The sequence below is a fragment of the Cryptomeria japonica genome, chromosome 10 (genome assembly GCF_030272615.1).
Source record: "Cryptomeria japonica chromosome 10, Sugi_1.0, whole genome shotgun sequence".
NCBI lineage: Eukaryota > Viridiplantae > Streptophyta > Pinopsida > Cupressales > Cupressaceae > Cryptomeria > Cryptomeria japonica.
In genome coordinates this window covers 4,544,353-4,832,710 of record NC_081414.1, presented here as the reverse complement: position 1 = coordinate 4,832,710, position 288,358 = coordinate 4,544,353, and the positions used below count along the sequence as shown (strand labels likewise).

The 288,358-nt window shown below is 37.4% G+C and overlaps 2 protein-coding genes and 2 pseudogenes across 7 annotated transcripts; 1 reads left to right on the top strand and 3 right to left on the bottom strand.

The window, feature by feature from the left end:
- Positions 1–38,530: 38,530 nt before the first annotated feature.
- On the top strand, positions 38,531–115,604 carry LOC131069403 (protein OPI10 homolog). Its single transcript, XM_058004803.2, has 3 exons — positions 38,531–38,738; positions 38,848–39,070; positions 114,815–115,604. The coding sequence occupies exons 2-3, from the start codon at positions 38,968–38,970 to the stop codon at positions 115,273–115,275; spliced, it is 564 nt and encodes a 187-aa protein (XP_057860786.1). The 5' UTR covers positions 38,531–38,738; positions 38,848–38,967; the 3' UTR covers positions 115,276–115,604.
- Positions 115,605–137,302: 21,698 nt separating this feature from the next.
- LOC131069404 (uridine 5'-monophosphate synthase) lies at positions 137,303–236,031 on the bottom strand. Of its 6 annotated transcripts, none has more exons than XM_058004804.2 (9): positions 235,849–236,022; positions 205,241–206,250; positions 201,397–201,499; positions 201,092–201,210; positions 192,170–192,253; positions 176,599–176,681; positions 176,355–176,442; positions 175,999–176,256; positions 137,303–137,750 (listed from the first exon to the last, which is right to left on the bottom strand). In XM_058004804.2, the coding sequence occupies exons 2-9, from the start codon at positions 206,009–206,011 to the stop codon at positions 137,619–137,621; spliced, it is 1,638 nt and encodes a 545-aa protein (XP_057860787.2). In that variant the 5' UTR covers positions 206,012–206,250; positions 235,849–236,022; the 3' UTR covers positions 137,303–137,618. The 6 variants fall into 6 exon arrangements, with proteins under 6 accessions (XP_057860787.2, XP_057860788.2, XP_057860792.2 ...); XM_058004805.2 differs by having other exon boundaries at positions 201,092–201,171; positions 235,849–236,021; XM_058004806.2 differs by lacking the exon at positions 137,303–137,750 and adding an exon at positions 158,397–158,535 and having other exon boundaries at positions 235,849–236,027.
- A 7,169-nt stretch (positions 236,032–243,200) lies between these two features.
- Positions 243,201–244,045, bottom strand: LOC131069363 (uridine 5'-monophosphate synthase-like; annotated as a pseudogene).
- A 3,838-nt stretch (positions 244,046–247,883) lies between these two features.
- On the bottom strand, positions 247,884–248,685 carry LOC131069364 (uridine 5'-monophosphate synthase-like; annotated as a pseudogene).
- Between the last annotated feature and the right edge of the window lie 39,673 nt (positions 248,686–288,358).

The window sequence follows — 288,358 nt, the reverse complement described above, 5'->3', positions numbered from 1 at the left end:
CTATGTGTTCAATGTACTTATCATCTTTATACATTAGAACGTCATTGTTTAGTGTCCTCATGTCGCTTTCTGTCTGGAAATGATTGGATAGAATATTGTTAACACAAAGTGACAAATATTTGTCCCGATCCAACTTTGCTACTTCTCAATTCTTCTCATCACTGAACTCTTGTTTCCACTGTTCCAACGATACTAACTCACCATTACTGTAAAAAGAGGGCACCCTAGGGGTATTCCCATCATCCAGCCTCTGATGCTCTTTCCTTAATTGATTTTCCAATTCATCATGGGACTTCAAGTGAGCATCGGCTTCAATTTTCTCACCTGGATTCATCAGACTATTGTCATTCATCAAGCCTTCCAACCGAGACCTAAGCCTTTCATGCTCTTTCACAGCTTTGACTGTTTCAGTGTATGTCTTCCAATAGATTTCTGCAACCTGCATCATATTTTTGAATCTATGGTCAACGACCTCAAGAACTAACTTATCCATCTTTTGTTGTTCCTTTTTTAGTTGTCAAGATATCTTTTCGGCCCTGTTCCTCCAATACATAGCATATGTCAAGGCATCCATGGCATCTTTGTCAACACCGTATGTCAACCATGTTTGACTGGTACCTGTATCAATCTGAAGCAATCTTGCTTGCAGCCTCTATTTTTCTTCATCGGTTTTCTCATATAGGCTTTTGTATGTACATTTTTTCAGACCAGAAACTCTATCTAATCTTGGTTCAGTTTAGCGACATCCAAATTTAGTTTGGCAGTTGTTCTAGGGTTAGTCTTTCCAACCTGCTGCACCATCAAATGTCCAAAAGCTTCTTCTGTATCAACCAATATAGGTCTTTTATCTTTGGGATAGATAGCCCACTGTAGAAGAGCCTTCTGATCTGGATCATATCCTAATCCTCTAAAGAGTTTATCAATCTCTTTTGGCATCATTTGCCTACTTGGGTCTTGTTTCTTGAGGAATCCACCAAACAACAAGGCAAAGTTCATGTCCTATCCAAAGTATAATAGCACACCAACTTCCTTAAGCAACTGTCTTCCCTTCTCAGGTGTCATTTCTCTCATCACAAGATCCATGTCCTCTTGTAACTTTTGAAGTTGTTGCTCTTCTTCACTATTTCTCATGTTATTCCTAATTTGAGATCCTTTATGTTGATAGAGGAATGCGGTGAACTCCTTGGAAGCAATGAAGTCGCTATCAGCAATGAAATCCTCATGCTCCAGGAATTTGATGTCACCCACTTCTCGGACATTTAGTTGTCATGTTGCCAAGTCTATCAGTGTATCCTCTACATAACCAGGGGGGTAATCCTTTCGAGGAGTGAATGGAATGATGCCAGATGTGGAAGAAGGAGACATATGAGCCAAAGGCTCTGTATTCCTAATAGTATCAATGTAATCCCTAAAAACATGAGGCGGGACTCCCTCAAGTATTTCCAATTCATGCTCCACAAGTTAGTTGGCCAACTCCAAGGGGTCTTCAATCTTTTGTAGCACTTTCTCATCCATTTTCCTTCTATAAAGATTCCATTTATAAGCCTGCATTGCTTTCTCAAACTTTATTCGCTTCACTCTGGCCTCTTCTCTGCCAATGTTCTTAATGAGGTCATCCAGTAGGTAAGATTTATGCTCTCTAGCCTTCAACTTTTGTGATGACCGGGCTATCCTTATGTATCCTTCAGGATCAAAATTGGGCCTTGGATCCCCCATAGCCATGCCATAATAATCCAATTTTGTCTGCAGCAGGCCATAACTCTTTGAACTTTTCACAATAAAATCTGAAAATACTAACAACCTAGGTACAATTGATTGTTTTCCATGGCTTGTCAGATGTTCTGTACTCACTATTGACAGTTGCCTCACAATTTCCAGACAAGCCACTCTGTTAGGGACTGTAAGTGGTAGTAAGTATGGTCTCCCTTCAAACCTGTATACCCTGACTTGTGTGCAGTCCGAAAAACAATACCAATCTCCCCAATTGTGTTCAATTGAGGGATCTTCAGCGAAATCTTTTGGTCTTAGGAATCTTTGAACCTCTGGTGTAGGGCATGATCGCACGGGCATCCCAACAGTCTATATAATGGCTTGACAAAGAACTCCTCAAAATGCCAAAATTGATTATTCACATACCTTTGGTCCCATGAAGAAACCCATAGTTGCACTAGTTTTCTCATTCCAGCATTGTCATATGTCCTGACACATAACTCTTCTGGCCATAACCCTTCATATTGTCCCACATACAATAGCATATGCATAAGTAAGGATTAATGCTTGAAATGAACATTGATGACATCCCCCTTTAACTTTTCTAACCCATGATTCAAAACCTCAACCAAATAAGCAGAAAAATCAAAGAAGCGGGGGTCCTTAGACTCCAAATCGGCACAAATGACCATGGCTGCAATATCCATCAAAGGAAGGGATTTTATCCCTAGCACTTGGGCAACATAGTAATAGGTATACTTGAAATATGGATGGAAAGAGTTGACATCATAGGGAGCTTTGTCATCCTGACATAGTGGCACTAAGGACCCTGCATTCCTAGGTCTATGTATAGGGAGTCTCCATGTTTTGTAAATGTGCTCTAGGTTAAAATATTCACTTGTTAACTTCTTGAGGTCAATCAATTCTTCAAATCCCCAATCCAACTCGAACACGGTGTCAATAACCTCCTTTGTGATTGCAAGAATTGGCTCACACATGTAGTTATATATGGTCCTGGTTTTAGGGTCATAATTGTTTTCCAATGCCTTCATGAGCTCCACATTCACGAATACATTAGCCACAGCTAACCTTCCTAAGTTCAATTGCCATAAATTGTTGATAGGTTGACAGGCAACTCTTCTGTTGTACCCATATATGAATAACTCATACCCTCTCAACTCTGTCCATATGTCTCCAAGATCCTCAAACTGGTCCTCCGGGCCTTCCTCATCAACTCTAATCTTCTTGGACCTCAAACTGGATGATGGGCACTGGTATCAGGTCCTGGGCCAAAGAACACCCTTCCCTTTTCTATCTTTTAGGTTTTTCTTCTGCAGCGATAGGTTCTTTTCCCTTTCTGGTCTTATTAGTTTTAGATGATGATTCCATTTGAATTTTGTAAAAGAGGTCTGTGTGCAAACAACTTACTTGGAATTACTGAGCTTTATCTGTGAATTTGCCAAATTCCTACTTTCAGTTCATCGCCTATGAATTCCTTAATGTTGTGCCCTTTGATGGTTGATCCACTACTTATGGCATATTTAATCAGTTAGTAATGGTACTTTGGACAACGGTCACTTGGGCACACGTTTGAATTTAATGGCGATGTGACCTTCCCTAGGATTTGTTTATGATTTTCGCAGCAATCAATAATCATTTCGATGAGGATATGTCTTTCGATCATTTGTTTCTTTAGTCCATCAATCTCTTTGTTTCTATCGACAATACTTTTGTTTCGAATATTACTTCGATCAAGTATTTTTTCCCTTCATCAAAATACTGTATTCAGTCAGTATGGTTGTCTCCTCATCGAAACATATCTGATATCCATCGAGTCTTATGTCGAAGAAACCTTGGGCTTCGGTGTCCTCCTTTATTTTTTCATCGAAATACTTCTTTCATCGATATCACTATGCCCCGACAATGAATGAGTCTATTATCTCACAGAAGCTTTTCTTTATTTTCCCTTATCGTTCTTCACCGATAAAGTTACATCGGCAAAACCATGCATATCGAGAACATGCCTTTTAACCTCCTCAAAACCTATATCCTCATCGATATCTTTTATCGATGTAGCTTCCTTTTGTCTGATCGATATTATTCTTTCGATGAAAACGCTCCTTTCGGTGGGTCCTTTTTATGTTGCACCGATAGTATTATTTCCTCGAGAACTTTTCCCATCGATGAAGACCCTCTCTGCTTTCTTCGATATCTTTTGTCGATGAAGTTTAACCTCCTTGAAACCTATATCCTCATCGATATCTTTTATCGATGTAGCTTCTTTTTGTCTGATCGATATTATTCTTTTGATGAAAATGCTCCTTTCGGTGGGTCCTTTTTATGTTGCACCAATAGTATTATTTCCTCGAGAACTTTTCCCGTCGATGAAGACCCTCTCTGCTTTATTTGATATCTTTTGTCGATGAAGTTATTATCTTCGATGAGTCCTTTCGGCGTTTCCTTCCTTCGATGGCTCTTTTATATCGATGATAATTATTTATTTTTTTACAAAAATGATCATCGTCGAAATTACGACGAATACCAAGCTTTCGACCGACGACTTCTTTGACCGTCGACAGAGTCCATTGGATTGCCGAATTTTTGACAGGCATGGCATCGTCGACCAATCCGATGCCGAGTTCTCAACGGTGGATTTTGTTGACACTCCGACGAAAATTCGTCGAAAATCCGACAAACGGTCGTCTGAAATCAGCTCCGAATGTACTAGTGGCATAATGATAAAAATGCAAATCCTCAAGGAAGATTAAATTAGCTAGTGCCAAGTGTCACAATCATAACGAATGAGACAAATTAAGCTATTATAAGCCTAATTATATAAAAGGAAAAATACCTAAGTTTATCTTAAGTGAATAAAGTAATTAAAGTACCTAATCAATTAAATTAATTAGATAATTTCTTAATTACTCCAACACTCCCCTTTAAAATTAACTTAGGGTTAATATAAAAAGCTAATGAAGAATGCAAAATGAAAGTATGAATGGGTCTTGACAACAAGGCCTGATTAGGTATCCATGTACAAAAAAATGAAACTCTCACAAATGGAGAAAAGGAGAAAAACCCTGTGGGAGAAAACTCCTCTCCAAAACAAAGAAAAGAAACAACAAGAAATAATGATGCATGGAGGACTCAATGATACCCCCAAGGAATACATACATCATGTGCATACATTCAAGTATCCCTTCATAGGAAGGAAAGAGATAGAGTACATAGCCCCCTATAATGTATAATGTCTTGCAAAAATAGTGAGTGCTTCAAGACAAATAGTGAAGATGATCCAAGAATGAAAAAAAAAGTTTCTCCCCTTGGGAATAAATAGATTCAATGGCTAAGGTAGAACTAAATCAATGAAACGAGATGTAAGGAATAGTCTCATGATGGGTGTCGTGGAATATTGTTCAACTATCCACATGTTTCAATCATGATGTCCTAGATCAACTGAACAAAATCCAAACAACTATGAAGATACCTAATGAACAACCTCAAAAGACACTAATGAAGATGTGATGATGAGAATGTTGAAGTTGTCATCAAAGGGAAGTGAAGATCCTTAGATATGACCCCATTGTCTACAACGTGTGACTCAAAAAATAACCCTACAATATCTGGTAAGAGGTTCTTAAAGTTTGGATCAGATTTGATATGTGAGTAGTTTTAATTTATTTCTATTACTTGGTTCACAACTAAGCTATATGACTACGAACTCTATGTGTAGGTCGTTGCATATATGAAGAGAACACAACTTGATTCATAAAGTATTTGCAGATTGCAAATGAAGCAGATCGATGTCTTATTGGCTTACACTTTCGATTTTTGTACTTACCTGTTAGAATCGAACTCTATCATAATATATATATCACGGTATAGGCATGCCTCTACGTGCATGGAGACATGTTGATGAATAGGCATGCCTCTGCGTACGTGGAGACATGTCTCTTCATTGAGATGCCTCTTTGCATACTGATTCATATAACCGATTAGCAAGATAGTGATTCTCATAATCGTTTGTTATCTATTAACAATAGTTAATGATTCTCATAATCGTTGGTTATTATTGTTATCAACAGGTAACGATTCACATAATCATTTTGGTATGGAGATCGACCATAGTTGATATAAACAATGATAAATAATATCAAACTATTTAATGTGGATAATCGATTTATATTGATCAATATAATCGATACTTGTGATCATTTAGAATTTGGTGCTCATATTCAATTTGGTATAAACAATGTGATTAATATAAATCAATATTACTTATTGATTTAACATGAATTTAATCTCAATGATTTATCAACAACATGATTGATGATTTAATATTTCAATCATAAATTATATATATATATATTCATATTAATAAATCATTAATCATAACAATGATATAATCACCATTACTTATACACATGATTTCATGAGATTACTCTGACCGAAGCTATAAATCATCAACAATCCCTCTTAGCTAGGGAGGAGGACCACAAGGTACTCATAGAAGAACTACACATAGTGTAGTAGATATCATTATATGATATCATGAGCAATGGTCTACAAATATCAACACTTATGATACACACCAAAAGCTCATCATATCTATTATAGTACGTGCACTAGCATCAACCATATGATGCCTACCATAGGGATATAGAAAATCATGGTATACCCTCAAATATTAAGCACTTAATATCCACCATGACATATCTCAACAATCCAACCTATAGATATCAACCTTATGATATACAGTTGAAATTATTTTAAGAGATATGAACTATTTTGACATGTTAACAGATATCAGCCATATGATATCTATCATGATAGACTGTAGAGTTATTGTAAAGTTGTCACCTTCCAATAACTACTAGAAGTACAAGTGTTTATCATTCAGAAGTTGTCACTTTTTAATGATACACACAGGTGCCCATAAAGTCATGTAATGACAAAAGGAGTTTATATTAAACATCTACAATAATAATATTGAGACTCAAACTCAGAATTTACATTTCAATCATACCAAGCTTACCTTTGAAGTTTTCTACCTTTGTTTTGGTGAGAGGCTTGGTGAGAATGTATGTTGTTTGATCTTTAGTACTAATATACCTCAACTGAATTACCTTTTTCTCCACCATGTCTCTTACATAGTGATAAGGTATTTCAATATGTTTGGATCTGTCATGAAATACTGGATTTACTAAAAGCTTTATACAACTCTGGTTGTCACAGTGGATGATGGTAGGATCTAAGGATTTTCCAAACAATCCTACAAGGAGTTTTCTCAAACATATTTCTTCTAGTGCTCCCATAAATGCCTCAATGTACTCTGCTTCTATGGAGCTCTGAGTGACTGAAGATTGCTTTCTGCTAAACCAGGATATCATAGTTGATCCTAAACTAAAGCAGCACCCTGATGTACTTTTACAATCCACCACACTTCCAGCCCAATCTGAGTGTGTATATCCATATAAGTTTAGATCTACGTCTTTATACTTTAAACCATATCCAATTGTTCCACGAAGATATCTTAAGATGTGTTTTGCTGCAACTGTATGTAACTGCTTCGGTTCACACATGAACTCACTAAGTGCATTCACAGCATAACAAATATCTAGTCTAGTATTGACCAAATACATCAATGATCCAATCATCTGTCGATAAAGGGTGGAATCTGTTGATTCAGAACTTGTAGTTGCCTCTCTTAACTTGTGTAAGTTTGTCTCCATGGGAGTGGACATAGGCTTACAATCCATCATTCCAAACCTTTTTAGAATGTCAATAGTGTATTTCCCTTGATTTAGGATAATCCCATCAGTCTTCTGCCATACTTCTGAATCAAGAAAATAATGTAGAAGCCCTAAGTCCTTCATGTCAAATTCGGATGCAAGGTCTTGTTTACACTTAATGATGAGATTCTCTTCGCCTATGATTAACAAGTCATCAATATAAAGGATAAACATTAACATATCTCCATTTATTACCTTGAAGTAAAGGTTCAGATCTACATCATTCTTTGAGAAGCCAAGTCTTGATAGATAGTGATCTATCCTTTCATACCAAGCCCGAGGAGCCTGTTTGAGCCCATATAAGGCTTTCTTCAATTTGCAAACATGAGAATGTTGTCCATGTACTACAAATCCTTCAGGTTGTTCCAGATAGACTTCCTCCTCTATTACACCATTTAGGAATGCAATTTTTACATCCATTTGATGGACTTTCCATCCCTTTGATGCAACAATAGCAATCACAGCTCTGACAGAAGTGTATCGGGCAACATGAGCAAATGTCTCTTCATAATCAATTCTCTCTTTCTGGAAGAAACCTTTGGTGATAAAAATTTCTTTGTATTTTTCAATACTTTCATCTGCAACATGTTTGATTTTGAAAAGCCACTTAGAAGACACTATTGATTTGTCCTTAGGCCTAGGCACAATGTCCCAGACATCATTCTTGAGAGTGGACTTATACTCTTTTGTCATGGCTTCTTTCTAGGCTTGATGTTGGAAGGCTTCCTCAACATTAGAAGGTTCAGAATTTATGATTTCACTTATTAGTGGAATATAGCCGGAGAATCTATTAGGTCTTTTACTCTCCCTAGTGGAATATAGAAGGTTCAGAATTTATGATCACTCATTAGTGGAATATAGCTGCATAATTTTCAGCCTCCTCAATCATCTTCCTGGCCCATAGTGGTCTTTTCTTCGTCACATTAGTGTCTCTAGGTTCATCCATATGGTCCATATGGTCCATAGGTTCAATGTGATTGTTGCCTTCAATTGAATCGTGAGTCTCACTCTGAATCTCAGAGGAGTGATCTTTTCCACTATATTAAGGGGATTCATCATCTGTTTCATTAACATCTTTAGATCTTTTTAATGCAACATCCTTTTCAAATATTACATCCCTGCTTAGTTCAATTTATTTTTGACCTAGAATATAGACCCTATAGGCTTTAGAAGTTTCACTATACCCAACAAAGATTCTCTTTTTCCCAAAGGGTTCTAATTTAGATCTTTTCTCCTTAGGGATGTGAATGTAAACAGGACAACCAAAAATTCTTAAGTGACCTATGTCGGGTTTGATTCTTGTGAATGCTTCTTCAGGAGTTTTGTTATCAAGAAAGGAATGTGAACATCTGTTTTGGATATACACAACAACACTAGAGGCTTCAGCCCAAATGAGGTATGAAGGTTTTGGTCATGCATCATGGCTTTGGCTGCTTCTACTATAGTTTTTTTTTTTCCTTTCTGCTACCCCATTTTGTTGAGGGTTGTAAGGAACAGTGAACTCCCTCTTAATCCCAACATTATTACAAAAAAAATTAAAGTTTTCAAAGATGTATTCCCCCCCATTATTTGATCTAAGGGTTTTTATACTTTTACTTGATATATTTTCTACAAAATCCTCCAATTCCTTAAACCTTTTAAGGACTTCATCAGACTTTTTACACTTTAGAAAATATATCCATGTCTTCCTAGAATAATCACCTACAAAAATAACATAATACAAATATCCTTCTAAGGAGGGTACTGACATATGTCCACATAAATCAGAATGAACAATTTTTAATACATTTTTGGATTTACTTTCACTATTATGAAATGTGCCCTTGGTATTCTTCCCTAAGGCACACCCTTTGCAGATTCCTTCATGTTCTTGGGTCAGCTTAGGTATCCCTGTCACCATTTTCTCTATAGAGGGTAAAGTACTAAAATGAAGATGCCCTAATCTTCTATGTCATAATTGACAAGTGTTAGAAGATTCATGAATAAGTGTTTGTGAAGGAGAGGTGCAAAGTTTGTACAGACACCCATGTTGAATTCCAATGATGTGTGCCTTCTTGATGTTTGAGTTCTTAGGCCAGGCTAAGACTGTTCCATCCATGAAGGTGATTTTGTATCCTTTGTCTTCAAGAATTGATGTGGAAATCGAGTTGCATTTGGTGCCTGACACAAATAGTACACCTGTTAATTGAAGGATGATGCCTGATTTTAGTTGAATGGTACATGTTCCAATCCCATTCACTAGGTAGTTTGAATCGTCCCTAATTGTGACTTCCTCATCAAACTTTTTTATCATAGTATCTAAGTGCTCTTTGAATCTTGTTATATGTCGAGATGCCCCACTGTCTATTACCCAAGTGTTAAGGCTAGTTGATACTTGACTGGATAGAGCTGAGTAGAATACAAGTCTTTCAGAGTCTGTGTTGGCCTCACTGATTTCGGCAATCGAGTCTTGAGGCTTAGGTCTCTCAGGATACTTTATAACAATGTGACCATATTTATCACATCTAAAGCATTGTACTTTAGATAGGTCCCTCTTCCTTTTGAATGATTGCTTCCTAGTTGAGTCCTTACCTCTCCTCTTCTTGGAGTTATTCCTCTTTCCTCTTTTGTGAGACTGAGAATTTAGGGCTTGCATCTCTTCATTTTGGGAGTTAATTACAGTCCCTCTAGTGACCAATCTAGATTCTTCTTGTATACAATCAGTTTTCAACTAATCAAATTTAGGAAGTTTGGATCGAGTGCTAATTCCTTGAATAAACGATTCCCAAGAAGTAGGAAGTCTGTTGAGTGCCAGCATGATCAACTCCTTGCTATTGAATGTGTGACCAATTGTAGATAGTTGGTTTCTTAGCTTTGTTATCCTTGTGAAATATGAAGTGATAGTTTCACCTTGGTTCATTTTGATGTGGTGGAGTTGTTGTTTTAGAGCAAGAACCCTACTAGTGTTATTTATCTCAAACATGTTCTCTAGTATTTAGAACATTAGATAGGCAATATCTAATTTTGAGATAATAGGAACAACATGATCTTTTACTCCATCCACCAATAGTTTCATAGCTTTATTATTATTTCTTGTCCATAATATTTTTTCATCTTCTTTATTGGGCATGGGTAAGGCCTTTTCCACAAGAGTGTTCAATTCATGTTCCTTTAATGCGAGCACCATTATAAACTTCCATGATACAAAATTTGCAACTCCTTCAAGTTGGTCCTAAGGTCTAACTCCATTCACCATTTTGTCGAATATAGAATTCTAGAACCTTTAATGCAGGTTAGTTGTTTCCCTTTTACAAATCTGATCGGATCGTTTCTTCAAACTAGCTCTGGTACCATGTTAAAGTTTGGATCAGATTTGATATGTGAGTAGTTGTAATTTATTTCTATTACTTGGTTCACAACTAAGCTATATGACTATGATCTCTATGTGTAGGTTGTTGCATATATGAAGAGAAAACAACTTAATTCATAAAGTATTTGCAGGACTGCAAATGAAGGAGATCAATGTCTTATTGGCTTGCACTTTTGATTTCTGTACTTACCTGTTAGAATCGAACTCTGTCATAATATATATATATATATATATATCATGGTATAGGCATGCCAATGAATAGACATGCCTCTACGTATGTGGAGACATGTCGATGAATAATATATGCCTCCACGTAAGTGGAGACATGTCTCTTCATTGAGATGCCTTTTTGCATACCGATTCATATAACCGATTAGCAAGATAGTGATTCTCATAATTGTTTGTTATCTATTAACAATAGTTAACAATTCTCATAATCGTTGGTTATTATTGTTATCACCAGGTAACAATTCACATAATCATTTTGGTATGGAGATCGACCATAGTTGATATAAACAACGATAAATAATATCGAACTATTTAATGTGGACAATCGATTTATATTGATCATTCAATTTGATCAATATAATCGATACTTATGATCATTTAGAATTCGGTGCTCATATTCAATTTGGTATAAACAATGTGATTAATATAAATCGATATTACTTATTGATTTAACATGATTTTAATCTCAATGATTTATCAACAACATGATTGATGATTTAATATTTCAATCATAAATTATGTATATATAAATATTCATATATATGATAATAATAATAAGAACACTTATTATTATTACATATATTAATATGTATATATTCATATTAACAAATCATTAATCATACTGATGATATAATCCACATTACTTATACACATGATTTGATGAGATTACTCCGACCGAAGCTATAAATCATCAACAAAGGTCATCCAAAAAGCTAAAATTAGAAGGGAATTATCAACTTATTGAACTATATCAATGGGGGCCATGCATGAGCCAATACCAAGGTCATCAAAAACAACAGAAGATGTAGATTGAGATGGAGATGATGTCTCGATGTGAGGAGTGGGAATATGAAGACAAGTCTTTGATCCATTAGAACATGCAAGACTTGTGATATACTCAAGCTCCGTTGAAGTATTATCGTCAAAGGGTAAAAATTTTGCATGTGTAAGGTGAAGAAGACAATCTATTACAAGATCCTCTAGAAATGGATAGATATGAGGGTCTCCATGCATCTCCCAAAGTCTAGTCCAAAGTGTGTGAGGATACTCAAGGTCTGATATAGCACACATAACGTCATGACCAACACTAGAACAAATCACTCCTACAACATGCTTTATGATATTACCCCAAGTTTTGCTATCTCATGATGTGGTTGGTTCAGGTATGATTCCATTTACAAATAAGGAAAAATATCTAGCCGTCTAAGATGTGTTAGGATGTAATTTCACCAAGACTCATAATTTCCCTTTGCAAGACTAAACACATTAGGATGAACAAAAAAATCCATTCCAAGTACCAAAACATCTAAGCAATTGACTAAATAGTGAAAACACACAAATCTAAATAAAATTTACCTCAACAAAATTTGAAAAAAAGTGGATAAATATATCTGAAGAGTTCTGAATCACCTTTCCAATGTTGCAAGAATCATGAAAATCAAAGATAGTAGTGAAAAGTTATGAGCTCGAAAGCTAAAACTAAAGATCTGACTTTGACTAAGTGTAGTAGAATCCTGAAGTTGAATCTAATAATAAGACCACCACTGCTAGAAAGTGCTCAAAAATACCCTTCCAATGATATCTTGTTTTTCCAATTTTGACACCATCTACAAAAGTTATGACAAAAAAAAGAATAAGCCAAATATAACCAGTAGACATGATCCTTCTAATTTGATTTTCGCAAAATCTCCTCATTGCATGCAAAGATACTTAAAGGGTTTTTTGAGGCAAATTACAAAACCCAAAGATCTTTTTTCTCAAAAATTGTAGAGAAAAAGTTATGGCCAAATCAAGTGATTTTTTGTCCTTTTTTTTGGATATTTTTAGCTTCTTTTTTTCTTTTTTTCTTTTTTTATAGCAAATTTTGATGAATCTTGGAAAACTAAGAATGACCCAAATAATTTTTTGGAGCAAAGAATACACCCAAAAATATTTTTCTCCAAAATGATTTGATTTTTCTCCTCAAGGTTGGATCTCTCAAAAAATGGACTTGAACTTAGCAAATATAGAGCTCTGATACCACGTTGGAGTTGATCCCTCAACCCCCATAGCTACCAAATATCACTTGCAATCAAACACTTGTCACAAAGCGGAAGAAAATCAAATATCTATGGGGACAAAAGATGAATGATTCAGAAACATGAATCATATTGATTATGTAAAACTATGTTAGCTAATTTGAATAATAAAGCTACAATGAATCCTTATAAAGGAAAACCTTAAAGCTAAATAAAGAATAACCTAAGAAAACCTAGGCGAGGATAAAATAAGATCATGACATGTGTCCTCATCACATGACTCGAGACACCAAAAGTAACATGGCCTAAGTAAGGTTAAGTCCTAAAGTATTGATTACTCTAATAGAAATGAACCAGTTCCAAAAAGGAACTTCTCAACGTACCAATATTTTCAAAATATCAAATAAAATGTACCTTGGAAACAATCTATAAAAATCATATGGATGGTTGAAAAATGCTCCTCAATACCTTTCCAACACCACAAGAATCAAAACCAAATAAACCAACAAAAAGTTAGGAGCTTGAAAGCCAAAATGGATGTCAAACTTCAACTAGCAATAAGATTCATAAGTAACAAATTATAGAAAAAGGCTAATACCACTAGATCATGCTTAGAATGAACTTTTTGACACCTATTCATTTTTAAAATTTTAACATTGTATGACCAAGGTATGCACATTTTTGTTTGTCCTTTAAGCAACAAAAAGAGTTGAAAATATTATTAATGACTCCCCGTGACAAGATAAAGAACCTCATCAATTGTTTGAATCATTATTCACCATAAAAAATCAGTGTTCATGTTAGAAAAATCTTTATTAACATTGAGAAAAAAGCATATTGAAAACATTGTTCATGCTGGGGAAAATCATTACTCACATTGGACACATTATTCATGTTGGAAATATTGTTCACAAAATCATGCAACTTAAAGAATTTACCCCAAAATCTCTTGAGTCCAAATCTAACATACTTTTGTATGGATCCAATGGTTTTGACTTCTAACTGCAACTGTTAGGCCCATTTTTCTTTGGGATGCTTGATTACAACCTCAAGGCTATAACCCTAACTTTTTGAAAACAAACTTACATATCTATAAATTTGAAACCATGTTAGAGATAGTATTTTTTGTAATATTTCTTCTACAAAAGAGAAAATCATGAAAAGAGGATAATGACATAATGAAATACAATTCATAAATTTGATAATTACACTAATAAATACATCGACATAAATTTAAAAAAAAAAAATCTTATCTTAAGTGATAAGACAAATAATCAATTTAAAAAATACTAGATAATGACCCCTAATCAACTTATGGTAATGTGAATATAATTTCACACAAACATAAAATATTCATGACTATAGTTATAAATATCCACTTTATATCAATGTAGAAGTTAAAAAAGAGTTCATTGCTAGTTTTTGAATTTATTGGTTAGATATATACAAATTTAGTTTTAGGTTAATAGCATAGGTTTAATATTAATTTTAGTGTTTACTTTTCTTTTTTGCTAGCATTTGAAAACTCAAAAAATAGAAAAAAATAAAATAAAATTTATAGTTCAAACTCTTATTAGTTTGATTTTAGCTCTTTACATTTAATGTTGGAACAATATATTGCAAAGTTCTTTATTTCATAATCTAGAATAGGCTCGAAACTAATCACAAGACTGAATTTTTTTCACAAAATTCCAAAATATTTAATTGGGGGCAATACAATGGTATTGGAGCAAGTGATCTTGCCAACCTATTTAGCATAGTGTACTTTGATGCAATTCTAAATTAATGCATGTGGATGATACAAAACTATGATACTAACAAAGGAATACAAGAAGGGAGGAAACTATGGGTGACCAAGATAATGGAGAAGAAACCAACCTCCACAATATTGACAACTGGAGTAACTAGGTCTTAATCAAGGAAATGAGAGAATGTTGGAAACAACTTGTGCCTTGATATAAATGAATTAATACTTGAGTGCTTCTAGGCCACACTAGAATGTTGGGGAAGGTAGTAATTTAACAATCACATGGTTTCAATCAAGCCACCCACTTCAAACTTTTGTGATAAGTTCTTACATAGAAAGGATTCTCTATAGGAGGGACAACAATTTCAACCTGACAGAAAAAATGTCATGAGTTAGTGCCATGAAGAGTATAATGCTCTTAGCTAGGAGTTTGTAATCATCCAACCTTTAGCAAAATGCTACCATGCAAGGACAAGGAATGAACTTGGAGGGGTAGGAGATATCATCAAGAGCAACCCCAAAGAGTCATACAACATGGTGCGGGTAAGATCACCTTACCTTCCTTTGGTAATAAATAAATGCTTCTCTAGAGCATGGTTGCAAAAAACTAGATACCTATTTTTGATTAAATCCCATGTATGTGGAGAATGGCATTAAATCCACTACCTTCCACTTGGAAGATGTGGCACATTATTAGCTACATTATGGTTTGATCACTCAAGAACATAGCTCCATAAAAACCCTGGAAGAATTTTAATCAAAGACTAAGTGAGAGCTTTGATAAAACTAATCTTGAGATGCACTTTAGAGAGCTAACACAACTCAATCAAAGTGGGATGATAAACAACTATATTATAGAATTCCAAAAACTTATAGTTATGTTCTTTGAAATTTTAGAAAGGAGGCTTGTAGTTCTCTTTGTAGAAGGCTTAACCGTACCTTTTAAAGGTTTGATCAAAGCTTCTGAACCTTGTTTACTGCAAGAAACAATCAAGGGGTTCTTCAATTTGAATTTGTGAACCTTTAATAATAAATTTGAAACAAAGACACCTCCTTTGGGTCTTAAAAGAAACCCTTTCAAAAGGAAATATCACCTCAATATAATAATTTAATAGGAAATTTCAAAGAAGATACATCTAAGAATGCACTTAGGAGAAAGAAACTATGTGTAATAACCCACTTAACTTAATCCAAAAACTCAACTATTTTTTTTTTTTTTAATATAAAAAATATTGATTTCTTATTCTTACTTATTCTTATTTATTTATTATTCAATCACATACTCAGGTATATCTATCCAAATGAGATAGGCATCCATCCAACCGAGATGGGCGCCTAACCATACGGTTTAGGCATCTATCCATATGGGACTAGGCATCTAACCATACAGGTTAAGCATCTAACCATATGGGTTAGGCATCTGTCCATACGGGATAAGAGGTTTCATCTATCCAATCCGGGATAGGCATCTACCCAAACATGGTAGGCATCTATTCATAAGAATAGGATATGCTCTGGCCAAAGACTTTAGACTCATCGGGACCATCCGGGTCCTGAGCCACTCTCTAAAGACTACACTCCCCTACTAGGAGTGCACCGAGGTCACTTTCCTTAAGAGTATTAAAATAATTATATAAACAAGCTTGAGTTCCACCTCTGAATTCGGCCTAAAGCCTCGGGAAGTCAAGCGAATCCATACGAGATTCCTTTTGAGTATGCATTGAATTAATTTTAACCTTTCAATTAGTATTTGCACCATTTGATTAAAAGACCAAGGAGCTTCAAGAACCAACTACTCACCCATAACCAAATCCTAATCCCCATCCCCGAATGCCTGAGTACAAGGGATAACTTCATCCCTAGACTGCCTACATACCCGTTTCGGCACGAGATCAAGGTGTAAAGTATTTAGTTCTGGTTTCTAACTATGGTTTAATGTAAACTATTTGGTGGGTACGCAACCCTTTCTAGGGTCAATGTCCCAGACAGTTTCTCTACGGTTGCTACCCATGATGGTAGCTCTATAGAAAAAAGGCTCAAGGTGACCTCATGCTTGTGGCCTAAAACAACTAGGTCCTATTTTCTATTAAATACATCACCCTTAATCCATTATCATACTTTGAAAAATCATCAAGATAGATAAATTCCAAATTATCACACACTGTCAAACCCTAATGGGGTTTTCTAAGGTTTAATTGAGCGGATGTAAATTCATTTAAAAATTAAACTTTTTAGATTATGGATCCAAGGGGGATTACCCGCCCCTTTGATTTTAACTTCCAAATGACCCTTATTTCTCCCCGGTGATTTAGAGGGACGATGCCACAGAGGTCGTTATTGCAGCTTTATTAGGCGTTAAGTGTAGTAATTCAACACAACAGTATTACCCGTAAGTGTGACCCAGAGGCACCATAGATACCTGTATATGGTGAAAGTGGATTAACAACAATATTGAAAGACTAAATGAATTCAACCACAAAACCCTAGCTTAACAACAACAAAGATCCACCATAACATATGAAGATTACCTAAGAAAATGCAAATCAAATGAAATCACAAATATTATACCATCACATGTCCAATAGGGTTTGAATCTCCATTCTTCCTATTTCCATTGATCTTGCTTGATATATTTTCTCTTAGATTTTATGTGCACAAGAGCTCAATAAAGAACGGAAATGTGGTTGCAAGTAGGATCGCATATAAAAGTTCAAAAGCGTAGTGTAGTCGAGTAATCATCAGGGGGTTGAATGCATAGTGAGGGTTTGATAATGAAGGAAGTATCTCCTTATATAGAAGACACTATAAGAAATGGAGGGATAAGATTGAGAGGTGTAAAAGAGGTCGGCTATGATTAGAGGGTAGGTAGAGGAAATAAGAAAATAATGAGAGGGTAGGTAGTGTATGAATTAAGAGATGAATGACATGTGTCATGAGTAGAAAAGGCTAATGAATTAATTAAATAAATAAAGATTTATTTAATTAATAGAGGAAGTGGGATCAATTAAATAAATAAAAGTATTTATTTAATTTAGGAAAAGGGGAATTTAAATAAATAAATGTATTTATTTAAATGAGAAATAAGGCCAGAAGAGGATAAATTAATTAATTAAAAAAATAAAGATTTATTTAATTAATAGAAGAATTAAGCTAAAATAATTAAATAAATAAAGATATTTATTTAATTAGACATGACAATTTTAGGTGTCTACAATACTGAACGCCGCTAATTTTTGGTTTCAACTCCTCTTGTTTAGTTATCTAACTAGGAATTTAACTTTGAATTCATGAATCCTAAAAGAAGCAATATACCAATACAATTATGAAAAAGAAACTATTATATACAAGGAATTATCGCTTGAATTTAAAAACTAAACTATGAATTTTACATAATTGAAAGGAACATAAACAAATCGACTACTTGGAATAGTATTTTCTCCAAAGGAAAGTTGTGATAATTAAAAATTCGAAAACTTAAACTAAATACATGAAATTACTAATTGCTTGGAAACCATGATACTTTCAAAGATAACTTATGAAAATGATTTGAATTACTTGCAAGATATAATTGTTTTGGACAAACCATTACACAATAAGTATGAATCCTAGTACTGATTTGCTTGAAAGAAAATTAAATGATTGAATAGCAAGAATTTGGAAATGAATTTTAACACCTACTTGTTTGAAGTGAAAAGTACTTAATAATAATCCCAACTAATTCTTCCATATGAAGTAATATAAATTTCATCTACAAATGATAACACTACTTTAAATGTGAATCCTAATACTTGAAAGGTACTAAATTGCTTGAAATAGAATTTAAATTATCAAATAATTATATTTTGGAAATGAATTTAATACTCACTTGTTGAAAACCTAACAACACTAGCCCTGTAAAGGATAAGGTATGTCATTCTACTGATCCTCCGTCTCATACTTGGGTACCAATTCCTTGCATTGATCTCCTCGGATCTTATGTTGATAAAAAGGCTTATTTCCTTCATTCGAATGTTATTATTGGGGAACTTTGGGGGGATCAAGATCTGTTTGTCCAAACTTTTTGCTAAATAACAGAAACATTGGACATATATTCATTATTTTCAGCTCCTTTCATCAAATTCATTTATTATTGTCTTTGATTCTCATATGATTTGGGATAGGGTTTTAGATTCTCCTCGACACTGGTTTGGGAAGCATTTTCTTTCTGTTATTGCTTGGAAACCTTTCTATGTTCCTGCTTGGTCAAATTGCAATTTTTCTCCCTTTTGGTTTGGCCTTCCTAAGCTTCCCTTTGAATTCATGGATCCCGACATTCTGCAACAAATTGGCAATTCTTTTGGTACTTTTATCACATCCAAATTGGATTTTGTGGAGGGGGGGGGTTCTGCTAAAAATCTATGTTTTACTCATTCCTGAAACTGTTCATCCCCGTACTTGTAATATCAAGTCTCATGATGGGATTTGGCATCAAAATATTGAGAAATTGGAGTCCGAGCTTTTAAAATCTCCCCTTATTATAGATGCTTTGTTATTTATGGATTTTAAGAAGAAGCATCAGGTGATGGATCCAATAGATGTGAATCCTAACATTTCATTACAGTCTCAGCAGATTATTGCTACCGATGGGAAAAACTCGAATAAAGATGATCAGTTGAATTCTATTCAGGTTACTGTTTCTCCTTCCATGAACAAATCATTAAAAATTTCAGAGCCCATCTCTAACTTTATTAGGGAGGATTCTGAGATTATTTTAAATTCTCTGGGTATTGTTGACAATTCAAAAAATAAAATTGTGGCTTCTCCTTTTGACCCAGTAGCCTTAGATACTTCTAAAAGGGGTAATTTTGGAAAGGTTTTTGAAGGAGAGATTTTGTCTAACACAGCCTTAATTGCTCAAATCAAACTTTTAGCCTCTAATACTTCTGATCTCGGTCCACAAACATTAGATAAGGAATCAAATATAGGTTTTAATGAGTTATCTGAATTAGTTGTGCCTGATATAGAGCTAGTACAATAGGTGAATGAGTTGCTGAATAATCATGCCCCCATGGAGGGATGGAGGTGACAAATAGAGTTATTTGCTCTATTGATAGTGATTTAGGACAAATTAAGTCCTCTCTTCCTATTGTTACAAATTCAAATCTTTTTGACATTTTGGATACTAAAGATGTGGGATTGACTGACAAGCTGATTTCCCCACCACATAATGATAAGGACTTGCCAATTGTTCAAACCACTTTGGTTTTGTCCCCTCCTTTTGGTTCTCCAAGAAGAGGTAGGCCTCCTAAAGTTTCTCAAACTAAGTTAGAATTTGTTGCTGGGATTCAGAAGACTCTGTCCCTTTCTCCTGGGTTTGACAAGAGGAAGGTGTCACTCTCCTTAGGTAATTGGAAGAAGGATAAGCTACAGTTGCTTAGTCCTCCTGTGACTAGGTCTGGGGCTGTTAAAAGGAACCTGCAGAAGTGCTTTGGAGACTTTACTAAGTCTCTAGATACTAGGGCTTGAATGCCCCTAACAAGAGACACTTGATTAACTCACAGTTGGATTTAATCAAGTGTGATTTGGTTATACTTTAGGAAACAAAATTGTCTGAAGAATCTGCTAGTGCGCTTTTTACATCTTGGAAAAAATGGAACTTTCTCTCTTGTTCTTCTAATGGTGTTTCTGGGGATTTAGCTTTATTATGGAATGCTTATAATGTAGAGGTACAATTGGTCTCTTCGGCAGTTCATTGGATGTTGTTCTTGGTTACTAGCAAGATCTCTAAGGTTAAAATCTGGTTGTTCAATATTTATGCTCCCTCTGGGATTCAAAGTAAAAAGAAGTTATGGAGGGACTTGAGTAGGGTGGCTTTGTTAAGTTCTTATACTAAGTGTAAAGTATAGATGCCAATAGCTAACAAGATGAGAGGGGGGGGGGGGTGAATCATACAAACTTAATCTTTCATAAAATCAATAGATTCAACCTCGTTAACTTATACTTCAGCAACATAACCAAAAACTGCTAAAAATGCAAACTCATAAACACATAATCATCATAACACATATAACACCAGATTTAACGTGGAAACCAAAATAGGGAAAAACCACTGTGGGATTTCGGACCCACTAAGAAATATACTCTTCTAGAGTATGCTTGGTTAAAAGCAAATCCTGTTAAAGATTACAAACACATTGCTAGATGTGACCCGGTTAAGGGATTTCCCTCAAATCTGTTAGGATCTTCACTTTGTTAGAAGTGACCTTGTCAAAGGATTTCAAACACTCATTTAGAATGTTACCTTGCTAGAGGGTTTACAAATAAGACTATTAAGTCCACTCAGTTAAGAGATTTTCTGTCACTTACAAAATAACAGTAATAAAAATATATTTGCAACTTCACATCTAAAATGCTAAAGCAGATTCTATTTTTCTCAAAACAATCTAGTCATAGGACTTATCTTGTCCCTCTACGGGGCTCCTTACTCTGTTATTCAAACAGGTCTTCAAGCTTCTGTGCTCGGTAATCACTATGTAGCAGCCTCGTGCTTACACTTGCTCGCATGCATTGTTTATCAATAATTCCTTATTTATAAACAATTTGCTAATCGCTTAATCTCCTTGATCACATTTCCCATTATCAATATTAGCCATCAGATCTTCAATCTTGACTAGGTTCAATGTATCCTTCGATCTGAAAACATTTTACCTCGCCTTGGGACTTGCATTCCTTTCTTGGGACTTGCACAAGGTTATTGCGGTTCAATCTGAGTTGTAGATCTTCCTGTCGATCTTCTATTGCTGTAGATCCTTAACAAACTTCATGTGCGACATACTAATCATTTATACATCTCCAACTCATCATTGTCCTTCATTAAATAATGCTTGTATTCATCCAATGCGCTCTGTCATAACTCGGTTGCAACTCGGTAAATACTAAAATTTACTCGGTAGACATTCTGCCTTCATTAACCGATATTGATAACCTTAGGGTTTACCGACTAGGTTCCTTAGGGTTTACCGACTAGGTTCCTTAGAGTTTACCGACTAGGTTCTTTGCTCGGTGACATAGTATAGTATTAACCTTACAATCAACAACATATGTAGGATATCAAAACAATCTAAACATCATGATCTCATCATTTTCTAACTCGGTAATAGTTGCCCATTGAATAACTTATTTCTCCCTTTCTTATCACATTCTTTCTGTGTCACTTACCGACCACTTAATTCTCTTCAAATCAATCTTCTCAAGATATGGCAACATCATACTGAATCAAAAAATCAATTTCTTGAAATCAATGACAAAATAATGTATAAAGATAGTTATCATCCTCTTTCAGTTATATCAATTATCTTCAACAACCTTCTCAATATCCTTAATGAATATCAACAATCTCTCTTTCTACTGAAAATGCCAACAATCTCCCCCTTTGGCATTGATGGCAAAACCAACTTTTAAATGGTAATACGAACAAGATATTCAAATTGATTCAGATTCAGATTACTGTTAGACTTCTCCTATTATCCTCGAGCTGTAGACTTCTGAAGTCTTCTCCCTTTTGTAATCTTCTCCCCCTGTCATTAGTCTTCAGTTATCTTCTTCATTTAGGATTTTACCATTTAGTCTTCTCCCCCTTTGACAACGATGCCAAAAAGTAAAAGAACTAAATCATGATTTCTTCCTCTATGAAGTGATTTGCCTTGCTATGTATCATCTTAGTCTCAACCAGAGCAACTTGTCTCTATTCACTATTTCCTGCACACCTTTAGGCGACCTCCTAAAGTGTAAATCAATATCAATCCACACATGATATTATGTAGATTCATCGAATTGATGCTTTCACCGAACTCTGTCAGTGAGTAGAAGATAGGGGTAGGACCCCTAACTTGCTTCTGAGATACTCAAAAGTGTCCCTTGGCAGTGGCTTTGTGAAGATGTTTGCTAATTGCTCCTTCGAACTGATATATTCCAGCACAACTTTCTTCTCTTGAACTTCTTCTCTGAGATAATGATACTTTATAGAGATATGTTTTGCCTTAGAGTGCATTACCAGATTCTTTGAAATGTTAATGGCACTCATATTATCACAGAATATAGTTACTGGCTCGGTAATTTTTTCATTTATACCTTCCAACAGTTGTTTGATCCATGCTATATTGGTACAATTCGATGCTGTAGCAACATATTCAGCTTCTGCTGTTGACTGTGAGATACATCCTTGTTTCTTATTAAGCCAACTCACTAGTTTTTCTCCTAAAAAGAAAGCTCCACCACTTGTTCTTTTCCTGTCATCTATATTGTCTGCACAATCAGCATCGGTATATACTTTTAAATCAAAATCATTTCTCTTTTCATATACTAAGTCATAATCTTTAGTGCCTCTCAGGTATCTGAAAATTCTCTTGATTGTTGTCATATGGGTTTCCTTGGGATCTGCAAAAAATCTTGCAACAATACCTACTGCATGTGCTATATCCGGTCTACTATGCACAACATATTGCAACTTCCCAATCATAAATCGGTAAAGTGTCTCATCAACAAATGCAGATTCATCATTCTTTGATAGTTTACAATTACTAGTCATAGGAGTACTTACTGGTTTAGAATCCTCCATTCCAAATTTCTTCAAGATTTCCTTTACATACTTGGATTGAGTAATGAAAATCTCATCTTTCATTTGCAGTATTTGTAAACCTATAAAATACTTTATCTCACCAATTAATGACATCTCAAATTCTTTGCTCATTTCATTTCCAAAGTTCTTGCATAAGGAGTCATTACCACAAAAAATAATATCATCAACAAATATGGCTGAGATCAGTATTTCATTGTCCTCGTCACTCTTCATGTACATGTTGTTATTTTCACTTGTCCTTATAAAACCAATTTTGATCAAATAAGAGTGTAGTCTCTCATACCATGCTCTAGGTGCTTGTTTCAGACCATATAAAGCTTTGTTTAGTTTACATAGTTGATCTTTACTCTTGTCTTCAACAAATCCTTCAGGCTATTCAATATAAACTTCTTCTTCTAGTATACCATTCAAAAATGCAGATTTAACATCCATTTGATATACCTTGAAATTTTTGAAAGCAGCATATGCCAACAATGTTCTTACTCCCTCAAGTCTAGCCACAAGTGCAAAGGTCTCACCATAATCTATTCCTTCTTCTTGAGCATAACCTTTGCAAACTAGTTTTGCTTTGTTGCGAATGACCTCACCTTTTTCATTTAGCTTGTTTCTGAAAATCCACTTAGTATCGATTACATTTTTGTCCTTCGGTCTTGGGATCAGTGTCCATGTGTCATTCTTCTTGATTTGATCAATCTCCTCTGTCATAGCATTTACCCAATCTTCACTGTTAAATGCATCTTTTACTATTCTTGGTTCAAATTCAGATATCAGACATGTGTTCTATCTCAGTTTGTTCCTTGTCATTACTGGATCATCCTTATCTCCTATAATTTGACTTGATGCATGATGTCTTCTGACATATTTGGCTAATATAGGCTCGGTAGGTTCTGTATGATCTTCTTCATCACTCGGTAACTAGACATTATCTTCATTTTCTTCAGGAACTTTCTCGGTAGGACTTCTCGGTTGAACATAAACAAATTCTTCATAATCTTATGGTTCTTTGGAATCTCCTTCATCATTTCTTTCTGCAAATTCATCAATTTTCACATTTGCACTTTCCACTATTTTGTTAGATGATTTTATCAAACATTTAAATGCTTTACTTCTAGAAGAATAACCAAGAAATGTTCCTTCTTCACTTTTATGATCAAACTTTCCATTTGTCATCTTTGTGAACATAGCATCTACTTCCAAAGATTTTAAAATAACTTACATTAGGTTTCTTGTCATACCAGATTTCATATGGTGTCTTCATAGTTCCTTTCTTCAGTTGAACTCGGTTCAGGGTGTAAACTGCAGTGTTGATTGCTTCTCTCCAAAATGTTTGAGGTACCCTTTTTTCTATCATCAGGGTTCTGACACAATCCACAATTGATCTGTTTCTTCTCTCGGCTATCCCATTTTGTTGAGGTGTTCTCGGTGCAAATACTTGCCTTTTTATACCATGATCATTGCAGAATAAGTTAAATTCATTAGAAGTGAACTCTCCTCCTCTATCAGATCTAAGACATTTCAGTTGTATTCCTGTTTCATTTTCAACTCTTGCCTTGTACCATTTGAACATTTGAAAAGCTTCTGATTTTTCTTTTAAAAACATAACTGACATCATCCTTGAGTAATCATCCACAAATAATATGAAATATTTATCACCATAATAACTTTGAACTTTCATGGGACCACAAAGATCAGTGTGTACTAGGTCAAAAATTCCTTTAGAAGTGTAGGACTTACTTGTAAAGCTTGATCTTATCATCTTACCCATCTGGCATCCTCGACATATAGCATTCTCAGGTTTTTCTAAGCTCGGTAGACCTCTTACTCGGTGCTTCTTCCTTATTTTGATCAGATTATCAAAATTTACATGAGAAAACCTTTTATGCCATAACCAGGTATCATCTATCTTTGCATAAAGATACTTGTTCCGAGCTGAGTCAAGATGAAATGTATTACCTTTTGTTTGTGTCCCTGTAGCAGCTAACTTTCCATGCTTGTCATGAACTTTGACAATTCCTTTATGAAATTCTATTCGATATCCTGTATTGTTTAGTTGTGCTACACTCAACAAATTGTATTTCAATCCTTCAACCCAATATACATCATCACATTTAGCATTGTCAAGAAGTGTTATAGATCCTTTACCTTTCACCGGACATGGTGAATCATTACCAAATCTTACATAGCCTCCATCATAGTCTTCTAATTTAACAAACTTGTGTTTATCACCTGTCATGTGATGTGAGCATCCACTGTCTATGATCTAATAATCATTATTATTTATGTGAGATATTACGGCTTTTTCTTCATACCTTTCTTCATCAAATCCATCTTTAATAGCCACATAAACAACTTCCTCTGTATCAGTTTCATCAGATTTGTCATCGTTGGATTCCTCATCAGCTACTAGGCATGTCTTTCTATCTCTCCTTCTGAAGTCTCGGTGTCCTCTATATTGGTTGTCTTTCCCCCTGTTGTCTCGGTATTCTCTCTTTTCACTAGATTATTTGTAAGGACAGTTAGAAGCCATATGTCCTATTTTATCACAATTAAAACATTTTAAAGGTAGCTTTCCTTTATACTTACCTTTTCCTCTCGGTAACCTTCTGGCTAATAATGCTTCAAACTCTTCTTGCTTCTTGATTTCCTCATATAGTTTGTGCACTTCTTCCATGTTCTTGTGAAATCTTTTACTTGCTCCACTGTGATTCCCTTAAGAGTACTTACTCATTCTATCATTGTAATCATCAGATTCACCAATATGAAAAGAACTAAATGCATATTCTACTTTATTTACTGAAGACCCATTGTTATCAAAATTACTTAGCTCAAATGCATGTAGCTTACCAATAGTAGCATCCAAAGAAACTGGCATGTTAGGTACAAACCTTAATTCATTGATTGCAAAGACTCGAATGGCATAAGCAGGTAGAAGTGTTCTCAACAACTTACTTGTTACATCCTTTTCTTCAATAGTTCCTCCTGCTCCTTTAATTTGATTGGCAGTCTCCTTTAACCTTGTACTGTACTGGGTTACGTTCTCACCTTCATTCATTCTCATGGATTCAAGTTGTCCTCTTAGACTATCTACTTTTTCTCTTTGAACATGTTCATCACCACCATATACAGATATGAGCTTGGTCCACATTGCTTTTGCATCATTGCAACCTTCTAGGTCATTAAACTCTGAGTCGGTCAATGCTGATGTTATTTCAATCATAGCTTGAATATGTTCTTGCTTTGCCTTTATCTCTTCTAAGGTCATCAGGTTGGTGCTTGGTGGTATGCAATCATTCTCCAAATAATATATTGCATATTCTCCAATTTTGATAAATGCAACTTCATCCTTTTCTGCCATGTGGAGAAACTTGACTTGTTCAACGTTGGTGCATCCCTTTTATACATCTTCGGATATTTTCCTCAAGTACCTTTAAACTTTTTCTTTCAGAGTCCAAAGTTATGATACCAATTGTTAAGTTCTGATACTCAATGTAAAGTACTGATGCCAATAGCTAACAAGATGAGAGGGGGGGGGGTGAATCATACAAACTTAATCTTTCATAAAATCAACAGATTCAACCTCGGTAACTTATACTTCAACAACATAACCAAAAAATGCTAAACATGCTAACTCATAAACACATAATCATCATAACACATATAACACCAGATTTAATGTGGAAACCAAAATAGGGAAAAACCACTGTGGGATTTTGGACCCACTAAGAAATATACTCTTCTAGAGTATGCTCGGTTAAAAACAAATCCTGTTAAAGATTACAAACACATTGCTAGATGTGACCCGGTTAAGGGATTTCCCTCAGATCTGTTAGGATCTTCACTTTGTTAGAAGTGACCTTGTCAAAGGATTTCAAACACTCATTTAAAATGTTACCTTTCTAGAGGGTTTACAAATAAGACTGTTAAGTCCACTTGGTTAAGAGATTTTCCGTCACTTACATAATAATAGTAATAAAAATATATCTGCAACTTCACATCTAAAATGCTAAAGCAGATTCTATTTTGCTCAAAACAATCTAGTCGTAGGACTTATCTTGTCCCTCTGCTGGGCTCCTTACTCTGTTATTCAAACAGGTCTTCAAGCTTTTGTGCTCGGTAATCACTATGTAGCATCCCTGTGCTTACACTTGCCCGCATACATTTTTTATCAACAATTCCTTATTTATAAACAATTTGCTAACTGCTTAATCTCCTTGATCACATTTCCCATGATCAATATTAGCCATCAGATCTTCAATCTTGACCAGGTTCAATGTATCCTTCGATCTGAAAACGTTTTACCTTTCCTTGGGACTTGCATTCCTTTCTTGGAACTTGCACAAGGTTATTGCGGTTCAATCTGAGCTACAGATCTTCCTATCGATCTTCTATTCCCGTAGATCCTTAACAAACTTCATGTGTGACATACTAATCATTTATACATCTCCAGCTCATCATTGTCCTTCATTAAATAATGCTTGTATTTATCCAATGCGCTCTATCATAACTCGGTTGCAACTTGGTAAATACTAAACTTTACTCGGTAGACATTTCACCTTCATTAACCGATATCGATAACCTAAGGGTTTACCGACTAGGTTCCTTAGGGTTTACCGACTAGGTTCTTTCCTCGGTGACATAGTATTAACCTCACAATCAACAACATATGTAGGATATCAAAACAATCTAAACATCATGATCACATCATTGTCTAACTCGGCAATAGTTTCCCATTGAATAACTTATTTCTCCCTTTCTTATCACATTCTTTCTGTGTCACTTACCGACCACTTAATTCTCTTCAAGTCAATCTTCTCAAGATATGGCAACATCATACTAAATCAGAAAATCAATTTCTTGACATCAATGACAAAATAATGTATAAAGATAGTTATCATCCTTTTTCAGTTATATCAATAATCTTCAACAACCTTCTCAATATCCTTAATGAATATCAACAATCTCTCTTTCTACTGAAAATGCCAATAGGCTTCTCCTTTGAGACAGGGGTCCCTTGTTGTTTTTGGAGGGGACTTTAATGCGATTTTGGATCCTAGTGAAAAAAGTGGAGGGATTTTTCCAAACAAAAGAATCATGGAGGATTTTGGGAATTTCATCCTGCATTTGGGTCTTTTTGATTGTAAATCTCAAAATGGGATTTTTACTTGGACAAATATGAGACGAGACTTCTCACAAATAGCAGAAAGATTAGATCGGTTCCTACTATCAGAAAATTGGTTGCAGTCGGACCTTGAATTTTTTTCCTCCATTTTGCCTATGTCAAGATCTGATCATTTTTTGATTCTCTCTGTATTTTGGAAGACAAGGCTCCCTTTCGGTCTCCTTTCAAATTTGAACCTATGTGGTTCAGGGATGCCTCCTTCTTACCTCTCCTAAGAAATTGGTGGGAGTCTGCTCCCTTATGTGCAGGATCTCGCATGTTCCAACTTGTTAATAAGATAAAGTTCTTAAAATTGAACATTAAAGAATGGAATATTTCACATTTTAAAAATATTTTTCATGAAAAAAAGAGAATTCAGGATATGATTGTAACTCTTAATAAGCACGTGCTTGATCATGGTATGGTTCCCTTGGTTTTTGATGAGTTAAAGTCTTTAAGGATAAAACTTGAAGAGATTATGGCTAGAGAAGAGATCTTTTGGAGAAAAGTCTAGAGAGGTATGGTTGTCTGATGGGGATAAAAATACTAAGTTTTTTCACTCTTCTACTAAATTAAAAAGGAGTGGGAACAAGATCTCTTATATAGAGGATTCTTCAGGGAATTTGCTTATAGAGCCTGAGGAGATTGCTGCGGAGGTAGTAAGTTTTTTCAAGACACTGTTATCTTCTGAAGGCGGTAATTTTCAAAATGATTTTATTTCTGATATTCCATCTTTAGTTTTGTCTGAGGATAACAGGATGTTGATGTCTCCTTTTTCCCTTGAAGAAGTTAGATTGGCAGTTTTTGCTATGAGTCCTGATAAGGCTCCGGGCCCAGATGGGTTTACTCCTTTATTTTTTTATAAATGTTGGGATTTTGTGGGTAAAGATCTGCTCCTAGCTCTCAAAGAAAGTAGGAGAAATAAGTCAATTTTGAAGGAACTTAATACCATGATGGTTGCTATTATTCCTAAAAAGGAGATTGTTAAATCTTTTGTTGATTTTCATCCTATTGCTCTATGTAATACTTTATATAAGATTTTCACTAAGGCAATATCCATTCGGCTATCCAAAATCCTTCCTAAACTAATTTCAGTAGAACAAGGTGGTTTTGTACGAAACAGGGAGACGCCGGAGGGAGCTATTGTGGCTCATGAGGTTCTACATTCTATCTCCCTTTAGAGATCCCTGACCATGATCTTAAAGCTTGACATGATAAAGGCTTATGATAGAGTGGAATGGAGGGCTTTAGGTCTTGTTTTGGAAAGATTAGGCTTTTCTAGGGCTTGGATAAAATGGATTATTGCTTGTATCTCTTCTGCAAGGTTCTTGATTAATCAATGGTTCCCCTTGTGGTTTTTTTTCCTCCTCTAGAGGTTTAAGACAGGGAGATCCTCTTTCCCCATTTCTGTTTATACTTCTAGCTAAGTCTTTTAGCCAGGCTATTAAGGCTGCGAAATTGAAAGACCTTTGGTTAGGGGTAAAAATCCCGAGAGTATCAGGATCTATATCACATTGTCTATTTGCAGATGATACCTTGTTATTTGGTCAAGCCTCTATGCAGGAAGCTTTGGTCATAAATGAAGTTATACATAATTATGGCTATTTTTCAGGACAAAAAGTAAATTCCGAGAAGTCAAAAATCTTCTTTCTTCACACCCCGCAATTAATCCAATCTAGATTATTGTCTTTTGGGGGTTTTGAGCCTAACATACTTCCATGTACTTATCTAGGTATTCTTTTCTTTATTAAACAGGATAATTTAAGCTTTTGGGATAAAATCATATCGGCCATCTCAAAGAGAATTCTTTCTTGGAACCATAGGTGGTTGAGTCTAGCCGGGAAAACTGTTCTCATTAAGTCTATGTTGAATGCAGTTCCTATTTATCTTATGTCAGTGTTACGATCTCCAAAGGATGTGTTGGTAAGCTTGCAGGATACTCTAAGGTCTTTTCTCTAGAGTAGCAATAAAGATGGGAGGAAAAAACTTTCTCTGGTGGCATGGGATAAAGTTTGTTTGCCAAAGGACCTAGGGGGTATAGGGATCATAAATCTGGAAAAGCAAAATTTAGCCTTGGGGGCTAAATTGGTTTGAAATTTGTATGAGAAGTCTGATTCTTTATGGGCCCAATTTATGTTTGCTAAATATCTTAATAATGGTCCTAGGGAGTATATTTTTCAGATTTTTAATTTACCTTCAGGATCAGTTATGTGGAACTTCATATGTAAATGCAGATCTGTTATTTTGCCTAATCTCTCTTGGATTGTCCATAAAGGCACAAAGGTTAGATTTTGGGAAGAAAGGTGGAATGGTCATCCTCCATTACGAAGTCTAAGGAATTGGTCCCCCCTGATATCCATTCTTTCTTCCCTTTGGGGAACCTATGTGGCAGATTACTTTGACATAATATATAGTGGAAATGTGAGGTTGGCTAAATGGAAGTCGATTGACTTTTTGGTTATTGATCATGATCTAAAATTGCAGTATACCAAGGTCCTGAGTGAGAGGGTGGTTATTCTCTCTGATGATGAGGACGAACTGGTTTGGACTAAGAATATTTCTGGCAAATATACGGTGAGGGTTGGTTATAATTCCCTTATGAAAAATAATGATCTCCCTTCTTGGCCTTATAAGCTTTTTTGGCACCCGACCTGTTTGCCAAAATCCGGTGCTTTTGCTTGGTTGGCAGTTCAAGATAGGGTTCTCACAGGCATGAGATTGGATAGGATGGGTATCACTATTGCCTTCACATGTGTGTTATGTCAAAAAAACTTGGAATCCTCTTCCCATATTTTTTTACATTGTGACTTTACATATCAATGTTGGCAGTGGTTGTTTGATAAATTGAATTTGGCATTTGTTATGGGAAAAGATCTGATTACCTTCTTTAGTTCTTGGCCACTTTTGTTTACTTCATCCTTTTATGCATGTTTGTGGGTTATTTATCCATCTATTTTAATCTAGAATATTTGGTTAGAGCGTAATAATAGGATCTTTAGAAACACTAGCTCTTCTCTTCCAGAGGTTCTACTGAAGATTGAATCGTCCATTTCTGAGGTTTCTTTGTCTTATATTAGCAGGAACTTGGAGAATCTCACTTCCTTTTCACATTGGGATAGTAGGGTGACTAGAGTTTGGAGCATGTTATCTGCCCTTCCCTCTCATGGATCAATTTTGAAAAAGGGTGATACCTCAAACAAAAGAAAGTTGCCCTATTGGAAACCACCTCCTTTTGGTAAGTTTAAGTTGAACTTTGATGGTGCCTCTCGTGGAAATCCTGGTTTGGCTGGGGTAGGTATGGTGATTTTTGATCATCACACTCATATTATTCATGCTAGGTGTCATGCAATTGGTATTCAGTCTAATAATTTTGCTGAGTTTAAGGCTTTGTCTTTGGGTTTGGAATTGGCTATTTCCCTGGGAATTAAAGACCTCATTATTGAAGGGGACTCATTGGTGATCATTCAAAGTGTGTTAAAAAGGAAATCTCATTGTTGGCAATTGCAATATCTTCTTGATCTTATTCTTCAACAATTGGAATTCTTTGATTCTTTCTTCATTGCTCATTGTTATAGAGAAATTAATAGAGTAGCAGATTTTTTAGCTAATCTTGCTATTGACAGTAATGCTATTCTTCGTGATGTAAGCTCTGTTGAATTTCCTATTTCAGTTTTGGAATTCTTGCATTAACATGAGGTTTTCTTGGTCTCTGACTTTTGAAAAATTGACTCTCTATTGCCAGTCAGGATAGGCATGTTTATTGTTTATGTTCAGCTGGTAATTTGGCTTTGTATGTGGGAATTTGTTATCATATATATAGTTTGGTTGCGAGCTATCATAAGCAATAAGGGTGACTATGTTTATTGGCTTTTAGAGTAACAGTATGGTTTGTTCTTTTTACTTCTAAAAGTTTTTGAGAGTGGCGGCTCGCTTTGCTTATTGTTTTCTCTCAAAACTTTTTTCAAGTTGTCCTCACATGAGGGGTATTGATTTCATGGTTCAATAAATGTGACGTGCCATACCCTTTTATATTATGATTATTGTTGTACTATTTTTCGGCTTCAGTGGTGATATTTTGGTACTTCTCACAAAGGTGATTATGATGTTTAATCATTATTTATTTCTTGGCCTATTGTGGTTCACTCGAGATGTATCTCTTAAAATGATTTTTTGGATAGTTGCTTTTTTCACATGAGCGAATCATTCATTATTATGAAAGGCGGTTAAATTATTATAGGCCTTTTGGCTTAATTTGATTGGACGAGATGCATCACTTGGAATATTTTTTCTTGGCTTTTCACACGGATGGATCATTCATTACTGTGCATGGTGGCAAATTAATTTAGGTTTTACTTGTTTTTTGCTTCGGCTATATATTAATTTTTGGTGCAGTATGTTTTTGTTTATCTGCGTCGATGGTAACTTGAGGAGTATTTCTCTCTGTGGGAAAGTTATAATTTTGATATGGGTACTCTTCCTTATGGGGGCTTCCTTTCTGTTCAAAATCTTCTAGAAGATAGTCACTGTGGAGAATTGCTTTTTGAAATTAGAATGGGTCTGATTTATGACACCATTCATGAAGCACTAAAAGCCGTGGAGAGTTTGCTTGGTTTTATCTCTCCCCAGGTTTTGGCCAGGGCATGGGATGTGTTAATTGACCTTCATGCTCTGATTAATTTCTGTTTTGCTTCATCTGCTACTCCTCTCCTTGCGGTTCCTATACAGTCTTTGGTTCCTTATGATGTTGTACCTACTCCTCCAGAGGAAAGCTTGAGTAATTGGTTTATGACTAAATGATTTCACATTTTTTGCAAGTATCTCTCACTTTTTTGCAAGTTGATTATGGGATGGATTTTTGGGCAGTTCCCATTGACTCAAATTTTTGGAGTTGGATATATTCGGTCTATTTTCAGTTTCGGTCCTCCTTTGGTTCATATTTTTGGTCTCCTTGGTGTCTCGACATGATTCTCCACATTTTGTATCTTGCTGCTGATAATAGCTAATGGGCTCCTAGATCTTCTTGATGAATCTTTTTTGGTGTTCATCTCTTCATTTTGTAACCAACTGAGTATATAATCAGTTGAGGTATATATCCTACGAGATCTCTGTAAATAGGGCAATTATATGGGTATGGGTGAGATTTCGGATCATCGAGATCCAACTATTTTGTATGGATAGTTTAGTTTCTTTTCTTAAGGCGACAATCGAAGGTTTTCTTGCGGGTTCTTTCCTGCCGGTATGCCTTTCGAACCCGTTGTAAAAATTATCTAAAAATTAATAATAAAGTTTAGTGGCTATGCCACTTTTATTAAAAACAAAAAAATACTCACTTGTTGAAGGGAAAAGGAAACAACTATTCAACAATAAGCTTCAAATTAACCACATTATTCTTAGTTACTAATTGTTTGAAAAAGAGATTAGACAAGAGTGTAAACACTTGCTACTTAACCAAGTAAATAATACTAAGTCTCCTAATAAGCAATTATAATCAATAAACTTCTAGTTGTTTTTGAGCTAATACCTTTGCAAGATTATAAAGTGATAACTAATTACTCCTTCCACTTGAAGTAACGTTAACATTATTGCTGGGTACATTCTACAAATAATAACTTTATCAATTTCAAATACTTCGAAGGGAGCTAATGTTTGCTCCTTAAATTACCCTTAATTAGAATTGTTATTTAATTTTCTAAGTGATCACGGAGTAGGTTTCTTGAAACTCATTTGCTAAAACAATTTTGGTTTTGAATAAACTCTCTTTGCATCCTAATTAGTACTATTACCATATGAATATTTAACTATGCAATTTACCTCTAAATTTAATGTTAATTGAATTTATCCTTACTAATTACTTGTTCTATTAAGTGTAACTTTTCCTTTTTACTAGTCTTATGTTTCTTTTAGCTAGAAGGTAAATGATTTTAACTATTAAAAGAAGTGACTATTCGCAATGCCTTATATACTCATATCTTGGAATCTAATAAACAAACAAATCAAATAATCAACCTTTCCATTTGAGACAAACTTTGTCTAACATTAACTCATATTGCTGAAATATCTAAAGGGTTACTATGAATCTAAACACATTTACTTGTTAGATAAATTCCTTTAACATTTGATGCTTGTACTAAGTGAAATATACAAAAGATAGTTTGAAGTCCAAAAATTAAAAATAAATAAATAAAGAACTTAGATATTTGAAATGTATTAAATGCCTTGGGAAAATCTACTTACTACTAGATACAATTTGAGACTAAATAGAGACACTTGAAGAAAAAGAACTAATACTATAGAATAAGTGTATTGTTGGTGAACTATCATCTTTCCCTAAAGGATTAATCACCTCTTAAATTTTTCTTTAATAATCAAACTTTACTATACACTAAAGAATAAATCCCTTCTTATAAGAGTAGATTATAAATTAAATTTCAACTATATTGACATAAATAAATATTAATTACCAGATTCTAATGAATAAATTTAACTAAATAAACCCCTTAGTATATATACATAAAATAAATTTTAATTGTAAATCTTAATTGTATTTTACTTTTAATAAAGCCAAAATTCATTCATTCAACAATTAATAAATTATAATTTAATTCACTCAACTCAAATCAATGCAAATCAATTTAACATTAACAAGATGTTATTTATAATCAATTAGTACCAATTTTAAGACAACATATACCAATATTATTTTATATCCCAAACTTACTATAGTCAACTATATATAATATATCAATTATATTAATAATTTATTAATAACTAAATTAAAAACAAAATTGTAAAAATAACAGAACTTATACCAATTGATATAATATGGTTGCGATGCCATAATAACTTTACATGCTCGAAACTTAATTAGCATTAATTCTTAAAAGATTTATATAAGTATTTATATTATTTTTTTAATGTATTTATCTATATATATTGATTTGATCCGAGTTTATAAAAAATAAAATAAACAGAGATAGACATAGGAATTAAATAATATATTCACTAAAAGATAATTAATTCACAGAGACCAATAAGTGAAAGAAAATAAATAAGTAAATACATAAATTTATCTTTGATGCACTCTGGGATGGGTAATAATTTTTTTATATATTTTTTTAAATTTCTTAGAGAGGTGATATTATTCAGGGAGAAAGAAAAACAAATGTTTTGAGGGAGATTAGAATTTTCTTGAATAAATGATCAAGTATATGTTCACACATGTTCCTAGGGAGATACAATTTTTCTTGAATAGATGAACAAGTACATGTTCACAGAAAAATAATTAGATTAATTCAGAGAGAGAGAGAGTAAAATTTATTAAGGAAAGATTATATTCACAGATGTTTACACAAAGGAACAATTTTATGCTTTATGTTTTATGCTCACAAAAAGAGTAAAACAAGATCTATACACAGATGAATAAATTTATATTCACAGAGAAAATATTTATTCACGAAAAAAATAATAAATAAGAGAAGTAAGATTTATACACAGGTAATCATATGCTCATAGAAATAAGTTTATACACATGAAAGTAAATAAATAAATAAATAAAGATTTATATACAGATGATCAACATATATTCACAGAAAGATAATTTTATTCACATGGAGATAATTACATATGGAAAATAAGATTTTTTTTTTTTTTTACAAAGATCCTTTTTCTAGATTTTAAAATTCAAGAAAGCAAAAGCAAAGATTTGATTTTTCTTTCTTTTTCTCTAAAACGGATTAAATATATAGAAAGAAATATTCATATGCATTTTTTTTGAAAAATAACTTTTATTAGTGTATTACTTTTTATTTTTTATTTTTTATTTATAATAAAAATAGATTTTCTTTTGATTAATCTTTCTAAACAATTAAGATGAGCAAATTTTTTATATATACATGAAGATTCCAAAGAGATAAAATCTATATATAAAAAAAATACAATTTTTTTCACATGTAAATGAGAGATTGCAATAGAGGGGAACCTAGATTGTTGAAGTTTGATGTTGAATCCTCTCCAATCTTCCAACTATCCTTCTTAGATCCCTCCTTGTAACTTCATGAAAAATTCTTCAACCAAACTTAGAAGAAACCTACTATACAAGTGACTACCAAATTCTACTTCTACCAACAAGAACAAAAACTCTAGAAAATTTCTTTTCATCCCCAAACTATGAACTCCTTTTTTGAAAGATTTGCATACATTATATATAAAAGATGCACCAATTCCACTATCAAGATAATTAATTGAAAATGAAGGTTATTTTTCTAAAATTGGTTTCATGCAAAATTGATTGATCACTTGGTGGAGGAGTTACATGCAAGAATATGCAATTTGAATTTTACCTCTAGAAGCTTCTATTTCCTCCTACGACATGTGCTAAATTAACATATTGAGAAAATAAGAAATTTCAAAATTAATTTCATGCAAAATGATTGTTGTCATAGTGGGGGTTACACTTGACCATGCATTTGAAATTCAAATTTGAATTCTCCCCCAAAAATGCATTTTGTAACTCCTTTGTCATAAAAATGTCATGAATAGAGTTATTCTTGTCATAGAATAATTTTGTAACTCCCCTGTCATATATTTGCTAAATATAATATTTATTCTTTAATATTTAAAATTTAAAATTTCTTATCTAGAATCTTCTTATTTCTCCTACACCATGTGCTCAATTAGGATATTGAGAAAATAAGCAATTTTGAAGTAAATCATGACCTCATGTGTGTGTCACCCCTTAAATTCTTTTTTATTTAAAAACTTCAACCTCATTTCAATTTATCTTTTCTTTCTAACATTACTCATAAATTAATATAATAATAATAATAATAATAATAATAATAATAATAATAATAATAATAATAATAATAATAATAATAATAAGTCATATCAAGGTCCAAAAAGAGGGTTATGACAGTATGCTCCTTTTGCAAAGAACCCTAAGAACTCAAAAATCATTGCTTGGGAAGAGGACAAGTACATTAAACATAGAAGTTATGTCTAATTCAAAGAAGATGACAACCTTAAACCTGAGGTTGAGGTAGAAGAAGAGAAATTTAGGGAAGAAACCACCAATTTAGCTACTTTGTCAAGGGTTCCTTAATAATTTTTGATTTCAAAGAACTCTCCATGGACATAAAGATCATTGTATTAATTGATAGTGAAGCTAATCACAACTTAAAATTTTCTCATATCTAATCATGTAGGAACCTTTGTATTTGTTTTCTATAATATGCTATATTATACCATATATAAATCTTTCAATCATATCATAGATAAATTCATGAGGCTCTTACTTGAGAAGTTTTGACTCATAATTTCTTTGCATGGAATCTTGTTATTTTTGTGGTAATATTTGGTCTTATTATTGTTGATTATAATACTGCGAGTTGCTAAGCTCTATCTAGATTTGTGGAGAAAGTCTTTTGGCTCATGATCCTTTTCCTTTTGTCATTTATTTCAGTATTTCTTCTCTCTTTTTTCTCGATAAACTAATTGTTGGCTATTATAGATTGAGAGCCAATCCTTAATCCAAAGATTGACTTGTTAATCTAAAACCTCACACCAACTTATCTTTCTATTGTCAATAATCTTGCATCTAGTTTCTCTATTTATTACAATAAACTAAACACCAAAAAATTATCAATAATTCCTACATATCACTAAAAATTATTGATAAAATCATGAACTTTCACATTCAACCAAAATAGAACCAAACATGTTCGCGAATCAAAGCACCACAAGATAACATCACAACCTAAAAATGACCTCAAATCTCAATAATTAAAGGTTCACTAGTTAGATTTTAACCCTAAGGAAATTCTTTTATCTATTCATTTATATTTTATTAAAGGTTCACTAGGTAATTAAAATTACACAAATAAAATTCATTGCAAACAGGGGTTACTCAGAATCCTGGGTATTTTAAAGCACAAAATATGACACCTATGGTTCTCGCGTCTTCTAGGTCCTTCCAGTTAGTCTGCTGGCCTCATTTCAGTTCAAACACTTGCATTTTTTTTTTTCATCTTTTTGCTGCACCGTACTTATTTCAAGCGTAGGGTTTAAAGAATACGTTAACATGGGCGCTATTTTTATGTAGCTATTGGCGTATAATGACAGGTCTGGGTGTCGATTGTTTTTTTTATAATTCATAAAGAGTGATCTTTTGAATTTTTTTTTTTCAGAATCTTGATATATCTGACTTACTATTGTCACTGGATATCTGTAGATTAAAAGGGAGGGTGTACATCAACGCAGTTTGTTCGCCAGAATGCAAATGCAAGGAGGTTTAATAGACTAAAAATTGGGGTAGGGTTGAATCGATATTAAGTCATCCAATAAGGTAAAGATGTTTGGAGTGCTTTTCCCAAATCGGAGCTTCCCCATGGACATGTCTAGTTTCTCTCAAATAGATACACTCCATTGGGTTCTCGACATGAATTATTTTGTGGGTAAGTTCCACTTTACCATTTAAATTTTAAATTTCAGCATACCCAATTCACAGAGATTACTATGCAAACGCCCTTGAGTTGGTTTCCGAGTCATTGATTTTTTTGCTCAAATTTGTTGCGGTACCAATTATTTGAAAGATTAGAGATCATTGCTTTATACAATTAAATGTAAACACTACTCCAGTTGCCTCTGTACATGGTGATCATATGCTGGAAGTCTCTCTCGGGTTCAAGTTTTAAAGCGAGTATTTGATTACTAGTTCCCTGAGATTACTTTTATCTCGGGAAGATATAGGGTTCCCAAAAGACGTTAGAATTTATAACGTAGTTTGTTTGGCTAAATTGCAGAATAAATGCATCGCATCTTACCATAGAATCTGATAATTGGGGAAAATTCCATGCTATATAGGTCCATCTACACCTTTGCTCCAAGGGGCAAAGATTCTACATCACTTTAAAAACAAGCTGTTTTAGTTTCAATATCTATAGCCAAATAACGCTTTTAAATGTTCAGCTCTCATTGAATGTCCACTGGGAACGTATTATGAAGAATATTGCCTTACTGTGCAGGAGGATAAGAAGAGAGGCCTTTCGTTGTGCTCGTCATGGGATTTATCCTATACTTATGTTTGACGCCACTTGTGGGAACTTAAAAAAGTTATGGATGTACGAATACAATTAGAGAAATTAAAATATTAAAGAGAGGAAAGAGGTTTAGAGCTAAAATATGTTCCTGTACAGAGACATGCAATTCTATGAAGATATATATATATATCACAATATAGAATTCATGCAATTCTATGAAGATATATATATATATCACAATATAGAATTCAATTTTGTTTTTTTAAATTTATAAATGCATCAAATTGTTAAAAACCACAAGGCTAGAGTATTTATAAGGCAGACACAGGCAACCTAAGTAACGATGAAAGTAACATGATTTGCTAGCTGCTAATGTTTATGCCCCAAGCTTATGACATTATAACCTTTTTTTTTCATTTGATTAAGAGACTTTTCATATCCAAGTGGAATTTCTGGATCATGAAATATCCCATTGCATTTTCATATCTTGTATATTTACGACCAAATGTAACGTTTATTTAATCCTGTGATGATGAAAATTTCATTTATGAGACTCGGAAATACCTCTTTTTAAACCTTTCTATGATTTTGTGCCTCTTTTGCCGTTGAATGATTGTGTTCTCTTTGTATGCTCACCTCCTTGTCTGATATTTGCAGCATAGCTTGCAATCGTGCTTAGTGACATTTCTATTTAATGCCTAGTCACAGTTCAGTTTCTATAATTCCTCTTTATTTTCACTTCTGGTGTAAAGACTAATATATTTATATTCTGGTCCAACTTCCATTAGCTTCGTTATATCAACATATCACTGGAATCTTAATCTTGTATTTACATTCTCGCTGGGACTTATTTGTAACTTTCTAGTGATTGTTCACCTTTATATTATATTTTCCAATTTGCTTCCAATGTCTTCACATCATTCTTTCTTTGCTTCTAAACAATTGTCTTTTTGTTCTCATTGGTACATGGTGTGAAATCATGTAATGTCCCCTATTTATCAAATGCTTTAATTAGGGTCTTTTTAGTTCTTAGGTTAAGAGTTTAGGGAAATACCTTAGCCTCTGCTGTTGATAACCTGCAAAAACAAGGTCAGAAAGATACATACAAATTACATAAAGAAATAGCCATGTAAAAACTATATGCAGAAATGACTAAGTAGATCATTAAAGAGACTTATATAACAGAGTCAATGATAATTTATGATTGAGACAACTTCAATACTGTATGCTATCATACAGGGTTGAGAGGGCGTCTTGTTTAATTATTCAAGCACTATCGTGTAGGGAGTCTTGTTTAATCATTCAAGCACGATCGTGTAGGGTGTCTTATACAACAATTCCCCTACTTTTTAAGATCCTGTAGGGTGTCTTATATAACAGTTCCCCTACTCTTTATGATCATGTAGGGTGTCTTATATAACAGTTCCCCCACTCTTTATGATCATGTATGATCATGTAGGGTGTCTTATGTAACAGTTCCCCTACTTGTTATGATCACGTAGGGTGTCTTATGTAACAATTCACCTACTTAATGTGACCATGTAGGGTGTCTCATAACAGTTCCCCTACCTCTCATGGATTAATAATAAATATAGTTATTTAGGTTGTTTATAAAACAAAATCATGTTATGTCTTAGTACTCTGGTTATGTACCAGTCAGTTTGCCAGTATCTAGTTTATGTTAATATCCTATTATTATTACACATCATATTATCGTTCAGTTAATTGCTAATATTTCAGTTTATTGTCTTTTCTTAGCAGTCACAGAGTTTACTGATTACAGTATGGATATCAGTAGGACAATAGCGGATTAATTGTATGTAGTAATGATTTACAGATTTAAACGTTTATCTCAGAAGTTAATACGATTATTGCAGACTGTACATTGGTACAAAAAATCTATATTATCGTACAGAGTGTGCTTAACTTATGAAGACAAAATATATAGACATATATAAAGGATGATATAATAGCTTAACTTATTTTTTGTACATTGGTACAAAAAATCTATATTATTGTACAGAGGGTCACATCTGTTGGGAGGCGTTTGGAGTGGCCGTGACTCCTTGAAAAGTCACCGCCCTCAAGATACTCATGCCAAACAACTATTTTCCCATTTGATTAATTAACAAATAAACACTTCCTTTCGATAAACCAGAAGATGGTAAATGAACTCTTTATAATATTTTTTTTTTGATCGATAAAAGGCCGAAGCCAAAATTTTATTATTTTTTATAAAAAATATTACATCTCCATTCAGTGTGGGCACCGGTAGGAAAGAATGGAGATAAGAAAACCTCCGGTCTAGCCCAGATCCCTTCTGGGATCAGATAATATAAACAACCGTACATTTTTACAAATCCTCATCTGAGGATGTAGGCTGACATAATAAGACATTTTAGATTCTTTCCATACATAATATCTTTCAGCACTTTCCGGATGGATCCATCTTCTCAGATATGGCTAATCCACAAATGCTTCGAGCTTTAACTTTTGTCCTGTTTCCCGGATCTGCAAAACCTTATTGCGACATACTTTGCCAGACTGTTAGAAGCATAGTAAACTTAATAATTTGTATCAACCAGTCAATGAATAATTACATCTTTCAATTAATGTAAGAGGATTATAGCCTGGATATCCCTTAGCTTGAAACCATCCTAACCTTTTGGGTTTCAATTTAAGAGATTATCCAGGCTACAATTCTGCCTACAAATGGAAAGAATCTAATTCTATCAGATTCTTAAATACATTTAACTCTGCAGAAATCAGTTCTCCAGAACATAAATATAAACATAAATATTTTCATATGCATATGTCTGTGTATTTAAATGCCAATATGCAAAATGAGTCTGCCATGATCATGAGAATATACAGATGCACATAGAAAAAAATATGCCTGGGGAAAGGAGTGAAACCACAAAAGAGCAGAGAAACTGACCAGAGATTTATCGTAAATAGAACCAACTAATAATCTGAATCCATGACTAAATCTGGGATTACCTCTACTACCCTCCACAAAACCTCAACAAAAAATCTGCCACCCATTCCTCAATCATTTGAAAGAATCCGAATGAACCCCACACGAAAGATACAGGGAGACACAAAATCAAGTTAAGTCGAATGCAAAGCAATTCTGTAAAACCCTCTACTGTCATGTAAACAACGAGACAAAAGCCAACATTATCTGTCCCAATTTTAAAACAAGGCTTATATCCTAAGTTAGAATTGTTACCAACTCTAACCGATATGTAGAATCTTGAGTACCAAGAATTAAAAAAACCAGTAACCATAGCTCAAGGACACAAAGCCTGGCAGCCCCAAATTACCATTAGAAGAAAAGATTTAATTCGTATTGAAGTCTATACCTTCGCTGCCCAGGACAGTCTTAACACAGATAACATGCATTGGAGGGATAACCTGCAAGTGCCAGAACAGAGAAACCAGTCTATTGCCAATCTCCTCTTAACACGACTGAAACACCCCTGGCACCCACCCACCGAATTGGTAGTCAAGGGATCGGATAGGAGAATGCAAGCATATATGAAGGTTCAGCTAAAGATATATATAAATATATATATATACATATATATATATATTTATATATATACATACTCATATATATATAGATTCTGTATATATATATGTAAATATGCGTGTGTGTGATTGTGAAATTTTCTAATTACACCCACACATACACACACATATACATATATATTTGAGGATATATATATATGTATATATATACGATTGTATATATATACACATATCTATATATATGAATATATATATATGTATATATTTATAAATATATGAATACATCATATAACATGAATCCATCCGATGAGTATGGGATTGTCTATAAATATATATATATATAGATATATATATATATATATATATATATATATGTATATGTATATATATATATGTATATATATATATCTGAATCTTAGTATACCAAAATGCTGAAATAAGGAGACTGTGGCCACCCTTCCTAGAGTTTTATAAATGAGGAACTAGGAGAGGACTAGGAGAGGAGTGATATGAAGGGGTGACACGGACATCACCTAAAATTATCCATGGGGCTATCCTTCCTAAAGACATATGTATTACCATCTGCCCCTAAATTGGCTAACTTGTCTGCAATGGAATTGCCTTCCCTATAAATATGTTTAACCGAAGTTTCCTCAAAGTATTTGATCAAGTCCAGAATACTTTTTAGTTCCGCTTTCAATTTCCAGTTTGACACTTCCCTAGTCCTGACTGCATTTATAGTTAACGACGAATCCCCCTCAATTTCTAGATATTTAATCTTGAGTGATTTAGCTAAAATCAATCCCTCCCGTAACGCTGAAAACTCAGCCTTGTTATTCGAGGCCAAACCAATAGGCTTATTAATGCTAGCTATTAGTACACCGTTATCCTGGTGAATAGCACACCCTATACCTGCTATACCAGGATTTCCACGAGAGGCACCATTGAAATTAAGCTTAGCCCAGCCCTTTCGGGGGGGAGCCCACTTTGTTAGCTTCCTATCTATCTCATCCTGTTTACCTCCACTCCCCATAAACGGGGGAATTATCAAACCCATCCATTTAGATCTAAGAACCTCATCCCATCTGGTTAAATTAATAGACTTTTCCTGTGTATGTCTTAGCCTATTATTGATTTTTTCCACAATTGTTGCCTCGATCTTATTTAGAAGGGATTCTACCCTCAATTTTGATTCTTTAAAGATCCGCCTGTTTCTCTCCTTCCATATTTCCCATATGAGGATTGTCGGTGCTATTTGCCATACTAAGTGATATATATCCTTAGCGAGGGGACGTTGCCAACTAATCAGCCATTCTGAAATGTCCCTCGGTCTCGGAGTCGGCCAACCAAGGCTTGAGCAAAGCCAATCCCAACATCTCTGACTGAAACTACAATTAAGAAGCAGGTGATCCACATTTTCTTCCTCAGATTCGCATAGAGGGCATCTCGATGGTCCCATGAATCCTAATTTTGAAAACCAATCTGATGTAAGAATCCTCTTTTGGGAAGCTGCCCATGAGAAGATACCAGCTTTGGGAAGACCCACGTTATTCCAGCATAGGCTAATCGGAATATTAGGATTGGTTAATAAGTTTATAATATTTGATAAATAATGAGATTTTGCAATAATCTGTACAAATAAAGAGTCAGTGAATATTATTTTCTTTTAAGGGTACATATATACAGATATATACTTTTTGTCAGAAAATTGGGGGAACATGACAAATCATTTGTCAGACCAAGGACCTGTATTTTGTGCAGTAATATGTTTACAAGAACAGGAAATAACTTCTGGTATTGTTGCCATTGTAAAAAAATTGCATCTCTCATCTTACGCAAACCTTGAGACAATATTTCCTATGCTCCCCCAAGTTTAGGGGATGGGGATGGCAAGGGATCACGGAACGTGTTTCCAGTATGGGGTTTCTTTTTGGGCCTTGGCCATTTTTCAGGGGACAGCATGGGACAACAATTAAAAAATAGGGAAGTTTTTCAAAGTATAGAAAAATTTCAAATATTCATATCATAACAGTGATACAGCATTCATCACAGATATTCTAAAAGCTTAATACATGACATTAGACTTGAATTGAGATTTCACATGAGAATTTACAATCAAATCAACAAAATTTAAATTCTTTCAATGTGCATACATATTATGTAAGAATTATAACAAAATGCCCAAGGAGACATCATTAAGGCCTGAAATTTGGGTAAGGCTGCTGCTGAAGGAAAAGATGGTGAGCTGGAATAATTTCCCCAGCAGTTTGAGGATGGTAATGGTTGCTGAAGGATAAGACGGTACTGGTGAGCTGAAATAATTCCCTCTGAAAATTGCTAGTCTACATTGGATTATAATCACTAAAAATGGTTCCTGGTAACTCATGCAGTTTGTAATTGTTTTTAATAAAAATAACTTGATGGCACAACACGTGACCTTACATGGCAGGAAATAAATTAAAGTCTTGATTGATTTTGATTCGGTGGAATGCATCTAGTTAGTCCTATACGACCCTTTTGTTGTTGTCTTTTGCTTGTTAAGTCATTTGCTAGATGGTTGCCCCTTTTTGTCATTGAAAAACCTTGCATTTTGCTTTCAAGTTGCGTGTTTGACCCTTAATGTTTGGTTTGCCCCAATAATTATCATGTATGCCATGGCAAGTAAACAAAGGCCTTGGCAAATGAATTATTGTCAAAGGGAGCAAATGCAAGATCTATTTTGGTGACTGTGAACCTTAGCATGTGCTTAATTCATCACCTTTTATGCCTCTCACAGTCTAGTTCAAGCCAAATTTTGTTGTATTATGTTTAGTCTATCTCACTTAAGCCCCTTCAAATATGCATCTCATGCTATTTATGTATTTAAGCCTTTTCTTGGGTTTTTTTTCTTCTTCTGGGAATTTGGTATGTTTAGCAGATTTGAGCTCATACAAACTCTTGGGAAGAAATATATCATAGCTTCTATGCTTTCTATTGGTTTCATACAGCGGCTTTTGCCACATTTGTGCAAACACATACATCCACTATGCCCTTTAGTACACTTTAATTTGTCAACTTCGATAACTTCAAATAGCTTGAAAGCCTTTTTCTCAACATTGCTAATAGTTGCAACATCCCTTTCATCCTCTTTAGTGTCAAGCTGGTCCTGCTTTTCTTGTCTTTATTTCACTAACAGAGGAGAGTCTGTGGAGAGAAGCGGACAGGCATAATAGTTGGGTCGCTAACGACCAACTTGCCACCTACAATCAATTTTACATCTTGGATTGCTTTTTGTTCTGGGTATGGAATTTCCATTTACGCTTAGTATAAATTAGTTTGTTATCATAGAGCAGATTAATTGTTAGATATGGTGTAGCATATGAGTTTGCTTGTTCTAAATCTAAAATGATTTTTGTTTAGATTTTTGTTAGATAGAAGCAGATCTAAATTATTGTAGGTAGATAAATTTTATCTGTGCAAAATCATTGTTAAAAGCAAATAAGCATATTATCACCCATTTCAAAAACTCTTAGAGCAAGCAAAACCAACCAGCAAACAAAAAACAAAATGAAAACTAGCAAATCAATCAAGTTTACTTTCAAAGTAAGAACAATTCCTATTACAAAGTAATTGGTAAATATTTTCTTGATATTAACAGAGATCAATAGATCTTTTTATACAAGAAGAAAGACGATATTTCCTTACGAAACGATCATGAAGAATAGAAACATTCTATTCTAGCTCACAGCTAAGTAAGTATTTACAGAATATTACAGTAGATAACCATTAACAATAAATAGAAACTATCTATTATCGTAATGCCCTCCCTTAATGGTTAATCTATCCACTACACCAAGCTGTCCTCTGAATTTGACAAACTTATCTGGACCAAGTGGCTTGGTGAAAATGTCCGCAGTCTGATCCGCTGTAGGAACATACTGCAAGTCTATGATCCTGTCTTCAACCAGCTGCCGTATGTAATGACAATGAACATCTACATGCTTGGTTCGTTCATGGAAGACTGGATTCCGTGCTAACTTGAGAACGCCATCGTTATCAACAAACAAGGTGGTCGGTCCTACTAGTGGCATCTGCATATCCCCAAGCATCCGACAAAGCCAGATAGCTTCACAACCTGCCTTAACTGCCCCTTTGTATTCGGCCTTTGTAGAGGAGAGAGAAACAATCTGCTGCTTCTTACTGGTCCATGTGACGGCACCGGATCCCAAACTAAACACATATCCAAAAGTTGACTTTTTATCGTCAACAAAGCCGACCCAATCTGAATTTGTGAATGCACGGAGTCTAGGATTAGAACTCCGAGAGTAGAGAATTCCATAATTAGTAGTGCCCTTCACATAACGAAGCACACGCTTTGCGGCTATCCAATGATGAGCCTTGGGAGCTGTCATAAAGCGTGAAATGTAGCTGACTGCAAAGCTGATATCAGGTCTAGTAGCAGAGAGGTAGATGAGACTACCTACTAGTTGCCTATATGTAGTATCATCAACGGGTGGGGAATCAAACTGGGCCTGATAACTTCAGACCTTTCTCCATAGGTGTAGATGCAGTCTTGCAATCTTGCATACGAAACTTGTCTAACAGAGCCCTAGCATATTTAGACTGAGAAATTAATATACCAGAAGGCTGCTGCCAAACCTCAACACCTAGGCAATAATGCATGAGCCCAAGGTCAGTCATGTCAAAAGACTGGCATAAACTCTGTCTGATTCCCCGAATCAAAGATGCCGAACTGTCGGTGATGATCAAATCATCCACATGAATGACCAGAAGGATGATATCACTGTCAGTAGTTTTGATGTACAAGTTTGAGTCTGAAGAACTCCTCTTGAAGCTTTGATCACTGAGGTACTTATTAATTTTCATGTACCATGCCCTAGGGGCCTGCTTCAAACCATAGAGAGCTTTCACCAGTCTGAGAACCTGCAACCTTGAAACCTGGAGGCTGCGTCATGTAGACCTCTTCTTGTAGGTCACCATTCAGGAAAGCACTCTTGATGTCCATCTGATGGATCTTCCAGCCAAACTATGCTGCCATGGCTAGGACTAATTTGATAGTGCTCATCTTTGCTGGAGGAGCAAAGGTCTTCTCATTATCAATGCCCTGACGTTGAGAAAAGCCCTTTGCAACTAAACGAGCTTTGTACTTATCCAAAGTACCATCAGACTTGTATTTGATTTTGTAGACCCATTTGCAGCCAATGGGTTTCTCCCCTGGTGGAAGATCAAAAAGTTCCCAGGTGTGATTCTTCAACAGGCTTTGGTGTTCAGATTGCATAACCTGTTCCCACTTTGGAATAACTTTGGCCTTGGAGTATGTCTGAGGTTCAAACACATTGTGAATGTTGGCCATGAGAGCAAAATTAACTGTCCCTGCAGGTTTGCTCTTGTTCTGAGCAGTTCTCCCATCGATGAGTTCATCATCCCGAAGATCAGCAAGTGTCTTGGCCCACCATTTAGGCTGGAGAGGAGAAGGACCAACATTAGCATCAGGAGATGCTATATGATCAGGTTCCTTGTCAGAAGAATCCAGATCAAAATCAGGTGAAGCATCTACAAATCTGGGTGATCCTGCAGGAGAAGTTGGAGGTGTATGAACAGGAATCACCAAGATAACTAGAGCTACTGGAGCTGCAGGAGCCCTCCCATCAAGTGGACCTAAGGGAAGTCTAACTCCCAAATCATGAGCCTTCATAGGTTGGTCTGCTGAATCAAAAACATGAGAGACAGGCATGAAGGGTCCTCTCTACTCATCAAAAACTACATCACGACTATACCGGAGACGAGATGTCTCAATGTCGATCAAGCGATAGGCTTTGTGAAGATGACTATATCCAGTAAGCATAAGTTTGTGGCTCTTGGCATCCAACTTGGTGCGTGAAGCATCAGGGATCCAAACATAAGCAAGGGAGCTGAAAACCTTCAGATGACTGATTTTGGGCTTGCGACCTGACCAGGCTTCTTCCAGAGTCTTGCCTTTGACCGCCACAGTGGGTGACCGGTTCAAAAGGTAGACTGCAGTGTTAACTGCTTCGGAACATGTTTGTGGTTGAGCATGGATCTAGCCATCTCATTGATTGTTTTGTTCCGACGTTCAACTACACTGTTCTGTTGGGGTGTGGTTAACTGGTGCTTAATGCCATGAATATCACAAAAGCTAGAGAATTCATTAGAACGAAATTCCCCCCCATTATCTGATCTAAGAGCAATAATAGATTTCCTAGACTCTTTTTCAACTAGAGATTTAAACTTCTGAAATACTGTAAACGCTTCTGATTTCTTTGCAAGAAAATAGACCCACATTTTTCTACTGAAATCATCAACAAACAACAGAAAATACCTGGACCAAAGAACAAAAGGAGTAGCCATAGGGCTGTAGATATTAACATGAACAAGTTGAAGTACTTGAGAAGGCCGCCATGAATTGCCACTTTTGAAGGTTGTGCGATGTTGCTTCCCAGCCTGGCATGCATCACAAACTCCAAGCTGGTGATTCTGAATCTCTGGCAATTCGAGGGCAAGTGCGTCCCGAGTAAGCTGAGCAAGATAGCGCACATTTAAATGCCCATATCGCTGATGCCAAAGTGTACTGAGAGAAGACTGCCGAGCAGCCATATCTAGGTCTTGAGAAACACTAGAATCTGCAAGTCTGAAAAGACCATGATCCTCAAGACCAACGACAACAACTGACTGAGTCTCCCGATCAGTGATGGTGCACTGATGTGAACTGAAGGTGACATCCAACTGTGGAGAGTGTCGCAGCATCTGATTGACTGAGAGTAGATTGAGTTCCATCCTTGGAACATGGAAGACATCGAGGAAAATGAGATTCCTCCCAGCAGACTGAATCTAAATGTTGCCTTTGCTGACAACCATGTATTCTTCCTCGCCACCAAATATAACAGAATCTGAATAAGGCTGGTAGTCAGTGAACCAGTCTCGATGGTGGGTGAAATGACGAGAGGCACCTGAATTAATATTCCAGGCAGACGATTTGACATGATCTGTGGGTCTTTTAGCCATGAAGGTGTAAAAGGCAGATTCTGTCTGCTCAGTGTGCTCTGCACTGTTCGCTTTGGGCTCCGAACTAGATTGCTTAGCTTGGGCAGCTAAGCGCTTCCGACATTCAACCTTCATGTGACCATACTTGTGACAGTAGTTGCATTGAATGTTCTTTTTCTTGGAGCCTTCTGATGCAGGAGCAGAGGGTTTCTGCTGAGAATGAGACTTGCCCTTATCCTTGTGAAAAGATTTAGCAGCAAAGGCTTGTTCTGTGGAGGTGGAGCTAGAACTGCTATCGAACTGTTGTGTCCACTGATTGCTGAAGCATATGTGTGCAGAGATCTGTGAACTTTAGATCAACACCAGTAGAAGTGATGTTGAGAGTTTCGATAAAATGTGCATAGAACTTGGGTAAACTTTAAGAGTGATTACCACAATGTCCTCTTCCTCCATCTTGCATCCAATGGCAAGCAACTGATCATGGATTTCCTGAATCCTATTCAGGTGATCCTGGAGCGATTTCTGCTCATCCATGACAATAGAAAATAGAGTGTTCTTGAGAAAGAAGGCCCTGGTTTTATCAGAAGTCTCATATAGGGTTTTGAGATGCGCCCATATCTCGACAGCTGTTTTGCCAGATGGAATCTGAGGGAGCTGATCATCAACTATGGATAATTTGAGAAGCATCACTGCCTCCCGATTATGCTGGTCATATGCAACCTGATCAGGACCAGCTGTAGTCAGACGCTGATTAGTACCTAGAACCACCGGATCGCTGTCGCGATATTCGAAGATGGTTAGCATCCGCTGCTTCCACGTGCTATAGTTCTGACCATTGAACTTCTGATTTCCCTTGAGTAGAATATTCGTCAGAGATGCCATGGCACAAATTTCTATGAAAAACTGAGAAGGCATGTACTTCGAGGCAAAATGTCGGAGGACCCAGAATGAAGAGGCACCCAGAGGAGAGCTTGAAAAACCTAGAAAGAATATGCTGTTGAAATTTGTATTCGCTGGCTCAAAAATCGAGGCACCTAGAAAAAATGGACGATAGCTCAGTTGAGCTCTCAAAAAACCCACCACGATTCTGTGCTCAAATTTTTTTTTCGACTGAATCTGGAGGGTCAAAATCCTAGCCGAAAGTCAGAAAATGCGTGTTTGACCAAGTTGCAAGTTGCAGAAAAAAATGGCGGATCTGTATTGTGCCCAAAAATGCCAAAAACCCTCTCCAGACAGACGTGCAGGGCTGCCGCGGCAGGTAGAAGACACGCGTGGGCCGAAAAAAAGATACGCGGGCTCGAAAAAGAGACGCACAGATGGTCGTCGCGTGCACACATAGCTCAAAATCGCGAAACAAAAATCTCAATTGTTGCAGTCAAAATCCGCTGAGATAGACCACCAAAACCTTGCAAAAAATCTGACGCAGGTTGAGGAATAAATCCTCAAAAGCAGACCCACGATGCAGGCAGAAAAACACGAAAGCCCTTAGGATAGACTAAAAAATTTCAAAAAAATCCCACTAAATGAATTTTTTTGAATTTTTACCCTATGGCTTTGATACCATATTACGAAGTAATTGGTAAATATTTTCTTGATATTAACAGAGATCAATAGATCTTTATATACAAGAAGAAAGATGATGTTTCCTTCGGAAACGATCGTGAAGAATAGAAACATTCTATTCCAGCTAACAGCTAACTAAGTATTTATAGATTATTATAGTAGATAACCATTAACAATAAATAGAAACTATCTATTATCGTAATAATTCCTTCATTCAAACACTAAAATCAGCGTCAAATAGCGAACAATTTGTTATTTGAAAAGCATTCGTTATTTTGGTTTAAAAACAATAGGAAAAGTTTGTTTATTCAATCATTACTTGGATGTACTTATTTTTCTTCTAGTTTCCATTCATTCACATTTAATTACAAGAACATAGAAAAGAAAGGTTGCCTTTCATCATTTATTTTAGTTGTGTAGTGTGTTGATGTGTGTTTTATGCACATGCGAACATAGAATAAAATACCAAAGTACCTTATCCTCTCTTGAACAAAGTCTCTCAAATGCTACGCTTCATGATCAAATGAGACAACTCCAAGGTTATGAAATGTCAGGTCTTGACTCGTGGATAAGTTCAGTGGTGGACATGAATTGCTGTTTTCACTTGAGGACTTACACAATTGTTCGGATCTATAAATCTTATCATGGATTTGGAATAGGTTATGCCAATAACTTTGGATTTCACAATTGAGCTCTTGTTCTAATCTAACAAAGATTGTTTTTTAAAAAGGACAAAAGGAATAGGGTTTAGAAGTTCTATTCTAACCTAGAATGCAAGAGGCAATGAACAATTCAATGGAATCCTACTAGGCAAGGTTTCACCATCAATGAACAATTCAACACATGCTTGGAGCAATCATCTAAGGTAAATACATATGTTAAAATTATAACCATCAATATCAATACCATCAAGGCAATGCATACCAATGCACGTGTAATAATTGAAGTTAAGTTCAATAAAATTCTAGTTGACCACACAAGGCGATCCTACAATCAGCAAGAAAGCTAGTGGTATGGATTAAATGGATTCCACACAAATGCATTCAATAACTCTTTCATTCAATCAACAATACTTGAAAGAAAACTCTAATCTAACTTGGAGGCAATGAGAACCACAGATGCATACAACACTTAAACAAAATCACCAAACTTCAATTATTGTATTCAAATCTGCAGCATATAGACGACAATTCTCAAAAATCTCTCCCTTACAAATGAGAGGCAATGGGGTTTATATAGAGTCTCAAAAGAAATGAATGGCCAAGATCATGCCAACACAACCCTAAATTTGCCCTAATTAGGGTTTACATATCAAAAGGAATCACCAACTGGTGATCCAATGGAATGACGCCTAGTCATCAAATAGGGAATCTTTTAGAAGATTTCGGCCTGCAACCCTCTCTCTAGCAGCATATTCTAAGAATCTGACAAGGACTGAATCTAGCTCCTCCATGGTAACGTTGGATAAAGCCTCCTACTGTGCATCAATCACATCCAATGCATTCGAACAGTATCAAAAACATTCTCCCAATCTATCACAGGGTTTTGCAAACTGTGGATGTGGATCAACAATGAAACTAAATCATCAATATGATTCTTCTTCAAAGAATCCAACTGGCTGAAGTACATGAACTTCATCTTTTCTCTTAATTCCTCTAAGTGTAGACCATTGGAAGTATTGACATCTACCCCTAACAATTCTTCAATGGATGAAAGAATTTTGGATCGAATCTCATGGATCGATCCTTCCATCTCTGCATGATCTTTCCTGGCATGATCAAAGGTAGACTTCCGCATGGCCAATGAACAATACCATCCCTGAAAATCATAAATATCTCCCTCATACACAACTCCCTTATGGATCAATGTGGGCATTGGGATTCGTTTCAACATTGTGAGGCGGGGAATTGTCTTCTCCTATACTGGCTGGAAATCATCCCAAACTCCCTCCATATATTGCATCCTGAACATGAGCATTGACGATTTGTCAAATGCTTGGACAAATTGAGTTAGGAAATCATCCGCCTGTTTTGTAACATCTTCAATCCATTTAACAAATTCTGTATGTGTATTCCTTGCTGCCTCATGATCAAAGTGAAATCCATGATCAATTGCAATAGGAGAGACAAAAGTGGGATCTTCATGCCTATGGGAACTCATCCCTGCAATATATTCCTTAAGTCTCATATTCTCTTCCTTATACATATTCTTCTTCTCAATCTCCCTATCCAATCGTGCCCTGATTGTCTGAACCGTATCATCAAGTTCCTGGAACTTCTGCTTCTTTGTAGTTTGTCCAAGGGCAATCGAATTGATCTGATAATCCATGGGAGTGGCCACATCTTTGGTCACATCACCCATTGGGATAGCCACTTGTGCAATTCGCACACTTGTTTCATCTTTTGCCACATTGGAAAATATCTTAGCCTTCTTCTGCTCTTTCTCTTTGCTGTCCTTGCTAAGACATCATCAATATTCTCAATAGGCTACGTTCCTATCATTTTGCTCTTCTCCATGCTTTGCAATAACCAACCGGGAATGGTGGGAATACCCATCCCATCATCAAGGCACATCTTTCGATCAAGTCCTCTCAATGTTGAGATGATATCATCTTCCTCCTCATCCTTAGTCAAATCATAAACATTGTTGCCCAAACTGACATTCAAATGGATTGTGGAAGATCCTGGTTGCTCTTCCTCCTCATTTTGTGTCGTTGACTGCGTTGTAGCCTGTAATTCTTGAATATTTTCTGCCAAGATCTTTGTATGGGAACATTCTTTAAACTCTTTGTTCTTCTCTGGCATTCCTATTTCTTTATTGATGAGGAATTGGTGGTGGATAAAGGAGTGCTAGGCTTGTGCTTCTTCTTCTTTGATTCCTGACTAACTGTCTCTTTGCTCTTCATTTTAGATTCTCCAGGCATACCCTTCCTTCTTTTGGGAGCACGACTCTCCTCATCTGCATGTATCCTTATATGAGTAGGTGTTCTTTCATCATCATCGAGGGAAGGCTCCACTTGCCTCATTTTTTCATACGACACCCATTTCTATCAATTTGTTCACATATTTGTCCACCCATTCCTTGGAGAAATCAAAACTTCCTTTCATAAGTTCATTCAAGTCCACCACCTCAGGCTGTTTCCAACTAGGCAATAAGATGGGCTTGCTGACTTCATTTTCATACTGTGGATGAGTATGATCACTATCATCAACTACCTGATCAGGAATGGAAAAGGTTCACATTTCCTTATGAAATCTATTGACATTTGGGACCACATTCTCTTCCTTACTGCGTGCTCATCCGTGAGATTAGCCTAGTAATCCTCAATGACAATCTTATGTATGAACTTTTCTCCTCCGATCTTTACAACATTCATATGCGGATCAAATTGATCCCTGCTCTTATAAGTTCCAATGCGAGAACTCAGGCTTCTCAATGACCGAACCTGCTGCAATTGCAGCGTGGCACACCTCCAAAGCCTTTTCTAATGCAATAGGGAGAGTTATTCCTGTTTTGTGCTTCTCCTTCTGGATGAAATCAAATTCCAGAAGTTGTCTCCCTAAGTATGATCATTCTGTCTGTCGGATACCTAGGAAGTTTGTATGGTTTGGATCTGAATCCCTAAATCCGTGGCTATGTGAAGGTGGGGAACTGAATGTACCACGATCTGTATTGTTTAATAAGCTCTGTTGCTGCCTTAGACAATTGTTTGTGGATCCCGCCCTGCAGTAGCCTTGTGATATACATGGTGAAAGCATCATTCACCCTTCTATAATGTTCAATCTTGTGCATATAAAGTTGCGGATAACATTCGTAAACTCTGTATTGTCCTGGTCCGTTTCCAACTTCACCTTTGCATATCTATCCCTTGTATGTAACAAATCTTGCAAGTAAGTATACAAGGTAGGAAGTCATTCCAAATGACCTGGTTTTCTCCACATTTATCAATTGGAAGTCGAGGTTATCACTTATAATCTTGGCCCAATTGACCACAATTCCTCTTATACAATCCTTGATAAATAGAACATCCATCTCTCGAATAAGGCACCTTGAGGCATCTCCATCACTTGATTGAGCAAAAATATCAGGTCACTATATTCATCTTTGAAGTCCGTACATAAGAGCCTATTGGGAACCTTAGAATAGTGAGGCCTAGGTTCAAATATCCACTCTTTATTCACAATTGTCATGCATGCTTCCGCCTTCTTCAGGAACTTAGCTTCATATTCATCCTTGGTTTTCTCTTGCATATCCGCACTCCTGGGAATTCCAAACACTTCCACGATTGCGTATTCGGCAAGGTATGCAAGCGTAGCCCCTTTAGGTGATCTAATCATTCGGGTCATCAAGTCATAGTGCCTTGCACAGTCCACAATTGCACACTCCACAATTAGCTCATTGCATTGTATGGATGGAGGGAAGCCAGCCACTTGGTATATGCCACTCTTCATGATATTGGCGGATAGTGTGGAAGCAAGTTGATTCTTCGCTCCAAACATCCTTTGCCACATCTGCTCTATGTCCAGGAATTCCATGTTTGCATCCGTAATTCTCTTCCATTGGGATGACAACTATGAATCTGGATATAAACTTTCTTGCACTATCCTCAATTGTTCCTTCCTCGCAACGAACCCGACCTTAGACATGGCACCTGTATGAAACTCGAGTCAATATCATGGAAAAATACTTAAAATAATTTATTTCCAGAATTGTATAAGTTCTGATTTTAATGATTTGACAAATTTAGAGACCTAAAATCAGGGATTCTAACAATATAATCACAAATTCTGAAAATAGAATGAGAATTTGATAAAATAGGGTACAAAAACCCTTAATTTTCAGACTTTATAAGGTCTGATCATGTAAACACAGTCTGAAGACAAGCTTGTATACTCAGAAAAAATATCACAAATGAGGTTTGGAAGTATACCACAAGTCTGATTATACTTGGAAAAAGGTGTGCAAGGTTCTGATTTTCAATTTTCAATGTCTGAATACACCTTCCAAGGTCAACAATTGCCTTCAAAAAGTCTGAAGACAACCTAGAACTAACATGAATCAGCCATCTGGAGTAGACACAGCCATGTGAAATGTTTGCATATGAATCATTTTACCTCTCCAAGGTCAAAAATCGCTAAGTCTAGGCAAGACTATGTGGTTGATAATAATAAATAAGTTTGAAGACACTGCTGGAAGTGATGCTTCAGACTGTAACAGCAATGGTGTTGCCACAAAAAATGCCCTCTAAATACCCCAAATTTGATGCCAAAACAAAATCGCCTAAGTGGAATGATGGCTGGGAGCCTGGGGATGAAAAAATCAAGTCTGGAAATGAAAGTTCCAGCAAACAATAGTGTCAAAATAACCTCCAACTATGGCGTCAAAGTCAGGTCTGAGTGTGGTTGCAGCCCTCTATTACCAATGGCGTCCAACAATATCAACAAAATCACCCCCAAAAAAGTGAAGAGCTCAGCCACATACAAAATTGTGGCTTTCCCAACAATGGTGCCACCCTCCAAAATCGCAGAAAATGTGGCTCAATCAGCCACCAAACTTGCTGAAGCTCTCCTCCAATGGTAGTGCCTAGGTCTGATTGGGCAAAATAACTCCTACAACTCTGCAACTTGACTCACAATAATGGTGTCAAATTGACACTTGGGCAAAAAACGCCCAGTTGGGAACACCAATCAGCCTCCAATAATGTCTTCAATCAGTCACATCGGCAAGATATAATATTATTATATTGCTGGCTGGGCCTCTTTGAACCAGTTTCCACCTTGAAACTTCACAACACAAGCAATGTGGGATAAAAACTTGTCAATTTGCCTTGGGATAATTAACTTGTCATTAAATAATTGTTTCTAGTGCGTTAAATAATTTTCAATAAGGCAATAATAATTAAATTTGGCACACTTTGCATTTAAAATCATTCACATTGATTAAATTCCAGCTAATTGGGGAAAATCGATCCCCATCAGGAAGCATTAAATCACTTGCTAAGCTCCAAAAATCCAATTTGGGGAAAATCGACCCCCATCAGGACACTTAAAATTCATCATTTCATTCACTTTGTCTGGAAAAAATTCACTTTGGGGAAAAACATGGGTCATCTGAATACCCAATTCACACATTCTCATTCATAAATCTCATTTTGGGGAAATTCTATCCCCATTTGGATAATCATTTGCATTCATTTCCTTAATTTCATTCACAAATTGGCTTTTGGGAAAAACTACCCTTATCAGGACAAGGAATTTTGTTTGCATTTTAAGTTCATCATTCATTCTTGGGGAAATTTGACCCTCAATAGGAAAATTTCCAACAATTAGACAATTTTGGGCCTCCCAGTGGAAAAATGTGGTCCATCAAGACAAACATCAGGGTACTTGGGGAAAAACGCCCCTTATCAGGAAAATGAGTGGGGAAAATCATGACCCATCGGGAAAAAGTCCATTTATGCCTTAAAAACTCGGGAAAAGACGTCCTTTCATTGAGAAAACTTATTTTTAGACCTTGATTTCATGTTTTCCATCAGGACTTGGATGATCTTCACACCACTAAGTATCTAGACATGTCAATTTTCATTATTATGCATCAGGACATTCACCATTTTAACTGAATTTGAGCAGGAAAATAGGGATTCCATCTGGGCAAAGTGCAATTTTGACCCGATTATCCTCCTAGGAGTGGAAAAACAACCCCTAAAGGACCACTTGATGCTTAGGCACAAAAATATCACCGACTTAGACACATTTAAACTCATTTACACTCAAAATCCAAACTTAGACAAAATTAGGATCACCTAGACAGCTTAACATTTTATACGCATTTGATCCTATTCAAAACTCAAAACCCTAATAGCACCTTAGACATGATCACCTCAAAACTTGAGACTCGGGCATTGAAAAGCTCAAAACTGTTGCCTGATTGCGAAAACCCTAAACTAAAATGACACAGAAAGCAGGAAAGAGGGGGGTCCCTGTTTGCAATGGGGTGATGTGTGAAAAGGTCACAACATAGTGTAATTAAAAACATTTTCTTTCAACATTCGAACACATTCCAAAAACAAAATGTAAGCAATACTCTAGCTAGCATCATTTGATCTGAAAGTGCTTCAAACATGGCTAATTTCTCAATCTTTTGAACAAAGTAAACATCTTAAACATCCAACTTGCAACCTCAAAGATCAACATAAATCAAGGACAAGCACCTTGCAAACACCCATAAATCATAAATTAGTCGAAATAACAAAAAACTTCACTTTCAATAAAATAGGCATCAAATTGATTTCAAACCATCCCCTATTTATTCCAATCTTGGTAGGCATCTTATGCCATGGGTCTAGGAGGGAGAGGATTGGGTGGAAATCAGTTTGAGAGAGCTAAGGAAGAATTCACCAACTCCTATAATTGCTGGAGTAGCTGAACAAAATGAAGCTCTTGAAACAAAACATAACTGTTGTGACGTTTTCACACATCACCCCATTGCAAATGGGGACCCCCACTTTTTTCTGCTTTTTGGGCTGCTTGTAGAGTCTTTAGCTATTAGCCTTTCACTTGGAAGAGGTGTAGTGTCTCAGGTTGACAAGAGGTGATCGGGTTATTTCTCTCCCTTTGGGTGGAATTGAGTCAGTATGGATTTTCGAGGCTTAGGAAATGAATGATTATATGATGATCATTCCATTTGATTATCATCATTTGCTTGCAAAATCAGAAATGAAGTGCTTAGTTTTGATCTAGGTGAGTTGTTAAAAAGAGAGTGAATGCTCTGAAGAAGGATAGGCTAAGGTCATAATAATCATGAAGAGGCTTAGGGCAAAGTGATTAGTAAGCAAAATTGACATCCTAAGGTCATTTCCTTTGACCCCCCAAAGTTATGATCTAGCTTGGAGACCTCTAATTTTGACTAAGGTGTAGCATTTGATGTTCTTTTGAGTGATTTGGGAAGATGATGAACTTGAGCAAACAAGGTAAGAGCACTTTGAGTCACTTCCTTTGCCTCCTAAAATCAGCGAACAGCATTTGTGTCACTTCCTTTGCCTCCTAAAATCAGTGAACAGCATTTGTGTCACTTCCTTTGCTCCCCTCAAATCCGCGAACCTCTCCTAGACATTTCCTTTGCTCGGTGATGATCACAACCATGCTAGAACGCTTCTAAGAGGCTATCAAAAGTCTGATCCACGACAAGTGAAGGGAGCGAATGCAGTAACAAGTTAATCAACAAGTGATGAATTGCTGCCAATGCTCCTTCAAACATCAACCTTAGCATTTCCTTTGGGGTCCCAAAGGTGCAAACTTCCTTTGACGCTCTAAAGTGCGGCCCTTCACTCAACATTTCCTTTGCCTCCCTCAAAGGACAAACTTTTACCTTGGCACTTCCTTTGCCTTCTCAAATCAGCGAATTTCCTTTGACCCCCCAAATCAGTGAACTTCCTTTGGGGTGTCAAAACTGGGACCTTCCCTTAGTCATTTCCTTTGCCCAGTTAGATTCTTGATCATGCTTGAGCATCCCTAAAAGGCTCTGAAATTCTGATCCAAGGCAGTAGAGGGAGCGAATTGAGTGATAATTCAATCAGCAACTCATCAAGCGGTGTCAATGCTCATTCAATTCCACGATACACCACTTCCTTTGCCCAACCAAGGTATTGACATCACTTCCTTTGCCCTATGAGATCCATGAACTTCCTTTGCCACCTGAAACCTATCAAATCAGACATGAAAACAGTGAAAATCAAACTTTAGAGATGAAAATCAGAGATCAAACAAAGGGAAATCATTTACAAATTTAAAGAATAACTTTGTTCTCTTCTATATCTTGATCAAGGTGTGTTTTCTTTTCGGGTTGTGAGGACAAGGAAGAAAGAACTTCATCACTTGAGGGAGACGAGGATATGCAGGAGATCAGTTCATAATGTTCAAACCCAAAGACGTAAATATCAATAAGACAGCAAGGTGAAGATGGACAGCATTCACACCCCAACATACATAAGGCAAGCTAGAAGGAGAGATTCAAGCTATGAAAACTCAGCAACAAATGATGAGGATCAGCTCCAAGATGAAGGCTCATCAGCTCGCACATCAAAGCAAAGACAAAGAACATCGTAACCTTGCTGGAGGGGGGCCATCATAACCTCATCCCGTGCATATGAAATTATTAACACCCTCAAGAGTGTCGTTTGAATGAAAGGAGGTGTTTCAAGCTCAAGGAAGCACACGATTCAACATGAGAGTGCACGTGCTAAAAAGAGAAAAATTTCACAATCTTGAATTTCCTCTGGAAATCCAATAATTATTGCTAGTAATTATAGATGGAAGCTCTAGGGCGAGGGTGATCAAGTTAGGAAGATGATGCAATTTGGGAGTATCTTCCACCATCATCCCATTCTTCATTGCAGGTGCTTGGATAATGTTGAGTTTCAAGAGATATGCCTCATTCATTTACAACTTCGTGATGAGTTACAATGAGCTAGCTAAGGTGGCACCCAGTCATTACCTATCCAATCACATCATTTCAAGCTAAGGCGTCCATGTTTAATGTACCTGACCCATCCATCAAAGAGGATAACTACCACATGTGGGCACAAAGTTCAATGCACCTACCCTCATCATTCATTGGTTGAAACTCAAAGGAGGACATGTGTCCTATATTCTGTAATTTAATCATTGGTCAAGCATTAAATGCTATGTAATGGGTATAACAAACCCTAATTAGGGTTTTCATCTTTCAATCTTGGCCATCGATTGTGAATCAATTTGAGCCACTCATTGTAATGAGAGCACTATAGAAGGCTCCACTTCTTTATTTGTAAAGGTTAATAGTTTTAGTAGCAGTGAATAGTTCAAGAATAGTTAGATAGCAAGCAGTTAGAGTAGAGTAGGAGGAAAAGGCAAAGATTGCTGCCAAGACTTTGTTGTAAGTAGCATATCAATTTCATTGAAGATGTGGTGAACTTTATGTGTTGATTCAACATTTGCATGGTCTCTACTTCTCATTTAATTTTCATGATGTTTAGATGAATGGAAGAACTTTGTGCATGAGCAATGGTGAAATTTGTACATCCATACTACTAACACCTTGCTGATTGTAAAGTGCCTTGCGTAGTCAACTAGATCCATCTTAGCCAAGCTTAACTTCAATTGCTACTTCTTCATTGATATGCATTGTCTTGATGGTGTCTATGCTAGTGGTAGTGATTTGAAAATTATATGCTTACATTAGGAGATCGCACTAAACTTTGTGAATTTGCTGCTTTGCATGGCAAAGCAAAACTTAGTTGAGTTTCACCAAAGAGTGTCCATTGCTCTTCCATTCCTAGGATTAGAAAAGCTTTCTAAACCCTCATCCTTTTTCCTTATTTTCAATCAAATTAATTTCCACGTTCCAGCGACATTCAAGCATTCTAGATTCAATGTAAGTCCACCTTGTGATTCCAACAATATCACATCAAACAATTGAGTCTATCCAGGAGCATGTCAAGACCTGATATTTGGAACCTTGGAGTCACCTCCCATGGTCACGAAATTTAGCATAAGAGGACATTTTGTTCAAGAGAGGATAGATTAAAGCATGAGTCATAAAACACACATCAACAATGACCTTTTTGTAAGCAATTGAAACAGCTCACTTGAACAAAGCACTCAAATGAGAGACAACCTTTGGATACACCCTTTGAATCTGCCTAACATAATCTTAACGTTCTCTCAGAATAAGTCATTTCATTATATACATCAGTCATACCTTAATCCCTGCTATCCATAGGGCACGTCTTCCTCATGGAGAGGTTAGTCCGTCACATTTCCCACCAATGCACTTACTATTGTGATGTGAGTAATAGTAGTCCCACGACCACCACTTGTCTTATCAAGGTGAGCATTCCATGTGTCTACCTTTTGTGAATCATGCATACAGTGGCGAGTTTTATTTGGAGCCTACAAAGGCAACCATTGAACCAAATAATTAACAAGTGAGCAAATGGAAGCTGAAGTATCACATGTTTTGAAGTTTCATTACAAAGTTGAGGTGTAGAAGTGATCATTCTGTTCTTGCAGTTGTGAGGAAGGTAAAAGCAATTTAGTATTGTCAAAAGAGGCTGATGAAGTTTGTGCTGAAATTAGTGTTTTAGTCAAAAGAAATAGGGGGTTTTCCCCTTAGTCTTGTGCTTTTTATGTGTACTTTGGGAAACTATTAGCTAATTGTTTATTTGACTTGCTTACCTTTTGCATCGCTTGTTCAATATGTTGCACAAGTTGTTTTACCATTCTTGTAGACCAACTTACCATGGATTTATGCATTTCATGTTCTCAAACATCCTTTAGTGTGATATAATATGACTCAGCTCTTCAATGCTTGTTTTCTTGAGCTTGCTCAGAAGGTTGGGTATCACCTTGTTTGTCATCCAATTCTTCATCCACTCAAATATCATATAAATTATTGTAATACCATTTTGGTTTGCTTTTCCTTTTGGTTTTATGTGCAATCACCAAAACACCACATGATCAATATTCGCGGCCCTATGCTTGGTTTTGTGCGGTAATGTTCACACCAAATTTTTTAGTAGCAGTTTATCATACAAGACTTGTAGATTTACCATCACTTAAGAAAAATACATCTTCTCATCTATAACCATGTCTCTTGTGATCACTCTCTTATTCCTAGAGACATAAGGAACTTCTTATGCCTTTGATTGTTCACTATAGCCGACGAATTTATACTTTTTTACTTTTTGCGTCAAATTTATTCCTATATTGTTTAGGAATTAGTGCAAAAGAAACACAACCTAAAATATGCATGGCACTTACCTGTGATCTCCTCCTTGTTCATGCTTCCTTGAGAGTAATATTCTGCAACACTTTATGAGGACCCCATGTCAAGGTGCAAATAATTATATTTGCAGCTTTTTCCTATTACCATGCTGGTACATTCTAGTCGTGCACAATGTGCCTTTATCCCATAACCATTCAATTCCTCTATTCCACAACTCTATATTGTTGTAGAGTGTGCAGAGTAGCATGCTGCCTATTCATTCCATCCATTCTTCTTACATAATGTCTTGACTTGATTGGAGGCAGCCTTACCCCATTATCCGACTTTACTGACTTGATAGGGTTATTTTCTTGTTTTTTAACCAAAGCTTTGAATGCTAAGTAATGAGACATTATGAGAGAAACATTTGTTCTTCTATTTTGAGAAGCAGACACACAACATAAAAAATGCATCAATAATCAACAATAAATACTTGGCTTCAGAGACATTGTCTTCATTGGGCCACATAAATCAGCACAAATCAGACCCACTTCTTTGGCCTTCCATTCTTTATTGGTATCAAACAAGTGTTGCTTTGTTTTCCCGTTTGACATTTTGCATGCGCATCCTGATATTCCTATATAGATGGAAGTCTCCTTACCTTTTTAGACTTTTTAATAAGAGATATTGATAATTCAAGTGCCTATATCTTTCGTGTCAAAGTAAAATGCCATTTTCCACTGCTGCTAGTGCATGAGACTTTATGGCCTTGGGATTAACAGTTTGTACAATCCCTTGTCACTAACACCAATTGCAATCACTGTCTCATTGTAGAGAGTTTTGACCATGCTCTTTGTTCCTTAAAAGTTGATAGAAAGGGCAAGATTGTTAGTTATTTCTTTGATAGAAAGAAGATTCTTGTTCATGTTAGTAACATGTTGAACATACTTGAATGCAGACATCATTGTTCAATGTGACACAAATATCACCACATCCTTTAAACAAATGAGTCCAACCATTGCTTAAAGTGACAGATACACATATTTTTAGTGAAAGAAACACACCAATCTTTGCAGTATTTATAGTGTCTAGATGCACTTGAATCAAAATACCAGGTTGTTGAATCCACGTATTGTTCATGTGATGCAACAAGTGTGAGCCTATCTTTTATCTTAGGCTCCTTTTCAAGCTGCTCAATTTCAGCAATATTTGCATGCTTTGATCTCTTCTAGTTGTTGTGTTTGATGGCACTTTTCCCTAAATGTTCAAGCTCATTAAATATAAGCACTTCCTCTAGATTCTTTAATGCCTCTTAATGAGTCATTAGCTGTGTTTTGGTTGCCTTTGACTATCACCCAAGCATTGGATGCATTTTTTTGTAGACTTTGAAGACGATGCTTCTATTTAATCCCATCTCTTCTCCTTTTGCAAGAGAAGTATGGATAGCTTCGCAAAATCAAGTATTTGTATCTCTGAAATCAAGTGCAAAGATTCAATAAATTAATCATATGGTGATGGCAAGCTAAGTAAAACCAAAGTTGTTGGTGTGAATGAGGTCATGTACTAGTAAAGGCCTCGTACCTAGCTAGATCCTAGTTGGGAACTTATTCACACAACTTAAGTTTACTTCCCTAGGTGTTCTTCTAGAAGTCTTAGTTTTCTAAATAAGAACTTAACATATCTTATCTTCATGACTTTTATTTATTTAGTTATCTTAGTCATTTAATATTTGTTTGAGGTAGTTGTCTCATAACATAGGATTAAGACACATGTCATAATCTTGTCTAATCCTATGCCTTAACTTTGTCTTTATAAGCAAGGCATCTCATTGTATATTTTACATCCAATCAATCAATCTTGCATTGTTGAAGCAAGCTATTCTTGCCATTTTTTCTCGTGGAAGATATTTTGGTCTAATAGCTTGCAGTGTTGAGGAGTCATCATTAACTCCTACATGGTACTAGTTCTCTAGTGTTGCAGATTCCTTCCTAAATCTAAGGGATATTATTAGGCTTGAAGAATTTGTTGGGTGTAAATTGGGATTTCAAGGACCTCATTGTTGAATTCAGGGCATTAAAGAAATTCAGGTTTGCCTTTCGTTTTGTCAAATTTTGTTATGTTTTGTCAGATCTACAAGGATTTTGTAATAACCCACCCTAGATTGATCCAACAAAAATTGAGTATATATATATATTTTTTTTCTTTATTATGTTTTATTCAATTGCATACTCTGGGCATCCATCCAAATAGGATTGGGCATTCATCCATTCGGGATGAGCTCCTAACCATACGGGTTAGGCAATTGTCCACACGGGACGTAAATTTCATCTATCCAATACGGGATAGGCATCTACCCATACGGGGTAGGCATCCATCCAAACGGGATAGGAGATGCTCTGGCCAGAGACTTAGACTCATCGGGACCATTCGGGTCCTGAGCCACTCACTAAGTACTACATTCTTCTAACAAGAATGCACCGAGGTCGCCGTTCTTAGGAGTAATAAGAAAATAATACAAGCTTGAATTCCGCCTCGGAATTTGGCTTAAAGCCTCGGGAAGTCAAGCGAATCCATACGGGATTCCTTCCGAGTATGCATCGAATTAAGTTTGATTATCTTATCTTTCAATTAGGATTCTTACTCAACCAAGCCTAAACCCCACCCACGAACGCCTGAGTACGAGGGACAACTCCGTCCCAAGACTGCCTACATACCCGCTTCGGCACGGGATCAAGGCGTAAAGTATGTAGTTCTGTTTTCTAATCTATGGTTTGATGTAAACTGATTTGTGGGTACGCAACCCTTTCTAGGGTCAGTGTCCCAGACAGTTTCTCTGCGGTTGCTACCCACGAAGGTAGCACTTAAGCGAAGGCTCAAGATGGCCTATTGCTTGTGGCCAAAACAAAATAACTAGAACCTAATACTTATCATGAGCGTCACCCAATTGCAAATCACCAATATCCCTTCGAGGTAAATAAATAAATAAAGTAAATTTCACGAGAGCTTTTAACTTGACCATCCCTAAGAGGGGTTTACTATGGTTTATCTCAATGGATGTGAAATTCATTAAAAGTTATCTTATTAAATTATCGATCCAAGAGGGATTACCCGCCCCTTGGATTTTAACTTCCAAATGTCCCTTATTACTCCCCGACGATTTATAGGGACGATGCCACAGACGTCGTTAATGCAGCTTTATTAGGCGTTAAGTGCAGTAGTTCAACACGACGGCATTACCCGTAAGCGTGACCCAGAGGCACCATATATACCGAACGCTGCTAGTTTTGGTTTTCCAACTTCCTTTATTTAGTTTTCTAACTACGAATAACAAAACGAAAGCGTAATTAATTGAAGTAACTACTTGTAGTATAATTTGCATAACAATGAAACTTGCATAATAGTAATTGCATGAAGATATAATTATTCTATAATTCGCATGCTATGATCCATTAATAAGAGCAATTAATCTATGAGGAATTTGCATGACGTAAGAAGGTTTAACGAGTCCCAAATAATGATTAAGTTTAAGCATTTGTATTAATGTAAGTTAGTCTCTAAGACCAATCAAGTGTCCCAACGATTCTTAATGGGTTGAGTAACTAAATTTTATAGGAAAATAGTCCACAAATTTAAAACTTACTAAGGCAATTTAATTGTGAGCTTGCTACATATTAGCCCAATTTTATTTTATTTTATTTTCTAAATCGTAATACAATATCTTATAGCTAAATTAAATAAATAATAAAAAAAAAGAATTTGTTATTCCTAAATGCCATTTCTATCAAATAAAATAATACAAAATTTTTTTTTGAATAAATATTAATTTACATACAAAAAAAATCTCCAATTTAAAATTTTCGACTTACAATTTAAAAAAAAACACAAAACGAAAGGAGCCTTTAATTAAATGAGTTTAATTGGGTAGTATGAGGGCGCGGGGTGGGGACCACGGGTCCCATCACCCCTGCGGCTCTGCATGCGCAGGTCCGCAGAGGTGAGGGGACCCGCGGGCCCCTCCGCACTACTGCGACAGTTACGACGTACTGTCCTTGCATGCCGACGCCTGCCTTGCGCGAAACGCCGGGCGTTACGGGGGTTTTAATAGGTTTTTTCTAAGTTTGAACGATCTCCATTTTTTTGTTGTTTATATATATATATATATATACGTTTTTATAATATTATTGTTATTACTTTTTTTTTTTAACAGGAGTATTGTATTTTAATTTATTGAGAATCACCCAGAGCAGGGTAGATAACAGGGAATGACAATGTGGCAGCTTGATATTCAGAGATAAAATACATTGAAGCAATAGCCAGAGAGGTTTTTTTTTTTCTTCATTTCCTTTATTCTTTACACAGGGAAGATTCGTTCACAGAGAAAGAAGATTCATTTCTTTTCACAGGGAAATTTCATTCACAGAGAGAGAAGATTTATTTCTTTTCACAGGGAAGTTTCATTCACAGAGAGAGAAGATTTATTTCTTTTCACAGGGAAGTTTCATTCACAGAGAGAGATGATTTATTTCTTTTCACAGGGAAGTTTCATTCACAGAGAGAGAAGATTTATTTCTTTTCACAGGGAAGTTTCATTCACAGAGAGAGATGATTTATTTCTTTTCACAGGGAAGTTTCATTCACAGAGAGAGAAGATTTATTTATACACACAGGGAAGTTTCATTCAAAATAAACTAAAGATAATAATCTAATTTCTATTTACTCTGAAACTAATTTCTTATCAGAAAACAATGAATCTTATTTTCAAGAAAAAATGAATTTCATTCTACAAATCTGAAACAAATTTTCTTATCAAACAATGAATTCCATTCTAAAATCTGAAACTAATGCATCTTATTTTCAAAAGAAATGAATTTCATTCTACAAAATCTAAGACAAAAACAATGAATCTTATTCTCTAAAATTTGAAACTAAAAATTTAAACAATGAATCTTATTTTCAAAATAAATGAATTTCATTCTACAAAATCTGAAACAAATTTTCTTATCAAAAAAATGAATTTTATTCTCTAAAAATCTGAAACTAATCCCTTATTAAAAATTTAAACAATGAATCTCATTCTTTACAAAATCCAAAAACTAATTCCATATCAAGAAATTTAACAATGAATCTTATTAAAACCAGGATTCTCATTTTCTACAAAATCTAAACTAATTCTTTAACAAAATACAATTAAAATTTCATACTCATAATTAATCCAATCAAATCTAATCTACCATAAAAATGAGATGCATGAACTAAGTTGGAGGAACCTGGATGCTTGAAGATGGTGTGGAGTCTTCCTTGATCCTCCAATTTGAAGAAAAATCCTCCAACAAAATCCTAGCTGCCAATGAAGTGGACTACCAAAGAGAATTCAACTTGCAGAAATTTCTTATCAAGATTAGCTAGCTTTTCCTTTGAAACTTGTTCCCATTTTATAAAAGAAATTACAATTTCCCACTACCTATTTTTTTAATTCAAAAAAAAGAGATTCTTCTCCCAATTTGGCCTCCATGCAAATTAATTAGGCTTAGTGGGAGGAGTTACATGCAAGGAGGTGGAGAAGCTTCTAGAAGCTTCTTATTCCTCCTACAACATGTGCCTTAATTTGGGTGAGGGAAATTAAATAACAATTTAAAATATATAAGCATTTTCCATGTGTGTGTGGTTTATTAATTCATTCCCTTACAATATTCATTCAATAATTCATCCAAAGAGTATAAATAAAGTTTTGTATTTTAAATCAAAAAAAGGTGATAAAGGAGGGTTGTGACATCCTCCCCCCCTTAAATCGGTGCATCGTCCCGATGCACTTATTAAATGCATTCAAAAGAGTTTACAGTTCATGTTCAAAACAAAAAGGGAAATAGCTGCTGCATCTCCTTAGTATCCTCCCAAGTGGCATTCTTCTCATCATACTGGTCCCATTGCACTTTGCACTGATCAACCTCTCTGTTGCGCAACTGGCACTGGCGCCTCTCCAAGATTCTGAATGGCTCTATCATTATTCCCCCCATTTCTTGGACCTGCAAGGCATCCCAATTCAAAATGTGTTTCTCATCAGGTACATATTTCTTAAGAAGAGATACATGGAAGACATCATGGATTCGGCTCAATTGGGGAGGCAAGGCCAACCGATAAGCAACTGGATTAATTCTTCCCAATATTTCAAAGGGTCCGACATAACGAGGTGCAAGCTTAGTCTTTTTCCCAAATCTTATGGAACTCTTGTGTGGCCTAACCCTTAGGAAGACTTTCTCTCCTACTTCAAACTCCCTTGGTGTTCTGTTTTTATCTGCATAACTTTTCTGCCTATCCGAGGCTTCCTTCAACCTTTGCCTAATTTCCTTAGTTTTCCTTTCCATTTCTCTCAACATATCTGGCCCAATAATCACTCTATCTTCAAGACTATCCCAACTCAAAGGTGTTCGACATGGTCTACCATACAAGGCTTCAAAAGGTGCCATTCCCAAAGATGTTTGATATGTATTATTGTAGGCAAACTCTACCAAAGGTAGGTACTCTTCCCATTTTCTCTGTTGGTCCATGCAGTACATACGAAGCAGGTCTTCCATAATCTGATTTGTCCTTTCTGTCTGACCGTCGGTTTCCGGGTGGTATGCGGTGCTAAAATTTAGTTGAGTCCCTAGAGCTGATTGAAGAGTGGTCCAAAACCTGGAGGTGAATCTTGCATCTCTGTCTGATATGATTTTCTCTGGTACTCCATGCAACCTAACTATCTCCTTAATGAAACGTCTAGCCAAGGTGGGTGCATCATCTGTCAGATTCCCTGGTATAAAGTGTGCCACCTTAGTGAGTTTGTCAATTACCACCATTATTGCATCATGCCTAGAAGGTGACATGGGTAACCCTTGTACAAAATCCATACTAATAACTTGCCACTTATGTTGAGGTACATCGTGCAATTGTAACAATCCAGCGGGGTGCCTATGTTCTGCCTTTACTCTTTGACACTCCAAACATTTAGCTACATACTTGACAATATCGCCTTTCAACCCTTGCCAAAAGTATAATTTCCTTAGATCTGCATAAAGTTTGTTAACTCCTGGGTGGCCTGAATAAGGGGCATTGTGAGCCTCCGATAAGACTACTTCCCTTAAATTCCCTGAATTAGGAACATAGATTCTGTCATTGTACCTGAGTAGCCCATCTTCATCAAATGCATACCCTTCGACCTTAGGGTTGGTCGGGTTGTGTCTTATAGTTAATTTGACTTGCTCATACCATGGGTCATGTCCTTGTTCATCCATTACTTGCCTTTTGAAAGAGGTTTTGAAGGTTGCTATAGTCATCAAGTGTCTTCTCCTACTTAAGGCATCTGCCACCCTATTTTCTTTCCCCTTAATATATTCAATCTCGAAGTCATATTCACTTAGAAACTCTAACCACCTTCTTTGTCTGGCGTTTAAGTGAGGTTGGGTGAAGATGTATTTTAGTCCTTGGTTGTCCGACTTAAGCTCAAAGGGCTTTCCTAGTAAGAAGTGTCTCCACTTTTGCAGGGCATGCACAATTGCTGCCAACTCTAAGTCGTGGGGTGCATAGTTGACTTCATGAGTCTTTAGCTTCCTAGATTCATAAGCCACTACCCCTTCATCTTGGACAAGTACTCCTCCTAACCCTTCAATAGAAGCATCCGTTACAACTGTGAAGTGCCCATTTGGGTCTGGTACCTTTAGAATGGGTGCTGAAGTTAGTTTTCCCTTCAAGATTTGAAATGCCTTATCACTTTGCTCGGTCCATACAAACCTTTTGCCCTTCCTTTGCAACGAGGTGATGGGGTTTGCTATCTTAGAGAATCCTTCCACAAACCTCCTATAGTAGCCTGCTAGCCCCATAAAGCTTCTTACCTCTGAAACATTCTTAGGGATTGGCCATTCTACTATTGCCTTTATTTTATCTGGGTCGACTGCTATTCCATCCTTTGATATTATATGCCCAAGATAGTGAATCTTTTCCTCAAAGAAGGCACATTTGGACAATTTTCCATATAACTTATGTTCTCTCAATCTTTGCAAAACAATTTGTAGGTGCGCTAAATGTTCCTCTTCATTTCTAGAGTAAATCAATATGTCATCCAGAAATACCAAAACAAACTTATCCAAGTAGTCATGGAATACACTATTCATTAGGTTCATGAATGCAGCTGGGGCATTAGTTACTCCAAAAGGAACTACTGTGAATTCATAATGTCCATATCTCGTCCTGAAAGCTGTCTTCGGAATGTCTTCTTCCTTAATTCTGAGCTGATGATACCCTGACCGAAGATCTATCTTGGAGAAAACTGCCGCTCCTTTCATTTGGTCAAAAAGGTCCTCTATGCGAGGTAAGGGATACCTATTCTTTATGGTAACTTTGTTCAACATCCTATAGTCGATGCATAGCCTTAAGGTTCCATCCTTCTTCTTAACAAATAAAACTGGCGCTCCCCATGGTGATACACTTGGCCTTATTAATCCCTTAGCTAAGAGTTCCTCTAATTGCATTTTGAGCTCTTGTAATTCGGTTGTGTTCATCTGGTAAGGTGCCTTTGATACTGGTTCAGCTCCTGGGAGTACTTCGATAGAAAAGTCAAACTTTCTCTTAGGGGGTAAACCGGGTAGTGCTTCTGGAAAAACATCCCTAAACTCCTTTAAGAAAGGGGTATTTTCAAATGTTGGTGTATTTTCCCCCTTTCCTTCATCAATTTCGACCATAAAGATTTGTCCTCCTCTTCTCCTTTCCTTCTTTAATTGCATTGCTGAGATAGTTTCTATATTAATGGGTTTAAACTTTCCTTGGATTTTGACCCTTTTCCCTCCATCATCCAAACATTCAACAATTTTGCTATAACAATCTACATTAGCTTGATGGTCTGCTAACCAACTCATTCCCATAATTACATCATATAATCCTAACGGTGCCACATAGAGATCTACCCTTGTTTCGAACTCAGGGAATTGTACCCTTGCCCTTGGTAAACACTTAGTTACTTCTCTAGTTGCCTTATCCCCATATTGAACCGTCCATGATGACTCCATTTGATTAACTTTTAATGCATATTTGTTCACTAATTCAGGTGAGATGAAACATTCAGATGATCCAGTGTCAATTAGAATTGATATTGGTTGTTCAAATAGTGTACCTGTAGTTTCCACGGGGACATTCTGGTATCTTCTTCTTTGGTTCCTAACTGCTGCATGAATCCTCTGTTGGGGCCCTTGTTGGGGTTGATTGGCTCTGATTTGTCCTTGCATCCTGGGGCAATCTCTAGCAAAATGGTTTTCCCCGCACATAAAGCATCCGCCTGGAGGACCTCTCCTACCTTGATTCCTAGGGGGATCATTCCTTGTTTCATTTCCCCTGGGTGGATGAGTTATCCTGTTCTGCTGGTCATTCCTGTTATAGTTGCCTCTGTTATCATTGCCCCTGTTATTATTGCCCCTGTTATCATTGCCCCTATTATTGTTGCCCCTGTTATTATCATTTCCATTCCTCTGATATTGATTAGGTGGTGGTCTCCTTTCGGAAGAGTTATTCCTTTGACCCTTGTTGAAGTTAGTGTTTCCATTGAATTCTTGCTTCCTTTTGAATGAGTGATTCCCATTATAGTTCCGTCCTGCTAGTGTCTGAATCTTCCTCTCTTGCCTTAGGGACTTTTCAAGTACTTCATTCATATTTCTGGGTCCATGCATATCAACCTCTGCCCCTATGTTGGTATTCAGCCCCAAAATGAATTTCCTTGCTTGGCCTTCTTCGTCCCTTTGGTACATAGGCACATACTTAAGCAACTTGGCGAACTTATCCCAATATTGTTGAACGGATAGGGACCCTTGACGTAGATTATGGAATTCTGTCACTTTCTCATCGAAGAACAATTGAGGGAGCCACCTATCTCGAAAATGGTGAACAAATTGATCCCATGTGATTGTATCCCTGTTATACCCATTTTGTTCTTTGGTGTTGGTCCACCAACTAGCCGCCTCCCCTGTGAGTTGATAGGAGCCCCATAAAGCCTTAGTTGTTTCGCTGAAATCTCTTAGCTCAAAATATTTCTCCATTTCATTTAGCCAATTCTCAGCCCCTTCACCAATCTGCCTCCCATCGAACTTAGGAGGGGTGATTTTCTTCAAATCCTTGGAGAGTTCTAATATGTTATTTTCCTTTCCATTACCCATCACATTTCCTTGATTGCTACCAGGGTTTCCATTCTCGGTACCACTTCTATTCTCATAGTCATTTTGCCTTTCCCTGAGGTCCTGCAGTGATTGTTCCAGGAAGTTGATTTTATCTCTTTGTTCGGTTAGAAGGTCGATTATAGCTTGGACCCCATCTCCATTATTCCCTAGGTTGTGTCGAGCCTCTTCATGGTCTTCCTCATGGTTCCCTTCATGGTTTTCCTCATGGTTTTCCTCATGGTTTTCCTCATGGTTTTCCTCCCTTTGACTCCTAGTACGTCTTCCATTACCCATTCCTATTCCTCTTCCTCTTCCTCTTCCCCTTCCTCTTCCTCTTCCTCTTCCTCTTCCTCTTGCCATTCTAGGTTTTACCTGAAAGTTAAATTATGTAGTTAGTTTTCTTTTTGTGGAATAAAATTTAATTTCTATTATTGTAAAACATTCCCTTAGTTGAATAAATTGAAGTGAGCACAAGGCCTAGATTTGAACCTTTGCTCTGATACCACATGTAATAACCCACCCTAGATTGATCCAACAAAAATTGAGTATATATATATATTTTTTTTCTTTATTATGTTTTATTCAATTGCATACTCTGGGCATCCATCCAAATAGGATTGGGCATTCATCCATTCGGGATGAGCTCCTAACCATACGGGTTAGGCAATTGTCCACACGGGACGTAAATTTCATCTATCCAATACGGGATAGGCATCTACCCATACGGGGTAGGCATCCATCCAAACGGGATAGGAGATGCTCTGGCCAGAGACTTAGACTCATCGGGACCATTCGGGTCCTGAGCCACTCACTAAGTACTACATTCTTCTAACAAGAATGCACCGAGGTCGCCGTTCTTAGGAGTAATAAGAAAATAATACAAGCTTGAATTCCGCCTCGGAATTTGGCTTAAAGCCTCGGGAAGTCAAGCGAATCCATACGGGATTCCTTCCGAGTATGCATCGAATTAAGTTTGATTATCTTATCTTTCAATTAGGATTCTTACTCAACCAAGCCTAAACCCCACCCACGAACGCCTGAGTACGAGGGACAACTCCGTCCCAAGACTGCCTACATACCCGCTTCGGCACGGGATCAAGGCGTAAAGTATGTAGTTCTGTTTTCTAATCTATGGTTTGATGTAAACTGATTTGTGGGTACGCAACCCTTTCTAGGGTCAGTGTCCCAGACAGTTTCTCTGCGGTTGCTACCCACGAAGGTAGCACTTAAGCGAAGGCTCAAGATGGCCTATTGCTTGTGGCCAAAACAAAATAACTAGAACCTAATACTTATCATGAGCGTCACCCAATTGCAAATCACCAATATCCCTTCGAGGTAAATAAATAAATAAAGTAAATTTCACGAGAGCTTTTAACTTGACCATCCCTAAGAGGGGTTTACTATGGTTTATCTCAATGGATGTGAAATTCATTAAAAGTTATCTTATTAAATTATCGATCCAAGAGGGATTACCCGCCCCTTGGATTTTAACTTCCAAATGTCCCTTATTACTCCCCGACGATTTATAGGGACGATGCCACAGACGTCGTTAATGCAGCTTTATTAGGCGTTAAGTGCAGTAGTTCAACACGACGGCATTACCCGTAAGCGTGACCCAGAGGCACCATATATACCGAACGCTGCTAGTTTTGGTTTTCCAACTTCCTTTATTTAGTTTTCTAACTACGAATAACAAAACGAAAGCGTAATTAATTGAAGTAACTACTTGTAGTATAATTTGCATAACAATGAAACTTGCATAATAGTAATTGCATGAAGATATAATTATTCTATAATTCGCATGCTATGATCCATTAATAAGAGCAATTAATCTATGAGGAATTTGCATGACGTAAGAAGGTTTAACGAGTCCCAAATAATGATTAAGTTTAAGCATTTGTATTAATGTAAGTTAGTCTCTAAGACCAATCAAGTGTCCCAACGATTCTTAATGGGTTGAGTAACTAAATTTTATAGGAAAATAGTCCACAAATTTAAAACTTACTAAGGCAATTTAATTGTGAGCTTGCTACATATTAGCCCAATTTTATTTTATTTTATTTTCTAAATCGTAATACAATATCTTATAGCTAAATTAAATAAATAATAAAAAAAAAGAATTTGTTATTCCTAAATGCCATTTCTATCAAATAAAATAATACAAAATTTTTTTTTGAATAAATATTAATTTACATACAAAAAAAATCTCCAATTTAAAATTTTCGACTTACAATTTAAAAAAAAACACAAAACGAAAGGAGCCTTTAATTAAATGAGTTTAATTGGGTAGTATGAGGGCGCGGGGTGGGGACCACGGGTCCCATCACCCCTGCGGCTCTGCATGCGCAGGTCCGCAGAGGTGAGGGGACCCGCGGGCCCCTCCGCACTACTGCGACAGTTACGACGTACTGTCCTTGCATGCCGACGCCTGCCTTGCGCGAAACGTCGGGCGTTACGGGGGTTTTAATAGGTTTTTTCTAAGTTTGAACGATCTCCATTTTTTTGTTGTTTATATATATATATATATATACGTTTTTATAATATTATTGTTATTACTTTTTTTTTTTAACAGGAGTATTGTATTTTAATTTATTGAGAATCACCCAGAGCAGGGTAGATAACAGGGAATGACAATGTGGCAGCTTGATATTCAGAGATAAAATACATTGAAGCAATAGCCAGAGAGGTTTTTTTTTTTCTTCATTTCCTTTATTCTTTACACAGGGAAGATTCGTTCACAGAGAAAGAAGATTCATTTCTTTTCACAGGGAAATTTCATTCACAGAGAGAGAAGATTTATTTCTTTTCACAGGGAAGTTTCATTCACAGAGAGAGAAGATTTATTTCTTTTCACAGGGAAGTTTCATTCACAGAGAGAGATGATTTATTTCTTTTCACAGGGAAGTTTCATTCACAGAGAGAGAAGATTTATTTCTTTTCACAGGGAAGTTTCATTCACAGAGAGAGATGATTTATTTCTTTTCACAGGGAAGTTTCATTCACAGAGAGAGAAGATTTATTTATACACACAGGGAAGTTTCATTCAAAATAAACTAAAGATAATAATCTAATTTCTATTTACTCTGAAACTAATTTCTTATCAGAAAACAATGAATCTTATTTTCAAGAAAAAATGAATTTCATTCTACAAATCTGAAACAAATTTTCTTATCAAACAATGAATTCCATTCTAAAATCTGAAACTAATGCATCTTATTTTCAAAAGAAATGAATTTCATTCTACAAAATCTAAGACAAAAACAATGAATCTTATTCTCTAAAATTTGAAACTAAAAATTTAAACAATGAATCTTATTTTCAAAATAAATGAATTTCATTCTACAAAATCTGAAACAAATTTTCTTATCAAAAAAATGAATTTTATTCTCTAAAAATCTGAAACTAATCCCTTATTAAAAATTTAAACAATGAATCTCATTCTTTACAAAATCCAAAAACTAATTCCATATCAAGAAATTTAACAATGAATCTTATTAAAACCAGGATTCTCATTTTCTACAAAATCTAAACTAATTCTTTAACAAAATACAATTAAAATTTCATACTCATAATTAATCCAATCAAATCTAATCTACCATAAAAATGAGATGCATGAACTAAGTTGGAGGAACCTGGATGCTTGAAGATGGTGTGAAGTCTTCCTTGATCCTCCAATTTGAAGAAAAATCCTCCAACAAAATCCTAGCTGCCAATGAAGTGGACTACCAAAGAGAATTCAACTTGCAGAAATTTCTTATCAAGATTAGCTAGCTTTTCCTTTGAAACTTGTTCCCATTTTATAAAAGAAATTACAATTTCCCACTACCTATTTTTTTAATTCAAAAAAAAGAGATTCTTCTCCCAATTTGGCCTCCATGCAAATTAATTAGGCTTAGTGGGAGGAGTTACATGCAAGGAGGTGGAGAAGCTTCTAGAAGCTTCTTATTCCTCCTACAACATGTGCCTTAATTTGGGTGAGGGAAATTAAATAACAATTTAAAATATATAAGCATTTTCCATGTGTGTGTGGTTTATTAATTCATTCCCTTACAATATTCATTCAATAATTCATCCAAAGAGTATAAATAAAGTTTTGTATTTTAAATCAAAAAAAGGTGATAAAGGAGGGTTGTGACATCCTCCCCCCCTTAAATCGGTGCATCGTCCCGATGCACTTATTAAATGCATTCAAAAGAGTTTACAGTTCATGTTCAAAACAAAAAGGGAAATAGCTGCTGCATCTCCTTAGTATCCTCCCAAGTGGCATTCTTCTCATCATACTGGTCCCATTGCACTTTGCACTGATCAACCTCTCTGTTGCGCAACTGGCACTGGCGCCTCTCCAAGATTCTGAATGGCTCTATCATTATTCCCCCCATTTCTTGGACCTGCAAGGCATCCCAATTCAAAATGTGTTTCTCATCAGGTACATATTTCTTAAGAAGAGATACATGGAAGACATCATGGATTCGGCTCAATTGGGGAGGCAAGGCCAACCGATAAGCAACTGGATTAATTCTTCCCAATATTTCAAAGGGTCCGACATAACGAGGTGCAAGCTTAGTCTTTTTCCCAAATCTTATGGAACTCTTGTGTGGCCTAACCCTTAGGAAGACTTTCTCTCCTACTTCAAACTCCCTTGGTGTTCTGTTTTTATCTGCATAACTTTTCTGCCTATCCGAGGCTTCCTTCAACCTTTGCCTAATTTCCTTAGTTTTCCTTTCCATTTCTCTCAACATATCTGGCCCAATAATCACTCTATCTTCAAGACTATCCCAACTCAAAGGTGTTCGACATGGTCTACCATACAAGGCTTCAAAAGGTGCCATTCCCAAAGATGTTTGATATGTATTATTGTAGGCAAACTCTACCAAAGGTAGGTACTCTTCCCATTTTCTCTGTTGGTCCATGCAGTACATACGAAGCAGGTCTTCCATAATCTGATTTGTCCTTTCTGTCTGACCGTCGGTTTCCGGGTGGTATGCGGTGCTAAAATTTAGTTGAGTCCCTAGAGCTGATTGAAGAGTGGTCCAAAACCTGGAGGTGAATCTTGCATCTCTGTCTGATATGATTTTCTCTGGTACTCCATGCAACCTAACTATCTCCTTAATGAAACGTCTAGCCAAGGTGGGTGCATCATCTGTCAGATTCCCTGGTATAAAGTGTGCCACCTTAGTGAGTTTGTCAATTACCACCATTATTGCATCATGCCTAGAAGGTGACATGGGTAACCCTTGTACAAAATCCATACTAATAACTTGCCACTTATGTTGAGGTACATCGTGCAATTGTAACAATCCAGCGGGGTGCCTATGTTCTGCCTTTACTCTTTGACACTCCAAACATTTAGCTACATACTTGACAATATCGCCTTTCAACCCTTGCCAAAAGTATAATTTCCTTAGATCTGCATAAAGTTTGTTAACTCCTGGGTGGCCTGAATAAGGGGCATTGTGAGCCTCCGATAAGACTACTTCCCTTAAATTCCCTGAATTAGGAACATAGATTCTGTCATTGTACCTGAGTAGCCCATCTTCATCAAATGCATACCCTTCGACCTTAGGGTTGGTCGGGTTGTGTCTTATAGTTAATTTGACTTGCTCATACCATGGGTCATGTCCTTGTTCATCCATTACTTGCCTTTTGAAAGAGGTTTTGAAGGTTGCTATAGTCATCAAGTGTCTTCTCCTACTTAAGGCATCTGCCACCCTATTTTCTTTCCCCTTAATATATTCAATCTCGAAGTCATATTCACTTAGAAACTCTAACCACCTTCTTTGTCTGGCGTTTAAGTGAGGTTGGGTGAAGATGTATTTTAGTCCTTGGTTGTCCGACTTAAGCTCAAAGGGCTTTCCTAGTAAGAAGTGTCTCCACTTTTGCAGGGCATGCACAATTGCTGCCAACTCTAAGTCGTGGGGTGCATAGTTGACTTCATGAGTCTTTAGCTTCCTAGATTCATAAGCCACTACCCCTTCATCTTGGACAAGTACTCCTCCTAACCCTTCAATAGAAGCATCCGTTACAACTGTGAAGTGCCCATTTGGGTCTGGTACCTTTAGAATGGGTGCTGAAGTTAGTTTTCCCTTCAAGATTTGAAATGCCTTATCACTTTGCTCGGTCCATACAAACCTTTTGCCCTTCCTTTGCAACGAGGTGATGGGGTTTGCTATCTTAGAGAATCCTTCCACAAACCTCCTATAGTAGCCTGCTAGCCCCATAAAGCTTCTTACCTCTGAAACATTCTTAGGGATTGGCCATTCTACTATTGCCTTTATTTTATCTGGGTCGACTGCTATTCCATCCTTTGATATTATATGCCCAAGATAGTGAATCTTTTCCTCAAAGAAGGCACATTTGGACAATTTTCCATATAACTTATGTTCTCTCAATCTTTGCAAAACAATTTGTAGGTGCGCTAAATGTTCCTCTTCATTTCTAGAGTAAATCAATATGTCATCCAGAAATACCAAAACAAACTTATCCAAGTAGTCATGGAATACACTATTCATTAGGTTCATGAATGCAGCTGGGGCATTAGTTACTCCAAAAGGAACTACTGTGAATTCATAATGTCCATATCTCGTCCTGAAAGCTGTCTTCGGAATGTCTTCTTCCTTAATTCTGAGCTGATGATACCCTGACCGAAGATCTATCTTGGAGAAAACTGCCGCTCCTTTCATTTGGTCAAAAAGGTCCTCTATGCGAGGTAAGGGATACCTATTCTTTATGGTAACTTTGTTCAACATCCTATAGTCGATGCATAGCCTTAAGGTTCCATCCTTCTTCTTAACAAATAAAACTGGCGCTCCCCATGGTGATACACTTGGCCTTATTAATCCCTTAGCTAAGAGTTCCTCTAATTGCATTTTGAGCTCTTGTAATTCGGTTGTGTTCATCTGGTAAGGTGCCTTTGATACTGGTTCAGCTCCTGGGAGTACTTCGATAGAAAAGTCAAACTTTCTCTTAGGGGGTAAACCGGGTAGTGCTTCTGGAAAAACATCCCTAAACTCCTTTAAGAAAGGGGTATTTTCAAATGTTGGTGTATTTTCCCCCTTTCCTTCATCAATTTCGACCATAAAGATTTGTCCTCCTCTTCTCCTTTCCTTCTTTAATTGCATTGCTGAGATAGTTTCTATATTAATGGGTTTAAACTTTCCTTGGATTTTGACCCTTTTCCCTCCATCATCCAAACATTCAACAATTTTGCTATAACAATCTACATTAGCTTGATGGTCTGCTAACCAACTCATTCCCATAATTACATCATATAATCCTAACGGTGCCACATAGAGATCTACCCTTGTTTCGAACTCAGGGAATTGTACCCTTGCCCTTGGTAAACACTTAGTTACTTCTCTAGTTGCCTTATCCCCATATTGAACCGTCCATGATGACTCCATTTGATTAACTTTTAATGCATATTTGTTCACTAATTCAGGTGAGATGAAACATTCAGATGATCCAGTGTCAATTAGAATTGATATTGGTTGTTCAAATAGTGTACCTGTAGTTTCCACGGGGACATTCTGGTATCTTCTTCTTTGGTTCCTAACTGCTGCATGAATCCTCTGTTGGGGCCCTTGTTGGGGTTGATTGGCTCTGATTTGTCCTTGCATCCTGGGGCAATCTCTAGCAAAATGGTTTTCCCCGCACATAAAGCATCCGCCTGGAGGACCTCTCCTACCTTGATTCCTAGGGGGATCATTCCTTGTTTCATTTCCCCTGGGTGGATGAGTTATCCTGTTCTGCTGGTCATTCCTGTTATAGTTGCCTCTGTTATCATTGCCCCTGTTATTATTGCCCCTGTTATCATTGCCCCTATTATTGTTGCCCCTGTTATTATCATTTCCATTCCTCTGATATTGATTAGGTGGTGGTCTCCTTTCGGAAGAGTTATTCCTTTGACCCTTGTTGAAGTTAGTGTTTCCATTGAATTCTTGCTTCCTTTTGAATGAGTGATTCCCATTATAGTTCCGTCCTGCTAGTGTCTGAATCTTCCTCTCTTGCCTTAGGGACTTTTCAAGTACTTCATTCATATTTCTGGGTCCATGCATATCAACCTCTGCCCCTATGTTGGTATTCAGCCCCAAAATGAATTTCCTTGCTTGGCCTTCTTCGTCCCTTTGGTACATAGGCACATACTTAAGCAACTTGGCGAACTTATCCCAATATTGTTGAACGGATAGGGACCCTTGACGTAGATTATGGAATTCTGTCACTTTCTCATCGAAGAACAATTGAGGGAGCCACCTATCTCGAAAATGGTGAACAAATTGATCCCATGTGATTGTATCCCTGTTATACCCATTTTGTTCTTTGGTGTTGGTCCACCAACTAGCCGCCTCCCCTGTGAGTTGATAGGAGCCCCATAAAGCCTTAGTTGTTTCGCTGAAATCTCTTAGCTCAAAATATTTCTCCATTTCATTTAGCCAATTCTCAGCCCCTTCACCAATCTGCCTCCCATCGAACTTAGGAGGGGTGATTTTCTTCAAATCCTTGGAGAGTTCTAATATGTTATTTTCCTTTCCATTACCCATCACATTTCCTTGATTGCTACCAGGGTTTCCATTCTCGGTACCACTTCTATTCTCATAGTCATTTTGCCTTTCCCTGAGGTCCTGCAGTGATTGTTCCAGGAAGTTGATTTTATCTCTTTGTTCGGTTAGAAGGTCGATTATAGCTTGGACCCCATCTCCATTATTCCCTAGGTTGTGTCGAGCCTCTTCATGGTCTTCCTCATGGTTCCCTTCATGGTTTTCCTCATGGTTTTCCTCATGGTTTTCCTCATGGTTTTCCTCCCTTTGACTCCTAGTACGTCTTCCATTACCCATTCCTATTCCTCTTCCTCTTCCTCTTCCCCTTCCTCTTCCTCTTCCTCTTCCTCTTCCTCTTGCCATTCTAGGTTTTACCTGAAAGTTAAATTATGTAGTTAGTTTTCTTTTTGTGGAATAAAATTTAATTTCTATTATTGTAAAACATTCCCTTAGTTGAATAAATTGAAGTGAGCACAAGGCCTAGATTTGAACCTTTGCTCTGATACCACATGTAATAACCCACCCTAGATTGATCCAACAAAAATTGAGTATATATATATATTTTTTTTCTTTATTATGTTTTATTCAATTGCATACTCTGGGCATCCATCCAAATAGGATTGGGCATTCATCCATTCGGGATGAGCTCCTAACCATACGGGTTAGGCAATTGTCCACACGGGACGTAAATTTCATCTATCCAATACGGGATAGGCATCTACCCATACGGGGTAGGCATCCATCCAAACGGGATAGGAGATGCTCTGGCCAGAGACTTAGACTCATCGGGACCATTCGGGTCCTGAGCCACTCACTAAGTACTACATTCTTCTAACAAGAATGCACCGAGGTCGCCGTTCTTAGGAGTAATAAGAAAATAATACAAGCTTGAATTCCGCCTCGGAATTTGGCTTAAAGCCTCGGGAAGTCAAGCGAATCCATACGGGATTCCTTCCGAGTATGCATCGAATTAAGTTTGATTATCTTATCTTTCAATTAGGATTCTTACTCAACCAAGCCTAAACCCCACCCACGAACGCCTGAGTACGAGGGACAACTCCGTCCCAAGACTGCCTACATACCCGCTTCGGCACGGGATCAAGGCGTAAAGTATGTAGTTCTGTTTTCTAATCTATGGTTTGATGTAAACTGATTTGTGGGTACGCAACCCTTTCTAGGGTCAGTGTCCCAGACAGTTTCTCTGCGGTTGCTACCCACGAAGGTAGCACTTAAGCGAAGGCTCAAGATGGCCTATTGCTTGTGGCCAAAACAAAATAACTAGAACCTAATACTTATCATGAGCGTCACCCAATTGCAAATCACCAATATCCCTTCGAGGTAAATAAATAAATAAAGTAAATTTCACGAGAGCTTTTAACTTGACCATCCCTAAGAGGGGTTTACTATGGTTTATCTCAATGGATGTGAAATTCATTAAAAGTTATCTTATTAAATTATCGATCCAAGAGGGATTACCCGCCCCTTGGATTTTAACTTCCAAATGTCCCTTATTACTCCCCGACGATTTATAGGGACGATGCCACAGACGTCGTTAATGCAGCTTTATTAGGCGTTAAGTGCAGTAGTTCAACACGACGGCATTACCCGTAAGCGTGACCCAGAGGCACCATATATACCGAACGCTGCTAGTTTTGGTTTTCCAACTTCCTTTATTTAGTTTTCTAACTACGAATAACAAAACGAAAGCGTAATTAATTGAAGTAACTACTTGTAGTATAATTTGCATAACAATGAAACTTGCATAATAGTAATTGCATGAAGATATAATTATTCTATAATTCGCATGCTATGATCCATTAATAAGAGCAATTAATCTATGAGGAATTTGCATGACGTAAGAAGGTTTAACGAGTCCCAAATAATGATTAAGTTTAAGCATTTGTATTAATGTAAGTTAGTCTCTAAGACCAATCAAGTGTCCCAACGATTCTTAATGGGTTGAGTAACTAAATTTTATAGGAAAATAGTCCACAAATTTAAAACTTACTAAGGCAATTTAATTGTGAGCTTGCTACATATTAGCCCAATTTTATTTTATTTTATTTTCTAAATCGTAATACAATATCTTATAGCTAAATTAAATAAATAATAAAAAAAAAGAATTTGTTATTCCTAAATGCCATTTCTATCAAATAAAATAATACAAAATTTTTTTTTGAATAAATATTAATTTACATACAAAAAAAATCTCCAATTTAAAATTTTCGACTTACAATTTAAAAAAAAACACAAAACGAAAGGAGCCTTTAATTAAATGAGTTTAATTGGGTAGTATGAGGGCGCGGGGTGGGGACCATGGGTCCCATCACCCCTGCGGCTTTGCATGCGCAGGTCCGCAGAGGTGAGGGGACCCGCGGGCCCCTCCGCACTACTGCGACAGTTACGACGTACTGTCCTTGCATGCCGACGCCTGCCTTGCGCGAAACGCCGGGCGTTACGGGGGTTTTAATAGGTTTTTTCTAAGTTTGAACGATCTCCATTTTTTTGTTGTTTATATATATATATATATATACGTTTTTATAATATTATTGTTATTACTTTTTTTTTTTAACAGGAGTATTGTATTTTAATTTATTGAGAATCACCCAGAGCAGGGTAGATAACAGGGAATGACAATGTGGCAGCTTGATATTCAGAGATAAAATACATTGAAGCAATAGCCAGAGAGGTTTTTTTTTTTCTTCATTTCCTTTATTCTTTACACAGGGAAGATTCGTTCACAGAGAAAGAAGATTCATTTCTTTTCACAGGGAAATTTCATTCACAGAGAGAGAAGATTTATTTCTTTTCACAGGGAAGTTTCATTCACAGAGAGAGAAGATTTATTTCTTTTCACAGGGAAGTTTCATTCACAGAGAGAGATGATTTATTTCTTTTCACAGGGAAGTTTCATTCACAGAGAGAGAAGATTTATTTCTTTTCACAGGGAAGTTTCATTCACAGAGAGAGATGATTTATTTCTTTTCACAGGGAAGTTTCATTCACAGAGAGAGAAGATTTATTTATACACACAGGGAAGTTTCATTCAAAATAAACTAAAGATAATAATCTAATTTCTATTTACTCTGAAACTAATTTCTTATCAGAAAACAATGAATCTTATTTTCAAGAAAAAATGAATTTCATTCTACAAATCTGAAACAAATTTTCTTATCAAACAATGAATTCCATTCTAAAATCTGAAACTAATGCATCTTATTTTCAAAAGAAATGAATTTCATTCTACAAAATCTAAGACAAAAACAATGAATCTTATTCTCTAAAATTTGAAACTAAAAATTTAAACAATGAATCTTATTTTCAAAATAAATGAATTTCATTCTACAAAATCTGAAACAAATTTTCTTATCAAAAAAATGAATTTTATTCTCTAAAAATCTGAAACTAATCCCTTATTAAAAATTTAAACAATGAATCTCATTCTTTACAAAATCCAAAAACTAATTCCATATCAAGAAATTTAACAATGAATCTTATTAAAACCAGGATTCTCATTTTCTACAAAATCTAAACTAATTCTTTAACAAAATACAATTAAAATTTCATACTCATAATTAATCCAATCAAATCTAATCTACCATAAAAATGAGATGCATGAACTAAGTTGGAGGAACCTGGATGCTTGAAGATGGTGTGGAGTCTTCCTTGATCCTCCAATTTGAAGAAAAATCCTCCAACAAAATCCTAGCTGCCAATGAAGTGGACTACCAAAGAGAATTCAACTTGCAGAAATTTCTTATCAAGATTAGCTAGCTTTTCCTTTGAAACTTGTTCCCATTTTATAAAAGAAATTACAATTTCCCACTACCTATTTTTTTAATTCAAAAAAAAGAGATTCTTCTCCCAATTTGGCCTCCATGCAAATTAATTAGGCTTAGTGGGAGGAGTTACATGCAAGGAGGTGGAGAAGCCTCTAGAAGCTTCTTATTCCTCCTACAACATGTGCCTTAATTTGGGTGAGGGAAATTAAATAACAATTTAAAATATATAAGCATTTTCCATGTGTGTGTGGTTTATTAATTCATTCCCTTACAATATTCATTCAATAATTCATCCAAAGAGTATAAATAAAGTTTTGTATTTTAAATCAAAAAAAGGTGATAAAGGAGGGTTGTGACAGATTTAAGTTTCTTGCTGTTCTTTTTGGATTCGATTGTGTTTGTATTTTTTGCATCGACATTTCGGATCACACTCTGTGAACCATCATCAAGATGATAGAGAGCTCAAGGATTAGTATGATATAGGAGGTAGTTGAATTTTTAGAGTAGTTTGGGCCATATTTGACCTTGCCATTGCATCTGAAAGGCTCAAAAACCGAAGGATCGACTGTCAAATTGTCGAATTTGGAGACTTTTGTTTGGGGGGGAACAAAGGTTTTTTTGGGTTGACATCGCCACTGCACAACTCTATGGATATGTACATAGTAATATTGTATGAATCTGCACTTGGCCGCATTGTATGGTTGTAGCAAGAAATTCCCCTCATGCACAAAATATTTTTCTATTGATTTGACAAATATTCTATGTATGGCATAAGTGTTTAAGCTTGCATCACTACATCATATGGTACCGTCTCTTGTATCAGTTTGACATCACGGTACACATTATTTTTTAATGTGTTTTTTAAATAAAAAAATTGTGGTTGATTGTTGTTTATGGTTGTTTGTCGAGCGATGTTTAAGTCACCCACGTTTTTATCACAATCTATTGCTACAAAGTAAGGGCTATGCCCAACGGAGGAGTGTCTGTGGCGTGGCCCTTGCTGCTGCCCACCTGCAGCTCATCGTTGGCATTGAGCAGTGATACCTATTTTGTATCCCCAAAACTGCTAGTCATATACCCTAGTGCCGTAGGAGCTAAAATTTAGCCCTCAAGTGCCTAAAAAGGGGATTTTTGTCTAACTTGCATAACTTTTTGTGAGGGAATCAATTTTTTGATGCTACAGGAGCTACATTTTAGCCCTCAAGTGCCTAAAAAGGGGATTTTTGTCAAGCTTGCATAACTTTTTGTGAGGGAATCGATTTTTTCAAAAACAAGATATCGTTGAAAAGTTGGTTCTGTGAATTTTGTAGCAGTGTAAGTTATTTTTCAGAATTTTGTTGTTTGGTGACAATAATTGTTGTTTGAAGTTAGACCTTGTTTTTTGGTTCATGAGCTCATAACTTTTTGCGATGATCTTTGATTTTTGTGATTCTTACGACATTGGAAAAGTATTGAGCTCTTCACAACCATCCATGCACTTTATTCAGATTTTGTCTAAGGTATATTTTATTCAATTTTTGTCATATTTGCATTCTGGTGGATTACTTGGAACTTTTGGTAGTTGAGGAGGTGTTTCTTTGATCAAATCACTTCATTTTCAACATACATCATATTGAGGGTTTCTATTTGTGTTGAGGGTTTTTGTTTTGGTAATATTTTGGAGATTATTTGTGGAGTGAATCATGTATAAGGGTTGTAATTATTGTGGGAGTAATCAACATGGGCATGAATGGTCTTCTTAGGCCTCACATTATGCTATCTTACTCTTGCTTGAGAGTGCATTTGGTCCATCAAGTGATGCCACATCAAAATCTCAAGTTGCTCCTCCACATGCAAAGACATTTGATGTACGTTCTTTGATGGAGACACTCACCATTCCTCGGAAGCAAGATGATTCATCTTTTGTTGGTGATTCATTGAGAATTTCTCGTGAGTCAGTGCAACAAGTATCTAATTGTCGTCTCGATTGGGATTACTATTTATCTGACATTGGTTCTTTGTTTGTGAAGTCTCACATTTCAGACTTGGAGGACCAATTTAAGGGTTTGTCTCTCTTAGTTGATTGATAGTCATGGCACAACTGTTGTCACTTCATCTTTGTCTATGGAGCTAGTTGAAAATAAGTTTCCATTTGTTCCTTGTTTGTCACCTTATGTTGTGATTGGGCACATAACTAATTGGATCGTGGCATTTTCATCATGTAAGGACTTGGCAACACATGAGCAGTTTTTAGAGATATCATCGTACTTTTGGATTCTACTTCCTACCAATTCCTATCCAAAAAGGGGAGCATCATCGCATTTGTACTTGGTTTATCTTCTTCTCGTGGCATTTTCATCATCCAAGGACTTGACAACACATCAACAGTTTTTAGAGACATCATCATACTTTTGGATTCTACTTTCTACCAATTCCTGTCCAAAATGGGAAGCATCCTGCATTTGTACTTGGTTTATCTTCTTCTTAAGGGGAGACATGTTGTTTGTAGGCATTGGACTATGTTTTGTTTTTAAGTACTCAACATTTCTACAAGATATTGTACATTGTGGGGGGCTATATAGCCTCTATCTTTCCCTTTTATGGGGGGATCATTGATTGTATATTCATGATGGATGTAGTCCTTGGGAGATACCATTGAGTCCTCCATACATCATCCTTGTATCTTTTCTCTCTTTCAGAGAGGAGTTTTATTCCAATGGGTTTTCTTTTTTCTTTGTTTGTGAGAGATTTGTATTATACATGGGTGGCTAACATGGCTTAGTAGTTGAGACCCATAATAATCTTACATTTTTGCATAATAATCTACTCACTAAGTTGCATTTAAGGGGGAGTGTTGGTGTGAATAAGGTCTTGTACCTAGTTAGTTTCGAGTAGGGGACCTCTTCACACGACTTAAGTTTACTTGGGGATTTATTCAAATGACTTAAGTATACTTAGGTCCTAGGTGCTTTTCTAGAAGTCTTAGTTGTCTAGATATGAACTTATCATATCTCATAACTTTTATTTAATTCTAGTTAACTAAGTCATTAAATATTTGTTTGAGGTAGTTGTCTTATAACATAGGATTAAGACATGTCATAATCTTGTCTAATCCTATGCTTCAACCTTGGCTTTATAAGCAATGCATCTCATTGTATATTTCATGTTCAATCAATCAATTTTGCATTGTTGAAGCAAACTATTTTTGCCATTTTCTCTCTTGTGGAAGATATTTTGGTCCAGTAGCTAATCCTGGGAGTGTTGAGGAGTCACCATTAACTCCTACAAAAGCTATCATGTCTTTAGTGTCCATTGACTTGTGGATAGTGTTGTGCCTTGCACACACTCCCCGTCTTCGACAGGGCCCCCCCTTCTTTGGTTGTGCCTTGTCGAGGCTTCGAGCAAGAGTAGGAAGAGGGAGTATTGTCAAACCCATATCAGAAAGGTCAAGTTCAGGCAAGACACTTAGAGGCAAGATACCTGAGAATGTCCCTCCAGTGGCAACACATATAGGACATAGGTGAAAGGTGAGGTGGCTTTTACATTACCATGCCAAAACATTGAGGCATGCAAGCCGAGGTTCGCAAGGTATGGGCGAAATTGAGAATAAAAAGCCTTTCTCATCCAACTTCATTTTGCTCATAAATTCGTCAAAAGTATACCAAGGCTCAAGTTAGGCATGAGAGGGTGAAATAAATAAAAAAACTTCTTTATTTTCTCCATTCACCCTATATTTACCAATGAAAGTGTCAATAAAAGGCCTTTATTTGACAAAATGCACTTGAGCACGAAATTGGAAGGGGTGAGTTTGTAAGTTTAAAAACAACTCTTTTCAAAACTAACCTCCAAATCACCGATTTCTTTCCCTTAATATGGCTAAGTGTTAAGTTGAGCAAGTGAGAGGCTCGATAAAGTTCATGTGTTTCAAAGCATAAAGCGCACTTACTTTACCGTTAAATTGCCCAACTTTCCCCTCATATTGTTCAGCGTCAAGTTAAACTCTTATTGATTCCCCCCTTCTTTTCATCGAAAAAATAGCATTTTAATATCGTCGAAAAGATGCTGATGTAGGGAGGCGACATCAAAAGCAAAGTCAGAGGTGAAGTCTCAACACTTGGAGAGGGAAGTGAGACTTTATCCTAGCCGCCCAATCGCCGAACTTTCTCCTTTAATGAGCTAGGTGTTAAGGTAAACAAATGAGGGGGCCTGATAAAGTTCATGTGTTTCAGGCATATGACGCCTCTTTCATTTTCCCTTCAAATCGCTGAAAAAGATGCCAATGAAGGGAGGCGACATTAAAATTGAGGCAAAGTGGAGTCAAAATATTTAAAAGAGAAATAAAGTTCCTTCCTATTCGCCTCATACTGCCGAGTCAAAAGCCGAAAGCACAAAATGTGTGAGTGATCAGTAGAAAATGATAAAGGGAGATATCAATGAAGCCTAAGTCTAGAAAAGAGGTTTAACGAAGTCTTCTCATTCACCGAAATTTCCCTTGATAAAGGGAGATATCAACGAAGCCTAAGTCTGGAAAAGAGGTTTAACGAAGTCTTCCCATTCGCCGAAATTTCCCCTAATATCTCCAAATATTGGATAAAGCAAGAGAGGCGATTCACTGGAATATGTATGTCCCAAAGCATAAAACGTTCTTGCATTAACTCCTCAAATCGCTGAAGGAATTCCAACTCAAGCCTGGAAGAAATAAGGTACCTGAGGGGCGTAGGGTTCCACTGCATTTTAATATCGCCCCTTATTTTGTCAATAGCACAATGGAGTGAAAAACACTCGGGGTGGTGCGAGAAGGGATTTGAAAGAAGTGCAGTCTACGCAACGCACAAAGTGGTGCTATTTGCAAAGGGCATTTGAAAGGGAGAACGAGTGCTAGGCCCAAAATCGCTCATTCAACGAAGGTGTTTTAGCTTCCTAGGTATTCCTCTTTAACTGAAAGTGTGTTTTAAATTTAGAGTGAGGTGCTATATTCAACCTTAGGGTTTGCCTATGATTTGTGTTAATGCATTAGTAGCTTCTGCAAGATAAGACTCTCCTAACTCATTAATCTCCTCTATTCTGTTATTAGTTTACTCATTGATGCTTTATGTTTATCAGACTATAACATTGATCATAATTATGACATTGATATTGGATAATGATGGATTAGATTGACGACCTGCTTAACTATGTTAAGCGTCAATCTAAATGCTATCGGGCTATTAACCCGATAGCATATTAATGTCGATTCATATTGGCATTAATATGCTATTGGGGTATTAACCCGATAGCATATAATGCTAACAGCTATTGTTATTGTTTACTTTATATTGATCCATTATCATATGCTTTGATATCGATTCATTATCGGGTATGTTTTAGATCTGTTACAATTAACAAATGATACCGATTCATTATCGGGTATGTTTATAAGCACTGTTACCATTAACAATGATACCGATTCATTATCGGGTATGTTTATAGCATCAATTAGTTATGGATCGGTTGATGGTTGTAAGAGTCACGAACAAGTGACATCTTGGTCGGACATGTCTAAAAAGACGTGTCGGATCAAGGTGCCACTTGATCGTGGCCATCTTACTATTTATACTTCATTCAAATTAAAGGAGATGACATTGAAATTGATACATGTTCATCTTGCTTACCTGCAGTAAAAGACAGATAACAATATTAGTGTCATAGTCATAATATAAAATAAAAAGACACCATCTTGCATATAACTTGTCCATTAAATTGGAAATTACAATACTTTTACAATTTGTATACTGAAAATTTCATTTAAAATTAAACGCAAGATCAAACCCTAGTTGTGCAAACACTTATGAACTTAAAATCAGACTTTAAAAATTTCGGTCTGGTAGATTTTCAGGGTTTGCAACAAGAATGGGAAACTTGAAATTTTAATCAATAGGGCTTACCGATGCTGAAAATCTCCCCACATTTTGATAAAGCAAGCCTAAGTTGCAGAATACAAGGCCAACAACATTTAAACTTAAAGCCATGCCAAAACCAAGATTCTCAGCCATGCAACAAATTTGAAAACTGGAACAAGCTACAACATTTTTGAAATTTTGCCATTATGCTGTTATTGTCATTTTTGCCAATGATTTTTATTGCTAACGCCATTGTTGGGCATCACTAACCTCATTTACGCTTTTGAAACCACCTCGTAATTCATGTCTTGGTGTGCAAGGTAGATGCCTCCCAGGGTGGTTGAATCCTCCAAGGCACTTGAAGCACTAGGAATGTCCCAAACGTCTAAAACTGAGAACCTCCGCAAGTTGGAGAAAATGAAATATGAATATCAAGGGTTGTTGCAGGACTCTAGGGTCCAGAGCCAATGGGAGAATGTGGGTGACACAGATTTTGGGCATATTGATATCTAGCAATTAAGAGACAGAGTATATGCCGCAAACGCCCACTAGAGAGCAAAAAGGATGGTGGAGAGTGGAATTACACAGGCCGCTGGATTCCCGCAAGCCATTTATAATTATGAGCTCATTATAGAAAGCTCCAAACACTACAAGCCTGATGACATGGTGGTGTTTGTAAACGAGACAGTGATGGTAGATTTCACCCTTGAGGCCATTAGAGAGGCTTTTGATATCCCAATGCACGAGGAGGTGATTGTAGTAACAATGGAGGAGGCTCAAGCCGTAAATGATCAGAACCCCACTAAGTGCAAGGGCAAAATGAATGAAAATTGGTTTAAAGAAAAGCCAGGAGTGAATTCAATGAGGAATACAGGGACATGGTCACCCTGCTCAGTCGCATCATGGGATTGCCCCACTCCAATCTATTTGAGGAGTGGATGTTTTATTATGCAAAGGAGGTCTTTGTGGGGAAAATCAAGTTCGACTGGGCGCAAATTATTAGTGATAACATTCATACACAACTAACTCAGCTTGCAGAGAAGAGGTACTTCACCATGTCCTCTTATATGGTGTATATGTTCGCACGCCCAGACCGTTGGGATTAATTTGTCTTGGTGACATTGGAAATGGGCCTAACCAGATAAAAGTATACGATTGTTACCCTCAGTTGCATTTCTACAACATAAGTCAAAGGGAGAAAAACAATATAGCTTATGCAGTGGGTCAGTATGAGTGTGTGAACGATTCCTTCACCATGCGCATGGTTAGAACAATGCAAGAGGGTCTGCAACAAAGGCCGTCTAAGCAGGCAATTGCGCTAATATGGAAGTGTGGGACTTGGTTCATTCAGTTTCCCCAATTCTCTTATTTGAGAATCTCAGGCTTTGAAGGCACTCCCTATCGACTCCCCAGGTACCCCATTGATAAGATGGTGCTCCTAAAGGTCGCAAGACAAGCACATGCAGCTGGGCATGTCCATAGAGACAAGAAGATGGGAGGAGTCGCCTTCCCGATGACAATAGGGAACAATGACGTATATTTCAAAACTCTTGCACAGGCTGGACAATCAATTGAAGAGCTTGCATCACATTGTTTACAAGAGCAATCACGTAGGAAAATTTTTGATCCTACATTACTGGGACGTAAAGCTTATGGCTTCCACTATAAGCACAAAATGAACATAGAGGATTACTGGGCTAGCCGTGCAGAGGATTTTGAGGTTCATAGGAGGGAGCACTCTAGGCTCAATTTGCATCAATCAGGACTTTTGAGTATGCTCGAGTCCTAGATTAGCTAGTTGACTATGGGGATTGCTTACAACATCAAGCCTATGAAGCCATAAAAGATTGCCCCCCTCCTCTGATCAACTTGTCTTAGACTCGGTCACTGTTTTGGAGATCATAATGGAAGGTCCCAAGAGGCATACTGATGCCTGGCTATATCAGCGTATTCAAGAGCTGACTCATGATGGGATATAATTTACTTATAATGTGATGGGAGGCATCAAGTGCTGCCAAGGAAGGAGATCATCATAAGAAGCCTGAGAGGAAATGGAAGAAGGCCAAGGCCAGTAAAGGGTCGAGGGTGTCAAAGAGGTCTAGGACGAATAAAAGCCAGTCACCAGAGGTTCAAGCTTGAAGGAAGTTGACAATAAGAAGACCATCTGCTACCACCTCGGCAGAAGACATCGATACAACAGAGGATGTGACTGAGGTAGAGCAACAACCTACCCCTCCCATATTACAAATAAATTTCAACTGCCCTAGAAATTCACTCATCAGAAGAAGAGGAGGCATCAAGTGCTGCCAAGGAAGGAGAAGATCATAAGAAGCTTGAGAGGAAATGGAAGAAGGCCAAGGCCAGTAAAGGGCCGAGGGCGTCAAAGAGGTCTCGGAAGAATAAAAGCCAGTCACCAGAGGTTCAAGCTGGAAGGAAGCTGACAATAAGAAGACCATCTGCTACTACTTCGCCATAAGACATCGATACAACAAAGGATGTGACTGAGGTAGAGCAACAACCTACCCTCCCATATTACAAATAAATTTCAACTGTCCTCGAAATAGAAAATCAAGAGGAGCCTGTTAGGAAGGAACCAGAGGTGCAGATCATTGATTTGGATGGACCACAAAATTAGAATGAAGAGGGAGAAATCCATCCTGATTAAGGAGATAACGGGGAGGATCTCAAAGAAAAAGAAGGGGAGCAAGATACTAAAAAAACTGAAGGCAAAAATGAGAATGTGGAGGATCATGAGGATAAAGATTCCCTCAAGAATGAAGAACAACAGGTTGAGATTTCTTAGCAATTGCTGAGCAAGGTTGGAGAAATTTCAACCGTAGAGAGAGAACGGGATGTTGGAGGGAATCAACTTTTGTCTCTAGCTGATAATCTTAGACCAGAAATTGAGTCAGCAGCCTTAGGAGAGCTAGGCAAGGAGGTAGTTGTCACTTCAGAGCGATCTCTTCCCCTCACCTGGTTGTAGGCCCAAGCAAAGAAGAAGACAACAGTAAGGTCACCTAAAGTCAAAAGGACTTATTCTCTCGAATAGGGCAGCCTCAGGTTAAAGAAAAAAAAGAAGCCAAGGACCTATTCTAAGGTGACCAAAGATGCTCAAAGGAACCGGACAATACATGTTGCCACTCCACCAGAAGGAAAATCAGCCGAGGAAGTTGCATTGGTGGATTACAATGTTATGTAAATCCCAATGGGAAAGTCAACTAAAAAGCAGGAGGTGGAAGAATTCAAAGACTCCGAGGATACAATACTGAGCCAGCTGGAAAGGATGACTACAGAGAATGAAATGTATAAGGCTCGAGCAGAACAGGCTAAAAATTGTATAAACCATTTGCTGAACGCGCTGCAACACGCAAATGAGGCTTATGTCCTTCCCGTAGCATTGGTGCAGAAAACAACTGCCGAATTTGATAGCGTGCGAGACTTAGCCAAGGCAACTAGAGAATGGATTGAAGATATAACACGGATGGGGAATCAGGTAATAGAGGAGGCAGTTGCCATGAGGTTGGACACGAAGCGGGCCTACCAAAGGGTGTAGTCCATCAGAGGTGAAGTTGAGGAATTTCAAAAAGCAGCTGATGTGCCACTCCCCATCATCAGGGCATTGTTTTATACCCATTCATGGATTCCCACAGTGTAGCAGATCCTCGGGCCTCATGATTTCAGCACCTTTGGGAACTGGTGTCGTAGACTTCATCGACGAGGGATGGGAGGATTGTGAAATGACCTTGCTCAATGTCGATACTTTTTGTAGAGGGGTCCTACAGATTATGATTAGTGATTGGGAACCTAATATGGAGCGTGGCAAGATGAAAATATGTTAGAAAGACCAGCTGAAAAATGATGGAACTCCAGATACCAAAAATGATATAGAGTTCGCTAGCAAGCTGCGTGTAGCAATATGGGATTTTGAGACCAACAAAATGGTCCGGCTTGAGCAAATAGGAAGGATGAACCATCGTTGTGTGGACATTAGCTTTCGGATGAATAACCCACCTTTGCCTCCCTCCTCTTCAAAAGATATGTTCCATTTCCGTAAGATTCCAAGAGTATGTTTGGGCAGAACGAACTGCAGGCCGGGATATTTGGAAAGGGTACTTAAAAGGTGAAGATGAGTTTTTATTGTAAAAAGGAGAAATATCTACTTTGGGATGACAAAAGTGCAGTCCCCAAAGTTAGTTATTTCTCCCCAAGTACCAAATTACTCTTTTCAGTTTTTTGAGTTCAATGCTGTGCACTTTTGGGGACAGCGTTATGGCTGGTGGTTGGTTAAGTTAGTTGGCAGGTAAGCTCCATATTTACTAGGTATGGGTAGACATATTTTATGGATGAATCTGAGCCACTTGTTTAGTTAAATCTTGGCCATTTAACCAAAATTTGAAAGTCTATATAAAGGAGACTAGTTCTCTCCTATTTGGTAAGAAGTAAAAGAATTGTTGCTGAAACTCTGCCAAAATATATTCAGGATTGACGGAATACCAAGCTGTGTCTATTTTCTTGTGAGTGCATGGTTCCTATTGTCATTTTATGACGCCCTTGGTTCATTAGTGAGAACCGATCAGAGATATGTTCTATGGACCAGCACTGCCTCAGTTGATCAAAGTGAAAACAATGGAATTATAAAGTATGAAGTGTTGTCTTGTCGGAATTTCCTTTCCCAAGCCTTCTCTTCCTCTCTCTTTCCCAGAACTCCGGAACCCCAAGGTTCCGAAGTTCCCTTCATCGGTCTCTTGTTCTCTTGCCTCGGAACTTCGGAACCCCCGAAGTTCCCAAGTTGCTAAGTGTTGCCAACTTTGGTGACCCAAGTCTCCGAAGTTCCCCCAACTACGGTGACCCAAGTCTCTAAAGTTCCTAAGTCTTCTCTTCCTCAACCCTAGAACTCCGGAACCCCCAAGTTCCCAAGTTCCTAGTTATTCAACCCCGGAACTCTGAAACCCCGAAGTTCCCCAACTACGGTGACCCGGACCCTCGAAGTTCCCCAACTACGGTGACCCAGGTCCCCGAAGTTCCCTAACTATGGTGACCCAGGTCCTCGAAGTTTCCCCAACTACGGTGACCCAGGTCTCCAAAGTTTTCCAAACTTCTTCCGACTTGCAACACTTTCGGATGGCGTGATCAACACTCAAAGCTTTAAATGTTCCGACATCTTTGGTGACTTATGCACCTTCTTTTGTGGAGCCACATGGGTGCATTTAATATTTTTGGCAGGATTTCCATCAAGGGAGGTATGGGGCCATGCTTGGTGACTTGTGTCATGACTGCATACTTTGACTTTGGAAGGCCAGTCAATCCACCCTTCTCAGAATTGCTTTTTGTGGGTATGGCTAGGTTGCTTGCATGTACAAGTCAAGTGCATGCATTTCCCTGCACTCCCAAATTGACATACAGGGGTCATGATCACTCTTGTAACCATTTTTCTATATAAAGGTTGTTAAGCCTCATTGTAAAGGGTTCTCTCCCTACTGGCTTGAGCTATTCTACGCTCTCCCACTTCTCTTGTATTTATCTTTCATTTATGCAACTGTAAGTTTGGCCTTTGGCCTTTGAATGAATTGGAATTACATTCTTGCCTTACTTCAACTTATGCATGCTGTGTATGTTTTCTTACCTTCATCATTGGTGTATGCTTTGTGGCTCTTCTCTCCATATATGTTGTGTTAACTTGTTTTTTCTGAGTGTGGCTTGTGGGAATCCTTCTCCCCTCTTGACACTTAGCAAATTCTAACCTCCATACATGCGTTTGGGTCACTCGTGCAACTGAAGTTTGTACATCTCTTGGGTATTTCAGTTGATTCCTTATGCCATTTCGGTAGGGAGAGAAACAATCTCTTCTTGGTGCATCACCTTTTTTATTTCAAGCATTTATTTCTTCCCTTTACCTCTGCAATTTGTTAGGATAGGCTTAGGAGTTAGTTTAAAGTGTTGAGTTGGTTCAACACCTGCACCTATTTGAAGAAGGAAGCCGACCTTCTCCGGAGATTCAACCCCTTGCGCAAGGTCCCACACTTCGGGGTTGTTTCCATGTTTCAGAAGGTTGCTAAGTTGATAGCTTAGCGAGGGTGCAAGCTTTTGTGATAATTGTTCCCCTTCTTGCAAATTCAAATTTCTGTTATGCATTTTGTTTACAAATAGTTTATTTGGGTGGGTATTTGATGGGAGTTTTATGTTCATACCATTAAGGATGAGCTGATTGTTAATCCCCTTGCATGATTAGTCTGAACATTTTAAAAGTTTAGTTCAACTACTAAATGTCTAGCTGGATGTTTGTTTTAAATTCAGCGTATGCACATAGTAGTTTGAAAATCTAATTATTCCTTGAAGATGGCACCGGTTCTGCCTAGTTGTGTCTAACTGGCAAAGCAGAGCACAATTATTTAAAATTTCTGTCTATTTGCCCAAATATGCTGTTTTAGTTAGAGTAGCTTAGTCTCTCTTCCCTACTCTTTTTCTATTTATTTATAAATCCAGAGTTGAAATACCCGAAATAGCATCATGCTTAATGTAAATTTGATGAGAATGAGACTTGTAAAGTCTTAGGGACGACCTGTAGAACCCTTGAAGCCAATCCTACCCACTAACATACGCCCCTTTGTGTTTACCAGCAAAATACATGAATCGCTGAGTTATCCCACAGTCAAGAACTGACAGTGTAAACCTTGAGGTTGTCTTCTTGTGATCGTCTTAGTAGCACTAGAAATTTCCTTATGCAAGAGAGAATGGGATTACCTCAATATTCTATTCTGTGTTGATCGAAAGAGTAGCAGTACGATTTCCTACATCAACAGATATCAAACAATTTAATCACTTGGATCTTTAAGACCTGACAACTACTTGAAGATGGTTCTACTCTCTTGCAACTTATAAGAAAAGCAGTCAGATCTTCAAAAAGAAGGTTTGGCCAGCTTCTAATGTCTAGTATTTGGTTTTTAAATTCTCCTAAAGAATGCTGCATTGATGGCATATAACTTTTGGAATCAAAGCATCTGCAATGAACAACTTCAGCAGCATTAAAACATACATATGCCTTCTGTCATAGTCCTTTAGATCATGATCTGATCTTTCCTCCTCCAACACATTCTGATCAAGGTCATGATACTCACATATGGTATCTTATGACTCCAAAGTGTAATTCTTTATGTTCAGCTTTTGAGAGTCTGGTAAAAGAAATGTTTGGATTCCCATCAGTTCAAGACACGATACTAGCTCTGGGTTGATGGAATTTTAGATCAAGTTCCTATTAAATTCATGCCCTAGATTAGTAATCAGATTTGTAATTTAGTAAACTATAATCAAGTAAATTCAAGAATGAAACAAGGAACCAAGAGACAAACACAAATACCTTGGGAAAACCTCCAAGGAGGAAAAACCCAGCATTAAAGACCCACAGGTCAGATTATGTATTCACTCTTATTGCACAACATACAATACTTAGCTTGCTTTTCTGAATCTGATCTTTACATATCAGATCTGCCCCTTTTGCATGCTTCAAGACTGCACCAAAATGCCCTATGTCCTCTTGGACAATTTCGCACAAGTCTAGACAAGTTCGCACCGTCCTTGTAAATTCGCACCTTTTCATACATAGCTAATTCGCTGAACTTGAATGAATTGTCTTTGCAAGATATCTTTATTTATATATGTCTTTAGCCTTTATTAATTCTAGTCGGCCTCCTTCCCTTTTTTTGGCGCCAATATAGTTATTGTGGCGTGGGTATTTAGGATGGTGTGCAAGTATAGGGCTGGGTTTAGACTTGGGGGCACGTTACCCTTTAGGATAGGGCCCAGTCCTAAATGGGTTCGAATGTTGCCTAAGGGCAATCCGAACCCATATATAGACCTAGTTACAAACAACACTCTCTCTTAACTAGGGAAGAAGAGAATACATAATCTGAACCTTTAGAGTTCCATCTAGCACACAAGCATAGAATGGATCTAGCACACAAGCATAGGATGGTTCTAGCACACAAGCATAGAAAGTGTAATACACAAGTGGGTCTTTACATAATTACAATTATCCATCTAGCACACAAGCTTAGATTGGACTCAATTCATTCTTGCTCACAAGCAAAGAATGATCAAAGTGCTGTAGATAGAGTCACTGAGATTGGAGGTCCCTCTCAATCAGGGTTCCGTTTTCCACAATACTAAGTTTGTCTCTAAAGTATTCAAACTTCACTCTGGATAAGGGTTTGGTAAGGATGTCCACAACCTGTTCATCCGTGCTAATGTACTTTAGTTGAATGGCGCCTCTTTGCACCATATCCCGAATGAAATGATAGTGCGTTTCCACATGTTTGGACCAGTCATGGAACACAGGATTTACTGACATCTTTATACAACTTTGATTATCACAATGAATGGTGGTAGTGTTAAGATATAGCCCTCGTGAATCTAACTGATGGTAAATCGGTTATTATATATATATATGTGTGTGTGTGTGTGGTTATTAAATCGATGCCTGAAAGTCATTCTGGAGAGTGATATATTAACAGAGCATGCGGTTCAGAAATTAAACATAAACAAACTAATTGTTATGAACGGTTGCCTCCGTAGGGGCATGTCCATACGTGGCAACTGCCACGTTGGACATGTCCCTACGTAGGCAACCTTTCCTCTTGTATTTAAAACTGGATTCAATGATGGAGACGATCAATAACTTACAGAAATCAGTCTTCCAGAATCGCTGTCATTATTCTTCGATCCATATTTCATAACATGGTATTAGAGCCAGCATATTAAGAGAATAAATTAGACAGCCATATTACTCATAAACATTTATCGGAAGTAAATAACAAATAGACGTAGAGGCTATATACGTAGAGGATATATCCGACTAAGAAAATATTCAAAATGTCAAGTAATATGAGAGTGGAAGATAGACTCGAAGGAGCCTCCAACTTCGTTTCCTGGAAGATACGAATCATTGCCATTCTTGAAGAACTAGAATTAGAGTCTTACATAAAAGAAAAATCTAGACATGCCAATGATGAACCAGAGAAATCTACATGGAAAAGGCGTAATAATAAAGCAAAGAAAATAATTATTGACTCAGTCAAAGATCATATTCTTCCATCTATAGCCAGACTGCCTAAAGCATATGAAGTATTTAAAACCATTAAAAATACATATGAAGTTAACAATGCGAGCAGAATGTTAACCTTGAAACAACAACTTTTAAACATAAAGATGAATAAAGATGATACAATATCTACATACTTTTCAAGGATATCTGAAGTAAAAGACCAATTACAAACTATTGGAAATGAGGTAGATGATCAAGAAATCTCTCTCATAGCCCTAAGAGGATTACCAATTTCATGGGAATCCTACATTCAATGTATTAGCAGAACACCCCCCTTACCCAAATTTGAACAACTTAAGAATGAGTGCATTCAAGAGGAATCTCGACTAATCTCAAGAGGATTAGGGCTAAATAAAGAAGGAGAAATCCAAGCACTTAATACAAATACCTTCAACAAAAAGAAAAAGTTCTCCAAACAGAAGCGAGGAAATAAAAACCATTAGAAAAGAGATATGTCTAAAATTCAGTGTTACAAATGCGACAAATATGGGCACACTCACAGGAATTGTCCAAAAAGGAAGAAAACACAAGCTACTCTAGCCGAAGTCAAAGGAGAAAACTCACATTTCTTCTTATCCCTATCAAGCGAAATAAATACAAATAAAAACACTTGGATCATAGACAGTGGAGCATCAAGGCATATAACTGAATTCAGAAATCAGTTTGAAACACTTGACGGGCACTCAAGTGAAGAGGTTACTATTGGAGATAACTCCACATATCCTATGAAAGGAATTGGGACCTGTACTATCAAACTAAGAAATGGAGTATCTCTACAATTAATGGATGTTCTGTTTGTACCTGGAATAAAAAGAAATCTAGTCTCAATCTCAGGCCTAGCTGATCAAGGATATCGAGTTACCTTCAATGAAGATAAAGTTCTACTCTGGCCTAAAAATACAAATATCAAAAATGCCATAACAGTAGGTTCAAGAGATGGTAGCCTATACAAACTATGCAGTGATCAAAAGGAAGCACTAAATCTTGAAGTTTCAAATAATAATAAATTATGGCACAAAAGATTAGGACACCTAAGATATAGTGCTCTATCCAACATAAAGAAGATTACTTCAGGACTGCCTCGACTAAAATCTGAACACACAGGCATTTGCAAAAGATGTGCCTTGGGAAAGAATGTGAAAGTTTCTTTTCCCTCAAGCGAGCACAAATCAAAAGTTATTTTAGAACTAATTCACTCAGACCTATGCGGTCCCATGTCAACACCATCCCTAACTGGATCCTTATACTACATAATCTTTGTTGACGACTACTCTCGAAAAACATGGATATATTTTCTAAAGTGCAAAGACTCAAATGAAGTACTAAGTTCAAAGAATTCAAGGCACTAGTAGAAAACCAGTCAAGGAAGAAAATTAAGGTGTTAAGATTCGACATGGGGGAGAATATACATCTGACAACTTCAAAGACTTTTGTAATTCTGTTGGGATTAAGAGGGAGTATACTGTACCATATAATCCACAACAGAATGGAGTAGCAGAAAGAAAGAACAGAACCATTATTGAAGCAACAAAAGCCATGATGCATGACCAAAACTTACACACTCCATCCTGGGCAGAAGCTTCAAATGCAATAGTCTACATTCAAAACAAATGTCCGCACTCAATTCTAGAAAACATAACTCCTGAGAAGCTTTTACAGGGAACAAACCAGACTTAAGTCATTTAAGGATATTTGGCTGTCCCGTATATATACATGTTCCTAAAGAAAAGAGGACAAAACTAGAACCATCCGGAAAAAGAGGTATCTTCATTGGCTATAGTGAAAATACTAAAGGATATCGCATTTACATTCCAGGGAAAAAATCTGTTGAGATAAGTAGAGATGTAAAGTTTGAAGAAAACACTACACTCAAAGAACCTGAGGATGATAACATTACTAAAGAAGAAGAAGATCACATAATTGAGATTGAGAGGGAGAATATCATAGAAAATTATGAACTTTCAGACACTGAGAGGGAGGACATCATAAGAGCTTTTGAACCTCTTGTTGATGAAAATATTGAAACACTCAATAACAAGAAAAGACCTCTATGGGCAAGGAAAATGATTGAAGAGAATAATGTAGAACCAAATGAAATTTCCAAAGAAAATAAGAGAACAAGAACTCTAAAATGTTATGCTGCACTTCTAACCGAACTCACAAATTCTGAACCAACAAATGTCAGAGAAGCTTTATCAAAACAGGCTTGGAAAGATGCTATGGTTGAAGAATACCAATCTATACTAAAGAATGATGTTTGGGATATAGTGCCAGACCAAAAGACAAATCAGTTGTCTCATCCAAGTGGTTATTCAAGATCAAATATGCATCTGATGGCAGCATTGAAAAACATAAAGCTCGCTTTGTGGCCAGGGGATTCTCTCAGAAAGCAGGAATTGATTATGAAGAGACATTTGCCCCAGTTGCCCGGTATACGTCAGTAAGAACAATCATTGCAATTGCAGCATCCAAAGGATGGAAAATTCACCAAATGGACGTAAAGACTACCTTTCTAAATGGTTCAATTGAAGAAGTATATATAGAACAACCAGAAGGATTCACCATACGTGATAAAAATTGCTATGTTTGTAAACTAAAGACAGCTCTCTATGGGCTAAAACAAGCACCTAGTGTTTACCTCACTGGGTAAACAGGAAGAATACAGAAATCGAACAGCAATGTACAATGCAAATATAAAAGAAGTACCAGAATAAACTTTCCATTAATGTCAAAGGATGTTCATATTATATCCGTCGTCAACATTACCTCCCCTCCAACACCCGGAGGTGGTACAATATATGACAGCTGAAGGGGTGCGACACAACCGTCGCGACTCCAACTACCTACCCGTCGGCTAACTAACTGACCGCCGTAACTCATTATTACCGACGACAACATAAACATAATATACCAACATAACATAATGATTATTCCCGTCAACATCATCCCCCCCAAGAAAAGAAGTCGACTCCGACGACTTAATACAAAATAGAGATGAACGGCAGGAACTACTGACGCCAGTCGGGCCCGGATCTTATACACTTGCTGCGTCCTCGCCTGAAAACCTTTTCTGCTACCAGCCGATGCTCAAGTGCGGATTTCACCAATATTGCTTCCTTTGCCATCATAGTCCTCCTGTGCCTAACCCAAACTTGTCTACAAAACACGTTTTTCAGTCTCAACTTCCACCAACTGCTACTCAATTGATATTGTCTCCCTAGCCAATTTGTCCTCGATAGCCACCTGTGCTGCTCTCCCGGCATCCAACTCCTGGGTACGCTGAACTAAGTCTCACGCGACTAGTGCCTCCAACCTGGTGGTTAGCTCCTCCCGAGCCCTCTGTGCATCCACCAAGGCAACCTCACGTCCAACCGAGACATACTCCGAGTTCCTTAAAGCGTACCAGTCATGCCTGGAGGTGGCCACAATCCGTTGGCACAAATGCTAGGAGACACCTGAAATCCTCCATCACACTCCCCAAAGGCTAAAAACTGAACTGAATAACTCCTTGGTGTCATACAACTATGCGGACCTGCAATGCCTTCCCTCAAACTCTGTTTGTTCGCAACCTCCAAATCCGTCTCCCTCTACGGCTTATTTCTTCCCCGCCAATGCTTAGCTGCAGGCTTCTTTCTCACAAGACGGACAACCACAACACTTCCCGTGGTCTTCTATAGCTCAAAATAAATTGGGGGTTTGGGGGCAACGCCCCCAGCGGGGTCGAAGGGCAGCGCTCCTCGCGGGGTTTGGGGCAGCGCCCCCGCGGGGTCGAGGGGCAGCGCCCCTCGCGGGGTCCTGGTGTGCATAACCCTTGCTGTGCGTGTTGATCAGGCCGTGCGGTGCGTGGTCGGTGTTGTGCGGTGTGCGGTGTCTTCTTTCTATCCTCCGTGTGCGACGTGTTGTTCACGTGGCGGCTTCTCCTCTCCTCGGCGTTCGTTTTTTTCTTCCTTTGCGCGACGCGGCGTGGTGTTTTGTTCATCGGCTGCTGTGCGGCGTTTATATTCCCGCGGCCTTCGGTGGCTTCCACCGCACGGTGGCTCCACCGCACGGTGGTCTCACCGCACGATGGTGCCACCGTTGGTGGGTCCACCGCACGGTGGTCCCACCGTCGGTGGTGCCACCGCACGGTGGTGCCATCTGCTGTGTCCACCGTACGGTGGCCACTTTTTCTTTCTTTCTTTTTTTTTAAAATTTTTTTTTGACCGTACGGTCGCCTGTCATACGACCGTACGTTTTTTTTTTTCATCTCCTAATTTAGATGTCTTAGAGAGTCGTCTGCTCGGGTCCCGTGTCTCTAGGATTGCCCTTCATCCTTCTCGGTTTTCCTCGCTCAAGAGTCTCTTGTTTTGGTCCTATACCTGGCGAGTCGCCTGCCCGGCCTCTTGAGTCCCCTTCCATCCTCTCGGGTCCCCCTCCGGACTCCCGGGTGTCCTTCCGGCCTCTTAGGTCCCCTACGCGCTTCTCGTGGTAGGGTTTCAATTTGAACCTATTGGTGGCAAGTTTATTTTCCATGGCCATCCGAAGACCTGGAACCACAAATTCTACAGGGACCATGGTCTCCTTCCCGTACATAAGAAGAAGAAGAAGAATAATAAATATTTTGAAGACTGCGGCCTTCCACACAGGGTTCCAATCGGTGCCGACACTCTTCGGATTATTTACGTCGCCAGGGTTTGGGGCTTCTCCCTTCCAATATTCTTTGTATTCCGGCAGGTACACCTCTGTTGGTTGCTCTGGTTCCTCTACTTCGAGCCTGTAGCTTTGGAACATTTCGTAATCCTCCATTTGCTAGTGGAAGAGCCCGTTAGTCGAGCATACCTCATCTTCAGAACATCCCTCCAATTCTAGCACCCCTTCACTGTTCGGCTCCATCGCGTTCTTGCCCTTACTTTCATCGGGACCCCCTTCCCCTTTATTAGAGTCCTCCGAGTCGGAAGAGGCGAGCTCTTCGCCGACATTTTGGGTGTGTAGGTCAATGGTATATTTTCGCCCTCCCTTCTCCATGGAAAGTGTATTTTTCTTCCAGTTGTGGTTTACCCTTGCATTGATCAACCACACTCTCCCCAGGATGGCGTCATAGCCTTTCTTCTTTGAGGGAATAACCACGAAATCTAACAAGAATGGTTGCGTACCAATTGTCACTTGCTGGGCCATCAACAGGCCGAGTGGCTTAATGCCGTGTTGGTCCGCTCCCACCAGGTTGAATGTGGGTGGCCACAGGGTGGGCTTCCCCAGCCGCTTCCATGTTTCTTCTGGTAGTACATTCACCCCAGATCCACCGTCCACAATGGTGTCCTTCAGAATAGTCCCACGGATACCCATTTCTACCACAGCTGGGTGTCTACCACTGCTCAAGGCTAGTAACATCGGGTCAGTCGAAGGGCTGACGGAAACCTCCACCTGTGGTGTACTCTTCGTAGCGGTGGCAGGAACCCCTACCTGTGGTGCACTCGACGATGCTGTGCTTTGCACATTGGTGAGGATGGCAGTCCTCAATTGTGGCATAGAGTCTAGAAGGTCTTTTACCTTTATCGGCACCTCCATCTGCAAGATTTGCCCAATGATGTTATTTTCCGCTTCCGTACGGGATGATGTACTCGCCACCTCGTTGTCCCGTCGTTCGGTCGTCATCTCACGTTCAATATTGGCCTTTGCCTCCCGTAATCTCTCCTTCTCCGTACGGGGGTCAGGATAAGTGGCTTTTTTCGTCTGGGCGCGAGTGATCGCCAATACTTCTTTCTCACGAGTCTTCTCAGCCTTCTCAATGTTGAGGAGATTAACCCCTGCCTGCGGGCAATTTGCGTCCTCATGGTCGCCTGGCCCACACCAACGGCAGAGGTGCTGAAGGGTGGCTTCCTTCGTGCAATCACGGGCGAAGTGCCCCCACTGATTACAGGCCCTACATTGGATAATTGGCCGGCCCTTGGCGTCATACTGGATACGGCTTCCGTTATTGGTATTGTTGCTATTCCTTCCGCCGCCGCGTCTGTTGTCCCGGTATCCTCCAGATGATGCATTATTATTTGCCTCCGATGTGGATGGCTGCTCCTGCGCAAAGAGCACTTGCTGGTTACGTGCCTTCAGATTGTATGGACATTCCTTCGTAGAATGCCCCATAATCTGGCAGATGTCGCAGAATGCCTTCTTGGGACAGGCACCTTTCGTGTGGCCGCTCTCCTTACACTCCGTGCACCATAGTTCATCGTCCTTACTTGTAGTCCCCTTTATTGTCTTAAATTCTTTTAACATCCTTTCCATATCTTTTTGAAGGGCTGTGACTTTCTTCCTCGGCTTCTCGTCACTACTACTCTCTTCTTCCGATGTGTCATCATCTTCAGATGATGATGAAGATCTATTCTTCTTCTTTTTGGCTGTCTTATTTTCACTTTCCAGGTCCATGGCCCGGTTGTATGCATCGTCGTAGGATGTTGGAGGCACAATTTTCATCTTCCGTCGTAGCTTAGGGTTCAAACCCTCGACAAACCACCTCTTCTTCAAGCCATCGGCTGGTTGGCTTTCCATTTTCCCGACTAACTCTTTTAGTCGGCGCCCGTACGCCCGTACAGTCTCCTTCTTTCCTTGCTTTGTTTCGTAGATTTCGGAAACTATCTCGTTATCATCCCGGAGAAGCCGGAATTCCTTCTTGAATGCTTTCTTCAATTCATCCCACATAGTTACACTGGTTTTATCCAAGTCTGCATACCAGTCAATAGCCACTCCTCTCAATGTGGCGGGGAACTGCTTCATCCATTCATCCTGGTCAGTCACCCCGTTGGCTGTCCAGATGGTTTCGCATGTACGGCAATGCCATGCGGGATCATCTTTGCTATCCCCGTTGAATTTGGGTAACTTCTGTTTGGTCGCCATTGATGGAAATCGTCTACTTGGAGGTGGTTGTGGCTGTGTCTGCCCTCCGGTGCTGCTCCCTCCGATGCCGCTGATGCCTCCTGTGGTGGTGACCAAAGGTACGGTGTTCTGCCTTATACCTACCGTGCGGTTAACTTCCCCTTCGTCGTCACCCGTGCCAGGCTCCCTTCGGTGATCCTCCCTTTGTGGCGCTTCGTCGTCACCTGTGCCCGGCTCCCTTCGGTGATCCTCCCTTTGTGGCGTGAGAGATAAGTTTTTGAACCGATCTCGAGTCTCTTCAACTAGTTCTCTCCGTAACCTAGTTTCCTCCAGAAACTCTTCAAGGCTTCTCGCTCTACCGTAGTCTGGCGACGCATAGAAATTCCCCTCGGCTTCTGCACCTTCCGTGACACCTCCTTGGTTCCCTTCGGGCAACCCTTCGGCAGGTCGTCCTTCGGCAAGTTGCCTCAGCCTCCGTCTACGTTCTACACGTTGTTCCAGAATCAAAGCCTTCTGCGCAGCCTCCCACTCGTCGGTTTCTAATTTCTTATTTCTGTCTTTATTTAGTAAATTGGGCTTTAATTGTGATACAATTTCATGTTTCTCAACACATAAATCAAAACACAACACGTCTTTATTAATTCATTCTTTTGTATACAATCAACATAATTCTTCTGCTTCTAACAGTGTTCTTTATTTCTCTCCTTTCAGAATTTAAGGATTATTTGTCCTTCGTCGGTCTTCCCTACGTCCGTCATCCTGGCGCTCATGAAATTCTCGTAAAATTTGCTGTCGTCGGTTCTCTGGGTTTACTTCACCAACGGGTAGGCCCATTGTGTCTGTGCGCCATCCGTGTCTTCCGTTCCTGAGTTCGTCTAGGCAACGGCGCCAAATGTTTACCTCACTGGGTAAACAGGAAGAATACAGAAATCGAACAGCAATGTACAATGCAAATATAAAAGAAGTACCAGAATAAACTTTCCATTAATGTCAAAGGATGTTCATATTATATCCGTCGTCAACATTACCTCCCCTCCAACACCCGGAGGTGGTACAATATATGACAGCCGAAGGGGTGCGACACAACCGTCGCGACTCCAACTACCTACCTGTCGGCTAACTAACTGACCGTCGTAACTCATTATTACCGACGACAACATAAACATAATATACCAACATAACATAATGATTATTCCCGTCAACACCTAGGGCTTAGTATGCAAGAATAGACAACTATCTCTCCAAACTAGGGTACTCCAAGAACCTAGCAGATCCCAACATCTACTTCAAGGCTTCAAATGGAAATATGATTATATTGGTCCTTTATGTGGATGATCTTTTGATAACAGGAGAGGATAATCTCATTGTGAAATGTAAGCAAGATTTGGCAGTAGAATTCGATCTGAAGGATCTAGGGCTTCTACATTATTTTTTGGGATTAGAAAAATGGCAGAAGAAAAACTGTATCTTCCTAAATCAAGGAAAGTACACCACAGATATTCTAACTAGATTTGGGATGATGGAGTGTAAGCCATTAGCTACACCAATGGAAACTAATTTGCACAAGCTAAAATTTGAGGCAGAAGATTCAGAACCTACAGATCCCACACTCTACAGACAAATCATCGGTTCACTCATATATTTGGTAAGTCCTGATATCTGCTATGCTACAAATGTATTAAGTCACTTCATGTGTGAACCTAAGAAGATACATCTAATGGTTGCTAAACACATTCTAAGATATTTACGAGGCACAATCGGACTTGGCTTAAAGTATGAAAATGTTGAGATTCAACTTGAAGGATATTCTGATTTTGATTGGGCTGGAAGTACCACTGACCGTAAAAGTACTATAGAGTGTTGCTTTAGTCTTGGTTCTGCTATGATATCTTGGTTCAACAGAAAACAGTCAGCAGTTGCACAAAGCTCCACCGAAGCAGAATATATGGCAGCCTCCATGGGAGCTCGTGAAGCGGTATGGCTAAGAAAGTTATTATTTGGAAAAACTCTGAATTCAACCATAATTCACTGTGATAATCAGAGTTGTATCAAGCTCTTAGTAAATCCAGTTTTTCACAATCGATCCAAACATATTGAGATCCCTTATCACTACATAAGAGATATGGTAGATCGAAACGTCATAAAACTAGTGTACATCAGTACTGAAGAACAAAATGCTGATATCTTCACCAAGCCACTTGCAAAATTGAAGATAGAATACTTCAGAAGTAAACTTGGTATGACTAGATTATAATTGAGATTATTAGGATGAAATTCCTACCATGTGTAATTTGTTCATGAATAAATAAATAAAATGTATATTGCAATATTCTAACTGTGTTCAAGAAGATGACGATCTTCTTATGTTTAAGGTTACTATTTCAAGGTGACGATCTTGACAATAGTTGACCAAGTGTCAAGATTGACTACATTAAGTTGTTGTCTTGGACTGTGCCGGATATCTTGATCCTAAAGTATGTGATCATCTCATGATTGACTTCTTAAGTGATTGTCCCGAACTGAGCCGGATATCATGATATTGAGTTTATTGTCATGACAAGACTATATTAAATGCTGTCCCGAATTGTGTTGGAAGTCATGACAGAATATGCTCCCAAGAAAATTACTTAGATCCACTCTTGCTAAGAGGGAGTGTTAAGATATAGCCCTCGTGAATCTAACTGATGGTAAATTGGTTATTATATATATGTGTGTGTGTGTGTGGTTATTAAATCGATGCTTGAAAGTCATTCTAGAGAGTGATATATTAACAGAGCATGCGGTTCAGAAATTAAACATAAACAAACTAATTGTTATGAATGGTTGCCTTCGTAGGGGCATGTCCGCAGGCAACCTTTCCTCTTGTATTTAAAACCGGATTCAATGATGGAGACGATCAATAACTTACAGCAATCAGTCTTCCAGAATCGCTCTCATTATTCTTCGATCCATATTTCACAACAGGTAGGACCACTAGCTTGACCAAATAATCCAACGAGGAGTTTGCGAAGCCACACTGCTTCTCTGGATGCAACAGATGCTGCAATATACTCAGCTTCTGTAGTGCTTAATGCTACGGAAGATTGCTTTCTACATGCCCAAGAGATCACTGCAGAGCCCAAGTTGAAGCAGATACCCAAAGTACTTTTCTTGATACATTCATTGTGTAATTTGTAATCTGAACTCAACCAACACTCCTTAGAGAGGATCACAACAAGTAGCCAGTAACCATAAGTAATAAGTAACCAAATCACATAATGGTAACTCATCATGGAACCTTTTATAATATTCATCTTGCCTTGCCTGTAGAGGATGAATCCAGAACTTTATCATGTACACTTGCAAGACATGAATAAACGCAAGTATATATATGCACATCATGGACTCTTTCCATGATATCTATCATGCATATACACCATCCATTGCCTGCTAAGAATGATGAAGAGCTTCCATTTCAATCTTCTCTCAGAGAAGAATGTAACATCATAATCCTTCATCTTGCTCACAAGCATAGAATGAAGTTACATAAACCATAGTCCTCCATTTTGCACACAAGCAAAGAATGAATAAACATAATCTTCTATCTAGTACACTTTCCATCCAACACACAAGCATAGGATGAAATTCCATCTTTTCTACCATCTTACATTGCTCGCAGAGGATGGTAACAATTACTCTTCTCCGTGAGAAGATTACACTACCACCTTACATTACCTGCAGAGGGTGGTTGATGAAACACAATGCATCACTGAGGTTGAGACGACTCCTCAATCAAGGCGGTGTTCTCCTCAGCTCCAAGTCTATCTTCTGAAGTACTCAAGCTTCAAAAGACTTGATGAGAACATTTGCAACACAAGATTATCCTGCCATACGACACTGAATTTTCAGGTATCTCTATACGATTCTGATAATAAATAATTAAAAGAAACCATTCAACAAGAATTTGAAAAACCACACAATTTCCTTGATACAGTTCATGCTCCAATGAATTCAGCTTCAGCAGTACTCAGCGTGACTGAGGACTATTTGCTGTAGTCCTAAGAGATCATAGGGTATTCAAGTTACAACAGGAGATTGAAGTGACTTCCCTTATCTGAGACACTTCAGAATCTGAGTTAGCCTTCTGAGGTGATTACAGTCTTCTACTCACAACATTTGAGATTTTCAAAATGCAACAAGATATGCTTGGCAGCAACAACATGCTTCAACCTTGATCATGAATTAGCCGAGGCATCCACCAATCAGCCGCTTGTCTTTAGATGGATCTGCAAAATCAGACTTTGCTACAGACATCCTAAATCTTTATGTTAGTTTTCATAAAGGTTTACAATCCATTATTTTAAATATCAAAAGTATACTTGACTTGGAATAATTTGGTTAGATCCTTGACATATTTCTAATCCTAGAAGACAATAAATTTAGATCCTTGCGCTAATTATTCCTTAAATTCCAATGATAAGAATAGAGTTAAATCATCACATAGATCCTTGACATATTTCTAATCCTAGAAGACAATAAATTTAGATCCTTGCGCTAATTATTCCGTATATTCCAATGATAAGAATAGAGTTAAATCATCACATCAAAAACCAAAATACTTTAAGAAAGAAAGAACTTTACAAAACCCTAGACTTAACAAATGATTGTCAATTCTTTAATACTAAGTCTTTATTGAAGATAGGACTCCCTCTTAATCCTTAATCAAATAAGAATCAATAAAGGAACCAGAAATCAATAAAGGTATTTTCATAGGTCGCTTAAGAAAAACAAATCCAGAAAGCTGCAGCATTAAATATTTTGTTGAAGGATAATATTGGAAGACTAAACCAATACAACCCTTGCTGTGTTTCACACAATAAAACTGAAAATATGGAATAAATGAATACAAACATTAATCTTATATACCATCAATCAAAACATTTCTAAATTCATGCTTTTCCAAGTTAGTATGTTTTCTATGTTGTCTCATCGTACATTTGAATTTCCATTGAAATTGAGATTGCTCTTAATTGAATCATCAATAAATAGTCAACTAGTATTGTATAAATCTTCACCTTTCGTTGAACTTCTAGTATTGGTTTTGTATAACACAAAAAATAAAATGACAGCAGTTTCTTAGGTCACAGCCAAGTGAGACACCAATTTGGTGTACAAAACACCTTTGGAAGCCCACTATGTTCTCTATTTAGTATTTACCTTAAATATTGTTTAAATTTTGTACTATGGGATTTTCATCTCGCGACTAAGTAAACTAAGACTCGCTAATCTACTGACACCTCGAGCACTAAATAATAACAATAAGCTAGGGAGAACCCAGACGGAATGACATGAAAACCATGTGGGGGAAAGGTGGGGTCTTAATACCTAATAATTGTATTCACATATTTAGGTGGTATTAATTTTGGAGAAGATGAATCTCACTCCAAAATTTTTCTTGGGTATATAATTAAAAGCTATTATATGGGAAGTCTGAGATCTCATTGTAAAATAATCATAAATCATAGCGTTCAGTAAAACTCACTGATATTAATTCACTGTGACACGTAGATAGCTTAAAAATAATAAGCTAGAGAAGGTCACGAGGTCTTGCTAATCTTCACACACCAGAGTGCTAAATAACAACAATAAGCTAGGGGAAAACCCGAAGGAATGCCATGAAAACTATGCCGGGGAAAACCCGGGGGTCTAAGACCTAATAATTGGGTTCACATATTTAGGTAGCTATTAATTTTGAAAAGATGAAATTAAACTAAATTAATTTATGGTCATCTTACTCCAATCTTTTCCTTGGTATATAGTCAAAAGCGATTTTGTGGGAAGTCTGAGATCTCATTGTAAAATAATCATTTCATAGCCTTCTGTAAAACTCGTCAATATTATTTCACTGTGGCATGAAGATGGAGAGGGTGAGGACCTACAAAACATTACACCCAAAGTATGCAAGAGAGGATCTAAATTCATCAAGATTGTTTTACATGTTGAGGTGGATATCATAGATTTAAAAATGAAATTAGTCTAAACTAAAATATTAACATTCAACTCCTATCTCTCTTTTTGTATTAATTCAAGTATAAAAAATTACATGCAAAGTTTGAGATCCCATTGTAAAACATCTCGTGTAATAAACCTCTAAGCCCCAAAGCACAACTTGATAACTGCCTTTCAACTCTGTAAAATATGTCTCTCACATTCCTTGAGGATTTTAGGTTGAATTCATAAAGAGGCTTGTAAAGTGACTTATCGGAGCTTAGTGCTTAAATCAACATGTCTTTTCTTTGACTGTCTGCATGTACATGCAAAACTTTGAAATTGTTTCTTTCTCTGGATGACAATGCTTAGCTAAGGTATTAGCTAACATTTTAGTTGAGGGTGGTTTGCTCCGATACTAAATCGGTCATGCCTAGTTTTAGACTGAAGTTCTTTCTTTTTCTTATTTAGCACATGCATGGTAGTTTTATTGTTTTTGCAAGTTATGTATGCTATTTTGCAATTCTGATTTTTTAACATTATACATTGCATATCTCCAGCAACAACATTTTTTTTGTTTTTGCTTATCAACTATAGAGAATGTGCTTCTTGCATGGTTGCCAGGAACCATTATAGGAACGTGAACTACATTCCCATCCCTGCATCCTCAAATTTTGGTGACTGCATATTTATATAATATAGCTGTCTCCTTAGCCATTTACTTGTGTGCCCTAATTTAATAGACACTCCCATCCTTTCCCTGTACGGGTACCTCAGTGTCTTGTGGTAACCATGCCTCCATGTCTGGTGTTGGATTGTTACATTAATGTTTTTAACAGACAAAATATATTAGTTGTTTTTGGCTCATCTTTTGTTGGGATTGGTTTCAGTTTAAACAAATTAAAATAAGAACACATTGCTCTTTGTCATCTAGATGAAGCCTATTATTGAATAAAGGAGATGTTAAAACATTATAATAGTATTTAACTGACCCCTATATTCTGTTTGGATTGGTTTGAGTCTTTTTTTTCATAAAAAAGACATCGCTCTTTTGTTGAACAGGTGAAGCCTATGATCAAATAAAGGAGATGTGCATTTTCCTTCTGAACGAGTTCTCTTTGCCACCAGATAAAGTCCTGTCTGTATATATACAATCTCCAGGTTCTCCATTCAAATATTGTGGTGCAGTATATAGGGGATGCCCTTCAGCAGTCTTTTCTCTTTCATGGCCAGAACCGGGTGGTCAGATGCAGCTAACTTCTGATAACATTCCTTTGTCAGCAAAGATAGGTGTGTCTGTTGAAGATTTAAGCATGATTCCTGCTCTCAATGTCAGTCAGCAGCAGCGCATAGAGCATCTAGCAATGAAGGTCGGAGAAAATCTATTCAATTTCATGCAATCTTTTTGTTCCATGGATGGAAACAAATTGGTTGTTCCTTCTGATATACTAGATCGATGGTTTAAGAAGTTTCAAGAGCGAGCAAAAAGAGATCCAGAATATTTGAAGAGTTTTGTAATTTAAGAAATTCAGGCAAGGTAGCAGTATGTTTAATAAAAAAATTCCCTGGTTATATATGCAAGGAGTAAGAACCACAGTTCAGCGTAGGAGATTGACAAAATTGTCTTGCTGTAGTCCACAAATAATGAGATTTCAACGTTTCTCATCTTTGAGCTCTGATTTAGCTACTTTTGTATTTGTGAAGATGCATTTTACCATAAAAGTACTCCTAGAAGATTGTGAGAAAAGATTATATGGTTTATTTTGTATTGTATTTGTGAAGATGCATTTCACCAGAAGTAAATGAATGGTAATAGTAAATGAATATCAATTTGGTGGAGGATGATATGTTATCTTGCTGCACTTCCTCCCTCGATTCACTTCCTCCCTCTTGATTACTTTTTGAATGCATTATTGTAAGTTCCCTTATCAATCTTAAAAAAAATATTCAACCATAAGAGCCAACTTCCAAGCTCCAAGTATTATGCAATTATTTAAACAAATATGGTCAATCATATACGTGTCCCAAAATTGGTAACGTGTTTCTCCTACACAAAAAATTATACAGATGTAATCGAAAGAAATGCAGAAAAATATCAACTTTTATATCAGTAAGGTGGCTGTTTCCAATATGGAACAAAAATAGTGAATATATGAAGTGAAGGTAGTGAAAGAAGCAGATCCCTGAATACCTAAAAGATCGAATGAAAAAAGCGATAGGATTGAATGGCCGAGGCAGAAGAACTAGAGATTGGAGCGATCAGCGGGAGCAGCAAAAGGATGGTTTGTCCAAGAAGAAATGGTGGTAAAAAGTAGATGACGTTTGCAGAGCAGGAGAAAAAGGAGAGTTGAAAACTAAGTAAATATGAAAGCAATTTAGCAAAGAATTGGCAAGAACTTACATTATTTCTTGGATAGAGACCAGGGGAAGGGATTTGGGATTTGCCCACTTGAGATGGTACGGAGTTGGAAGAGCTTTTGGAGAAGATACATGCGATGAAGAAGAGGAGAACCCGAAAAAAGGAAACACAGTTTTAACTATCAAATTTGAATTTTTTTTTATATTAAAATAGTTCAAAACATATACATCATAACCTCTGGTGCCCTGTATTTTACATGTATTCTGCTTTGTACAATATCATTTTCACATGTATATCAAAAAGGCTGTAGCCCTGTAGCCCTGTGTCAGATCACTAGGTATTACAATATGAACAAAATATAGAGAGGATTAATACAACAAAATGCCTCTTAAGTCAGTATATAGATATAAAAAAGAACCACACTGTTCACTGATCTCTTGTGCCTTTCTCCCCAATTCTAGGAGAAAGCTCATCTGTGTCTTCAAGCTTAAGTTTCTGCATGTACTCTATCAAAGCCTCAATCTCCTTTGGATGCAACATATCCATATGTTTCTTGAAGTACTGGACAGATTGGATATCCTCCTTGTAAATCTGAAGAGCACCTTCACGAATCAGAATCATGAACCTGTCTTTAGAGATCTCCAAGACAGTAGAAACCCGTGACATAATATAAAAATGAGTAAGTTTATTACTAAACTCAGTAAGCCGCCTCCTCTTGTTTTGAAAAACTTCTCCATTTCTCTCTTTCAAAAGAAACCACAAGACTTTGCAAGAAAAGACAGACCAGAACCGGTTCATCTTAAGGTCAAAAGATTATACAAAACCAGCAAGGACCTCACTCCAGGAAGGGCTAGGCTGGTGATTCCAGACAATAGTAGGGCCAAGGAAGATGGACCACACACCATGGACAAATTCACAATAAAAAACAAGTGCTCAGAGGATTCTTGGACATTACACACACCACACCTAATAGACTTGAGACCCTATACATATAAAAAGGAAACAACAACAAATTTTTTCAAAAGGAGGAGCCATCTAAAACAAGACTTCTTAGGATCAATGGGAGAATGCCAAAAGAAATCAAAAACAAATCAAGACCCCAACCCTGATTAACTCTAGAAAAGATAGAGTAGTCCTCCCTCAACATCAAATAGATCTGCTTAGTAGAGATGTCCAAGAAGGAAGAACCATCCAGCCATTTTAGTTGCTTTGAGAAGGAGACAGTATCCATAATCTTACCAGGGAAAAAACAAGATGTAGCCTTACCAATAAGAGAGTATATTTTCTTTTGGGAAGAAGGGATCCCTTATTTAGAGTTAATCTCAGCCCAAGAGCCAAGTCGATTGTCAACCAGTACATTGCTAATAAGAGAAATACCTTTATCATTCCAAATCTTAGTAGATCAGCTTTGAGTCAAAGCAAGAGGTTTATTGTTCAAGTTCACCCCCCACCAGATAGATCTATCCACAACAACATATGATGGAGAATCGCCTATTGCATCCTTAGAGGGGAGTAGCCTCCTTACCTGTGACCATGCCTTCTATAATGAGACAAATACATTGGAACCAAACACCTTCATGTTATATTCCCTTAATACAATATCACATAAAGGGATATTCCTCCACTTTTTGCTTTTTTTAATGACCGACCTTTCAATATTGTTCCTGATCGGCACCTTCCAAGGTTCAGTACTATATAGAGCTTTGACAATCCATTTAGAAGCTAAGGCTATGTCATGGGCCCTAATATCCTTGATACCCAATCCACCCATACATCTTGGTTTGCAACACCAATTCTAGTTCACACAATGCCTCTAATTATGCCCCATCCCATCAGACCATAAAAAAGTCCCTCATAATCCACTCAAGCTTATTGGGTTGAATGCAGAGACACAATAGATATGATGGGAGGAGATAACCTTTTGAACAATCTGCACTCTACCGGCCAAGGAGGGAAGGTGAGTTTGCCATTTTAGTTGTTTCCTTTCAATTTTAGAGTATATCCACTGCCACATATCTTGAGTAGAAGAGTTAATAGCAAAGGGAATACCAAGATACCTTACAATAGAGTTCGGACCTGCCCATTGCCAGCCTTTGCATGGGATCCAATTTGGAGGAGTCTCAGACCACCCAAGCATTGTAGATTTGTGAGGAGCTATCTTAGCTCCAGAGGGCAGACAAAAAAATTGTAATCTATCCATGGCATTATCAAAGTATTCCTCATTCAAGGCCAAGAATAAAGCAGATCACCAACAAATTGGGCATTAATTAGATCATCAACATTAGGAAGAGTAAGACCTTTGATAGAGGGCCCAAGTTCAGGAGCCCTTAGAATGTAATAAAGAGCATCAACAACAATGACAAACAAGGCCGGGGCAATGGGGCACCTTATCAAATTTGAATTTGAAAAACTGTTTTGTTAGATTATCTTATGGAGAATATGATGAGCATCTATTGAACAAGGCATTGATTACCAAGTTCATAAGGACCTACCCATCCATATATTGCATTAAGTTTTGGATGGGGCAACATCAGAGGAATTTTTTGTGCCTTGAAATAACGATAACCTTTCAATTAGACAAGAAGGGAACGTGATATTTAAAGGAGGTCCATAGTTTATGGGAAATGTAGAGCTATAGATGAGGCCTTGGTCTTCCTGTTTAATTGGAATGATGGGTTATTAATTTCAAAGGCCCCTCTATTTATTGGATTGTGTAAGCTTCCCCTGGATTTGGGTTAGGAGATGTAAAAGAAGTGGAAATTCCATATAGGAATAGGAAGAAAGGAATATGCAACTTATGCTTGAATATATATGAGGGTTTAATTATCTAAACCAATTAGGCAAGCAATTGGATTTTGCTTATTTGTGAGCAAAATGGAAATAGAAATTAGATTGTGAACGTGGGATTTAATTGTAGGAAGATTAGTCATGTTGTACAAAATTATAGCAAACATGAAAATTTGAGGCTAGAGCAAATAGGAAAAATCGAGGCTAGGGAGTTGAAATGCAATGGTAAAATAGATTTGAATTTTTTTTAAAGCGAGGAAAACAAAATGTAGATGTGCAATGTGATGTAGGAAGAAAGGGCAAGGGGAAAGAGAAAGATGAATTAAGAGGAAAGGGGCCATGGGAAAAGCTAAAGTGATTAAGTTGTTACAATTAAATCTAGACGATGAAATTTACAAACAATGGAATCTTTCGCTCCTACAATGGTTCTCTCACTCATCACATTTTTAAAACTTCTTGTTGGCCTACCTGGTTGGGAGGGTCCCTCTGCCTAGCAGGTTGTGGGAGGGTTAGGTCATATTGTTGCAGTGGATGCTCATCCTTTTGCCTCTTCCTTTGCAACTATGGTGCACCAAACTCGACTCTTGGGTGCTATTGTTGTTGCTCATTAGGGGGTTTTGCTTTCTATTGTGGTTATGGGTGTTGGGGTGTCCCTTCCAAAACCTTTTTTTTCTTTTTTCTTTTTCTATTGTTGGGTGGAGCTTTGCTCATGTTGCCATCTTGTCGTTGCTCGTCCTCCCAAGGGGAAATCTCGCCCTCTTGCTTGTGCCAAGACTTCCCCTATTGTGGTTTGTGGTCAAGATGTGGTGGACAATGTGGATTTCTACTAGTGATGTGGGTTGGTGTGTAGATTTGTTGGTCTTTGTCCTTCTCTCTCGAATCTACATTGATGGGTGGTGGATTAGTGGAAGCCCTTAGTTGTTGGTAACATTGAACTTTTCCCTTTTGTGAGGGGTTTTTTTGTTGCTACTTCTGTTTCTTCTAATGATTGTGATTTGGTGTTGAGCAAGTTGTGGGTTTTGGGTGTTCACTCCCTCTTGGTTAAACCTTGGACAACCTCCTCTAACCCTCTTACTGAACCACTCAATTCGCGTCTGGTGTAGGTTCGTCTCCCCAATCTTCTCCATCATTTTTGGGAGAACTCTTGTTTTGAGGTCATTGGTATTTCTATCAATTGCTTTTTGAAGGTTGATGATACCACCTCCTCCATGGGTCTTTCTACTTTCGCTCGCATCTTGATCAATATTGACATTTCTATTCCCCTTCTTGGAGATGTGGTTCTCATGGTTAGGGATAGGCCATGGACTCAATCGTTGGATTATGAGGGCCTCTCCTTTTAATGGCATCGCTACTTCTCTACTGGTCACTTGACCACGAATTGTTCTCTCATGTTGTAAGGGTGCTGCCACTTGGTGAAGGATGCTAATGATGATCACTCGTCTGTCCTAGCTTCTAATTCTTCCTTTGATAACTCCTCACTAGTAGTTGATGATTCCTCTGAGTATGATGTTTTGTCTCAACTAGACTAATGTCTTCGGCTCTAACAACAACAAACCCAGAAGGGAAGGCAGGGAAGATCTAGTTGTGGCAATCGAAACGACCTTATTCTATAGCGCTAATGGCATCAACTCCTTAGACCTCGTGGATCTGTCTTTGCCTCTTGTTGCTGGTGTGGCTCTCTTTGGCCCCATGGATCCTTCTTTGCTTGTTGCTCTTGTTTTGTTCCAGCTTTTGGTGGCTAACATTTCGCCTTGTCAACATTCTACACCTTTTGCTGACAGTCTCACTATGGGGATTCCCTCTCCTAATTCCACTCGTGATGGTGTTCTAATTGATAGTATTGCTTGGACTATTGTTCGTCAACAAAGGAGAGATCATTCTTACTCCTCCCAAACTCTTCCTTGAATTGTGGATGGTTTTTCTCCCCACCTTGATGTGGATTAGTAGTTGTTCTACAACTATGTTGTTAGTAGTCTATTGGGACTTTGTTGTCAATGGTTGTTCTTGACCAATTGTTTGTGGCCTTTTTAATTTTGTCTTTATACAGGGTCAACACCCTTGTTTTGTTTCTTTTTAATAAAAAATAATTAAATCTATAGATAATTATGTGTTAAATGTGATAGTCGATGATTATATATCAAAAGAAAAAGGGGACTATAAGTTGAAATGTGAAAAACAAATTGATGTAAAAGATGGAAAATTGAGAGGTAAGGGAGTCAGTAGGAAGTGGTAATTTTCAAACGGTTTGGATTTTAAAAGAACTAGTAGAAGAAAAAAGGCTAGATAGGCATTTTTATATAGGAAGAAAAGCAATGAAAAAGATGAAGATAAAGAAACGGGATTAAGGAGAAAATGTAAAGTAGTTGATGATGTAACAATTGTATCGATAGATATTAGTGCCAAAAAAGATAATTTTGATTCAAAACAAAAAAAAGGGAAAGGAGAAAATAATTGTGGTCCTTGGAGAACAATTTACTTTTAAAAAGGAAAGTGAAGGAGGGGGTGTTATTGTGAGGAATATAGAGCAAGTCAATAACAAGGGTGTACTAGTTGCATCAACTGCAGAAGATGGAAATTGTTGTAGGAATACCCAAGAGAATTTCACGAGTATGGATATCCATCTTTCCTAATTGGTAGCACTCATAGTACAATCACAACTGATATCAGAAGGGGAGAGTTGCAGTCTGATCGACAGATAAGCAGTATTCACTAACACATGGGCCTTCTATTAGTTTTAGTCTTTCTTATTCATTAAGGTTTCGGTTCGCATATACACTTGGGTATTGAACAATTGGTATCAAAGATCCCCATCTCAAAATGCAAAGTATGAAAGTTAAAGGCGAAGATGCATCTGGTAGAGCAAAAGGGGAGAAAAATCTATGTCAGTGCCTGGTAAACACAAGGAGGAGAACATGCTCTGACAATTCCCTTTTCCATTGTTGTGAAAGGGGGAGAGACATTATGTAGTATGTCGCACACTACATGTGTGAGAAACCATGGATCACAAAACGGGGGAGAACGAGAATATGTAGTATTCCGGATACTACATGTGTTGACATCAATGCCAAAGGGGGAGATTGTTGGTATTGTGTTGTCATTGATGTCAACCGGTATAGGATGGCTACCGGCATGGAACATGTATGTGCATCACTGTCACTGATACATACCGGATGTGATGTCTTCGATGTCACCTAAGTTTTGCAGGTCACCGGTAAGGGAGAGAATGTCATCGATGTCAACCGGTATAGGATGGCTACCGGTATTGGAGATGTATGTGCAACACTGTCATTGATACATACTGGATGTGATGTCTTTGATGTCACCTAGTTTTGCAGGTCACTGGCAAGGGAGAGAATGTCATCAAGCACAATGGCCATTGGAGTCACCAGTACACAAGTTAGTGTTTGACTTGTGTTGAAGATATGGGCAGGAGATTGGTATGATATAACAACTGGTAAATGATGACATCTGTAAGAGAGCAAGATGTTGGTCGGTTGATTGTGATGAAGAGGGGGAATGTTATCAAGAAACACATCAACACCAAAGGAGAAGTATGTGCAAGCCACTTGTATGTTGTGTGGATATCAAACAACATGACTCCCACCGAATAAAGATGTAGTCACCATTTGAAGAGAAGACTGACAGTGAGTGTGCCGAAACCGGATCACATGTGCCTATTTGAAGATATGTTGCTCAAATAGGGAAGTCACATTGGTGCAATGCAAGACGCAGATGACAAGGATCCACTCCCATCGGTAAGTGGAGTTTATCTCTTATTATGCATGGAATGCATCATAGTCCTTCGAGATAAGAGAGAAGAGTAGAATGCAGCTAATTGAAGGCTCACACCGGATGAACTGGTAAAACACTAAGTTGCCTTAGGTGCATGAGAGGGATGTGTGTTGGATCTGCAAAGGTAGACATGATGAGTTGTCAGTACAGAGATTGAAGGATATGTTTATCACCTTGACAAACCAGTTGAGATGATGTCTGGGCTGATGATGAAGAAGGCGAGGTCGAGCAGCTATAGACAGAGAGTGCAATCGGAATGCAGATGCCTCTGATGGAAACAGTTGAAGATTGATGACATGGTGTCATCAAAGTTCCTAGCGGCAAGTATGTGAACCGCTAAGAGAGCAAAGAGGATAAGTAATGTGCTCTTACCTAATGAAGGTGAGCATGTGATGGATTGATATGTTTGGCAACCAGAAAAGGTACTCCATCGGAAGAGATGCCAAGTGCAAGGTGATGGCAGACTAGTTAGGGTATAACCGACGGAGTTAGTGTGTCGGTAGATGAACCATGTAATTGTGTTGGTCAGTGATACTATCCAGACCGACACAGATGACCTAGCAAAGATGGATGTCGATAAAGATGCCACGTAGAGTTGATGTGGCAAGCATGCATGGACAGGTCGACATGTTGAGTTGGTTAAGTGTCAGGCGGTGAGGTAGATGGTGACAGGCCGACATTTATGTCGACTGCGTGTTTCACAGGATGCATAGCAGAGGTTTGCAGCTCGAGGTCAAACAAACAACAGAGATCCAAGACAGACTGATTGATTAGATCGAAGTAGGTGAAGGATAACGCCAAACCATTATTGGTGATCAGCTAAGAGATCAGCCGATAGGTTAGAAGCAAATTACTAAATGAGGATGGCATGTTATGGAAGGCATGATAATGGCGGGATTGATTGATGAGTTGCAGTTCATCAATCAAAGAGATCAAATCTCATGAGACCTGATTGGATTTGGTTTGCCTTGAGGTCAATGAAGAAACCCTAACTGCCCAAAGTTTGAATTGGCTTTTGGCAGGAAAACCAGTTTATAAATATGCAAGCCAAAATCTATGATAGTTGTTGTTGAATGATAGGGTGGTGCTGCTAGTGAAAAAGAAAAATTAGTCCAGTGCTCAACGAGAAGAAGAAGAAGAAGAGGAGACTGAGTGTGAGATAGAATTGGGTTGAAGAGTTCAACCGATAAAAAGTGAGGCAATCGGTAGTCTGCCATTGAGTCTGAGAGAGAAATGTACCAGTAGGGACTGAACTGGCAGAGAAGAGGCAAAGAGGATTGCAAAAAAGAGAAGAGAACAATGAGAAACAGAAGAGAATCGGTAAGCTGAGTACCGACAACAATCAGATAGTGGACATCTGACTGAGTGAAGTAGACTGGTGGAGAGTAGCAGTGTAGTAGAGAGAAGAGAGAACCGACAGAGAGCAGAACCGACAAAGAAGAAGAAGAGATTGAATAGGTGAAGGTGCAACAAAAAGTAAGTTGCATCAAGAGATGGGGTTGCAACTGAGAGGTGAGCAGAGAACCGACAAAGAATTGGAGAGAGGAGAACCGAAAGAGAGATTTGCAGAAGAGTTACAAAGTTCATTTCTAACATGGCTATTACTTTTTTAATTGATTATGTTCATTGAAGATCACCGAGTTGGAGCTCGGTGTAGGGGTTGGTGCTCCTTGGGTTGGTGCCCTAAACATTGTAATAAGATTTCCATTGTGAGCCTAGATTGGTGTAGTATACTCCAGCAACATTTCTCACCAAGGTTTTTCCCATCGTGGGTTTTCTTTGTACATCTGGTGTTATGTGATGTCCCTTTCATGTGTGAGTGCATTTGTGTTAGTCTCCCCTCTAACTGGTAAGTCCATTTTCTGTTAGATCTGCTAATCGGTATACACACATAGGATAGAAAAGAGAAAAGTTTTTAAACCATTGGTTCACCCCTCTCTCAGTGGCACATTGTGTTTGTTGGTTCTCAAAACCACAGATTGGAAATCCAAGAGCTTTTCCAAATCTCTTATTGATTTCTCAATCAGCCTTGCCCAATGAACGGGAATGGTCGAAGACCAAATTCCTCTACACTTTAGGCTCCACTAGACCTAGGTGGGTATACCCCAATCTCCCAAGCATAAAGAGATTTTTTTATAGTGAATTTAAACTATTTAACCTAGCTGATTATAGGAGTGGCAAACAATTTCCTGCAACTATGCTTTATGTTGTGCTTTTAACTTATTTTAATCTGAAAATCAAGTATAATTGGATGCGAATAAAAGTTATAACAGAATGTTGCTGGAACTAAGAGTAATTATGAAAGAACAAGGCAAGTAAAAACTAGTAATATATTTCTCCAGTGAGGACTTTGTGCACACTTAATCTATTCACAAGAAACCAGAAACAGACCAGTGCCTTATCTGACAATTTACATGTCACTTAATGGACAAATAGTTGTAATCTTTGGAGACAGTGTGAAGAAACAAACTATCACTGCAATATCTTCAATGTATGCTATGAGAACAACAAAAACTATTATGTTATCTCTATACCAACAGATGATAGAACATTGCAACAAATCTTCCTCAGATTTATCCGAAAGATTTTAAATCATTAACATCATATGACATGAAATGATCTGAAGATGAAAACATCAAACCTTGTATATTAATTTTTGGGAACAATTGGTGTACAAAAACTGTAGACTCATAGATACTTCATGATTACACTTGTTTGCACAAAATGGATTTTCATTTCTATAGACTTATCTTACATAACACTATAGGTTCCAACAGGCAATCTGGAAAGATAATCCTCTCTCTTAGAGTACGAAATGACTCATCATATATACATGACTTAAAAGATGCGAATGAAAGGACACACCCTTTCATTAGCACAAACTAAAACTAACAAAAAAACCAATTGACTCCCTAATTGCTAAAACAGAACAAAATACAAATGACACAAACTAATGCTTTTCGTCCAGCCACTGACCACATTTCTGGATATGTCGAAGATATCCTTTGTTCTTGTATGTGCAGGCATTGAAAATAATATCCCTGACCGCGATCTCTACTGTAACAAATTTTTTGACCTGTTCCCCTGTTTCATTCATGTGCAATGTATCCACACTTGCAATGCTAACGGCTTAACTGAGCAAAGCTCTGCACTCAGTAATCCACTGATGCTTGTCCTTCACGACCCCTGTATCATCCACTACACTTGGAAATCCATGATTAACGATCTCTTTACACTACTCATACTCAATATTTAAATCTGTTGTGAATCCTTGATGAGTGTCAATTAGTTTGTTGACCTTGTTGATTCTTTTGTTACTCAGAGTCTGATCCTGCATGAGCATGTTTAACCTATCAAGTATCCTCTGGTGCAACATTGTATTATCCATATTTTTCTGGTAGACGGTCCAGAATTCTTCCAATATCTTCTGGAGATTTTCAAATCGTTTAGTCAATAAGACACATGATGTGTCTATCCTTATACTCTGCATCCTTTCCTTCAATTTTTTGTTTTCCTTGTGCAATTCTTCGCACTTGTTTTTCAATTTGGATTCATCCATTATCTGGGGTACAAGTTGTCCCCTACTTCTCAAGAGTTCCTCATATAATGCTTTATACTTTCCTGCCTCTTTCACCAACATTTTCATCAGCGCATTATTTAGCTTCAAAATGTCAATCCCCATATCTGTTGTGACCATGGGATCAACCTCACCGACCTTTAACTTCATCATGTGTCTAAAAGCTTTGTCCACATCTATGAATTTCGGCCTTTTATTTGGGGGATACAAAGCCCATAGAAGCATGGCCTCATCATCTGGATCATACCTTGATCCAATAAAAATATCATCCACACCTTGGATATCCAATTTGAAATCCTTCTTGTCTGAATGCAATAAACTGTCAAAAATGAAAGAAGCACTAAGGTCCCAACCTAGAAAAAGAATTATTCCTTCTTTTGTTAGGAGTTGCCTTCCCCTCTGAGGTGTCATGCCTTCCAACTCTTCATTTATATCTACCTTCAGTTTCCGAAGCATCTCTACCTCATTCTCTGGTGTTACATCAGGCATGGCCTCTCTCAGCTTCTTCCCTTTGAAATGATATAAGAAGGATTTAAATTCCTTCAAGCTAATGAACTCATCATCAAATACAAAAGATGTATGCTCCTCTAACCTGACATCTACATCTGCGTTTAGTCTTGCAATAGTTAGGTCGTGTGCTTTAAGCTCTTCTTCCCTTTCAGGCCTCCTAATTCTTGAAATAGCTTCATTTTCTCTTGACTCGCTCTCTGCCTCTTCTTCCTCTCCTATCTCCTACAACTGTTGTTTCTTCTCATCCAGTTTCTGTTCTAAAGCTTGGACTATTTGCATAGCCTCCTCGGACTCCTTGTTCCTGAAGATATCCCAGGCTTCAACCTACTCATGAAAGTAATCACCCAGATTTTTCTTTTTCCTGCCCTGGTGGATATAAGCCCTCAAGGTCATAGTTCTTTCGACCTGTGTGCTCATAGAGGTTGTAATCTTCTATCAACCTCTTGTCAATGATCTCATATGCCTTTGTGGAAACAATTGTGAAATCACCGAAATGTAAGGTCCCAGGCAAGAAAACTTGTTTATGAGCATTACCGAAATGTTGTGCATTTGAGACACTCATATGCCTTACAATCTCCAAGTAGGCTATTCTGCCAGGCGCAAGCTTCAGCAACACATAAGGAGCTCCTTCAAATCCAAAAACTCTTACATAGGTGAAGTCCTAGCACACATACCAGTCACCCCAATTGTGGTTTACTCTGGGATCTCAATGCTTATGGGGTCTAAGGAATCTTTTGATTTCCTCTAAAAATGACTCATCAAAACAGACTCCAAAAGCTCTGAATAAAAGCTACACAAAAAATTCTTCAAAGTTGATATAGCGGGACCTTATGAAACGTGAGTCCCACAATGACCACCATAACTATACATGTTGCTCCTCTCCATCTTTACCACGAATATTCAGCTTTAAATCCTCAGGCCACATTCCCCTGAATCATCCATAAAACAAGACAACATGCATTAACAAAGAATAGAACTTAAAAGATTTGTTGGGCTTATTTTGAAGGCTTAAGAAACCTTCATGTATCTTCTCAATAACATAAGTGGCATAGTCTAATTGTCTCAACTCATGCATCAGTGTGTCGACAGCAAAGACCAAAGGTCCTATCCGAGCTATATCTAGGACTTCAACTCCTCCCACTTGACTGCATGCCATATAGGTATATTATAGATACTGCCTGAAGATATTGATATCAAATGGGGGCACGTCCTCTTCTGTCAATTTTCCCTTTTCAACCTTATGAATGGCCAAATTCCACCAATTGTACACGGTGTCCATCTTTGTATACTGTTCTTCTAATTTCTCAAAAGACAAAGGAACATCAGATTCAAAACCTATACCAAAAACCCCCTGGATGGTGGCTACTGAGATATGGATGAAAGTGTCGCCATTTGGTAACTGAATACATCTTTTTGCAACATTGTAAGCCCTAGCCAATGTTTTCATCAATTAGACATTCACAAAGATGTTAGGGACTACAAGCTTACCCAATCCAGTCGCCCATGGGTTTGAAATTGGGGTCGGCTTATTTCTCCTTGAATAATGATACAAGAATAATTCGTGACCCCTAATCTTGGTCCAGACATCGCCAATTTTCTTGAAATCATCCTCTAACTGGTCATGGATGGGTACATTAACCTTTGATCTCCTGGTGAGCTCATTTGATCAATCATATCCTGGTTCAACTTTCGTTTCTACGCACCTTCTCCCCCTTTAGACTTCTTAGAAGCGCTTTCAGAGACCTCTATGACCTTCCTCTTACCCTTGGAACTAGAACCCTCCATATTTGAATCCTTCAAGCTTTCTGTAGTTTAATTCTTTGTAGTTTAACTTCGCTTCAATCTCTCTGTTAGTTTCAAACTGTTATGCAAAATCCTTGTACCGACTCTTCATATATAGATTTGACGGATTAGAAGCATTTACTCAATTGAAATCCCGATATGATTTGCCTCATGTGAACACCAATCTATCCGTTCTCTGCATTTAATAATGGCGGGTCGATCCATTTGCAATCAAATTTCACAACGGCTAGTCGGGATAACTTTTTCGATAATTCAACCAGTTGGCGCCACTCATCCTTTCGGTTGGCATAAGTCTCACCGATCACTTCGCCTCCTGGCTATGTTATACTTTCACCTTTATATCATATCGGCGTATGTCATTACGATACACCCTCCTTTTATTCCTCTGTGGCATTCTTCCCATCAGGTTTCGACATAGCTCCAAATATTTTTGTCCGATAGTGAAAAGTTATTTTGATGAATCCTCCTTAGTAATCCATATCTCATTGGTTACATAGGGTCACTTTATCGGGTATCAGAACAACTCATTTTATGTTTTTTCGATGACCTAATGATATTTACCTCATGCTTGTGCTTCTTTTTACCTCTCTGGTCTATCGACATATGTTTTCCCGATGAAACCTCCCTCTTGTCTATGGTGTTGCAAAACTTATAGGGTGTCGGGACAACCCTTCCCGCGCTTCTGCGATGACCCGATGATATCGGGCTCCACCCTGCTTATTTTCAGGTCCATCGGCTTATGCTTCCCCCATGAGGTCTCCTAATCTGATAATCATTTCAGATTCCTCATCGAGTATCGGCATAGCTCAAAATGTCTTCCTTTGAGGAGCCAATGTCATCCCGATGACTTCACCTTGTTACTCTTTTAGTGACTTCTTTCAGTGTAGGCTATCCCGATGAGACCTCATTTCCACCCGCCATGATATTTACCCTATCGGGTATCGAGGTAGCTTTTTCTTACACTGTTCGATGTCCCCATGACTTCAAAACATCCACTCCGCATTTTCCTTCCTCAGTGTAGGTTATATTGATAACCTCATTTTTGTGCCCTACTTTGTCTTCCTCATCGGGTATCGACGTAACCCAAAACTCCTCTCACCGATGATTTGAGTTATCTCGATGGCTTAGTATTTCTGCCTTTTGGTATTGACTTATCGAAGTAAGTTATGTCGATGACACAACCTTTGCCACTTAGCCCATCAGGTATCGGAGTAGCACGGGGTGACATTCTCCGATAACCCGATGTCATCGCTGACCTTTACTTTGCATTCTCCTTCATCGGTGTAAGATGTGCCGAAAATCTCATCGGTTATCGACATAACATTTTTTGCATGCCCCCGATGTGTGAATATTATGCCGATAGGTTCTTTCATGGTCTATGTTATTCGGTCTTATCGGGGTAACTTACGTCGATAGCTCAAATTTGATAGTTATGCTTAATCAAGCTCCCCTTCATATATCATTTGCACTACAACCTTTCATGGAAACTTCATATGTGCTATTTAAATGACAAAGTCTATCACATAGGCCCAAAGAATGCCTTATAAGAATCCCAATACCGTCATAATGCAAATCCCTCATGTAGTCCCTATTCAGTGCCAACCCTTAGCATGCCCTAGCGGTACTTGTCCAATTCTGAAAAATAGATCACAAGAGGGTTTTCCTGGTACTGCAACATACTTCCTGTACATAAAATTCAGCAATAAATGCTCTTATGATGAAAATGTACATATAAAACATCAAAGAAAAAGCACAAAATATTTTTTTTAAATGTGTACTAACAGTGTCTATCATAAAATACTTTCAACATAGCTTGTGGATTTTATGCATTTTTATAAACTGCTGGAGCACACAAAAAAAAATTAATCATTTTTATAAAGGGCGTGTTGGCTTTCTAGTTCGGGTGATGTATGTTTTATTGTTTTGGCTACATATGCTTCAGGTGATGAAATGTCAAATATGCGTGTTCGGTGTGATTTTTCTAGCATGAAACAAGGTTTCCAAAAAGTATCGATAGTTGTTCTTATGTGTGCAAGGTTAGAATGGCGGGTGTGTGGCTAAGTATTTTCTGTTAGGTTCAGTTCGAGGTACCAAGCTTGGTCTTATCTCCATTCTTAGAAGAAAATATTGAGGCATCTGAAAAGAACAAGTCCACTGAAGTTACTAAAGTATGGTGTTTGCTTAATACTTCCCATGCAAGTATTGTAATTAATTTCTATCTTGTATCGATTTCTGCATTAGTCACTCAAATCAAGTTCAAGGATATATATTGGGATCTGAGACTGCAATGTTTGAAAGACTATGTTTGTCCATTTAATATATTTGAAGAAATGTACTTGAGATGGTGCTCGGATTGAAATAAGTGTTACAATTTATCAAGAGTTTGTGTTTTGTTTGTGAAGTTGGTGCTTATGAGTTGATGAGTTGGTGATTTAAAGGGTTGGTGCCCTTTGTGAGTTGAAGCTCACTTTTGTATTGTTGGGTTGGTGTCCATTATAAATATTAATAATATGAGTTTGTTAATACCATGGTTTTTTACCCAAAAGGGTTTTCCATGAGAAATTCTTGTGTCTAGCTTTCACTGATTTATTTTTCATGCTTTATGTTTGTCTTTGTGGGTTCAAGATTTAAATTCTTCAAATACTGATTCAACCCCATCTTAGTATTTGTTGTGCACTTCTCACAGGCAACTTCAAACTCAGCTTCATTTATCATTGAATTTAATAGACTTACAACTTATAGCTCTACAGAGTTAGACTCTTATGAGATTGCAAACTAAATATAGAAAGTCATGTGTTATATAGGAAGTCACACACCTACAGAGGATAGTGATGTTTACAATAGTAATATTTTCTAAACTACCCATAAAGTGTGTGAAATATTCATAGTAGTTAATGTAATACCTTTTGAAATATACTCCAAAATATTTCTCAAAATTAATCTTCAAAATAGGTCTCCAATGCTAATATAGAGAGTACAAATCTAGCTAAAATAGCTGGAATTACAATCTCCATTAGGTGATCTATAGAAAGAGATAGTTACGGAAGAAGGTTCAAGCTACAGGCAAAGAAAGAATTGAGCCACTAAGGTGTAGATCTATATGTGGAGTTTGCAACATTTATTCTAAAAGTGAAGCTATTGATTTGAAATGAAAGGACATCGAAGGATTTTCAATCCCTACCATCGATAAGTGAGATGTAATATTTTACTACCTAGCCACTGATTGAAGAAGATGATTGCCACCATCTTATAAGAGTTTATAACTATTTTTTTATGCCAGCCAAAAGAAAGCCATTATAGTTTGTCAAGTTGAAGGATTGATTTGAATGAGAAAATAAGATGGGATTTTGTGTTAAACTGTCAACCAGAGAAATTTCATGCAATAAAATGGCCCCATCCAAGAGGTCAATCAATAAATCATCTAAACAAAATTGGTAAAAGGTGAGTCAATTTTTAATTAATTGCAACTATTCAAAGAAACACATATGTTGCCAAATCGTGTGAAATATTGCAAAGAAGTGAGGTTGTAGATACTTTAGAAAATACCATAGACTAAAGAAAACATAGTGTTAGAGAAGAAAGAGAGTTCACCATTAAATCTTGTAGTGAAAGTATAAGATAAGATAAGTCAATAGGTTGCCATTTTTCAAGGATACTCAAGGTTGTGGTAAGGAAGGTTGCACTTTGGAAGGAAAAGGAATGAAGCTATTCCTCCTGACTTATACTTGATTGATAGAATTGCATTAAAATCCCCTCCCAAAATAAAGGGTTCATTAGAAAAGCTTGCCAAAACTTATGATATTAAATCCCATAGTAGCTATTTCCCAACTATTGAGCTTGGACAAGAAATGTTAAGTGGAAATAGTGGTTGTATATAGTGACTTTAATTTTGCTTTGGCTTGAATTTTATGCACCTGAATATGTTTAGCATTCCACAAGACTCCTAAACCCCTAGACACTCCAAGGGAGGAGGCCACATATCCCCAGTTTTTGCATAACCTAAATTGTTGAATTGCCTCTGGTTTTAAGAATTTTGGCTATTGAAGCATAAGCAAATCTTCCCCGAAAGTTTCCAACTAAGACTTTACAAGGCATCTTTTGTTAGGGGCATTTAATCCCTTGACATTCCATGACACAACCTTCATGTTTCTCATGGAAATTGACACATTCTCCACAATTTCATATTCTCATCTAGTGTTGATTGTATCCTTGATTTGATCTCTTCCTTTGTTTTGGAAAACTTTTGCCTTCTGACACCATTACCTTTAGGCTTTTCATAGAAGACTTCTTGGGTACTGATAAAGGAGTCTGATGAATAGCTAATTGAGAAAAAAGACTATCTACAGAATCATTCAAGCATATCTCAATTTTCAGCTCCTCTTCATTATTATCAAAATAATCAATTCTATGGCAATAACCATCAAGGTAGTGGATAGCTCTTCATCCTTTGATTCTACCGCCCCCGTAGCAGAAACATCTTGAGAAACTTGAGGCACAACATCTTCATCCTGAGCTACTTGATATGCTATTTCCTCTATAATTTGCAAACATGTTTTCAGGAGCATTTTTTCAACAATAAAGTCCATATCTCTTGCTAAGAAGGAATCCTTAAATTTAAAAGAATCCATCCGCCTTGAAGACATTTTCAACTTGCTTTGTTTTGATAATTTCCCTCCTATTAGGCTTGTTGAAGCACCTATGAACGAGCATGTAAGGATTGATAATTTACTGTGCCATTGCATCTCGTGACCAAATCTTACATAGAGAGGGAAGCCCTTTATAAACCTCGTGGGATTTAAGAGATTGAAGCATATACTGACTATGACCAACTTTATGAGTTAGTCTCCAGTTGTGGTCTTGGAACAATAAAGAGAGTTAACATTTTCATCTAGAGATAAAGAATTAGCTAGTGTCCTTTTCTATAGAAGAATAAAGCGAGTTGTATTCTAAGACACTCTGGAATCCTTGTTTCCTAGCACCCTTATCTCAACCCTTGATGGGGAAGAGGAAGGGATAAGTTCCAAATGAGGAGAGGACTTGGATGTCGACATTAGCAAGGTACTTTCAAAAGGCCATGTAGAAATATTTATTTCTAGAAAACGAAGCAAATCTTGCTTTCTAGACACAAAAAATAGGTGAGGGTTGGATATTGGGTCCTCACAAACTATAATATACACCTCCTCCCAAGCCATGCAAGCTGAAGTAAAGTGTCCAGTTGTATGGGTATTTGACTTCACCACCTGAGGTTCTTCCACAATGATCTTCTGAATACTTTTTCCAAAGTTGGACTAGATATGAATCTACTTAGGGAAGGGTTTAGACAGATCTATCAAAACACACACCCAAAGAGGAAGATTTGTGTGTTCAAAAGGCTTAAGATCATGTCTAATAAAGATAACCATCTGGTTAGCTAAAGTCTAAACAATGTCCAAATCTCTAAACTCAAGTGGGAGAGACAACAAATCGACCTAAAAAGGGGCAAATTTAACAAGGGAAGAAGATGGGTCAAAATTGAGAGACCGGATTTGGGTATATGGCCCAAAACCCTCAAAGAAGGTGGATTTAGATCAATGAGCTAGATATCTTGAAGATTTGTCCAAAAAAATGGTAATTAAAAACCCACTCCATCCATATATGTAAAATACTTGCAGTACTCTCGACCAAGAAGAGTTAATCCACGAGGATAGCTTAGAAATATCAAGGATGTACCACAAATCTCATGTGATTCTATAAAATCTTCCTTTCAAGCAAACGCAAGATCGGGAGAATTAATTGACCTATTCTACTTATATTCTCAAGAGATTATTCAAACCTCGTGAGTTGAAAATGGTTTAGAACTTGAAACCAAGAGTCTGCATGCCCTACAGTTGTGAACAAAATGTTCATCTTTGTGTGCCAAAAGCGAGCTTGATATGAAGTTATGAATTCATATGCCGAGTTGCTTGTGAGTTGGTTAACAAATTGACAAGTGTATACATGTGATCATTACAAATGATTGATTATGTCCTTTTTGATGATGAGTGAATTTTCAAGAACTGATTGATTTTTTGATATTTGAATCGATGAATGTATGACGACTTGATAATTGATTGATATTCAACATTTGATGATTGATCATTATTGATATTTGGTGATTAACGATTGATCTATCAATGGTTGCTGATGGAATGATGCATGGTGATGAATTGTTGGTGGATTGACAGATTTCTTAATTGATACTTGAAGGAATTGATATTTCAATGAATTGCCTAGATGACTTGAAGCTAGCATGAATTGCTTGATCGATGGCTTCAATAGGAATTGTTGCTCAATGAATGTTGAGTGCATGATTGATCTATATAGAATGAATTGTATGAGTGTTTTATTGTTGTGGTTGATAATTTATTCAATATTCTATTTGATGAATGAATTCATACGTGATGATCTTTTCAAATGAAATGCTCTCCCCTTATATAACTTCCCATGTGAGGGAGTCACAATAATTCATAATTAGGTTCTTTGCAAGAGTTACAACCTTTCATAGTTAATCACTACCCATGGGTAATTATATTTTATTTTATTAAAACTCACCAAATTCTTTGGATACACTTAATACTGAGGTTGGTTGAACATTACATTTAGTCAACTAAATAACCTTTTTAACAAATACCAATAACAAACATTTACACATTGAGACTTATTACTAACCTCATACTAATTATATAATATTTTCAACACACCTCTTCTTTACAAGTATCAAATGCCTTTTTATATCTCCATATACCCCTAAAGAGATGCCTCCTTTTGGGGATGGATGCATCTCTTAAAGAGACATAACTCTTATTAACAAACTATCCTCGTCTACAAACTAACTCATCAAAACTAACTCATCAACAAACTCATTGGTTAAAAAATGCTTTCTAATCAACCTTCATCGAATCTTGGGCTAGAATACCACCTACTGAAACATTTTCTTGCATACAATCATTAGCAACTTAGCATTATTCAAGCATAATAATTTAAAATTAAAATTGTATTTTGGCACCACCCTTGGACCCTAGCCCCTCCCTCTAATGTTGAAATTTATGTTTTGCTGCGCACCAAAGGAAGCATGGTCGGATTTGGACAATTTTCCAATATGAATGGCACCTCCAAGACTAAAACCCTGCTAATGTGAACAGGTTGGATGAAAACTTAACCTGTGTTAAATTCAATCATACATTCAGCCCTGCAGATTCCTCATCAGTTCCGTACTTTTTTCTGGGCAGGTTATAGGTGTAGAAAACTAAAACTAGAGTGCAAAGGAAGGACAGTCCAGGTTGAGCCATCATTAAGTGCCATTCTTGGTGCTCATATTGCCAATGCACCGCTCATTATTGAGAGGCACCTGCAACTACAGTCATTCCAGGTCAATCTAGCAGCGATTTAGTGGCAGATCAGATTAGATCAGCATGAATAAAGGAAAATACCTGCAGATCTGAAAAAGCTCTATGCAGCACTGGATAGGGAGGTCATCGCCATTCATTGTACCAGCAGAAGTCAACTCTGGTGTGCTAAAACATTGAGGGTTACACCACAGCGGCAGATCCAAATGCCTATTTCCAGACCAGGTCTATTTTGAGTTGATGCTGAAGTGGATGGTAGCTGAGAACCTAGCAGACCTAGGGTATCTTACTGAGCAACTAATCCAGTCTGAACCAAACCAAATTTGACAGCATCACCGAGGTGCATCACAGTCCAACATTCATTCCTTACTGAAGTTCATTCCTCTATGCACAGTGAAGCGTGCCATTACCTATAATGCTACTGTTGTAATTTGGGAACCCACTGATGAAGTCGTTGTAAAGACATCTGGTTTTCTCGAAAGTAACATGTACTTAATATTTGCAGAAAGTATCATGGACTGATCTCTTTAGATATGGGTATTTGTTTGAGAATTATTGTTTCAGATCTGGTTATTCATTCCAGTTTACAGTTTTCTGATTATCCCTGTTAGGGTTTTGACAAATTTATAACACCTGTTAGTTTTGAGTTGGGAACCTGGAATTTAGTAAGAACCACTAAAATAAATACAAAACTAATTTGAAAATGCAATGGGTAAGCAAATTCCACCATTAGAAATGTATATTTAAATTATTTATAGATATATTTAATACTAATTTATAAAATATAAAAAAACATTAGATTGTTATTAGAAAAATAAATACTATAACTTAATTAAAGAAAAACAATTATTCAATCGAATATATATACAAAGATCAAAAATAATAAAGAAATAAGAGTATACTGAAAACATCCAATAAAGTTCAGAAGTGTGTATACTCGGCATAAATTTTCCACAATCCTTGTAGTATTTGCAAGAGGATTTCTGGGACAAACTGTGTATCTTTTTCCAAACTGTTTTCTTTTTTGATACAAAAAATAGATATACAGTGTGTCCCAAAAATATTCTGCCAAAGAGTGTATACTCCTTAAAATAGTATCATGGTTCATAAAGTTTATAAAAGTACTCATGATCGGCCATAATTATAATATCAGTGTGTAGATCATTCAATAAATACATAAGCCACTCAAACCGCTACTGACATCTAAATTTGATGAAAATGCAGCCTCTTAAAATTTGCCTTTTGCTTTCAGTTTTACAGTTAAAAATCTTATTGATGATTTAAGGTTGAGAATTTCTACTGTATTTCATGCTAATTCGTAATTGTAAAAGAAACAAAAGAATCTTTTCATAAAAAAATTGAATAATAAAACAAGACTCTTGTATGTTTTTATTTTATGTAGAGTCATGATAACAGTTACAAGAATAATTATCAAACGTGCAAGCAAGTACTTATTTAGTTTTTCTCATCCTTATGATGGATCACTGAGTATGATCCGAAACATTGATGCTATAAACTAACGCACAGTTACATGTAACAAGAAACTCAGCTCAAACAAAAACTTTTATTTTAATTAAGTACCAGAAAAACAAGGCATCCACTGGCAGTACCAAAATATTATGAAGGCGGCTCATTGAGTACAAGTTAATTGCATTAAAAACTACCCACATTGAATCATATACCCAAAGACTTTTGATATGCATTCCACCCTGCAGATCGGTATTGTTTTGCTACCCCTGCTTTATCCTTTGCTTTGACAATACCACGGCCCACAATTATTATGTCACTACCCCTTTCCGAAACAACCTGCATCAAAGCACAAAATCACTTGTTTGAATTATTAGGGTAGAGGAACCAATTGGTATACAGGCTCCAATGCTTCTGTGTATGGTTATAAAAAGATGATTTCTTTTTTAATTTTGAAGTTATGAAATCTATCAGTTGTGAATTTATCAGTAGTAATTAAACGAAAAATACTTCATCTAACAAGCTAGATCAAAAAAAGCAAAAATCATGTGATGAAACATAGGCAGGCACAGCAAACTAAATGGCTTCTACAGAAGCTTTGAACAAAAATTCTCCTTTGTATTTGATGGCATCCTAGCAAAATAATGTTGATGTGGGATTATCTTTGATGAGGTGCTTACCTTAAATCTTTGGTTTAAGCAGTTAACTTGTTAAGCCAGCCAGTATAAAAATTTGAGTCATTCAAACTACCATGTAAGTGTGAGTGGTGCAATGCTAGCCTTAAAAACTACTGAGACATTAAAGACTTTTTATTTTAAGTTGTTCATCATATTATGTATCTGAAATTTGAATACCACTATGTAATGTTTTTAATTCTGACATTCCGAGTTTCCTACAAAAACCTTCTTCAGGAAAATTACAAGATCAATACTAGGTCCTAACCCTTACATAAAGTGGATGACTTTGGCTATCAATATTATAGTCAACTTATTGTCAGATCCATGGGAAAAGTACCCAAGATATAATGACTAAGTGACTGTAGGTGGAGAAAATCAAATCTGAGATCTTATGGCACAAGATTCAGATGATTCAACATCTTATCAATGGAGTACCTACAAAATAACACATGCAAAACTGAAAACAAACAAAAAATCTCACTACATTGTTCTCCTACCAATCAAGATCTTGTGTTCAACATATGCATGCTCTCAGAAGCACGTGCATAAGAAGCTATGATGGACAGATACGAAGATATCAAATCTGATGAAATGACACAGAGATGAGAAATAAAGGAGATGATGAGCACAATGAACAATATGAAAACTTGAATGCAAGAGAAAACTTCGAAAATGCAAGCATGCAAATGAAAGATTGAATTGCTAGATGATTGAAAGAGAGAGGGATTGGGTTTAAATAGTTGTTCTCCGGGTGGATCTAGATTGTGGGATGAATATGGGATAATAGTAGATTAGTGGTATAGGAGAAATGGGTGGTAAGGAGTGTTTAGTTTTTTATTTTAAATACATGGAATGAATAAATAATGAAATATACTTTATTTAAATGGATTTAATGAATTAATGATATGAATATTAATAATATAATGGAGAATGAATACATTAAAATATAGTGAATAATGGACAATGGAAATAATGATATACGACTATGAATATGAATAGTATAATGGAAAATGAGGAATTAATATTATAATGGATCCACCTTGATGATGATTAGAAAATTGAGATTTGATAAGAGGACACTTTTTAAGGGAAATTTTTATGTGTCTACAATGACAATTACCATTCATCAGGAACTGCAAGCCAGATCATTAAAAATGACTCAAGTCAGATGGAATTATGATTTACTCAAATTTGCACACGAAGGCCCCAAAGCAATTTTTGAATATATGAGGAACTCAAACAAAGAGGAATTGTTCTAACACGGTTGAAGATAGAATGGGATGGAAGTGAAATGGCAGTGGAGAATGCACCACCCAGTTAGCATGGCGGATACTATGCATTAATCTTATATATGGTGGATATATCTGTTTTAGGGCTTTCACGTCATTGTATAGCATGCACCACCTAGTGGACATTGTCTTCAACCCTCTTAATAATGGTGTATGGGCCATACCAAAGAGGATAGATCTTAAAAAGGGTTTTGTGAGTCATTTTTGTAAATCAAGCCATACTCAATCACCAACCCTGAACTCATGCAGTGCCCAGTGCTTATGGTGGCAAGCTTATAATTATCATTAGCTTTTTACATGGAAGTTTGCACTTGCTGCTGAATGCTCAATATGCTTCATAAACTTGGCTCTAATCCTAAGGAGTTTCCACACCAAAGAGTAGCACGTTATATCAATTGACACCAGCACTCAGAAAACCAAACAAAAGGGCCATCTTCAGTAGAGTTAAGAAGCGATCTGTTGTAACCATGTTGAATAAAAGGTGCACTTTCATCCCAAGTGCAAAACTTCTTGGAATTGCACACTCCCAGAAGATGCACTATTGTCCTATTCACCACCTTTGTTTGTCTAGCAATCTTAAGATGTCACAAAATAGACTGTCAACCAGTGTTCCACGATCGGTGGGGACAGGTTTTAAAGACGGGGGACAAAGGGCCTAAGTTTGGGGATGACAAAGGGACGGCAAGGGGATGGCAAGGTGGTGTGGCGGGCTGAAGCTGCTGATATAGTTTTAAATATACTTATAGTACTTGAAAAACTAGTTTTGAAAAGATGTATAAAAATATAACAGTATAAGAATCACATTTCAAATGAAACTATAGGAAATTAGAAAAATACTAAAATTATAAAATAGCAAAATTTGAAATACTAAATCTAAATATGAAGATTTCTTGAATGCTAATTGCTAAATAAAATTTGACAAATGAAATTGTCAAATTGGAGATTTCTACTATATCGAAAATATGAATATCTAATGTCATATGAGATATCACAAAGTCTATAAAGATGATTACATGATTCATCATTACAATGAGTAGCAAATAAAGATACTAATAGCAATAGCATTAAAAAAGACAAAATGCCAAAATGTCAAAACTCAAAATGTAGAGAAGGGAGGCCTTTAATCATCTGCAAACTCCTAAGCACTGGAACTGCTGGACTACTCAAGGTCAACATCCCTCAACCTCAAACCAACCAGCCCTGCATCTAAAATGGTAGGATCATCCTCATCAATCTATGAAGGCCCCTCTGCCTCTACATCCCATCGTGTCGCTGGACTCTCCTTGTACACAAGTGTCTTGCGGTCCATGAGATGCAAAGCACTGTTTACAGCCACAAGCTTCTCCGCTCTCTTAGAGGTAAGTTTGTTCCTCTTAAGAGAGTGGATGAAGCTATATGTAGACCAGTTCCTCTTAGTAGCTGAAGAACTAGAAACCTGGGATAGAAGACGAATAACTAGAGTGGTGGTCAAAAATTTCGGACCATGACAATTCCACCACAAAAGTGGGTCCTCTTGTGCCATGGTTCCTATATCCATCTTTGTTGTCTCTGAATAGCCCTAAGAGTGGCAAATCTTCCCCAATTAGTACCAATTATGCCGACATCTCTAGAATCATACATCTTCTCTATGCACCTAAAGAAACCCACGTTCACCTCATCATCCTGAATCGGTGTCACTCTTCCTGATCTAGCCTTGTACCACTTAGGATTCAAGGCAAAGGTAACCATATGCAAAGGAGTGTTCAACTTGTCACATCTGCTCTGAATGATTGGCCAGATGTGCTCATTGTAGAATGCTAGAAAGGGGTCCTTCACTCGCACAGCAACCCTCATCTGGTCAAGCATAGAGTCAATACACTCATACACCTCTCCAAGATTAGGGGCATCCCCATCCCCATATTTGATGACCTGGAATACTAGAGAAATGGAGACAATGTATTTCACATTAGTCCAAAACACATCGCTCTTCACCATCTCCTTCACCCTTCTCCCCTGCTTTGTCTTGGCCTCAGACCTATTCCACTCATTAGTCATAACCATGAGTTGCAATGCCTCTTGCAACTCAATTATTCTCTCCAAGAAAATGAAATAGCATGCATATCTGGTCTCAATTGGTTTCAAGAACTCCTTCGCGAAGGTCCTGAAGAGTGCATGTGAAGTGTGGTGGTTGCAGATAAACATCTACACATCTCTCACATCATTGACCACTCCTCTAATCTAGTCAATCTTCCCCATGTCCTTGAGTGCATTGTTCATGGCATGCACACAACATGGGATCCACCAAATATGTCTATAGGCTGCCTCAATGAGTTTCCTTGTTGCTCTACACACATGGGCTGCATCTGTCACTACTTGGACCAAATTTTGTGGCCCAACCTCCTCAATAGCCTCCTTGAGGACCTAAAACTGATAATCAGCATCTTTGTGATGCCCTCTACAATCAACTGCTCTAAGGAAGTATGGGCCCTCTGCACATGTGACCATGATGTTCATGAGTGGACAATGGCTAATGTTCATCCACCCATCCATAACTATGCTACACCCAGATGCCACCCAACATGCCTTCATCTTCTCCATCAAAATATTTATCTTGGAATATCTCTTATCCAAGATCGAGGTACTCAATTTTGTCTCACCTGGTGGCACATATGATGGTCCTCCCTTCACCACCATAGACATCATCTCATTATAATGAGACCTTGCAACATGAAATGGGATGCCATTGGCAAAGAAGAACTTGCCAATGGACTCATCTATTTCATCCTTTAGCTGCACATTAAACAAATCAGTTATGGGGTTACTCTACGATGTGTGCAACTTGTGTTTCCATGTTCCCCTAACCTCTCGTGATTGGGGCATGGCACTAGAAGTGAAAGTGGATGGTCTAAACATCATTCCGCTCGTCTATGATGCATGAGGAGTAAGATGTTGAACTTGCTGGCTTTGCTAAAAGGCTGCCCTAGCAAACAAAGTAGTAGGGACTGAAGCATGTGTGTCATCTAGAATGCCCCAAAGCTTGTTCATCTCAATTTTGTACTTCATATTTTTAGTTTCCTTCAAAAACTTACAATGATCCACACCTTTTCTTATCCAAAAAAGTAAATGTGCATTCACTCTAGTGATGCTACCAAACCATTCAACCCCACAAATGTTGCACTTCCACTTCCTTGTTCCCCCACCTGTATATGATGTACCTTCTACTCTTGAAGCAATCTGTCTTAGAGGTGATCTAGGATCATAAGCACCCCTAGAAAACTGTGCCAACAACTCAGAAGGGCAACCTATACTAGATGGTCCACTTGCCATGGAACTAGATTGAGCTCTAAGATCAGCCCCATGGTCACCCCCCTCATTCTCAGGTTCAAATTCTGAATCATGTTCACTACGAGAATGGATTTTCATCTCATCCTCACTCATGTTTAATTCAAATATGTTAAATTTTATATATTAACAATATAAAAATCTAAATTAAATATTTTAAACTACTAAATTTCAGTTTATTAAATGTTAATATTAAAAAGGTAAAAAATAAAATAAAATAATATCAAATTTAAATTTATTAAATGAATTTTTTCAATAAAAGTTTAGTATAAATAAAATAATATTTAATTTTTGTAAACATCCAATATTAAAATTTAAGAGGCATAATTAACTTTTTATAAAAGACAAACAAACCTAAATAAAATTAACTAGGTAAATTAGAAAAACTCTAAAGATGAAATGTGTACATGTAATGGACACCCCGGAATGCCCAAAAACCATACCAATTGCTGCTAGAAATTTTATCAAACAGTTTGCATCCAACTCCTTATTTCTCCATTTAATGTTTTAAATTCCCTTATGGCTCCGGAAATGAAATGTTGGTTTGTTTTACATGGAATTGAAATCACAGAATATGGACAAGAATGAAACTACAATAATATGCAAACTGAAAATTGAACTACTGCTGATAAGATGTTATTTTCAGATTTTAATAAAATCAAATACATGGCAGATTATCAACTCACTAATTATTCCAACATTATTGACATAATACTCCACCAATCATTTTCAATCTTGCTGCTACAGCGACATGAATAGTAACCACGTGAATAGTACCTGGATGAATAGTGTTGCAGCAATATTAATTTGTCTTCAACACGTCCAATATCTTCATAAAATCATCTCCTCAAAATGGCATAAGCATCGGACAAGTAGGGAAGAAGATATGAACAAACATTAAATCTGCCTGTAGCTGGAAATGCACCCAATCTGCCTGATAATGAAGCTGATAGCAATGGATTCCAAAGGCCAAACCCCAGGGGAATGATGTCTAGAATGTCACAAGAGAGGATAGATGTCCTCTAATGCCAAGAACGGATCTGCAACTCACACATACCAATTCTTCTCATATTCAACATATCTAATGAAGCCACAAACACTTTCTTTTATTCTTTTTCCAAGGGTCCACTCAACTCTCATGGGCCATGTGGGATAAAAGATGAGCAATATAAAACATATATTAAAATATTCACTTATGTCTCCCTTGGGTACAGATCCCCATAAAATAAATATTAGAGTAGCACTTTAATATTTTACAATTAAATTAAATGTTACTTTAATAAAACTTTAGACATTAAAATGTATTAGCAATCGAACTCCAAATAATGCGAGTGATAGCTCATCGGAAAGCTCTCACCGAGGAGTATCAAATCCAAACACCAAAACTGGCCTCCACTATGTCCTGTTGACTTACTAAAAATAGTAAGTATGCCTGAAACTGAGTAAATCAACTTCGTTTTGGCCCAAACTGGAAATGACTAGGCCAAAACACTTTAGGATCCCCTTAAACCCTTTGTTAGCCCTCGGGACCATGTAGAACAAGGCTAACGCATACACACTTGGTCAATTGCTAAAGTGGGGACATTACAGTACATGCACAGGTATTTGTAGTCAAAGTCTTGAAGTTTTTGGCTCTACAAGTCAACACTCAATGAAAGCACTAGAAAGAAACTTTTCGAACTAAATAGTTGTCACGCTTTACTTACTGATTCAAAATGAAAGGGTAGTCTAAACAATTGAACTTGACGTTGTCATTCTTTGCTCACTAATCAAAGTCTTGGTAATGGAAAAAATCATAATAGTTGGCTACATAGCATTGTGCCCTAAGAGAAAAATCCATGCTTGACTGTGACTTCTTCAAAACTCACAAAGTAATATAGTGTTTCAACCAATAACAGGCTTTCATTTATTGAATACCCTAAAAAAAAACCACAACCACCTTTTTTTCATACGAATTTTCATGCGAATTTCAACAATTTAATACAATATTTTAATGTTTGTCGAATTTTGAATTTTAGGCATGAAATTGAGAAACACCTTGAGAACCCTATATAAGGCAATCATTTATCATTCACAATCTAAGAATTCACAAGCTATCATTCCAATTCAAGAGTCCTAATTCCTTCATTCAAGAGCAGATCTGAGTACAAGAGCAAAGCTATAGCAACTTATTTCACGATGGAATTTGTTAAGATTTGTAATGTTATTGCATCAACACTTTCAGCTCAAGATTTCAATGACAAATTCTTCTCTACACCCCATTTCCAAATCTGTACTTTTGTGTTAGCTTCCAATTCTGTATCTTTCTATTTAGGCTAAGTATTGTCGATTTTCCTATCATTTTACCTTGTCATTACATATCCACATCAAATCAACTCAAATCAAATGAGGAAATAATCATACAAAGCATCTAGCTCTCCTTTTGGACTGAAGTTGGATCTTGCTGGTCATTTCTTCCAATGAATGTAGTGATCTGGGAATTAAGATCTTAGTTTATGTCTCTAGGCTAAGGCCCCATTTCACTACACGATGCAAATATTAAATGCCTAGGTAACTGAAAAGTAAATGAGATCATTATAATTAAATTCAAAAAATGACACCTAGGACTTAACTTAACATGTCAATAAGTCCCCACTAAGAAATTTCTAGGTACAAGACATTAATCACTGTAACACAACACCTTAAGTACAACTTAGGGAGAAGGAATTATTATGCAAATGACGCAAGAAGCAATATGATTACCAATGTACAAATTGTTGGCATTTGACATAACTGATACAGATACAGGTGATGCAGTTGAAGGTAGATGACTGCACCAGTAAAGGATAGAAGTCTATTTGTGATGAAGAGATTGAGATTCTATGAATAGATGACATGATCAATAATTTGTGTTGTCATTGCTGGCAACTGATGTCAACTGATGTTCCTAATGTTTTGTTTTGTCATCTAAATGATTTGGTTTACCGGAAGACGACTAAAGTCTATGAAATAGCACTTTAACTGGTAAAGCGGAGTTGTTTTGATTGGATCGGTTGATCGGCGATGATTGGTGATTTGAGGTTTGGATGGTAAACTTGTATCATGGAAAGGAGTATACGACTGGAACCGAAACTTCTGGAGATTACCGAAAGGCGTGTTTCAAATTTCTGATGAAGTTTTGCTAAGGTTTTAGTAGGGTTTAAAGACTGGTGAAGAAATCATCAAACCGGTAATGATTTTTGTTATGACGGTGATCGACGACGAATCTACATAAAGTTGGTAACACGGCACAACCTGCGTGAAAGATTTAATTGTTGTTTTGGCGCGATTCAAGGAAGATTTTCTTGGGAATCAGCAAGACGCTTAGTAGAGTGTTTTGAGGATACAGATCAGATTTTCGTGATGGGTTATGATCAACCAACGGTTGATATTGCATTGTAATTTGTTGTAATGGTCTATATAGCGATCTATGATGACCTCTTGTTATTTGAATTGTAAATTCATGATGTAATTAGGTTTTGTGGCCGACCTAGTTGAGATGGCTATTTAGGATGACACGATTGATGTTTATGGTGTCAGTGGTCTTAGAGAATGTGTTAAGCCGTCCAAGTGAAGTGTGAGATCTGCCTGAGAGTTGCATAGTGTTGTGTATAACTAGATCTAATCAAGCAAGTAGAGAAGTGCACGTAAATAGATCATTTTTTCATTGTTGTTTCCTAACAGTTGCAGTAGGTTAAATCCCTTAACAGGGTAGGTCCTAACAGGCCTTAAACATTTAAGTCCCCTAACAAGGCAGCTCTCAAAAGAGTGTTAAATCCTCTCACGAGGTTGATCCTAACAGATCATCAAGCTCCTAACCGGGTGACTCCTAACAAGGTCTGCTCTTATCCAGGCGTATTGTAAGCTCCTAACAGGGCGTACTTCGAAAAAGTACAAATATTTGTGGGTACCAACTCCCACCGTGGTTTTTCCCTATTTGGGTTTCCACGTCAAAAACTTATGGTGTTCATGTGTGGAATGTGTTTTATATGATGTTCTTGTTTATTTCATGCAATATTTCTGAGACGTCGATTATGATGTTTTATTAGAAGTTTATCAGAGGTTAATGGTACTGATAAGTTGTTTGAGAAAGTTTTTTATCTTATTGATAAGGTTAATGAGTTGGTAAATGATCAAGTTTATATGATTGCTTTGGTGGTGAAAGTATTGATAAATGATTTGATTAATGTGTTAAGCAAATCTGATAAAGAGGGTATTAGATCTGATTACAGAAGTTGAGATATTTGTTAAATGGTTTCAGATCTGAGATAAGTTTGTTTTTTGAGTTAAAGTTTCAATTGGTCTTAATACTGACTCACCCCTGGTCTCAGTATTAATCGGATCCTCATAGGATTAACAATTGGTATCAGAGTTTTGGTCCTCTGTCTGCAGAAAGCCTAACCGCTTGAGGAAAAGATTCTGAGGAATTCAAGATGATGAAGAAAGAGGGTCCCAAGTTCAACAAGGATAACTACAAGATCTGGAAAGACAGAATGAAGATCTACATCAAAGGTCTTGGTGCACAATATTGGAAGCAAGTTGAAACAACATATGTTGGTCCTACTACTACTCCCTTGACACCGGATGAAGTCAGAGAGCAGCAAGATAACATGCAAGCCCTATAAGCTATTGTAAGTACTTTATCTGATTCAGAATATATTGATGTTCAAGGATTGGAAACTGCAAGTGAGGTTTGGGAAAAGTTAGAGACAATCTATGGAGGAGATGAGCATGTTCAAAGAGCCAAAGAGGAAAGCTTAAGAGGAAAGTTCAATGACATGAGAATGCTTGAAGGAGAGAATATTGGATAGTATGGTCAGAGAATCAAAGAAGTTGGCGGCGGCATAAAGAGTGTTGGAGGTAAAATAGAAGATGATACAATAGTAAGTAAAATGCTTAGAACTCTTTAACCTCAGTATGCTATAAGAGTATCGGCAATCCAAGAACTTGGATCTATTTCAAAGGATAAGGTAACTGTTGATTCATTGATTGGTAAGTTTACAGCTTTTGAGTTAAATAGTTTTGACAATAGTGTGACAAAATCTATTGAATCTGCCTTTAAAGCTTTTGTTACCGGTTCATCTGCTAGAAAAGGAAAAGATATATGTCAAAATCATGAGCGCAGGACAAATCATTGAAGTAACCAGGGAAATGAAGACAATGAAGATCAAGTGATGGAACTTGAGGCATTGTTAGCAAAAACATTTCCAAGAGGCACTGGTAAGTATAAAGGAAAGCTACCTTGGAAGTGTTTCTCTTGTAAAAAAATTGATTATATTGCTGCTAACTGCCCTAACACCGATAAGATAAGAAAGAAAAGTTTAGAAGATTCAAAGGAAAGGGCAAGAATCATTGTTATGTTGCAGTAGATGAAGGAGTGACCGATGAGGAGTCTGAAGAAGAAGATGACAATGAAGAAATTGTGTTTGTAGCCGTGAAGGAGGAACTATCAGATGAAATGGCACTAGCACTAGTATCTCATATGGAGAATAGTGATGAATGGATTATAGACAGTGGTTGCTCACACCACATGACCGGAGATAAAAGTAAGTTCATAACCCTTAATGAATTTAATGGAGGTGTTGCTAGATTTGGAAATAACTCTCCTTGCATGGTGAAAGGTAAAGGTTCAATCTCTCTAAATGGGAAGAGTAATGTTGATGACGTATTTTGGGTTGATGGTCTTAAGCATAATCTTTTAAGTGTCGGTCAGCTCAATGATAAAGGTTATTTGCTTGAGTTTAAGAGTGGAGTCTGCAGAATTCTTGGAGGTAATGGTGAATTGATTGCTACCGGGAAGCAAACTAGGGGTAACTTATTCCATTTGAATAGTAATATTAATAATTGTCTGGTTGCAAGAATGGAAGACAGTTGGTTATGGCATAAAAGATGTTGTCATGTTAATTTTGATAATTCGGTTAAGATAAGCAAGTCAAGTGTTGTAAGAGGATTACCCCAACTTGTCAAACCGGATAGTGTGATACACAAAGATTGTCAAATCGGTAAGATGACCTCTATTTCTTTCAAGAGCAAGAATGGTATTTTTTAAAATGTTTTAGATTTGGTACATACTGATCTCTGTGGCCCTATGAGAACAAAGAGTTATTACGGTGATAGGTATTTCATGATCTTCACCGATGACTATTATAAAATGATGTGGGTAACATTTTTGAGAGAGAAATCAAAAGCATTTAATAAATTTAAATCATTTAAAGCTCTGGTTGAGAAGGAAACCGGTAAGAACTTGAAATGTTTAAGATCAAACCGAGGAGGTGAATTCACATCTGATGAATTTGTTAAGTATTGTGATGAACAAGGTATAAAGAGACAAATGTTTGCTCCGAAGACACCACAGCAGAATGGCATAGCAGAAAGGATGAACAGAGCAATAGTTGAAGCTGCAAGAACCATGTTATTACAGGGTGATGTATTCAAAATGTTTTGGAGAGAAGCGGTCAGTGCTATTGTATACACTTTAAACTGGTAAAAAGAGGTAACAATAAGACATCCTATGAGCTATGGTATGGAAAAACTCCTTGTGTTAGTTATTTTAAAATCTTTGGAAGTCAATGTTTTATTAAGAGAGATAACTACACTGAGAAATTTAATGCAAAATCTGATAAGAGAATTTTTCTTGGTTACTCTTCTAAGAGTAAAGCATATAAATGTTACAATAAGAGAACTAAGAAAATTATTGAAAGTGCTAATGTAAAAGTTGATGATTTATCTGATAAGTTTGAAGGTACAAGCAGATCTGAACCTGAAAAGGATGATAATGAGGAACAGTTTGTGATCATTGAACCGGAAGCAAAGAATAATGAAGAACCGGCAAATGCAGAACTAAGTGCTCAACCAGTAAGCGATGACAGTGAGGAAGAAGATGAAGAACCTGATGAAGATGCAGAACCGGCACAGGCAATACCTAGATATGTCAGATTGAATCATTCACAAGAGCAAATAATTGGTGATAAGAATGTAGGTGTGAAAACCAGGAGAAAGATCAGAGAGAACTCATGTTTGATATCTACAATAGAACCTAAGACAGTTAAGGAAGCACTAAAAGATGATGATTGGGTCAATGCAATGAATGAAAAATTAGATCAAATTGAGAAGAATTAGACATGGTCATTTCTTCCTAGACCAGAGGATAAGAAAGTAATTGGAACAAAATGCGTCTTCAGGAATAAATTGGATGAAGAAGGAAGAATTGTAAGAAACAAAGGCAACGTTAGTCTGCAAAGGGTATGCTCAAGAGGAAGGTGAGGATTATGGTGAAACATTTGCACCTGTTGCTAGATTAGGAGTAAGAATGCTATTGGTATTTGTTGCATATAAGGGATTCAAAGTCTACCAAATAGATGTCAAGTCAGCCTTTCTAAATGGGATTCTAGAAGAAGTATACATTGAACAGCCGGATGGATTTTCCTTGACAGATGATAAAGACATGCTGTGTAAATTGCACAAAGCACTATATGGTCTAAAGCAGGCACCGAGGGCATTGTATGAGAGATTACATGCACATTTGATCAAAATTGGATTCCAACATACCAGTGAGGACAGCAACATTTATTTGAAAACTGATGGAGAGAAGATGCTGATAGCAGAAGTATTTGTTGATGACATAATTTTTGGTGGAAATGATAATGTGTATGGACTTTGTTGATATAATGAAAAAGGAATTTGAAATGTCTCTAATCGGTGAAATTAAGTTCTTTATTGGCTTAAAGGTTCAACAACTGGATGGTGGTATCTTTATTTGTCAGACCAAGTATATCAAAGAGGTGTTGAAGACTTTCGGCATGGAAGACTGCAAACCGATAGGGACATCGATGGTGACTGGTTGCAAGTTGTCAAAGGAAGATGTTTCTCCTGTTGTTAGCAAAAAAGAGTACAGATCTATGATTGGCAAGCTACACTATGTTGTCCATAGCAGACCGGACATTGCTCATGATGTAGGATTTGTGGCTAGATTTCAAAAAGAGCCTAAAGAGAGTCACATGGTGGCTGTGAAGAGAATTTTTCGATATCTAAAAGGCACAGTAGACTATGGTTTATGGTATCCCTATAAAGGAGATTTTACTTTGGATGTCTTTATTGATGTTGATTGGGCAAGTAATGTGGATGATTGGAAAAGCACAACTGGTGGAGACTTTCTACTTCGAGGAAGATTAGTGGCATGGACAAGCAAGAAACAAACTTGTGTTTCTCAATCTACAGTTGAAGCTGAGTATGTAGTTGCATCCATGAATTGCACGAAGGCAATATGAACGAGACATGTGCTAGAAGGATTCAAGATAGATATGTCAGAACCGATGACTATCTATTGTGATAATACAAGTGCAATCAACATTTCTAAGAATCCTGTACTTCATGCTAGAACCAAGCACATTGAATTGAAGTATCACTTCCTAAGGGAAAAAGTTCAAGAAAAGAAGGTGAAGATGGAATATGTGAAGAGTAAAGATCAGTTAGCTGATATCTTTACTAAGCCCTTACCAAAGGCTACCTTTGAGTTTCTCAGAGGTAAACTAGGGGTTAGACCCCTACACCAGAAGAACTAAAATGATGGAGATACATCAATCCTGTGGATTTCATATTTATTTTTCACTAAGGATTGATGAAGGTGCAGGCTACTCCTTTGGGGGAGTGAGTCTGATGTAAAGTTTTGATTTAATGCTTTGTTGCAATTCTTCTGATTTGAGTAGCAGAGATGATGGAAGAGGCAACAGTAGAATTGGAGACAAGTGATGCATTTATATCTTTGGCATTGTTGTCAAAGGGGAAGACGAAATGAATAGAAATCAGATATGGCAGACATGTGAGAAGTTAAAGACGATCAGATTGAGTGAAGCATTGGTTAAGGGGGAGATGACAAAGGGAGGAGAATCGACAGAGATGTGATACCGGCAAGCAAGTTGCAGATGATGATGTTACTTTGATTGTATATCTGATTAGTGTTGCCATCAATGCCAAAGGGGGAGATTGTTGACATTTGGCATAACTGATATAGATACAAGTGATGCAGTTGAAGATGGATGACTGCACCGGTAAAGGATAGAAGTCTATTTGTGATGAAGAGATTGAGATTCTATGAATAGATGACATGATCAGTTATTTGTGTTGTCATTGTTGGCAACTAATGTCAACTGATGTTCCTGATGTTTTGTTTTGTCATCTAAGTGATTTGATTTACCGGAGGACAGGGTTTATCGACAGAGACCTATAGTCTGTGAAATAGGACTTTAACCGGTAAAGCAAAGTTGTTTTGATTGGATCAATTGATCGGCGATGATTGGTGATTTGCAGTTTGGATGGTAAACTTGTATCATGGAAAGGAGTATCTGACTGGAACCAGAACTTGTGGAGATTACCGAAAGGCGTGTTTCAAATTTCTGACGAAGTTTTGCTAAGGTTTTAGTAGGGTTTAAAGACCAGTGAAGAAATCATAAAACCAGTAATGATTTTTGTTATGAAAGTGATCGACGGCGAGTCTACCTAAAGTTGGTAACACGACACAACCCGCGTGAAAGATTTAATTGTTGTTTTGGCGCAATTCAAGGAACATTTTCTTGGGAAATAGCAAAACGCTTAGTAGAGTGTTTTGAGGATACAGATTGGATTTCAATGATGGGTTATGATCAACCAACGGTTGATATTGCATTGTAAATAGTTGTAATGATCTGTATAGCGATCTATGATGATCTCTTATGATTTGAATTGTAAATTCATGATGTAATTAGGTTTTGTGGCCTACCTAGTTGAGATGGCTATTTAGGATGACACAATTGATGTTTATGGTGTCGGTGGTCTTAGAGAATGTGTTAAGTTGTCCAAATGCAGTGTGAGATCTGTCTGAGAGTTGCAGAGTGTTGTGTATATCTGGATCTAATCAACCAAGCAGAGAAGTGCAAGTAAACAAATCATTTTCTCACTGTTGTTTCCTAACAGTTGCAGCAGGTTAAATCCCATAACCGGGTAGGTCCTAACAGGCCTTAAACATTTAAGTCCCCTAACAAGGCAGCTCTCAAAAGAGTGTTAAATCCTCTCACGAGGTTGAACCTACCAGATCATCAAGCTCCTAACCGGGCTGCAAGGCAAATCCCCTAACCAGGTGACTCCTAACAGGGTCTGCTCCTAACCGAGCGTATTGTAAGCTCCTAACAGGGCATACTTCGAAAGAGTACAAATATTTGTGGGTACCAACTCCCACCATGGTTTTTCCCTATTTGGTTTCCACATCAAAAACTTATGGTGTTCATGTGTGGAATGTTTTTCATGTGTTCTTGTTTATTTCATGCATTATTTCTAAGACACCGGTTATGATGTTTTATCAGAAGTTTATCAGAGGTTACTCGTGCTGATAAGAAGTTGTTTGAGAAATTTTTTGATCTTATTGATAAGGTTAATGAGTTGGTAAATGATCAAGTTTATATGATTGCTTTGGTGGTGAAAGTATTGATAAATGATTTGATTAATGTGTAAAGCAAATCTGATAAAGAGGGTATTAGATCTGATTACAGAAGTTGAGATATTTGTTAATTGGTTTCAGATCTGAGATAAGTTTGTTTTTGAGTTAAAGTTTCAATTGGTCTTAATACTGATTCACCCCCCCTCTCAGTATTAACCGGATCCACATAGGATTAACACAAATCATCTCTCACAAACAAAAAAAGGAAAAAAACCACATAGAAAAAAAAACCCTCTCCGAAAGAGAATGCAAATGAAAATTATGTACAAGTGATAGAATGAGTGATATAAGGAGGTCTCATCAATATATCAATATTTGACAATGTTTTATGGAGTACAAACAAGTGTCAAAATGGCAAAAGTCATCCTAGAAGTAGTGATCTAGAATTGATTTTGATAATTTTTGGAATTTTGAATCTATCTAGAATAATTCTAGCCTAGTGTTGGTCTCATGTCCACAATCTTCTATTGGATTTACCCCCCCTTTCTAATGAAGGATGTTCAAGAAGAACTGTTAAAGATGTGAAAATCATTATCAATGTTGTTCTTTTAATTTGTTCTCCATCTACAAGAAATGTAATGGTTTATCATTTGTACGAATGATGGTCTCCTAAGTGCTTTGAATGCTTGCATCCTTAGACAATAGCATATAGCTCTCAATGATATGCTAGGGACTTTCTTACCACAGCAATGAAAGTCAAATTGTGTTAAGCAATTGATGACCAAATTGAGTGAATACTAGTGCAGTCTTCATAAGGGCCTCATAAGGGCCTCTTGCACCAAGGTCTGCATGCAAACTTGGGAGCACCACTTGTGTTGTGACTCTCAAAACATGAAATTTTGCACAAGGAGGGCATTTGAATTGAAGAAGCAAGTCTTTTGGAAGGTCGGTACTTAAAATATTGCTTGGAAATGAAGGAGAGTTAACTTCCAATGTGCATTGGTAAACGACCAGAAGGAGAATAGTGTTCTTTATTTGTAGTTTGCCAGGAAGCTCCAATGACGAGATTGGGAACTATTCATGGTGTGGGCGTTTGCATGTAGTGGATTTGAGGAATTATTCTTAAGCATGTCATTTCTACAGGTCAAGATGGTTGAGTTTGTAAGGTGAAACTCTGTCAAAAGTTCTCCAGCATTGGCTAAAGATGTTGCATGTCATTTTTGCGGATTGAGATATATGAATTTGCAAGGGGAAACTCTGTCGAAAAATTTCCCAAAATTGATAGAGGTGTTGCATGTCATTTTGCAAGTCCTAGTACATGTATAATGAGATATTCTTGAAAGAAAAGTTGAGGTACCTGTCCAGAGAGGTTGCATGTGAATCTAGTTAGGGGAGAATTTTGTTAAATTGCTACTATCTTGAGTAAATAAACCAAATTGTGATGTCCCCGATATAATTAAATAATAAATCTAATTACTTATTTGTAAGGCCCCAAATCTAATAAACAAATCTTTCAAGCCCTTTTATTAATTAGTTTAGGCAAGTTTTGGTTGGTCGCGTCGGCCCGTTTGTAACCCTTCGGGAAGTTTCCCGGAGCCCATATATATGGTCGTGTTAGTCATTGTTGTAGGTATGGGAATTTTGATATTTCATTCTCTCTTGTGCGAATTCCTAATGGAGGTGAAAGACCCTCCCTATTTGGTATTTGCAGTTTCAGTGAGGTTCACCTCTCACCCTATTCTGTATTTGTACTCATTCCGGATCTGGCAAATCTTGAATTTTATCATTGTTTACTTTCTCCAGTTACGTATATGTTAATTTAGTTTACATGCATAAGGGGAACTCCTAATATTCAGAATCCATTACTCCGGAAGACAACCACACAACCGCTGAAGCTCACCGTACCTCTACACCTTCACCCTACGGCCTCACACCGTACTACCACCCCTCCTCTTCTCACCACTGTACGGCCTACCTTTCTCACCACCATATGGCCTTCTTTGGCCCCACCATACACCTTCCTCACCACCGTACGGCCTTCTTTGGCTCCACTGTACGGCCTGCTTGACATCACTGTACTGCCCTTACATCGTACGACCCACCCCCCCCCCCTCTCTCTCACTCTACCGTACGACACTTACACCATACGGCTCTCCTTCCTCTCTCACCGTACGGCCTATCCACCGTACAACCTGTCCCCAACTAGTCTAATAGTCCCTTTTGCCTTGCCTGCTATACCGTACGATCAAGGAACTTTACAGTGGTATCAAAGCTTGTGATCTTGTCAGTCTGTCGTGTAGTGGATGCAAGTGTACACCAGAAGGAGGTATTGTTCGTCCGATCGAATGGGGGAACCACAGGATCCTGCAAGAGAAGTCATGGCACTATTAAGGGAGCTAACCAAAAGCCAAGCTCAGCTCAACGACACCCTAACTAGAGGAGAACAACGACAACAAATCATGAAGGAAACCTAACGACAATTGGGCTTGGGAAAAACGAATGGAGAACAAAATGGACGGGGCAATGATTCAGTCACGGGAAGGTCAAACGTCAAACGCTCACATTCACGACCGCTGATGCCGACTTTTCCTCATAAATCAAAAGCGCCACGCGGGGAACAAGAGCCCACCTTTCAGAAGATGCAAGCACAATTGAACCAAGATTGGAGGGATGCAAATCTCGAGGGGGACATATCCTTCAAGGGTTATGTGGATCTCCGAATGAAATACTCGGGCGGCAGAAGTCGGGGCCATTATGGACACTATAACCATGACATCAAGCAAAAGGTTGGCAAGATCAACCTGTCATCCTTTGATGGGGCCGGAGCGACCTCGGCACGAGCCTAGGTTCAAAAAGCAGATACTTACTTCCAACTCAACCCGATGCCTGAAGATGAAGCTATCAAGTTTGCAGCACTCCACTTGGAAGGGGTCGCGCATGAATGGTGGCATCATGGAATGGTCACTCTTGGCCATGACCAGACAACCTCCTATGCCGAATTCACAGAGAAGCTCATAGATCGATTTGACAGGAAGGATCCAGAACTCAATTTCAAGGAGTTGGCGCAACTAAAGCAGTCGGGATCTGTGGACAATTACATCACAGAATTCCAGAGACTATCCGTGTTGGTAACTGACATCTCAGAGCGGAGATTGGTGGTCTTGTTCATGGACGGATTGATGGAACCACTAAAAGGTTGGGTGAAAGGGTTCAACCCCAGCACGCTCACGGAGGCAATAAAAAAGGCCCTTAACATGGCAACATCCTCCTCTTCCAAAAATTTTGCACATGCCAAACCACCTTTCATTCCGAGGGAGAAGGATAATAAACCCTTTCCGAAGGGGTCATCGCTCGATGAAGCCACAAGACAGGAATTCAGAAGGAAGAAGCTTTGTTTCACCTGCAGGGAACCATGGGAACTAGGACACCGATGTTTGGGCAAAGGAAAGATTCACTATATTGAAGTGATGTTCCATGGAGAAGAGGAGCATGAGGAAAGCGAAACCCCAAGGGAAGAATCTGTCGAAGATACCAGTCTAGCGGAGAGAATCTCCACATTGGTACGGAGGGGTGGCCTCACTGCCACACTGGCAGGTACCCCAAGGTGCAGAGTATTTAGAGTACGTGGTGCACTCCAAGGGCAACGAGTTCTTGTTATGCTCAACAATGGGGCCTCACTCAACTTCATAAACTCATCACTCGTCACCCGAAGGGGTTTGTGTACAAAGGAGCATGAAGGGTTCGATGTCAAGGTGGCAGGAGGCAATCTCCTATCATGCACTCACTTGGTTCCGCAACTGAGCATCACCAAGGGAAATTACACGGTGACCGACAATTTCTTTGTTGTAGATCTAGATGACACAGATGTCATATTGGGCATTCAATGGATGGAAACCCTCGACCAGTACACGTAGAGCTTCAAAAGGATGGAGTTCTCATTCGAGGTGGATGGTAAGAAAGTGGTTCTCAGGGGAATGTCAAATGGCGCTGTAGACGTGTATTTTGTACACTATCAAACACAGAATAAAATACCCAGGGGTACCTTATCCTCTCTTGAGTAAAGCCTCTAATTGCTGAAGATATCGCGGAAAAGGATCAATCAAGATGACTCCAAGGTTCTTCGTTGTAGGATCTCTACGTGTGGATAAGCTCTCTGTGGTATGATGTGATTTGCTAGAATCACAAGGGGACTTACACTTGATGAATGAACTTCTGATTTGCTTTGAATATTTGCTAGAACACAGGATTTTACTAGCCTTGACTTGAAAAAAGGAAAAAAGATGAGGGCGAGGAAAGGATCTAATCCTAAGACTAAGAATGTAAGAGCAATGAATGATCTTTGATGAAATTCTAACTAAATCTTGTTTTGACATCCCAGGACCATCTCCACAAGGTTAGTGCGATCTTCGAAGGAAAGCTTTATGATGTTCAAATCATTACTGCAGGCATAGACACCATCAAGCTGATGCATATCAATGAAGAAGCAACAATTGAAGTTAAGCTTAAGCTAAATGATTCTAGTGGACTACGCAAGGCAAGTCTGCAATCAACAAACTGCTAGTAGTATGGATATACGAATTCCACCATCAATCAAGCACATTTCTTCCACTCATCTAATAACATGAAATCAAATATGAGAAGTATAGAGACCATGCAAATTGTCGAATCGACCCATAAATTTCACCATTTCTTCAATGAAGTTTTAAGTCTTTACAACAACATCTTGGCAACAATCTTTGCCTTCTCTCTCTACTCTATTCTAATTGCTATTCTAATCACCTTCTAACTACTCTCTATTCACTAACTTCTCTCTTCTATTCTAACTCTCTAACTTACTATTGCCTTTACAAAATGAAGAGTCGAGGCTTATATAGTGCCCTTAATACAATTCGATGGCTAAGATCAATTTGAGATCAATGGCCAAGATTCAACAATGAAAACCCTAATTAGGGTTTGTTACAACCATTACATAACATTTAATGCTTGACCAATGAAATAATTGTATTGCTTGGACACATGTCCTCTCTGGAAAATTCCACCAATGAATAGCCGGGGTAGGTACATCGGAGTTTGTGCCATCTCCCATGAGTTAGGTACATTGAATCTGGACATGCTGAGGTGGATCGATCCGACTGGAGAAGTGATGACTAGGATGCCACCTCGTCTGACACTTGTATCTTGGTAGATATTCAACTTGATGTTGTTGAGAAGCTAGCTTTAATTAATTCTTCTGAAACTATCTGCTTCTTCAACAAACCCTTTGCTCTGACTTCTTGTGTCCTTGATTTGCAGGATGATGATGTACCTTGCCTTGGAATGCTGGATTGGAAGAGGCCGTCCTTGTCGATGCTAGGCTAGAGGTCGCCCTTGTCCTTGCTTGATCTTCCAACTCCGGGATCTCCATTTGATGCCTACACAAAATATTAAAGTTAGTCTTTTGAGCATCAAACCTTAAAGTATGAAATTTAAGACCTTTCAAAGGTAAAACTTAAGATATTAATTTGAAAAAAGTCGTGATAAATCAAGAACTATACATTTTCAAATTAATCATGAATGGAAATTGGATTTTCAAGACTTAGATTTTACAGAATTGCAATGGCATCACAATAAGTCTTGAATGAGATCTTCAAAAAAGTAATTCTTCATACCTTCCCTTGAGCATTAAACTCTAAGAAATGATGCAAAAATAGATGAAATTCGCTAGGCAAAATGTAGATCAAAGCCTTCTCTTGAACAAATTGTGCCTCCTCTAGCTTGGAAAAGAATAAACTCCACTAGCCTCTTCAAAAATCTGGAAATTCGCCTTCAAATGTCTTCAAAAAATCTGGAAATTATCCTCCAAACTAGCAAGAAATACGCCTCTCCAATAGCCTTCAAGATGAATTTCGCCCTCCTCAAATAGCTCTTCAAGTTCGCATGAGAGATAATGCAAGAATGATTTGAATTTGCTAAAGAACCTCTCCCATTATATAGAGCGCTTACCTTGATCCTTGTTGAGGCCAACCTAGCAAATAAGCTTTAAAATAAAATAAAATCCCACTAAGAAGAAGGCCGACTTAACAATAAAGGCAAAATAATGCCTTGTGCGCTCAACTTTTAATTTTTAATTTCACAAAAATTAATTTTAAATGCCTTTATAATAGAAATTCGATTTTTTGAGGCCCAAAATTAATTTATTAAATGCCAATTTAATTAATTTTTTCAAATATTCCAAAGTTAGCAATTTGGCATCTAATGCGATTTGGAGGATATTAACGCCCAATTATGGTAAAAAATAATGAATGCTATTAACTTCGCTCTAGTCCCTTGGAGAGGGACAGGAGCACTTTTTGCATTTTAGGCCTTGCATTCCTCATTTTCACGTTCAAAATTTCATCTAGGCATTTTAAAATGGCATTTTTGATTGGAGTCTTGAGTTTAAATCACTTGATCCTTAGAAGGAACGTGACTTATGACATTTTCGCCTTGGACCCTGGGTGAGGGACAGGAGCGCCTTTTGACTTTTGTCCTCAATCCTTCATCTTTCATTTGTCGATTCTCGTTGTGGAGTAGGTGATGATCTCTTTTACTTGTTCCATGCATGTCTAACTCATTTTTGCAAGGCAAAATAGGTTCTTCCAAGATTTTCGCCCTGGTCCTCCAATGAGGGACAGGAGCACTTTTTCATTTTTAGGCTGGGATTCTCAAATTTTGAAGTCAAATCTTTGTTCACCACGCTTTAGAAGATCCTTCCTATCTCGCACAACCTTGCCTTAGCATAATCTCGGAGGGAAATTATTGGTTTTGTAAAAATCACCCTGGTCCTTCAGTGAGGGACAGGAGCACTTTTCCCTTTAACCTTCAAACTTCACCATTTTCATGCCTTCAAAATCTTCAAAAGTATCAAGTCATGTCCAATTATCACTCTAGGAGACCCTGCACAAAACAAAATAGAAAAGTCAGTGACAAATATGCATTAAATAACATTTTCGCCCTGGTCCTTCAGAGAGGGACAAGAGCACTTTTGTTGATTCAAACAAAATCCTTCACCTTTCCAAGCTAAAACCTCTTCAGGCAGGTGGAGAAAATCACTTGTTTTCCATTCATATCCAACACTTGGCCTATTTTCACTACAAGATGAGGGAATTCAAAATTTCGCCCTGGTCCCTTGGAGAGGGACAGGAGCACTTTTGCCAATTGTCATCAAAATTTGCAACTCTTGCATCTCAATTCCACCTCGAAGCATTTTAAACATCTTTTCAAACTTGCTTGTTGACCTTGATTTGTCTAAACTTGGCGAGAAGAGCTAGATAACATGTTTTTCGCCCTGGTCCCTTGGAGAGGGACAAGAGCACTTTTGCAATTTCAAGCTTATCTGTCCTCTGCTAACCTTCCAAATTATCTTCAATGGGCAAATCATGTCTTCTTCCATTCATTTCAATCACAAACTTGCCTTGGCTTTGCAAGAAATTTACACTTTTTGGAAAATCGCTCTCGACCCTTGGAGAGGGACATTTTTTACATCTTGGTGTATTTCTTTGTCTTTTAAACCCTCAATCGCATCTAAGGTATACAACATCATTCGTCCTTCCCATCCAAGTCAAGTTTTGCCATAAAATCTCAAACAAAGAAGAGAAACTTGAAAAAACGCCATGGTCCTTCAGTGAGGGACTGGAGCACTTTTTGTCACTTGGGTTGATTTACTCCTTTGTGGACCCCTCAAATTATATTCAATGGATAGAACATGCCTCCCTTGACCTCTTCAAATCATAAAATCACTTTAATCTTGCAAAACTAGTGCAAATTTGAAAATCAAGCTTCGGTCCTTCAGTGAGGGACAAGAGCACTTTTTGCCTTCTAAGCCAAATTGTCTCACTTTTCATCTCGAAATTCCTTTGCTAGGGAAGATTTCATCTTACTTCAGGCTATGAATAAAAGTTAATGTCCAAAAAAGGTCTAAAATTGTGCATATAAAGAAAATCGCTCTGGTCCTTCAGTGAGGGACAGGAGCGCTTTTACCTTTCTAGACAAAAACTCCATCATTTTTGATCAAGTCTGGATGCTCTATCACGTTCATTTCGTCCTTCGTCATGCCTTTGATGTCTCAATTTAGCCAAACAAGGTCAGGAATGACTCCAATAAGCTTTTTCGCCCTGGACCCTTGGTGAGGGACAGGAGTGCTTCGCCTTGGTCCCTTGGAGAGGGACAGAAGCGAAATGCGCTCTGGATCCTCAGTGAAGGACAGGAGCGAAAATTGACTTTTTGAACTCTCTATCAGGATAATTTTTATGGAATATAACATTTAAGTATAAGTGATACTTTAAGTTATATTCCATATATACTTTCAGGATGTTTGAGAGTGGTTTCAGACCTCCAGGAGTTATATTGCAAAATCTAGTTTTTGGAGGTTTTTCAGTTTCCAAACTTAGTCAAATTTCAGGATCAGGACTTTCCAAACTTAGCCAAATTTCAGGATCAGGACTTTCAGACTTAGCCAAATTTCAGGATCAGGACATCACTCAAGCAGGGCTTGCTATCCATGTGATCCCCTTGGTGACACTCAAAATGCAAAGGCTAACTAACAAAACCCTAAAAGACCTAGAAAAAATACCCTAAAAAGCAAAAAAGCAAGGGTCCCCATTTGCAATGGGGCGATGTGTGAAAACGTCACAACAGGCGCCCGAGCGAGATTTCCGCCAAAAGGATGGAAGCCATCTTCAGACATGATGAAGTAGTCTGGGCAGCACATTGCTTGATCTCAACAAAACCTGTGAAAGAGCAACCGACATACTACCAGGATGAGGGACTTCAATCGGTTCTGGAGGAGCATAGTTTGGTCTTCGCTGATGTTCCACCTGGTATACCCCCACACCAAGGGTTTGAGCACACCATCGAGTTGGAGGAAGGAGCAAAACCCGTTATCACCACACCCTATCGCCACCCAAAGAAGTTCAAAGATGAGATAGAGAAAATGATCCACGAACTCCTCGATAAAGGATGGATTCAACCTAGTTCTAGCCCCTTTGCGTCCTCGGTGGTATTGGTGAAGGACAGAACTCTCAAAATGTGAGTCGACTATCGTGCACTAAATAAGAAGACTATCAAGAATAGGTAACCCATTCCCAAGATAGATGGGCTATTGGACGAACTACATGGCGCAATCTATTTCTCCAAGATTGATCTCCACTCCGGCTACCATCAGATCCATATAAGGGAGCAAGATGTGGAAAAGACAGCCTTTTGCTGCCATTACGAACACTATGAGTTCTTGGTCATGCCGTTTGGATTAACCAATGCTCCGGCCACTTTTCAGTCATGCATGAACCACATCTTCAACAAGCAACTACGTAAGTTCCTACTGGTATTCTTCGATCACATACTCATCTACAGCAAGACCTGGGAGAAACACATGGGGCATTTGGATGAACTATTGGGGGTTATGGAATCACAATCATTGTACGCCAAAAGGTCCAAATGTGAATTTGGAATGACCGAGGTCCTGTACTTGGGTCACGTCATCAACGCCCAGGGGGTACAAGTTCACCAAGAGAAGATTCAGGCCATTTTACATTGGCCTCCACCCAAGACTCTCTCGGAGCTGCGTGGAGTTTTTGGTTTGTGCAGTTACTATAGAAGGTTTGTAAAAGGATTTTCACAGCTAGGTGCACCACTAACAAATTTGACAAAGAAAGGATCCTTCCGTTGGAATGCGCAAGCGCAATAGACCTTCGACAAATTAAAAGAAGTTATGAGTACGTGTCCGATTCTGGCACTACCAGACTTCACTCGCCCTTTCATCCTAGAGTGTGATGCCTCAAGGGAAGGCATTGGAGCGGTATTGATGCAAGACCGTCACCCCATTGCGTTCGAGAGTCGGAAGCTCTCAAGAGTTGAGTGGTTGTATTCCATCTACGACAAGGAGATGCTCGCCATCCTACATGCAATGACGAAGTTTCGGAAGTACCTTGTCGGGGCAAAGTTTGTTGTGTGGACAAACCACAACAGCTTGCGATACTTCTTGGAGCAGAGTGATCTAAATGAACGACAACAAAAATGGGTGAGCAAAGTCCAGGCGTTTGATTTCAACATTGAGTATGTAAAGGGGAAGAATAACGTGGTCGTTGATGCCTTGTCAAGAAGGCCTGCCATATGTTCTTTATCTCATATTTTGGCGGACTGGAAGGAATACCAGTTGGTTGAATACTCCAAGAACACTTTTGCCTACGAACTGATGGATGGTCAAGTGCAGGATGACCGATACAAGGTGGTTAACAACATCATTTATTACAAGGACAGAATTTATCTGGTACCCGAATCCAAGATGAAGGAAAAGATTCTGAAGGAATTGCACGATTCTCCCTTGGCTGGACACCCGAGATACTTGAAAACCTACAGACAGATCCGTGAAAGGTTTTCTTGGAAGGGGCTTAAGAACGACGTCCTGCAGTATGTGCGGGAATGCTCCACCTGTCAGCAGAACAAATATGAGCATAACCTACCGGCCAGATTGTTGCAACCTCTGCCAATTCCCGACCAGAAATAAGATAGCATCTCAATGGATTTCATTGCTGGACTCCCCAAAGTGCAAGGAAAGGATTGCATTTTTGTCATAGTTGACCAATTGACCAAATATGCACATTTTTGTGCCATCCCCACAGGATATCAAGCAGTTCAAGTAGTCAAGTTGTTCTTTCATGAGGTGTTCCGCCTACATGGTTTACCACGAAACATAGTCATTGACAGGGATAGTCATTTTCTGAGTATCTTCTGGATGGAGTTATTTTGGTTGGCAGGAACCGAGTTGTCGCCCAGCACGAGCTACCATCCGCACACAGACAGACAGACCGAGATTGTGAACAAATGGCTGGAGGGTTATCTCAGGAACTATGTCTCAGCTCAACAGAAGGCTTGGGTTCGCTGGTTACATTTGGGTGAACATTGTTACAACACCACTTATCACATGTCGATAGGCATGCCACCTTTCACAGCACTGTATGGTTATGAACCTTCTCCATTTGTTGACCTGGCATTGGGAGACAGTCGTGCACCGATGGCCAAAGATTGGCTTCAAGAGAGTTTAGATCTCCTGACATCTCTCAAAGACAACTTACAGAGGGCTCAGAACCAGCAAAAGATGTATGCTGACCGACACCGGATTGAGCGGAATTTTGAGGTTGTTGATCTGGTTTACCTCCGACTTCAGCCACACAGACAATCCTCCTTGAAGACAAGTGGTAAGGAGAAGCTAAAGCCGCATTTCTATGGACCCTACAGGGTGGTCCGGAGAGTGGGTGAAGTGGCCTACGAGTTGGAGCTTCCTGAGGGGAGTCGGATTCACAATGTTTTCCACGTGTCATGTCTGAAGAAGGCCGTCGGGCAGCACGTCACAGTGTCCAAGGATCTGCCACCCATCAATGAAGAAGGGAAACTAATTCTAGAGCCGGCGGAGATCATCGATGTCAAAGAAATGAGGTTGCGAACACACACAGTCAAGGAGTTCCTTGTACACTAGAAGAATCTACCCATCGAGGATGCCACCTGGGAAGGCGAGCAAGCACCTGGGAAGGCGAGCAAATTCTGGGGCATCCAAGTCTGCAATTGCTTGAGGGCAAGCAATTTTTGGCCCGGGAGGACTGTGATGTCCCCGATATAATTAAATAATAAATCTAATTACTTTATTGTAAGGCCCCAAATTTAAACACACAATCAAGGAGTTCCTTGTACGCTGGAAGAATCTACCCTTCGAGGATGCCACCTGGAAAGGCGAGCAAATTTTGGGGCATCCAAGTCTGCAATTGCTTGAGGGCAAGCAATTTTTGGCCCGAGAGGACTGTGATGTCCCCGATATAATTAAATAATAAATCTAATTACTTTATTGTAAGGCCCCAAATTTAATAAACAAATCTTTCGGGCCCTTTTATTTAATTAGTTTAGGCAAGTTTTGGTTGGTCGCGTCGGCCCGTTTGTAACCTTTCGGGAAGTTTCCCAGAGCCCATATATATGGTCGTGTTAGTCATTGTTGTAGGTATGGGAATTTTGATATTTTGTTCTCTCCTGTGCGAATTCTTGTTGGAGTTCTAGTATCCGCCATTTCGGAGGTGAAAGACCCTCCCTATTTGGTATTTGCAGTTTTGGTGAGGTTCACCTCTCACCCTATTCTGTCTTTGTACTCGTTCTGGATTTGGCAAATCTTGAATTTTATCATTGTTTACTTTCTCCAGTTGCGTATCTGTTAATCTGGTTTACATGCATAAGGGGAACTCCTAATATTTAGAATCCATTACTCCGGAAGACCGCCATACAACCGCTAAAGCTCACCGTACCTCTGCACCTTCACCCTACGGCCTCACACCGTACTACCACCCCTCCTCTTCTCACCACCGTACGGCCTACCTTTCTCACCACCATACGGCCTTCTTTGGCCCCACCATACACCTTCTTCACCATCGTACGGCCTTCCTTGGCCCCAACGTACACCTTCCTCACCACTGTACGGCCTCCCTTGGCCCCACCGTACACCTTCCTCACCACCATACGGCCTTCTTTGGCTCCACCGTACGGCCTGCTTGACATCACCATACGGCCCTTACACCGTATGACCCCCCCTCACTCTACCATACGACACTTACACCGTACGGCCTATCCATCGTACAACCTGTCCCCGACTAGTTTAATAGTCCCTTTTGCCTTACCAGCTATACCCTTTGCCAAGTTGAACCTTGTATAAAGGACTGAAACTAAGAAGTTGCATGCATCTAATTAGAGTTCTTGCAATATCTATGTGCGATCGAGATTAAATTTGAGAAGTTAAAATCTTTTGGGTATGTCTATTTGGGTGTTTGTTGCAAGGACAAAGTTGTCATTCATTTGGCCCCCTATCCTTGACTGCATCCCATATAGTTTATATTAGTAGGAAGTTAAGAGGTACACTTTTGCATAGATCAACGACCCATAAGCCTTGAGGGTATAGACCCAAGATAGGTAAGGGCTTGGATCTATAAACTTTAAGGGAACCTATTGTATTTGGTCTCTAAGCATTTTGATAACATACATAGACCCTTTTCCCTTAAAACTGAAGTAGTAGCAAGGTCCGATAAGTGATAACTATATTAAGAGCTATGAATAATGAAATTAATCATCTAATGAGGAAAATAAATAAGCACTTGTTAACAACTCATAAGTTGAAGAATATCAATGACTGGCTTCACGATTAGTGTAATATCCCCTGCTGTTATAGGACTAAAAATGCAAGGGGTATCGTCAAACACTTAGCTGGCAGCCTGCTGTTCCAAGTCTTCGTCTGTATAACCTACGTGTTATGCGGTTTCTTGACAGCTGAATGACTTGCGTGTTATGCTGTTTTGTCTGATACAATCCTTCAGACTAGTTTTGACACCATTAATTTCAGTTTGTCACCAAAGAGTACTTGCAAACAATTTACTACCCAATAGGACAACCATCTAAGGTGATAATGCAATTGAGTGTTGTGTGGTTGATGCAATAATTTGATTAGATATGCAAGAACATATAATTACAGCAGACTGTAATTTTAACAAATAGTTGGCATGCAACCCATATAAACATATGTATATGAAATCAATCTAGCCATCCCTTTATTTTAGAAATCATAGGTTCATTACATTGACCATACTTGCATCAGAACACATTAACTATTAACAGCTAATTTTCAGAACTCTCTGAAGACTTATGACAGTCATAATTTCATGAATACCAACCGAAATACAATGGATACTAAGTGATAAAGCACCTGGAGGATATCGCCTAGGTTTGATGTTGATGAAGGAACAATTTTGTGTTGATAGGAGCCTCCACTAATGCCCAAACAAATGATCTTCAAAATCACCCCTGCTGCAAGTGTAAGGTCTGACAATGATTGATCACCAACTGATAAGTCTTCTTTCAATCCCTGAAAATCTTTGTTGTTCTCTCCCAAAGGCAGCGCTACAACAAATGGTGAATTTTGATGCTAGAACAAGGTGGAATGAGCTAAACCGCAGGTAACTGACTGTTCTGTCTGCTGTAGATCTGCATGCTGGTAACAAGTAATTACCGGCTCTAATTTCTCCTCTCGACCCCTAAATAGAATCGCTGTCCTTCGCCAAACTTAGCCCTATCACCAAATGTTAGATTCGATCCTTCAGTAGGGTAATATCAGCAAAATCGTGGCACTTGAAGGGTCTGGCTGAAATTATCTCAGACCTGCTATATTATCTGAAACCTTTTTAATTCTCCTCCAATCTGCTCCTGATGGAATCGCCTTATGTCTCCAATCATGGTGCTGCCATCATATGGATAGTTCGATGCATAAACCAAAGGTTATGGACAAAATCGTGGCAATGGGGGTCTGGTACGATTTGACTTCAGACTGATGTGCCACCTGAATTCACCCCAAAAACCCTTCTGAATTACACTTAGTGTAATCAACTCCTTAACAATGAGGTTCTATGACCTCCCAAGGTCTTCAAAGTCTTTCTCAAGTCCAAACCTGTCAAATTGGCCTTTGGCCACCAATGAAGCACAATCGAGATGACTGAAGTATCACCTCCTTAATGCAACCCCTCGAGAGATCTTTCACTCCCTCAGTTATGCTATCTATGGGAGTTTTCGTTCCCAAAGACACTATTCTGCAGAAACCTCCTAGCTCTACAAAACCCAATCAATATCAAATCCAACCCCCAAGCTGCCTTAAAGCTTCAACTAGATCTCCCTTTATACTTTTTTCAGATCTTTTTAATTTTTTAAATTTATTTGATAACTTTATAAATAATTAACTTAATATTATTAATTAAAATAATTAATTAAGCTATCCATGAAAAATAATAATAATAATTTGGACAACTTAACTAATTAAATTAATTAATTAATTCCTGTCCAAAAATGGGGACATTACAATTAGTCTCTCAATCAATTTTAGTACATTGAAATAGATTAATTATGTTAATCAGGTAGGGGACATTACAAATGGTATCAGCGCTTTGATCCTGCCATCCTACAGGGTAAAGATGAATCAATGAATCATTCTAGTCAATAAGAAGAAATCTAACAATACGTGTATTCACGTGTATGTTGTGTCAGTATTTAAGAAGATGGGAATGAGATGTTCCAAAGAGGGGCAGTCTAAATCCAAGCAATAGGCTTTAAGTCCCAAGATAGGGTGGGGATCAGCGACCCATAAGCCTTGAGGCTATAGACCCAAGATAGGTAAGGGCTTGGATCTGTAAACTTTGAGGAAGCCTATTGTATTTGGTCTCTAAGCATTTTGGTAACATACATAGACCCTTCTCCCTTAAAACTGAAGTAGTAGCAGGGTCTAATAACTATATTAAGAACTATGAATAATGAAATTAATCATCTAATGAGGAAAATAAATAAGCACTTGTTAATAACTAATAAGTTGAAGAATATCAATGACTGGCTTCATGATTAGTCTCTCAATCAATTTTAGTATATTAAAATAGATTAATATGTTAATCAGGTAGGGGGCATTACAAATGACTTTTTCCATAAAGTGAGACAATTCCAATGACTCAATAATATTGTTTGGCATAAGACAATTTTTGCAGCATTTTTTGAGCTTGAAAGCCCACAAGGAAAAGCCTTTCAGCTAACTACCACAAAGTGTTGAGCACACTCTTGATGTAAGTCAAGTGTTCTTCCCATGTTTTCTTATGGATGAGTAGTAATCAAGATAAACAATTATAAATGAAGATGTAAAGGGAGAAAATTGCTATTCATTATTGACATGAATGACATGGAAGCACTGATCAAGCCAATGGGCATAACCAACCATTTGAACAAACTTTCACTTGCTTTAAATGTTGTTTTCCAAACATCAAAAAGTTCAACAAGAATCTAATGATATTTTAATTTGAGATGTATTTTAGTGAAGCATCTGGCACCAAACACTAGTGCAACAGGTCTTCTACGCTTGGAAGTAGTCAGCAGGTCTTTGAAGTGATCTTATTCAAGGATTTGTAGTTGATGCACACCTCCATGTACCACCCTTACATGGTGGAAACACAATGAGGCTGCTACAAGAAGTAATGGGCATAACATTTCCTTTCTTTGCAAGATGTCGAATTCGCCACTCCATCTCTTCTTTCTAGCAATGAATTGTACTAGAGGGACATATTAGGAGATAATCTTGGAATCAAATCAAATATATCCTTTAACAAATAATACTTATGTATTCTTGTTGGGGACTAAGAATATCCCTGTGTTTCTCCAATATTTTGTTCCACCACTCTCTTTTTGTTAAGGATTAGCAGTATTGGCTTATCACAAAGATGTCTTTCTTATATTCTAATTGCAGAATCAGAAGCACAAATTTCTTATGCTAACCAAATTCTTGCACTGATTGACAATAAGAATTGAAGATTAGGGACAATCTTTTTTCCAATATCTATGATAAGTTGATAACATTTCTAGGATTTGATTTGGATTGTATGATATTAGAAAAGCTGTGATTGATCAAGTAAAAAATGAAAAACGTCTCATGGCCACAACATTAGAGAACACTTCATCTTGGAAAGGCTTGATTTTATACATCAAGCAACACATTTCTCTAATGTCCAAACTGAACCATCCAGTGCTGTATAATTGAGTTTACGTCATCAATGGCAAGTTCAATTTTCGAACCACTTTAGGTGAAATCAAGTTCTTTTAGTTCCTATTGTCAATAATGAAATGTATAAGTTGTTTACTGACCCACAGGTGAGAGTGGAAAATAAATTCTACTGCTTTGAAATCTAAATTTCCCTAATTAGGCTGGCTTTTCAAGCACTGCTATGGTACAACTCAATGCTTTAGTTTGCATGTAGGGCTTTCCATGTGCAGGATCCTTGACAATTGGAAATTTTAATGCTATATCAGTAGCCCATCTTGAATTGCTTCTTTTGCTCTTCAAGTGGTGTGTTCTTTAAGAAGTGATGTAGTGGTTCTTTTCCTTTTACTTTGAATTTGGGTTTACTCCAAATTTAAGGCTTTGTCTAGAGACTTGAATGAGGATTTAGAGTCATCCCTCTAGACTTATGTTTAGCTTTTGCATCAAATTTGATTGCATATCTATAGGGATCCTACTAAAATTGAGATATGAACAAAAATCATGTCAAATTTCATGTCCAGTTTAGCCCTAATCTATACTTCAAGATTGGATACTGCTTAGTTTCTTGGAAATTCAAATTAGAAATCAAGGTACACAAACTATTTGTACAGTCTTGGATAGATTGGTCAAGACTTTGCCGCAATGGAGAAAAGTTCACGTATTTATCATCACAGTTCCAATAAGTGTAATAGATTTCTTTCAAGGGATTGAGAAAAAAATAATGTATTCATATATGAGACAAGTCATCCTCGTGGACAATACAATATCCATCTCACCATTTTTACACAAGAAATTCTTGAAAGAGAAAAAGCAATTTTTTAATTAGAGAGTCTACTCATGACATAATAGAACTCTACTAAATTACACCAATTATTTGAAGTGTCATAACCTATCTTACCTTCAAATATAGAAATATCTAGATATACTTGTACCATTTATTGTGTTTGGTCTCTAAACAGCTTTCTAGTTGATGAGGATGATGGTTCGGGACATTGCAACAATAGTTGCAGACATCGCAAACAAATCACAGATTAGGACCTTTTCAGAGCAGAACAAGTGTGATTAAAAAAGGAGGTTAATGTTTTTTGACTGAAAATTTGAGATGAAGTCTGGAAAAAAATCATAGATCACAATTAAATTGGGAAAAGCACGATTTTTTGGCAATTTCCTATATTTTTTTGGGCAAACAAATTTTGGGTTAGACGTTTTTCCAATCTCTGAGGTAACTTATTTCTGATTTCTCCCAACCCTAACCAAATTTAACCCTAACCCTGACCAACTCTTTTCCCAATTTAATAGAAAAAATATTTATCTTTTGTTTGCCAAGTTATTCCCAAGAATGATTCTTTCTACTACAATTGTAACTTATGAAGAGTTGAGCCAGCAATCAATTACTAATTTCAGTGTCTCCAGCATTCATTTGTCTGCCATCAACTAGGGTCAATGGAAACAACTAGGAAGATGTGATGAAGAGTCACAAGTTTCATGACCAAATTTATAGTTTAGACCTCATACAAATGGGCATACAAATGCAAAGAAGGATTGAGATGAAATCAGTCCAATACAACTGATCTAGGCTCCGAGGGTGACTTGAGGAACAGTATACTAAAACAAATTCTAATGTGTTATAAATTTATGAGAAAAAGTGATTTATGAAGAGTTCGATACAAAGTACAAACAATAACCATAGGGATATATGAAAGAGAGTAATGCAGACCGATCCAGGAGCTCATATGTATCAACCAAGACTGAATAAGTTAGGCAGTTACTTGATGAATAGCTATTATAAATTTATATACAAATGTGGAAGCTCAGGAAACAAGTTGGCAGTTATAAGGAACAACTGCTCAGCTGTCACTAATTCAAATTCTCATCTATCATTTTCGGTGAATACTGCTAAACAAGTGAGCTGAAAGGACTAACAATGCAAAAGTTATGTTGCATCAGGTAAAATGAGTTTGAACTTTACAGTTTGACCACATGTTTCGAAGATGATAACAAAGTTCATGGTTAAGAGTGCATTCATTGGAGTAACATCATAATTCTGCAAGATGCTCAAAGCCCAGTTTAAGGTGATGCCTCTTTCCATCAGCTACACAAATTCCCATGGCTAACTCCATTGGTGGAACTTGAAATGACGGAAATGAAGAAATCTACCATAAATGCCACCCAAGTTATCATCTTTGAAGCTTTGTAAGAAATTTATCAACACCATGACATTTCTAGTAATATATGGAATCTACACTGAAAGAGTGCTGTGAAAACTGAACCTAATATCAGTCAGAGTTCTAGCATTTCAAGCATAACCACACAAAGTTTATTCAAGTTGTGAAGCCTGTAAAAGCTCCAGTCTTGTCTACGTCACTAGGTGCATTTGAGGAGCTTAAGCTGATCCACTCACAGCCTTTCTCCAGCTTCACACATAACAATCTTTCCACCTTACATCCCCAGCAGTTCACTATCCCACCAGCCGCACACATATCATAGAACAAAGATTAATTGGGATTGACTCACATTTGAATTAAACTATCTAGGATATTATATGCAACAGTTTGTTTTACTTTTTTCCCTTTTTGAGATATCATTCGATGTAACAATCCTTAGAAAAGTAGTGTCTAGTACAGATATCTGTCTAATTTTGTGTCTGTGTTCAGTGAATGTGTATGCACAATGTTGGAAATCCTTTTTATTTTGTATGCAAGCTAAATGCCCAGATAACAATTTTTGGTGGGTACTAAAAAATGTTATGCTATTTTATTTCACCCTGTTAAAAAGTATTATGGGATGCCCATGTTTTTACAGCTTCCATGAATCACAGCATCTGTAAGGTGTATAATGTAAAAAGAATTTTGAGTAGTTATTGTTACAGGTTTTGCAATTTGGTAATAGTATATCTTCTAATGAATTAGAAAATAAAAAGTTTTCTTATCAAAAGAAGTTTAAGATAAAAGCATCCTTCAAGTGTGAGAGGAGTGAGAAGGAGCAAGAAGAAGATGAGGAAGAGGATTCTACAACATTATGGAGAGATTTTTCAACCACAAGGTAGGGTTTTTCTTGTTTTTTGTTTGTTTTATTTTCTGATTTTCAATTCTTTGTTTGTTTAACATGTTTTTTTTTATTCATCTCAAAATCAGATTTGATGTTGAATCTTGAAAGCAAAATGATGAATGAATCATTCATCATTTTGCCCTCAAGATTCAATATCAAATTTTTATTTTAAATAATATAAAATTATAAATTGTAAATTTCGTTTTCAAAATTGATTTCTCGAATTTGTATTTCAATTTGTTAAACTAGGCTGAATTTATTTTTATTTTTATTTTTATTTTGTGAAATGTAGTGTCACTATCACAATGAGCTCCCACGACATGAGTGAGGATGAGATGAAAATCCATTCTCATAGTGAAAATGATTCAGAATTTGAACCTCAGAATGAGGAGGGTGACCATGGGGCTAATCCTGGAGCCCAATCTAGTTCCATGGCGAGTGCACCAGCTAGTGCAGGTTGCCCTTCAAAGTTGTTGGCACAGTATGCTAGGGGTGCTTATGATCCTAAATCTCCTGGAACAAGGAAGTGGAAGTGCAACATTTGTGGGGTTGAATGGTTTGGTAGCATCACTAGAGTGAATGCACACTCACATTTTTGGAAAGGAAAAGGTGTGGATCATTGTAATTTTTTGGCAAAAACTAAAAATATAGAGTACAGAATTGAGATGAACAAGCTTTGGGGCATTCCAGATGATAGAGATGTTTCAATCCCTACTACTTTGTCTACTAGGGCAGCCATTCAGCAAAGCCAGCAAGTGCAACATACTTCTCCTCATTCATCGTAGACAAGAGTAATGATGTTTAGACCTTAATCCACTTCCACTTCTAGAATCATACCCCAATCACGAGGGGCAAGGAAATGCAAGATGCAAAGTAACCCCATAGCTGATTTGTTTAATGTGCAACTGAAGGATGAAATAGATAAGTCCATTGGCAGGTTCTTCTTTGCCAATGGCATCCCATTTCATGTTGCATGGTCTCCTTATTATAGGGAGATGATGTCTATGGTGGCGAAGGGAGGACCATCATATGTGCCACCAGGTGAGACGAAATTGAGGACCTCGATCTTAAATTAGAGCTATTCCAAGATCAATATTTTTATGGAGAAGATGAAGTCATGTTGGGTGGCATCTGGGTGGAACATATTTATGGATGGGTGGACGAACATTAGCCATCATCCACTCATCAACATCATGGTCACATGTGCAAAGGGCCCATCCTTCCTTAGAGCGGTTGATTGTAAAGGGCATCACAAAGATGCTAATTTTCAGTTTCAGGTCCTCAAGGAGGCTATTGAGGAGGTTGGGCCACAAAATGTGGTCCAAGTAGTGACAAATGCAGCCCTTGTGTGTAGAGCAGCAGGGAAACTCATTGAGGCAGCCTATAGGCATATTTGGTGGACCTCATGTTGTGTGCATCTAATGAACAATGCACTCAAGGACATGGGGAAGATTGATTAGATTAGAGGAGTGGTCAGCGATGCGAGAGATGTGCAGATGCTTATCTACAACCACCACACTTCACATGCACTCTTCAAGACCTTCGCGACGAAGGAGTTCTTAAAACCAGTTGAGACCAAATATGCATCCTATTTCATTCTCTTGGAGAGAATGATTGAGTTGTAAGAGGCATTGCAATTCATGGTTATGACTAATGAGTGGAATAGGTGGGTCGAGGCCAAGACAGAGCAGGGGAGTAGGGTGAAGGAGATAGTGAAGAGTGATGTGTTTTGGACTAATGCGAAATACATTGTCTCCATCATTTCTCCAGTATTTCAGGTCATCAGATATGGGGATTGGGATGCACCTAACCTTGGAGAGGTGTACGAGTGCATCGACTCTATGCTTGACCAAATGAGGGTTGTTGTGCAAGTGAAGGACCCCTCTCTAGCATTCTACAACGAGCACATCCGGCCAATCATTCAGAACAGATGGGACAAGTTGAACACTCCTTTGCATATGGCTGCCTTTGCCTTGAATCCTAAGCAGTACAAGGCTAGACCAGGTAGAGTGACACTGATTCAGGATGATGAGGTGAAGGCGGGGTTCTTTAGGTGCATAGAGAAGATGTATGATTCTAGAGATGTCGGCATACTTTGCACTGAGTGGGGAGGATTTGCCACTCTTAGAGGCTATTCAAATGCGACAAAGATGGATAGAGAAACTATGGCACAGGAGGACCCACTTTTGTGGTGAAATTGTCATGGCTCAAAATATTTGACCACCACTCTAGCTATCCATCTGCTATCCCAAGTTTCCATTTCTTCAGCTGCTGAGAGGAATTGGTCTACATATAGCTTCATTCACTCTCTTAAGAGGAAAAGACTTACCTCTAAGAAAGTAGAGAAGCTTGTGGTTGTAAATAGTGCTTTGCGTCTCATGGACCGCAAGACACTTGTGTACAAGGAGAGTCCAGCAGCACAATGAAGCCTTCACAGATTGATGAAGATGATCCTTCCACCTCAGATGCAGGGTTGGTTGGTGTGAGCTTGAGGAATATTGACCGTGGGGAGTTTGCCCTTGCAAATGATTAGAGGCCTCCCTTCACTATATTTTGAGTTTTGACATTTTGGCTATTAGTATCTGTATTTGCTACTCATTGTAATGATGAATCATGTAATCATCTTTATAGACTTTGTAATATCTCATATGACATCAAATATTCATATTTTCAATATGATAGAAATCTCCAATTTGACAAATTTAAATTTTATTTAGCAATTAGCATTCAATAAAGCTTTGTATTTAGATTTAGTATTTCAAATTTTGATATTTTATAAATTTACTAATTATCAAAACTAGTTTTTCAAGTACTATAAGTATATGTATAACTATATCAGCACCAACACCCCACCACCCCCTGTCGCTGTCCCCCCAACGTCCCCAAACTTTGGTCCTTTGTCCCTCCATCCCCGAAACCCATCCCCGCATCCCCCCGTCCCCAACGGCCGTGGAACACTAGCTAAAAGTAACATGAAATAATTCATCTATCATATTGTGTCAATCATTTTTACATCAAATTAATTCTTCCAAACAACATTGCATTCAAATTTGAAACAATTTTTGTAACATATAGAAGCTTCACAAATCCCAATAACAAAAATTGAAAAAAAAATGTAAAACACAAAATATATCAATCTATGGCAGTATAACATCAGGCATATAAAATGAAAACAAGCTTCATAATTCTTGCGAATAAAAATTAAGTCAAACAAAAGCCTTACAGAATCGGGGGTGTTGTATTGCTGGCCTAGCAAATCTCCTCCAGTGCTGAGCTGTACTCCTGGAGTCATATGAATCAACGAAGGATCTCCAGATCCTACTGCTGACCAAGATGCTGGATTAATAGATATAAACCCAATTACAAAATCCTTATGGTCAGAAGCAATCTTCACAGCTGCATTTGTATATTCACCCTTTGCAAGAGTCCCAGCAGAGCTCATTTCTGCAAGTAACAGTAGACCCCTTCCATGTGGCAATCCCTTAATAACAGCAACTTTTGTTACTTCTATGATACCAATTCTTTAGGGAGAAAATAACATAATGCTGTTGAATCACAAATATAAATCAAGCACCTTACCTTCAATTTCAAACCATCAACTATTGCAGGACCTGGAATAATGTGTGCATTAACAATATCCGCCCACTCCAAAATCTTGAAAATTCCTCTGCACAGTTACTAAATTATTGTATTGCTTTCTAATAGTGAAAGAAGCCTCCATGACAATAAAGTATTAAGAAAGAAAACTAAAACACATGTATTATCTCCCCGAACGGAAGTAATTTATGCTATAGATTTCAATGTGTTTAGAAATAATACCTACCCTTCATATTGCATGGTAACTGTATTTCCTATGTCAGCAAACTTCCTATCTTCAAAAATTAAAAAATCGTGCTTGTCTGCAATCTTCATTTTCACATAAATTTAAGTCAGACATGCCCAAAAATACATAGAAACATTTAGATATTAATTTTCTTTCCAAATGATCTTCAAACATAACACTTAGTAACATTTATATGTTAATTTATTAGGGTCATTGCATAGAAAATTAATATACAAGTGTATATATGTGTGATAGTAAGATAAGAGGTACTTTCTGAACAATTTTGAAGGAAAATCAGAACACAATTCTATCATTATCAAAAAGAGTTTAAAATCAAAACAATTATGGCTTTTTTTTTCTCTCACTCAGAATCAAGCCTCTACCCACAGTGCATTGCAACAAAAGAGTTTAAAACATATCACAAGATGGCTATACAGACATCAACTCCTGCATCCTTCATCATAGAACTGAATCCTATTAACCATGTATACAATCATGCTAAACTTGTGTTGATAATATCAGCAACCTACAAGAGCAAATTTGATTAAAATTTTCAGAGGACGATGCACCTAAAATCATAAGAGAACAAAAATAAGGAGAGTTGAAGAAGATATGAAGCTTCAGGATAAAATCATCCCAAGATTCTCTCTTAGGGATCTTTAAGAACCATGTTATACGACTGTGTCCTTGTCAAAATAAACATGCTGATATACCATACTGGTGTTTCTCAAGAATTCCATAGACAACATTACAATACTTTTGGATAGCATGTATTCAATTATGCAGAAAGAGTTATGAAATACATCAACATTTTAGAGTAAATAATAAATATACAACATTCAAAAAGTCACATACATGTACTACTACACTCATATATACAGATGCTTCCAAAGAATATGCTTAGTGTACTTACAATGAGCCAATATTGCATATAATTTATGCAATGGAGTGCTATCTAGCACTCTTAAATGGCATGGGAGGGCCCTGACATTTTTTGTTAAAAAACAAAGAATCTAAAACTGGAAAGTTGAATTCTTACATGACACAGATGTGTAAATTCCACAAAGTTTCTTGACAGAGGGATGCAGAGACACCGGGACAGGGAGACCAAGGGCCTAAATTTGGGGATGGCAAGGGGAACAGCAACAAAGTAGCAATGGTGGGGGCAGCACTGGTGGACATAAGTAAAAAAAATTGTTAGTATGACTATGCAAGTATTCCACTAGCGTACTTGTTGATGTGTGTTTTGTGACACTCTCCAAAACAGAATAAAATACCAAGTATTCTATTTTCTCTTGAACAAGGAAACCTCAAATGCTAAACAATGTGATCAAATAAGGTAACCCCAAGGTTTCCTAATGACAGGTCTTGACATTGCAATGGATAGACTCAGTGAAATGATGTGATTTTGCTGTTTTCACAATAAAATACCAAGTATTCTATCTTCTCTTGAACAAGGAAACCTCAAATGCTAAACAATGTGATCAAATAAGCTAACCCCAAGGTTTTCTAATGACAAGTCTTGACGTTGCAATGGATAGACTCAGTGAAATGATGTGATTTTGCTGTTTTTACAAAGGGACTTACGCTTTCACTTCAAAGCAACTGGAACTCGAATACTAAACTGACTTGAACTTCAAATAGAAGACAAAAAGGGATACAAGTATGTCTGTTGCAATATGTTATGGACTCTTTAAAAGACTCTCAATGCCTGTCCCACTCCCTACATTATCATGGATCTGTAATGTAATGTTTTGACTAGATGACGCTTATTTTGAATCCATTTGCAAACCAAACAGTTTAAAATTGTTGGCAAGTTAATTTTGTAAATGCATTAACTCTGTCGCCAGCCACACGCAGATGTTCCTTTGGGTAATTACCTTTCATCTTTGCACCAAAATCTTACAGGTTGGGAAATGCAATCTACCATTGTTTCTGCAGAGAATGATGAATGCATTTGGTGGCATATATAAGGGATATTTGTTTGGTAATAGAGTTCCTTTCTGAATTTTGCTCCTACAATCCAACCTCCTAATTCTACCAAATCACTTTCCCTCCCTTAAGATTTAGAGTAGTCACCAGCAATGCTGCATGATTGACTCATTAAGGGTAGGATTTTGGGTCTATAAATTATGAAAACTTGATATAGAGAAATAAAGCACCCAATAGCAAAGCTGAAAATCTAAGCTCAAAGCCTGCTTTAAGATGCTCCAAAACAAATATCCAATCTAGCCTGTATATCTGAGTAGAGAATTTTGTTGTTTACTTAGAAGGCCTTGGGGAGGATTAGGATTAGTTCATTAAAGAGAGAATCAAAAACAGAATTTAGTGAGAAAAACAAGAATGCCACCTTCAACAAGGCACTCCCAAATAACTCAATCTATATGGAACATCAATCAGACATCGTCGGGATTTATGTTAAAGGAATCAATAGCTGCAAGAAATGACTCCCAGACAACTAGGACAAGGGATGTTTCCAGCATGTCTCATCATTCCAGAAGCATAATAAATATCTGAAAATAGATAACAGATAATAATTAACTCACTGTATTGGAAATATTTACATAAGATAATGCAGAGACATGTGAATTGTTGCAAAAACTAAACAGAAGAATGGCAAAAGGAATGACAATGTACTGGTTGAAATATATGTTGTAAGCTTGTGCCTCTCATGTTAAAATGTGTTTTTCATTCTCTTTTACTACCTTAAATTTTAGACGAGTAGTATAACCATTTTCCAAAGTTGCATGGGCATGGACACGAATACGGATACAGATACAAATATGATATCAGATACGAATACGGCCATTTTTAAAGACGGGGCCATTTTTAAAGACCCCCAATATGGATACAGCTGAATATGACATTCATTAAAAGAAAACACATTTTAAAACAATTTTCCAAGTTATTAGAGGAGATTTTCATTATTTTAAAAGCAAATAGACACCTAATTGCTACATAAATAATTATAAGTTGATTTAACAATTTACAATATGCAGAAATAGTAGAGTTGCATTAGAGGATAACCCAAAAAAATGGGTCGCTGAAATTGAAAAACATTTCATTTGTCTTTCTCATTTGGTGTAGGCTTTGTTTATACAAAAAAAAAATTAAAAAATAGCAAAAATTGAAGTACTTAACTTTAGAAAGATTCACGATAAATTTAAAAAAATCAAATCAGAGTATCTGGCACAGTTGGAAAATCAAGACTTTTTGGACACGTGTGGGTATGGTTTCTGACGTGTATCCCCACCATATCTTATATGTATCTGTATCGGATACAGGGATACACGAAGCCAGAGAGGGGCAGAGGCGTATCCGGCTACTGTGACATTTTCCTTTTGTACAGTATCATCCTCAATGCATGCAGTCAGTGGAGTTTTTATCAAAAAAAGCATTCTGGGTATTAATTACTTTAAAGTTAAAAATAATTCATTGAAAGATCACTTAAGTCTTTAACGACCGTATGCAAACAACATAATGTAGCTATAAAATCATAACTATTTGCAAACCTATTTACACATTTATGAAAATGCACATGTACTGCTAAAGAGGGTTTTAAATCCAAACTTGCAATGCATAATATTAGTGAAAGCTCACATTTATGTCTTTTGTGAAATTATATTCAGTAAAACCTAATAATGAATGCTCAAATTCAGTAGCAACCATTAATTTTAGAATCTTTCTATAATCTTTGAAGAAATTTTTTTCTGGTAGCAAATATTATTCCTTCCTTGAGTTTGAAAAGGCGTCAATTTTAGTTTTATGCATTCTTTCTATGCCACTCATAGTAATCAGCCTTATTCAGTCCTTCATTCAATGCTCATGGCTTTGCACTCATGTTCCTTCAGTGTTCCACGGGCATTGGGGACGAGGGGACGCGGGGACACGTTTCCGGGATAGGGAGACCAAGGGCCTAAGTTTGGGGACGTGTCCTTCATTCAATGCTCATGGCTTTGCACTCATGTTCCTTCAGTGTTCCACGGGCGTTGGGGACGAGGGGACGCGGGGACGCGTTTCCGGGACAGGGAGACCAAGGGCCTAAGTTTGAGGACGTGTTGTGCGTTGCACACGTTCCCTGTCGCCGACAGGGTCCCCCTTCATGTTTTTGAGCCTTTCGTCCTCGCCCTGTTGAGTTTCGCACAGAGTGTCTCGCGTCCTTTCGAGCAAGTCCGCGACTGGTCCGTAAAGTGATGATGTCAAGAAAAAGAGCCGATGAATCCATCAGGCTAGTCTAGCCCTCGGGCGCGAACGCTAAAGAGTTTGTTTGAAATTTTGAAAATCGCCTTGGATAGGCATAAGGTGATAGAAATTGGCGAAGCCCGCCAAGCAAGAGCAGTGTGTCTAAAGGTCGCACGAGGACCCAAAGTTGTCGTTTTTCGCGCAAGAGCTACGAGGTAGATTGCATAAGGTTTGTCTCCGCAATGTTTGTGGGATTTGAGTAAAGGATGATTTTCGCCTGCTGGTGAAGGAGCGAATTTCCTGGCCAAAATACCGAGGTTGCGAAACTTGCCCAAATGCCTTGGAATTCCGAACTCGGCAAAATCCAAAATTTGTAGAATCTAGCGAAAACTGTTCTAAAGTCCGAAATTTTACTTAAGTTTCCAAAATTGCCTTATGGGCCGAATTTCGGATCGAGAGGCCAAAATGTTAAAACTTCACAAGGTTGAAAGATTGCCAAAAAACGCCCAGGGAGCCAAATTTCAAACCCAGGGGCGAAAATTTCAAAATTCAGAGTTTCCCAAATGGTCCGAAAATGCTTTCTAAATCTTGCAAAAAGACCCTTATAGTCCGAAATTTTGTTTAAGTTCCCAAAATTGCCTTAAAACGCCCAATTTCGGACCCTGGGGCGAATTGCAAAAGGACCCTCATGGTCCGAAATTCACCTAAGTCCCCAATTTCGGACCCTGGGGCCGAAATTCAAAGTTGTGCAAATTTGCAAAAGGTGGGTTTAGGTCCAAAAATGCCTCCAGTTCGCCAAAAGTTCAAAAACTCTGAAATTTACCTTGAGTTTGCGAAAAGGTGGCTAAGGTCCAAAGTTTTTAAATGAATTTGCAAAGCATGTTTAATGGTCCGAAATTCGTGGAAGTTGTAGGAAGCGCCTTAGGGTCCGAAGTCTTCTTAAGTTGCAGAGCATGCGCTAGGGTCCGAAAACTTTTCTAATTTGCAAAGAAAACGCTAAAACTCCGAATTTACAAACATGTTTAATGCTCCGAAATATCTCCAATCACAAAAGGCGTTAAAATTCATTCGAACACTCCGAAATTTGCAAAAAGGTGGTTTAGGTCCGAAAATGATAGAGTTCGCCAAAAACGCTTAATGCTCCGAAAATCTTCAAAATCGCAAAACGCGATGAATGCTCCGAAATTTGCCAAGGACGCGAAAATCGCGAAGGACGCCATAGCTCCGAGGTTTGTATAACTTGAAAGAGGCATCTATATGGTCCGAAGTTCACCCTTAGGGTTAGAAAACGCAGTTTAAAGTTTGTAGAACTTCTCAATGCTCCAAAATTCGCCATAAGGCCAAAACCGCAAGCTAAGGGAAGAACGCGAAGAAGCAATACAAGGAATTCGAATTTCAAACCCCTCCATACTGCCGAAGTTTACGTAAGGAGGATCACGTCTGATTTTGAAAGAGAAAGAGAACCAATTTCGCGCAATTCATATTCAAGGTAAAACGCTGCATAGACTATTCCAAATCATTCAAGTTCAGATTGCCAATTGCCCAAGGTAAAAACCCTTTAAAATGATAAATTCCTTTCAAACAATAACTGCGAAAATTTGGATCAAGGAGGTAACCGTTGGAATTCAAAAAATTTGCAGAATTGTCCATTCGTCTTCACGCAGCAAAGTTGGGCAATTTCCTGCCATCCACTCTCATCAGGTAAGTACGCTTTGTCTCTTGTAATCATCTAAAATGCTTATAAATCAAATGGACAAATGTGCGAAATCTGATTAAAATGCTTAAATTTTCAAAATTCGCATCTCTTTCCGCTTGTAGAGCGTCATGCAAAGCAGTCAAAATTTAAAATTTGCTCCTATTAACCAAAAATTGCATTTTCAAACTTAGGAAAACTTTTCGAGCTTTGTCCCTGTTGAGAATAAATCCAAAATGCTTAAGTATAAATTCGCGATCAAAAGCTTCATGAATACTTTGGTTTAAAATCAATCAAGCTTCTAGCTAGAAATGTCGCTCCATGCCCAATCTCAATTTTGAATTAATCCTTGAATGTTGGAGTATTCTCTATCTAACCCGCCTTACTTCTTTGTGTATCGCCTCGTAATCCGTGTTCGGCTATGCAGGATAAATGCCTAAATCGGCGGTAGAATCATCAAAGACACCCGCTGCAGCCGAGACATCGCGAGCACCCAAATCAGATATCCCACGCAAAGTTGAGAGGATGAAATACCAGTATCAAAGAGGAGGGTTGAGGGAGTCAAAAGTGCAGAGCGTCTGGGACAATATCGGTGATACCAACCTTGGCCATATTGACATCCAGGATTTCAGGAATCGGGTCTTCTCCCCTAACGCATATGGCAAGCCTAGACAAATGGTGGAAAGTGGCATCGCCCAAGCGGCGGGATTTCCTCCAGCAGTGCAAAATTATGAGTTAGTGGTAGAGGCCACCCGACACTATCAGCCAAATTCCAAATTGGTGCTCCTTGAGAACATGACCATCGCCAACTTCACTCCTGAGGCCATCGGCGACGCATTCGACATTCCCTTCCCAAACAATCCCACAGCCACAACCATAGATGAAGCACAAGGGGCATATGATATGAATCCGGCCCGATGCAAAGCACTGATCAACGAAGAGTGGTACAAGGAGAGAAGGCTTCCAAGCGCCAGAATTGTGAAAAAGACCCCCAGAAGTGATTTTCATAATGAGCATGGGGATATGGTCACGTTACTCAGCCAATTTATGGGACTTCCTAAATCCAGCTACTTTGAGGAGTGGATGTTCTATTTCACAGAGCAAGTCTTCACTGGGAAGTCTAAGTTTGACTGGGCCCAGATCATAAGCGACAACATCCACACTCAGCTGATTGAGCTTGAAACAAAGAAATACTTCACTATGACCTCTTATTTGGTCTACATGTTCGCCAAGAACCAGCCGCTGCCAGGTTTGATAATGAAAGGTGAAACCGGGAATGGACCCGGTCAGGTAAAGGTCTATGATTGTTACCCGCAGCTGCATTACCAAGATATAGCTCAGAGGGAAAAGAACAGCCCAGCTTATGCAGTTGGCCAATACGAGCGTGTCAATGACGCCTTCACAATGCGCCTGGTCAAGCTAATGCAGGGAGGATTACATATAAGGCTCTCAGAGCAAGTTACTATTCTAGTACAAAGGTATGGAGCCTGGTTCATTCAGTTCCCAAGGTTCTCCTACATCCGAATAGCAAGCTTTGATGGTGCCCCTCTCCAACTTCCACGGTACCCAACCGACAAAATAATTCTTATGGAGGTTGCAAGGCAGTCACGTCCGGCCGGCATCTTACTCAAAGAAAGCAAGCAAGCTGGATTCACATTCCCCATGATCATAGGCAGCCATGAAGTCCACCTAAAGACCCCTACCCTAGCAGAGGAATCCCTCGCAGAGTTGGCCTCTTATGGTCTACGAGACCATTTTCCGAGAAAATATTTCGATCACGATAATCTGGCAAAGAGAGCCTATGGCAGGCGGTACAGAGCAAAGGATTCGGTTGAAGACTATAGGAAGAATTGCTCTGATCACTACGAGGTCCGGAGGCGGGAATATTCTAGACTGCGTGTGCAGCAAATGCGACTCTTTGAATACCGCCGGGTCCCAGATCAGCTCACAGATTCGAGAAATTGCCTCCAAGTCCGAGAGTTTGAAGCAGTAAGGCATCTCTTGCCAGGCGTTGATTGGTCCCAGGACCCGATCACCGATTTTGAGGCAATCATGGCAGCCCCAGCAAGATATACAGACCAATGGTTACATCAACAGATTGAGAGGCTAATCCATGAGGGAGTCCAGTTCACTTACCACCTAATGGGCAGCCTCGATTCTCAGTCTTCCGAAGATGAGGGAACGTCCAGTGCACCCAGAGAAGAAATTGAGAAACCTGCGAAGAGAAAGAAGGCTAAGGCTTGCAGAGGGACTCGGACATCCAAGAGAACGAGAAGGGAAAAGATTCCTATAAGGAGACCAGAGGTCACTTCATCGTCAAAGGACCCCAGTTCGTCCGACGATGTAGTAGAATTGGATTATATACTTGCTCCGCCTTCCCAGAGTGACGTTGACGCATTTGAAGCTAATGATCCTCCCGCGCCCGACATGCTGGAAGATGAGCTAAGAGCCCTTGAATCAACCGAACCAGGCAACCAAATTGAAGGAGGAGAGATTCCATCCATCCAAGGGATCGAAGTGCATGAACCCACGCAACAAAGTCACCATGAGTTGCTGCTCCACAATACAGCCAAAGATGACTCTACTGTTGAAGGAGAGCAAAGGACAGAGGAGACTCGCGAGCTCGAAAGGACTGAAGAGCAACCATCACATGAAGGCCCCAGACAATTGTTCGGTGAAGTAGGAGAAAATTCAGCTGCAAGTAAGGAGCTTGGCACCTCTTCCACCCCTCTAGTAGCAGAACAGCTGCAAATTGGTGACGAGTCGGCTGAGAACCTCAAGGAACAGAATGCAGACCTAACCTTATCGTCAGCCCAGACAGTTCCTCAAGAGTCGTTGATTGCCAGAGCCCAGCGCAAGGCCGCCACCAAACCCCCTATTGATCTAGAGGACATTTTCTCGCGCATAGGCCAAACGAAAGCTAAGGGGAAGGAAAAACCTAAGGCATATTCTAGAGTGACCAAAGACGAGCAAAGGAACCGCACTCTTCACATTGTCGCCCTGCCTGTAGACAAGCCAGCAGACCAGATCACACTGGCAGATTATAGCATCACAACTGTCCCCATTGGACGAGCCACTAAGGAGCAAGAAAAAGAAGAATTCAAAGATTCAGTGTAGAATATACTCAGGCAGCTTGAAGAGATAACAGCTGAAAAGAACATGTATCGGGCTCGTGCTAAGCAGGCCGAGGGATACATCAATCAGCTCCTGAGGCCATTACACAATGTTTTTGAATCCCATATTCCCCCGATGGCATTGGCGCAAAGGACCACAACAGAATTTGAAGGAGTGCGGGACACTGCAAAGGCTGTTAGGGGATGGATGCAAGGCATCAAAGAGAGAGGGGAGCGAATCTTCGGGGATCTGCGCAAAATGGTCCTCCACAGGGAAGCTATTGTTATCAAAATGTGTAAACTGAAGAAAGAATGCTATAATATTCATGAGGCGATGGCAAAGACTTTGCCCCTTGTTCGGGCTTTATTCTGGACCTGTTCTCGGATTCCTGTTGCTAATGCTATTTTGAATCCTTATAGTATCAATACCTTCAAAGACTGGTATTGGACTCTCAGCATGAAGGACGACATGAGGGATAGTATCGACAAAATGCATGATAAGTGCGATGACACTTTATCAAACGTAAAAGACTTTGGTGAGAAGATCCTCAAGTCCATGGTTTCGGGTTGGAAAGACAGTATGGAGGATGGTGAAGTACAGCCGCAGTGGGAGGACCGACTCATTCCCAAAATCACATACTCCATAGGGGATCTAGATTTCGCTTCTGAGCTTCAAGCAGACATATCATATTTTGAAAATCACAAGTCATACTGGAGAGAGGAACTGAAGAATTTAGATGACCTCCTACAAGGTATCAGTTACAAAATGTTTAATCCACCTATACTGCCAACAACCGAATTATTCAAGTTATGCATGAGATTTCAGGACTACGTTCGGGTAGGACGTGCAACTGATCGGGATATCTGGGGAGAATATTTGCACGATGAAGTTGAGTTCGTCACTGAAGAATCTAGAGCTGGAAAAGAAAAAGTGGTTTCTTAAAAAGTGCTTTTTTCTCTCTAAATCTTAAAAGTGCACTTTTGCACCAAAAGGTGACATTTGACTTCTAAGTCAACAAAATGTAAAACTTTATTAATGCACTTTTTTGGATTATTTCTGAAATTGTTGTAATTACCTTTTTAGGTAGTTATTGCTCCTTTGGGGGTGGTTGTTGATATTTGCATCCCATTTATGGGTATGGGCAGCCATGTTTTATGGATGAATCTGGGCCACTTGTTTAAATTAGATCTGGGCCATTCATCCTATTTTGAAGCCTATTTAAGGGACTGGTTTTCCCTCATTTTGTAAGAAGTTCTTGGATTGTTGCAAAAGCTCTAGCAAAATTTACAAGATTTAATGCAAAGATTAAGACTGTTTTCAAGTTTCCTTGTGAGTGCATGGTCTCCTTCTTCACTTAATTTAGAAATCTTTCAGTTACGTTTATTTCCTTTACATAGCATTTTCAATCAAACATCTGATAGAATCCACGTAGTTCACACCATTGGGGAACGGCTGATTGCCTTTCTCTTTGCATGGTTAATCTGAACCTTTTATGCTTAGTTCGGTTATTGAGTACTCACTATGAATGTAAAAGTTCTGATGTTGTAGTTGATAACATGAAAATCCTGTTTTCCTTTGAAGATTGCACTGGGTTTATGCAAAAATTGTGCTTAGGTAGCTGGTGATGTTTAATCTAGTTTCTTGGAGGTGTTCATCTATTTAATCGAATCTGCTATCTTAGTTAAAATTTACATTTCATGTATCTCTCTCTCCCTATCCTTCCCTCGTTTTTTCCCTTTTTTATCAAGAGAATCCGCAGTCCCACTGAGAACAGTATCAACTCAACTGAAATCATTTGATAAGAAAGAGCACAAAGATTCCAGGGAACTTATCTATAAATTACCCATCCAACGTAAGTCCCCCTTGTGTTTCCAACAAAACACATCAAACTACTGAGTAATCCCGCAGTCAAGACCTGACAAACGAAACCTTGAGGTTATCCCCTTTGATCAAAACACAGAAAATAGCATTAGGGACTTCCTTATCTCAAGAGAGGATAGGATACTCAGCTGGTTATTCTATTCTGCATTGGTCGTATGGAATTTGTAACAATGCGATTCCAGACACGTCAACAGGACGACAGGGGGACGACGGCAGGGCGTGGCGGGGTGGTGGTGCTGATATAGTTATACATATACATATAGTACTTGAAAAACTAGTTTTGAAAAGATGTATGATAGTATTACAGCATAAGAATTACATTTCAAATGAGACTATAGGAAATTTGAAATACTAAATCTAAATACCAAGATTTCTTCGATGCTAATTGTGTTGTTATTTGGAGCCTAATAAGACTCGGAGGTTAAATTTTCCCTACTTCTATCGGCGCGGTTTCCCCCTATATTTTTTAACGGGGGTTTGGGGGCAGCGCCCCTTGCACGTTCGAGGGGCAGCACCCCGCGAGGCCAAAAATACTTTTATTATTTTCTAAAGGCGTCGGGTGTTATTTTTCTATTGGCCCACTTCCAATTAGAGTTACCCCTTAACCCCCCCAAAAGTCACATGTTTTTTAAAAACTACTTTTTTTGGTTAGCTTTGACGTGGGAACGCAGGAGACGCCTGGGCGTCTCCGCGTCCCTCGAGAGACGTCTGGGTGTCTCTCAAGAGACGGGGAGATGCCCAGACGTCTCCCCGCGGAGACGGTGGCGCTTGGGTGGTGATGGCGAGACGGCGGGGGACGTCGCGTCCCCGTCACACCGTCCCCGAGACGTTTCTGACGGGGGGCCGCGCCCAAAAGGGGGGGGACGCGTCCCCGTGGAACACTGTGTTCCTTTAAAGAAGATCTTGTAACTTTACATGTATGCCACTCAGCATCCATTGGTATTTAAGGGCACCAAGGTTTTTGTAATGTCTCTTTACTTTCAATATATTGCTATAAAAAAAATTTATCAAAGAAAAGAACCAATTCCTAACAAAGAGGTCATTCTTTTTTCAAGATCTAAAGCCTCCATCATGGCAGTGCCAGTCACTACTAACCTTGTTTAATAAAGCTATGAATCCTTCATAAAAATGGCTTGCCTTTCAGTCCTTCCAATACAATGTCATTAAGAGAGAAATTTAAACTGAACCAATAAACCAAAAAATATAAGCAATGAACTACTCTGTACAATTCAATAAACTATGGGTAGAGAAGTTTAGAAATGCATAATTTAAACATCAAAATTAGAAATCCAATCATCCATCAATTTATTCTGTTGTTACTCTTGTTCTTGTTTAATGTGGCTTAGAAAGAACATTATAAACAAAAAATAAGCAACAAACATGGATGATAGCACACAATTGAGAACAATATTTCCTAATATGTTGTGACACAGTGTAGCTCCTCATAATTCACATTGCTATTACGCAAATAGCAGCAAATTGAAATTGTGTTTTCCTTCCATCTAGTAGAAAAAAATACAGGAATTTCAGCAAAAAACTCAAACAAATTTGTTGCAAATATATTAAATTTCTGATTCCCTTGAGCCTATGACAATTGGCCCAGGACCAATGCACTTGTAAAATATACAAGTTTAATTCTGGATAGCTACGCTGCATGCATATAGATTCCATAAAGAATTTGGCTTTAAACTTCAAAGTAGAGACACCAGCAAGGGCAGGAATTGTGTTGACTTCACCAAACAACAGAGAGAACCAGTGATAAAATACGCAAGGAAAATCCTATGCTGCTAAGATGATCAAAGCATGGAAAGCATTTCATCTTGCCTGAGCTGGAAAAAAAACAAGGGATCTAAGCCGCCATCTCAATGTAACCAACATAATATGGATTTTTTATTTGCTAACAATGCTTTGTTGATTGTAGACTATAACTCGGAAGAGCTAGAGAAGCCCAAGGTCTTTGCTTTCAATTCTTCGGATGTTATCATTTTTTTGGATTCAAACTAGGAAATGTGATGAACCTTTCCAATACGTGGGCACCCATCTCAGCATCAAGATATATTAAGAAAAGACTGGCAATTTAAGAAAAAGATTAATGCCTTGGAATATTTTATGGAGGTCAATCGCAAGAAAGGCCCAACTAATTACAACTGTATCTATGGTTTTTAAACAATTTCATGTTTTGTTTACACTGCACCCAAGAACATTCTAAAATTTGTTCCACCTGATCCCTTTTTTGGTAGGTGAAAGGCGCAGAGGCAACCAAGAAATTTTGAATGTTTGTAGTTAATGTTTAAGCTTCTAATGTTATTTAATGTGTAGAAGTTGATGATTCAACCTCACAATCCCAAGAATCAGCTACAAGCACACCACCTGTCACAAAGAACTATCAAGCAAAGATAATTTGCTCAATACTACCTGAGAATTCTGTATTGATTGCACACAAAGATATGTTTCAACAAATGAATGAATCTTTACGAAAGGATGAATGAAAACCCTAAGGCTAGATTAAATTAGCTAGTGCCAAGTGTCACAATCATTATGAATCAGACAACTTAGGTTATTATTAGCCTAATTAAATAAAAGCAAAAAGCACCTAAGTTTAACTTAAGTGAATAAAGTAATTAAAGGACCTAATTAATTAAATAATTAGATAATGTCCTAATTACTCCAACACTGACCCTTAGGATGAACTTAGAGAGTAGTTAAAAAGGCTAAGATGAATGCAAAATGCAAGCATGAATGGGTCTTGGCAACAAAGGCTTGATTAGGTATCCATGTACAAACTAAAGCAACTCTCACAAACAGAGAAAAGGAGAAAACCCCAATAGGAGAAAACTCCTCTCCAAAAGAGAAGAAAAGAAATGAAAAAGAGTAGAAGTGACTAACCATAAGGACTCCAAATGTCCCACCAAGTACTAAATTGGACACATAAGTACAATCAATATCCCCCCCATAGGAGAGAAAAGAAGATATGATGTATTTCCTCATAAGCGAGTGTTGAGAACACGGTTATACTGAGAGGGGGGGTGAATCGATATAACATCAAACTTCTACTTTTACAACTTAATAACAAAAGCACATAACTCAATCCCAAAGCATATTCATTTCATATAAACATTCACGTGAAATCTAACTACCAAGTAATACAAGTAGAACACAAGATATACATGGAATTTAACATAGATAAAAAACTCTGTGGGTTTTTCAAAGACTCATCCATCTTGTCCCTACGTTAAAGGATCTCAAATTAATGGGTCAAATTTGGTTGGGTCTCATCTAAACAAGACCATAAATCCCTAGATTGAAGCAATCTGGTCATCTTGGTCTTCCAACTATAATACTTACGGGGTGTAAGTTTCTCAATAGAAGGTTCCGCCATTGGAATTGATTTTTTCAGAGTAGGCAAGGGCTAGGAAATTATGTAAATCTGAAAGATGATTCTACCCCTCAACAGCAAGAAAAACTAACCCTTTTGCAACTTTTTACACTGAGAAATGACAAAATCAAGAAATAACTAAATTCTGGAAAAATGGTTGGCAGATCTTAATAGAGCACAGAACCAATTTTCCAATGCCTACTCATTTGTGAAAAACGAAGTTCGGATATGCAAGATATGGACCCGCAAGCACAAAACTGAAGATCTAGCTTCACAAGCCTAGTACAGAAAATTGGAGCAGAATCAGCAAACCAAACCAACACCACTAGATCGGCGACAGAACCAGCTTTCCGATGATATCTCGTTTGCGTGATTTCTTCAATTGTTATGAACGCAAAATGTCTTAATCATCTTTGAGCCCCAGTCACCTATTTCCTTGTTCTACATCTTGCCCAATTTTATCTTAATTAGGTTAGAAACATGTCTTGAGCTCTTCTTTGACATGAACTAAGCAGTACAGGCAATCAACTGAATCATGAAGACTTTCAACATCCACTTCAAATCACTCAAAACCAATTAAAAAGGAGAGATTGAGGAAAGAATTGAAATGACAAAACAAGAAAACGTATGCTTTAGTATATGAATGTATCTTATAGGTAAGAAAAATGATGGAAAAAGAAAAGATGACTAACAACCCTATTTGATAGTTCAACCATCAGGTTGGATGTAGAAGGCTTCAAAACATTCATTGTCTTTTCTTAACAATCTTGCCAAGAAGCAAACAAGAGTTTGGTTATGCTACATTTAGATAAGAAGATATCTCAAAGATGCTTCAAGTTCTAATTAGGATACACAACTGGAAAGGTGACCACCAATGAGGTGTCTGCAATAATCAAATGGAGTTCTTTTTATCAATTCACTTCCTGCAGTACTGTCTACCCCACTACAGCTTCAGAAGTGAGCAGAATGCAAAGAGTCCAATTTTTATATAGTTAAGAAAATGTGAAAGATGAGAACACTAAATGTATGAGAGCCTCTGTTGATTGACAGGCCTTTGTCCACATCAATATGGATCATCTTCATGTTTATGTTTTTATTTTTAATTCTTGTCAATTCTTACTCCTGTGAAATGTAATCTTGTTTTACTTAGTTTGATGTATTTTAATATTAGTAGATAGGAAGGCTGGTTGTGATAGTATACTCTCTCGAAAGATGCCTTTCAGGCCCAATTACAATGTCCATTTGTTGCCTCATTTCTCCAATAATTAAACTTGAAATACCAGAGACTTAACCTTGTAAACAGCAGGTGGGGCAGAAATAAATACCACTCTAAGTTGTGCACCAAAATCAGGAGTAAAGTCCGATAATATGTCAACGTGTGTTTTCAATACACAAATCTCAGGGCCAACCTGCAAAATTAAAATATCCAGAAATATCATTAATAAAATGGAAAAGCAGTTAAATATTAAACCAAAAATATCACTACAAAAACCTACTAAGTCAAATGAAGCAAGCATCAAGGTTTACCCAAAAAACATAAAATGCAACAAAAAATCAAAGCATATAGACAACCTGGGAACATAAACTAATAACATATTTTCCAAGAGATAATTTTGATGGAAGAAAGTCAGTAATACAAATATCTAAAAACTAGAAAATTAAAATGAGAATACTGAGAAAATAGCCAAAATGATGCAGAATAATCATCATTAGTTCCACAAGAAAAATCAATCAGAAAGGATTGTCAGAACCCAACAATCAATACACGCGGTTAGAAATATTGAAAAAAACACATGCTATAAATTCAAGGAATAATAACAATCTAGCACTCAAAACTGCAGTAGATGTCCCAGAATACAACCATGTACAGTTTCATATATGTGAATCCAAACATAAAAAAGGAACTAACTGGCTGAATTTATGTATACACTGTACAGATGTATATATGACCAGATCTTGGAGTATGTATTGCCATAGTTCTTGCTAGATAGTAACAGTCATAAATTCTTAAAATATGAACGGCTAGGGAGCATAAATAATTGTTCTTCAGAAATAAATCAAAAAGTGCATTATACAGGGATTCACAAGCTAGTAAAGCAAAAATAACCTACAAGTCATAACAATTTAAAGGCCATTGCGTCTCAGAAGCACAATGCACATATCAGGAACAATGTCTAACGCAAAAACCAAAAGAAGAAACTCAAAGTTGTTTCATTGAAAATGGTGCGTGTAGCACATTTCATACCACCACCAAAGTTGGACTCCGGTCATTGTTTGTTCACAAAAAGGCATGCAAATAAAACAGATAGCACCGAGCTATTATTCCAAGTAGATATCCCTCAGACATGGCATCTAAGGAAGTGACTAATCACCCAACACTCAACGAGAGAAATCACATGCTAGTAATGTAAAAACAACCTGCAAGCCAAACTTATTACAAAGTATTGGGTTTCACAAACACTTCAGCTACCCAAATTGCCGATTTTAGCATACAGATTTTATTATACAATGTCACAAACAGAAAGAATCATGAAATTTTACCACCCAAAAAATATGTGAATGAAAGGGACAAGGCCACAAAAAGTTTGGCATGAAGAACAGCCTCAGACCTAACATCTAAGCCAAAAGAAAATTTGTGTGGTGGGTAATTCCCTCAGGGCCTCAGCGTGCATATTCCAAAAGCTTGTTCAAAGAAAACAAGTTGCAGAGAGGTCATTAGCTCAGTGATAAAGCACCCCAGAATACTAATGGTTTGTCCTTGGTTCAATTCCTAACAATTCCATGGAAAATAACAAGATATCAAAATCAATATAGGACCACAAGGGAACAGGTAATTCACTACCTAAGCAATGCCATACAAAGTCGGTCATAGTGGGGATTTTAAAATCAATAAAATTTAAAGCATCGTAATCCCTGCTACCAAGTATACACTTACATATTGGAGGAGAGATTCGTATGGATAGTGGAGGCGGTGTAGATGGCAACCTAGAACCAGTGTTGTTTATAGTTCCCATGATGAGGTACAGAGTTTTGGGGACAGTAAAAAAAATCTAAATTTTGCAGGGTCAGCAAGGGAACAGAGAGCTGACAGATAGATATATATATACACACAAATGTTTTGTGCTTTCCATTCATTTATAAACCTTGTATATTTTTTGTGTAATACTAAATTATTAATCCCCAAAGAAAAATATAATAAGAAGGGTTCAACACATTAGTGCTTGTAAAATTGATTTGGTCTACACCTAAGAACGTAATTCTCACTGGACTACCATGTGTCAGCTTAATGCACAAAAAATACCAAAAACAACTGCTTGCATTTCATAAAACCCTAATTGATCAAGGAAGAAGGAAATGACTCAGATCAATTGCAAGAAGAGGAAGAAATCTTTGGTGAACATTCATTCATACCACAAAGAGAAGATCCAAATGAAGAATTGCAAGTTGTTCCAAGTGGAGAAATTTCAAGCATCCTTGAAGGAGAACAAATCAAAGTACAAAATTATAAGCAAATTGTCACAATAGAATTACAGAGTGGAGCAATTCAAAGGGGCGCTACAAATGGAGATTGTATTCGAAGAACAACTCAAGAAGATATTTGACAATCGACCTATCAAAGAGGCCCTAGTTTTTGAGGATATGCTTACAGAGCTGCACAAAGATGCATGGTTTATGCAAAATGATGAGCAAGTTGTCACCAGAAAAGCAAAATATGAAGAACAATTCGAAGTGGTGCTAAGTCCATTGCCCAAGAGGTCTCAATAAGAATGAATTTCAAATGCGAGAGGAATGATACATAAACAATTGTGGCCTCTAGTTTTTGAGGATATGCTTACGGAGCTGCACAAAGATGCATGGTTTATACAAAATGATCAGCAAGTTGTCACCACAAAAGCAAAATATGAAGAACAATTCGAAGTGGCACTAAGTCCATTGCCCAAGAGGTCTCAAGAAGAATGAGTTTCAAATGCAAGAGGAATGATACATCACCAATTGTGGCCTCTTGAAGCTACCGAGGATCTCTTATCATATGACACATTTGAGGAAGAAGCATGCCAGGTTGTCTCTTTCCTTACTACTAGTTTTGAAGGTTATTAGTTTGATTATGGAAGTTTAGGAGAAACAACTTGTGTATGGATTAACCATGGTCCTAATGAATTTCCACAACTGTTGATATTGCATGATCATTTTGTTGAGTATGAACGTTAGATTGTGAGAAGTCATTTCTCTGAATTCAAAGATAAATTTGCAAAACTTTAAACCATGATCTATGCCTTGATACTGCTGGACATTTTGAGAAATCGTGTTAGGTCTTGTTCATCCTAGTTTTGTTTTCCAATTTTAGAATAGATTTCCTTTCCATCTTTTTTAGTTTAGTTTGCTTGGTTTAGCCTAGTTGTTGGTCTGCCTTGAGTCAATTGGCTCGAGTAGTTTTAGTTTGTTTTCATTAGTTTGGTTAGTTTGGTTAGTTTAGTTAGTTGTTGCTCAGTTTTAGTTTCTTTTGTGGGAACTTTGTTTGTGAGAAAGATATTTTGTTGTTTTTGCATACACTGACATGATTCTGATCTTATGTTTGGTTCATTTCTTGGATAGTTATTTATGAAGTGATTTAGAATCCAAGATTATTCTTCTCTAGCTTTATCATTTGGTTAGGATTTGTCCTCGACGCGGAAGGGAATCATCTATTGTGTCTTGATACTGAAATCTTTCGATTATTATAATTTTTAAACATTTCATTAAATTGCTCTAAGTCATTGTGGTTTCTTAGAAGTCATCGCCAGTGAAAAATCTTAAACCCTACTTCAGCACCATTGTATCTCAAAACCATTATGAGTTTCACTGCTTATGAGACAAAGTGTGAAAAGTGAGAAAAGAAAGCAGTATCAAAACAAAAGAGAAAAAAATGAATTAAAAAAGAAATATCAAAAAATTTGGCTTTGGGAACATGCAAGTAACTCCATTGGGGCTACGGACACCCAACTGGCAATGGAGCGATATTCATGAGAATTACAGCGATAACCTCGTCGAGGCTATGGATGCCTAACTGGGAATGAGGCAATGTCTAGGATGCTTTTGAGGTTAGGACTACTCACATAGCTCATCACAGTGGATTCTAAGAGTTACAATGGTCGATAAGGAATTCCAATAATCGAGATTCAAAATCCATGATTGAGGTGTGGAAACTCAAAGTTTAAATGCAAAATCCTAGGTTATTCCACTTCCAAGTCGTGGAATGCAAGTAAATTTCCTTTCTAAGGCGGAAATGAGCTAAAGAAATTTCCTTTTAAGACTTGGAAATATTACAAGATTCCTTGTTTTGAGATTAGAAACGTACAATTGTTCCAAGGAATGAAAATGGAAGTTATTCAAATTCAAGACCAAGGGTGTGATCAAGTTAAGAATTTAAATTTCAAACCTGGAATCCACAAATAAGCATCAAGACAGAGAATTGAAGGTGGAAATTCACAATGTTGACACAGTTGCTAAATGTTGTCAAAGTGCAAGAAAAGTTGTCAAAATGTTGTCAAGTGAAAGTTGTCAATGTCATCAAGGAAAGTTGCAACGAAAAGTAAAAAGTAGAAAATGCTAAGTATGGAAAAATGGTGAGAGAATTCAAGAAATGCAATACCAAGACAAAGAAAATTCCTTGTCAAGGTTGGATATCCTGATCTTGACAAGAGGAGAAAATGAGGAAAATTTTGTAAAAATCCCTTGGACAAAATGCCATTTCAAGCCAATCCTTGTTTGAGATAAGGAATTCCAACAATCGAGATTCAAAATCCATGATCGAAGTGTGGAAACTCAAAGTTTAAATGCAAAATCCTAAGTTATTCCACTTCCAAGTCGTGGAATGCAAGTAAATCTCCTCTCTAAACCAGAAATGAGCTAAAGAATTTTCCTTTTAAGACCTGGAAATATTACAAAATTCCTTGGCAATCCTTGTGGTGTGCCCTACATTTCCATTCCAAGGTGAATTCGCACTCTAAATTTCATCTCTCATGTGAAATTCCACTCAAGATTTCCATTCCAAAACAAGAAACTTGTCTATGGTGAAAGAGCACCCACAATTTCCTTCCTCAATGTGGAAATACACTCACAATTTCTTTGCTTATGTGGGAATGTGCCCAATTCCTTAAAAGGGTATAAAATTGCGCTTACAAAATTTCTTGTCTACCTCTAATCTGCGCCCCAAACTTGGAAATTTCTTCACAACATAGGAAGTGTGTTCATCATTCCTTCTCCACCTTGCAAATGCAGTTAACTAATCCTTGTGCACATGCTAATCCCGCTAGGGGCAAGTTAAGGGGAAAGGAGGTCAGCTGGGTAAAATATCAAACAAAATGTGTGGAGACCTAAAGTAAAATGTGTGGAATGAGCAAAGAGGTAGTAAAGGACCAGACCTAAAGTGAAACATATGAACTAGGGCAGAATCCCACCTAAAAGTGCAGACCTAAGTTGAATTTCTGATTGGAAATTAAGGCTTAAGATGTGAATTCCAAGGTGAGAGCTTCACCTTATATATATACCATTCAACTTCAATTCAGACAAAGACAGCCAGCTTGAATAAAAGAAAGAAATTTGAAATTTTGAATGTCAAATGTGCAAAATAAAGCTAGCCGACCTAGAATGGAGCTAAAATGATTGGAATAAGGAAAATGAAAACTAATGCAACGATGGACAACCTTGAGAGGGGGGTTTTAAAGGGATATAAATTCAAAATTTTGGAAAGAAAAACAATGCAACCTATCATGGCCGACCCGTTTGAGAAGAAAGCAATTTGCCCCCATGGAGCACATATATATTTAAGATCATTAGAAATCATTTTCACATCAAATGCGAATTCCAAACTTGCAGAAGTGAATATATTGACAGCAGATAGGTCACAGGGCAGAGTAGATCAAGTACAAACTACATCAGGTTGAAGATAATTTTTCATTAAAGGTCAGATCCAAAACCCTAAGGAGGTGCGAATTGTGACAAAGAAGAAAGATTTATACCCTGATCAGAGCAGACTTCTATCACAGCAGAGTGGTGAACGTTAAAACAATTCATGAGCAGGTGCAAGCAATTATCCAAGGCAGATCACAAGCAAATTCAGGCAATTGGGCAGGTAGTGCCGTAGATAGGAAGAGCACCTCAAGGTGTTGCTTCAGCTAAAATTCACTAATGATATCCAGATTCAACAAAAAGCAGACTTCTATGGCACTTAATTCAGCAGAGGCAGACTATATGGCAACCAGCACTGCCAGTTGTGAGGTCATCTAGTTTTGCAAGTTACTTGCAAGATTGTTTGATCAAGAGTTGGATCCCACAATAATTTACTATGATAATCAAAATTGCATCAACTATGAGAATCCAATGTTTCATAATAGGTCCAAGCACATAGAGATTAGGTATCACTTCATTCAAGTCACAATTCAGAAGAGAGCAATTAAGCACTAATATATTTCCACAAATTAGCAGATTGTTGATATTCTAACCAAGCCCTTAGCAAAAGGGAAATTTAAAGCTTTCAAAGACAAACTTGGATTGGTGCAGAACTCCTTCCTCGCTAAGAGGGAGTGTTAAGTTTATAGCTTCGCTAGGAAATCCCACACAAGTTCAATGTGAGCATGTTGAGAGTGGTTCAAGAGATTCAAGTTATTCTATTTTGCATCTCACTTTTAGTAAATAAGGAAGCCTTTTATTTTATCTGATTTAGTCTAATAAAATGTAGATATACATTAATGATTTAGAATATTCTTCCAACTCATTTCTTGTAACAAATAAGGAGTTTTTTGGAGATTAGATTTTTGCTAAATATTATAAAGATAAGCACAAAATAGATGGAATGTATACAATGATAGCTTCCATGCCACTATGACAAAAAGTTTGTAGAGGTTTCCTTGTAAGTTTTTTTAAAGAATGAAAAACTGATTTGAAGGTGCGATTATCTGAAAATTTGTTTTATGCTTTCATAATTTGAAGTTTCAACTATTGTGTGATTAATGCAACGTTCAGACAGTTTCCCAGGTTTGAAGTTTTTGATTTATGATCTCCAAGGATGAAAGCTATAGATAGATCTATTAAATTTTTGCCCTTTTTTAGAGAAGCTAACATTTTTGAGTCAATTAAGGATAGTTTTTTTTAAATTTCTAGTATTGTTTTACCATTTAAGTTTTAAATTTCCTACTAATATGCAAAATATCTATGCAACTCTATCCATCCTGTCACAAATGTTATCCGTATGTCACTCATCCTTTGTGTTTCTCATCACTTGCCTTTTGTTCTTTCCATCTGATCTAGATGTGAGGATCTGTTTGCAGGATTCTACTTAGAAAGTAAAGTAGTCCCATTGAAATGTCATAAGATTTTATTTTTAAGTTAACGTATTGTTAGATTAGGTCAGATTTGTTTTTTATATTTATAATGTAGTTATGAATATGCACATTTCTGATTTTTACTTGAGATTTGTCTCCAACTATGAATTCATAATATTCTGATTATCATAAAGAAAGGTTTGAATTAATTAGATATCCCAATTCACTGTTATCATTAAACGAGGAAGATTTTCCATGATATTGTTTATCTGAAATCATTTTATTTTTCCACAGAGTGAACTTGTTATCCATGTTGTAAATGTCTAGGATACATATAGGCTACATGGGTTTTGTAATTGTAATCAGTGAATGCAGATTAATGATTACGGAGCTTTCTGTGGACGGAAGCAATGTATCTTTCTTGAGATTTTTCAGCAGTCTGGAAATTCTTCGAATGATTTTGACACTGATTTAGTTTTCCTTTTTATTAATTTAATTTTTGAAATAATTCTACTCTCACCTTGAAAGTCTGCTAGTTCTCTTTTCTGGAATTTTCTTTGTTGTTATGTTAGCCAGTTCATGTTTCATTTGAGTAGTTTGTGTGTTTTTAGAAATGTTATTGCCTATTTAAAGTTTGGACTCTTTGTTGATGTACGAAGAGCATCTTAGAATTAATGGTTGGACAATGGTCAATTTAAAAATATCTCAACATAATTTAATCTAGAAAAATTGTAACAAACTATTATGGACTGTGGAAACATCATATTTCTGTTAGAAGCATGAGATTTCCACTGCCCATATCAATGTTGCTAAGTACTTCTGGATTTGACTGTGTGAATTTTTAATATTACCAACATTTCGGATCAAACTCCATGATCCATCATCAGGGTGAAGGCAAGAGAAGAGTAACTTCTGGATTTGACTCTGTGAATTTTTAATATTACCAACGTTTCGGATCAAACTCCATGATCCATCATCAGGGTGAATGCAAGAGAAGAGAACTTTCGCAGTCAAATCCTCTCTTCTCTTGCATTCACCCTGATGATGGATCATGGAGTTTGATCCAAAACGTTGGTAATATTAAAAATTCACAGTCAAATCCAGAAGTTACTTAGCAACATCATATTTGTGATTAATGGTGTACACCCTGATTTTGTTTACTTCATCATGAATAGTTGGTTTATTCTATGAAATTGATACATCCGCCTTTCCTGCAAGGATTATACTTAGATTTCTTAACTAAGAGGACTTAATTGTTTGTCTCAAATTGTTATCCAAAGTGTGGAATCCAGCTCTACATATTTGGATTTGATTCCTATACTCTTTAGACTTCCTGCTAGAGCAAAACTCCGGAGGCTTTGTGTTTGAATTGAGTGTAATTGGTTTGCCTCTAGTACATTTATTAATTTTTTGGGCAACAGATTCAAAGGATGTATAAACCCACTTAAAATTTACATTCAAGAGTATCGTATTGTTTTGCTTGTTAGCAGATGGTTCATTGAGACAAAGGATCTTAAGAATCTATCATCAATGAGACAAGTTAACACTTAATAATTATTTATTCTAAATCTATGGTGTCAGTTTAGGTGACAGCTACAAAATGACCATAGTCTCAAGGACAAGGATGACATGATTGAGTTAGCTATCATGTTTATATATTATAGATTTCATCTTTGACTTCAGCTCAGCTCTTCTTCTTGTACTGCCATGCACTTCACTTTTTAGTTCAAACTGCTACCAGATGTTATCAAAAACAGTAGAGAGATTAAACAACGCATTGAGCTCAAGGGAAAGACAATGCACAGGGAAATGACTGTTATGAATAAAGTAATAACTACAATATGCCTTTAGAAGAATCACAATCAAGAAGCAAGACAACTAAGTAGGTCATAGCTCTCACGTGCTTTCTGAAAGGTATAATTCTCTGAATTTTATGAGCCTTCGTACCAGCTTTTTTGTGGCACATGAGATTGCTTTATCTTTTTCATACGTTGGAATTGTTAGGTTCACCAAACCCATGCTTCCTACTACCATGTTCAAAAACAAGATCATTTGTATCTGCAGGGCTGATTTAAAAATTAAAGGCAATGTAATTCAAATTTGCTTGAACAACTTGGAATATATGCTATGTATTTTAAGTTAAAAATAGATATCAGGAGATAAATGCTTTAGGGGATAGCAGCACGTTAGATTTCTATAATAGTTCTATAAATAAATTGAAGGTTCCCAAACCAAGGCTGAAAAATACCTACATTGCTCCAGACCTGGAATAAGACAATCATTAAAGACTCGCGAAATACAACATGCAATAGTTTGGTGCTGATGTATGCAACTACACTCGTGTATTTTGATCCCCTGCATTGGATGTGAAGAGCACACGGTTATACTAAGAGGGGGGGATGAATCAGTATAACAACTAATTTTACCAATTTGAACTTTTTCAACTTCATTCACAAGTATATAAGTTATCTCATAAACATATTCATTGCATACCAATATTCATAAGTGATCTAACACAAGTAGAACACAAGATATATACATGGAAACCCTTAAGGGAGTAAACCACGGTAAATCAATGCTTTTATATATTTCTTCTTTTACAACATTTCGTAGGCACCAACCTACCAAAAGCACCAACCCCTAACTCTGTTTGTGAGCACCAACCCACTGGAAGCACCAACTCCCAAATCTGATTTCGTGAGCACCAACCCACTGGAAGCACCAACTCCCACTTCAGAATCTGTGAGCACCAACCCACTTCACATATATCTGATTTTCCACCTTTACAATGTTGCTGTACCAACTGATGATGGATTATATTCTTCTCAAATTTCCTTTTTCAAACTGTTACAATGCTGATCATGAATCTGTCACAAAAACTGATTATAAACTCTTATAAATCTAAATGCTTCATAAGTCTGCTAAACTCTGCTTCATAAAGTCTTCACAAATATACTCATAGAATATTCACAAATCTGTATATGGAGTCTTCATAAATCTCTTTTATATCTGCATATACATATTCGTATATTTTCTTGTGTGTATGATTGATCTTCACACGCACACTCACACTCATAAAATATATTCTTTTATTTTTATTTCCATACACTCAACACTACTTTCCTTTTCAGATTATTATATTAGCATTTCTTTATCTCAACATTCACACGTACCACATAATATACACACATATTATTCCATTACAAATACTCTCTGTCTGAAAATTATTTCCAGAATTATTTATTCAGCATACACTTCCACACTTACTGCAGCATACACTCTCCACATATGGATCTTCTTTTATTTTTTACATTTCACAATACCCAGCGACACTTGTGTCTGATTATATTTTCTGAATAACACACCTGTACGCAGCAATCTTCACTTTATTCTCATTTATATTCACAGCATTCTTTCACCCGAAAATTAAATCCTCTATATCAAATCAACTTCCTTCATATATCTTATATTACTTAAAGATCTGTCCTTTAGAATAGATACCTCTTAGATGAGACACGTCCTTTTTAAATTAAATTATGTTTAACTTGCTCCTAATCGCACCTTTTGGATGTTAACAAGATATTCTTTGTTTGTTATCTTGAATAGATTAAGTGTTTTATCCATTCTTTTAGCCACGTATTATTTCAATTATTATAAAATCAAATGCCACGACTTTAATCAATGTGTTTGCCAAATCACATGAATTTGCCCCTTTTGATGCTGCTAAGAAGTGCTTCGACTTGCAAACTATTTTGTCGCTGCTGTCATAATAGACTCGTGGATTTTAGCATTGAGATCTATATTGCCTTTTGTTCATGATCGCACAAACTGATATAACCGTATATTCTTGCTTCATTAATATAGATCGCACCAATGAATCGCACCTCTACTATCTTCAATAAATCACTGCATATTATGAATAAGTCGCTGACTTCAATATGTTGTCGCTGCTCATTATATTTCTTAGTGTCTTTGCGGCTGTCAAAAATAAATTTAGAAAACTGTGCCAATGTAAACAATTCTAATCGCTGCTGTTGATAAGGAAGTCGTTGCTCTTAATGATTTGAACCTTTAATATTAACAATCTTAGTTGGCTGTCTTCAGTCACATATTTGTCTGATAAACCTGACCCTTCAGATTTATGAAGTCGACCCTTCAGTAAGTCATATCTTCCGCCAGATCAATGGATTACCATGCATTCCAAATGCCCCGAATGACTAGAAGATTTGTACTAGTCTTGATTACTACTATGTTCACAATTTTCCCGAACCTTGTCTTTGTTGTATTATAATGATAGTTATCAATACAAACTAAAATCACTGTTACCTTGTTGAGTTGGCTTGATTGATACAAACTAGTAAATTGCTGCATAAGTCATATATGGGTATCGCTGTTATATGATTTGTTATGTTTAAAATCATTGTTTTCCAACTATTGCCATGTATCCTTTCACCGACCCCTTAAGGGTAAATGTATGTCTTTTGTTCAAACCAGATTGCCCGTTAACTGTTGATCACTGTCTTTGTATTTTCTCACAGTGCTGATTACTGAATCGTATCATATCCTCATCAACTAACAAATCAATTGCTGCTTGTATATACAATGAAGTTGCTCGATCGCTGCTTTCCTTTGACCCCTTAATGAACATAATCGCTGCTATCTCTATATTCAAGTCCCTGCTCCTCCATACGTATATTCTGGTACTGTATAGTCACATTTTAGGCCCATACTTGTGCCATTCTCGCTGTTCTCCATATCACACATCGACCTCTTAATATAGGAAATACATTATATATTAATATGCCTTCAAACATGATTGGCACTTATAACTGGGTGCATGTATGCATGACGTTTGTCTTCAAAGAGCATCTATATACAGCCACACACACTTGCAAGTATCTTCTTCCAAACCTGATAAGATATCTTCATTTACAGTCTTTCAACAATCTAGTATAGGGATTAATTGTCTTCAAAGAACATATACACAGTCATATATATAACCTGGTGTATACTGTCAATTCATTTTGTTCTTATTTACTTTATATTCTCAGTCAATATGCTCTGATCACTGTATACCTACATCTTGTATATGGAGTTCATCTTCAATACTGATCGCTAATCTGATCATGGAGATGCCTTCTGAATGTCTTCTTCATATAAATCACAGCTATCCAATTCCTTAACCATTACCTTTGACATTGATGATAGTCTTTTTGCATCTTTGATATCAATGACAATATTTCTATCAGGATGATCCAAACGTCATTGTTTGATGATCCTTCCAGAGGAGTTAGCTTCAGTAATACAAGTAACTACATGCCTAGCAGGCTTTCTCAGATCATTCATACAATGTGCTGTAGTTCTCTCTCAATCCATAGGTTGCTAAGCATATGCCTCAATTCAAGTCAACCCACCTTCGTCACCCTCCACCAGCTCCTGTTTAATGCGTTCGTCCACCTGCAACTCTACCTCTGGCTCTTGCCCCACCAATCCCCCAGGATTGATGCCCACCAGAAAAGAAAGGAAGAGAGAAATCAAATTATGTATGTTTAAGGCTTGTATATTGGGAATGTAAGATGACTTTCAACAAGGTTTTAAGTGAAAATTAAAGCATGTTCAAATGTTATGAAACTTTTTGACAATTAAATCTAACCCAAACAGAAAATTTCCACAGGAAAAATGGGTAGTTCAAATACACAGCAAAATAAAGAGTACTTAAAGTTGTAAAGGTTTATTACAAGAGAGTTTTGATAATAAATATTGGGAGACAAAAATAAAAAGAGACATTGTTTGATAGCCTACGATCGAACATGGTAGGCGAAAGGTTTAGATAGTGCGTCCCTAGAAATAAATGGCCCTACAGTTCAATGGTAGAGTACCTAGCACTCTAATTGGAGGACCTAAATTTTAATACTAGCTGAAAAAAAAAATGAATTCTACAGTTCAATGGTAGAGAATCCAGCACTAGCATTGGAGGTCGTGGATTTGAGTACTACCTCCAAAAAACAAATAAAAACTTTCTATCCAGCCAAAAAGAATATAAACGATTAAAACAAAACTGAATGTAACTTTTAAGGAACGAAAAATCAGACTTACAGATTCTGCAATGCTGAGAAGCTCTTGGGCTGTAGACACATCAGCTGCCAAGGACAGATTAGTCTTCTTTCTCTCCATGAGCTCAAAAAGTCTCTTTCCAGTTGGGTTTTGAGCCAAAAGAGCCCTCTCGCCATAAGAAATCCTTTTCCTTACAACATTAGGCACGGACGATGGCACCATGGTCTGATTTTCCCCTAAAAACTTGCTTACTGATTCAGCAACCTCCAAAGAGAGCTTCCCATTCTTAACCAGCACACTCACCATCTCAGTAAGCTTAAGGGCAGAATGTAACGTGATCCCATTTTGAGCCAGATTATCCCTCCCTCCCTGTTCTCTATCAATGACCACCACAGCATCAGTGACATCCAAACCCACGGTTTTTAGGGGCTCCACAGTCTCCAGAACAGATGCCCCGCTCGTGACCAGGTCCTCCACAACCAGGCAGCTCTGACCTGGAGTAAACATCCCTTCAATGGACTTCTTGGTGCCATAGTCCTTCACCTCTTTCCTTCTCATCACCATGGGAATGGAGTGGTTGAGGGACATGCATGTTGCAATGGGTAGGGCAGTGTAGGGTACCCCACAGAGAAGCTCAAACTTAAGGGAAGATATCTTTTGCCATATGGTGTCTGCAACCAGCTTGAGAAGATGTGGATATGATACAATGAGTCTAAGATCAATGTATATGGGGGATGTAATCCCGCTCTTGAGCTTGAACTCTCCAAATTTTACAGCTTCTACTTTGTAAAGCTCTAGGATCAATTCTTCCATGGAAATAGATGATGGTTTTTCTTGGTATCACTGCTCCTTTATCGCTTGTGATTACAGTCTACAAAAGCCACTTATATTGCCGGCCATTTAGAGGGCCATTCACCTTTATAATTCTTTACAGACTTCTTTTCTGGAATGGTGCCGCAGCACTAGATCAACACAAGGGCTGCAGGGCAGCGTAGTTCCTTCCCAGTGCTGCAAAGGTGGTTTTGGATTTTGTTTTGTTTTAAGATAGCAGCCTGTGGAAAACAAAGAGATTAGTAGCAAATATACAAGGTGTTCATGTTAAGATGCCAATACATACAAGATTGCAATCAAGGGATCAACAAAAGATAGTAGTAACAAAGATAATTCGCAGCAATGGACAAAATGGACAAAACAGACATAAAGAAGACACTTTGTCACATAAAAGAAGTCAGCATAATAAGATGAGACAGTAGACTAGAGTAGTTTGAGCAGCAGTATTTTCAGACTTCAGGGACAGATAATTTGCAGAGAGATGGTGACTAAAGATAAAATCATAAAAAGATGATACCTTAAGTGAAGGAAAACATTTCAGATTAGAAACATAAAAGACAATGGCATAATAGGGAATTAATCTAAAGAAGAAAAGGAAACAGTGATGGTGGATAGATTGCTAACTGGGCAGCAATAGGTGGGGGGTGATTAGAATTTTGAACATAGATGATGCAAAATAGTTAAATAATAAATACAAATAAATGTACACAATGTGATTTTTTTTCAGCAAAAATAAACTACAATTTTTCAGAGATGTGCCTATTAATATCAGTTTGGAAAAATGCCTCCAAAAAATGTGATTACTTGGTAATCTCCATTGTGTAATTTTTGTTTATGAATGCTAGGGACTCCGGAACAGGATATTGACAGTAATCATAGCATGAAGAATGAAGAATTTTGTATGGTGTATTTGTAACTACTATTTTAGACGTGTACAGAATGTGGAAACATATATCAACTGCACAAAGTACTTGTAGAGAAAGTGATGGATAGATACTGGTGTTGTGCCTAAGGAGCACGTTAACAAGACATCAGGAGACAAATCGTAATCACTTAGGAAATTTTAAGAAATATTGATCTCAAATGTAGTTAAACAGAACATGCCAAAATGTAGTCATAAGGCTAATAATAAGAATAATAGCAATCATGATAAAAGTCAGTGGTCATCTACCACAGATTGAAAATTACACTACAGAGTACATTAATCGTTCAAATGATAAAAGCAAATTTATAACTTCCATATTTCTCTTATTGAGCATCCCAACTAAATCAATAATAACTAGCTAGAGAATATCAATCATGATAGAAGTCAGTGGTCATCTACCACAGATTGAAAATTACACACTAGAGAGTACATTAACCGTTCAAATCATAAAAGCGAATTTATAGTTTCCATATTTCTCTATTGAGCATCCCAACTAAACTAATAATAACTAGCTAGAGAATATGTTATCTATTGCAATTTTAGAGGACATGTTTTTCTGCATTGTAGCTAGTCAATAGCAGTTTATACATGCAATAATTGAAATAAAACCTCTGAGTAATAATAAATTTGAGACTAGTAAAAACCAAGGTATGTTTCCTCTAGATAGATTTGAATGTGGATCTAAACAAAAACACAAATATCATGATAACTTATAGGGCTACTTTCACAAAAACCTTTCAATCCATTAGTTGAATCTGAACTTCCAACTGACATTGAAGTGTGTCCTACTCCAGGGTTATCGAGCACAAATCCCTGTTGATTGAATTGTCTGATAGCATCTATAGTTCTATTAGAACAGAACTGCAATATCGTCAATGCTAACAAATTCTCTCAATTTGATGGATGCTCGACAGATTGCTCAAGTTCCCTGTGTTTGCAGGCACAGATGCACATGGCACATACACGGTCTTTCCTTAGGCATGTATTCATTCTCAGATCTGATAGTGTTGGCATATTTAATCATATCAGTAGAAACATTGCACATATTTGCAACACCATAGATATCAGTGTCATCCTTTTATTGAAATAATTGGACTACATTTACAGCTTACAGGATTATCCGTATGATTTTTATTCCAAGGGATTTTTATGTTTGTTTTATTGCATAATAGAGAAAAATTCACACCTTTTTTCTTGAGTTGCAGGGAAATGGTACCTACATGGCATTTACCAGGCACACACCTAATCTGATCCTCCAAGGTAGTAAAGAAAGACCTACAGTTGCCTTGCCCACAAGGCAGCCTAAGCCAAGCCCCAATAGGAACAGTCGTAATGTTTGGTCCTTGCAGTGAAGGATTGAGTGTCATCGAATTACTCACATTGTCTGGACATCTTTTTGAAACGTTTCCTATACTACAAGTGAAATATTACAAGCAAGTGCTAAATTGTATGGAAAATGTTCTCTGATTCTTTTAATAGGTTTCATAGCAGCCTTTTAATCTTTGTGTCAGGGTGGTCTTTACATAAGCCGCTCCTAGTTTTTTACTCTGAAATGTTTGTGAGTTGCGACTGCCCTGGTAAACATGTATGCAAAACGTGGAAGCATAGACAGGTCATGCGAACTGTTTAGAAATGGTGCCTCACGAATTGCACTAATTGCATCTATGCACAAAATGGATTTATTGAAACAGCCCACTAACTTTTAATAACTATCTCAGAGGAATTTTGAACAAAAGTCCATCAAAGAAACCGTTGATCTGCAAGAATTTCCATCCATTAATTGTTATCTAAATGCTAAAACATAACAAATACGTGGTAAATACATCCAGAGAAGAATAGAAAACCATTCTAACTCTCTTGCAAAGGAGGACAACACAAAAAATAGAGGAGGGAAATAGAACGCCAGACGGGATGTGGATAGAAGGAAGAGCCAGCACTGAAGGAATAGTGCAAGAGGTTATAGATCAAAGATAACAGCAGCAGATAATAAGAGATGTGACGTGGCAACAAAGATAAGATTTATGAAAAGTCTTTGAAAAGACATCAAAAGATTTCAAAAAATAAAAGAGGAACGCCTGGCAAAAAGAGGATATGAGAGCCATTGAAGGCTCCATTTGTAGATGTATTTGTAGATTTAAATGCAATTGTGAATGAATGGGAGCGTTTCCATTTTTATTACATTCTGTAATGTTTGTTTGTGAGTTTTGAATAGAACATTGCAGAGTAGAGGATTTTGTCTTACATCAATAATCTACGAAATATAAAACATAATTTAATCTGATTTTAGTATCAATTTCCAAAGACTTTGGCTTTATTTTCTATTTACATGCGTGCCTATCCATATATCAATTTATATGTTCGGTACAATTTATGTGTGTAATGCATACTGATAATTGCCTGCTTTCAGTTTTTGACTATGAATATGTGGAGTTGGTGAAAGAATCATCTATGGGACCATCTATCATAAAGCTCCGCGGTAAAGAAATCGTGTGGAATCATGTTAAGTAGACCCAGCGACTTAATAATTTTCTCCAACAGGCAATATTCCTTAATAATTCTCTGCAATTACTTAGTTAATTCTCTTTGCTTGATGATTAACTCAACAGAACTTCAATGCCTAACAAAACATGACAAAGACAAGAGGCAGAATATTATGCCGTGACAACTGTATAGGGAGCCCACACATTTTCAGAGCTTTTTAATTGATTATGTATACTCCTTGGAATCTTGAACTTGCCTATCACTTTGTACATCTTTTGGAATCGTTAAGTATCTTCAGAAAGAGACGAATTCACTGTGAAACAACACCTTGTGAGCCAATATTTTTTTAGAATCCATTAATCAAATTTTTAATTATTGGTTAAACAGTCTTAGTCTGGACCGCATGGGTGGAAAAAAATGTATATAATCAATGCCAATGCACCCCAAAATTCATAGCCAAATATTCTGAATTGTGTGACTTGAACCTATGTAATAATATGTGAGACCGAGAAGAAAAAGGTCAGTAGGTAACAAAAATTGAGGACGCAATTTGGAATGTAAAACGTTTGAGATTTCTTTTCTTTTCTTGTCATACTTAGTTGCAATTGATTGTTGTACAGTCACAAGCTTCACATCATATTTCCATTTACATATGTTTTGATAAATTTAAGTTCTCTCCACTTCTCGTTCCCCGTATTTATGTATTTTTACAAAAAAAATCTCATTGATTTTAGTATAACCTTAGAGCCATCTATAACCTCTGGTTTCCCCTATATAGGTTTGATTATACTGTGTTCTTGATTGAAATTCATTGTAATGGAACTTTTTCAAGTCACATATTTAGTTGATTTGACAGGTGTTGAATATAATGGCTTAAAATATATACTTACAACCCTTATAAAAAGCTTTTCGGGCTAAGATTGGATGCTTTGGGATTGTAGACTATGTACTTACTCTTGATTTTGGTTCTTGTTTACAATGTCGAACTCTGTTGTTGATTTTTTTATCTAAAGCAAATATATGTTCCAGCTCCTCTTTGGTCAATTGTTGTTGATTTTTTTATCTAAAGCATACATATGTTCCAGCTCCTTGTGGTTCAATTATCACTGTGATGACTTTTGTTGTGTCGGAAAAGTTTCTGACAAGCTTCTTGGCCCATTCCCACCAATTCCATTTAGTTGTTATTGTTAATACGAATAGATAAACAGTCAATCTGATATAGTGCTGTTCGTAGTGCATCTAAAATCTGTGAAACTATAAAAACTATATAGTAAAACGTAAATGAAAAAGACATGTATTAGCTTTCCAAAGCTTGAAAATCCATATGTGAGAAATAAACAATATAACAATAATAGGGATCACTCCATGTGTCCAGGAAACAAAAAAGAATCTTCTTTATTCGACAAAAAGGTGAAATATGTAGAGAACTCCTGGAAGCCCATAAAGGCTTCATGGGTCAAAATAGGGTGGTCCATCGTATGATGGACGAAAATATGCAAGAAATCGCCCATTGATCAAGGCAATGTTTTGAAACCAGTGGATTGTGAAGGAGAGGTAAGGATGGTCCATTTATTGCTAACATTCTTTGCCAAGCCATCAAGGAAGTGGGCCCTCAAAATGTGTTAAGGAATTTGATCAGAGATAGAGAAGATAACAGACTTACTATATTTTAACAGGGATGGACTTTAACAGAAATTACTGCAATGAATATTGTTCTCCTTGATTTATATCTAAGTATAAATCTGTAACTTTTAATATTTATTTAATGTCGACAGTTTCTAGATTGTTTGATTGCCACGGTGATTGATTAACTTACCGAAACTGTCGACATTCTTTGGATATGTCTAGGAGACGTAGAGCCATGCCCACATAGGGGCATGACTTCTGCGTGGCTTTATGCCATGTAGAGTCATGACCCTCCGTCTCCCACCCATTGCATCGATTTATATTAACTAATGCAGCCCGATAGTTATCGGGATTATTAAATCGACCATGTCATTTAATATTTATGTTTTAATAAATATGCATATCTCTATATATATCAATGTATGTGTGTGTGTGTGTGTAGAGATATGCATCTCTCTCTCTCTCTCTCTCTCTCTCTCTCTCTCTCTCTCTCTCTCTCTCTCTATATATATATATATATTGATTTTATTCGATCCGAGGGAAGCTATGCACTTAACACTCCCTCTTACCAAAAGAGGATTAAATTTCATAATTGAGATTTAAGGAGCAACCTTCTAGATACACAGATTTATTTGACATGATCATTCATTCAGAATATTTACTAATGAAATACTTCATATCTCAGAGAGATATTGGGACAACAATTGTTTGAAGTCTTATCAGATTACTACCTTGATATTATTATCATAGGTGAACCAATTTTAGTATCATGATGTCCGGCACATTCCGAGACAGCAAATTAATGTAGTCAATCATGATATAGTTGTTATTATAATTTCCGACATATTTCGGAACAACATTTTAATGATAACAACTTGGTAACTCATCATAGGGAATTTAGTATCAAGATTTTCGGCACATTCCAGGACATCAACTTAATGTAGTCAATCTTGATAACAGATCAGGCTATTGTTAAAGCCGTCACCTTACAATAGCGATCTTACACTCACATGAAAGATCGTCACCTTTCATGACACAACACATACATGCAATATTGCATCCAAGATATTCATGAATATATAAATCATATATGAACAATATTAATATTAGAAATTTTCCATTATAATTTAGTCATACCAAGTTTACCTCTAAGGTATTCCACTTTCAATTTTGAAGGAGGTTTGGTGAATATGTTGGCACTTTGCTCTTCAGTGCTGATGTAGGTCAATTTGATGACATCTTTGTCTACCGTATCTCTTATGTAATGGTATGGAATCTCTATATGCCTGGATCGATCATGAAAGACTGGATTTACAGAAAGTTTGATGAAGCTTTGATTATCACAGTGAATCGTAGTGGGATCTAATGGTTTCCCAAATAGTCCAACTACTAATTTCCTTAACCATACTGCCTCACAAGCTCCCATGGAGGCAGCCATATATTTGGCTTCAGTGGAACTCTAAGCAACTACTGACTGTTTTCTACTGAACCAGGATATCATGGCTGATCCAAGACTAAAACAACACCCTGTTGTACTTTTACGATCAATGGAACTGCCTGCCCAGTTGAAATCAGAATACCCTGGGAATTGTATCTCGACATTTCTATGCTTCAGGCCAAGTCCAATAGTGCCACGCAAGTATCTCAGAATATGCTTAGCCGCCATTAAGTGAATCTTCTTAGGTTCGCACATGAAATGGCTTAACACATTAGTAGCATAACAAATATCAAGGCGAGTGTTTACTAGGTACATAAAAGATCCAACGATTTGTCTATAGTATGTAGGATTTGTAGAATCTGAGTCTGCTGCTTCACTTTTGAGCTTATGAAGATTTGTTTCCATTGGAATGGAGAGAGGTTTACAATCTATCATACCAAATCTGGTTAGGCTATCAGTGGTGTATTTTCCTTGATTGAGGAAAATATAGTTCTCCTTTTGCCATACTTCTAGGCCCAGAAAATAGTGCAATAGACCTAGATCTTTCATATCGAATTCAGCCACAAGATCTTGTTTGCATCTTGCAATGAGATGATCTTCTCCTGTTATCAACAAGTCATCAACATACAGAACAAGTATTAACATGTTACCATCCAGAATTTTGAAGTATATGTTAGAGTCTGCTTCATTTTTGGAATATCCTAGTTTGGAGAGATAACTGTCTATCCTTCCATACCATGCCCTGGGAGCTTGCTTAAGGCGGTAGAGAGCTTTTTTAAGTCTACACACATAGAGGTTTCTATCCTATATAGCAAAGCCTTCAGGTTGTTCTATGTATACTTCTTCTTCAATGATACCATTCAAAAATGCGGTCTTTACGTCCATTTGGTGTATTTTCCACCTTTTGGAAGTTGCAATCGCAATGATTGTTCTCACAGAAGTATATCGAGCAACTGGAGCAAATGTCTCTTTGTAATCCATTCTAGCCTTTTGAGAGAAACCTCTGGCAACGAATCTGGCTTTGTGTTTTTCAATACTACCATCTGGTGCATATTTGATTTTGAATAACCACTTTGATGAGACAACTAATTTGTCTTTTGGTCTAGATGCAATATCCCACACATCATTCTTTTATATAGATTGGTATTCCTCAATCATTGCTTCTTTCCAAGCTTGACCTGTTAAGGCTTCTTCAACATTTGATGGTTCAGATTTTGTAAGTTCGGTCATGAGTGCAACATAGCATGATTGACTTCTTGTTTTCTTATTCTCTTTGAAGATTTCCTCAGGTTCCACATTATTTTTTTCAATCATCTTTCTTGCCCATAGTGGTCTTTTCTTGTTGTTAGGATTTTCAGCAATCTCAAAATTAGGTGATTGAAGTTCCTGATTTTCTATGCTATTCTCCCTCTGATTCTCAACTGTAAGATTTTCATCTGATTCTGTGATTTGATCATCTTTTGTACTTGGGGAGAGTTTATAAGCAGCATCTTCTTCAAATTTGACATCTCTACTAATTTCAATAGATCTTCGTCTTGGAATATAGACTCTATATCCTTTAGTGGTTTCACTGTAGCCAACAAATATACCTTTATTCCAGGAGGGTTCTAGATTGGTTCTTTTTTCTTTAGGAACGTGAATATACACATGGCAACCAAAGATTCTTAGATGGCTTAAATCTGGTTTATTTCATGTAAAGGCTTCTTCAGATGTTATATTCTCTAGGATTGAATGAGAGCATCTGTTTTGAATATACACAGCTGTATTTGAGGCTTCAGCCCAAAATGAGATATGTAGATTTTGATCATGCATCATGGCTTTAGCAGCTTCGATGATGGTTCTATTTTTCCTTTCTGCGACTCCATTCTGTTGAGGATTATAAGGTACAATACACTCCCTCTTAATCCTAACAGAAATGCAGAATTCTTTAAAATTCTCAGAGATGTATTCACCCCCATTATCTGATCTTAGAGTCTTTATTTTCTTTCTAGTTTGATTTTCTAGTAAGGCTTTAAATTCTTTAAATTTTGATTATACTTCATTTGATTCCTTGAGTTTTATGAAATAGATCCAAGTTTTCCTAGAGTAGTCATCAACAAATATCACATGATACAAGAAACCCCCTAGAGATGGTAATGACATTGGACCACACAAATCAGTGTGGACAAGTTCTAGTACAACCTTTGATTTGTGTTCACTTGAGGGAAAGGACCTCTTTGAGTTCTTCCCTAGAGCACATCCCTTACAAGTTCCAACATGATTAGTTTTTAGGTTTGGTAATCCTGTGGTAATTTTTCCTATGGAAGGTAGGGCACTAAATTGAAGATGTCCTAACCTTCTATGCCAAATTTCATTAAAGTTTGATACTTCATGGTTTAGTGCTTGTTTTTGAATATCACATAGTTTGTATAAACTACCATCTCTAGATCCTATAGGAATAGCATTCTTTATATTAGAATTTTTAGGCCAGAGTAGAACTTTATCTTCACGGAAAGTGACACGATATCCTTGATCAGCTAGTCCTGAAATAGAGACTAAGTTCCTTTTGATACCTGGTACAAAGATAACATCTTTCAACTGTAGTGTAACCCTTGTTCTTAATTGAATCGAGCAGGTCCCAATTCCTTTCACTGGATAGGTAGAATTGTCTCCTATTGTAACTTCTTCAGTTGAGTGGCCTTCAAACGTTTCGAATTGATCTCTAAATCTGGTTATGTGACAAGAGGCCCCACTGTCGATTATCCACATATGTTTGTTTGAGTTTAATTCACTTGATAAAGCTAAGAAAAATAGAGGATTCTCTATTTCCTTTCCTTCAGCTATCGTTGCTTGAGCTTTCTTCCTTTCTGGACAGAATCTGTGAGTGTGTTCAAATTTATCACACTTGTAGCATTGAATCTTGGAGAAGTCTCTGTTTTTGTGGTTATTTCCTCTTTTCCGTTTGAACTTCCTTTTATTCCCTTTGTTGCTTGTGTTAGCATGTAGTACTTGAATTTTTCCCTCTTTGTTTGGACCCAATCCTCTTGTGATCAGCCGAGATTCTTCTTGAGTGCAATCATTCTTGAGTTGATCGAATTTTGGTAGTGTCGGACGAGCACTAATGCCTTGAATAAAGGATTCCCAACTAAATGGTAATCCTTTAAGTGCTATTAGAGATAGCTCCAAGTCATCTACATTATTTCCAATAGTTGATAATTGGTCTTTTAACTCTGAAATCCTCATGAAATAGGATGTAATTGATTCTCCTTTGTTCATGGAGATATGCATTAATTGTTGCTTTAAGGTGAGCAATCTGCTTGCATTATTTATTTCATATGAGTTTGAAATGGTCTTGAACATATCATAAGCTGTAGTAAGTTTTGAGATGGTTGGAAGAATGTGATCTTTAACAGCGTCAATTATAATTTTCTTAGCCTTGTTGTTATGTCTTTTCCAGGTTGTTTTCTCTGGCTCGTCTTCAGGCATCATAGTGTCTTCTTCTATGTATTCATCTAATTCGAGTTCTTGAAGAATTGTTGTTATTTGAATTCTCCATGAGACAAAGTTGGATGCTCCTTCAAGTCTATCCTCCACTCTAACATTGTTCACAATGATTGTTTTCCTTCGATTATGAATGCAAGTCTGAAATGGAGTTGTCTTTATTTATTTCTCTACCAACCTAGCTCTGATACCATGTTAAGGAATTTGATCAGAGATAGAGAAGATAACAGACTTACCATATTTTAACAATAATAGAAATTACTGCAATGAATATTGTTCTCCTCGATTTATATCTAAGCATAAATCTGTAACTTTTATTCTTTATTTAATGTCGACAGCTTCTGGAATGTTTGATTGCCACGGTGATTGATTAACTTACCGAAACTGTCGACATTCTTTGGATATGTATAGGAGACGTAGAGCCATGCCCACATAGGGGCATGACTTCTACGTGGCTTTATGCCACGTAGAGTCATGACCCTACGGGGACATGACCCTCCATCTCCCACCCATTGCATCAGTTTATATTAACTAATGCAGCCCGATAGTTATCGGGATTATTACATCGACCATGTCATTTAATATTTATGTTTTAATAAATATGCATATCTCTATATATATCAATGTATATATATATTGATTTTATTCGATCCAAGGGAAGCTATGCACTTAACAAAATGTTGTGCAAGTTATAACAGGGAATGCAAAAAATTGTAGGGCTGTTGGGTTATTGGTTGAGAAATGTTATGAACACATTTTTTGGACACCTTGTGCTGTCCACTCCCTCAACCTAATGCTACAAAAAATTGGCACCAAAATTGAATGGATCAAATAGGTGTATGCTGAGGTCGAAGAGATCCAAATATTCATCACCAACCACCATATGTCACAAGAAATATTTAGACAATTCTCAAGATTGGAGCTGCTGAAGGTAAGTTATATAATAAATATTTTCTACTGTAGTAATAATTTTAATTTTAATTTAGTTTTAATTTTGTATATTTAATTTTTCTATTTTAATTTTGAAATAGGTTGTTGAGACACATTTTGCCTCCAAAAAAATTGTGTTGAGACAACTTCTGAAGATTCGTGAGGCACTATATAACATGGTAATCAGCCCAAATTGGTCCATATGGAGGCAATCTAGCACCACAAGGGCAGCAAAGGTTAAGCAAATGATCCTAGATGACATTTGGTGGGATCATGTTGAGTTTCTCTTCAATTTCATTGAGACCAAATTGAGTGTGATCTATATTAGAGTAGCAAAGCGAAAGTTGAAATGTGAGATTGATTTTCAAAGGGCAAAGTTCAAAAACCATTTTGGGAGTCATCTTGAACACTCTCCATGATCAATGCTTGAGGACAAGCAATCTTAGGGTGGGTGGATTGTCATGTCCCCGCCAAGCTTGGTTGGCAGCCCTTAGGCTTAAATTAATACAAATCATGGGTTTCATAGATAAATAAATTTAAACACAGCTGATTAGCAATTTCTCACACAATTTACTGCCAATTGAATCTGAGTTTCACTATATATATTCTCTGAGTTTTATTCACATCAAAAATCAAAATATAATAAAATTATAGCCATTTACTGGTTGGCATTCTCTTTGAGATATATCTATCCTTAATGGTGGAAATTATAATATGAAGCAACCCCTAACTACAGAGATCAAGAATTATTATCCTTAACCACATCGATTAGAAGAAAGAAGGCAGCAATTAAGTGAAGAGTTGTAACCATTTCAAAAAGGCATCAATGGTAAAAGGGTGTGACTCCCTTCACAAAGGGAAATATAAAAAGGAGAGAAATCTCAATTGAGGGAGGAGGGGGGGAATAATCAGAGTATATATTTAGAAATCAAAAAAAGAAGTTTAAAACAGAAACAAATATTTACTATCATCAGAAAATTGTCTTATTCATAAGACTTCACATTTTTTTCTAATATTGGGGCCCGATATGCTACAGCGATCAGATATTAATCTGATAATCTTTAACAACTCCTTCAACTAAATCAATGAAGATGAAAGGTCAGCAGTCACCATTGAAGGGGCATTGGTTCCAAGTGAAGAGCAGTGATTAATTAGGAAGATATCATCTCTAAGGGATGGGCCTCTTAGTAAAGTAGGTGACTCTCTGTCCTCTCTTGAAGACATTTAAGGCAGACCATCAATTGAGGAAAAGGGATCAAATAAGATCATATCTGAAATGAGTAATTTGCATTTAGAAAACAGTAGTCTTGTGATCTAGCAAGTGTTGTGGTATAAAATGTGATGATATTGTTTAACATAATGAGAATCGCTAATCTATCTAGATTCTTTAATTATATATTTAATCTATTTATTCTCCTACAAACAATCATGTCGGGATTAGTAAGAAAACATGATTGGGAGGGCAGAGACAGGTTCTTCATCTAAGTAGACCACCCCATATTGTATGGACGAGGCTTCCTGCCACTTGTAAGGCAAGGGTTGTTTATCATGCCCTTGGGCTTAGTTGCAGCGAATGTTCTAGGCACCCTATTATGCTTTCCTCTCCAATCCCTTTGATGGTTGGTTGTTGGAAGTGGAACTAAAGAATAGAAGCAATCATGTATGGATTAGTAAGGAGACATGACTGGGAGGGCAGAGATGGGATCCCTATCTAAGTAGTCCACCCCATGTTGGATGGACAAGATTTCGTACCACTTGTGGGCCAAGGGGTCTTATATCACACCCTTGGGCTTAGTTGCGGCAAATGTTCCAAGCACCCTATCATGCTCTCCTCTCCAATCCCTACTATGGTTGATTACTGGAAATGAAGTTATAGATGAGATCCAAGTATGTGATGTTATTTAACTTAATTGTCTATTTACTTTAAGAGTTCAATAGCTATTATATGATTTAATTATAGAATACTATTTGTAAACAAATTATGTTGTGGAATTGTTACTTTGGGCCAAAATCAAGTATACCCAATTTGGGGACAGTACAGATTCCTAAGCAAATATCAAGCATTTTGAACTGCTAACATGATTTTCGAAGGGTTTTTGTTTGACTTTTTGGTCCTGTATGTTGTTTGTAACTAGTTCGAAAATTAATTATAAAGCAAAAATCAAATTGCCCAAGGCAACATTTGATTTTTGCTAAATAGGGTTGGGCCCGCCCTTACTTGTATCCACACCCAAAGGTAGCGTGGGCATTCAAACTAACACTGGCGCCAAATTCAATATAGGGCTGACCCTATATAATATAAGGTGGAAGCATTCAAATACATATACATTAGCGTGGGAAATCAAATTTGAAGTTAGTGCCAATTACTTATTGGGCCGACCCAATAAGTCAGCAAGCACCATATATATATGGTGTCATTTGGAGTGCATAAGAGAAGTTTTTCAAGCAAATAATCCTGCTCCAAAAGATTGATGCAAACTCTACCTTTGCCCTATGGTGCGAAATTCTCCTGTCGTACAGTGCGAACCTTCTCAGCTATTATGTGCAATCAGTATATGAAGAATCTGAGCCAACTTGGTGTGAACTATCCCTGCTGTTAGGAGCAATATGTGCCTGAAGAATCTGGTCCATTGTATGTGAAGAACTGATGCTATATAGACTAAAGGCGAATCCCATTCATGGGCATAATCCTAGATGCAAACACCTCCATTAAAGAGTGCAGACTTCATCATCAAAAGGTGCAGACCTGTGTACTTCATATTGATATTGAAGACAAATTATCAAAGCTCTGAGACATCATATCAGACCTGGAGCAGATCTAAAGAAGAAGGTTGTTTATATCTGATTTGGTGCAGTCTTGGTCAAGCTTATGTGCTGACCTAGTTATCAGATTAGAACAAACAGATTGCTGTTTGTTCATCATCATTAGCATTAAAGGGATAAGTATTGTAATCTATCAAATTGGCGACAATCAGATATGAGGATCATTCCTTGCTGGGTTTTCCTCCAAGAGGGAGGTTTCCCAGGGTAACTCGGGTTTTGTGTTATATTGTTTATGCATTTCATTTAGACTATGTTTGTTTAATTGTTCAGCTAACCTTCATGTTAATATAAGTTGTCAAAGATACAATTCTCATTTTTGTTCTTACTGTTAATCTGAGACCTAAAATCCAACATGGTATCAAAGCTAAGGTCATACTAACATTCAAATTTCAGTAAAGTTTTTTTTGTTTTTCAGATTCAGATGATAGCAGGGTTGAAGAGAGACTTGATGGGGCACTCAACTTTGCCTCTCAAAAGGTTCGTACTACTTTCACCCTTAAGGAGAATATTTTACTAAAGGTTGGGAATCAGGTTGAAGAGTAAGGGCATTGGCAGGTCCACATCATGGGTATGCAGGATTCAAGAGATGCCTTCAAGAAAGGCTCACTTCTCTTGAACATTTGCTTTGATGTACTTTGCTATTATGACCCTAGTTGGGGTCCTATCTAAAGATAAGGTCATCCTAACTTATTTTCTTTCACATTAAGAGTATTATCGAGGGTTTGCATATTTTCTAGGCTTTGTAATTTTCCTTGTGATAAGTATTCTTGTCCAAACCCTAGATTGACATATTTTTCATGATCCTTAACCCCTGATGTGATTGTAGCGTCCTAAAATTGCAACACTTGCAATTTTGACTGCATTTGGGTCTTCACGATGGCGGCGCAACGTTGAACCTGAATGGAGACCCCGAAACCTGTCTACAACACCAAAAACTGCATTTTTCTGCACCCTGGCCTAATCTCTCCTTGCACCCTGCTGTCTCGAGAGGTGGGACCATGGCGCCCGGCGCCCTGGTCCTTCAGGACGAGGGCGCCCAGCGCCCTGGTCCGCCAGGACCATGGCACCCAGCACCCTGGTCCCTGGCCCTATTTTGGGCCCGGTCTCTTTTGGGCATCGGGTCTTTAAGTTTGCAATTCGGGAAATAATGTTTCCTGGTCGGCCTAAGGTCGGAAAAATCAGTCTATCAACCCTAATTGACAAGTATATAAACTACTTTTCCTCTCCTAGAAAGAGAGGAAGAAAAGAAGCAAGAGCAAGAGGCGGAAGCGATATTCAAACATTCAAACATTCAAGCATTCAAGTATTCCTTCAAGCAATTGAGCATTCTAAGTCTCCATTCAAGGCTAGGTGTTGCATTCAAGACAAGGATTCAACCATTGAAGAGGAGATCACATACAACATACAACATACTACATACATTACACCTTCGCATGTAAGAATACAAACATTCTTACAACAAGGTATCAGTACTTGTTTACATTACAAACATTTACATTTACAGCACTCTCATTTCTTGGTTAATTCCAAAACCGGGGTTTGACCTAAAGGCAAACCCCTCATCCCTAACCCCCCAATCGTCCTCTCTTTTCTGTGTGTAGGTTGCAGGTACGCGGTTGTAATTGAAGATCTGGAATCCTTGTGCAGAGACGAACAGATCCACCTTCGTTTCGCGGATTTTTCGGAGGACTGTGTGCACGCCAGGCGCCATCGTCCCGTCAACTTTTGCTCAAATTTGCAGAACAGCACCGTCTCGACATTTTACTGCTAATTCCAGGTCCGCAGCTTCATCCTGTATCCCTATCTCTGTTTATAAGCGAATCTTTCCTACTTTACATGCATTCTTAGTTCAATCATCCTATCTACATTCTTTACAAAAGAGGGTATCCTTGATGTCTTAACCCTTGAAACTCATTTAGAATCCAATCTTGCATTGCGTGGGATTGGATCTTGTGGGTTTCAACCCCTCTTTTGAATGTAAAGTCCCTCCTAAGTGAAAACCATCAACCCTAGTGACTCTCCCTTCTCTCTCCTTGGAGTTGGGGAGGGGAGAACAATTGGGGTTCGATTTTTCCGCTTTACATTTTGGTGAACCCGACGTGAACATCCTAATTCTGATTATTCATGGTTAGATCTGAAATTTTGCTTCCTTAATTACATTTCCATGTTTGATCTTTTGCAAATTTTAGAGGTTGATTGCATAAAAACCCTAAAATTTTCTTTTTAGTAATTAAACTTGTGGAATGTTTAATTGTTAATGCTTGTTTTAGATCTACCCTTCTATTGCAAATTGTCAATTCATATTTGTGCTTTAATTCCGAAAATTAAGTGGTTAAGCGTCAAAACCCTAATTTTTAAGACCTTCTTGATTCAACCTTTGACTGATAATTTCACTAATCAAAACACTTCCAAATCGGCTGTAACTTTGGATTCCGCAACAAAATCACAAATATCTTTCATCCCTGAAAATTTGGAAAAAAGTTGCGAGGACCGTGTGCACCCCGAGTGCCATCGTCCCCGAAATTTTTTCCGAAATTTCGGGAACTAGATCTTACTGTATTTTTCTACTAAAATCCAAAATTTTGGCTGATTTTATCAATTTTAACACTTTCAAAATTAAAGTCGAAGTTGGTCTAGCGATTGCTTGGATTGAGGCTTCTAATCATTCAAAAATTGTTGAAATTAAAATTCATATCAAAATTGTGTTTCTTACAGTCCTAAATCTGAAAAGTGTGTTGGCATTCATTCAAAATTTCAGTGCTTTATTCAAATTTTTGCAATTTGTGACTTCTGAAATTAAGTGTTTAATTGCAGCAACTTTGATTTCCGCTTTCAAATTCGAATTTTGCATTAAATCGAGTCAACTTTTAAATTTCAAAACCTACATTGTTTTCAGTATTCCTTCTAAAATCATAAAATTCAAAATTTCAGTTTCCCTCTCTTTTTTTTCAAAATTCAAATTTTACATTTTTCAACAATCTTGGTAGGGTTCAATTTTGAGATTGCAACTTTAATTTGGCCTATCTACAGATCGTAAAATCATTCAATTTTTTCAGATTAGCTTTAAAATCATCATAACTTTCATCTCTGAAAATTTCGAAAAAAGTTGCGAAGACCGTGTGCACTCCGTTCGCCACGGTCCCGGACATTTTTTCCGAAATTTCGGGAGATTGTCCTGATTGCATTTAACAGCTTAAATCTAGGAGATTGGTTGATTTTATTGAAATTTGCTACCTCTAAAATTCAAAATCTTCTCTCTCTCTTTAGTGCATGAGTTTTACAACAATAAGCCCTACTTACACTATTCCCGTTAGACGAAGCCTTAGAATTAAGTCTTTCCAAGGTTTAATTACTGAGGAGATGGAACCTAATTTGAATGGCCTTTTTAACGAGGACATGGGTAATTCCTCTAATCCTCTTAATGATGAAGAAGCTCTCCATGAGGTTTCTGTAGAACAACTTTCAAAATTGGATAACCAATTTGATGATTTTCGACAATGGATGTCTCAAGAATACCCTGATAGTGAAGCTCTTTCATTAATTGAGGGTCTAAAACATATGGTTCAAAGTGATAAGAATGGAATTGATATTTTGCGTGGTATTGCACACATTGTGGATTCGAATGTGATGCCTATGAAGAGTTGTGCCGAAACTTTAGGTTATACACAACCTCCTACTCAAGTTAATCATTCTATTCCTTTGACAACTCCTATTGCTAGTATACCTACTTTTACATCAAACATAATGACTACTTCAATACAAGACATTCCCCCTATGATCACCAGTCATGGGGGCAATCCTTCCTCTTCAATCAATCCAACAAATTCATTCATTCCTTCAATGAGTGTTCCTATTATATCACCACAAATGAACATGACGCGAAGGGGCAATTCGTTTAATCATTCCATTCCTCCTTGTAGTGTTCCTCCTTCCCAATCATCTCCTATGACTAACTATCATAGTGTCCCACCACCTTACTCTCTACCTTCTTTCAATAACATAATACCTCCATCACAATCTAACACGTCTAATATGAACTCTTCGACTGAAGCGACCATTAACAATCTTGCACAAACTGTCTCTTCTTTGCAGCAACAAATTGCCTCTATGAATCAATCTAAGTTTAGTGTGCCCACATTTGATGTTGCGAGCCCACTTTCTCTTGACATTGTTCGAGCTATTCCCCCTAAACATGTTGAAATTCCGCATTTGGAGCTTTATAATGGTAAGGGTGACCCTCTAACACATGTTAAGACCTTTCAAACAATATGTACCGATTTTGCTTATGACCAAAGGTTGCTTGCAAAACTATTTACTAGAACATTAAGAGATAAAGCCCTACAATGGTATTGCTCGTTGCCTTCTTATTCTATTACTTCTTTCGAACAACTTGCAAATGCTTTTATTCAACAATTTCAAAACAATATAAGTCCTAAAGTTACTTTGATTGATTTAATGCATTGTAAACAAGGTGTTAAAGAAAAAGTGACTGATTTCATTGGTAGATATAAGCATTTGTATGCTCAAATTTCTTTTCCAATACCCGACAATGATATTCAAAGAATCTTTATTTCTAATTTACAAAAAGATATTAGAGAAAAACTCCTGTTTTCTGAGTTTACTTCTTTCCAACAGTTGTGCGCAACTCTTCACAATTATCAACTGACTGTGAGTCAAATGGAACAAGCAAATCCTATGGCTCCGAGTGATAAGGGTGATAGTAGTCAACAACCATTTGGGAAGTTTAAACCGAACAGAGAGTCCATTAAATTCAATGAAAACATCATGAACAACAATGTGAATGCAGCATTAGGTGTGCCTCCTATTTCTAAGTTTTTCAAGAAAGAAAGAAAGTTTACTCCTTTGAATGAATCATTGCATAGTATTATGAAAAAGTTATTGGAACAAAATGTGCTTACTCTTCCTCCTATAAGGCAAATAGATCCTGCAAAGATTAATTCACCCTATTTTGATAACAAATCATTTTGTCAATTTCATCGTCATCCTGGGCATGATACTGAAAAATGTTTTGCTTTAAAGGGTAAAATTCAAGATTTGATTGATAATAATACTATCTCTGTTTCTGGAGTGAATGATAAAGGCAACACATCTGTAGCTCCTCCTAACCAAAATCTTAAGATTTTTACTGATCCATTGCCTTCTCATACCTCTAATGTGATTGATACTAATGATTCCCCTGTCTCACCTGATGATCTTGTGTCTATGACTCCGAATGTGATTAACTTTGTAGAGCAGCAGAAAATCCCTAAAGAACCTTCCATCACATTTGATTCCAGTGAAACTATCAGGGCACCTGATGGTCCTTTATATATAGTTGCAAAAGTCAAGAATACACCTTGTCGTGGAGTGCTTATTGATCCTTCTTGTATGGTTAATATCATTACTGAAGAATTTCTTTTTACTTTGCAATTGAATCAAGTGATCTATGATCAAACAAATTTGGTTGTGAAATTATTTGATGCATTTTCTTCTCCTGCAATTGGTTCTATTACATTACCTATTGAGGTCCATAACAAATCCCTTGATGTGGACTTTGCTATTATTCCATCGTCCGAACAATTTCGTGTGAAGCTAGGCTATCCTTGGCTATCTTCCATGAAAGCTATTGCTTCTCCTATTCACAAGTGTTTGAAATTTCCCCATAATGGTGAAGTTGTTACTATCAATCATAGTCTCTTTAAACCAGCTGAAAGAACTTCTAGCGTTCCTATTGATTACTTTTGGCCTAAACAATTCCAATCTCTTCCACCGCGGAGTGATCTTCTTTTCAAATCTTATCAAAAGTGGAAAAAAGATATGATCCTATCTCTAAGTGAACCTAGAACACCCAAACTTGATATTCCTATTATTCTTGAGAAGGAAGTTCTTCCTTTGAAAGATAAAACTAATGTCTTTCCTCAAGAAGATTCCCAACCCATCCCTATGAATGTGACTATGCCTATATCTAATAAACTTCCTAAAAGTAGACCTATACCTCCTCGTCATGATGGGCTTGGTCTCCTTCCTAAACCAAATATTCCTCCTTTATATGGAGCAGTTCCTCCTCCTTCCTCTTATGGAGAGAAGAGACCTTCCTCTTCTCCTATTTATCAACCTAAGAGACCACAACCTAAACACCCAAGTGATAAGGATGAGAACATTCCTCCTCCTCAATCTTCTCAACTTCCTACTAAGACTAGACGGAATCGTTCTGCACGTGAACGCCGACGAAAGCGTCGTCTTAGAGTTCAGGCAGCTGCTTCTCAAACTTTGCAATCCCCAAAAACACCTTCAGCCAGTATTATTCCATTTTCTCCTCAGCCGACGATTGAGCCGAAATCTCCTAAACATAAGATGCATGATGGTCTTGATCCTGTGCGAGTTAAAGATCCTATTTTTATAAATCTTGATGATGATATAGATGAAAATGTTATTCATGATGAAAATGTTACTCCCGTTCATTCTGATAGTGAATATGAATATGTTGATGTTGATAACCATTTATCTAACGAATTTTCTAAAGCACTTATCCTAGCTCCTAGACAAGAACAACGTGGCTCGGAACATGAACAGAGCCCTTGTTTGGATCTTGTGATAGCTCCATCTGCTGTGTTGGATGTTCCTCCTCTAGCGTGTTTCCTACCTTCCCGAAATATTGATCAGCAAGATCGGGGGGTAGATGACGTGCTAGACTAGATCATTAGCATAGCAGACTCTCTCCTCCTCTCTTGATCTCTTTTGTTACTTCTTCTATGTGTTATTCTCATTCTTCTATTTGTTGTCCTTAGTGTTGTCTACTTGAGGACGATGCAAAACATTGAGATCTCTTTTGGTCTCTCTCATGTTGACTCAAAAGACACATGTGTTCCCTTCTTCTAGGTGACCTTCCTTGATTGGGGAATGAAGAACAATTATGCATACATACATATGATATACATGAATTATCATACAGCATACTGACCCCGAGGAAAGCGAAGTCACCTTGTGCTTTGTGTTGTGTCTATTATCCTTGGGCTTATCTCACACTTGGGGGCTAAATCCTTGTGATAACATGCTCCTTTCCTTTCTCATTTCTTATATGTATCACTACCTTAAAGCAATCACCCCCGGTGAGGCGTGTGCTATCGCTTTAACGTAGGGGGGCATACATCCCGTTCATATCTTTTCAAGATACTTGAAAGTTTCTTGGCGAATTTAGCTTTGCCTTGAAAATTTTTTGGTATTTTTCTTGCATGGCTCATAGTGAGGGAACCTTACTACTGACAGTCATGGTTCTCCCTCGTGATCTTCCCTTTTACTTTGTCAATCGAAGTCGTAAGATCTTTAGTCCACTGGGGGCTTGGTGTATCTTGCCTTCTTGACGTGGTAAAAGTTTTTCAATGTTGTTTCCTTGTACTTTACCGAAAGTATGAGCGTACGCTTATACTCCCGCTAAAGTGGGGGCTAAATGTAACGTCCTAAAATTGCAACACTTGCAATTTTGACTGCATTTGGGTCTTCACGATGTCGACGCAACGTTGAACCTGAATGGAGACCCCGAAACCTGTTTACAACACCAAAAACTGCATTTTTCTGCACCCTGGCCTGATCCCTCCTTGCACCCTGCTGTCTCGGGAGGTGGGACCATGGCGCCCAGCGCCCTGGTCCCCCAAGACCATGGCGCCCAGCGCCCTGGTCCCTGGCCCTATTTTGGGCCCGGTCTCTTTTGGGCATTGGGTCTTTAAGTTTGCAATTCGGGAAATAATGTTTCCTGGTCGGCCTAAGGTCGGAAAAATCAGTCTATCAACCCTAATTGACAAGTATATAAACTACTTTTCCTCTCCTAGAAATAGAGGAAGAAAAGAAGCAAGAGCAAGAGGCGGAAGTGATATTCAAACATTCAAACATTCAAGCATTCAAGTATTCCTTCAAGCAATTGAGCATTCTAAGTCTCCATTCAAGGCTAGGTGTTGCATTCAAGACAAGGATTCAACCATTGAAGAGGAGATCACATACAACATACAACATACTACATACATTACACCTTCGCATGTAAGAATACAAACATTCTTACAACAAGGTATCAGTACTTGTTTACATTACAAACATTTACATTTACAGCACTCTCATTTCTTGGTTAATTCCAAAACCGGGGTTTGACCTAAAGGCAAACCCCTCATCCCTAACCCCCCAATCGTCCTCTCTTTTCTGTGTGTAGGTTGCAGGTACGCGGCTGTAATTGAAGATCTGGAATCCTTGTGCAGAGACGAACAGATCCACCTTCGTTTCGCGGCTTTTCGGAGGACCGTGTGCACGCTAGGCGCCATTGTCCCGTCAACTTTCGCTCAAATTTGCAGAACAGCACCGTCTCGACATTTTACTGCTAATTCCAGGTCCGCAGCTTCATCCTGTATCCCTATCTCTGTTTATAAGCGAATCTTTCCTACTTTACATGCATTCTTAGTTCAATCATCCTATCTACATTCTTTACAAAAGAGGGTATCCTTGATGTCTTAACCCTTGAAACTCATTTAGAATCCAATCTTGCATTGCGTGGGATTGGATCTTGTGGGTTTCAACCCCTCTTTTGAATGTAAAGTCCCTCCTAAGTGAAAACCATCAACCCTAGTGACTCTCCCTTCTCTCTCCTTGGAGTTGGGGAGGGGAGAGCAACTAGGGTTTGATTTTTTCCGCTTTACAATGATATGATCGAATATTGACAATGGTTTAAGTCTTTTAAATGATAAGACTTATTTTGCTTCTAGATATGTAACATTTATTATTGGACCTAGGTGTTGCTGGACATAAATTGCAAATCTTCTCTTGTTCCATTATTGTTGTCTTGTGCTCCTAATGTCATAGAAAGGCTTCTTTCGATTGGCCTTGATCATTTCTTCACCTTGGCAAGGTTTGTCAATTATTGTTGAATAGTGCTTCTCTAGACAATGATTTATCTATTATACACGAGAGCAACATATCATTGTTAATTAATTATGATGTTGTGTTGATAGTTGGAAGTTAGTCTGTAAAAGATGAATGATTCAATACAATAGTGGTTTCTTCTTCTTTATTCATATGCTTGTGATTTTGAGATGCCTCAGGTTGAGGTAAGCATTTCACTTGATAGTTTTGGGCCTCTTCCATCCTAGCTGAATATAATTAGGTTCTTGCCCGGCTAAGTATGCAGACTTTGTTCTACTTGATATTATATGTACATGATCAACCATATTGTGATTAATCTATAAGACTCTTTCAGGTTTGGCTATTCGGATATTGACTACGTTATATATTAGCCTCATCCATCTCTCAGGGTCAAAGGTGAAGGTTATTTAAAATAAAAATAAAAATAAATTCCTTGGTAAGGTTGATTCTGACAATTTATGACTCGAGTTGTAATTGATCTCTTCTGAGTTCAAGTTATATCCTTTAGGAAAATTAAAATTCCACTCGTGATATCAATACAATCAGGACTACATTTTTGTAGTAATATTAGTATCTCTTAATCCATGAATCTTTGTATGTGTTTGGTACTTCATAGGTTGCTATGCCTCTTTGCTGAGATAAAGGTGGCCTCTCAGTCTTCAAAGGTTCTTAGGGTTAAGAATGCTGGAGGATTGCCAATCAATGAAAGAGATAAGCTTTCTTTGTGTTTGATGATTTCTCTTCAAGATAGTTCTTGCTTCAAAGTTTCAGAGAGAGCTTGAAAAGGTATGAAAGCCTATACAAACCTTCAACTCATTTACTTACTGAAGAAGATGTCCAAAGGTACGCCATAGGTCCTTTCACAGAATGTGAAAATAAGAGAAAAGCAAATTAGCATCTTCAGTTTTATATGATGTCTGGTTCTTTTGTTAATTCTTATATTTGGTTAAGGATTAAGAGGGAGTCCTAGGATTCCCACAATCCTCGATGAATACTTGGTATAAAAGAATTAACAATCATTTATTAAGCGTAGGGTTTTGTAATATATTGTGAATTCTTATTTCTGATGTGGATGAATTAAGAATCTAAAATCTAATGCTTTACTTTCTAGGGTTAGAAGTATGTCCAGGATCTAACCAAGTATTCTAAGTCAAGTATACTATTGATATTTGATGGATTGTAAACATTTATGTAAACTAACTTAGAGAAGTTGAGGATGTCTGCAGCTAAATCCATCTGAAGACAGGCAATTGATTGGTGGGTTCTTCAGCTAATTCATGATCAAGGTTGTGTATGTTGTTCTTGCCAAGCATACCCTGAAGTATTTTTGTTAAGCACAGATGATTGTGAGTTGAAGCTGTTATCACCTAGAGTATTGGACAAGAAGTGACACAAATAGGAAAGACACTTCAAACACCTTGTTCCAGCTTGGAAACTCTATGATCTATTAGGACTACAGTAAACAGTCCTCAGTTGTACTGAGTATTGCCGAAGCTGAATTCATTGGAGCATGAACTGTATCAAGGAAACTGTGTGGCTTTTCAAAATCTTGTTGAATTGTTTCTTATAATTATTTATTATCAGGGTTGTATAGTGATACCTGACAATTCAGTGTCTTATGACAGGTCAATCCTGTGTTGCAGATGTTCTCACCAAGTCTTTTGAAGCTTGAATACTTCATAAGATAGACTTGGAGCTATGGAGAACACTACCTTGGTTGAGAAGAAGTCTCAACCTCAGTGATGCATTGTGTTGCATCAACCACCCTCTGCGGGCTATGTAAGGTGGATCCAATCTATGCTTGTGTGCTAGATGGAATCTCATCCTATGCTTGTGTGCTGGATGAAAGATGTGCTAGATCCACTCTATGCTTGTGTGCTAGATGGAATCTCATCCTATGCTTGTGTGCTGGATGAAAGATGTGCTAGATCCACTCTATGCTTGTGTGGCAGATGAAACTTCATCCTATGCTTGTGTGCTGAATGGAAGGTGTGCTAGATGGAAGATTATGTTTATTCCCTTCTTTGCTTGTGTGCAAGATTATGAATTTCTGATGTTATACTCTTCTCTGGGAGAAGATTGAGGTAAAGGTATTACATTCTTCTCTAGGTGAAGATTAAAGGAGAATACTATGTGCAAGATGTAAATAAAGAAGATTAAAATGGAAGTTCTCCTTCATCCTTAGCAGACAATGAATGGCAATGCAAGATGAATACTATGAGTTATTATTCGTGATATTATTTCTGGCTACTTGTTGTAATCCTCTCTAAAAGAGTGTTGGCTAAATTCCAATGTTCCACGGGGACACGTCCCCCCCCCTTTTAGGACGCGTCCCCCCGTCAGAAACGTCTCAGGGACGCGGGGACGCGGGGACGGGGACGTGACGTCCCCCGCCGTCCCGCCACCGCCACCCAAGCACCGCTGGGACGCGGAGACGTCCCCGTGTCTCCCAGGGAGACGTGGAGACATGGAGACGTCTACTTGGGAGACATTTGGGCGTCTCCCAAAGAGACATGGAGACGCCTCCACGTCTCCTTGGGAGATGTTTGGGCGTCTCCCCATCCTTCAAGAGATGTGCAGACGTCTCTCCAAGGACAAGGAGACGCCCAGACGTCTCCTGTCGCCCCCACTTAGACGTCTCTCGAAGGACGGGGAGACGCCCAGACGTCTCTTGTCGCCCCCACTTATATGCAATGTTTAAAATTAAAAAAATTTTAAAAAGTGAGTTTTTAAGTTTTTTGAGGGTTAAGGGGTAACTCTAATTGGACGTGGGCCAATAGAAAAATAGCACCCGACGCCTTTAGAAAATAATAAAAGTATTTTTGGCCTCGCGGGGCGTTGCCCCTCGACCCCGCCTTGTATCGCGGCAGGGAACGCGCAAGGGGCACTGCCCCTTGACCCGCAAGGGGTGATGCCCCTTGAGCCCAACTTGGGGGCGATGCCCCCAAACCCCCGTTGAAAAATATAGGGGGAAACCGCACCGATAGAAGTAGGGAAAATCTAACCTCCGAGTTTGATTAGGCTCCATATAACAACACAACTTAGAAATCTTGGTATTTAGATTTAGTATTTCAAATTTCCTATAGTCTCATTTGAAATGTAATTCTTACACTGTAATACTGTCATACATCTTTTCAAAACTAGTTTTTCAAGTACTATATGTATATGTACAAGTATATGAGCACCACCACCCCGCCACCCCCCCGCCGCCGTCCCCCCGCCTTCCCCAAATTTAGGCCCTTGGTCCCCCCGTCCCGGAAACACGTCCCCCCCGTCCCCCTATGCCCAACGCCCGTGGAACACTGCTAAATTCAGAATACAAGATATAGATTGCATGTATTACTTAGGGTCGGGCCCTAATCATGTAACTTGGTTGTAAGATTATTTTTCTCCCTAGTTAAGAGGGAGTGTTGTTTGTAACTAGTTTGAAAATTAATTATAAAGCAAAAATCAAATTGCCCAAGGCAACATTTGATTTTTGCTAAATAGGGTTGGGCCCGCCCTTACTTGTATCCACACCCAAAGGTAGCGTGGGCATTCAAACTAACACTGGCGCCAAATTCAATATAGGGCCGACCCTATATAATATAAGGTGGAAGCATTCAAATACATATACATTAGCGTGGGAAATCAAATTTGAAGTCGGCGCCAATTACTTATTGGGCCGACCCAATAAGTCAGCAAGCACCATATATATATGGTGTCATTTGGAGTGCATAAGAGAAGTTTTTCAAGCAAATAATTCTGCTCCAAAAGATTGATGCGAACTCTACCTTTGCCCTGTGATGCGAAATTCTCCAGTCGTACAATGCGAACCTTCTCAGCTATTATGTGCAATCAGTATATGAAGAATCTGAGCCAACTTGGTGTGAACTATCTCTGCTGTTAGGAGCAATCCGTGCCTGAAGAATCTGATCCATTGTATGTGAAGAACTGATGCTATATAGACTAAAGGTGAATCCCATTCATGGGCATAATCCTAGATGCAAACACCTCCATTAAAGAGTGCAGACTTCATCATCAAAAGGTGCAGACCTGTGTACTTTATATTGATATTGAAGACAGGTTATCAAAGCTCTGAGACATCATATCAGACCTGGAGCAGATCTAAAGAAGAAGGCTGTTTATATCTGATTTGGTGCAGTCTTGGTCAAGCTTGTGTGCTGACCTAGTTATCAGATTAGAACAAACAGATTGCTGTTTGTTCATCATCATTAGCATTAAAGGGATAAGTATTGTAATCTATCAAATTGGTGACAATCAGATCTGAGGATCATTCCTTGCTGGGTTTTCCTCCAAGAGGGAGGTTTCCCAGGGTAACTCATGTTTTGTGTTATATTGTTTATGCATTTCATTTAGACTATGTTTGTTTAAGTGTTCAGCTAACCTTCATGTTAATATAAGTTGTCAAAGATACAATTCTGATTTTTGTTCTTACTGTTAATCTGAGACCTAAAATCCAACACTGTAGAAGCCCTAAACCTTATCATCTGTTTATATTGTGAGTTTTATCTGCCATGAGAAGGAGAAAAGACAGCAAAGAAGGATACTAAAGACAAATCCAATGATAGCGCACCCTCTATTTGTTTAAATCACATAGGAACTCCAATGAAATATCTAATTATGGTTGTTCGAATGTGTGTGAAACCAGGTCATAAAGTATATGTGTATGCATACAAGGGATTTATACCGCTCAAGCCAGAGACATCACCTACCACACTACTTCAGATCTGTTCATTGCTGCTACTTCACAAAAGGAAAAACCCTAACGATTTTCAAATTCCTTTACTTTTTTTTCCACTATCTTTTATTTTTCATTTTTGTTTGATTTATTGTTTTTTATGCTTTTTTTATAATTTTGGATTTCAACTTTTAATTTATTTGAATAAGTAAATGATTATTATTTTAATTAATAATATATGTTACCTATTTATTAAAATAATAAATAGGTGTTTATATAATATTATGAAAAATGAATGTTTATTATGACATCTAATTTAAATAAAATTAATAAATTGCTATAGAATTAGTATATTGTTTTGAATTTCTAAAATTTATGGTCATTTTTTCAGAATGGGTATGATATGCAGTATTTTGAACTTATTTATATATATATATATACACACCCATTTCCAAATCAGCAACTTAGAGAAAAGGAAGCTTCAATGATTAAATAGCTTTTATCAGCATATTATTGTCAACGAACATTTCAAGTTTATAAATTGAGAAACATCAGAATGAGCCACATATTCCTTATAATTTATATTTTTAAACAAAAATCATAGCTTTCACACATGAAAATTTATATCCCATAATTCAAAAATATTTGAAGTTGAAAAATATCATTATTTCATCAGCCCCTTCTGATTGAAAACACCATAAAGCAAAACAATAAGAATCATTAAGCATATAGACAAATAATCCTTTAAAAACATAAAATTTATATTATTCCTTCCAACAGAACTTCAATCTGATGTGTACATTGTCGAAAAGGTGTTCAGGAAACTTATTGAAGATTAATCCTCTTGCTTTCCCTTCTAATTATCATGACAATGAGCAGATGAATGGAGCTGTTCAAACTAAATTGAAGGAACAGAAATGATGTTGCAGTTTTGTTCTTCAGCATGAAATGTCTATTTTATGGTTAGAAAGATGAACAAAATAACAGAATTAATCTATATAATTATTTTCTGCCATGTCAACACAAATCATATAGGAAAATTTAGCTCTTCTGATTTTGGAACCATATACCAACTTTGAAAATTGAAATCAGCTTCGTATTAATAGTTGAAGCATCAAAAAGAAAGTTAATAAACTGTTTTATAAGTCCGTAAAGTATAAATTTTGAGTCTTGTTATCCACCTATCTCTTTGATTGGAATCATTGTGGACAATCATGTTACATGTTGTAATTAAAAAAATGTTTCTGATTGATAGGAACTGGCCCGTGATATAGTGTTACAAAGAAACATCACTCCATAGGATTCTCCATAGGATTTTGGTTTATATATTTGTAATTTTTTTCATGAATAAATCTAATTTTGGAAAACAGTATGTAGACAAAATATTTTTTCTTTCTCTTTTTTTATGAAGCTTCTTGAAACATAGACCGCATGACACAGACTTCCTTTGGGTTTAGATGTAAGGATTGAGGCATAATTATTCTAAGAAACAGCCCCAGACTTGCACCCAAGTTCATTCTGGTGAGGCAGGCATCAACAAGAATAGAACTATGGTGTGAGTTATTAAACTCAGCCACTCTCTAGCCAAATAAAAAATATACAGTCCATGGGGTCGTGCTATAATGGTTAAGAAGAATCACCGTAAGGATGTGATCTAGGTTAAAACCCCTCTAAACGCAACAAAGAGATCCATAACATTAATAAAAACGTGTCAAATTTGTGATTTAATAATTATGGGATACATTTAAAGACGATCCAGGTTCAGTAAGAATGAACTGTAAGACCAGCGCATCCAACATAAAAGGCAGCCTATAATCTCACCAAACATGTACCGGCCCAAAAAAAGAACAGAAGCCCTGTTTCCATAAAAAAAATTGCTTTGAGTGCTAATTTTGCAAAACTAAACAGATTCTCGGAGCCAGTCTCCAATTCAAAATACATGTTCTTGTTAAATAAGAACATGTTCTTGTTATATAAGGCTACCCTTGTCCCATAAGGTTTGATGTAACGGTAATGACAGGCATTTGTAAGAATTGCACAGAAAGCCCCCCACTGCAACGAGGCGCCCTATAACCCTGGTGAGCATATGGCGATATTGTGGTGTCACGATCACATCGTACTATAACTCTAGCCGTCATTTGCGAAGGTTCTGAGGTGCAATCGAGTGTGGCTTAATCTTACGAAATCTGGCCTAACCTTACCCCACACCAAATCAAATACCTCATAACCTTGCCCAAAATGACTAGAAAAAATTATTATAAGGACAAACGCAAACACATTCCATCCTCAGAGATCTAATTGAGAGAGCCCCAAAACCAGCAAAATCTACAAACAAGTTTAATAACTGACAGGACAATTGAAACTAAAATTGTCCTCAAATGCTAAAAACAGTTAAAAATAAATAAAAAATACAGGATTCCAATTATTTTGATGTGTTGAGCAATATTGAATGGTCAGATTGAAAATGCTATGGTTATTAAAGATTAAGATTTCGGGCTTTCTGAGATGAGGGTGTAAAGAAGTAGGCCAGAAACCTGGTTGCATTGCTCGATGGCGAGGTTTGACAGAGATGGATGCGAAGCTCCTTCAGATTTCGAGACAGCTGTGCCCTCCAAGCTATTTCTTCACCAAAATTGGCCCTATTCCATATTTTAATTTCTTCACCAAAATTGGCCCTATTCCATATTTTAATTTCTTCACCAAAATTGGCCCTATCCATATTTTAATAGGGGAAAGGATCCAGTAGTTTGTCCACCCTAACTTTGCGTTTCTCAAAATTCTATTTGGAAATTTCAAATCACTTTGATTTTTTTACAGCAGCTTACTTGGCAAGTCTGCTTATAACTAAGGTTTCAGGGCCACATCATCAAATATGATGCCACATCAGCATGCTTTTTGCCAAGGTGTCCAAAATAGCCCCAAAAAAAAGTGAGACCAATAGGCGTGCAAAAGAGACCCCAATAGTTGTGTCGCTGACATTGCATCACTTGATTGGTTACTCTTTACAATATTAGTACATTTCTTAACAACTATAGGTACATTTCCTAACAACTGTTGGTACATTTCCTAACAAAAATTGATATTTTTTGTTTCAAACAATAGGTCTTATTTGTTCAATTTTTGGAACAAAAGGTATCAACAACCCTCACAACAATTGGTACATGCTCGACTACTGGGTCCTTTCCCCTAATCAAGTTTAAAAAATAATTTGTACTTGAAAAAATGAAACAAGTTATATTTTCTAAATGGCCCACAAACCTACAATAGAACTCGCAGACTTTAATTTGGTAAAGCGCATTTCTGCAAATGTTCCTCTCGAAAAAAATTTACTAAATTTTGATTGGACGGTAAATGTTCTTATTATTAATTGTTATTTTAGTTGTGGAGAAATTTTGCAAAGAAGGTTGAGAGAAAGAACAACTATTTATCATGATGATGGAGGAATATATAGAGGTCAATATTTAGAGGTTATAGATTTTGCTTGTTCAATTGAGGACTAATTCATATCATTTTTGGTGTGGTATACGTAATTGCAAAAGATTAAAAAAAGCTTGACAAATATATCAATTTATATGTTCGGTACAATCTATGTGTGTAATACATATTGATAATTGCCTTTCACCGTGACAAGCTAACTAGCTATGTTGACTTTCTAATTTATTTGGGTTTAAGGTATCATTTTTATGGGGCAACCAAAAGGAACAAACTTAACGGTGACATTTAATAGGCAAACAAGAAAAGAATCCCCAAAAAAAAATGAAAAGAGTTTGAAAAACAATTAAGGCTTGGAAAACAGTTACCGTTAGTTGGAAATTCCACAGCTCACAACTAGACCTACCCTGCTTCTATAAAACTTATACTGTGAGAAAGGAAGAACATAGTGGAGACCTTGTGCACGATACATGAAATACATGAAAATGTTTTGTCTCTTGATACAAAATTCCAGCACGATCCAATCCCAAGGCCAAGCATTCAGAGAAAGACAAAGCGAGAAACCCATATGTACAAGACAACATAAACTAATTACAGCGTCCTCAAATAGCACCAAGCAGAAGTAATCGTTACCCAGATTATGTATTACCCTGCAAAATGCATGCAAAATGTTGAAGCATAGACAAGGCACGTGGATTAATTATCCAAATGTCTGGAAGAAGTGTGTCCTCTTGGACTGCTATGAATGATTTCCCAGACGGATGCAAAAAAATGCACCTTTAAAGATCTTTAAAAAAAATACTGTCATAAGAAACCTGTGAAGCAACACGTAATTCCCAAACGGAAACCCTAATCGCCAGCTGTGTCCAGTGTCCTGTAGAAACGTTAATCCCAAGATTTTCGTTTTTCACCCTTCCTCTATATTTGCCTCTTCTCTTGCATTGAATTCTGAAATGCCTATGTATCCTCCAATGAGACCTTACCAAAACACATATTCGACAGACAGCCACTAAAGCCCGATCAGATTTCTGTAGGGAATATTGAATTAAAGTTTTGCAATAGAAAAACTAAGTGATGCTATTGGTTGTGCAAAACATGTTTAATCATTGTTTAATTCTAGCCCTCGACAATAGTTCCGTGCAGGGTAGGAACTAACAAACAACTATTCAAGGCCCTCATTTTTTTTCAGATGAACTCTTGTTTATAGTTGTAATTGTGAAATTTGCGGTAGCATGCCCATTCTCCATCAATTTTGGGTCGTTTTAATAGAATGTTTTTTATATATAAAAGATATTAAAATACATCATTTGCAATATGTATAGGAAATTGGTCCATCCACGTGTCCTTACCTTTTTCACTATCATTTTTGACTCCTTGGTAGCACAGCACAACATGCTTCAGTTGCATCGATGTGGAAAAATTCTTCATTGCCTACCTAGTTGTAAACTAGCACTTGCACCTCTAGAAGGTTCAAGGATACGTCGATAGGAAATCAAAGGTAAAATATAAATAAATTTTAATATTAATTATATTAAAATTTAAATCTTTGCATGTATCATTGTATAATTTAATTAGATATATAATATTATTGATTTTTTTTTTTTAAATTAGTTGAACAATAAGTACCCACTTTACATTAATCAAAGTTAAATAAGAGTGTCTCTCTTCTTTTTTTATAGTTCCTAAATAAAAAGTTGTTTACATTAATCGAAGATAAATTAGAGAGTCTCTTTTTTTAGGTCTTATTTTAAAGTTTTGACATTTGTCTACATTGAACAACAATGTTGTCAATGAGCAAACCAAAAATTGCAACTATTTTACTACATAATGATAAAAAAAAAATGTTTTAGAGAAAGAGATTGAAAGGTTAATTTTTTTTTCTTGATCATTGATTGTCCAAGATAAATATTGTAATTTATTAATTTTTAATATTTTTTATTAAAGAAAGAAATAGTTGAAAGTATGTAACTCTGAGAGTGTGCAACTAATTATACATACTGAACTTGCTATTGTGAGAGCAATTAGAGGCAAGATGTTCCTTTATTTTGAAAATGGTGTATGAATTTTTTTAATTTTAGAATAGCAATCAAAGGAGAATGTAGGCTCTATGATAGATAAATTGTCATGGGTGAAATCCTCACTAATATTCCATTTAAATTTGTAGATCTATTTTCATGCCTAAGAAAAAGTGTGTCATTAGAAAATATTCTTAATATTTCATCCATCACTTTTATATTTTAAATATTCTTAAAATTTGAATGACGAAGCTAATATAATTAAAATATCAAGTGTAAGAAATAAATTGACTACCAATGAGGACCTAAACCTAAAGGTGGACTAGAGTGTTTGTCAAATGAGACGAACTAAAAACAAAACAAAATGAACAACATTATTCATTCTAGGCAACTTGATAATTTTTTCATCTATGAATGCATCTCCATGTTGTGTTCTATGTTGCATATTACTTTACATGCAATAACTTGTTGCATATTGTGTCATAAAAGAATTAAATTTTGTATATTAAAAGGTTTCAATTCAATTACTTCAACTTTAAATTTCTAAACATTTTTTTACAAATAATAATAGATTAAATTTGAAAAACATTAAAATTTAAATGTTAATTTTTAAATTTAAAATTAATTTTACCAAATCAAAATAAACATTTAATATTACACAGTGAAAGGATTTATTTTATTTCGCTGAGTGAGTGGAGCTGGCCAATTAGGGAAATTGCCCCAACCTTTCTTTATTTTTTAATATAAATTTTGTCTTGCAACATAAAATTGAAAACTATTCTTAAAATAGAAAATTGTGAATTATCATCAATTTTCTAAACTACAAATTACAAAAAAATCTCTAAAATCTTAAAATGTTAAAAAAGTAGTAAATTAAAAAAAAACATTGAAATATAAATATCTCGAAGTGAATTTTAGTTACAAAGTAGACTCTACATCCTAAATTATACCTTATATTGCATATTAGATTCTTAGTCAAAAATCAAACTACACTAACATATTTACAAGCTCATACTCCAAATATTTACTCTCCCATTAAAATTAGAATCCATAAAGTTGCTAACATCGTAACAATTTATTCAATGGATTTTTTTTTAAACAATTTTTATAATAGTTTTAGTTTTTTTACAAGAATTCGATGTGGACCATAATTAAAATTTTAAAGTAGTTTCATTTTTTCCCGTTTACCTGAAAATGGTTAGATGATGGATTAAGGCTGTTTACCGATGTGAGACAGGTTTGCCTGGCAGATGTGGACAGGGAAGTCCACTTAAAAAAAACCCTATCGGCTAATTAAAAGATGAAAAAAAACAAGTGTTTATATGAGGGTGGACCTGAGTTAGCAGACTTTCTTTATTTTTTCTTTTTTTTCGTTTTGTTATAATTAGGTCCTAGTTTTTATAAGATATTTTAAACATGTTGTTATTATTAGTTTATTTTAATAGTTGATAAGAGATTGAGAGTATATTAAAAAAAAAAAAAAAAAAAATCATTATTGTATTTGTTGTTTGGAGTAATATAATAGATTGTTTTTACTATTTTGAGCATATTTATTGTGAAATAATAAAAAAATTAAATAAAATATTTAACTAGCAATTGCACCTTAGTGTGCAATGGGTATGTCGAAAGAGGTGTGTAAGGTGAATTAGGAAAAACATTGGTCTATATTTTTGCATATAATTGGGTAATACATGAGGTCACTTGTTAGGTCATAATGTTGTTTGTGCAACAAAATTCTCATTAGAGAAGTGATAGCTTCAAATTAATTATGCATCCACTTATAGCGATCCAATCATAATTGAAACAAAACCTTTAAATTGAGAAGAAAATCAAGTTTCATTACCAACAACATATGGTGAGAGCGAGAGAAAGGTTAAGATACTAATAGAAGGAGGGAGAGATAGAGTGGGGAAGAGTAAGAGAGAGATGGGTAAAGCGATAAAGATAGAGATAGAGAAGAAGAAGATAGAGATATAAATAGAGTTAGAGACAAAGATGGAGAATAAGGAGAGGAATATGCAGAGGAGGAGATAGATATGGAGAGATAAAAGAGAGAGGGGAGAGGATAGATAAAAATGGAAAAGAGAAATAAAAAGAGAGAAAGGGAGAGATAAAGATGTAGATAGTAAGTGATATATAAAGAGAGGGAGAGATATAGTGGTAGAGAGATATAAAGATAACTAGATAGAGTTAGAGGGATAGATGAAAGAAGTGACAGGGAGAGATAGATATAGAGAGGAAAAGAGATATAGATAAATAGAGGTCTAGAGAGAGAGAGAGAGAGATGGAAGGATAAAAGGAGGAATGCCTAGAGATATAGGGGAGAGAGGAATATATAGTTAGGGATGAAGATAGAAGGAGAGAGGAAGAGAGAAAATCGATAGAGAGGTCGAGAGAGGTATAGGGAGATGGAAAGATAGAAAGATAGGGGGATATAGAGGAAGAGATAGAGTGAGATATGTAAATGAAGAGGGAGAGATACATATAAATAGATGGTGATATAGAGTAAGAGATGGATATCTAGGGACATATAGAGAGAGGGGGAGAAGAGTGGGGGAGATATATAATGAGATTGACAAACAAAGAGATCTAGGGATAGACAAATAGAGATGGAAAGAGGGTGAGAGAAATAGGGGGAGATAGAGGGAGAGATGCACATACATTGGAAGAGAAATAGAGAGATGTAGAGATATACACGAAGAGGAAGAGAGAGATGGATAGAGATAAGGAGATAGATAGGGGATAGGGAGTGAATGAGGGAGGGAGAGATGGGGAGGATGAGAGAGAGAGAGAGAGAGAGAGAGAGAGGGGGGGGGGGATCTAGATGTATGGAGATAGAGATAGAGAGAAAGAGAGAGATAAATAAGGTGACAAAGACAACTAATAGATAAAAAGGTTTAGACCTTAGAAAGAGGGAGAGTGATAGGGAGGGGGGAATATAGAGCGATAAAACTGAGAGAGAGGAAGAGATGGAAGGAAATGGAAAGGGGGAGAGGGAGACATGGAGATAGAAAGATAAAGATATAGGAAGTGATATGTGAAGAGGTAGAGAGGGATATAGAGAGAGAGTAGGAGAGAAGAGGGAAGAGGAGTGTATAAGATCTAGAGATGGAGATAGAGATAGAGATAGAGATAGAGATAGAGATAGAGATAGAGATAGAGATAGAGATAGAAATAGAAATAAAGACAAAGATAGAGACAGAGAGAGATGTATAGATAGAGATAGAGATAGAGATAGATATAGATATAGAGATAGAGATAGAGATAGAGATAGCAAGGGAAAGGGGGAAATAGGGAGTATGTGTTTGTGTGAATGAGAGAGATATAGAAATAGAGATAAGGAAGGAGAGATGTGGACTGTGTGTGAGTGAAAGAGATATATATAGAGGGAAAAAATTAGATAAATAGACATAGCGAGGGAGAGAGGGAGAAAGAGGACATAGAAGTAGAGATATATAAAAAGAGGGAGCGAGAGGGGGAAGGGAGAGATACAGATATAGATATAGTGAGAACGATAGAGGGGGCAAAGAGAGATATAGGGAGAGGTAAGGAGATATAGATACCCTAGATAGAGATATAGATGGAAATAATAATCAAATGGCATGTTACCCTTAGTATAACTCTTCGAGGACACAACTATCTATAAATTATTGTTATCAAATGACTAATCAATAGTTTATTTCTCTCTCCTACTCTCTTGTTCTAAACATTTAATTTAGGTTTTAAGTTGGAATTTATTTTATTATATAAATTAAAATAAATTTTAAATATTTAACTACTCTAGAATAAACAAAATTTTAATAAGACAAAAATACAAGTTAGATTAATTCTAATATCTTTTAATTGTTATTTGTAAGTCCATAAAAAGACATAAATAATTAAATTTAAATTTTAACTAACTAAATAAAAATATCTAATAAAAGAAGGTAACATTAAAAACATTCTCATCAAATTTTAATTCTAAATATGATTATTCTACAACAACTAACATTTTGATAAGAAAAATAATTATAAATTATATTATTTTTAATATTTTTTAATTATTATTTGTAATTTCATAAAAAGACATAAATAACTAAACAATTATTTTCTTACTTTTTCTTTTTCTTTTTTAGAAAATTAGAAAACAAGATAGAATGTCTTAATAAAGTAAATATTATTGAAAAAATATTCTTATTAGGTTTTTCCTTTATGAACATTCTTTTTCTAATTAATTAATATATTTAAATATGTATTTTTTTCATTTTTTTATCATTTAATATATATTTTTAAAATTTAATATAAATTTAAATAAATGGTTGTGATTAATTCTATAGTATTGCATCCTTCTCCTCAAATTTGAATTGTTGATTTCACAATGTGAGTGGAAAACTTCATATAGGGTATGCCTTCGGCATAAATATAAAAACTTTATATCCAGCCAAAAAGAATATAAACGATTAAAACAAAACTGAATGTAACTTGTAAGGAACGAAAATCAGACTTACAGATTCTGCAATGCTGAGAAGCTCTTGGGCTGTAGACACATCAACTGCCAAGGACAGATTAGTCTTCTTTCTCTCCATGAGCTCAAAAAGTCTCTTTCCAGTTGGGTTTTAAGCCAAAAGAGCCCTCTCGCCATAAGAAGTCATTTTCCTTACAACATTAGGCACAGACGATGGCACCGTGAACTAATTTTCCCCTAAAAACTTGCTTACTGATTCAGCAACCTCCAAAGAGAGCTTCCCGTTCTTAACCAGCACACTCACCATCTCAGTAAGCTTAAGGGCAGAATGCAACATGATTTCATTTTGAGCCAGATTATCCCTCCCTCCCTATTCTTTATCAATGAGCACCACAACATTAGTGACATCCAAACCCACAATTTTTAGGGGCTCCATAGTCTCTATAACAGATGCCTCGCTCGTGACCAGGTCCTCCATAACCAGGCATCTCTGGCCTGAAGTAAACATCCCTTCAATGGACTTCTTGGTGCCATAGTCCTTCACCTCTTTCCTTCTCATCACCATGGGAATGGAGTGGTTGAGGGACATGCATGTTGGAATGGGTAGGGCAGTGCAGGGTACCCCACAAAGAAGCTCAAACTTAAGGGAAGATATCTTTTGCCATACAATGTCTACAACCAACTTGATAAGATGTGGATATGATACAATGAGTCTAAGATCAATGTATATGGGGGATGTAATCCCGCTCTTGAGCTTGAACTCTCCAAATTTTACAGCTTCTACTTTGTAAAGCTCTAGGATCAATTCTTCCATGGAAATAGATGATGGTTTTTCTTGGTATCACTTCTCCTTTGAGGTTGGAAATAAATGATGGTTTTTTCAAGGTATCACTACTTCTTGGAGGTTAGAGGTGTTTATTCAAGTCTATAAATGAGAAATCGCTTGTGATTATAGTCTACGCAAGCCACTTATATTGTCGGCCATTTAGAGGGCCCATTCTTCGTTATAATTATTTACAAACTACTTCTTTTCTGGAATGATGCGGCAGCACTAGATCAACACAAACGACTACACAAGGCCCTCATTTTTACAGATGAACTCCTGTTTATAGTTGTAATTGTAAAATTTACGGTAGCATGCCCATTCTCCATCAATTTTGGGTTGTTTTAATGGAATGTTTTTAATGTATAAAAGATATTAAAATATATTTTAAAATATTATTAAAATATATCATTTGCAATATGTATAGGAAATTGATTCGTCCACGTGCCCTTACCTTTTTCACTATCGTTTTTTACTTCTTGCCAGCACGACACAACATGCTTCAGTTGTAGCGATGTGGAAAATTTCTTCATTGCCTACCTAGTTGTAAATTAAAAGATGAAAAAACAAGTGTTTATATGAGGGTGGACTTGAGTTAGCAGACTTTCTTTTCTTTTCTTTTTTTTCGTTTTGTTACAATTAGGTCCTAATTTTTATAAGATATTGTAAATATTTTATTATTATTAGTTTTTGTTTAATAGTTGATCAGAGATTGAGAGTATATTAAAAAAATAATAATTTAAAAAAATATTATTATTGTATTTGTTGTTTGGAGTAATATAATAGATTGTTTTTACTATTTTGAGCATATTTATTGTGAAATAATAAAAAAATTAAATAAAATATTTAACTAGCAATTGCACCTTAGTGTGCAATGGGTATGTCGAAAGAGGTGTGTAAGGTGAATTAGGAAAAACATTGGTCTATTTTTTTTGCATATAATTGGGTAATAGACGAGGTCACTTGTTAGGTCATAATGTTGTTTGTGCAACAAAATTCTCATTAGAGAAGTGATAGCTTCAAATTAATTATGCATCCACTTATAGCGATCCAATCATAATTGAAACAAAACCTTTAAATTGAGAAGAAATTCAAGTTTCATTACCAACAACATGTGGTGAGAGTGAGAGAAAGGTTAAGATACTAATAGACTGAGGGAGAGATAGAGGGGGGAAGAGTAAGAGAGAGATGGGTAAAGCGATAAAGATAGAGATAGAGAAGAAGAAGAAGATAGAGATATAAATAGAGTTAGAGACAAAGATGGAGAATAAGGAGAGAATTATGGAGAGGAGGAGAGAGATATGGAGAGATAAAAGAGAGAGGGGAGAGGATAGATAAAAATAGAAAAGAAAAATAAAAAGATAGAAAGGGAGAGACAAAGATATAGATAGTAAGTAATATATAAAGAGAGGGAGAGATATAGTGGTAGAGAGATATAAAGATAACTAGATAGAGTTAGAGGGATAAATGAAAGAAGTGATAGGGAGAGATAGATATAGAGAGAGGAAAAGAGACATAGATAAATAGAGGTCCGGAGAGAGAGAGAGAGAGAGAGAGAGAGAGAGAGAGAGAGAGAGAGAGAGAGAGAGAGAGATGGATGGATGGATAAAAGGAGGAATGTCTAGAGAATAGGGGAGAGAGGAAGATATGGGTAGGGATGAAGATAGAAGGAGAGAGGATGAGAGAAAATCGATAGAGAGGTCAAGAGAGGTACAGGGAAATGGAAAGATAGAAAGACAGGGGGATATAGAGGAAGAGATAGAGAGAGATCTGTAAATGAAGAGGGAGAGATACATATAAATAGATGGTGATATAGAGTAAGAGATAGATATCTAAGGACATATAGAGAGAGGGGGAGAAGAGTGGGGGAGATATATAATGAGATTGACAAACAAAGAGATACAGGGATAGACAAATAGATATGGAAAGAGGGTGAGAGAAATAGGAGGAGATAAAGGGAGAGATGCACATATATTGGAAGAGAAATAGAGAGATGTAGAGATATACATGAAGAGGAAGAGAGAGAGAGATATAGATAAGGAGATATATAGGGGGATAGGGAGGGAATGAGGGAGGGAGAGATGGGGAGGATTAGAGAGAGAGAGAGAGAGAGAGAGAGAGAGAGAGAGAGAGTAATATATAATTCAGAGGGGGATATAGATGTATGGAGATAGAGATAGAGGGCATCTATTGGAAGATAAATAGAGAGATGTAGAGATATACACGAAGAGGAGAGAGAGAGAGAGAGAGAGAGAGAGAGAGAGAGAGAGAGAGAGAGAGAGAGAGAGAGAGAGAGAGAGAGAGAGAGAGAGAGAGAGAGAGAGAGAGAGAGAGAGAGAGAGAGAGTAATATATAAATTCATAGAGGGATATAGATGTATGGAGATAGAGATAGAGGGTGCAAGAGAGAGATAAACAAGGTGACAAAGACAACTAATAGATAAAAAGGTTTAGACCTTAGAAAGAGGGAGAGTGATAGGGAGGGGGGAATATAGAGAAATCAAACTGAGAGAGAGGAAGAGTTGGAAGGAAATGGAAAGGGGAAGAGGGAGACATGGAGATAGAAAGATAAAGATATAGGAAGTTATATGTGAAGAAGTAGAGAGGGATATAGAGAGAGAGTATGAGAGAAGAGGGAACAAGAGTGTATAAGAACTAGAGATGGAGATAGAGATAGAGATAGAGACAGAGATAGAGACAGAGATAGAGATAAAGATAAGGAAGGAGAAATATGGACTGTGTGTGAGTGAAAGAGATATATATAGAGGGATAAAATTTTATAAATAGACATAGTGAGGGAGAGAGGGAGAAAGAGGACATAGAAGTAGAGATATATAAAAAGAGGGAGCGAGAGGGGGAAAGGGAGAGATACAGAGATAGATATAATGAGAATGATAGAGGGGGGAAAGAGAGACATACAGGGAGAGGTAAGGAGATATAGATAGCCTAGAGAGAGGTATAGATGGAGATGATAATCAAATGGCATGTTACCCTTAGTATACGTCTTCGAGGACACAACTATCTATAAATTATTGGTATGAAATGACTAATCAATAGTTGGTTTCTCTCTCCTGCTCTCTTGTTCTAAACATTTAATTTAGGTTTTAAGTTGGAATTTATTTTATTATATAAATTAAAATAAATTTTAAATATTTAACTACTCTAGAATAAATAAAATTTTAATAAGACAAAAATACAAGTTAGATTAATTCTAATATCTTTTAATTATTATTTGTAATTCCATAAAAAAACATAAATAATTAAAATTAAATTTTAACTTAATAAATAAAAATATCTAATAAAAGAAGGTAACATTAAAAACATTCTCATCAAATTAAGAAATATTTTAATTCTAAATAAGATTATTCTACAACAACTAACATTTTGATAAGACAAATAATAATAAATTAAATTATTTTTAATATTTTTTAATTATTATTTGTAATTTCATAAAAAGACATAAATAACTAAACAATTATTTTCTTACTTTTTCTTTTTCTTTTTTAGAAAATTAGAAAACAAGATAGAATATCTTAATAAAATAAATAATATTGAAAAAATATTCTTATTAGGTTTTTCCTTTATGAACATTCTTTTTCTAATTAACTGATATAATTAAATATGTTTTTTTTTTCATTTTTTTATCATTCAATATATCTTTTTAAAATTTAATATAAATTTAAATAAATGGTTGTGATTAATTCTGTAGTCTTGCATCCTTCTCCTCAAATTTGAATTGTTGATTTCACAATGTAAGTGGAAAACTTCATATAGGGTATGCCTTCGGCATAAAAACAAAAACCTTCTATCCAGCTAAAAAGAACATAAACAATTAAAACAAAACTGAATGTAACTTTTAAGGAACGAAAATCAAACTTACATATTCTGCAATGCTGAGAAGCTCTTGGGTTGTAGACACATCAGCTGCCAAGGACATATTAGTCTTCTTTCTCTCTACGAGCCCAAAAAGTCTCTTTCCAATTGGGTTTTGAGCCAAAAGAGCCCTCTCGTCATAAGAAATCCTTTTCCTTACAATATTAGGCATGAATGATGGCACCGTGGTCTGATTTTCCCCTAAAAAACTTGTTTATTGATTCAACAACCTCCAAAGAGAGCTTCCCATTCTTAACCAGCACACTCACCATCTCAGTAAGCTTAAGGGCAGAATGCAACGTGATCCCATTTTGAGCCAGATTATCCCTCCCTCCCCATTCTCTATCAATGAGTACCACAACATCAGTGACATCCAAACCCACGGTTTTTAGGGGCTCCACAGTCTCCAGAACAGATGCTCCGCTCGTGACCAGGTCCTCCACAACCAGGCAACTCTGGCCTGGAGCAAACATCCCTTCAATGGACTTATTGGTGCCATAGTCCTTCACCTCTTTCCTTCTCATCACCATGGGAATGGAGTGGTTGAGGGACATGCATGTTGCAATGGGTAGGGCAATGTAGGGTACCCCACAAAGAAGTTCAAACTTAAGGGAAGATATCTTTTGCCATATGGTGTTTGCAACCAGCTTGAGAAGATGTGGATATGATACAATGAGTCTAAGATCAATGTATATGGGGGATGTAATCCCACTCTTGAGCTTGAACTCTCCAAATTTTACAGCTTCTACTTTGTAAAGCTCTAGGATCAATTCTTCCATGGAAATAGATGATGGTTTTTCCTGGTATCAATTCTCCTTTGAGGTTGGAAATAAATGATGGTTTTTTCAGGGTATCATTTCTCCTTGGAGGTTAGAGGTGTTTATTCAAGTCTGTAAATGAGAAATCACTTGTGATTACAGTCTACACAAGCCACTTATATTGGCAGCCATTTAGAGGGCCCATTCGCCTTTATAATTCTTTATAGATTACTTATTTTCTGGAATGGTGCGACAACACTATATCAACACAAACGACTACACAAGGCCCTCGTTTTTTTAGATGAAATCCTGTTTATAGTTGTAATTGTGAAATTTGTGGTAGCATGCCCATTCTCCATCAATTTTGGGCCGTTTTAATGGAATGTTTTTAATATATAAAAGATATTAAAATATATTTTAAAATATTATTAAAATATATCATTTGCAATATGTATAGGAAATTGGTTCGTCCATGTGTCCTTACCTTTTTCGCTATCGTTTTTTACTCCTTGGCAGCACGACACGACACGCTTCAGTTGCAGCGATGTGGAAAAATTCTTCATTGCCTACCTATTTGTAAATTAAAAGGTGAAAAAACAAGTGTTTATATGAGGGTGGACCTGAGTTAGCAAATTTTCTTTTCTTTTCTTTTTTTTTGTTTTGTTACAATTAGGTCCTAATTTTTATAAGATTTTTAAATATTTTATTATTGTTAGTTTTTTTTTAATAGTTGATCAGAGATTGAGAGTATATTAAAAAAAATTAATTTAAAAAATTATTATTATTGTATTTGTTGTTTGGAGTAACATAATAGATTGTTTTTACTATTTTGAGCATATTTATTGTGAAATAATAAAAAAATTAAATAAAATATTTAACTAGCAATTGCACCTTAGTGTGCAATGGGTATGTTGAAAGAGGTGTGTAACGTGAATTAGGAAAAACATTGGTCTATTTTTTTCGCATATAATTGGGTAATACATGAGGTCACTTGTTAGGTTATAATGTTGTTTGTGCAACAAAATTCTCATTAGAGAAATGATAGCTTCAAATAAATTATGCATCCACTTATAGCGATCCAATCATAATTGAAACAAAACCTTTAAATTGAGAAGAAAATTTATTTTCATTACCAACAACACGTGGTGAGAGTGAGAGAAAGGTTAAGATACTAATACAAGGAGGGTTAGATAGAGGGGGGAAGAGTGAGAGAGAGATGGGTAAAGCGATAAAGATAGAGATAGAGAAGAAGAAGATAGAGATATAAAGAGTCAGAGACAAAGATGGAGAATAAGGAAAGAAATATGGAGAGGAGGAGAGAGATATGGAGAGATAAAAGAGAGAGGGGAGAGGATAGATAAAAATGGAAAAGATGCATGAACTAATAGATCAAAGAGCTAGCTGACAAATAGCACCTATTGCCAAGTTTTCATCATCTGTTTTTATTGCACTTTTTTGCATATTTGATTTTTTTTCGTTGTTTTCGTTGTTTTAGTATTTTATGATTTTCCACTGTTTTTTTATTTTTCAGTTTTTTTCATTGTTTTGGGATTTTTTGCTTTTTCAGATGCATGCTATTGATGGGTTCGTCGAGCTGATCCCCGTGTTGTGTTGATATTTGATATGCTTTTGACCCAAAGACTGTTGTGACCACAAATGGACCCAACCAGTTTGGTTCAAACTTCCATTTCTTTTCTCGATCTGATTGGTTGCATGGATTTTCCTTTAGTACTAGTTCTCCAACTTGAAAGGCTCATGGTTTGACCTTGTGATTACAATTTCGACACATTCTTTGCTGATATACCTTTAAATGATCAAATGTATATTTAAAATATTTTTATTATTCTATTGTAATCACATTTTTAAATAATCCTTCGACCAAAAAATAATAATTTATATCAAAATGTGAAGTACAAACTTACACAAATAAACATGTTTTATACTATATATATTTACATAATTGACTTTATAAAATACAAAATACAAAATAAATAATAATAAAGATAATTGGTATACTGTGTTTGTGTAATTGCAATTCTACAATATTATTTTATATTGACAATATTTTCAAATTTTAATAATATATAAAATATAATTAATCATACTATATATTTCTACAATAAAATAGAGTTATAATAAAATGATAAATTGATATAAATATTAAACCTCTAATATATTTATTATTTTTCTTGCTCTGCATTAAAATGCTAATAATGCTTGAAAAAAATCAAACCCATGTTGTTGATAGACTAGATTTAGCTCGACATTCTTAATATTTGTAAACATGGACCAATGTTGAATGCAATAAATAATCAATAACCACGTCAAGTTTTTTAGATTTGTAAATATTGGTCACAGTCAAATTTAGTTTATAATTGGTAGATGATAGTTCACTTAACATACTTAAAATTTGTAATTATGGATCACAATCAAATATTAAAGGTTTGTTGGCATGGAACATGATTAATTTACAGACAACAAACAAGAAAAATATCATGTTCCTTCCTTGTTCCTCTAGTCAAAGACATCTTGGAGTCACTCAGAAATCACGATAGTGAAAATCAAGATATAAAGTTGAACCAAAGTGTTAAAAGCATTATCCAAAAGATATCATCCATTGAAAAGTGTGTGATGTGCTTAGACTGACATGTGATAGTTTGATGGTTGATAATTTGATCTCATATTCAACATTGGATGTGTCTCAGTTTTCTCTTGACAAGAGTTGCCTAACTATTTCTCTGCCTATTTGATTAAGCTCAAAATGATCAAAAATTTTGCCCCCAGCTAGGTGCAGTATTTTACCCGAAGCCTAGAATCAAATTCATTATGATTTACCCAATGATCCAAACCATGGTGAGAAACCAGTTGTGATGCCTACATATGTACAAAGCCTTATTATGGATATGAACAACGCTAATGGAAAATTAATGCAAGCAGAAGGATGCATGAACTAATAGATCGAAGAGCTAGCTGACAGATAACACCTATTGCTGGGTTTTCACCATATGTTTTTATTGCACTTTTTCGCATATTTGATTTTTTTCATTGTTTTTGTTGTTTTAGTATTTTCTGATTTTCCACTATTTTTTTATTTTTCTACTTTTTTCACTATTTTGGGATTTTTGCTTTTTCAGACATAAAACTTTTTCAGATGCATGCTATTGATGGGTTCGCCGAGCTGATCCCTATCCTGTGTTGATATTTGATATGCTCTTGACACAAAGACTGTTTTGACCACAAATGGACCCAACCAGTTTGGTTCAAACTTCCCTTTCTTTTCTCAATCTGACTGGTTGCGTGGATTTTCCTTTAGTACTAGTTCTCCAACTTGAAAGGCTCGTGGTTTGACCTTGTGATTACAATTTCGGCATATTCTTTGTTGATATACCTTTAAATGATCAAAGGCATTTTGTCTTCATTCATGGATCAATTCTAACTCTTGCAATTTAGATACTCATTGTTCTTCATCTGAGATAAGGCCTTTTAATGACACTCGTAAAGAAGGTATCTCTACTTCTATTGGCAGTATTTCTTTGGATCCATAGACAAGAGAGAAAGGTGTGGCACCTGTTGGTGTGCAGATATTGGTATGATAGGCCCATAAAGCAGGGTTCAATTGAATATGCCAATCTCTGCCAACATCATTTATTGTGTTTTTGAGGATTTTCGGAATAGTTTTGTTTGATGCTTCTGCTTGCCCATTCCCCTGTGGATAGTAGGGTGTGGAGAATCTATGTTGGATCTTGAATTTCTCACATAGCTCTTGTATATCTTGGTTCTTGAACGGTCGCCCATTATCAGTGATAATGGTCATGGGTATGCCATAGCGATATATGATGTAGTTCAAGATAAATGTAGCAATTTGTTTTCATGTGATATTGATGACAGGTGCTGCCTCAATCCATTTTGTGAAATATTTTGTAGCTACAAGGATGAATTTGTGACCATTAGATTAAGGAGGATGTATCTTTCCTACTAGATCAAGACCCCATTGGCAGAAAGGCCAAGATGTTGCCAAAACACAAAGTTCTTATGCTAGTGCATGAATCAAATTTCCATGGATCTAACATTGTTTGCATGTTTTAGCTATTTGAAAAGAATCTCGTTCCATAGTTGGCCAATAATAGCCCAAGCGTATGAGTTTTTTTGAAAGGGTAAGACCACTTGAATGAATGCTACAAATGTCATTATGGACTTCATTTAAGGCCTTCTCAAATTCTTCTTACTCGAGACATCTTAAGAGAGTACCGTTCAAACCTCGTTTGTAAAGGGTGTCCACGACAAGAGTATAATGGGAATATTAGCAGATAAAGTTTCTCTTTTGGTTCTTTTACAAGTCAGGAGGGAGGATATTATCTTTTAGGTATGTATAATTGTTAGGGTTTCAAGCAGATCCGAAGCAAATATGAACTAACAATTATATGCAGATTTAAATACAAAAGATAAAGAAATAAAATAGCTCATAGATAACACAAAGATTTAACGTGGTTCACCCAGAATGGGTTACGTCCACCATACACAATCATCCAATCTTTCTTATTATCCAGCAAAAAAGTACATCAATCTTACAATGCCTTAAGCATCCCAACCGCTTATAAAATGCATTTTTTTGGCAAAAACAAAGTTGGCCTTTTTAGGGTTTTATCACAATGTCGGTTTTCATCAAAAAAAAAAAAACCCAATTTTTTTTTTCTCGAGGGCTCCCGCCCTTGAACCCCCGCTTTTCTCGGGGGCTGCTGCCCCCAAACCCTTGCCCAGGGCCCGACCCAACCTCGGACCCTGGCAAGGATACGTGCTGAGTGTACAGTACTTTGTTGATCAGTCGCCACATTTCAACAATCTCCCACTTGGAGACTGATATTACATGGCACCACTGTACATGCAACATCTGTTGGATAAAACACTAGGAATCGATTGGTATAAATTCCACAATTATTAATCAAGAAGACCAATAGAAACTGATGAAGAAATCAGCTTATCCTATGGAACTACCTTCGTGAACATATCGACAGGATTCTCACTTGTGTGAATCTTCTCAAGCCGTAACTGACCCTCCTCCAAAACAGTTCGGATGAAGTGGTACCTGAGCTGAATGTGCTTTGTCCTTGAATGAAAAGCAGAGTTCTTCGCAAGATGAATGGCACTCTGGCTATCGGTATACAATGGGCGATCCTCCTGTGTCTGACCCAATTCCTCCAGAAAACATTCTAACCAAATCATCTCCTTGCTGGCTTCTGTAGCAGCAACATACTCAGTTTCAGTGGTTGAAATTGAACAACCTTTTGCAACCTAGAAATCCAACTGACTGCAGTTCCCCCTATAGTAAAAACATACCCTGCAGTGCCCCTCCGTGAATCAATATCACCTGCTAGATCAGAGTCAACAAATCCACTCAGAGCAGCATTAGATCCTTTGAAACATAATGCCTTCGTAGTGGTTCCTTTCAAATACCGAAGGATCCATTTCACAGCATTCTAATGTTCCATACCCGGATTACTCATAAACCTCCTCACAACTCCCACTACATGTGCAATATCTAGCCTTGTGCATACCATTGCATACATCAGACTGCAAACAACTGATGAATACAGGATGTTAGACATTTTCTTTACTTCTTCCTGTGCCTTTGGGCACATCTCCGTAGTCAATTTGAAATGACTAGCCAAAGGTGTACTAACTACTTTTGCATCCTGCATGTTAAATCTTTTCAACACCTTCTTTATATATTCACTTTGGGACAAATTCAAGGTTCTATTTTTTCTGTCCCATGTAATCTTCATACCCAGAATTTGCTTAGCTACACCCAAATCCTTCATAGAAAATGACTTGGTTAAATTCTGTTTAAGATCATTTATGTGTTCCATGTTAGAACCAGCAACAAGCATGTCATCAACATAAAGCAACATGATAATATAACTCCCATCATCCAATCTCTTAAAATATACACAATGATCAGAATGACATCTATGATAACCGCGTTCAGCCATGAAACTATCAAATTTTAAATACCATTGTCGAGGTGCTTGCTTTAGGCCATACAAAATTTTCTTCAACCTGCACACCAAGTTCTCCTTACCTTTGACCTCATATCCCTGTGGTTGCAACATGTAAATTTCCTCCTCCAAATCTCCATGGAGAAAAACTGTTTTCACATCTAATTGTTCAAGATGTAAATCATCTACAGCCACAAGACTAAGTACAACTCTAATTGAAGTCATTTTTACAACTGGAGAAAATATTTCATCATAATCTATACCCTTTTTATGTGCAAAGCCTTTTACCACAAGTCTGGCCTTATATCTTTTTTGACCTCCTTCCTCCTCCTTCAGCCGATAAACCCATTTGTTAGGCAAGGCTCTTTCTTCTGCAGGTAAAGGGACTAAGTCCCAAGTCTTATTTTTTATCAAGGAGTCCATCTCCTCTTTCATGCCTAGCTCCCACTGTTGTTTGGCATCCACCTGCATTGCTTCTTCATATTCTTCTAGTTCACTAGAATCAATTAATAATATAGAATACAAAGAAGGAGAAAATCTTTCAGGGGGTCTACTTGACCTCGTAGAACGTCTAACACTTGCAGGAGTTTGTGGGACATTCTGTTGTTGCTGAGCATCGGGTACCTGTGGCATTTCATTTTCAGGAATCTCATCCAACACCACATATTCTTGCTTGTCCTGTTCATGCTTCTTTTCCTGCATCTGTTCTTTATACATAACCTTCTCATTGAATATAACATCTCTACTTCTAGTTATTTTCTTATTTTCAAAATCCCATAATCGATAGTCATATTCATTTATCTCATATCCAATGAAGGTACATTTTTGAGATTTAGCATCAAGCTTGGTTCTGTTTTCTTTATCAACGTGGATAAAAGCTTCACAACCAAAGGTTTTCAAAAAAGAATAATTTACCTTTTTACTAGTCCATGCCTCCTCTCGAATACCACCATCCAAAGGGGTTGAAGGTCCTCTATTTATCAAATAGACAACAGTATGTACAATATCTACCAAAAAATGTAAAGGTAATCCAACATGCAATCTCATGCTCCTCGCGCGTTCCATGATAGTCCTATTAATTCTCTCTGACACACCATTTTCTTGTGGAGTTCATGGAACTGTCTTCTGCTTTCTAATCCCATTTAAGGAGCAGTAATCTTCAAATGCTTTGCTGCGATACTCACTTCCATTATCCAATCTGAGACACTTCAACTTTTTTTCCTGTCTCATTCTCAACTAAAGCTTTCCATTTCTTAAAAGTTTCAAAAACATCTAATTTTTGTTTTAGGAAATATACCCATGTTTTTCTGGTCGAGTCATCAATAAAAATAACATAATAACAAGAGCCACCAAAAGATGATACTTGAGCCGGTCCCCATACATCTGAATGCACAAGCTCTAACTTCTCACTCTTATTCTCTTTCCCAACCTTGAGAAATCAGTCTCTTTTCTGTTTGCCATAAATATAGTTTTCACATAACTCTAAATCAATCTTCTTTAGTTCTGGCAATAGATTTTTGGAGTGAAGGATTTTCATCTCTTTCTCACTCATGTGCCCAAGTCTATGGTGCCACATTATCGAATCTGTTCTTGCAACATCTATTGTTGTTGTCCCTGCAGTAACTTTATCTGTAGCAGCTAAGGTAGAGTAAGTGTTACCAGTACACAGATATTATGTGCCTACCTTCGTACCTTTAGCTACTACTAATGATCCTTTACTGACCTTCTAGATATTGTCCGAGAAGGTAACTATGCAACCTTCACTACCTAGTTGCCCTGTAGAAATTAAATTTCTTCTTAAGTTAGGAACATGTCTTACCTCCTGCAGAAACCAGTCATTTCCATTCTGCAACTTGATCTTTATCTTTCCTTTTCCAACAATTTGACAGGGCTCATCATCACCCAAATATACCTATCCAAAATCACCTTGAACATAATCTAGAAAATATTTTTTATGGGGTGTAGCATGAAATGAAGCCCCAAAATCTTTTACCTGGGAATCATTATCATTATCCAAACATAAGATTAAAGCATCTTGTAAAGTATTACTTGCAATATTAGCTTCCTTACTGTCATTTTCATTTTTGTCTCCTTGTTTGTTTTTTCAAGACCAACAGTCTTTCTTTAGATGACCAGACTTTCCGCAGTACCAGCAATCTTTCTTTCCTCTAGATTGAGAATGTCCTTTCTTTGATTTCCCTCATGACCTCTCATTCCAAGGGCCTTTTCCTCTTTCCTTTGATCTTCCTCCGTTCTCCACATTCAAAACACTACTTGATGATGTTGGAGTCTCACCTGTGCTTTTCCTTCGCATTTCCTCGCTTAGGATAACACCAACAATATCATCAAATACCAAAGTATTTTTACCAGAGATAGAGTTACTTACAATCATAACCAAGCTATTCCAGCTTTCTAGCAAAGAACATAAAATCAAGAGAGCCCTAACCTCTTCTGCAAAGGTAATTTTTACTGAAGACAATTGACTAGTAATTGTATTAGATTCATTTAAGTGCTCCGCTACAGATCCTCCCTCACTCATTTTCAAATTAAACAAACACTTCATAAGAAATACCTTATTTGAAGCTGAGGGTTTCTCATACAACTTAGCCAATGTTCCCATCAAATCTACATCTTTTTTTGCTTCTATTATATTGAATGCTATAGACGGCGCAAGGCAAAATCGAATGGATCCCAGTGTCTTTCTATCTAAAATGTCCCACTCTTCATCTGACATTGTGGTCGCTTTCTTTGCCTTTCCTTCCAATGACCACCACAAATCCTTTTGATACAGGTAATCCTCCATCTGCATTTTTCATAACTAATAATTCTGGTCGTTAAACTTTTCGACCTTGAATTTGGAATCCTCCATTGCTCCCACTCAAATCTGAGAGTCCTGCCAATTTACAGAATACCTCGCTTTGATACCAATTGTTAGGGTTTCAAGCAAATCCGAAGCAAATATGAACTAACAATTATATGTAGATTTAAATACAAAAGATAAAGAAATAAAACAAGACACAGATAACACAGAGAATTAATGTGGTTCACCCAGAATGGGTTACGTCCACCATACACAGTCGTCCAATCTTTCTTATTATCCAGCAAAAATAGTACATCAATCTTACAATGCCTTAAGCATCCCAGCCGCTTATAACATGCATTTTTTTGGGAAAAAAAAAGTCGGCCTTTTTAGGGTTTTATCACAATGTCAGTTTTCATTAAAAAAAAAAAACCCCAAAAAAAATTTCTCGGCGGTTCCCGCCCCCAAACCCTATCTTTTCTCGGGGGCTGTCGCCCCCAAACCCCTACTCGGGGCCCGACCCAGCCCCGAACCCCGACAAGGATACGTGCTGAGTGTATAGTACTTTGCTAATTAGTCGCCACATTTCAACAATAATTTTGGCCATAGTGAGATGAATCATGCCCAACAAGGTGACAACTAGTTTGGGAATCGGGACAATTATGTGCAGGTAAAACAACTCTTCCACCAAGAATTTGTAACACTCTTGATTTTCCTGTCTGCAATAGAGAAGCAAGTGTTGCCATGGTGCTTGCTGCTTTGTTGTCATTCCTCGAAATCTGTTGAAAAGTTAATTCAACAAAGTATTTCTTGACATCATCAACCATCTTCTTATAAGACATTAGCTTTTCAATGTTTTTTTTAATAATCGTCATTGATTTGATTGATGACGAGCTGAGAGTCTCCAAAGACCTATAGCTATGTAATGTTCCACTCTATGGCCATCTTCATTCCTGTGACCAAAACTTCATATTTTGTTGTGATATTGGTGCATGGAAAGCTTAATTTATATGCTTTTGGAATTGTATGACCCTGAGCTAGTTTTGGAGTGCGTGAATAGATATGACCCTGCTCAGAGATGTATAAAAGGAGCGGATGGTGATATTCTACTCAGGATTAGTCGGGAGGTCATTGTTGTTGTAATGAAAATTCATGAGAAAGGGTAGTATGAGGATTGTGTTATGCCCTGCATACCTTACCCCATTACTTTCTTTGTCTTGAAATATGGGTCCCTCTTTTTAATTGCTTTCTCTAGCTTTGTTTTTTTTATTTTTCTGCCCAGACACACCAGAACCCCGGAGTCCCAAGGAGTCCTTTGTTTGTTTTTTAAGTCCTACCCCAGAACCCCGGAACCTCGGAGTCCCAAAGTAGGCTCTTGTTTAAGTTATGTTTGTTTTGAACCCGAAACCCTGGATCCCCGAAGTTCTAAGGTAGGTTTTTGTTTTTTGTGTTTTTCACAACCCCGAAACCCCGAAGTCCTGAAGTTGTGGCTTGTCTCTTTTTGTCGTTGAAGCCTCAAGACTACGGAGTCTCAAAATCCTGAGTTCTTCATGTTTTGTTGTTAGTTACTTCGGAACCCCGAAGTCTCGAAGTTGTTTTGCTTTCTTTTCTTTCTCATATCGGAACCCCGAAGTCCTGAGGTTTGTTTGTATTTTTTAGCTCTCACCTCAAAAGTTCGGAACCCCAAACTCCTGAGGTTGTGTTTAACTTGATTGTACGGACGATAAATCAGGGGTATAAATAGAGGAGATGAACTCTTTTGAGTTCATTTGCACATTCAGGTTTTCCGATTTCCTTGCTCTGCCTCCCGACTTCGCGCCTCCGTATCACCGAGTTTTTGAGGGATTTCTTCAATTAGGTCGGTAGATTTCTTTTCCTTTTCGTGTTTTCTAATGTAAATCTTTTATTCTTTTAGTTTGTTTTTATTTTTTTAGCTTAGATTTGTTTTTAGTTTTTCTCGTTTTTTCATGTTTCTTTTCTTCCTGCATCCTTAGGGTTTTCAAACCTTGAAGTTCTGGGCTTGGTAATTATTTTCACCTCGAAACTCCAGAACCCCAGAGTCCCAAGGTTAATCTTTTTGGATTGTGCTTTCACCTCCGAACCCCGGATCCTCGGAGTTTTGGACGTTCCCTTTTGGCCAATTTTTGAACTACATCTAACCTTGGAACCTCGGAGTTCCAAAGTTATTTCCTCGTGGGTCATTATTTGTATTACCCCGGGACTTCGAGTCCCCAAAGTCCCGAATGAGCTGTGTGCTTAGTCCACCCAGGAACCTAAGGGTTCTGAGTTTTATTGTTCTAGCCTTGTATTACCCTGGAACTTCATAACCCCGGAGTCCTGGATTCCACTGTTTTGATCCACCTCGGAACTTCGAAACCCTGAAGTTTCAGGTCATGTTTTTAGCCCATCCTCACCTCAAAATCTCAGAACCTTGGAGTTCTGACGTCAATTATTTGAGAAAGAGTGTTCCTACCCTGGGACCTCAGAGTCCCAAAGTGGGTAATTTAATTGATATATTTGAGGTGTGATAGGCTAATTTATGGTTCTTTCTTGTAGGTTTGAAAAATTAGATGGACTCAACTTACACCGAGAAAGGCAAGGAATTGGATAGACTCCTCACAACCATGAAGTACCATTATCAGGGGAAAACTTATGTCTCAAAATTGGATGATCAGATTGGATGGGTAACAGATACAGAGGTAGGACATGTGGAATTATAAGACATTGCAACACAACTGGACAAACCAAGACTAGAGGCTCCTTACAGGAGGATCAAAAGATCAAGACTGGTAGAAGCTATTGTTTTTCCTTGATCCATCCAAGCCCCTGAATTTATCATGACTGTGGCACACTTCTACAATGTAGATACTAGGAAGTGCACTAATGCTCAAGGAAGGAAAGTTATAGATTTATTTGCTGATATGTTGAGATATGTGTTTGGGATTCCTTCGAGAGAGGAAGAGATGTTGTTAACCAAGGAGGAGAGGAAAATAGTATTAAAAGCCAATGACATCTTGAGGGAAGATTTTAAGGATTCACAACGTGACTTGACTATCATGCTAAGCAAGCCCTTCGGCAAGACAGATTGTCGTCACTTCTACCCACGAATGTTTCATTATATGACTATTGTCTTGATTGACAAAAAGTATTTCGATTGGGTTCAGATCTTATCTGACAATATACACGGGCAATTGGTAAATGTGCATAAGACGAAGCAATTTTTCTTCACTTCATATGTTGTCTGGGTAGCGACTCGAGCAGGAAAATTCCCAATCTTGTAGACAAAGGGCTAGCTCAAAGATGAGGAAGGACAAAAGAAGGTATGAGAGTATTACACCCAACTTCCTCTAGGTAATGCAAAAGCACATTATAAAAGAATAAACGATGCCTTCCTTTTCCCTATCATAATCAATCACACAGGTGATACAGGCTATTGAATAAGCCCAGAAGCAATGGCCATAATTAGGGAATGGGCATGTTGGTTCATTCAAAATGAATGTTCCATGTATATTAGGGTCAGTGGATTCATAGGTTGCCCTATGCCACTGCCGAGATATGATAATGACCATATTGTATTGTTAGAATATGTCAGACAGATTCTTGGGTTGCAATCACTTTTATCCTAAAAACATAAGGCAAGTATAGATTTTCAGTTTCTATCGATTATTTCTCCCGTTTCGAGATTCAGGTAGCAAAGACGACAGAGCAAGAGTTGCATGAACTAAATTTAAAAGAGTTTAATTATGCTAGAGAATATTATGACCCATATGTAAAACTAAAGCAAATAATGTCGAAGGCGTATGAGGGACATAAGTCCAGATTGGAGGATTTTTGGGCCAACAACAGGATGTCGTTGGGTCTGATAAATGCTAGAGCAACCTTCCAAAGGGCTATGGACTTGTCTTTTGGTCACCTGAAAGATAAAATAATTGTTGCATACCTTGATGATTTAACTGTCTTCTCGAAAAAGAGAAAGCATCACTTGAGACACTTAAGGAAAGTTTTGCAAAGGTGTAGGGAGCATGGAGTGTCTTTGAATCTGAAGAAGTCAGTGTTTGGTGTTACTGAAGGTAAAAAGCTTGGTCACATCATTTCCAAAGAAGGTGTCAAGGTAGATCCGGAGAGGGTTAAGGCAATCTAGCAACTAATTTTACCATCTAATAGAAATGGAGTTAGATCTTTCTTTGGTCAAGTGAAATTTTTGAGAAGGTTTGTCCCTGATTTTATAGAAATTACCCAATACATAGTGAATTTTATGAGTGAAAAATAGGTGTTCAGATGGAATGATGAGGGGAAGAAATCATTTGAGGTAGTAAAAGAAGCTATAGTGCAGGCTCCTATGCTCATCAATCCATATTTTAAGAAGGATTTCATCATCTACTGCTATGCCTCTAAGCATACCATGTCAAGAATTTTATTGCAAAAAAATGAAGAAAATGAGGAAGTTCCAATTGCCTTCACGAGTGTACTGCTCAAGAAGCATAAACTGAAATATTCATTGATGGAGAAGCAAGCATTTGTGGTTGAAAAAGTTGTTAAACATTTCAAGTATTATATTCTTCATTCTCATGCAATAGTGTATGTGCCACATTCGGTTGTTAAAAGTATTTTGACACAACAAGATATAGGAATGAATAGCAGAGCCACATGGGTATCAAAAATACAGGAGTTCAATCTGGATATTAAACCAACCAAATTGGTGAGGGGACAAGGTTTATGTAAATTGATTGTAGAGAGTAAGAATGAAGTGAATGAAGAGTTACCCTTGGTCTTGTTTGTTGGTCTTCAAGATTATTGGTTTGCAGATGTGGTGTTTTATTTAACCTATGGAGAATGTCCTGCACATTTGTCACCTAAGGAAAAACACAATTTGAGATTGAAAGTTGCTAAGTATGTCATCTTTGGGGATGTTATGTACAGGAAGGGATTGGACGACACTTTCTTACGTTGTGTGGAAAACGAACATCAGGAAGCTCTTCTGAAAACATTTCATAATGAAGCATGCAGTGGACATTTTTTTTCAATGGTGACTACTTATAAAATCTTGAGAAACTGTTACTATTGGACAAGCATGTTCAAAGATACTTATGCTTGGGTAGCGAATTGTGAAAAATGTAAGATGTTCACAAGAAAGCCAATGTTTGCAGCATTACCCCTTAGACCTATTGTTATTGATGAACCATTCAAGCAGTGCGGGATAGATTTCATAGGACCATTGTCACCTGCCTCAAGCGTTGGAAACGCACATATACTTACTGCAACTAATTATTTTACCAAATGGGTGGAAGTTGTTCCTATACGAAAGACTACTCCTGAAGTGGTTTGCGATTTCTTGAAAGAAAACATTATGGTTCGCTTTGGAGTTTCTCAGAAGATAGTGACTGATAATGCTATGAATTTTTCCTCCACATAAATCTCTATGTTTTGTTATGATCATGGGATTTCTCTTTCCCACTCTTCAGATTACTATTTGCAAGGCAATGGTTAGGCGGAGTCCAACAATAAGAACTTGATAAACATTATAAAAAAGATGGTAAGTGAGGAATCGAAAGACTGGCACAAGAAACTGTATGAGGCTCTTTGGGCGGATAGGACATCTCCTAAAAGGGAAATAGGGATGTCTCCTTTTGAATTAGTGTATGGCGTGGGAGTACAACTATCTCTTCCTCTGGAACTGGCAGCTTCAAAATTACATACAGTTGTTGAGGATACATATTTTTAGGATTCCTTAGAGAAACGAATCATGCATTTGACAAAAATAGAAGAATAAAAGGATAAACTTGTTGATCGGATTACAGAACATCTGCTGTGTGTCAAGAAATTTTTTGACAGAAGAGCTAGACCCAGAAAATTTATGCAAGGAGATCAGGTCTTACTTCGGGACAAAAGAAGGAAACCAAAAGGAGGACATGGTAAATTTGAATCGATGTGGAAAGGTCCATTTTTTATTCACGAAGTCAAGGGGCCTAATTCTTTCAAGCTTGCCTATGTTGATGGTATTGTTCTTCCCCTATTTTATAATGGACAGGATCTTAAGCTCTATAAGTTGTAAAGCAGGAATCCCCTGCGTCTTTTGTTGGTTAGTTTTTTTTTTTTTGTTGTGTCAGTTTTGGTGTGCTAGTTTTGTTGGTCTCGGTCCTTATGTTTTGTCTTTTGTGCCAAACCAGAGATTCAAAATTCCTCCCTAGTCCTTTACAGTCCTAGTCCCTTGTTAGAGCCAATGTTTGCCTCCCCATTTGTTTTGTCCTTACACCATCAAATAATGATTGTATATTTAGTGTAGAATTGTGTAAGTCTCAGTTTTTGTCTTGTTGAAGTTTTTTCCTGAACTGGAACCTATCGGTTGAACCTCTTCTAAGTTCAAGGTTCAAGTTCAAGCGGAGTTCTTTTTATTGCGGCTTGATTTTTAAAGAGTTAAAGGTCTTTGTAACAATTTTCTTTGAACATAAACTATCAAACCTTTTCAAAAAGTTCAAGGTTCACGGTTCAAAGTTTCGAAAGTCGAGTCTTGTTTGAGTCCTGTTCTTGTAACATGTGAGTTGTGGCATTTTGGTGTCTTTGTCTTGGTTTGTCCTTTTTTGTTCTTTTGAACTTGAACTTTTGAACCACTTTTCGGAGGGCTCAAAGTTCAAGGTTCAAGGATCGATGGCTTTGGAGATAAAGAAGTGTTGCATTAGCAGCAATCATATAAGGAATATTTTAGATTTAAAAGGTGAATTTTGAGGGAATGAGTTACGATGAAAGGTCGTACTTAAGAATAATTATTTAAAGGAAAGATATGAGGAGAAAAGACTTGTAATAAATAAATTGTCAGAATTTAGTCTTTGCAGAGTAATTTGGCATGAATAAGTAAGTTGCAAATCATAGAAAATCGTGTGACCGATTTTTAAGCCTGCCCTCAAGATTATTATTTTTTAATTATTATTTAAATAATTACTTGCCTTCTTCATTTGCCTAATTTGGCAAGTAAAGGATTTGTGCAAGCAATATTTTATGTTCTCGACCCTTTGAATTCAGAGCTCTGCATGAAAGGTGAGTTAAAAATATTCCTCCCATTCCTATGATTTCATAAATTGGAAGCTTTATTGGTAGTTCAATTGGTTCAGTCTGTTTCCCTTGTTGTGTTTATTCTGTTTGTAAATCCAAAATGAGACCCAAATTCCTAAGATAGACCAAGGGTCATGGTTAGTTTGATCCCTGCCTGAACTAGGAGATACTTTTATGTCGTCAGTAGATTTAGATGAATTTTATGAAAGGGCACGAAATTTTGCTAGTTCCCCCTTAATGCAAAAGATTCTAGATAGTGGGTTAGTAGAAGCAACGACTTTCCCTCCAATAGTGTCATGTCCTGAGCTAGTTTTGGAGTGCATGAATAGATATGATCCTGCTCAGAGATGTATAAAAGGAGCGGATGGTGAGGTTCTACTCAGATTTAGTCGGGAGCTCATTGTTGTTGTAATGAAAATTCCTGAGAAAGGGCAGTATGAGGATTGTGTTATGCCCTGCATACCTTACCCCATTACTTTCTTTGTCTTGAAATATGGGTCCCTCTTTTTAATTGCTTTCTATAGCTTTGTTTTTTTATTTTTCTGCCTAGACACATCGGAACCCCGGAGCCCCAAGGAGTCCTTTGTTTGTTTTTGAAGTCCTACCTCGAAACCTCGAAGTCCCGAAGTAGGCTCTTGTTTAAGTTATGTTTGTTTTGAACCTGAAACCCCGGAGCCCCAGAGTTCCAAGGTAGGTTTTTGTTTTTTTATGTTTTACACAACCCCGAAGTCCCGAAGTTGTGTCGTGTCTCTTTTTGTCGTTGAAGCCTCGAGACTACAGAGTCCTGAAATCCCGAGTTCTTCATGTTTTGTTGTTAGTTACTTCGGAACCCTGGAGTCCCGAAGTTGTTTTGCTTTCTTTTCTTTCTCACCTCGGAACCTCGGAGTCCCGAGGTTTGTTTGTATTTTTTAGCTTTCATCTCAGAAGTTCAGAACCCCGGACTCCCGAGGTCATATTTAACTCGATTGTACGAACGATAAATCAGGGGTATAAATAGAGGTGATGAACTCTTTTGAGTTCATTTGCACATTCAGGTTTTCTGATTTCCTTGCTCTGCCTCCCAACTTCACGCCTCCGTATCACTGAGTTTTCGAGGGATTTCTTCAATTAGGTCGGTAGATTTCTTTGCCTTTTTGTGTTTTCTAGTGTAAATATTTTAGTCTTTTAGTTTTTTTTGTTTTTTTAGCTTATATTTGTTTTTAGTTTTTCTCATTTTTTGTGTTTCTTTTCTTCCCGCATCATTAGGGTTTTCAAACCCCGAAGTTCTAAGCTTGGTAATTGTTTCCACCTCGAAACTTCGAAACCCTAGAGTCCTGAGGTTAATCTTTTCGAATTGTGATTTCACCTCCGAACCCCGAATCCTCAGGGTTTTGGACCTTCCCTTTTGGCCAATTTTTGAACTACATCTAACCTCGAAACCTCGGAGTTCCAAATTTATTTCCTCATGGGTCATTATTTGTATTACCCTAGGACTTCGGGTATTCAAAGTACCAAATGAGCTATGTGCTTAATCCACCCCATAACCCCAAAGTTCTGGGTTTTATTGTTCTAGCCTTGTATTACCTCGGAACTTCAAAACCTCGAAGTCCCGAATTCCACTATTTTGATCCACCTCGGAACTTCGGAACCTGGAAGTTTCAGGTAATGTTTTTAGCCCATCCTCACCTCGGAACCTCGGAACCCTGGAGTTCTAAGGTCAATTATTTGAGAAAGAGTGTTCCTACCCTGGGACCTCGGAGTCCCAAAGTGGGTAATTTAATTGATATATTTGACATGTGATAGGCTAATTTATGGTTCTTTCTTGCAGATTTGAGAAATTAGATGGACTCAAGTTACAGCAAGAAAGGCAAGGAATTGGATAGACTCCCCGCAACCATGAAGTACCATTATTAGGGGAAAACTTACGTCTCAAAATTGGATGATCAGATCAGATGGGTAACAGATACAAAGGTAGGACATGTGGAATTAGAAGACATTGCAACACAACTAGACAAACCAAGACTAGAGGCTTCTTACAGGAGGATCAAAAGATCAAGACTGGTAGAAGCTATTATTTTTCCTCAATCCATCCAAGCCCCTGAATTTATCATGACTATGGCACACTTCTACAGTGCAGATACTAGGAAGTGCACTGATGCTCAAGGAAGGACAGTTATAGATTTATTTGTTGATATGTTGGGATATGTGTTCGGGATTCCTTCAAGAGAGGAAGAGATTCTATTAACGACTGAAGAGGAAGTTAATGAGGTATGGGATGGGGATCTTACTTTGAGCAAGAGGCATATGAATGAAAAATTGGCTCGAGGAGGAGAGGAAAATAGTATTAAAAGCCAATGACATCCTAAGGGAAGATTTTAAGGATCCACAACGTGACTTAATTATCATGCTGAGCAAGGCCTTCGGCAAGACAGATTATCGTCACTTCCACCCCTGGATGTTTCATTATATGACTATTGTCCTGATTGACAAAAAATATTTCGATTAGGCTCAGATCTTATTTGACAATATACACGGGTAATTGGTAAATGTGCATGAGATGAAGAAATTTTTCTTCACTTCATATGTTGTTTGGGTAGTGGCTCGAGCAGGAAAATTCCCAGGGTTGCAGACAGAGGGCTAGCTCAGAGATGAGGAAGGACAGAAGAAGGTATGGGAGTATTATACCCAAGTTCCTCTAGGTAATGCAAAAGCACATTATAAAAGAATAAATGACGTCTTCCTTTTCCCTGTCATAATCAAGCACACGGGTGATACAGGCTATAGAATAAGCCAAGAAGCAATGGCTATAATTTTTAAGTTAGAGATAAAAAGTATTCCAGGCTCTCAGTTCTGCAGGTAAGGGATTTTGATATAGAGACCAATCTCCCTAAGGAGTTAAGGGATGATGGTGATTTATTAGACCCTACATATAAGGTACTGGAAATCGATAAGAAGCCCCTCTCTCCAATCAAATGGTCATAGCACGAAGAGGTGGACATAGATAGAGTAACTTAGACTATTATAGATAGAACTAGGCATTGACTAAGTTGCAGGGTTAGACCGAGTGCTTCAAAAGGGACACAAAAGGAATCAACTTCAGGTGTTCCCCAGTCAAGGGGTTATAAGGAGTATGCTTGCAAGACAAGGTCTAGCTCTAGAAAGAATACTTCTACGAACCCATAAGAAGTGGAGCAAGCTGAAGAAAGTACCGAGGAGATCCTCAAGCAAGTCAACAAACAAATGAGGAAGGCCGAAATTTTGAAGAAGGCTACTGATTTTGGAATTAGAGAGGGGTTAGGATTTGTGCCACTGTAGAAGTATTCCCTATCAAGGCATCAATTGGACAAAGGCTAGGAGAAGGCATTCAGGATGAGGATGAACAAGGGAAAACCGACAAAAATGTACAATCCCCTCCTGATACTACAAGTACAACTACTCAACCTCTGCCAACTACAACCACACAGGCTCCAATTTTGATGTCAACCACTACAATCTCTCTACCAACTTTACCCGGTGTCTTTGTAGCAACATCAACAAATATACCTCAAGTAACTAAGGTATTGTTTCCTATTGTAGAAAAAGTAAGAGTTCATAACATCAAATCAGATTTTGATCAAGAGGACAAGCAATCTATGGAACAATAGCCACTTGGGGGAGAGAAGGAACGAAATGCGCTTGAAGATTCACAGGATGAAAGATTGGTTTTAACTCCACAGGGCCAAGAAGATCTACTTAAATAAAATAGTTGCTAAATAAGGTATGAAGAAAATTGATAAAGGTGGCAAGAAGTTTGAAGAAGAGATCAATGATAATTTAGGGGAGTTATATAAGCAACAAAAGTTGAATATTGATACTTCTCTCCAAGCCAATTTGGCTCATCAAATTGCTTCACCCCAAGACCCTATGCATATAGAAGAAGAGGAGAAAGATGAAGTAGACAAGCAGTGAAACGTGCACATGGTGATTGCTAACATCGTGCCCCAAGAAGGTGAAAAAGACAAGGATGTGCCACAATGGTTGAACTTCACCTTTGAGAAGAAAAAGAAAGTGGTGCTACCCAAGGTTACATTTCAGCAGGCCATCACTGAGGAACCATAGAAAACAAAGAGAACAAAGACAATGCATCACTTATCAAGAACCAGTTTTGGTGAAGTGATTGTTGATGTACCATTTCCAATGCAACCTGAAGGTCAAGACTCCCCCAAATACCAGGTTTCGCAGGTCAAATTGGGTAAACAAACCAAATGGGGAGAGCTAGATACGTTGGAGTTGGCTACTAGTGTCATCAGGGGACGAATAGAAAAAGAGCACACCTCTCATTCAGAGGTCAAGGTACAACTGGAAAAATATAAGCAATTATTAGTAGAGATGGGTAAGCCCCTAGATACATGTGTAGATGATAATTTACCTTCAACCTCATCACTCCCAGAGGGAGATATAAAAGCATTGGTTGAGGTAAGGTGGGTGGAAGCCACAAGAAAGTCATGGGCATGCACAAATACCACCAAAATTAAATTATTCTTGCAGAGCACCGTGAAAGAATATAGGGATGCCATAAAGGTTGGAGGAGCGTTAGCTTCTTTTTCTCATCAGTGGGAGCAGAAGCTCAACAATTTTGGCAAACAGCTTTAGGTTTTGAATAAATTTTTGAGTCTTGGAGAAGAAGAAATAATAAGGGAAGACCTCTTAGGTGGAGACAGTTGTAAGAATTTGCAATCCTACATATACATTTTGGAGTTGAAGATTGAAAAGCTTCAACGATATGTGAAGGATATAATAGGTATTCAGTCTCCCCTTCTCAGGGTAGTGGAAAAGTACGAGAATTTTGTAGGACAGTTATTAGGAGTTTTTGGGCTTGGAATAACAAATCCTGGAGGTATGGAGTGGTGCAGGAGAACCCTTCAAAGGGCTCCCACCATTTGCTTTTGATTGTGTTCTTACTTCTTTAAGAAGCCATTGTAAATAAAATAAGAGCCATGAGCTCATTGGTCCTAGTTTAGGTCCTAGTTTGGGTCCTAGGTTCATGAGTCTAAGTTGAGTTTTCTTGAAAATAGAGGGTATGTGTGCCTTTGAAGTGTTTAGGGTCCTTCTTAGCAAGGTGGTGTCCTTAGGATAGCCCAATATGGGTCTAGGAGTCAAGAAAAGCAACATCAAGAAAGTTGCTCAAAAGTTGCAAAAGTTGCATGACAACTTTGAAAAGTTGTCATGCAACTTTTCCACCTAGTAGGTCAAGATCTTTAGTTTAGCGTAGACAACCCTAATATGGGCACACAGACCGAGGAAAGGGTAGTATAAGTAGTTGCAAACCCTAAGATAAGGGGTTGGATGTCAGTTGTTGTATGGCCCAAAGAAAGTGACTTGACTGTGACTGCAATTCTATTACCAGTCGGCACAAATGGAGTAAGAAAAGATTATTAATGGATTGATTTTCAAGAAAACCTATGTTGAGAGTCTTATATGGTGTGTTTACTTCCATTTTGAGCATTTAGATTAGGTTTTTTTTTGCAAGTGTGGTGTGTTTGTAAATATTTTGTAAATTACCTTCTCACTGTCCAGTTTTAGACTGTTTTGAGAAAATGGGCTGTTAACTCCTTTCCCCATTGTGGAATCACCATGAAACCATGGGGAATAGGAGTATAGACCCTATACATTACTTAAGAGCAAGCAGGGCCCTTGAAGATGCAGGGAAGCCAACCAAAGACCCACTCCTAGGCGAGACTAGACAGTGCCCGGCTAGGAAGGGGTGAAGTTGCAGAGGTCCAGGAGAGCAAGGAAGGACAAAGGAGGAGGAACCCTTTGGAGGAGTTGTAGAGGGGTGAGTGGAGCACCATTGGTGTCAAGGAGGAGCTTCCACAAATCCAGAAAAGGTGGTGAAATCAACAAACCAACACTGTGACCCTGGCAGGCCTAAAAACCCTCTTCAAAACCCTTCAAAACCCCAAAATTCACCTAGGGTAGTGTACGGACACTTGGAGGCCCAAAACCAAAAAAATCCTTAAGCCCTTGCCAAATGAATAGTAGGTCTTTTAAGAAGTTTCACAAGCATATGCATCATTTGCAAGAGGGATCCCTAAAAGTCCGGATAGGAGGCCTAATTGGGCACATTCCTTATAGCCCTATTTTGTAGGTAAAAGACAAAATAGTGAAATCGGTAAGGAGTTGGAAGTTGAAAACCTCTTGGGGGCACATGAATGCATGGATAACCATGTCCAAGACCTATCCTATCCTTGCTAGGACCTTAGAAGGTGTGGAACAAGTCAAACCCTTATTAGCCTAAGTAAGGGTTCTTTGAATCTCATGAGTAGGTGAGACCTTAGGAGTGGTATTTCAAGTTGTTGGTGGGTGGATTGGGCAAGGTCAGGGGATTCCACAAGCAGGGGAAGTCCTAGAGACCCTAGGGTGTGGTTAGAACACCTAGTGATCCAAGGAAAGGATCCAAGAGCATAGACTAGGCTAGTCTATCCCAAACTCCATCCCATCAGATTGGTATCAGAGCAAGTTAAAGGTTTGGTGGACCATGCATGTCTCTGTATTCTGGTGAATCAATAGGGGAAAGCATAATGGTCACTAATGCACAGCTCGCTAAGGAGGTAGAAGAGCAGAAGGAGAAGAATAGACTCCTTGAAGAAGCTATGAGTGAGATAAGGGACAAGCTGCAAGAAGTGGTGGATCAGAGGACACATGGACCTTGGGGTGAGGACACCAAGGATAAAGGCAAGAAAACTATAGACATAGATGACATTATACCTGAACCAGATCCCTTATTCAATGAAGAACCACTTGTAAAGGCTATTAAGGCTTTGAACACCAAAGCTTTTGAAGGATTGCCACATTTCAGTGGAAGGTGGACATTGACACTATCATGGAATGGATTGAGGGTATGGAGAACCACTTTGAGTGTGAGCAAGACTAAGGGGAGCACCCTTGACATGGTGGAAGTATCTGCAAGAAGAGAGGGTTAGCATGGGGAAGCTACTTATTGCCAATTGGAAGGCCATGGTGAGTAAGATCAAGGAGAACTACTTACCAGAGGATTATGAAGTTCAACTTCATAAGAAGAGATAGGGATTGAAACAAAAAGACCTTTATATGACCTCCTACACCAAATAATTTCAAAAGCTTTATCTTAGATCCAAAGTCCAAGAAGATGGATCTATCAAGGTGGCTAGGTATCTAAGCAGCCTAAAGTGGAACATTCAAGAGGAGATAAGGCCATGGACTCCTACCACTGTCCAAAAATGTCACCAACTTGCTGCCAAGGTGGAAGAGAGGAACAAAAGAAAAGGAGACTCTAATAGCAGGGGTAGAGGTAGAGGTAGAGAATAAATGAATCACCGAGGTGGTTACCAAAGCAAGGCAAATGAGCAAAGGAACCAAGGAGAATCCAAGTTGACTGAACATAGCAGTGAAACCAATCTTAGAGGGGGGCATTCTAGAGGAAGAGGTTCACAAGGGGGTCCAAGTAGAGGTAGAGGTACCGGTAGGGGTAACTCCTACTTTGAAACTATGAAATGTTATAATTATGGTCAATTGGGACACCCGACCTATAGATGCCCTGACAAGCCTACCTCATCAAATAGTGGAAAGAGGGTTGCTTATGCACATGAAGACACATCAAGCAGCAAGACACCTAAGGTGGACCATATTGAATAAGAGATTGGAGAAAATCTAATGTTCAATAGGGTCTTGATAAGACAGCCAGTTAAGAATGAACCTAAGCATAGGAAAGCATTGTTTAGGGTGAGATGCAAGATCCTTGGTAAAGTTTGCAAGGTGATAGTTGATTCAAGGTCAACTGATAACATAATATCAGAGGAGGCAGCCAAGAAATTGAAACTCACAAGGATACCCCACACTAACCCTTACAAGGTGACATGGTTGAATCAAGAGCAGAGTGTGCTAGTCAATGAACAGACTTGGGTAGAATTTTCTATTGGAGGATACAAGGATAAGATCCTTTGCGATGTGTTACCCATGGATGCATGTCACCTATTGCTAGGTAGACCCTGGCAATATGATAGGAAGGTGATCTATGATGGAGAGGAGAACTCCCTTTCCTTCAAGAAGGATAGCAAAACCTTTAAGATTCAGTCTTTGACAGAGAATGAAGAGGAAACCTCAAGAACACCTAGTGTCTTATTGGCTACTGGTAAAGAGTTCTTAAACCTGCTACATGAGGAGGAAATAGTGAGGTGTGCCATCTTTGTGAAGCCAAGGGAGGAGGAAGACAAGTTGCAAGCAGAGGTACCCAAGGAGGTGAAGCAAATGTTGCAAGAGTATAAGGACATAGTGAGTGATGGAGCACCTGCAACACTCCCACCAAGAAGGTCTATAAGCCATCAAATAGACTTTGTTCTAGGTGCATCCTTACCTAATAAAGTTGCATATAAGCTCACACCTGACCAAAACAAGGAGGTGGCAAGGCAAGTGCAAGAGTTGTTGGAACAAGGACTGATCAAGAAGAGCATCAGCCCATGTGCAGTCCCGGTAGTGCTAGCATCAAAGAAAGGAGGCAAGTGGAGACTTTGCACTGATTCAAGGGCAATCAATAGGATCACCATAAGGTATAGGTTTCCTATCCCTAGAATAGAGGATTTGATGGACTGTTTAGGAGGTGCTATGTATTTTACCAAGTTGGACCTTAAAAGTGGTTATCACCAGATTAGAATTAAGGAGGGAGATGAGTGAAAGACTACTTTCAAGACCATAGAGGGATTGTATGAATGGCTTGTGATGCCATTTGGACTCACCAATGCCCCAAGCACCTTCATGAGGTTGATGAATGAGGTGTTAAAGGACTTCACAGGCAGGTTTGTGGTGGTGTACTTAGATGACATTCTCATCTATAGTAGAACCAAAGAGGAGCACCTTGAGCATTTGAGGTTAGTCTTAGAGAGGTTGCATGAAGAGAAGTTATCAATCAACCTAGAGAAGTGTGACTTCTTGAAGCAAGAGCTGGTCTACTTAGGATTTGTGGTGTCTAAGGGAACCTTGAAGATGGATCCAAGCAAAGTGGAGGCAATCTTGAATTGGCCCGCCCCTAAAACAGGGATTGAAGTTAGGAGTTTCCATGGTTTAGCTCAATTCTATAGGAAGTTTGTGAGGAACTTCAGTGGCATATGTGCACCAGTCCTTGACACCATAAAAGGAGGCCTTAAAGCTAAGTTCAAATGGATTGAGCAGGCTGATAAAGCATTCCAATCATTGAAGCAAGAAGTAGCCACAAAGCCCATCCTACTCCTACCTACTTTTGACAAGTTATTCACATTGGAGTGTGATGCAAGTGGAATTGCAGTAGGGGGTGTATTGATTCAAGAGGGAAGACCCGTGGAATTTTTTAGTGAGAAGCTCAATGAAGCAAAGAAGAAGTACTCAGCCTGTGACCTAGAGTTGTATGCACTAGTTCAATCTCTCAAAAAATGGAGGCATTACCTACTCCCAAAGGAATTTGTGGTGTTCACAGACAACCAAGCTTTGAGTTACATTAACACTTAAGAGAAGCTTAGCAATAGACATTTGAAATGGATGGAATACCTCCAATCCTTCACCTTCGCCATCAAGCATAAAAAGGGGCAACTCAACAAGGTGGCAGATGCTTTAAGCGGGAAGTTGTTGACAGTTCAAGAGTTACAATTGCAGAGCATAGGAATAGAAGGTTTCAAGGACCTCTATGAAGGAGATGAAGACTTCTCATCAGCCTACAAAGTTTGCAAGGAGTTTGAGAACCATTTTCATGGTGAGTATGCAGACTACACTCTCCAAAATGGTCTCTTGTTCAAAGGTAATCAGTTATTTGTTCCTAGAGGATCCATGAGAGAAAACCTCATCCAAGAGAAAAACAATGGTAGTCTAAGTGGACACTTTGGAGTCAACAAAACCTTGGATCTAGTACAGAGGTACTACTATTGGCCCAAGTTGCCAAGAGATGTGAAACGGTATGTGGAGCAATATGGTGCGTGTCAAAGGGCAAAAGGAGGATCAAGTAATGCTGGTCTCTATCAACCATTGCCAGTCCCAAATAGGCCTTGGGAATGTATAAGCATGGAATTTGTAGTAGGACTCCCCAAGACAAAGACAGGAGTGGATAACATCTATGTGGTAGTAGATAGATTTTCCAAGATGAGCCATTTCATTCCACGTAGGACTACACATGATGCTAGCTATATTGCACATCTTTTCTTTAAGGAGATTGTAAGGATTCACGGACTCCCATTAAGCATTGTTTCAGACAGGGACAACAAGTTCATGGGCCATTTTTGGCAAACATTATGGAGGAGACTAGGAACTAATCTCTCATTTAGCTCAGCTTACCATCCACAAACTGATGGTCAAACTGAAGTCATTAATAGGGTGTTAGGCAACTTGTTGAGGTGTTTAACTAAGGAGTATGGGCAGACATGGGATCTAATCATTCCTCGAGCAGAGTATGCCTATAATGACAGTGTGAATAGGACCACTGGAAGGAGTCCTTTTGAGGTTTTCTATGGTAGACATCCAAGAGGAGTGTGTGAACTCGGGGAACTTGGTTCCATGGAGATGAAGAGTGGTCAAGCAGAGGACTTCACTCAAACCATCAAGGAAGTCCAAGAGCAGGTCAAGAAAGCCATCCTTGAATCCACTCAAAAACTGAAGGCCAAAATGGATGAGAAGAGGAGAGAGGTACAGTTCAAAGTGGGTGACTATGTGATGGTCCATCTAAGCAAAGCTAGAATGCAAAGTGGTAAGCCTACCAAAATACAAATGAAGAGGGTAGGACCTTGTAGAATTCTGTCAAAATATGGTGAGAATGCCTACAAGGTTGATCTTCCTTTAGATTTAGCCATTTTGTCAGTCTTCAATGTTGCTAATCTGATTATGTACAAGGGTGAGATAGCAGGGCAGATTGAGAATCAAGCCAAGGTACTGCAAGACTTGGATGTGAATGCCTTACCCCAAGTGAAGAAGCCTATAGTAGAGGAGATCTTGGAGTCAAGGGTGAAGAAGTCTACTAGACACCAGGTCTACATGGAGCACTTGGTGAAGTGGGCAGATCAACCTGTGTCTGAAGCTACTTGGGTTGAAGAAAGCAAGTTCAAGAAGCTTGGCATTGATCTGGTTCTCCTCACTCCCCTAGTTCCTTAGTTTGTTGCAGAGGGGGGGTGAACTCACAATACTGGTTCCCACTTTTTGACCAACTTTGACACTTAGATGAACATTTTGCAAAAAACCTTCACTTTCCGACACCTATAACTTTTAAATCGTTAATAATTTGAAGATGATGTAAACTAGTGATTTGTAACATCCATTTTGTAGATTCTAAATATATTTTTTTCAAATTTTTTTGAATAAAATTTTATTGATTTTTCCATCTCCCTCAAAAGTAGCTTTTTACAGGAAACAACATTTTTTATGAGTGATGTGGATCCCGAAACGTATAAATTTGTTTCTATAAATGATAAAAAATTATCTCTTTTAAATTTTGGTTTGTAACATCAATACCCAGGGCATGTAGTTGGTTTGATAGTGATATGTTGAATATTTTTTATTTTATTAAGTTTTGAAGTCCGACTAATTATAATTTAGATATAGGTGTACGTTTGAACACATAACTTGCTCTATATATATCAAAATTAAGTTTTATTTTTTTTGTTAGAAAGAAGACATCAATACCTAGGGCATAGATATTTTTCAGAATTTTTTTGAATTAGTTTGCTATTTTTCCTAATGCATTGAACAAAGAAGTTCATGTTCGGTGGAAAACCTACATTCATAAAAAATAAAATAAAAATATATTAATAAAATTAAATATATTAAAAATTATACTATTTGGAAAGCTTATAATAAGGACTAAATCCTCAAAAAAACAAAACTTCTAAATGAATTCGTTTGACCCCTCAAAAGCTAATGTAAAATTGGTTTTTTATTAGCATTTGATAGATGCAAAGGAGACTCCATTGCAAGTATGATTTAGAAGTAGAGAGGTTCTATCCAAGAAATTTTGATCTAAGAGCCTTTGATCTAACTCTCTTCAATTAATTACTTCAAATGGGACCTCTTAAAGCTTAAATAATTATATTTTCCAAAAAATGTATGATTTCAGCAAAAATCAGGATGTACCAAAAAGTGGGAACCAGCTTTGTGAGTTCACCCGGGGGAGTATGGTGCAGGAGCACCCTTCAAAGGGCTCCCACCATTTTCTTTTGATTGTGTTCTTACTTCTTTAAGAAGCCATTGTAAATAAAATAAGAGCCATGAGCTCATTGGTCCTAGTTTAGGTCCTAGGTTCATGAGTCTAAGTTGAGTTTTCTTGAAAATAGAGGGTATGTGTGCCTTTGCGGTTTTTAGGGTCCTTCTTAGCATGGTGGTGTCCTTAGGATAGCCCAATATGGGTCTAGGAGTCAAGAAAAGCAACATTGAGAAAGTTGCTCAAAAGTTGCAAAAGTTGCATGACAACTTTTCAAAGTTGTCAAGCAACTTTTCCACCTAGTAGGTCAAGATCTTTAGTTTAGCGTAAACAACCCTAATATGGGTACACATACTGAGGGAAGGGTAGTATAAGTAGTTTCAAACCCTAAGATAAGGGGTTGGATGTCAGTTGTTGTACGGCCCAAAGAAAGTGACTTGACTGTGATTGCAATTCTATTACCAATCGGCACAAATGGAGTAAGAAAAGATTATTAATCGATTGATTTTCAAGAAAACCTGTGTTGAGAGTCTTATATGGCATGTTTAATTCCATTTTGAGCATTTAGATTAGGTTTTTTTTGCAAGTGTGGTGTGTTTGTAAATATTTTGTAAATTACCTTCTCACTGTCCAGTTTTGGACTGTTTTAAGAAAATGGGTTGTTAACTCCTTTCCCCATTGTGGAATCACCATGAAACCATGGGGAATAGGAGTACAAACCCTGTAAATTACTTTAGAGCAAGAAGGGCCCTTGAAGATGTAGGGAATCCAACCAAAGACCCACTCTTAAGCGAGACTAGATAGTGCCCGACTAGGAAGGGGTGAAGTTGCAGAGGTCCAGGAGAGCAAGGAAGGAAAAAGGAGGAGGCACCCTTTGGAGGAGTTGTAGAGGGGTGAGTGGAGCACCATTGGTGTGAAGGAGGAGCTTCCACCAGTCCAAACAAGGTGGTGAAATCAACAAACCAACACTGTGACCCTGGCAAGCCTAAAAACCCTCTTCAAAACCCTTAAAAACCCCAAAATTCACCTAGGGCAGTGTACGGACACTTGGAGGCCCAAAACTAGAAAAATCCTTGAGCCCTTGCCAAATGAATAGTAGGTCTTTTGGGAAGTTTCACAAGCATATGCATCATTTGCAAGAGGAAGCCCTAAAAGTCCGGATAGGAGGCCTAATTGGGCACATTCCTTATAGCCCTATTTTGTAGGTAAAAGACAAAATAGTGAAATCGGTAAGGAGTTGGAAGTTGAAAACCTCTTGGGGGCACATGAATGCATGGATAACCATGTCCAAGACCGGTTCTATCCTTGCTAGGATCTCAGAAGGTGTGGAACAAGCCAAACCCTTATTAGCCTAAGTAAGGGTTCTTTGAATCTCATGAGTAGGTGAGACCTTAGGAGTGGTATTTCAAGTTGTTGGTGGGTGGATTGGGCAAGGTCAGGGGATTCCACAAGAGAGGGAAGTCCTAGAGACCCTAGGGTGTGGTTAGAACACCTAGTGATCCAAGGAAAGGATCCAAGAGCATAGACTAGGCTAGTCTATCCCAAACCCTATCCCATCATGGAGGAAGACTAGGTACTCCGCCAGTGGGATGCATATGAGGCACAACATTTTGTGGCTCCGGCTCATTTTAGTGTTGCATCAATGGATAGGTATACATATTTGATAACCCAGTGTCAACAGGTTGGAAAAAAATAGATGAGCTCGAAAGTGGAAGAAAGAATGTGGAGGAGACGTTGAAAAAGTACAAGTTCATAATCAAACATGTTACTGATGCTCCTGCCGAGGTGATTGCATGTATCATCAACAATTATAAAACATATAAAAACAAGTAAAAGATAAACTTGTATTTGCTAATGATAGAATGACTTTTAAAAGGAGTTTTTGCATGATCACCTGACTGGGACTCCAACTGTGCCTCCAACTCATGCTTTAGTTTTGAGCAAAATTTTGCATGACTACAAAATCCTAGCTTATGTAGCACCGTCTTTATAGTGCTCCCTTAGTCCCAGTTTTGTAATTTTTAACTGGAGTCCAAGGCAGAGACTTGCTTGTCAACTGCGACTCCTTGCTTTTTAGTTCTTAATTTAGATAGGCTTATTTCCTAGAAAGTAGGACATAAAAATCTATAAATTGCAGAGTTTGATTCATTTGTAAGGGTCCACAAATTGATGATTTGAGGCCCACTTAGAGATTTTAGATTATTTTTGCAAATTGTTATGAACTGGATTATTTTTGTGATACATTTTTTGAAATTAATACAAGAAACAACTTATAGATTGCCTTGATGAATACTAAGAGGGGGGGGGGGGGGTGAATTAGTATACCAAAAAATACTGAACTTAAACTCTTAAACAGTTTAACAGTTTACCGGTATAACAGATTTACTAACAAGCCGGTTAAGACAAATGCAAACCAAACAACAAATAAAGCATTCACCCACAAAAGCATAATCACCATAACACAAGAGGTTTTGATGTGGAAACCCAAATGGGAAAAACCATGGTGAGTAGAAACTCACAAGTAACTATCTGCAGAATAGAAACCAGACTGGTTAAGGTTAGACCGGTTAAGGTCATGCAATGTTCTTCACCATAACATATCCTATTAGGAATCTAGATCTCTGTTAGGAGATAAGTCCTTTTAAAGACTACCTTGTGAGAGGATTTCAGATTCATAGTTATGAACCACCTTGTTAGAGGATTTACAAAGGCTTTACCAGGCCTACCTAGTTAAGGGTTTCAAACTTGTTGAAGATGTGAGTAATCAACAAGTGAGTGATCTAGATACTACCACAATATGCTTGGTTAGATCTTTGATAACTCATTATCAATGCACATTTTGTATTACTTTAGTCTTCAATATCTTCACACTTTGTTTCTTCACATAGACCTAATCTTCTCTTCTATGAGCGCACATGCAAAAACCCTCATGCACTAAAACCCTATCAACTCCTAAAACCCTAGACATGATGTCCTTATAAAGGAATCCGATTTCATGTCGGTCCAATAGGATTACATTGCAAGTTCCTAGGTTCAGTGAATGTAGACACATTTGGTAACACGACACAAAATCACCGCCAAAGTGTCGGTGGATGATAAATCATCACAGAAATTTAGTTGGTAACTCATCACAGAGTAATACCGGTTCATACATTTTACCAATTACCGATTGTCACAATGAAGACTGGAAAAAAATGTTAACTACCGCTTTGTTCTTTCGTATCGCTTTGGGATCCTCAAACCGCTTGAGGTCTTCACACTGCTTTGGGTCTTCAGTCAGTTTGTGATCGGTAAACACCTTCTACAAAACATTGATAGTCTAAAGACTATAATACATAATACTGGTTGGAACAATTACCAGTTGAGCATAACTCATACATAGGGAAGTGATCATAAAACAAGTGTGTGTCCATCAATGACAATCACAATATCATCAAAATGCCAACAATCTCCCCCTTTGGCATTGATGGCAACACTTAGGAAACTTTTGACATCTAAGTGCTTTTACAACAAAAATATGCCATAATCAAAATTACTCCCCCTAGACATATACACTATCCCTTTTTTTTTTGCAGAAAATACAATGGATACTACTCCCTTAAAGAAATAACATGAAAGTATACATAACATTCACCAAAATTTTAGATACTACTCCCCCTTTGCCAATAATGACAAAGTACTGCAGAATAACCTTTGTTTCTCATTAGCATAAAATAATTAAGTGTGTATGACAATAATGAGTGAAACTTATCAAAAACTGATTTTAAATCCTGCATAAAAGTCTTCATGGATAAAGACCATGACTCAAGTAATGAGGTAGTCACCTCACTTTCTGTCTGCATCTGTGATACCTATTCTTCCATGGCATCAATTGTACTCATCTCTTGAGTTACCATTAAAGCTTCCAGATCAAGAAAGCACTTCTTAAAAATTTGTAGTATGGGTAATAAAACCAATTCAAGCTCCTACAAATCTCTTATCCTATTGCTAATCTCCAACTCTATCCTAGCAGACCGAAGCTGATACCGATGAACAGTTTGCCCATATGCGGTGAAAGAATCATACGGGGTCTTAAAGTTGCTTATATATGTCTGCAAATCAGATTGCAAATTATCCTTTTGTGCAAGCACATAATTAGAAAATAGATGGGGTTGGCTTATTTTGCTCAACAGTAGTTTTCCCTCATCCATAGCATCTCTAATATCCTTCTGCTCTTTTAGAAGTTGAGACCGGAGCTCATTTCGTTTCTTTACTGAGGCAGTGTTAAGTGTCTTTTGATGCTTCTTCTGTGTATTAGCTTCAACAACTTCTTCCAAGCATTGTACCTTGTCCTCTACCACTGTACATAGAAGTTTCAGTTTGGCCAAAGAGGAATCGGTACCGGGGAGGTTGGTACCTGTGATCAAACTGGTAAGGGTGTCAATCGCAGTGTGAATGACATCCTGCTCTTTTTTCCTCCTTAATGCTTCCAATCTTTCTTGTGCTAGCTTTATGCCCTGTAGTAGCTCGGATTCATCTGCAGATTGGAGGTCAAGAGGACAGGTGATGTCGGTCGGTTTGGGTTGACCACCGGTTGCCTTTGGAGTCTCCGATTTTTTGTTCTTTTTTGCTTCCTTATTCTCTTCTACTCTTTTCTTTTCCTCTTCTTTCTCCCTTTTTTTCGCTTCATGCTTTTTCTTCTCTTCCTCCTTCTTTCTTTCTTCTTCTTTTCGCTTTTCTTCTTCTTGTTTCTTCTTCTCCTCATCTTTCTTTTCCTCCTCTGCTTTCCTCTTCTCCTCTTCTTTCCTCTTCACCTCTTCTTTCTTCTTCTCCTCTTCTTTTCTCTTTTCTTCTTCTTGTTTCCTCTTCTCTTCCTCTTTTTTCGCTCTCTCTTTGTTTCCCTTTTCCTTTTCCATCTTTTGCTTGTCTGCTTTTTCTTTGTCCTATTTCTCCTTGTCTGCTTTTTCTTTATCAGCCTTTTCCTTTTCAGCATCTAGAGTGACATCTTCAACATCCAAAGAATCAACATCAAAGGCATCCACTTGTTCTGTAGCTGGTTCTCCTTCATCATCAAATGCCTCATCCGGTTTTCCGGTTTCCAGTTCCTGTTCAGCCTTCTTGTTGGCCTCAGACACTTGATGCAACTGGACAACAACTTTGGCATGTAGATGAGTGTCCTTCTCTACTTCAGAGGTTTTGTCTTCTAGAAGCCTGAGTCTTCTTCTTCTTCTCATGAAGAAGAGACCTTTATGCGTGTCCATAATCTAAAATAATTTGGAATTGGAGGCTTCAGGAAAGTACTCAACAAATACTTTCTCCCTTATTTCTTGTTCTTTTTATATGGCAATGCACCATTTGTTGTCCAAAGAATTATATAAAGAATCAGGTGCCTCAGATCTAATTTCTGATGGTGACCGGTCATTCATACACAAATAATTAATGACTTCCCGCTCTATTTCCTCTTTCTCACTATCGATAAAATCATCAAAACACTCCTTCAGATCACTAAGCAATTTTCTTCTTATATTCTTGATAGTCCTTTAACAATGTGTCATTGACTTATAAGAAGAGACGTCAATATTTACCGGTGCAGATGATGTAGGTGTCTTGCCAGTAGCTTTTGTCTTTTTTCTTGTACCTTGTCTTCTTAGGCTGCACATCTGATTTTGTATCTTTAGATTCCGGTGAGTTGCTTTTGATCTTCCGCTTCCTTTCAAATACTTTAGCGGGTGCAACTTCCGGTTTCTTCTTGGCAGGTGACCACTTGGTCACTTTTGGGCTGGTTGAGGTAACCGGTGCCGATGTCGCTGGCACTGCCTTTCCCTTTTTTACAGAATGTTCTTCAACCAGTGTTACCCTTTCCAAGTAGGTGTCGGTTTGCTTTTTCTTAGCATTTAAAGGAGAGGTAATCAGGGTAGAGGCATACCCATCTAACATATCATACATTACCTCATATCCCATAAGTTCTACTTCTTCCTATCTAGGCTCTACCGCCTCCATTATGCACTCATCTACTCTAATGGTAAAGCAGATGTCCTCTTCATACTTTTAACAATATCGTCAGATATCCTCATCCTCTAGCTCATCTTCCTCTTGAATTCATCAAAATATTTATTCAAGACTTTGGGATATCTGGTTCCCACCGCTTGGAGACTTTCCCTAATTTGTTTGGTGACTGGCTGGTCAGCAGACCATTGAATATCACTGACTCCCAAGAAATAGCCTTGAAAGTAGAAAAACAGACCCACCAAAAGCTGTCCAAATTTGAATCTTAGGGCACTGTCCTGTTTGATGGACTTCAAGTTCAGTAGAAGTTGCTTCTACAAACAAGTGCATAGATCAAATGAGGCATCCTCCATGATCATTTTGTAGGTGGCATTAACCGCAGCATCAAAGATAGAGTTTAATTTATTGGCATAAAATGTTCGGTATCCAATCACCATGCAAGTATACTTGACCAACTCATCTTCGATGGTGTTGACAGTCATTCCCTGTTGATCGCTCACAGAACTAGTGAGCTTAGTCATTTCTATCTTGATAACCTTCCTTAGGGTTGACACCTCACCAATGTTGCAGAAATTGATGATGGCATGAATTACTTCAGGCATAATGTCATGCGTCCTCTCGAGATACATCTTGTCGCCATGTACTCTACTCATGATGATATGGATGTGGTCTTCCGTGAACTCTTCAAGGAAGTAAACCGCATTATGAAGTTTCTTCCTCTCCAGAATGTTGTATTTCGGTTTGATCTTCTTGTCATCCCCAAAACAGACTTAGGTAGGAATGAATCGCTAAGGATCCTAGGTCTTCCAGTTTGCAGTCAATGTACCCTGAAATATCTCCTTTGATAATGACTCCGACAAGTATTTGGGACATGGCATTGTATTTCATTTTTCTTTGAATGAATTCAGCTGAGTCCATAGGTGCACTAGAACTAGAGTGAAATGCAGAAGCCATGATTTAACTGATAAGTAAATTTTTTGAGAAATACCTTCACAATTTCAAAATTTAGGGTTTGACAAATTCATCTCACAACACACCACTTCGGTTGCTTGATTACCTCTTGGTGTTCTTCACTTGATTATTTGTAAATATCTCCAGATACTTCTGCAAGATTTGAAATATCTTTGAATCGCAATTCGAATTGCCTTAGGTCACTATGCTCTTGAAAAATTCTTCGCTCGAAAATTGATAAGTGAAAATGACTTGAAATTTCCTTTTAAACAAATTCTTCACCTTCCATAATAAATGCTCCACCGCTAGGGCATAAACCCTAATTTTTCCTTTTACTGCTTCTCAATCTTCTGTCGATTGATAGGTAACTCTAAAGCGGAAAAATTGAACCCTAGTCATTCTCCCCTCCCCAACTCCAAGGAGAGAGAAGGGAGAGTCACTAGGGTTGACGGTTTTCACTTAGGAGAGACTTTACATTCAAAAGAGGGGTTGAAACCCACAAGATCCAATCCCACGCAATGCCAGATTGGATTCTATATGAGTTTCAAGGGTTAAGACATCAAGGATACCCTCTTTTGTAAAGAGTGTAGATAGAAAGATTGAACTAGGAATGCATGTAAAGTAGGAAAGATTCGCTTATAAACAGAGATAGGGATATGGGATGAAGCTGCGGACCTGAAATTAGTAGTAAAACGTCGAGACGGTGCTGTTCTGCAAATTTGAGCGAAAGTTGATGGGACGATGGCGCCCAGCGTGCACACGGTCCTCCGAAAAATCCGCGAAACGAAGGGGGATCTGTTCGTCTCTGCACAAGGATTCCAACTCTTCAATTACAGCCACGTACCTGCAACCTACACACAGAAAAGAGAGGATGATTGGGGGGTTAGGGATGAGGGGTTTGCCTTTAGGTCAAACCCCGGTTTTGGAATTAACCAAGAAATGAGAATGCTGTAAATGCTTGTAATGTAAACAAGTACTGATACCTTGTTGTAAGAATGTTTGTATTCTTACATGCGAAGGTGTAATGTATGTAGTATGTTGTATGTTGTATGTGATCTCCTCTTCAATGGTTGAATCCTTGTCTTGAATGCAACACTTAGCTTTGAATGGAGACTTAGAATGATCAATTGCTTGAAGAAATGCTTGAATGCTTGAATGTTTGAATATCGTTTGCACCCTTTTTCCATCTACCAAAATGGGAGAGGAAATGTAGTTTATATACTTGTCAATTAGGGTTGATAGACTGATTTTCCCGACCTTAGGCCGACCAGGGAACATTATTTCCTGAATTGCAAACTTAAAGACCCGAAGCCCCATAAGAGACCAGGCCCAAAATAGGGCCAGGGACCAGGGCGTTGGGCGCCATGGTCCCACCTCCAGGGGCAGCAGGGTGCAAGGAGGATCAGGCCAGGGTACTAAAAAATGCAGTTTTTGATGTCATGAACAAGTTTCGGGGTCTCCATTCAGGTTCCGTGTTGCATCGCCATCATGAAGACCCAAATGCGGTTGAAATTGCAAGTGTCGCAATTTTAGGATGCTACATTTAGCCCCCACTTTAGCGGGACGTCAAGGAGGCAAGATACACCAAGCCCCCAGTGGACTAAGGATCTTACGACTTCAATTGACAAAGTAAAAGGGAATATCACGAGGGAGAACCATGACTGTTAGTAGTAAGGTTCCCTCACTATGAGTCATGCAAGAAAGATATCAAAAATTTTCAAGGCAAAGCTAAATTTGTCAAGAAATTTTCAAGTATCTTGAAAAGATATGGACGGGATGTATGCCCCCCTACGTTAAAGCGATCGCACATGCCTCACCGGGGGTGATTGCTTTAAGGTAGTGATACATATAAGAAATGAGAAAGGAGCACGTTATCGCAAGGATTTAGCCCCCAAGTGTGAGATAAGCCCAAGGATAATAGACACAAAACACAAAGCACAAGGTGACTTCGCTTTCCTCGGGGTCAGTATGTTGTATGATAATTCATGTATATCATATGTATGTATGCATAATTGTTCTTCATTCCCCAATCAAGGAAGGTCACCTAGAAGAAGGGAACACATGTGTCTTTTGAGTCAACATGAGAGAGACCAAAAGAGATCTCAATGTTTTGCATCGTCCTCAAGTAGACAACACTAAGGACAACAAATAGAAGAATGAGAATAACACATAGAAGAAGTAACAAAAGAGAGGAGGAGAGAGTCTACTATGCTAATGAACTAGTCTAGCACGTCATCTACCCCCCGATCTTGCTGATCAATATTTCGGGAAGGTAGGAAACACGCTAGAGGAGGAACATCCAACACAGCAAATGGAGCTATCACAAGATCCAAACAAGGGCTATGTTCATACCCCAAGCCACGTCGTTCTTGTCTAGGAGCTAGGATAAGTGCTTTAGAAAATTCGTTAGATAGATGGTTATCAACATATTCATATTCACTATCAGAATGAACAGGAGTAACATTTTCATCATGAATAACATTTTCATCTATATCATCATCAAGATTTATAAAAATAGGATCTTTAACTCGCACAGGATCAAGACCAACATGCATCTTATGTTTAGGAGATTTCGGCTCAATCATCGGCTGAGGAGAAAATGGAATAATACTGGCTGAAGGTGTTTTTGGGGATTGCAAAGTTTGAGAAGCAGCTGCCTAAGCTCTAAGATGACGCTTTCATCGACGTTCACGTGCAGAACGATTTCGTCTAGTCTTAGTAGGAAGTTGCGAAGATTGAGGAGGAGGAATGTTCTCATCCTTATCACTTGGGTGTTTAGGTTGTGGTCTCTTAGGTTGAATAATAGGAGAAGAGGAAGGTCTCTTCTCTCCATAAGAGGAAGGAGGAGGAACTGCTCCATATAAGGGAGGAATATTTGGTTTAGGAAGGAGACCAAGTCCATCATGACGAGGAGGGATAGGTCTACTTTTAGGAAGTTTATTAGTCATAGGCGTAGTCACATCCATAGGGATGGGTTGGGAATCTTCTTGAGGAAAGACATTAGTTTTATCTTTTAAAGGAAGAACTTCCTTCTCAAGAACGATAGGAATGTCAAGCTTGGGTGTTCTAGGTTCACTTAGAGATAGGATCATATCTTTTTTCCACTTTTGATAAGATTTGAAAAGATGATCACTTTGCGGAGGAAGAGATTGGAATTGTTTAGGCCAAAAATAATCAATAGGAACGCTAGAAGTTCTTTCAGCTGGTTTAAAGAGGCTATGATTGATAGTAACAACTTCACCATTATGGGGAAATTTCAAACACTTATGAATAGGAGAAGCAATAGCTTTCATGGAAGATAGCCAAGCATAGCCTAGCTTCACACGAAATTGTTCGGATGATGGAATAATAGTAAAGTCCACATCAAGGGATTTGTTATGGACCTCAATAGGTAATGCAATAGAACCAATTGCAGGAGAAGAAAATGCATCAAATAGTTTCACAACCACATTTGTTTCATCATAGATCACTTGATTCAATTGCAAAGTAAAAAGAAATTCTTCAGTAATGATATTAACCATACAAGAAGGATCAATAAGCACTCCACGGCAAGGTGTATTCTTGACTTTTGCAACTATATATAAAGGACCATCAGGTGCCCTGATAGTTTCACTGGAATCAAAGGTGATGGAAGGTTCTTTAGGGATTTTTTGTTGCTCTACAAAGTTAATCACATTCGGAGTCATGGACACAAGATCATCAGGTGAGACAGAGGAATCAGTAGTATCAATCGCATTAGAGGTATGAGAAGGCAATGGATCAGTAAAAATCTTAAGATTTTGGTTAGGAGGAGCTACAGATGTGTTGCCTTTATCATTCACACCAGAAACAGAGATAGTATTATTATCAATCAAATCTTGAATTTTACCCTTTAAAGCAAAACATTTTTCAGTATCATGCCCAGGTTGACGATGAAATTGACAAAAAGATTTATTATCAAAATAGGGTGAGTTAATCTTTGTAGGGTCTATTTGCCTTATAGGAGGAAGAGTAAGCACATTTTGTTCCAATAACTTTTTCATAATACTATGCAATGATTCATTCAAAGGAGTAAACTTTCTTTCTTTCTTGAAAAACTTAGAAATAGGAGGCACACTTGATACCGCATTCACATTGTTGTTGATGATGTTTTCATTGAATTTAATGGACTTTCTGTTCGGTTTAAACTTCCCAAATGGTTGTTGACTACTATCACCCTTATCACTCGGAGCCATAGGATTTGCTTGTTCCATTTGACTCACAGTCAGTTGATAATTGTGAAGAGTTGCGCACAACTGTTGGAAAGAAGTAAACTCAGAAAACAAAAGTTTTTCTCTAATATCTTTTTGTAAATTAGAAATAAAGATTCTTTGAATATCATTGTCAGGCACTGGAAAAGAAATTTGAGCATACAAATGCTTGTATCTAGCAATGAAATCAGTCACTTTTTCTTTAACACCTTGTTTACAATGCATTAAATCAATCAAAGTAACTTTAGGACTTATATTGTTTTGAAATTGTTGAATAAAAGCATTTGCAAGTTGTTCGAAAGAAGTAATAGAATAGGAAGGCAATGAGCAATACCATTGTAGGGCTTTATCTCTTAATGTTCTAGTAAACAGTTTTGCAAGCAACCTTTGGTCATAAGTAAAATCAGTACATATTGTTTGAAAGGTCTTAACATGTGTTAGAGGATCACCCTTACCATTATAAAGCTCCAAATGCGGAATTTCAACATGTTTAGGGGGGATAGCTCGAACAATGTCAAGAGAAAGTGGGCTCGCAACATCAAATGTGGGCACA

What these genes read in the sequence shown, in the direction of transcription:
- LOC131069403 (XM_058004803.2), top strand. Translation starts at nt 38,968, where the DNA reads ATGTTTGGAGTGCTTTTCCCAAATCGGAGCTTCCCCATGGACATGTCT. An exon ending in CGACATGAATTATTTTGTGG is followed by an intron (nt 39,071 to 114,814) that starts GTAAGTTCCACT and finishes TTTGTTGAACAG; the next exon opens with GTGAAGCCTATGATCAAATA.
- LOC131069404 (XM_058004804.2), bottom strand. Translation starts at nt 206,011, where the DNA reads ATGGAAGAATTGATCCTAGAGCTTTACAAAGTAGAAGCTGTAAAATTT. An exon ending in TTCTCAGCATTGCAGAATCT is followed by an intron (nt 201,500 to 205,240) that starts GTAAGTCTGATT and finishes CATCCAATGCAG; the next exon opens with GGGATCAAAATACACGAGTG. An exon ending in TTGATGGTTTGAAATTGAAG is followed by an intron (nt 176,257 to 176,354) that starts GTAAGGTGCTTG and finishes GCTGTTATTAAG; the next exon opens with GGATTGCCACATGGAAGGGG.